The following is a 284,540-nucleotide window of genomic DNA, read 5'->3' as shown; positions in this document are numbered from 1 at the left end:
GCTGGGAATTGAACCTGGGTCCTTTGGAGGAGCAGCCAGTGCTCTTAACTGCTGAGCCATCTCTCTAGCGGTATGCTCATTCTTTAAACACTGCTTCTGAGCTTGCAGGAGCCTGACAATATAGCCTTAAATAGCACCACAGCGCTTTGAGTGTTTTGTCTTTGTTCTGGGCCCCATGGTCACAGGTCCTGATCCACTAATAAACTCTGGATTATTAGCTGTAACAGGCTTGTTCATCGAGGCCACGGCCTCCAGGTCACCATCCATGTTTCCTAGTTAAGGTGCTATTCATCCAATATACACTGGGTCCCTTCACATCCAACAGTCACGTCCTCTACCTGGGTTCATTGTTCCTGTTGACTGAGGTTGCCCGTTCCATTTAGCACTTATCATTATTACACATTTTAGCCACACTAAAAGGTGTACAGCAATGCACCCACTACAGTACTGGTTTGCATTCCCTTACTTGTCAGCCGCAAACATATTTCTGTGCTGGAGAGATGTCTCGAGAGTACTTCCTGCTCTTCTGGAGAGCCCAGATTCAGAGCTTAGCTCCCAGCTTTGTGCCAGCTCACGGTTGCCTATAACTCCAGCTCCAGAGGATCTGATGCCCTCTTCTGATGTCCATGGCATCTACACACACACACACATGCACGCATACCCGTGTACCAGGCCTTTTAAGCAGCCAACCAGCTCCCAAATCGTGACATGGAGACTTGCTAGTTTTGAGTGCTCGGCCTCTCTTAGGCCCATTTCTGGCTAGTTCTTTTAACTTCACCCATTTGTCTCCTCTCACCTCGAGGCTTTTTACTTTTCATTGTTTCTGTATATCTTATCTTCATGTCTTCGCATGTCTGGCTAATATGATATAAGAAATATTTATCTTGAATTCCGTGAATTCAAAGACACCCATCCACCCATCCCATCCGTTCCATTGTGTCAGTTTCTATATTATGGTGATTGGGTCTGTGACAAAGATTCATTAGACTCTTTAGTTACCTCAGTAATACAGATATGAACCCAGAGGATGAATTGTATGGAGGATAGACCCATTAGAATGCAAGGATGCATAGCTCAGTAGTTTTAGGGGTCCCTTTATTTGAAGTATTTTAACATATTCCCTCCATGGAGACATACTAGCAGAAATTTTCTTTTAAAGATCCAAAAATGATCAAATACTTGGTGAGTTTCTTACGTGTAAATATGCATGTGAATTTCACATATGTACCTATGTACAGACCTGAGTTCTGTTTCCATCCCCCACATGGTGGCTCACAATCATCTGTAACTCCAGTTTCAGGGGATCCAATGCCTTCTTCTGGTCTCTCTGGACACATAAACACATTCAGGCAAAATATTCATACATATATATAAAATAAATAAATCTAAAAGAAATTTTTGAAATATCTGATATATAGTCCTTCATTAAAAGTTTAAGAGTCAGGTGTTGTGATACACAGCACTAAAGAGGCCAAAGCAGGAGAAATGACAGCTTCAGTTCCAGCAAGAACTACACCATGTCTTAAAAATAACAACAAAAAAAAGAAGTTTCTGCAAAACATACCGCTAAGGAAATGAAAAGATAGGAACTGAATGTGGCGGTGCGCGTCTCTAATTCCAGCACTTGGGAAGCTGAGATGGGGATCAGTGCCGCCATCCTGAGCTACACAGATATGCAAGACCAGCTTGGTCAAGCCAGCCTTGGACTCTGTCAAAGAGCAGGCATGGGAATGAGTAAGAAACACAGAGAGATGGCGGGAGGGAGGAAAGGACAGAAGAAAACAAAAAGGCAAGCCAAGCACATTGACAGAGGATTTAGATGCAGAAAACACACGGAACTCTCAAAGCTCGCTGATGAAGATAAAAATCTGGTAGAATAAGTGGACAAAGGATCTGCACGTTCCGGACACTGGAAGTAAAATCTACAAGCAGAGCAAATGGCTGCACACTAACCAGCCTGCCGGGCCATATCATAGATAGCTCAAATCTTTAATTGCTGACCACAGTGGGTGTTGGGGGCAATGAAGGGGAGTCCTCTCTGATGCGAGGTGAGCAGCCACTTAAAAAACCATGTTGGCTGTTTTTCTTTGGTACAGGGTCCCACTTAGTAGCCCAGGCTGGCCTGGAACTCACAGAGATCCACCTGCCTCTGCTTCTTGAGTGCTGAGGTTAAAAGCATGTTGTTGTGAAATATTAGGTAAAGAAGTATTACATTTGTTTATGCTGTGGAATATTTGTTTAATGATGCAAAGATGGGTTTCATCCTTTAAACTCTGTAAAGCTCTGTTACTTGCCGATTGGTCTAATAAAGAGCTGAACAGCCAATAGGGAGGCAGGAGAAAGGCGAGGCTGGACTGGCAGGCAGAGAGAATAAATAGAAGGAGAAGTCTGGGAAGAGAAGATGGAGGAGCAATAAAAGGAGGAGAGGAGAACACCAGGGGCCAGCCACACAGCCACACAGCCACACAGCCAGCAACGAGTAAGGGAAGAAAGATGTAGAATAAAAAGAAAGATAAAAGTCCAGAGGCAAAGGGAGATGGGATAGTTTAAGTTAGCAAAGCTGACTAGAAACAAGCCAAGCTAAGGCTGCGCATTCCTAAGTAAGAATAAGTCGCCATCAATTTATTTGGGAGCTGGATGGTGGCCCCCACAAGAGCAAAGAGAAAACAGAACAAACAAACTAGAATATGTGTCACCACACCAATGTTTTTCTTTTGAGACAGGTTCTCACTACTCCAAAACTCACTGTACAGGCCAAGCAGGCTAGCCTTGAACTCAAGGCAATCTTCCCACCCCCATCCTCCTAATAACGGGATTGAAAACATGAGCCACTACACCCTGCTCAGTTTGACCCCTTCTTTAAAGACTAAACGTACATCTCTCACCAAATCAGCCATTTTACTTGCAGGAACTCAGCCAAGAGGAAGATGAGCATTTGTTCGTTCAGAAACCTAAAGGAGAGCATGCAGTGGACGGAATGTTTTTAGAGAAGGTGACCTGCCCCAGGTTATCTGCCTGGAGGGGCACCCCAGATGGGGCCCCAGACTTTGGAGAAAGGGAATTAAGCCCTGAGGATGAGGGAGAACTAACTATTCAGTAGGCACTTTTGAAAGAGCAAAGATGAAGAACAGGGTTTCACCGAGAGTCCCTTGGAGAGGCACAGGCAGACGGAGTGGCCCTGCAGGAGAGAAATGTGGCTACCCTGGGCCCTAACACTACTTTCCCAGAAAGGGACCCAAGCTGGTCCTTCATCCCGCTGCTGTGCAAAGTCACAGGCTGCCTGCATTCAAGGCCGTGGTACAAGGAGCGCCACGTTTCTACATCACCCGTGTCATGTCAACTGCCCCCGCCAGGCTCTCCCCTAGGATCCCACCACTGCACTGTCCCTGACAGGCCCTGGGCAGGTTCTCATACCGGGGCAGGGGCCGCAGTGGCAGCATCGTCTGAGCCCAGATGGGATGCTGCACGGGGAGTGTGGGAGGTAGCATTTCTATTCTCCTGTCAGTGTTCACTTGAGAAGCCTGCACTCCAGTCTCTGCCTCTGATGTGCTCAAGACAAGAGGCAGCTTTTGTCATCCGATGCCAATCTGAGTGTTTTCTGGCTCTGAGCATTGACTTCCGGGGATGGAGGCAAAGTCTTCGGAGGCGCGGCACCTGGCTTCATTCACTTACGGAGGACACGTGTTCCATGGGGTGGGAGGGGACACTCGGGGATCTTGTCAGCACTGGGCTGCAGAGATGAAGGAAGGGGTCTTGGAACAGGGACAATACAATGGAGAGCCTTCCTCTCTGTGTTAAGGTGACAGGCAGGCATTCTTGCTCTCCAGAGGACTTTGCCATCAGTTGGCTTTCCCATAGGCATGGGGACATTGATCCACAGTCGCCTTCCAGTGAATCTGAGACTTGACAGAAGGTGAAGGCTTGGCTAGCCTGTGCCGTTTGTCCTCTACTGCCAGCCATGATGTCTCTGTTTCAGGGAATTGTGGGTCCTGGGAAAGCCCAAGAGCTCTGAGGCTCCTGTGAGGGCCAGACACCACCGCATACCAGCTGCCATCAGGATCTCCCCTAGAGATCAGGGGCTGTGACACACCTCCCTGATGCCCACAGACCACTCGCCACCCACACACTCCTAACAGAGGCACCGTCACCATTCAAAAAGGCAAAATGCCTCTGTGTTTACATTTTTCATTTTTATTTATTTATATTGTAATTGGCCCTCAGGCAAATTCTTTTTTTGGCATATGCGCCCATGAGTTTTGACAAACACACAGCAGCACACTCAACACCAGACAAACTCCAACCCTCTGAGGTGCCCCCTCCCTCAAGCCAGTGGTCCCCCTCCCTTTGCCTCAATCCCTGGCAACCACAGAACTACTTCCTGTTTGGCATCTCCTGAAAGCTGCAGGACTGAACTCTCTCTCTCTCTCTCTCTCTCTCTCTCTCTCTCTCTCTCTCTCTCTCTCTCTCTCTCCATGCTGCATCTTTCACCTAGACTCTTGTATGTTCTGCATATACAGAAAATGCTTCCATGTATGTGCACACGTGTGTATTTGTGTTTGGGCAGGAACACATGGTGTATGATTGTGTATGTGTGTGTCTGTGTGTGCCTCTGTCTTTGAGTGTCTCTCTGGCTACCCGTTCATCTCTCTGTGTGTTTGTAGGACAGAAGTCAGTCTTTTGCCTTCTTCCTTTTTTTTTCTTCTTATTTTTACCTTGATATGCCATCTGTCACTAGCTTGGGGCTCACTGAATAGATGATGCTCTCCAGTCAGCAAGCGTCAAGGACCTGCCTATCTCTACCTCTCTAGCGCTGGGATTACAGGCTAGAGTCACCCTGTCAGGCTTTCTTCCATGGGTTCTGGGAGTAAACTCAAGTTCTTGTACTTTTAAGGCAAGTACTTTACAGGCTGCATCATCTCCCCAGCCTCCCACCCCTAAAACAAATGCTTCTTAAAGGTACAAGAGAAAAGTCTGGTGGGAACTCTGTCCCCGCCCAGCAGAAGTATTCCTTCCGCCTTCCAGCCATCTTCAGCCTAGCCCGGCTCCGACCTTCTATCTCTAATTGCCCATGTCCTACCCAGATCCCCAAAGCTCCGACCTCCTAACCCTCCCTCCCGAAACCCACCTGTGCTGTGCCTACTTCCCATGCCACACTAGGTGCTCCAGAGTCCCTGCAGGCAGCTGACCCTAATCCAGAGGGGGAAAAGCCTCCACAACCACTATTAAATCCTACTAATAAGAAAATGCAATCTGAAGAATGCTTGTCTCGGCTCAGGCTGGTCATGTGATGATACAACACACCTGAAACCCCCACTCCACTAGCTCCCAGAACGTCTGTGGGCTGAATTCCGGCGCCAGGGCTCCATCTGCAGTCTGACCTCTCACCCTGACCCTCTCACTCCGTAAAATGCCGCATTAAAGTGAAGTACAGCAGGACCACAAGGTGACGGAACTTCATGGGGGCAGCAGGGCTCAGGGTGGCCTATGTCCCCGGTGCAATGGGGACGACCACGGGGACACAGGTGCCTAGTGTGGGCTTCTGTGGGCTGTGCTGGCTCAGGGAGGGGACCCTGGGACATGCTGGCAACCCGCTCCAGCAATCCAGTGCACTTCGCCCACAGCCAGACCAGAACCATTTCCTGGCTCATCCTGTTCCTTCAGATTGCCGCCACCAAGAGCAGCTCAATCTACCACAAACAAGGGCAGAGGATGGACTTGGGGGCGATGCTCAGAACGCTTGTTAGGATCCAAACGCTGTTGATCCTGCAGTCTTCAGCTGCTGGTTTACAGCAGAACCTCTTCCTTCATACTGCCCTTACCCAGCACAGGGCGTCTCATCCAACGCTACCGCCCCTGGTCAAGTGCAGGCTGCGGGAGAGGCAGCAAGGCTGTCCTGTCTCTTTGCCTTCTACATACTACACTGAGGGTCAGGGTCTTCCTAAAGCCTTGGCTGCTGGACCCACTGGTATGATGTAGCATTCATGTTCAGCGTCTTCCTCTCCCCAGCCCTGCTACCTTCTCAGCCTTGAGGATATGGCTTCCAAGTGTGCTCAGTAGAAATCGCCTACATATAACGGGCTGGGGGTGTAGCTCAGTTGGTAGTGTGCTTGCCTAGCAAGTATAAGGCTCTGGGTTTGAGTCTTACCACCACATAAATGTGTTGTACATTGTTGTACATGTCTGTAATCCCAGGGCTTGAAAGGAGGAAGCAGGAGAACAAGAAGTTCAAGGTCACCCATCCTCACATAGGGAGTTCAAGGTCACCCATCCTCACATAGGGAGTTCAAGCCAGCCAAGGCTACATGAGACCTTGACAAAAAGCAAGGAAGGTAGGAAAAGACAGAAAGAAAGAAGGGAAGGAAAGGGAAGAGAAGAGAAGAGGAGAAGAGAAGAGAAGAGAAGAGAAGAGAAGAGAAGAGAAAGAAGAAACTTCCAGCACACCTGTCTCTGAAAGCCTAGTTTTTTGTGTGTTTGTGTACTGCATGAACAGGCTTTAGGTTACCAGGATGGTCAAATTCCATCTGTAAACATATGTTCCATCTTAAAAACTACTTCACTGTGTTACCCCGTCTGCTTTCCTCAATAACTCGCGAGGTAGACAGACAATTATCCCACCTCTTCAGTGAGTAGAAGATGCAGAAAGATCACGTGTCTGACATAAACTCATTCCTGCAGGAGACGAACTGACCTAAGCTTCTGGCTGTCCCCACGCTCTGCACTCTGGTTACTGCGGCAGCCGCAGCTGATGGGTGAAAGACAGCAGAGGAGGTAGGTAAATCAAGGCAGGGGTCGGGGCTCACAATGTTGGATGGTTCACGTCTGAAGTCAGAGGTTCTCCTTTTCTCTTGGGTTTCCAGCTCGTGGCCGTGGAAGGTCTTGAGGAAGAGACATCCTCTGGGACAGATGGGCATCTTTGGACATGTGTGTCTGACTTGGGTGTCCACAGGAAATAGTTCGTGCTGCCTGCTTGACAGTGGTCCCTTAGATAAAAGCATCCATGTGTCTGAGAACTAGACATCAAGTGGGGATCAAATCACCATCTCCCTTTTGGGAGGGCGTATTCTTGCCCTTTGCCATGAGTTCCTGTCCCTCTCTCTGCACCTCTGCTACTCTAAGATAAAGGGCCTTGACTGGCAGGGCACTGGAAATAAATCAGAGTGTGATAACCCAGGAGGGTAGCATCCATCGCCTACCTGCTACTATCTGGACCAGAAACAAAATGGGAGGGGCAGTCTTCAAAATCAATGACTTCTCCAGAAACTTCTCTAAGATGGCAGTGAGCTATGTCAGCAACTCACAAACCCATATGGACAAAGATGGGAATGGAAGAGGGAGTCGGTGAGATGGTTCAGAGCATAAAATGCTTGCTGCACAAATCTGACCCCCAAGGTCTATCCTGGGACCCCGGGTGAAAGTGGATGTAGAGAAGGAACTGATTCCATCAAGTTGTCCTCTGACCTCCACACATGCGCTGTAGGACGGTGGCCCCCAATACACCGCAAACACACTAATAGTAAATTGTTTAAAATTCCATTGTGTATAGGCACCAATAAAGGAAAAACGGAAGAGGAACCAAGAATAGAGGTGAAAAGAACTTTCTGGAAATTTGAGTGGGATTCAAAAACGCCTGGAGAGGAGAGCTGGTATCTCCAGAGTGAAGAGAGAGAAGTGTTCAGGCATTGGCTCCATACTCAAGGTCCCTAGCAGGAACTTCACGGCAGCACTCTGCCCCTGATAGCAACCAGCCCCACTGCTCAAGCGCTCTTCTGAGAAAAGTTGCCTTCCCTGCTAAGGTGTTCTTAGGACCCTTGGCCAACCTCAACTTCCATGTCTACCCTGAATCCAGGGGAGTCTGAGAGCCAAACTCCAAATGCTGCAGCCTTCGTAAGAGACAATGGCAGAGAAGGAAGTGTGGGGATGAGGAGGAGCAGGACTGAGTTTCCAGACAGACGGCAGCTTTGTTGCTGAGGGAGTCGCCCAGTCTCAAGAGCTCTTTCCCCACTGGCAGAACGCTTAGTGCGAAGTGGAGTGAGAGTTAAGAACCAGCGTCCTGGGGCTGGGGAGATGACTGAGTGTGCTGTGCAAGCATGGAGACCTGGGTTTCATCCCCAGATGAGATGTAGTGGTGTGTATTCGGAATCCCAGGGCTGGGCAGGCAGAGGTGAGCGGATCCGTGGGCTCACTAACCAACCAGGGCTGGGCAGGCAGAGGTGGGCGGATCCCGGGGACTCACTAGCCAACCAGCATCATCTAAGGCGTGATTTCCAGGCCAGTCGGAGATTGTCTCAAAATAACAACGATTTTAAAAGTCAGATGGCCCATGTGGAACAACACCGGAGATTGTTCTCACACACACACACACACACACAAACACACACACACGCAACGGAGGAGGGGTTTGGGGAGAGAGTTCTGGCACACAAGAGAATGTCAGGATTCAGGGGTCTTGTTAAAGCCCCTCCCTTCCAGGACATCTCCTGCCTCTAAGATGCAGATAACCCTTACAGAGCTCAGATCCAGCAGCTTCAACTGGGAGAACCAGCGCCAGGAGGGAGGTGGCTGGGCGGGGTCTCTGTATGAGGTCTGTAAAGACTTGGCATTGGCTTCTTCTTGCACCATCTCCTCTGGCAAGGTTTCTGGATTCTCAGACCCCACTACACTCACTTCTTAGCCCTTCTCTACCTCTAGAATTAACAAGGTGAAGAGAACAGAGGCACAAAACCACTCTATCGTTCACGAGGCAGCCCCAAGCCCACCTCCGTGGGAATGGAGGGAGAGAAAGGCCGAGGTCTTCACAAAGGACGCGCTGTAGCTGAGTGAAGCGAAGAGTGAGCTGCCTACACCACGCAGCCATAGATTGAGCTCAAAGGTAGAACAGGGTGGGGGTGGGGGGAGGAAAAGAATGGAATCTTGAACAATGCCCATTTATATAAATGAAAAGTGCAAACACACAAATGGCCAATAAACCATGGAAAAGCGCTCCGTTTCATTAGTCACCAGGGAAATGTCAATTAAACCACAATGCGAAACCTCTGCACACCCACTCAAGCAACTAAGGCAAAAATAACAAAAATACCCCGTGTTAGAGAAGGGAGATGAACTGGCATGTTCCCAGTAAGTGCTGTGAATGCTGGTAGAACCAGTCTGGGGAACTGTCAACGTCGACCATAGGCAGACACTCTTGTCAGGCTGGGGGCACACATGTCCACCCAAGTTCATGTTCCAGAATGTTCACCCTAAACTAGAAACCACTCAAATGTCCATCTGCAGTACAGTGGATAAATAAATCGATGTTCACATATTCACAGAAGGGCCAATGGACTAGAACAAAAACAAAACAGTAATTTGGATGGATTGACGAATATAAAACCAATTTTGAAAGATGAGGCATAAACATGTTTCCACTTTGTGATTCCTTTTTAGACACATCTACAAAGTAAGCAAACTGAAGGCCAGGGTGGTGGGTCAGTGGGTAAACAAAGGCTTGCAGCATAAGCTGGCAATCTCAGTTGATTCCACTCTGTAGCCCAAATTCTAATCGGTCTTAATAAAAAAAAAAACAAAAAACAAAAAACAAAAAAAAAAAACTCAAGAGTCAGCTATGGGGAGTGAAAGCTGAAGAAACAGAGAAGCAGGGCAGCCAGCCACTAGAGAGTTCTAGCCTCTACCAATGCTCAAACCAAAGGGAGGGGGGAGTCCTGTCCTCAGACTGCCTGCCCTGAGCGCCTGTCTCCTCCTGCCTTATATTCCTCTCTCTGCCCAGCCATATCCCTTCCTGTCTCCACCTCCTCAGTGTTGGGATTAAAGGCGTGTAATTCCCAAATACTAGGATTAAAGGTGTGAGCCACCACCACTTGTCTTGGCTCTGTTTCTCTTTTAGACTGATTCAGTCATGTTTAACCCAGGGTGATCTTTAACTTAAAGAGATCCATCTGCCTCTGTCTCCGGAGCACTCAGATTAAAGGTGTCTGCCACCACTGCCTGAACTCTGTGGCTCACTAATGTGGCTAGCTCTGCACTCTGATCTTCAGGCAAGCTTTATTTGTTAGATCATAAACAAAATATTACCACACCACCCAATCCACACAAAGGTGGAGGAGAGAACCAAATCCACAAAGTAGACTCCTGAGCTGTCTGAGTGGGCCATGGCATCAGCACCCACCACCCACTTCATCATCATCATCAATAAAAAATTTTAAGCAGGTGGAGTCAGCAAGATGACTCAGTGGGTAAAGTCTCCTGCCACCAAAACTAACAACCGAGTTTGTACCAGATTTTTTCTTTTGGGCCACCAACCAGCTCCCAAATAATGACACAGAGACTTACTATTAGTTATGAAAGCTCTGTCTAACCTAGGCTCGTTTCTGGCTAGCTCTTTTAACTGACTTTATTCTTCCTCTCTTTATCTACCTTTTGCCTCAGGTTTTTTTTTTTTTCTTCTTTTTCCTGTGTATCTTTCTTTCAACTGCTTCTCACTGTCTGGCTGGAGGTGGCTGCCTGACTTCTTGCCCCAAGCCTGTCCCTTGTCTCCTCCTTCCTCCTTCTTGAGCCCAGAGTTCTCCTATTTATTCTTTCTCCCTGGCAGCCCCACCTATCCTTTTCCTGCCTAGCTATTGGTCATTCAGTTTTGTTGTTGTTGTTGTTTTTTTTGTTTTTTTTTTTTTTTTTTTTGGTTTTTCGAGACAGGGTTTCTCTGTGGTTTTGGAGCCTGTCCTGGCACTAGCTCTTGTAGACCAGGCTGGTCTCGAACTCACAGAGATCCGCCTGCCTCTGCCTCCCAAGTGCTGGCATTAAAGGCGTGCGCCACGCCCGGCTTGGTCATTCAGTTTTTTATTAAACCAATCAGGTGCCTTAGGCAGGAAGGTGAAACAAATGTAACACATCTTTACATAATGAAACAGATATCATTACATTGTTAAACAAATGCAGCATAAACAAAAAGTAACACACCTTTACACATTCAGCAGCACAAACAAATGTAACACATCTTTGCCCAGTTAAAATGTTTCACAACATAAGTTTGAACCCCAGAATTTACATGGTAGAAAGACAGAACTGACTCTGCAAATTGCTCTGACTTACATACACGCACCCTTGCATGGCATACCACATGTGTATATGCACACATACACAAAATAAAATAGATAAAAAATTTAAAGGGGGTGAGCCAGCTAAGGGACTTTGATGCCACTAGCATTGGGAGTGGGTGGAAGCCTGGCTGTGAGAGACTGTGAAGGGATTTCGGGGATGTGGTAGTATTTGGTCTCCATGTGCTGGTTAAAGGTATTTTGGGAGAAACCCCGATATTAAAGGTTTAAGACCTGTATACTTTTCTATGTGCAGGTTTGATAGGAGGACACATAAAATTTAGAGCCTGGGGTAGTGAGAGATAAAACAGAAGCCTATAGCACGCACAGGAGTGCTAACACCTCCCTACAGGGGCATGCACATTCTCAGGAGCTCCCTTAGGTTAGGAGAGATGCTCGGTAGTGGGTGGACAGCATCATTCCATGGGCTGTGGTCCTGGTGAGCTGAGCCCCAGCACCCATGAGTCTCTGCTTCCGGACGGCAGGCACAATGTTACCAGCTCCCTTCTGCCCCTGCTCAGGCCTCCCCTACCACCATGGGCTGTATCCTCCGTCTGTGAGCCAATAGGATCCTTCCCTCCTTCCTTAAGTTGCTTTTCATCAGGTATTGTGCCTTGGCCATGAGAAAAGAAGCCAACATAGTCATATAAGAGATGAATCTTAAAGCCAGTTTGCTAATTCCAGCTTTAAACCTGGAGAGGGGGATAAAGGGGCCAAAGAAAAATCTTGCTGCCTCTGACTGATCCCTGCGTGGTCCTCATTCGCTAAACAAGGTCTGGAAAGAAGAAAGGAATGCCTTGGATTTTATATGGTTTCTTAGTGAGGGTGGCTACTCCAGACACTGACTACCCTGTCTTAGACTCTGCATCCTGTCTCAGAGTTCCAGATGTGTGTTCTGGTGAAATCTCCACTGGGTATAGATTTTCATTTCTCCTTCCACACGCTACACACACACACACACACGCACACGCACACGCACACACGGTTTAAACCTAGTGTATTGAGTCACTGTGTATCCCACCTCTCCTGGCAACATCTGGCCCAGCACTGAGGAGAAAGGATAAAACTGCCTGGGATTAGGAGTAAGGGACTCTCCCCTCTCATCCCCAGCACCTTTAGTTTCAGCCTCTCTCCATTCTCCAAGTCCGTTTGGAAGTCTGAATCTGAAAGCTTGGTGGTTAAAGATCTCAGGAAGGGAGGGTCAGTGCTTTTGCCTCCTGCTTGATGGGTGTGGGATTCAGCTCTGGAAGGCGGGTCCCACAGTGGGATCGGCTACAGGGACGTTGGATGCACTTCTCACTTTGACCACTAGTGGGAGCTGCTGACCAACCTCAGACCCGGCTGGAGCTACAGGCCGGCGATGGCAGATTGATCTCAGTCAGACCCTCCTGACACGCCAACCCGTTCAGAGCCAGAGTACTGTGTCCTGAACATCACTTTCTTATATGTTCTCCAGAAACTCCTGGAGACACCACTGGCCCACAGCCACCTCAAAATTCCTATAAAGAAGTTGTTAGACAAGGCATGATGGCACAAGCCTTTAATCTCCACACTTGGGAGGCTAAGATAGGCAAATCACTGTGAGTTCGAGACCAGCTTGGTCCCTATTGCAAATCCCAAGCAAGCCAGAGATACCTAATGAGACCCTGTCTCAAAACAAAACAAACAAGCAGATGGTCCCAGCTTGCCTCTGGTGTGTATGCTTATGTGACAGCCCTGGACGGTGCTGCCGCAAAGGGAGAGGGGTACTGCCCTTTGCAATGGTCTATGGTAGTGACCTGTTCCTTGTGGGTCCGACTGGCTGTGCAAGCAAGTGTGTGACTCTGTACCAACATGTGCACAGCTGTCTGTCTGGATGTATGTGTGCGCGTGACAGTATCCTTGTGGGACAGTCACTGCTTGTGTCAACATGGAACTTGGTATCCCTGTGTGTGTCAAGAAGACTGAACATGGTTCAAGAGGGTGTGTGGAGGCGTCCGTGGGAGTCCTAGTGTTTGGTGATTGTGTATTTGATACCGTGGCTGTCTGTGTATTTTGTTTCTGATCGCACCTGTGTGTCAGCGTGTCCACACAGATACCTACACGTTTCTGTACTGTCATTGTGTCTCTAGAAATGTGGTTCTAAGTGTCCCCATGCCAATGTGTAAGTGGATGTGTGTCTCTACGTCATGAGGGTGTCATTAAGTTTATCAGTATGTGTTCCTCAACCCCAGCATGTGTCAATGGTGTCTATGTCCATGTGCATAACTGTGCGTAGGCATCTTTATCTGTGTGCATGTATGTCAGTATAGGTATGTGTGTGTTACTGTCTCAGCATGGGTGCCAGGTCATGCCCGTATCCACATGGATAAATGGGATGTCTGGGGTAGGGTCCCCAAGGCAGCGAGGAGGGGCGTGTCTGTGTATTCTGGCTTGGGCGGCGTGTGTGCCAATGTTTGTCGGCGTGCGCCTGTCCAGGTCTGCGTGGGTGGCTCTCTGTGGCGAAGCGTCCGCAGGTCGGTGTGCGTCCGCGTGTCTGTCTGTCCGCGTCTGCGTGGGCGGCCGTCTCCGACAGGGCACGCCCGGGATCAGGGGCGGTGGGCGTGCGCCCCGCCGGGGCTGGGTGGCTCTCCCCGCTAGCCGGGCGGGCGCAGCGCCACGTGCGGAGCCCCGGACGCGTCGCTCTGGGGCGGAGCCAGCCCGGGGCCCCGGAGCCCCAGGCCGAGCCCAGGCGGGGCCCGCCCCCGACCCCGCCCCCAGCCCGAGCCCGCGCCGCCCGCCGAGCCCGGGAGCCCGAACCGAGCGGCGGAGCCGAGACGGCGGCAGCGCCCGTGGGATGCGGGGATCGCGCCCCCGGGGCCGCTGAGCCTGCGCCCGCTGCCCCGAGCCCTGCGCCGAGCCGAGTCCGCGTCGCGCTGCAGCCGCCCACCCCGGGGCGCGGGCCGGGGACCAGCAGGTGAGCGAGCGCCCCCCGTGTCCCGCAGCCCCTCGCGCCCGTGTCCGCCGCCGCCCAACTTTCCTCCCCGATGGCCCGGAGCCGCCCGGCCGGGTCCCCAGTACCCGGCAGCCGCTGTCCCAGAGGGGGGAGGGGCGGGAGAGGCGCAGGTGGCCCGGGCCGGGGGTTCCCTGGGGCGTCCCTGTTCGCCGCGGGTCTCCTCCCGTCCCCTCTCCTTCCGGGTTTCCCGTGCGCTGTCGAGGGCCGGGGGGATGGGGAGCTTCGGCCCCGACTCCCGGGCCATCGCTGGCGCAGGCTGGCCGAGGGGCAGGGATTGGGACCCGGATTCCCGAGGCCGGAGACCCCAAGGTCAGAGCAGCCACAAGGCGCGCAGAGAATGTGCCTCTCGAGAGCTGGGGGTGAAAGGGCTGAGCGGACACCGGCCGGGACTAGGGAGCAGGCCAAGCGCTCGTTTTCCCTGGGCCCGGGAGCGTGGGGGGACCCTGCACCCGGGCTATGCCCTGGATTAGACGAAATCTCTGCTCCCCAGGAAGGGATTTGTGCGCGCTATCGGGGGTCAGATCTACGAGTGTGCCCTGCCTCTGGGCGCTCCCACCATGCCGAGATCTCAGTGCCCTGTTGTCTCCTTGAAGCAGTCGCATCTCCTCCTGTATCTGTGGGCTCTGAGAGGGGACAGATGTCTGGACATGGAAATTCGGGAGAATTCTTCGTTCTCCTTGCTTTGACCTGGACAGACTCGCTCAACCTAACGGGAGAAAGAGGCAGCTCCGAACCTCTGTGTTATTTGACCGTCTTTGGAGGCGCCCAGCGAGGAAGTGGAGGTTCCTAGCCTTGTCTGAGTATTGATGGGGACAGCGATGTAGTGGGGACTGGTGGCAGTGGTGCTTATGATGCGGGAAATGCTAGGGACGAGGCCCTGGCTGGAGGCAGGCCTTCCAAACACCTGTTGGAGGGCAGCATACAACCACCAACCACGGAACTCACTCTGTCTCCTTAGCGACTTCAGTCTCCTTGGGCCATGGACCAGAGTGGCTTTGGGGTCCTGAGCTGCCTCTTACAGCAGTGACCCCAAGCACCGTGCAGAGAAGCACAGAACAGGAGCCCCCATGAACCCCAAACCTTCTGTAGACTCACCATCATTCAGAACTGAGGCACGGGCCACACGGAGCCGAGCCCCTCTGTCCTCCCCTCAACTCCCTAATCTGTCCCTTCCCCATTAGAAAATTGGGTAGATGCACATAAATACGGTCACATGCGGGAAGATGAGATGAAGGCGGGACAGGCTGCTGCCTCAGAAGCAAGGGAAATTAAGGGTCAGCTGGAACATGGGACACCATTTCTTTGCTAGAATGCCTAAGGTTCTGAAAAGAGCCTCGGCTAGCTTTCCATCTCATCCACCCCTCTCTACTGAAAGTACTAAGAGCCAGGGAGGTCAAGGACTAATCCAAGGTCACACATAATCGTTGGACTGGGGAGGACACTCAGGGTAACAGGTCTTGGACTCTATTTCCTGGCAGTGGCCTAGAACTGACCAGAGAGGGTCCAAATAGACAGAGGAGTGGCCCTGTATTCCCGATATTTGGGAAGCAGAGACAGGAAGATCTCTGTGAGTTCGAGGCCACCCTGGTCTATAAAGTGAGTTCCAGGACAGCCATGGTTGTTATACAGAGAAACCCTGTCTTGAAAAAAGCAAACAAAACAAACACAGCAAAGAAAGAAAGAAGAGCGGCCCTCGGGTGCTAAGAAGCCGTTTTCAAAGCCCGAGGTGCCATGGGCAGCTGTCCTCTAGACTGCCCAGTCCCTGTATATGGAGGTGACCACAACACCCCTGGATGGATTCCACAGTTGACTCACTTGGCATAGAGGGAGACAGAGACAGCTGGGAATGGGGGAGTAGGGGAGGCTGGTGCCCAGGCAGTCCACCCAGAAGAGAATCCTAGGGGCAACCTGGAGCAGTGTCTCCTTCCCAGGAGGTTCATTCCTGTGAGCCCTTGAGGGGGCTTTTGAAGGAGGGTACAGTGATACCAGTGTCACCCCAGGAACACAAAAGAGGTCGGGATTTTAGTTGAGAGTCAAAAGTCCTGTTCTAGCAGAGATAACTTCCACCTGGGTTTTGACGCATGAACAGGAGTTTTCCAGGTCGTTGACCAACCAATGCAAACACAGGGGGACAAAGCAGCCATTAATTGAGTGATCTGTTCGGTCCCGCAACGTGAGGAAGAGCCCAGGTCACAGTCACAGACCGATGGGGGTGTTGGTAACCTCTGCTCAGGAAGTGGGAATTTATCTAAAAATGGTGAACAGGCCCTGAGTGCTTTGTGTAGACTAGACCACGCCAGGCGCTCATAGGGTGCATCTCCCAGTTATCCCCACATCAGCCCCCGAGGTGGGGACCATGCCAGGCACTCATGGGGTGCATCTCCCAGTGCTTTCTGTAGACTAGACCACGGCAGGTATTCATAGGGTCCATCTCCCAGTCACAGCCGTGTTGTAGACGGTGAAGGGATCAGCAGCTGGGTCAGTGACCACTGTGCCACCTCCCCAGTGTGGACGGGGCCTGTGCCACCTCCCCAGTTTAGACGGGGCCTGTGCCACCTTTCCAGTGTAGACGGGGCCTGTGCCACCTTTCCAGTGTAGACAGAACCTGTGCCACCTTTCCAGTGTAGATGGGGCCTGTGCAAACTTAGGAAGTCCTTCAGCTGAGGAGGTGTCACCAAGCAGGCCACTGGTGACACTCTGATGTCCTCCAGGGTACCCCAGAGGTACCCACCTCTTATCCTGTATGCACAGTGGGGGACATAGGTGGACAATAGTGACCTGAGGAATACCATGTCATCTGGGCATTAGAGAAGAAGATCTAAGAAGGAAGCTTCCAGAAGGCGACCTGGGCTGGAGGTAGGCACTCCAGAAGGGCAGCTGGACCCTGGAGCCAGGGCTGCCTGGCCGGCCACCAGAGCAGCACTTGGGAAGCTTTACATAAAGACGTCCGTTCTGAAGCTCCGCCCCCAGGCATGCTAATTCTCTTGGTTCTGGGGTGGAGCAGGCCGCTGTCCTTCTGAAAACAGGTGATTCTGATGACATTAGAGAACGAGGCTGGAGCCAGATGCTCAGAGACACTGGACAGCCCAGGCAGGAGGGAGGCCAGGAGAGTAGTTGGCACTTACCCGGGGCAGAAAGGGCCGCTCTCCCAGGAGAGGGAAATCCCCCATTTCTGCCGAGAGATTTTTAGAAGGTACCTTTGGCACCGTTCATGGACAGATGAGCAAGGCTGAATAATTTAGAAAGAATGCCCATTAGGTTGAGCCGCAGCAAGGGTGCCGGTGATCTCGGCAAGAGAAACAGCACTCTGAGCCCACGGCCGTGGTGCTCTGCGTGGTGGATTCTGCTGAAGGAACGGGTCGGGGATGCGAGCTGGTCTGGAGTGGGTTAAGGAGTGAGCAGGAGGGGATCATGTGGGAGCATGGGCAGACAGCACTTTCAAGGGTCTGATGGTTGGAGGGGTAGGAGAGGGACAGGGGACCGCATGAGAGGTGGGGTCCGGTTTGGCTTTAGGCTAGGCAGTCCTGCGGTGCATGCCTGAGCAAGGGCTTATGGGGAACATCTCAAGTAAAGGACCAGAAGCCTCTGGGTCAGAACTGCACCTGTGAGGCGCACACATCACAGTCTGCTCACTGGGCCGGGCGGAGAGCAAGCCCCTGTGGGGAAGGTGATGGCGGGAACCGATTCCTGTCTCAGCGTGGAGAGCGGGTCCTTTCTCTAGGGAGGAAAGCTGTCTTGGGAGACAGGGGACAGGATGGGTTTGCCTCGAGCAGGTGTCCATGGTGACAGAATTTAAAGAAGAGGGACTGCAGCCAAAGCCCCATGGCTAAACTACAGAGAGGCAGGGAGAGAGGAGAGGCACAGACGGAGACCGGACATTTGGGGGTGCAGCAGGGCAGCTGTAGGAATGGCTTAGGTCCGACGGCCAGGCTTGTCTCATACAGAGATCAGAGGCAGGGGTGTCAAGCCTGGCGGGTGGGGACATTCAGCATCTGCCCATGGTGGGTTCTAGGTATCTAAGACAGGCGTTATCCCTGCCCTGTGAAGTCTGAGTAGTAACGGGGAGAGGGACTATGTCGTGAAACACAGAGAGGACCGTTTTAGGTAGTGGCAAGTGCCATGGAAGGATTCCTGACGTGAGATGGTGAGTCGGTGTAGCCTCGCTGACCAGAGACAGTCTGAACAAGGCAACTGATCTAGGACCTGAATAACAGGACAGATGTGGGGAGAGTGTACGGAAGAGGGAGCTGCCTGTGCAAAGGCCCTGGGGTAGGAGCTCCACGAATGCACGCTGTGCCTGGAGCAGAGGGAAAGGGATGGGGATGGAAAGACAGCGAGCCTCTGTTCTAACCCCACCCCCTCAGTGGACTGCCCCTTCTGTGCGCCTACACCACACTCCTTGGGCTGGTGCTGGCAGCAGTTCCTGGGAATGAAGCTATTTTTAGATACGGCTCTCCTCTCCTGTGGGCCTAGAACATACCGTGTCTTTTGAAGATGATCAATACGTGCTGGCACTATTTATAGAGGACCCCATGTCAAGTCCTGGGGCCTGGGACCCCCAGACTTTCCGGGGACAGGCATCACAGACATAGGCTCTTTGATCTACTCTCAAGGGATAGACAGAGGCACTGAGGAGCCTGGAGCCTCCCAGCATCACCTCCAGGGCCAGAAAGACCTGCCCAGAACAAGCAGAAGGCAAACTTGGAATGGAAGTCCAGCCTCCCCTCTCCAGGGCTGATCAAGAGGAAGCCTGCCTGGAGGGGATGGGCCTGGAGCCTAGTGCTGGAGACTGCAGGGGAGGGCTGGGCTTGGGTCTGCTGCCTGTGGTCGGTCAGAGTCGGTCAGAGTCGTAGGTAGGCAGAGAGTGTTTATGTTCTAGGCTGAGTCCTTTCTCTCCTCTTCAGTGCCTTCTCTTTAAATCTCCCAGGAAGGCAGTGGAAAGTGGAGTCCCCCAGGGGCATTTGTTGATGCCAGGGGTGGAGCCTTTCTTACAATGTCTGTGTGGCCCTGGGTTGCTCTCTTGCCCACTCAGAGAGCCCCGTGTACTGAGTGCACAGCCCCTGGAGCGAGGGACGGTGTTGGCTATCCCAGGGTCTCAAGGTCACCAGAGACACAGGCAGGACGTAGTCGGTCAGCGCCTAGGTCTCAAATGGTGCTTTCTGAACAGTGGCGGCTCATCTTAAATGGGGAAGGCAGAAAATGCATCTCTGGCATGTCTGGATTCTTAGAAGTCCCGGGAAGAGAAAGAAGTGGCTTTGGAGGTGGTTTTCAAAGAGATCATAGGGTAGGGAGAGGCAGCCCAACAGCTTAGGCACCGAGAGTGGTTTGTTGACTGCACCTGAGGCAGCCTGGGTGACAGAGCTGATCTTGGGGCAGGAGTATCCTGCCATAGGAGGGACCAGCCTCAACAATCAGTCCTTGCTGCTTGGAATTGAAACCCAGCCTCATTGGTCCAGGCAGGGAACCCAGACAAGCTCCCCCCCACCCCACCCCCGGCTACCCAGCTAAGCAGAAGTCCAGCCCGTTCCTTTCCAAGACCCGGGGTCACCAGTTGGCATGGAAGTGCAGGGAGGCTGAGGGACAGAGGCCTACCCACACAGCCAGAGACCTGAGCAGAAGGCGCAGGCGCCCAGCGCCCACCCCACCACTGCACTTGGGTCGGATGCAGCACAGACTGCCAGTTAAATAAAGCGACAGCTAGTTGCCAACAGCGCTGGAAACCCAGGGAAAGCCCCCACTCGCTCGCTGAGCCTGAGTGCCGATTAGATGTATAATTGCTGAGCTTCCGTTTCAGAATCTGTCCGAGGCGAGGAGACACAAATCCTCCTAAGGAGTCTCTGCAGCCTACCGTCCCCAGAGAGAGCGGGCACCAGGCACCTTCCAGTCCTCGTCTTTCTGATGGAATTAAGGATTTGTGCCCACATGGGTCACTTCTAGCCCCTGTGCAGGGGACGCTTAAAAGCGTGCTCACCCACAGCCTGCCTAAAACAGCCATATGCATTTTGATGTTCCAAATGACTCTACCTGGTAGGCATTAAGTGGGGACAGAAGGGGGACTTTAGGGGACAAGGGGGATGTTTACTTTCTTAGTTGGGGTGGCATTTTACCCATGTTTGTGCAGTTGTCAATACTTATCTAACTGTACATACTTGATGAGTGTGTTTGCTTGAGTTTAAATTCTACTTCAGCTGAAAAGCATATTAAGAGGGTCACATGTTTGGTTATAGTATTGTCCTGGACGCCTTTGTAGCATAGATCATCGTTTCTGTGGGTTATTTCATCTCCCTCTGGGCAACAAGAGACCTCAGAGGGAGAGCCTCCCAGGTTTCCAGAGGCATGTATAGCTCCTTTGATGCACACAGTAGGAGTCTCGGTTGCCATGGCACCCTGCGAAGCCTTTTTCAGCTAAGGCATCAGAAAGAGGAGTTGGAAAGAACTGAACAGGCAGAGTTGGGATGCTGGTGGCTGTCTTCTTGTTTCATGTACTGTGAGGGTCTGTGGGAGCAGAAGCAGGGCCACTGTGCGGAGAAAAATACCTGTTCAGAGTCTGGGGTACATGCACCCCTTTGTGACTGTCACGGGGTGTTAGATCATCCATGTCCCTGCTCTGGAGACCCAAGGCTGGGCAGCAGTGGACCCTTGGAGAAGAGAAGATGCTATGTGGATGGGCCTTTGCAGAGGCTGAGGAGGAAGGCTGGGCAGGGGCAAGGGTGCTGTTTTCACTGTGTACTGCACTGTGCATATTGTGGGAATCCCGGGGCTTCCACGTTCCCCTGACCAGACGTCTAGATACTGCCAAGCAGTTGGTGGAAAGGAGGAGCCATTGCCCCATGCTTGCCATGGGGGAGGGAGGAGAGAAAAAGGCAAGGTTAGGAGGGGAACTCTTGGTTTGTCTTTGGCAGGTGGGTGAGACCAAGTTAGGACCAGATAAGCTAGACCCCACCAGCTCCCAGCCCTGGACAGAGCCCTGTCCTGAAGAGGAGCCCTGTTCTGTCCCTGCCTGGGGAATCACTTCTGCAGAGCTGAAGCTGATAGCATTTTCCTGTCGGCAGACTTAGCCTGGTGTTGGAATAAATGAGATGCAAATGTGTGTAAATTAGGGCATCCCCAGAAGCTGGGTGGGCGTGTTCTCCTCGGGAGGAATGGGCGCGATTGGCCAGGACTTCCCCGAGATTTTTTGGAGGTGTGGGGGGGGAGGTGTTGCTCAAACTTGCCCTGTTCCTCTTTGTGTGTTGGACTAGGCAGGGTTAATGTCTCTGCAGCAACCTCAAAGGAGCGGAGCCAGCAGGGAGCAGGTTAGCTGAGGCTCGGGTGCAAGGACGTGTCAATGTGCCTTTGATCTGGGAACAGGGACCTCTGAATGCAGAGGCCAGGGCACCAGCTGGCACCCCCATGGAGCCTTTGTCCAAGCAGTTAACCCAGAGAGCTGTGCAAATAATTGCCTCGGCGGGCGAAATGGAGTGAACGAACATGGTGTCGACCCCTCCCCCATGGCCCCCCATCATCCCAACCTGTGGCTTTAGCTTCCATGGCTGCCCATAACCACTGCCAGAGACCAGGACAAGGTTTTTTAGTCTCTCCTGTGGCCCCCACCCCCACCTACAGAGGCCAGCCTGAGGTCTGATGTCAAAGCAGGTAGGGCCGTGTAGATTCTACTTGCTGAGCAATGTCCAACAGGATAGAACAGGAACCCTGAATGTCAGTCACAAGTTATTGAACGTGTTTCTTTTGATCAGGCATTTTATCAAGTTAAGTATTATGCATTTAACTGTAATCAACACTAGAAATGATGGACAGACCGCTTGGCATTCTTTATCTCCTACTGAGGAGGTGGTCACACACAGCTTGTCTGTCCACTGTAGCCCTATCCTCAGTCCTGATAGTTACACACAGCGAGTGAGTGGCTACTCCATTGGACAGTGCCAGAGCTAAGAGGAAAACTGCCAAAGAATTGCTTCTGTCAGCAGAAGAACTGAAGGCATCTACCCAGGTGTGAGCATAGGCCAACCTCCTCGGGGTGAACCAGCCCCTTTGCACACACTTGGTCCAGATGGGTGTTTACAGGCCTGCCATGTCCCTTCCTCCTGGTTCTGACCACAGAGGTAGGAGACAGAGCTTCCTAATCCCTGGGCATCAGGTTTCTCACCTAGAAAGAAAGAGGAGATAATACTCTCTCCCTCCTCCCTTCGTGGGATTGTAGCAAAGATAAAATACCGTGATCCCAAACATCACTTGCAGATATGAGTGTGTGTGCATGCACAGAGAGAGAGAGAGAGAGAGAGAGAGAGAGAGAGAGAGAGAGAGAGAGAGAGGTGCTCATAGAGAACATGAGACAATTCTGGCGTGGCCCTTAGCCCCATGTCCACCCCCAGGAAAGGGGCCAGAGTCACAGTGAGACAACATTTACTCTGCATTCCTTCCTTCACCCAGCCAGTCCATTTCGCTCTGCTCTGCAAGCTCATGTTGAATGCCAGGGCCAAAGTATATGTGGAAATCAGTTCTCTGTCAGGTGATGTGGGGATTCAGGTAACCAGCAGCTTAGAAGGAAAGAGACAGACAGGCAGACAGACAGACAGACAGACAGGGAGGGAGGGAGGTCTGGTGTGGAAGGAGGCCCCTTGAGCTGGGTCTCCATGAGAACAATGAGGCAGTTACATGCTGTGTAACAGTGTTCCCAGCAACAGCGAGCCACACAGAGGACCACAGTCTCTGGAGATCATGAAGGAGCTGAAAAACACCTACCACCTCATGCTGCTGTAGCCATCCTAACACCACAGTGCACTGCTGTGTGTGTGTGCGTGCATGTGCATGTGTGTACGTGTGTGTGTGTGGTGTGTTGCTGTGGAAGCAAACTATATTGCAGGCATAAAGTATAGGTGTAGCTATGTATAGTGTGTGATACTTGGCAACAGTAAGCAACAACGTTACTAGCTTGTGTACTTTTAAAATTTTTTTTAAATTTATCACTCGTGTATAGGTATGAGCGTGTGTGAGGTTATGATCACACATGCATGCAGGAGCCCAGGGAGACTAGAAGAGGCCATCATCAAATCCCCTAAAGCTGGAGTTAGAGACAACTTTGGCGCTAGGAACCAGACGTGGGTCCTCTGCAAGAACACACAGCACATGCCCTCAAGCACTGAACCACCTCTGCAGCTGTGTGCTCTGCGCTGTGCACTCCTGCTTAGGAAGAGCAGGCTGCTGCCTCACTTGGTCCGTGTGTGTCTCCGCTCCATGTTGCACTGAAGCTACATGAGTTTAGGGGTGTTCTTTTCCAGGAGCTGTTATATGGTAGAGCAGCCCCTTAGCATGAGAAAGAAAAAAAGTGGCCATGGCAAGTGACTGATTTGCTTCATCTGGGTATGTGTAAGCACACGCTGATGCTCACAGGACAGAACTGCCTAATAATGGCACTCTTACGGCTCCTCGGGATTAAATGACTCATGGTAATGACAGCAAAGCCCATGAGGACAACAGCAGCTCGTGATCACTGCGTTTGTACAGTGGTTGAGACCTGGGAGAGGATCAGCAAGATACTCACACGTTAGGACGTCCCTCTGAAATAGGATTTCTCTCTCTGTCTGTTTCTCTCTGTGTGTCTCTCTGTGTCTATCTGTCTCTCTCAAACTTTTTGAGACATGGTCTCACTATGTCACTATGTAGCCCTGGCTGTCCTGAACTCCCTAGGTAGATCAGGCTATCCTCAAACTCACAAAAATCCTCCTGCCTCTGCTCCCAAGTGCTGGAATTAAAGGCATGCACCACATGTCCTGTCTCCGGGAAAGTTCCTATCCCCATGGGGATCTGTTGACCAATGGGAAAACAGGTTAACTCACCCTAGGACTTGTGGCAAGCAAATGACTGACGTCTAGGTCACCTGCATGGGCTGACATCCGAACCCAGTTCTAATCACTTCCTTGTGCCATATAGGAACAGGAAATCTCTCAAGAGAGGGAATGGGGAGAGGAGCCACAGAAGAGGAAGAGATAGATTTGGGGTCAGGGGTCTCTGGACACGGTCATTGCCTCATTACCAGTCTCTGCAAACCTGGACAGGACAGCGCCCTTTCAGGTCAGCATGGAACCTGTACTGTGGCGTCCTTTCCCATCCGATCACCACCAGTTGACTTGAGGACCATCACCTGGGAAAGTACCCTTTGAAACTGCTGTAGGGCCATGCACACAGTGGGCACAGAATGCCTGCTCGTTGAATCAATTAACGAAATGAGTGAGCTGAGGTATTAATTAGTATGTCCTCCTGAAGGAAGAGTCAAATTTGCCTGGTGCATGCATGGGCCACAAGGCTTGGGCGGGGGCTTTCATGGGGTAACATCCAGTGGGTAAGAGAACATCCCACTTGGCACACACAATCCACTTGAATGGAAGACAAGGGACATGTTCAGCGGTTCACAAGTGCCCTGGCCTCCCTCTCTGAGGTTATCCTTTGCATAGACCTCTTCTTCAGCACCCAGAGGCAGGCAGAAGGGCAGTACCGGGGTCAGGGAAGATGGACCTGGGTAGGATGGATAGGTGCCAGGGTGGTGGGTCATCCGCCCAGCAATCATGGGACTGCCAAGCAGGAAAAAGGAGCGCAGAGCCGAGGAAGCCGGTGGAGATACCTAGGAAGCCTGGGAGCCCCTTCCACAGAGGGCTGCGCATAAATTTACATGGCAAAGAATATTCTTTGCATGCTGGGTTCCAGAGACTCTGATTCCGCAGCGACCAAAATGCCAGACATGACTCAGGCAGGAGGCTGAAGTGAGCCTGCCTTCAGGCTCGGGGAGGGGCTGCACGGAGCTAGACAACACCAGAGCTCCTTACTCCTCACTGGGACTGAAGTAGGCAGGAAGGGGCTGCATGGAGCTAGACAACACGGGGGCTCCTTACTCCGTGGCGGGCATCCTGTGAGTTCACTGCCACAGCCAGCAAAGTCCTGTGCAGACTTGGACAAGCAACCTAACGTTGGTCCCCTACCCTAAGGACAGGGGATAATACCCACATCTGCATTCTAGGTTGTGTTCATTTCAGTGACATCTTTGGCCACTGACATGAGCCTCAGGAAGGCCTGTGCGGTGGGTGTTCACCCCACCCCTGCCACCATATCTCCCCACTCCTATCCCACAGGTTAGAGTAGAATCCTTTCCCTGCCCTAAGTTGAGACATCCAGGCCAACTGGGCTAAACAGATTTATCCCCAGAGACTGTTAGTGCTCAGAGACATCTAGAAGGGGAAAGAGTCAGCTGTGGGGTGCAGAGGGGGAAAGGCAGTCACACAGGACACAGGCAGCGCTTGGGAATGGCTGTCACAGACTGGGAAGGAGAGGAGTGTGGCCATGTGGGGACACAGTCAGTGCAGTGGTTACGACACCTGCCGTGGTAATAAATGCTAAACAAAAAAGAGTCGGAGGAAGGAAGGGATTGTTTTGGCTCACGGTTCAAGGGGATGGAGCCCATTATAGAGGGGAAGATGTGGCAGCATAGACAAGGTCACTGGTCACATTGCTTCCGCAGTCAGGAAACAGACAAGCACTGGTGTTCAGCACACCTTTCTCCGTTTACTTCATCCCATGATGCCGCCAGTATGCAGGGTGGGTCTTCCCACTCCGGTGGACTCAGTCTAGAGAATCCCTCACGAGTATGCTCGGAGACATGTCTCCTAGGTGATTCTGAACGCTGTCAAGTTGGCGCTATTAACGTTAAGTCCCAGCGATCCAAGTGGTAGTTAGGAGCCTGTCCTGGGCTGTTGCAAATGAAGGAGGAACCATTGAGTGAAGGTGGAGGGCATATGACCAGAAAGGGTGCCAGTATTAGCTAGTCTGAAGGAGGCCAAACCATTTGCTCCCACTAACTCCACAGCTGGAGGGACACAGGGAGACATGTGCCCTGTGATCTGATGTAGAGGGATGTGTTAGGATGGAGCGGACTCCCAAGAGTCCTGCCAGTGCCCGGGCAGAGGGGTCAGCTACAAGAAGCTACCCAGTCTCCAGAGCAGCTGGAGGGCCAGTGGGAGAGAGGGGCACCAACAGAGGGAAAGCTGCCTGGAGCAGGGGAGTGGCCTGTGGACCTGGCCTGCTGTGCACCCACCACCGTCTCCAGCTTCGGGAGCTGGTTGTTCAACTGTGTTTCCTTCCTGCCTTCCACAGCCACGAATGCCCCCACACCCTTGGTATGCTCAGACCACTCTGGAGCCCACCTCACCCTGGCAGCCTGTAATCCTGCAGCTGGGCTACACCAGGCAGAGCAGGGTGTAGGCTCTGAGCTGCTGAAGGGAGGGTGGGGCCAGGGCCAGGTGCAGGCAGGAGAACAAGAGAGAAAGCCGATCCAGCCCGCCCGCCCATCAGAAGTAGCCCAGACACAAAGGCCACTCTTGGCAGGTTTACTTTGGAACCTGAGGCTGCCCCGCTTCTGGGAGGCAGGGAAGCTTCATCTGGAATCTAGTTTCAGACAGGCCTCTGATGCCAGGGCCTCCCTAGGGTGTTGGTGCTAACCCTCTTTGGGACCCCAAACCCTGTCACTTGGCCAGACTTGGGGTGGAGGGGACAAGGAGGTATGGTAGTGATTGGACACCCCAACTTACTGTCCTCTGACCACGGGCTGTTCTTGAAGTTTCCTGGCTCCCCAAAAGCGTTCTGTCTCTCGCTCTTGAACCCAGTAGGACTCCTAATGGAATCTGTCAGGTCCTCAGGCTAAGCTTCTCTCTAGAAGGGTTGGCAGTGGTGGTCCCCAACCCTGTCCAGGGATGCCCCAAAGTCCTGGACCAGTGAGCCAGGGAGAGGCTAGCACCCACCATGGTGAATCATGGGAAAGGTATCACTCAGAGGGTCCTCTCACCCACAGCTAAGGAAGATGGACCCCAGGAAGCACTCAGAGGGTCCTCTCACCCACAGCTAAGGAAGATGGACCCCAGGAAGCACACAGAGGGTCCTCTCACCCACAGCCAAGGATGGATACCAGGCTAGGTCAGTCCTGACCAAGGACTGAGTTGTGGTCTTGGAGCTCTCTGCCCGCGGAGAGAGGCTCTGCTTGGCTCTGCTTGGAATCCCAGTTCTCAAGACAAAAATAATAGTATCAAACAGGAAATTCTTGGTATGGAAGAAAGCTGCTGGGATACTTCAAACTGATTTTCAAAGTGTGTGGGCCTCGCTAATGTTTTAAATGGGAGCAAGCAGGAGTTGGAAGTACTATGACGTTGAAATTGCGGGCAATTAATAATATCTGAGGTACCCACAGTCGCTGTGATGGGACAGGGTTGTGATACCAAGTCTTTGGGTCATGGCTGTTAAGGCTACCTTCATAGATGAAGAAAATATTTCATTGAGTTCACGAGGATATGCCGTCCCTCCTCTCCCAAATCATTTCCCCGTCCCTCCAAGAACCCCCGAACTCTATAAACAGACAGAACTCACCCACGTCCTTAGTCAGGGAGTGAGTAGCTGCCCTTGCTGCTGCTGTCTGGAGGGTCACATGAGAGGGGTGGTGGGCTGGTTCTCCATCTGGGCGCTGTTACCACAGAGGTTCAGCGTGTGAGAATGCACCCACCTGTGCGCTCCCTGGCATCTGTTTGCGTGAATCCTGGATTTCGATACAAATTGCCAGCATCCTTCACTGAGGCAGGTGCAGGTGCAGGCTTGCACACACATGCTTCTGCCAGCGTGTGCACATCCCTGGGCCTCCACGTGTCTCCAGCACCCTTGCAGGAGTGTGGACACAGATGGATACCGTGATCCGGAGGACACTATTTTTAGCAAATAATCCCAAGCTAAGGGGTGGCTTCCCAGTTTACAGAAGGAGCAATTGCTCACCGTGGAGAGGGCCGCCCCACTGTCCTCCCAGCGAGGCTCTTTATTTCTAACATGAAATGAATAACGACTTTATTGTTTTTGCAAGCTCATCATAGTGGATTCTGGCAATGGGGGAAAGTGTAAAGGAAGTTTAGAATGACCTAAATTCTCCTCAACAAGGGGGAAGAAAAAAATTGCCATTCATGTTTAGCGATAAGTGCTCCAGACCGAGCCTTCTGCTTGGTTAGAGGTGGAGGCTAGACAGGGAGAGGCTCTTATGAAGCGGGGACCTACTCTCTCACCTGCTATTTTTAACAGAGATGGTCCTTTAACTTCACGTGAAACAAACAAGCTGCAGACAGACCAGGGAGCAGCAAAAGGAACCTCTGCCTTCTGCTTCTGCGGCGCTTGTTTCGTGTTGTGCTTGCCCAGGGTCCACACACATGCACACATGCACGTGCATGCACATGCACAAATACACTCACTCACTCACTCGCTCTGTGTGTGTGTGTGTATGTGGTATGCTCAGCTTTGTCTGTGTGTGTTCGCACACGCACACACAAATGCACTCTCTTGCTTGCTCTGTGTGTGTGTGTGGTATGCTCAGCTTTGTCTGTGTGTGTGTGTGTGCATGTGTATGTGGTATGCTCAGCTTTGTCTCTGTGTGTGTGCAATGCTCAGCTTTGTGTGTGTCCCAGTGCAGAGGCACATATGTGCTAGTGTGTAGAGGCCAAAGGTCAACTTGGGATGTCATTCCTCAGGAGGCATCCAACTTGTTTTCTGAGCTGAGTTTCTCTCTAGGACCTGGGCTAGGCTGATAGCCCAGCCAACTCCAGGGTCTTCCTGTCTATGACTCCCTGGCACTGAAATCACAGGCAGATACTATCAAACCCAGCTTTTCATGTAGATACTAGGGACCAAACTGAGATCTTCAAGCCTTTATGGCAAACACTTTACCAACTGAGCCATCTCCCCAGTCCCTAGGGGTGCCCCCTCTGTGATTTTTAATTTTATTACATTTATATTCTCATGTATGCTCTCCCTGGCTCCTACCCCCTCCTCCCTCCCTCTCTCCCTCCCTCCCTCCCTCCCTCCCTCCCTCTTCTTCTCCTTCTCCCCCCTCTCATGTGTGCCTTTGTTGCCACAACAAACATAGAGGACAAAGAAGGACCACCAGGCATCAACTCTCTGCTTCCCCCAATCTTGTGGGGATCCAAGGATTGAACTCAGGTCATCAGGCTTGGCAGCGAGGATCTTCACCCCCTGAACCATCTCAACAGCTCTCGAGGTGCCCATTGAAGCTGTGTTGCTCATGTTTTACCTGCCACCTAGTTGAATATCTGCAGTCCAGGGTGCTCAGGGCACCCTGGGTCCTTGTCGGCCGTGTGCTGGGGTGGGTGCCACAGCAGCTTATAGGGGTCATTCATGACGTGGTCCACAGGAGTGAGATCAGGGCAAAGCCCTTGGCTGACAGGAAGGGAGAGTGTCCCTGGCAGTGATCTCCAGCAGGTGTCCAGTCTGCCTTCTTGAGCTGGTGCCCAGCCATTCCCGGGTTTGATGTGGCAATTAGCAGTGCAGCCCCCTGGCATGGTGTCATAGTCAGGAGCCCTCTGGCCACATCCTGTTTTGGTGAGGCAGTCGGGAATGCATTCTTCTGCCTTGCTGTCATAGACAGAGTGTGTTTGCACCAGGTTCTGAATCTTTTGAGGCCACCGGGAGCCACATTCTCCCGGTTTGACGTCACACGCATGTGCCTGTTGGATGTCCTCTGCAGTAGTGGTCACTGTCTTCCGGTGTTGCTGTCCCTTGGGACTGGCATTTATTTGTCCGCTCTTGTGGGGGAAGAGGGGAGAGTGTGACGAGCCAGAGGCACACCCTTCACATTTCCCATCTTTGGAATCAGCCTAGTTAGTGATGGGCTGCCCCCAGGGGATTCCCACGAGATGCTCATCAGAGGTCTGCATGGCTGTGCACGCCGGAGTGCCAATATGTGGATGCCATCTCCTTTGTTTCAGCTGTTTCTGAAAACCCACAGGTTTTCCTGGGTCCCTTGGGGCAAACGTTGATGTCCTCTCAATTGCCGCCTCCGGTGCCCAGGTCTCATGTGAGTGCATGGGGCCTGGGAACTGGACACCACTTAGTCTGGGAGTATTTCCTAGAGTGGAGGAAGGGCTCCTGGGCCCATCCAGGGCCAACTCCTGGATGGGGAGCGGAAGACCCATTCTGTCGGGGTCTGGTATAAAGCAATGGCCTCTCTGTCCATCCCTGCTCTGTGGAGCCATCATATTTAGACAAAAGGGGGAGGTGCTTCTTCAGCCAATGACCTTTGGGATGCTAGCCCACTTTGGGCGTGGTCTCTTGTACTATAAATGCAGATGTAGGGGCATGTGCGAGCCCCTTGGCTGCTGGATTAGGTTCCAGTTGCCCGTGCATGCAGAGGACTGCGGATCTCTACTCTTTCTGTGAGTTTGTCCCCAAATAAATAAACCTTTTTTATACTCCATTCCGGGCTAGCGTGGAACTATTTAATATCGCAACACCTGGGATCCAGTTGGGGATGGGACATGTCTTAAAAGAGCACAGTTGGAATGTTTTCTTTGGTGCAGAGTGGGCAGGGTAAAACTATCACGAAGACACACTTTTCCTTGGCCACTGGTGTTCAGACCCATGCACTGGGGCAGGAGTGGAGAAGCTACTCCAGTGCCGTCCCTCGTACACACCACGGGGGAGAGCTTAGGTATTTACCCCTGGTCACTGTCAATCATGTGTGGCCTGTTCAGCGATTGGCAACTGGCGATACTTGTACCCACTGGCAAATTGTGTCCTTTCCTGCTCCAGCATAGTTGACTGACAACCCTGCCTTCTGTCTGTGGCACCCCATCACATACATGTCTGTGTCTTCCAGCGTACCCCCAGGCAGCCTGAGGAAAGCCTGTGCCCCCAGAAGCAGGATGAGAAGATGGCAAACTTCCTGTTACCTCGGGGCACCAGCAGCTTCCGTAGGTTCACCCGGGAGTCCCTGGCGGCCATCGAGAAGCGCATGGCGGAAAAGCAGGCCCGAGGTTCGGCCACATCACAGGAGAGTCGTGAGGGCCTGCCAGAGGAGGAGGCTCTCCGGCCCCAGCTGGACCTGCAGGCCTCCAAAAAGCTTCCGGATCTCTATGGCAACCCGCCCCGAGAACTCATTGGGGAGCCCCTGGAAGACCTGGACCCTTTCTACAGTACCCAGAAGGTGACTGCCACCCCCCAACACCCTTCTCACCCATCTAGGTAGCTCCCAGAAGGGCAGCAGCAGATGGGGTTCTGCTTATGTGGAGTTCTGTGGGGCCGGCTCCCCTGGGCTTTGGGGGAGTGACTCACCACTGATCTGTATTCCAGTCACCTTAATTTTGGAGTTCTGGGGTAAAGACATAAATAATGATGTTTGTATCCCTAAGTTGAGTGGTGGACCATTAAACTCTTACCTTCTTGTGTAGTGCTTTGGTAGACACCTCTAGGGGATTCCTCCCTGTCCCCAGATGTGTGGGCACTTGGAAGGAAGCCCTGAGTGGTCTCCCTCCTAAATAAAAGCGGCATGTGCTCCTTCCTCCCTCTTGTAGCTCAGAGAATTAGCCGACATCATCATCAGAGCCAGCTATCTCAAGCTGAGCCACAGCCGTAGTCTCCTGGGCCTTGTGGGGAAGACTGTTTCTGTCATTCTTGCTCCTGGGGAGATGGACGGAGTGTTGTTTCTCCACAAGGCCCTGCCCTGGCCTCCTCTTCAGACCACGGGTCACCATGTTGCACCAAACAAGGTGACAGGCATGCAGAGATCCTACAGAGGCATAGGATCCCCACTCCGCTGACCACACTGCTGGACCTAACTGTAGGGGTTGGTAGTGGGACGACAGACTGGAATCTAGGGCGTGGCCTTTCCTGACGGCCAGGCACCAGAGACCAAGGAGGCTGCTGGGTTACTGTGCTCAGCTCCTAGCTAAAGGCAGAACAACCCCTGTGGGGCCAGAAAGGGAACTGTAGTCAGTGTGAGGATCTATGTAATGTGTGTCAGTGTGTTGGTCACCATGGTGTGGGAGACCAAGAGCCCTAGTGAACATGTTTGTGTGTATGCACACACACACACACACAGCTTCATGTGTAATCAGCTGTGGATGGGAAAAGGCCCACAAGCACTCAATCTACAAGTCAGGAAAGCTGACCTCCTCTGGCTTCCAGAACTCTCTGGTTCAAGTGACTGGAGCAGGGTCAGGGTTGGGTGTGAGTGTGACAGTTATTAGGCCAGAAGGTGGAATCTAGGTGAGCGAGTGGGTAGGCTTTGGTCACGGTCGGTCAGAGCTGATGGGGAGAAGTGGGATTGGGCTCAGGGACACAGCCGGGAGAGAGTCTAGGTCCCTGTGAGAGGAGCAGAAAGCAGGTTGGAGTCAGATGAGCCTAAGGATGGAGTCCAGGCTGGGTGGGCTTCGAGTCCCTCCAGCAGACCATGTGGGCGGAGCCAAGAAATGTTTAATCAGAGATTGCCTAGTGCCCCAGACTCCATCCTGTGCCCCTGCTGACCCTGGCTGAGGGAGGCACCCCTCATGGAATATCTGGCTCTAATCTGTCTGCTTCCTTGCCCCACTAGCCCAAATGTTAATGTTTATAGAGCTTCGTTCCGTCCACTCAGCCCACGAAGGTGAGCGATCTCTGATCACTTCTGACATGCTGGCTGCCTTTGGCTTCCACTCTGCAGGCTCTCATGGCCGCCCCGACCCGTTAGGCCAGATAGGCACATACCTTCTAGAGATCTCCAAGCCCAGGCCACCCTAGGCTGCTTACAACCTTCCAAGAGGGAGACACTAGGTTGTGTGCCAGTAGGAGGTTGACCTTTGGCTGACCTCAGGCAGACTGGGTCCCAGGGAAAGCCTGGATGACTCTTTAACTTTCTTTTCCCTCCCCACCTGTATGTCGGCGCTGGCCAGGCTTTAAGCGGGCCTTCTCTGCTGAAGTTCCATGCAGTGTGTGAGAAGGGAAGGGAGGAAGCCTCCCTGGGTCTTACAGGCTTCTGCTCTAGAAGCAGCTAGCATGGAACAGAAGAATCATCTTGCCTAGGCCTCCCAGGGGCTGCCATTATAGCCGTGTGCTGCCACACCCGACTGGAAGCCTCTTGTTGAGATGGTAATTCTGAAACTGAAGTAAATCTCAGCCAGCCTGATGTTCCTCCTGACTCCACCTGGCTCCTCGCCACTCGTGGCCCAGGCACAGGGGTCCACAGGAAAGGGAGGACCCACTTCCTTTACTCCTTCCCCGCCCCTTAGCCATGGCCTAAGGGCTGTAAGATGACAGCTGTCTCCCTCTGTCCACAGACCTTCATCGTGCTGAACAAGGGAAAAACCATCTTCCGGTTCAGCGCCACCAAGGCCTTGTACATCCTCAGCCCCTTCCACCCCGTGCGCAGAGCGGCTGTGAAGATTCTAGTACATTCATATCCTTTGCTGGTAATAGTGTCGTCCGCATCTGACTTGGGCTCATACACAGGTGCTAAGCTCCGGGGAGGGTGCTGAGCCCCCTCACTGCCCCTGGGACAAGCAGAATGGTCACCGCCAGCCTGATTAGAAAAGTAGAACCCCGACCTCCACCCGAGATGTGCTGAGTTAGTACCTGCTTTTTAACAAGATCCCTAGAGGGTTCCTGGGGTATAGGACGTTTGAGAAGCCTTTCCATCCCCTCTGCTTCTTCAAGAGGAAAAATAGTCTGTTGAGAAGAAATGATATCCTCACCTTCCCCTCTCTCTGATGGCTCCAAATGTCCCCCCCCCACAGCCTCCCCCCCACGCTGCCCCTTGCAGAGGTTCAACCAAGGAAAAGCCTTTCCTTGGTAAAAAGGCCTCTCGGGTTTTTTTTTTTTTCTTCTCACGTGGGCATCTTTCGAAGGAAGCAGCGCTCACTTCTGAACTAGGTGTTGACAAAATGTTTGCAGTTTGAGAGCTTCTCAGAGAACTCTGGTTAGCGTCCAATTACATAAACCGCAGCCTAAAAATGCTTCCTGCCTGCTGACAGAGCGGTGGGATGGAGCGGTGGGGCCAAGAGCGCCAAACCAGCTTCGGGGTCCTAGTTCAGGCAGCGCCGAATTGGGGGTGTCAGCCCGTCTCTGCATTTCATTCAGTGAGACATACTGTGTTTTTATGTGTGGGGGGAGTGTGGAGGTCAGAGGACAAACTGCACAGACTGTCACCTGTCTCCTTTCCCTGTGTGCGCTCCAGGGATCAAACATGGTGGTCAGGATTGACAGCGAGTGCCTTTGCCACTGGGCCAGCTCACTGGCCCAGTCGTCTCTGGGTTTTAGAGAAGGGACTTGTGGAATCACAGAGAGGGATGGCACTGTCCGCAAGCCAGAGGCATCCACATTTTACGACGAGGACCCGTGAAGCCCTATCCATGGCCACTGGTGACCTGGATGAGGACATGGCTGTAGGCGGTGCCATTGTTTGGTTGGTCAGTTTTAGCTTTCTGCAGTTGTCGTTGTTAGATTATTATTACTATTAATATTAATATTATTACATTTATTTATTTACATGTGATGTTGGCGGAAGCATGTGTACACCATGGTGTGTATGTGGAGGTCAGGGGGCAGAAGCCAGTCTTCTCACCAGGTGGATGCTGGAGATCAAACTCAGGTGGTCAGACATGGCACCCTCTCCCACTGAGCCAGCTCCAGACGATGCTTGGGACCACTTGTGGGTATAGTGAACTAGCTGGGCAGAGCTCCCCCGAGCACCCCCCCCCAGCCACCTCTCCCTCCACTCTGAATGGGCATACCTCCTTCAGAGAGCTCCCTAAGAATGGTAGAACAGCCAGCAAATTGCCGTTCCCTCCAGAGTGTGGTCACAGCTTTGTAGGAAGAGCAGAGCTGAAGGAGGAGGGAAAAAAAAAAAAACAACAAAAAAAAAACGGTTTCCTTAGAGCTCAGAGCTGGTCTCTAACCTGCCTTAGGGGTGTGGCCACCCCGAAGCATCCTCCAGGCTCACTCGGGGCTGCTTCTCCAAGTAGCTTACCAACCCAACAGTGTTTGGCAGCCAAGAAAATCTCCCGGGATGCAGCCTGGGTCCCATGGCTCTCTCCATCACTGGGCTGGGACTCACTAGGGCAGATGAGAGGCCAGAAAGCAGATAGGTGAGGAAGACAGTAGGGACGCTGGGATCCTCAACCAGTGTCCTCTCCTAGAGGGTGCCTTGAGGGGTGTCTCTGAAGCTGTGAATTGCTGATCTGACAAGACCAGCATTGAGAGCCATTGATGCCTGCCTGCTCCCCCCACCCCCACCCGCAGCCACCCCAGGGAAGCATCTGTGTGTGAGAGAGGCCCTACCCTAGGCCCTGGAGCTGTTGTAATACTCCACTACCTGGAGTGGCCATGATAATCCCTGACAGCGCCATCTAGTGGAAGAAGGGGCTGAGATCTGTGGTAATTGGAAGCCCACCTCTCCCCCACCCCCCAGGCCTCAGTCCCCTCAGAGTGATCTACCCACCAGTAGATACCTTCCAGCATCAGGAGTAGGATTGTGTAGAAACCGAAGAACCCCAGGACCCACCTCAGAACCTGCATTTCATCGTTCCACTCCGTGTCACCCAGGAAGTTTGTTTAGAAGGCAGATTCTTAGGCCTTTTTAGACCAAGGTCACCAGCTAAAGACCCAGGAGTTCAAAAGCTCTCCCCTGACTCCTGAAAAGTTGAGATCTACTTCACATATCATAAAACTTTGTAGGTTTATTTTTAATTCTCTCTGCCCCCCCCCCCCGTGTGTGTGTGTTTATGGACATCAGATCCCCCAGGAACTGGAGGTACAGATGGTTGTGAGCTGCCCAGTGTAAGTGCTGAGAACTGAACTTGGGTCCTTTGCAAGAACCATGGTTCTTAAAGTGTGTGATTCAGTAATTGTTTTTAATGTATCTGCAAGGCTGCACAATCATCACCAATACCTACTTCAAGAAGATTCCATCAACCCCTCTCCCCAAAGTGGACTGAGCCTGTGTCCATTAGCAACCATAGTGCAGTTCTTTCTGAGATGGAGACTTACTGTGTAGACCAGACTGTCCTCAAACTCATAGAGATCCACCCGCCTCTGTCTCCCAAATGTGGGATTAAAGGTGTGATCCACCATTCCCTGAAACACAAAGCAGTTCTGTTGGGGTTTTAGCTTCTTGCAGGGAGTTTCACTATCTATCCCAGGTTGACCTAGAGCTCAGAGTTGACCTGACCTTCATATCTGGAGTGCCAGGAGGTCATGGGCTACTGTGCCTGGCTCGTGGCGAGCAATCTTAGCTCACGCTTCAATGGTGAAAGCGCACTGTGGTCCAGTTTTCACATCGATTCGAATACCCACTCCGTCTGTGCTTGTACAGAACGGTCTGTGGACGGGCTGGGCACAGACGAGCGTAGAGAGGCAAGAATGCAGCCTGGTCTCCTGTGACAGTGGAGGCTTGTGGTGTGACCGGCTGGTGCCATCGTTCTGTTTGGCTCTGGTCTTTGTTACGAGCTCGTGGTGTATCCCTGGCAAAAGGCTGGCAGAGTGAATATGGGCATCGAGAGTTGGTTTGTTCCTATGTCTTTTTGTTATAGCCCTGCAGAATGTGTCCCTGTCGTGATTGAATAAAAGAAACTAATGGGACTGTGAATTCCACCACAGCCCCATTCAGTGAGACCTCATGCCCATGCCAAGAAGCATTTTGTCTTCGCGGTGCCCAGGATCTGCTCTCAAAACCTCCCACGTTTCTCTACCAGATTCAAATGGGCAATCAAATTAAGAGTGAGCGTGTGTGTGTGTGTGTGTGTGCGTGCGTGCGTACATGTGTGCATGTTCAATGAATAGCACAAACCCAAGACAGTATCAGCCCATGGTTAATTCCTTCCTCTTTGGGAGCTTGGAGTCCTAGAGCCGGAGACTTAAGTAGCCCAAGTGTCAGGCGTTCTCTGCTGTTAACAGGCAGCCTTTGCTGGCGTTTCCATTGTGAGGCTGGGAGTGGGTGTTTGGGATAATGACACAACAGGATTGAAGATGTTCCGCAGTACACAGGCCTGTAGAGCTGGCCTTTGCCGCTGCCCACACAGAAGACCAGCTTGATACTGGCCTGAAATTAGCAAGTGGTATAAATGGGTGTGTCCTGTCCAGGGATTTGGTTAACTCTTAAGTCTGGCGTTGGCCGCGCTGGGCTCCTTGGGGTCCTGGGTGCTTAGGGAGGAAGCCTGAAGACTAGGATCCTGGTCTAGGTAGGGAGCAGTGGCTCTCGCTGCACACAGAGAACTGACTCAGAGTAGCGTCAGAGCCTCCCCAGAGACAAGAAAGCCAGGTGACACTTTTCCTGTGTCGAAGGGAAGGGCAGGAGCCTGGTTCACCCCACCCCAGCTCATCACTGGATCCGGAAAACCTAGCAATGTCCCCCAAGACTGCCCCCTAGTTCACATGCATCCTACGATCATTTGCACGTGCCCACGTATACCATCACACACACGTGCATGCCATACACAGACTGGCATCATTCCCCTGCCCCTCCTGTGTGACACTCTCCCACCTGCCACCTGGTTTGATTGACAGCACCATGGGTGGCAGGTCAGGACTAACATATTTGTCGTCCGGCGAGGGTCGAGGTGCCGAAACCAACACGAAGGCCTCCATTCTGGAGGCAGAGAGCGGACCAGAGCTGAGTTCCTCCTGCAGAAAGCCTGTCAGAGCTGGCCCCTGAACACGGTGCAGACAGGGCCAATGCCATCCTCCCTCTGTGTCTCAGTGGTTGGTGGCTCCTGGTGCCGCTGAGATTTGTGGGCACAAACACGCTAGCATCGCAGTGCACGCATCTATCATCTTACAGCTCTGGAGGCTCTCGCTGGGTGGAAATCAAGGTATCAGCGGGGCTTTGTTCCTTTGTGGAGGCTCTCGGGGTGAGGTGGTTTGCGAGGTTTTTCTTCTTACAGAGCTGTTTCACATTCCTGAGCTCTTCTCTGTCTGTAAGCAAGCACTGGCCAGTCAGGGGTCTCAGACTCTCCTGCCTCTCTCTGTCATAAAGACCCTGTGATGACATTGAGCCTAACTAGGTAATTCTGGAAAACTATGCTTCCCACTTAACTGAATCACATCTGCAATGCCTTATCCCATGTAAATAAACAGAGGGACGGTGGCCAGAGATTCAAGCATCAATTTTCTTATCTCTCCCGATGGAGGCAAAGTTCCCACCTCTTGGGGCTCTTAGGAGTCAGACTGGTTCATGGACAGAGTCTGGTTCCTAGGAGGGGCCCAGTGGATAGCTGCTCTGGGCACCATCCCGTGTGGACTTCAAAAACATTCTGTGATTTTCTGTGGTTCAGCAGTGACCCCTTGGAGATGGAGGAAGCTGGCTGAGGAGTTTGTAAATGGTTCTCCCAGTGAGCGAGTTTCCTCACAGAGCCTGACGTGGAGATGTGTAAGAGACAGGGATGGGACGTCGAGATGAGTGTCTGAAGGACAGGAAGATAGGCCTGACTGTGGTGACTGCTTTAGTTGATCGGTTGCTGTTATAAAACACTGACCTAACGCGCCGTAGGGGAGGACAGGTTCGTTTTAGTTTCTGCATTACGATCCTCCGCTGAGAGAGGTCAGGGCCGGAAGTTAAAGGCAGAAACCATGGAGGAGGCTGCCTGCTGGCTTGCAGACAGATTTTGCTTAGCTAGCTTCCTTATATAACCCAGGACCTCCATCTGCCCATGGGATGGTGCTGTCCACAGTGAACTGGGCCCTCCTACACCACGGATCCATCAAGACAGCCCTCCACAGACGTGCCCATAGGTCAGTCTGATCTTGGTTACTCAGTTGAGACTCTCCTCTCATGGCTTGGCTGTGTCAAGTTGGCAGTTAAAGCTGACCATGACGATGGCCTTGCAACAGCTGTGTGTCACCCTGAGGTGGAGACCCCAGGCCTGGAGAGTTGCCTTCCCTGGATTGAGCACTCCTGAAGGCAGTCCTGAGTTGATAAAGGGGCCCAATCCTCATTTTTTTTATGAGAGGCTAGAGAATTAATTATAGACAGGAGGCTGCTTTTCTAATTAACTGGGTTTTCTGGAAGCCTGGAGGCAGCAGGGGTGTCCACCTGGCTGGATCCCCATGCATATGCTCTGCAGTCGGAGCAGGCATCACTAAACGCCAGCTTGCGGTCAGGCTGGGACTGCCCTTGGGAGTCTCTGTTTGGCAGCTATGTGCTCAGGACTGCTGCTGGGCCGTGGTGTCCCAAGCCTGGAGGCAGCCATAGGGAGTGGTTGGTGCAGCCAGGCCCCTGGGTACCCGCCCCTCCAAGGCCCCGGGTGTGATCCTTGCTCCTCCGTCTTGCAGAGGCAAGAGAAAGAGTGGAGGAGGTCAGACAGAGCTTTGTGCAGCCTGAAGCAGCAACGAGGACACACAGCCAGAGTTGGGGCAGGGTAGATAATACCTGGGGTCCCACAAAGATAGTCAGGACTCAATGCTAGTGTTTGCAGTGCCCCCTTGCTGGCAAAAGTCAGATGGTTGTCATTCAGTGAGGAGCCACAGGCTAAAAGGGGTATGCCTGGCCGCTGGGGGTGAAAAGCAGCAACAGCCAAGGGGTGGGGTGGACTGTGAGGGCTGGGAGCTCCTGCTGAGGGAACATTTGAAGAGCAAGAAGTTCAGGGCATAGAACCAGATTGAGATGCAGGTACAATGGCCAGAAGCACCCAGGAAATGCTCCCCCACAGACACCTGGCAGATTACCTCCAGTGTGCACTTTGAAGCTCAAGCCTGAGGAGAGAGAACTTGGGACCCTGCCTATCCTCCTGGCCTGCCCCAAACTGCAGAGCCTTTGGTAAAGTTTGTGTCCCTCCCGTATGACCTGGGGCGGGAGTCAACCCTAAGTCTGGGGTGTCTCCACTCATCCTGGGTCCCACAGAGAGCCCTGTGGAAGATGTGGTCTCCTGCTTATCTGGTGCTTGCTAAGAGCTATGGGAAAGGGTGGGCTGTGCAAGAGCCTGGAGGGGACCAAGACCAGACTGCTCTGTGGAGAGGGCAGAGCGTAGAAGAGTCACAGCGCCTGCCTGGCACTGACAACACGAGCCAGCCCATCGGTGGGACGGTGGCTCAGCTCCCGGACCCCAAGGCAGCTTGGCTCTCCCCCACCACGTGCTCCTGTGGCGGCTTGGCTCCCTCGTTCTTGTGGCCTTCTGTGAGGCCCCTGCTGCAGCTTTCTTTGGGCTCCCTCTGTGGATTTTTGGATGGGACCGCTATGGCTTCCTGCAGCCCCTCCCATGACTTTCTGTGGGAGCCCCTTCTGTGGCTTTCTGGGTAGAGTTTTCCCATGGTTTCTTGTGTTCTTTTCCATGGTTGTTTGCGGGTGAGACTCTCCTACGGCTTTCTTTGTGGGTCCCCCATGTGGATTTGTCAGTAGCCCTCCCGTGGCTTCCTTAACGCTGGTGCCACGCTCTTCAGCATGCTCATCATGTGTACCATCCTGACCAACTGTGTCTTCATGGCCCAGCACGACCCTCCGCCTTGGACCAAATATGTCGAGTGAGTATCTTCGAGGGCCCTCCTCGTTTCCCACTCCTCCCTCTTCTGTCCTATGCCACGGGTCCTGGGGTTGTCTGAGACAGAGACTGTACCATGCCTGTAGTCCCACCCTGTGGAGGGTGGCCTTTGCCTAGCCTCTGCCCTCTTGTGTTCTCATTCCCACCACCTGCCTGTTTATAGCCTAAGTTTATATAAACTTATGCTAAGTTTATAGCCTCAGAGGTGGAGTTCTGTGAACTGGCCATGTGGGAGAATTTTTGTCACCCCCTAAAGATAGATATGCCAGGCACTGTCACAAGATCAGTAAGCATCCTCTCCGTTAACCCCCTGACGGGGGGGGGGGGGCCAGTACAGCTCCTGTCCCATCTGGAAGATGGGCACACTGAGAATTGGAGTCTGGCTGACCTGACATGCAGTCCGTGCTACGCTATGGCACCCACCCAAGCCCTGCCTCCCATAACCCTTTGCAGCTTTAGAAGACTCTTTATGGTCTTCCCTTCCTGAAGAAGTGTCGGACTCCTTCGGGTCTCAACAGACTTGCAGGCCCATACCACACTCAGCTCCTGGTTTACAAAACTAGAAGGTGCAGCAGCCTCTCTTACAAGAGTGGCCTGCACAGAGGACCACTCAGGGCTGGTGTTGCCATGGCTATGTCTAGATGCTCTGAAGCCTAAGATACCACCCTTTCCCAGCCCATGGGCCAGCCCCAGCACACAGGCATTTTGGATGCCTTAGCTGGCCGAAGGCTGAAAGCACCCACCAGCACTATACACTAGAAGGTCTGAATTCCCTTCAGCACAGGGTAGGCAGCTAGAACCCTGGCCCTGCAGGTACTGAGGGTGTCACTGGTCCCCACCGCAAGTTGTGGAGAGCCCACAAACATGGGTAAGGGTTGGTGGCTCTCCCTATCCTTGATGCCCCATGATACAGACCTGGTAGTCACCATATGCTTGTGAACATGCCCCCTCCCCTAGGTGGAGTGAGGCGTCTGTCGGGTCTTCCAGCAAGGGAGAAAGGGAAGAGTTCCCTAGGCACGTGATAGTCTCTCTGTAAAGCAAATGGCCAGGTGAACTTGTCAGCTAGATGTTTGCCACAGACCTGCAGCCCTTCCTAAAGCTTAATCATGGGGCACAGCCCATTGGGATGGCTGTGGTGTGAGGTCTCCCCAGGGCTTACAGCATGTGGGGAGGCCTATGAACCCAGTCCATGGGCTCCGGCTGACCTCTCCCCCCCAGGTACACCTTCACTGCCATCTACACCTTTGAGTCCCTGGTGAAGATCCTAGCTCGGGGCTTCTGCCTGCACGCATTCACCTTCCTCCGGGACCCGTGGAACTGGCTAGACTTCAGCGTGATAGTCATGGCGTAAGTATCCAGCGTCTCGCACGGGGTGCCTCACACCAGCTGTGTGGGTGGGAGTAGGGTTTTGGTACCCCATGTTCCAGGATTTCTGGGTGTTCCTGCTGTGGTCCACATGAGCTACATGTTCCACAGAGGGGTCCCTGCCTTGCTCTATGGCAAGTTGAAGTCAGGATAGAAACTTACAGCTCATTCTAGCAAGGGAGTGGAAGTGCTTGAGCACCCTGACTCACGTGGGGGTGACACGTGACCCGCGTTAAAGGGACAGCATTGCTATTAATATTCTGTGTCTTGGTGTTTGGGCACGATCAAGTGAAGAGTCTTCTCTGGGCATTGAGGAGGCTAAGGCTGAAAGATTGTCATGAGTTTAAGACCAACACAGGCTACCTAGTGAGTCTGAGGGGAGCCAGTCTTAACAAGACTGTACCTCAGAAGACGGGGCAGGGGAGTGTTGATTCTGCTTCAACATCCTCTGTGCTCTCCCACAAGCAATCCAGTCCCAGATCCCACTGTGACCAGTGACCTGACATCCGTGGTAATTGATAGTGAAATTGCAGTAGAGAAGCTGGGGAAGCATCCAGCTTCCCCTAGAACTTGTGCCAGGAGAACTCCTGTTTGGCATTTCTTAAAGCCACTGACCCATCTCAGAGGCTCCCAGCAGCCAAGGAGGTACACAAGAGGCAGCCAGCCGTGTGCAGTCTTTCGACTTTGCAAAATGACATAGTCATCTATAAAGCACATGCTCCAAACCACGCTGTCTTGATAGTTTAAGAAAGTCTACGGTTTTCTGTTCAGCCCCATTCGTTATTATCCTGGGTCAGATGCAGCAGCGTGCAGCCTCATGACCTGCAGGTTTAGATGTCTCCCTTAGTCCCATTTCACCAGCAAGAAGACTAGTCTCTGGAACAGACCACACAGGGAGCCCACCACAGGTGATCGTGTTCCCAGGCCTACTGTAGTCCACATACGGCCTCATTTCCTTTCCCAGGGGATACTTGCAGAGCTCTGAGTTGAGGTGCTCCCCTATGGGATGTTATAGACCAGGTGCCCGGCTCTAGTGGACAACTGATCAGGACAGGGCTGCTGTATGGAAGCCCTGGTCCGGAACTGAGCTGGCAGACCCTTTATGTGAGCTACAGTCTCGGTGTGTGCTGAACTGGGCTCTGCCCTCAACAGAGAGCGTGCACTGGGAGTTGATACTCCATGCCCTTGCACATCCTGGCTTCAGCGGTGCAGAAGAGCGCGGTGGGACCAGAGCTCAGTTCAGTTTTCGCTGTCTTGAATTCTTGAATGTGCCTGAGCTATGCTGTAGGGGAGAGGGAGCTGAAAGAGGAGCTGGGCTCTTGGGCTGCTCCGGGACACTTCCAGGCCAGATGGGGAGCCAGGTGGGTAGGAAATTTATCTGAGACTCTTTCTAGGTGTTTGTAAACTGACTGCAGGCCTCCTGCTTTATAGACAGGGAAACAGACCTCCCTGAAGTGTAGATTCACACCCAGGTGGAGCTGAATGAGCAAAGGATAGAATAGTGGATGAAGGTGATGAATGGTGGGCTTGGGACCTCAAAGGTCTGTCCTCAAAGGTCACATGTGATCCGAGGAGGATGAGACCCGCTAGGGGAAAAGAGCTGGCAGAGCTGAGATGATTGGGTCCTGTGTGGCCCACAGACTGGAGGTGGAATGGGCAGAGACAGACACTCTGCTTTCATAGAGAGGGGTGGCTAGGACTGGTGTCTGAGCAGGGTAGAGGAGCCCTGGTTGGTGGTGGGCGTTTTCAAGGCGTCACTGAGGGGTTTTGCTTGTAACAGATGGGTGGAAATGAAGACTCAGAGGGAGGAGCCAGCTGAAGGAGGGAGGGCGTCAGACATACAGTTGGGGATGTCCTAGGTGTGGAAGGGTGGCAGAATCTTCCAGTCTGGAGTTTGCGAAGTGTGGAGGTGGAGGAATCGATTAGAAGCCGCTGGGGAGCTGACGACATTGAAAGCCAGACAAGATAATCGAGGTCCGAACATGTCTGTAGATTGTTCTGTGGAACACACCAGCCTCCTGAGGTCAAGAAACCGGTGGGGAGTGCTGGAAGATTTATGCCTTTCAGAAGGAGGAATGGGGTTCAGGTCACCCATTCTGAGTGGCTCACAACCACTAGTTCCAGGGGACCCGATGCCCTCTCCTGGTGTCCACAGACGCTGCACACACTTGGTGCATATTTGCACAACCAGACACACGCACATACATATATAAGTAAACATTTTTTTAAAAAGCGAGGGGTGGGGGATGGGACGGAGTAATCGGTGAGATGGCTTAGTGATTAAGAACACTGACTGTTCTTTCAGAAGGCCTGGGTTCAATTCCTAGCACTCACAGAGACTCACAGCTGTCTATCACTCCAGTTCCAGGAGATTTGATGCCCTTTTCTGGTCTGTGTGGGCGCATCAGGCATACATATGAGCAAAACACACACATGCATAAAAGTAGGAATATTGCACAAAGACTGGAGGGAACTGGCCAGCTGTAGGGAGGACACCCAGGCGAGTGGTACCCAAAGGCCAGCAAGGAAGAAAGGGAAGAAAGTTCCACGTAGAACATACCAGGAGGAGGCTGGTGATGGTTACGACAGATGGCCAGACAGAACAGCAGATGGGCTGTTGGCTGTGAGTGGCCATTGGTGCCCCTGACAAGGAGTGGGGTGGGAGGCTCTGCATCTGGGGAGAGAGCATCTGGGGTGGGTAAGGACGTGTGAAATACATGTATCTAATTCATGGAGTGTTGGTGAAACAAGACAGAAAATGACATGGTGGCAAGAGGGGCACGAGGGTCAAGGAAGGCCTTCCAGAGAAGAGAGACTAATGGAAACGATCCTAAAGAGAGGGGCCTCTGATGAAGGCGGGAGGGGTGGCACTGAGGATCTCAGCTTCCTGAGCAAGCGGGAATCAAGGTGCTGAGGTGGAGCATTGACCTTCAGCTCGGGAAGGCAGAGCTCTGGCTGGAGGTAGATTGGTAGAGCTGATGAAGAGAGAGGAAGGAATTTCTCATCTGATTGCCTCTTCTCTGAAATAAGAAGCCGGATCATCAGTGAGAATGAGTGGGGAGGCTGGGGAGAGAGAGAGCGCTTGTCAGACCAGAGGTTTCACTGGCCTGGTGTTCGGAGTGTGGTGGCAGGCTGGGCCTGGGGGTCTCTGTAGGTGTGGGGCGAGCAGCAATCTACAGGGCATAAAGAATGTCAGGCAGGAAAGTGATCAGCGTTGGCCTGGGCCCCCCCTTCTTCCCCATCCTTGAGCCTGCAGAATCACCACCAAGACGCTGCCGTCAAGGGAAAGCCGGCACCCAGGACCAACTCGCCCCAAGCTCAGTCCTGGTGTCTAGAGGATGCTCTGTGTGGTTTCATGTCCCTGGCAAGTCCTACAGGGTCTTGTCTCCCCCATGGGATTCCATGGCCAAGCACTCCTTCTCAGAGCCATGAAGAAAATGTGATGTGCGTCCCAATGAACCCGGCCACACCTGTGCCAAGAGCGGATAAGAGCCAAACCTTCACCACAGCCACACCTGTGCCAAGAACAGTCACAGCGGGGGAGCTGGACCCTCGCTAGAGCAGAGCCTGTGCCAAGAACAGGTATCACAGAGGAACCAGACACAATTTTTGAATAGGAACGTTTCTGAGCATCTCGAGAAATAGCCTATCCACTTCTGCCAAGACTGCACAGACTGCTGGAATGCCAGCTTCCTGTTACTAGCCAAACCTGCCTCACAGCTTCAATTGATGTCCACTCTGCCTCATGAAAACCAACGAGTTCCCACCTCCGAGATATATACCGCTATAACAAAACGAGCCCTTGGGACCATGAAAGGAGTCCCTGGTTGGTGCAAAAGTTGAATGACGTGAAACAAAATCCAAACTTCCCCTTTCCTTCAGGGAAACTGAGGCTCAGAGAGAACACACCTGCTCATAATGATACAGTCAGCAGCTATTCAGGGACTGAAGGTCGGTGTCCTAGCTCCTTGCCAAGGATGGATGGGAGACCCCCTCCGCTGCTAACTCTCCTTACCAGGTTTCCCTCTGACACCCCATCCAGTTTAGAAGCTGGTGCAGGGGGTGCTGGGAACCTTGCCAGACTCAGATCACAGCCCAACATCCAGAGATTTTTCTGCCCCCTCCCAAGCTGGGCATTACCTGCCAGTTAACAGCCTCCCACCTTCTGGGGTTGTTATGGAAACCAAACCTGGAGGGAAAGGAGGGAGGGTACAGAGGAGGGGGCCAGTCGCCACAGGAGCTAACAGCGTGGGCTCCGCTGTCTTGGGATAAGGGTGGGGCAGGAGGCAGACCAGCATGTGCCATTCCTCGGAGGTTCTCAGCACCCAGAAAGCCTCCTATGTGACAGTACAGAATTCTCATCCGCCACCCCAGCTCTGGTTCCTCCTTCAAGACTTCCTCTGACCCCAGGCTGGTGCACCAGCAGCTTCATTTCCAGCCATGTTGTGGTGGTAAGCCTACCAGGGGCACAGCTGTGCACCCCTATGCTGTCACCAGCCTGTCTTTATCACCCAGGGGTCCTGGCTCATTCGTACTCAACACTCACTGTCTTCTTGGACTCTTGAAGGCAGGGTAGGCAGGGCCTTCCCTGAGACATCAGCAGACAAACCAGGCCTTTCAGAGGTAGGAGAATGAAAGCAAGGTGGTCGGCCCCCTCTCTGCCTTGTACACTTGCTCTGCTTACTCCCTGTAACCAGGAGACATAGCCTCGAAGGCACCCAGGGGAGGGAGAGGAGCTGGCATCACAGGACACCAGTGATGGGGACCGATTTCTTGATCATCTGAGCCACATCTTCTACAGAAGGACAACGTCAGCAGTATTTCAGGCTCAGTGTCAAAGCCCCGCGGCAGTCTGGACAGAGACTGGAGAAGGGAAATGGGGACAGAGGTCTGGGGAATCTGAACTATCCGGGAGAAGGGAGAAATTCTAAAGCTGCAAGAGGAAGAGTCTGTATCAAATTAACCGCTGTGCGTGTGGAGCAGATCGAGGGAGGTGACCTCCACTCCCCAGTGGATGATGGGATCGTTGGAATTTTGTAAACTGAAACCAGACTGGAGAGTGGAATGGCAGTCATGCCCCAGGAAAGGAAGCAGACATGTCCGCATGGTGGATCCCAAGAATGAACAGAGCTGGGCCAAGCTGGAGTCTCTTCATCGCCTTACCTGTAGACACCAACAGCCCGGGAGGAGCTCAGAAGTGTGACTTCTGCAGGTCTGGACTGTTGGGTGGGGTGAAACTAGACACTCACCAAGCCCTGCAGAGCTGGCGACCTGGCCCGACACCACCCAGACACCTGGGCTAGACACACTTGGTTAAACATCAGACACCCCGAGTTTGACATCCTTTGTTAAACATCAGACACCTTCAGTTAAATGTCAGATGCCCTGGATGCGAGGCCTCTGGTTAAATATCACAGGTCACTTGCCACCGTCCCTATGGCCTTGGTCACGTACCATGCATTCACCTCTCCAACCTCTTTGTGGTCATGTGACCTGCCCAGTGCATGCATGGCCTCACGTCCTGCTTGGGCAGATCCCTGCCTTATGCAGACAGGTGCCTCCTATGCCTCTAGAGATCAGAGATGAACCACTGTCCCGGTTCAGGATGGGAGTCTCAAAGCCTCTGAGCTCTACCATACATCCTTCAGACCCATTCAGGACAGAGCCTACGGAGACAGCCTCCCTTCCTTCTAACATCTCTATCTCAGGAACGGTTTCTACAGTCCCTACTTATTCCCTACATAGAGAGGTCTGTGGTTAGGAAAAGCAAGTGGCCTCACTGGGGGCGTCAGGGTCGGTTAAGCACAGGGTGACGGCAGATGTTGAAAGGCAGAGAAACACTGGTGACCCTAGCGAGCCCACGAACTTCCAGCATCGCCTCCCGGGGCCTTGCCTGTGCACACCCGTGCATCCCCAGCCTCAGACCTGGCCGTGGAATTTCATGTTCAGTCCCCAGAGTAGCTGCCTGCTAGCACCATCATGGAGAAAGCCATCTGGGAGCTTGCTGTGAGCATCCTTCAGACACCTGGGCTGAGATAACGTGACCAGAGGAAAAGCCAGGGGAGGACCCAAGCCTGCCACCTCACACCCCCCCCACACACACACAGTGGGACCAGAAGAGGGGGAGGGGTGGGCACGCTGCAGGAGAAGGGGGAGGGGAGGGTGGGCACACTGCTCTCCGCTTTGTAACTTGCGATAACTGGTTTGGTCCCACAGGTATGTATCAGAAAATATAAAGCTAGGCAATTTGTCGGCTCTGCGAACTTTCAGAGTCCTGAGAGCTCTGAAAACTATTTCGGTCATTCCAGGTAAGAGCAGGGCTGCCTACCAACCTCAGCCACAAGTGACTCTCTCTTTGTTTCCCACCCCCTCCTCCTCTGACCGTGTCTCCTGTCGGTGTTGCTGTCACTGTGTCGTGTGTGAATCTCCCTTGTTACAGATACACAACTGAATTTGTGGACCTGGGCAATGTCTCTGCCTTACGCACCTTCCGAGTCCTCCGGGCCCTGAAAACTATATCAGTCATTTCAGGTGAAAGCAACAGGTCAAACGCCAAGGCTGGAGGGACACGTCTGGGCCTTTCCAGGAACCCGGGAGCCATGGCTGCCCCCAGGAAGGCCCTTCAGATGTGCCTGTCGCCAGAATACCTTTCCCAGAGGTCCAGGTGGTAGAAGAATTGCCCTGGAACCTCAGAATGGGCTCTGGGTGTCCATCCCAGCTAAGCCCACTCTCAGACACCAGGAGCGCAGAACAACCTAGGACAAGATGGGACTGATCCCCCGTTCTTCTCAAAATACTCAATTGTTTCTCCAAACTGAGCCCAGTTGCTTTCCTCATGGAAAGCTGGGATGTGCATTATGGGAAGCTAAAAAGGATCATGTTGGAGGGAACTCGGCAGACCCCTAGCGGTCTTTAGTGACTAAGTGCCAGATCTCAGCGTTGTGTCCCCTGCGGTGACACGTGGAAGCCTCAGCCCTGATCTTGACACAAAGTGTACTCTGTAGACAGGCATCATCGGGCCTTGGCGTCTACCAACCCTCGCTGCATGGCGCAGTAGAGGTGTAGTGAACCGTGCATGGTAGCCTCGGCAAGAAATCCTCCTTGACAGATGTTGGCAACTCCCCCCAGGATATCTAAGCCCATTCCACTTACCTATGCAGGAAAGTACCCGGAAGCCCATTTGTGTGCAGGGCTGGTGCTAAAAAGGGGACACCCTGCACACCCTGACCCCTGGAGCCTCTTACCTCCTTTTACTTCACTCTTCCCAGGTTAGCATGAGTTCAAGCAGCTTTTAGTTTTGTTGAGGTTTTTGGTTCTTTGACTGTTTTTTTTTGGGGGGGGGGTTGTTTTGCTTTTTTTTTTTCTATACAGGGTTTCTCTGTAGCTTTGGAGCCTGTTCTGAAACTCGCTCTGTAGACCAGGCTAGCCTTGAACTCACAAAGATCCTCCTGTCTTTGCCCCCCAAGTTCTGGGATTAAAGGTGTGTGCCACCACTTCCCAGCAAGCTCAAGCAGTTTTTATGGGCTTGTTCTGGAGGAACAGTGACCAGAACCTCGGAGCCCCTGTGAATACACTGTCCTCAGGACTGGGCAAGGACTTTTTAAAAAGGTAGCTGGGGAAATGGTTCAGTGGGCAAAGTGCTTATTGCACAACCTTGAAGACCTGGTCATGATGGCATGTGCCTGCCATCTCAGTCTGGGGAGGCGAGGTGGCTGGATCTTGGGGAGTCACTAGTCAGCCAGTCTAACAGAAATGGCGAACTTCAGGTTCCCTGAAAAAATAAGGTGTGGAGCAATAGAGGAGGACGTCGGACTGCCTCTACGTCCGTAGGTGCGCAGAGTTGAAAAACTCTCTGGACCAATGATTGCCTCCGCTCCTAGAGAACAATGTTGGTGACTCCCAGGCCTGTTGCTACCCTCGAGGCCTAGGAGCCCAGCTCTGAACTCAGAAAAGCAGAGTTGTGGGTTAGTAATCTTACAAGCATAGCTCCTGATCCTCTTGTGTTTAGACTAAGTCTTCGAATGTCTCTCCTGGCCTCTGAACCCACTTAGTGTGTGCACAGGGAAAACCATACCTTCCCGGTGTCTGCACTAGTGTCCCAGATCCCTGCCATGACTGGGAAGTCCCTCAAGCGCTCCCATGAAAGTAAGTGTCACCAGCTGGGTCTAGGTCTGCAGTTTCAGCCTCCTGGGAGACTGAGATGGAAGACAAGGCCTTCCTTAGCTACAGAATGAGGTCAAAGCCAGACCAAGACCTTGAATCAAATTTAAAATAAGTAAAAGAACTGGGGATACAGATATGTGCAGAAGGCTTGCTTAGTGTATCAAAAGACCAGGAGTTGGATTCCCTAGTACTATAGAAAGGCACAAGGTGAAGATAAATATGAACAAGCCATTTGAAGCTGCCAGCCCCTAGGCAAGGCCAAATAAAGCAACCCCCAAAGGGTCTGGGGAAAGTGGTGTTCATTCATAGCCTGTTGGAATGCTGCCTACAGGAGTCCCGGGGAGTGAAGTCAGAGTGGGCAGACTCCAAACTCCTGCAGTGTGCTTGAATCCGTTCTTGACTTAAGTGAACTGTGTCATTGCCATGAGGGAAGGCTTTAAGGAATGGGGGACCTTTGCTGCTGTCTCCGCAGGCCAGAGCAGGATTGCTTCCCTGGCCTTGCATAGATTATTTTGGCCCCAAGATCCTTTAGCCTGACTGTTGAGGTACAGTCCAAAGTGGGCATCCAAGCTACAACCACCGTCCCTGGCATGCACCCCTGAAATGAAGCAGTCTCCAAGCTAGAGGACCAAACCCACATGTGTCTCCCAGTAGAAGGACCCGTGACTCCTTCCCCCTCTCTCACCCACTGGGCAGTTGCCAACATGTGCCAGGATGATTTCCATAGAGTGCCAAGTGCCAGAGCCCTGGGCAGGCAGAAGTGATGGCGTTGTTGTGGGGAAGCTGCCCCCTCCCCTCTCTTGTCTGCCCATCGCTGCTTCTCCATCTCTGGGCCATGGACGCAGTAGTCACAGGTGCTCCTAACATTGTAACATGCTGGACTATGGATGGATGGAGCTTAACCTAAGATCTGGCCGCTTTGGGAGGTGGGGATGGGGGCGGGGCCCTGCCGTTGGCAGGGGAGCCCCTTGCTCCTGACATTCTGCGCACTTGCCCTAGGACAGTAGCCGAGGGTCAGAGGGGTGTGTACACACTGCTTTTTTATCACTCCGCTGTATGGCACTGGCTTCTGCAGGGAGCTGGACCATGCGACTAACAGATCACAATCACTCTGCTTTGGGGAAATGGGAGTGATGGGGAGGACCCCAGGGGTCAGGGCAAATGAAGAAGAGGGGTATAGCTCAATTGAGCCCCTGCCTGCAACCTTCCCCAAAGATGGTTCCAAACCCACAGCATCACCCTACCACCCCACCCTGCCAGACCTTCCCCCAGAGCCCTGTATTCGCCCGATCCACCAATCAGCCCCAGCCCAAGCCAGACCCTGGCTTCCCTAGTTTCCTTCCAATCATGGCAATACCCTGCGTGAAATCCTCCAAGACAGCTGGCCCCAGCAGTAGAGCAGGAAGACCCCCTGCCAGGAGCAGCTGTGTCTACCATTTCCACATCAGACTGAGGCCCCTGCATTGCCTCAAAACGGGTCTGGGCCTTGGCCTCCTTTTCTGTGGGCTATGTTAAAAGATGCTTTGAGGCCAGCCATAGTGGGGTCCTTAGGACACACCATTTCCTATACTGGTCTTGTGGAGAATAAAGAGTTTCAAGCCCCTCCAAAAATACAAAGCTGGGCTTTGCCTTGCCCTGGGCAGCCAGGAAGGGACTCAGCTGTAAAAGGTGATCACTGGTCTTCAAGGCCCAGAAAGCCATCTTCACTATGTCCCTGACTGTGGTCGCCCTTCCTGTCCCCAACCCTGTTCAGTGTAGGACTCGGGAGGCTCAGTGCCCTTCTATGGGCCCAGTGTCTACCCAGAGGACCATAAAGCAGAGTGTCTGTGGGTGACCCTGCCTCACTTTCCCAGGCCTGAAGACAATCGTGGGAGCCCTGATCCAGTCTGTGAAGAAGCTGGCTGACGTGATGGTCCTCACTGTCTTCTGCCTCAGTGTCTTCGCCCTCATTGGCCTGCAGCTTTTCATGGGCAACCTGAGGCACAAGTGTGTGCGTAACTTCACTGAGCTCAATGGCACCAATGGCTCTGTGGTGTCCAACGACCAGGTCTGGGACTCTCTGGACCTCTACCTCAATGACCCAGGTATGGATTTGCTGTGCCTTCGGAGAGGGTGCTGGGAGACCATCAAAACTAGACATCTTCCATCCAGGCTTCACCAGTGGGTAGGCTGGTCTCCAGGACCACCCAGCCACTGCTGGGGCTCGAGCCAACTGGAGGTCAGAAGCAAGCCAGGGGTCTACCTTCCTAGGCTCTCAGGCCAGCTGGAGAGATGGGGTTAGGGGTAGGGAGATGGTTCAGTCAGCGAAGTGCTTGCCACAAGCGCAAAGACCCAAGTTCGACTCCCACACCTGACTTAAAAAGCCACCCGTGATAATATGCATCTGCAGTCCCAGCACTGGAGAGGTGGGGACAGGAGAGTCCCTGAGACTCGCCGGCCAGCTAGACTCTCCAAACCAGCAAGCTCCAGGTTCACGGAAAGGCCGTGTCTCAAAAAATTAGAAAAATGGGAAACAGTTAAGGAAGACACCTGACAGTCGAGAGCGTGCATGCATACACACACACACACACACAGCCACATGGTTTGAGCACAGGCTGAGTCCAGGTTTGGCAATGGTGAGGAGACCAGCTTCCCTGGACCCCTGTGAGGCCTGAGTGGACCATGCTTGGTTAAGCTCTTTCGGCTCAGTGCCCTTGCCGAGTGCCCAGGCTGTTACCCCAGTGTCCACACACCCTGGAGCCCTTCGAGAAGGCTGTGAACTGACCTGTGTGGCTGTGTGCACCCTTCCTTTCAGCCTCTCCAGGCTCTTGGCTGCCACCTTCTTCCCTAAGCCCCGTTCATCTAAATCAAAGGTAGATGCCAGGCCGCAGGATGCAGAGGGTTCTTGTAAAGTGAGGGCTTCTTACATACAAACACTAGCGCCCCTAAAACGAGCAGGCCAAAAGCTCAGTCACTGAAGTGGGTATGGCCCAGGTGTGACCTCACAGAAATGAATGGTTCCAAACTTCAACCTATACCAGAGTCACCTGGAAGGCTCCAGAAAACACAGACTACAGGCACTGGCCTGCTTCTGAGTCAAGTGTAGCTGGCTATGGCCCAACCCATTCCTGGACTCTAATGTTACTGGTCAGGCCCACACTTAGATAAAGGCTTCCCAAGACAGAGGTGGTTCATGGTGACCGATGGGGAGATGTCCAGGGCAGGTGTCCTATGTCACACCTGCTCTGATCTCAGCCCCATCTGTTGCCATGGTGATAGGCAGGCATCTCTTCCTTCAGTTTGTGGCGTGGCAGTGGGCCACACAGTGACACAGCAGCCAAGTTGGAGCTCTTCCCAGACCCTTGCCTCCTGGCTCAGGGCCTCTCTTGGCCCTGGCCACCCCCCTGAGTGCTGCCCTCCAGCAGGGTGCGGAAGCTGTCTATAGGGACAGCTGAGCTCTGCCCGGGGCTTCCTGTGTTTTCAGGGGTGTGTGAGACCCTGGCAGGGGAGTGGCAAAGGAAGAATATAGGATGAGTCCAGAGAAGCAGCCAGGGCCACTGAGTCCTGACCAGGCACAGGGGTTAGGTCCGTGGCAAGGGAAGGAAGGAAAGTGACCGGCAACGATGACTTTCCCAAAACCCAGTGTAAGGCAGGCACCCGTAGGCGGGGTTACCCGTACCGCTCACATCCAGGTTCTTCCTTGCAGACAATTACTTGCTCAAGAATGGCACCTCTGACGTGTTACTGTGTGGGAACAGCTCCGACGCCGGGTAGGTAGGACGCCTCCTCGGGAGGCTTTTGGCTCTCTTCCAGCTGCTTCATCTGGTAACTCCCCAGACAGTGACACCTTCCCTGGTCTTCATTCCTGGCCAGAACCCTGGAAACTTCCATACCCCTCCCCTGCCACAGGAGATAGCTGGTAAAGAAAGACCAGGGACAGATCTACAGGGAGGAGCAGGAGAGCCCTAAAGATGGGCTGGGATAAGGAGGCCACCCACGGTACCGTGCAGTATCCTAACTAGACCTGGCCTCCATCTCAGCTGTTCCACCCTTCGGGGTGAGTTTGGGCTCAGTCTAGTGGCTAGACTTTGTTCAAGGCCAAACAGAACGCGAGCCTGCAACCTGACTATGGTGCCTTGACATTTCCTGTCTCCAGGTACAGTTTCCAAGGTGTGCATGGCAGTCTGGGTCAGGGTGAGGGTTCACAGTCTCATCGTGGGAGGAATTGCTTCTGGTGTGAGGCCCTGGGCTTTTGTGTGCTGTCTCCATCCACCATGGGAGAGATGTCTGGGATGTCTTGGTATGAAGCTCAGGTGCCCTTAGGAGTATCCTGTGTAGATGGAAAGGCAGGATGCATTCCGGGCGCCCGACCACCACACGGCTAGCTTTATACCCAAAATAACAACACACAAATTGTATTCTTTTAAACACTGCTTGGTCCATTAGCCCTAGCCTCTTACTGGCTAACTCTCACATCTTGATTAACCCATTTCTAATGAGTGTAGCACCATGAGGTGGTGTCTTACCAGGAATATTCTTAACCTGCATCCATCTCGGAGAGGAGCGCTATGGCGACTGACTGACTCGGCTTCTTTCTCCCAGCATTCTGTTCTGTTTACTCCGCCTACCTAATTTTCTGTCCTATTAAAGGCCAAGGTAGTTTCTTTATTAACCAATAGACATATGACCCTCCTCCATCAATCCTGACATTTGACAAATTTCTCCCACGGTAGTTCTGTACGTGTGTGTGTGTGTGTGTGTGTGTGTGTGTGTGTGTTGTGTTAAACAGGCACTTTCCCAGATGTAACCCTGTCCAGCGCTTCACCCAGTGACCCTACCTCTGCCTACACTTAGCCAAACCTTGTTGGTCCATCTCTGCCTCTGGGGCTCCCACTGTGTTCAGATCCCCATGGAGTGACAGGCCAAGGAAGGAACTTGCGCTTCCTCCCTGGGAGGAGACACCACCAGGAAACAACAGCAGCCACCAGGAAGAATGTGCCGTGCAGGCAAAGGGAACCGAATGTGGGCCTTAGAGGTTTCCAGTGGGTCTAGGAGAGAGGAAGATGGTGACCTGGCCCACCGTGAACATGGCAAGAGCAAGTTCCTGGGGACAGGCTCCAGAAGCCTGACACTATTGGTGACCCAGCCTCAGAGCAGTTAGTCACAGGCTGGGCTGCTCAGGAAAACAAGCCAGGGCCCCTCACAGCATGGGACAGAGTGTGTATGTCTGGTTACAGGACGTGTCCTGAGGGCTACCGATGCCTGAAGGCAGGCGAGAACCCAGACCACGGCTACACCAGCTTCGACTCCTTTGCCTGGGCCTTCCTGGCTCTCTTCCGCCTGATGACACAGGACTGCTGGGAACGCCTCTACCAGCAGGTGCATGGGTGCCTGGGCTGCTGGAGGGAGCTAGGCATGGCCTCCAGGTCAGGCTGCACAAATGACTAGCCAGGAACATTCCCAGTGGCTTTCCATTGGTAAGCGTTGCAGAGGGGACAGGGAGAGAGGGCTGATGCCTAAGTTCCAGTCCTTACAGAGGATGTTCCACTCTGTGGATGAGATATTCCTCTACCCTGTATGATGTAATATTCTCTTTAGATACATCTTCCCTGCCTCCTTCTAAGCGGGGCTCTCTCCTGTGGGCTCACACATGCCCTGCCACAGGTGGGACATGCTTTTCTCCACCTGCGGGCTGTAGGACACGGAGCCCCTGGTGTAGCCAGACCAGTGACTTAGAAATGCCATAACCCAGAAGGAGCCTCCGTGAGGGTGACTTGTGTCCCCTTGCTCCTCCAGACCCTGAGGTCCGCGGGGAAGATCTACATGATTTTCTTCATGCTCGTCATCTTTCTGGGCTCCTTCTACCTGGTGAACTTGATCCTGGCTGTGGTGGCCATGGCCTATGAGGAGCAAAACCAAGCCACCATCGCTGAGACGGAGGAGAAGGAGAAGCGTTTCCAGGAGGCCATGGAGATGCTCAAGAAAGAACACGAGGTGAGTGAGCCGTGCCCAGAGGTGTGGTGCATGCTGGGTAAGGCCAGCAGATGATGCATTTTGTACTTACTGGGCAAGGTAGGCCTGTTAGTGTGGTGTACGCTGGGTAAAATTGTTCCCTATGTCCACCACATTTTCTAGGTAGAGGGTTAGTGGGCGCTGGGTGCGTGGATGGCTTCTCAGTGAATGTGGCCTCTGTGGGCACCGCACATGCCTGGTACAAGGTCCACGCCCACGGGTGGTTTAGTCCAAGGATTCTTTCTGGTGATTCGTGAATAAAGTACAAGGCTGGAGACTTGAGCACTGGCCGTTCTGCCCTGGCTCCCCACGTTCAGCTTCCCCTGTGGCAGCTGTTGGAAGCAGCTGGAAACCAAGATGAAGGGGTTGGGGAAGTGGCTCAGTTGTGCAAGTGCTTGCCACACAAGCATGGGGATCTGAATCCAGTCCCTGGTACTTGTTCTCCCTTCCAGGTTCTTGATCTTTCTCAAGGCATTGTGGGTCTCCCTGGGGTGACCTCCACAGCATCCCATATCTGAGTCAAGTGTGGGAGTCTGCTTACTGATGGGGCCACCAAGACACTGAGAGATCCATGGCTTGCCTAAGCCTGCAGCTACCCTAGGCTTCTCCATGACCGAAACACCCTTCCTTCCGTCTTTTCCCAGGCTCTTACTGTCAGGGGTGTGGATACTGTGTCGCGTAGCTCCTTGGAGATGTCCCCGTTGGCCCCAGTCACCAACCATGAGAGAAGGAGCAAGCGGAGGAAACGACTGTCTTCCGGGACAGAGGATGGGGGGGATGACCGGATCCCCAAATCGGACTCGGAAGATGGTCCCAGAACATTGGTAATCCCGATGTGGTTCTGGCCCTTGCAAAGCCCATCGCGGTGGGCCCCTGGCATGGTCACAGCCCCAAGCTTGGTCTCCAAGAAAAGCACCATTGAACCCCTCCCAACCTTTCCAGTTTCCCATAGTCAGTCTTAGAGTGGAGGAGAGCCCGGGGGGGAGGGGGTCTGCCTGTCAGAGCTAGTGCTCAAGTATGGGGGCCAGGTCTGGGGCGATAGGGGCCCCTGGTGCTGGTCCTACCTCTTGCTACCTAGTCTAGCCCCACCTTCAGGCCCAGAGATACAGACATGAAGTCAGTAGAGACCTGGCCATGCAGAAGACACCCCACCCCTCCCACACCCACTTAGTCCACCTGCTACGCTGCCGCCAGCAAAGACATCAGCGCCCTGAGAATCTGAGCAGCGCTGACACCCTGAGAATTAGGCGGAAGTGTAGGCAGAGCCACGTGGGTTACGGTGCCCTCCCTGTGCCCTCAGAATCGGCTCAGCCTTGCCCATGGACTTAGCCGGACATCAATGAAGGCCCGCTCCAGCCGAGGGAGCGTCTTCACCTTTCGAAGACGGGACCAGGGCTCCGAGGCAGAATTTGCAGATGATGAAAACAGCACCGCGGGGGAGAGCGAGAGCCACCGCACATCACTGCTGGTGCCCTGGCCCCTGCGCCGTCCCAGTGCCCAGGGACAGCCCAGCCCTGGAACCTCAGCTCCTGGTCATGTCCTCAATGGGAAAAGAAACAGCACCGTGGACTGCAATGGGGTAGTTTCTTTGTTGGGAGCAGGTGATGCAGAGGCCACCTCCCCAGGGAGCCACCTTCTCCGCCCTATGGTGCTGGACCGGCCCCCAGACACGGTGAGCCCACCCCTGGCCTACAGGCATCCGCTCAGACTTGTCTCCCAAACTGGTGATGAGTGCACGGTTCCGCTCTAAATGTTGATAAAACACCTACTGTGTGCCCCACTCCCAGAACATCTCTCCCCGCATAGTTCCATGCCAACAGGCAGGCAGACAAGTCAGAGGGAGGGGGATAGAAGGAGAGAGGGAAGAAAGAAAAATGTATATGTAAACCCATAGGGTGATATAGTGAGGAGGGAGTCGGATAGTTCACACTTGATGGAGTATCAATTTCTGGATGCCACAATAAACCTAGACCAGTGTCCCAGAGACAATGCACTGTTTCAGGTGCCTTCTGGATCTGTGGGTCTGGAACAAGCAATCCGGGCTAGGTGGCAAAGGGGCACTCAGAGGATTCTAGACGGCAGCTATTGGGTGAGTAAGAAATGGGCACTGACTAGCGCAGGCCAGCCAAGGTCATAAGTGTTGGGAGTGGGGAGCAGGGAAAGGAGAGAGGGACTCCCAACACACTTGCTGGGGACACTTAAATAGTGGCTACAAGAGGAGGAGCCAGGCTGCCTTCTACAGCAGGGAGGACAGGTGCACTGAGTGGTTAGTGCCCAAGCCCCGGACATTAACCTGGGTTTGGATCCAGATTGCAGCTTGCCAGCTGGATGGCTATTGACAAGTCTTCACTCCTCCGCACCTCAGGTGTCTCATCCGTATAGGGGTGAAAAGGACCCATCTTGGGACCATTGGGAATATGAAAATGACTCATGGTGGACAGGATTAAAGGCATATAGGACATGGGTGACACAGTTAAAATGTCATCATGCCGTGCTATCAATCCCAAAGTGTGTCACAGACAGCAAAGGTGCAAACAGCCTGGGGAAGAGCCTGTCTGGCTTGTAGCACCGTGAGGTCAGTGATGACTCCCAACAGAGGAAGCAAATGTTTAGAGCCATTGTCAGCAAGGTACTAGTCATGAGAGGCCTGTCAGTGGCACACTGGCGACTGCCCAGTTGGCCACAGGGGTCATGCTGACCCCTGTTGCTCCACATACGGTGTCTGAAGAGCCCACTCAGCAAAGTGAAGGGTGTCTCACACATGTCTAGGACAGAAGACAGCGGCTGTCTGAAGAATCTTGGTCAGGATGGCGGAGGTGTAAGAGGGGGTGGGTGGCCCACGTGGCCACTAGCTGTGGGACTCTATATGGTTAACCATCTGTAGCCTCAATTTCCTGCAAAGTGGAAATAAGACTTTGCATGTACGTCAGCAGGTGGTAGGACCAAGAGAATTGAAACAGATCCAGGGCTTAGGCCAGATCTCGCCTCGTGAACAAGTCACTGTTCCTGTGTGTTGTTGACGTGAGTGAGCAAGGGCTTCTGGGATACGTTGCCAAGCATCCAAGTCTTACATAGGAAGTGAAGAGGAGGAACTTCGAAACCCGGGGGCGGGGGCTACAGAGTCTTCTGTGACCTTCAGGATCCATCACCTGGAGAGTGGAGTATCTGGCTTCCAAGAGCTCTGAGCTGGGCAGGCCCTGGGCTCTGGAGCCCCAGCTTCAGGCAGGCAGAGCTCAGCAGCCAGGAGCACTAATAGAATTTCCTAATCCCATTACGGAGAAAATCATCTCATTGTGCTGCACATGTCGGGAGGAATCCAAGTTCACACACTTCATTACCGGGAACTCTGACTTCACCCATTCTCACTTCTGCAGGGCCCATTTGTAACTTTAAAGGGATTAGCAGGCCAAGACGGAGTCGTTTGTAAGGTTAAAGGAATTAGCGACCAAGATGGAGACATTTGAAAAGTCAAAGGGATTAGCAGGCAGAAGCCCCTGGGAGTGCCTTCCCCACTCATAGCTGGTCCCCAGTGAGCCCCTTTCTAGTCTGCAAACAGAGCCCGATGTTGGGTACATAGTGGTTCAGGCGGCATGGGAGGCAGGAGGAGCCCTCTCCAGTCAGTGTGGCTCTGGATGAGCCCAGAGAGGCCTGTCTGCCAGCTGCTGCCCTCAGACAGCCTGCAGCTCTGCTGCCAGCATCTTTCTCCTTGCAAGCAGTTGTTGGAAGGCAACCCAGTGATGCAAAAGTTCATAGAGTGAGCAGGGACCTGTGTGTCCCTTTCCACACGTGTCAGCGCTTTAACAGCGGGGCATTTATCCTCCAGATCTTTGTCTTGCTTTCACAGCTGTCTAACCCTTCGTCTTGGAGATGTCCACATGGGAGTGTACCCAGGTCAGCTTGTCATTGTCTGTATCAGAGGTCAGGGTTGGTCTGTGGCCATGATTGGTTTTAATAATCTTCCTAGTGACTAGTTGTTTAGTTTTGGAGTTAGGAGTGGTGCTGCAATGAACATCATTTCTCTGCAGTTTTGGTGTGCGTGTGAAAGTATTTATGAAAGTAGATCACAAGACGAGGATTCTTAGGACCATTTGAAAACCTCTAGCAGCTGAAGAGAGAGATGGCACAGTGGTTATGAGCACTGACTGCTCTTCCGGATGAGTTCCAGCAACTGTGTGGAGGCTCACAACTGTGTAACTCCAGGACCAGGGTCTCCAACACTCTTCTAGTGTTCATAGGCACCAGACACACACAGTGCACAGGCACACACATGCAGGCAAAACACTTATACACATAAAATAATAATCATTAAAAACTAAGGATTTCTGAGTAGGTACGGCCACACTTCCTCTGAGGTACATGGTATGCCACCAGTCTCAGCTAAGCACCATGCTGTTTTTGTGTTTCTATGAATGTCATCCAAGCGTATGTTAGGGTTTGGTTTTTTCCCAGCTTCCTTCTACCTTTAACTCTAGAGAACTTTAATTAAGATCATGTGTGTGTGTACTCTGTGGCAGCCTCTGGCACTGGCAGGGCCCATATGGCATATGTACACGGAGAACACAGAACGAGATGATGGCAGACAGAGGAACGAGGCTCTGGGAGTTGTTAGCTGGAGTAGGGCTGGTTCTCCAAGTCCAGCATTCAGGATCCCATCAAGACCTCCATCCCTGGGCCTGCAATGTAGTCCCATGGTAACAGTGGCTAGAGTGTGTGCCTAGCATGCACAGAGCCCTGGGTTTGATCCCCGGCACAGCATGAGCTAGACATGATGATACACACCTGTAACCCCCAGCAGCACTTGGGAGGTAAGGGCAGAAGGATCAGGAGTTCAAGGATATCCTCAGCTACATGTCGAGGCCAGTGTGGGCTATGTGAGACCCTGTCTCAGAAAAGGGGTGGGGGTGGCGGAATGGGTAAAGGTAATGGTTGCCAGCCTTTGCAACCTGAGTTCAGTCCCCGCGACCCATTGACAGGAGAGAACTGACCTTCATATGTGCCACACATATAAGTCAACAAATAAATGCCGTTTTAAAATTGAGAAAACACAAGAACAAGACTTCCGCTGTGCCTTCTTGAGTCCTGCCCAGTCTGAGCCCCCTCCCAGGCTTATGCATGTCTCCTGGTTGCACGCAGACCACGCCATCAGAGGAGCCAGGTGGTCCCCAGATGCTGACCCCGCAGGCTCCGTGTGCAGATGGCTTTGAGGAGCCTGGAGCACGGCAGCGGGCGCTCAGTGCTGTCAGTGTCCTCACTAGCGCCCTGGAAGGTCAGTGTCCTTGGTGTCCTAAACCCCCATGTTCCCAGCAACCTTACCTTCGTTCTAGCCTCCTCCAGACATGTCTTCTTCCGTCTGCCCCCAAACTCAGACCCCCAACCTCCCCCAGCCTTCTGTCTATCTCCACCTTTGGACCCTTGACCTCCCCCAGACATGTCTTCTTCCATCTGCCCCAACCCTCAGGCCCCCGACCTCCCCCAGACTTCTGTCTGTATCCACCTTTGGACCCCCGACCTCCCCAGACGTGTCTTGTGTCTGCCCCACCCTTAGACCCCATACCTCTCCCAGACAGAGGTCTGTCCCCCTATGAACATTCGTGCCTGGACTTCGGGCTCTGCTCTGGTTCTGCTCCTTCTTTTCTAGGTGTTCCCACGTCTGTCCTGGACTGACCCAGGCCCTTCTCCATCTCACCCACCCCTCTCCCAAGCATACCCTAGTCTGTCAAGAACCAGCCTGTCTCCTGCATGCCCTTCCTGTTCTAACCTGTTCTCAGCTGTCCACTTAGACTAGTACGGCCATCTTGCACCCATCTCTGCTGGTCCCACGCTAGGCAACTTCACTCTCCTTCCAAGCCAGACTGGGTCCCCTGTTTTGTGTCACCCTGTCCCAGGTGTATATGCTTATGTTTTATAGCCTATCCCAGTACCCCATCCCAGTCTGTCCCATGTATCCTCTTATCAGAACTTGGCTATTCTGCTTCCTGCCCTCATTTGCAGCCTGTCCTGCTCTGAGCCTTTTCATATCTATGAGAGGTGATTAGCTTACATGAACCTACATTTGTCATAATCTGTCATATCCTTATTTTCCCCTTATCCATCTTAGTTTCCTATCCTCCCACATTGCCAGAGTAAAGAACTGAGACACAGGCCACCCGTTGCCCTAGCCTTCCCTCATCATACCACTGTCATTTAGACCTCGCCATCTCCCCCGTGCAGTCCCAAGACCTTTCTAGAATGTCACTAGATTCAGCCAACTTGATCAACAAACCCCGTTAACTCCCTGACTGTCCTCAGAGTTGGAGGAGTCCCACCGTAAGTGTCCGCCATGCTGGAACCGCTTTGCCCAGCGCTATCTAATCTGGGAGTGCTGCCCTCTCTGGATGTCCATCAAGCAGAAGGTGAAGTTCGTGGTCATGGACCCGTTTGCCGACCTCACTATCACCATGTGCATTGTGCTCAACACACTCTTCATGGCTCTGGAGCACTACAACATGACAGTCGAGTTTGAGGAGATGCTGCAGGTCGGAAACCTGGTAAGACCACACGCCGTTGACTCTCAAAGGGGCATCTCTGAAGACCATGGCTTTCACGGGGAGGGGATTCTGAGCATCACGGGGGCTTCCGAAGGTGTGAGTCATGGAAGACGTCTTGGAGAAGAAAGTTTCAAAGTCAGGTTTAGGGAAGCAAAGGTGTGTAGGTTTGCAGTGGGAGACTAGGGTTTGCATTTGTCAGCGTGCTCACGTGCTACGAAATCGAAGTGAGTAGGGGCATCTGATATGCGTGGAGATGCGAGGCTCGATGGTGAATAAATGGAGGGGAAGTGCGTGAAGGATGGGATTGCTGTATGGCAGAGAGTTGTGCAGATGAGCATACGTGTTGTCGATTGGGGAAAAGGAAGAATGAGTGACTGGGTAGGAGAAGAAGGGAAGAATAGGGAGATGGATGGATTATTGGAAAGAAGAGGTCGTGAGGGATAAAGAGATGAGTGGATGAATGGGAGGAAGGTTAGAGAGGAGACTACACAGGAAGGACAGATGGATAATTAAATATGGTGAGAGGAAAGGAGGACAGAACGATGGACAGATGATTAGAGATGGTGGAATGAGAGACAGGCATGGATAATTAAATAGGATGGGGGCAGAGAAAGAAAATTGGATATGTAGGTGATGAAAGTGGGTGATTAGAGAGTGGGAGGTGGACGGGTGGGTATTTAAATAGAAAAGGAAGAAAGATGGCTGGGTGGACAGATGATGTCTGTGTCAGTGGATGGGGAGACAGATGACATCTGGGTCAGTGGATGGGGAGACAGATGACGGTTGAGTTAGTGGGTAGGTGAAAAATGATGTCTGGGTCAGTGGGGGGTAGATAGATGATGTCTGGGTCAGTGGGGGGTAGATAGATGATGTCTGGGTCGGTAGGGGGGGTAGGTAGATGATGTCTGGGTCAGTGGGGGGTAGATAGATGATGTCTGGGTCAGTGGGGGGTAGATAGATGATGTCTGGGTCGGTAGGGGGGTAGATAGATGATGTCTGGGTCGGTAGAGGGTAGATAGATGATGTCTGGGTCGGTAGGAGGTAGATAGATGATGTCTGGGTCGGTAGGGGGGTAGATAGATGATGTCTGGGTCAGTAGGGGGTAGATAGATGATGTCTGGGTCGGTAGGGGGTAGATAGATGATGTCTGGGTTAGTAGGGGGTAGATAGATGATGTCTGGGTCAGTGGGGGGTAGATAGATGATGTCTGGGTCAGTGGGGGGGTAGATAGATGATTTCTGGGTCGGTGGGGGATAGCTGGATGATGTCTGGGTCAGTGGGGGGTAGCTAGATGATGTCTGGGTCGGTAGGGGGGTAGAGAGATGATGTCTGGGTCGATAGGGGATAGATAGATGATGTCTGGGTCAGTAGGGGGTAGATAGATGATGTCTGGGTCAGTGGGGGGTAGATAGATGATGTCTGGGTTGGTGGGGGGGTAGATAGATGATGTCTGGATCAGTAGGGGGTAGATAGATGATGTCTGGGTCAGTAGGGGGTAGATAGATGATGTCTGGGTCAGTAGGGGGTAGATAGATGATGTCTGGGTCGGTAGGGGATAGATAGATGATGTCTGGGTCAGTGGGTGGATGAACAGATGTTGACTGGATCAGTAGATAGATGGACGTACAGATAACTGGAGGCAGTGAGTCAATCAAGGATGTGGAGAACCAGATCTGAATTCTGACTCAACTCTTACTAACTAGATACCTCAAGCAAATCACTTAATTCTGGTAATTGGCACAATAAGTATTTTCTGAATTTAATAAATGCAAGAATCAGACAGTGTGAGCCTCGTAGGAAGCTAATGAGGCCGAATAAGATAAAGTCCATAGCATGCGTTCCTCCAGCCTGTGTGAACAAGCCCTCACAGAGATGGGGGCTGTGCTGTGGTTGTTATTATTAAAGAAGCTGATCCCAGAAGTCAAGATGTCTAGGTTCCTTCGGATAATTTTCTTGAAACCACATTGAGTTCTGCCTCTTCATTGCACAGATGGAGAAACTGAGGCAGGAGGGGTGGCATGGTGGACATGAAATCAGGTATTCATCTGCTATATCCTGACATGTGAATACAGCCAGCTCTGTGCCAGGGGTCCTCAGCAGGACTGGCCAGAGTCCCCGGGGATCATTGCTCTGGCCAGTGGGGAGGCCGCTAGCTGGGTCTTAGGTCTGTCTCACAGCAGACCTAAGACCCAGCTTCTCAGGTGGCTCACACAGACAGGTAGGCGTCACACACATTGCAGTCTGTGGATATTTCCTTCCGTTACTGCTTTATAAACCCAGAATGTTAAGTGGTCATTTGCAAACTTTTTTCCCAATATTTTTCTAATCATTTGAGCCCATTTGGCTATTCTTGTACTTTCCTTCTTGCATATTGAGGGGGAGGTACAGCTCAGCATGCAGAGTCTTGTGGTGCAGCCAGGAGTATTGCGTGGTCTTTGGTACTTCTCAGCATGCAGAGTCTCGTGGCGCAGCTGGGGATATTGGATGGTCTTTGGCATATCTCAGCATGCAGATTCTCACAGTGCACCTGTGGGTGTATGGGGCCATCAGGTGGTGGTTGTGGGCTTTAAGTGGAGTGTAGTTTTCCTAGGTAGGACTGGGCAGCAGTCAGATGTGATAAAGGGTCTTAGTGGCTTTGCCAAACTTAACTTGTGACTGAATGACAGTTGTACCAAACCTGTCACTTGGTTATTGGTAACAGCTGTGTTTTGTGCTGTTTAGATAGCTTTATTGCTACAATATAAGGCTTTGATTTTCTTGAATTTAATTCTATTTAATTAATTTAATAATAATTCTATTTCATTCTATTTAATATAGTCCAGGTGGTTTAAATATTAATGTAAAGAAACAAAATCACCAAAATTAGCATAGGTAGGTAATCTTGGTTGGGGACAGACTCTCCAAGCCTGTCTCCAAAGACAGAGTCCATAAAAGAGAAGACTGGGAGACCAAACTGCTCAGCCCATTACCTAATCAGAGGCAACATCTGGAGAAGATAGGTTGAAAAATCTCCCTTATGAAAGAATTAATACAGCAGATTGGGGCTGGGGCTGAAGGGATGTCTCAGTGGTTAAGAGCACTTACTACTCTTGCAGAGGATGCTGGTTCTGTTTCCACTACTGTCTGAAGCTCCAGTTTCAGGGGATCTGCCTCCTTCTGGCCTCTGCAGGCACCTGCATGTACACAAACATAACACACACACACACACACATGATAAATAGGTAGACAGTAGATGGATGGATAGATGATAGATAGATAGATAGATAGATAGATAGATAGATAGATAGACAGACAGACAGACAGATAGATAGATAGATAATCTTGAGAAAAATAATAAGGTGGCAAATTTTCTACCACATATTATATGGGGTCTAGATAGATGGCCCAGTGGTTAAGAGCACTGTCTGCTCTTACAGAGGATGCAGGTTCAATTCCCAGCTCCCACATGGCACTTAGCAACTGTCTATAACTCTAAGATCTGACACCCTCACACAGACACACATGCAGGCAAAGAACCAATGTAAATAAAATAAAAATAAACTATTTTTAAAGAAACAAAAAACTGGTGTCTAAATGAGATCAGTGCTGTAAGACTGAAATATTGAGAATAAAGCAACCCTACTGGAGACTTGGTAACAGTATATAAATCAGTGCGCAAAGGATGAGCTACTCCAGAGAGGATACTGGGAACGGTGGTTGATCTATATGGAAGAAACTGACTTTAACACTGAACTATACACTGCTCCTGCTTTGGGGAAGCTTGATCTGTGCCCAAGACACTCAGGTCATAAGCATCAAGTAAAGTAAACTCTAAGTTAGGGAGTGGTACAAAGTGATCAGCTAAGAGTTCTCTGACGGCATGGACTCAGGATGCTGCACAGTTCAGTCTTCTAGAAACTTGCTGTCAAGTTTAGAGTTAGCTAAGAAGTCTCCACTGAAGTTATAGAGTTGATGGTTTCCCCATGTGTGGTGAACTGGGGTTTTGTGCATTTTGAATGTGTTCACGACAAGTTCTAGAGACTTTTCCGATACTTTATACTGTGCATCGGAGCCATCCACGATGTCTCCGAGCTGCAGGACACAGCAGGGCATGCTGCTTCCTTTATTCCAGTCTTCAGTGGCACCCTCTAAGTGAACAAGACGGTGTCAGTAGTACCTCCACCTGCTTCTTTGATAATTGAATCCATCTTCCAAATCAGCATATTGAATATCTGCTATAACTCCAAAGGAAAAGTTTGGCTCTGAACCATCGACCAGGGCATCGGGGTTCAGCTCATCTGGTATATGTGGAGGGAGCGCAACGAAAATGCCGAGTTAAATAGTCCCCAAGGTGAACCATGGCTTCGAACAGAGAATCTAATACCTTGCCTTTAAAATCTTCAGCTACCTTTTATTCAGCAGGAAGATGAATGATTAAAAGTTTATTGTTGCTGTTGTTCGGGGTCAGGATTCTCACAAGATTGATGTCACATAGACTGGTTATAAGTAATTCACACTTCAGACATTTAACGGATATTCGAGTCTCCATTCCGGAGCTTATGTATATAGTGCATAGATAGGTAGGTAGATAGATGATAGGTAAACAGACAGAGAACCATAGCAGTATGTAGGTAGGGTTGATAATAAATATATTTCAAGCTGGGCAGTGGCAGCACACGCCTTTAATCCCAAAACTTGGGAGGCAGAGGCAGGAGGATCTCTGTGAGTTCAAGGCCAGCCTGGTCTATAAGAGCTAGTTCCAGGACAGTCTGTAGCCAAAGTTATAGAGAAACCCTGTCTCGAAAAACCTAAATAAATAAATTATATATATTTCAATATATAATTATATATATATATTCAGTACCTAAGAAGATTGCTCACTTTGCTTGCATTAAAATATATGGTACTGTGTGTAAACCCAGTGAAGTCACTAGTACACTGTAGATACTGGCATTACCACACTCATCTTCTAGAAGGACACAGAACTCAGGCCATAGTGAACCCTTACACATCAATAAGGGAAAGGACGGTCAACATCGGTTCTGGTTTCGCTTTGTTGCTGTGGAAACCACTCGGACCAAAAGCAAGGTGGGGAGTGTATGAGTTACTCTTCTGCAGCTGTGACAGAACACATGACCAACAGCAATGTAAGGGAGAGTTTATTTTAGCCTATGGTTCCTGTAGGCTAGATACTCATAATAGCAGGGAAGGCCCGGCAGCAGCAGGACCAAGAAGCTGAGAGGTCACCCTTCTACCCACAAACAGGAAGCACATCAAGTGAATTGGACAAAGCCTGCCCCAGTGATGTATTTCCTCCAAGACTCCAACCCCTAACCTCACCAAACAACCCCACAAATGAGGACCAAACATTTAAATACATGAGTCCACAGGGGACATTTCTTTCTCAAACCACCACAAGGAGGAAAGGGTTTGTTTGGCGTACACTCCCAAGTCACAATCCATTATTGAGAGAAGTCAGAGCAGAAACCTGGAGACAGAAGCCCTGGAGGAACGCTGCCAGATGGCTCACACGGGCTGGTGCTGAACCCGGAAATAGTAATGCCCATGTGAAATGAGCCCTCCAACATCCACTAACAGTCGAGACTGTTCCTCACAGATGTGCTCCCAGGCCAGTCTGATCTACACACCTGATTGAGGGACCCTTCTCAGGAAACTCCAGGTTGTGTCCAGTTGACAGGTGGAACTAGCTGGGACAGTGGGGAAGACCACAACCATAACATGAAGAAAGAAACTGACAGGTGAACCCGGTGGTTATAAATATGAAGAGAAATAATAAATAAGAATCAAAGCTACATTAATATGCTACTTCCTACCCACAAAAGAATCAAAATGAGGTTTTGTGGTTAGCAAGAATGTTGTGCGTTGGATTGTCAACTCTGGGAGTGTGGTTTCGATACATCCACCCTGGGAGATGGTTCATGCTGATGTTTACAATGTCAGGTGTATGTGTGTGTGATCTTAAGAAAGCTCTGTTGGGGGCTGGAAAGGGCTCAGTGGTTAAGATTACTTGCAGGTGTTGCAGAGGACTCGTTTGGCCCCCAGAACCCACATCATGTGGTTCGCTGCCACCTGTAAGTTCCAGGGGATCTGACGCCCTCTTCTGGGTTCCGTGGTTACTACATACTCATGCTTATACACTCACAGACATTATACACATAAGTAAAAATAAATCCTTTAAAAAAGACTCATGCATGGGTACAAATTAACATGTACAAGGAAATTCTTCACATTTCTTGTTAGAGGGGAGTGAAAATGAAAATAAATGTCTTATCTACTAAAGCCTGAGTCAGTGCAGCCAAACACTCAGGGGGTCACATGTAGTCCCAGCACTCAGGAGACGGAAGCAGAGGACAGCCTGGGCTACAGGGAGACCACATCTCCAAACAGAAAAAGAACTCAAGAGATGGGTGTATAAAACCAGGCATGGTGGTGCACTCCTTTAATCCCAGCACTCAGGAGGCAGAGGCAGGCAGATATCTGTTGAGTTTGAGGCCAGCCTGGTCTATACAGTGAGTTCCAGGACACCCAGGGCTGCATAAAGAGATCCTGTCTCAAAAAAAAAAAAAAAAAACCCACCCAAGGTACAGGATGGTAAATAAATTACATCTGCTTCATACAATAAAATATTATACACAGTATATACTATATATATATATATAAACTTGAAAAAAGAACACTCGCACAAACCATTTACATAAAGTTTAATATAATAAAAATATGATATATTCTCAATTTATTTACTATGTAAGAACATGACAGACAACACGCCACATTTGGGGTAGTGATCACCTTGGAGCGACTGCAGCACGATTGGTGGTTTTGTGAGTTAGCTGTGTGGGCAATGGGAGGCCAAACCACAGTGGGAGCTGTCCTTTGGGTCTTATATCTGTTTTCTTACTTACACATGGAAATAATAAGCATTGCATATCACATAGGGCTACTGTGGGGATCAAACGGTGGAATTTAGGAGAGACACTGTAAGGATACCTGCCATAGCGTACGGCAAACATCAGTTCCGCCATTCCTACTGCTGTTGTGTGAGATCAAGTAAAACAGCATTGGAAGCAAGTACGAAAGAGGTCGATGTTTTGTTTTGTTTTGTTTTGTTTTGTTTTGTTTTGTTTTGTTTTGTTTTGTTTTGTTTGAGGCAGGGTCTCATGTAGCCTGGGCTGGCCTTGGACTCACTCAACTCCTGATCCTTCTCCCCCCCCCCTCAGTTCTGGGATTATAGGCATGCACCATCATCCCAAGTCCTAAAATATTTCTTAATTTAAAAAATAAATGACAAGCCAGGAAAGTCACAGCCATACATATAGCATCTCTAATCTAAAAAGTGTATTTATATACAATTCAAAAATAAGCAAACACTGGAATAGAACAGTTAGCAAAGGCTATGAAGAGCAGGTTTTGCAAAAGAAGAAATACAAAAATAAAGGAATGGCTGATAAACCAGCTGTGTGCTCGGAACAGAAACACAGGATGAGCAGTTAGAGGAAGAACGTTGCCATCCACTGCTCGCGGAGTTGGTTAAAACCTGTCTGTGCGGATCAGTCAGCCACATCAGAATCCCTAACGATGGCTGTTGACACCATTCCAGGTCTAAAACTACCCGATGGAAAGAACTGAGCAATATGTCCGCAAAACGGTATTCATTATGGCAGTCTTTCTAAGAGAGGAAATTGTCTGTCATTGAGAATTGGTTAAACTAGCATGTCTCATCTCTGCCATAGAATAACAACAACAGCAGAAAAGGACACTGTGGTTTGTTTTGGTTAGCATGGAAAGGGTGTCATGTTAAGTTCAGGTTTACAGGTCTCTAAAAAGAGGTCAAGACTGGCCTGGGCTATGTGAACCCCCTTTAAAAACTTACAAAAAAGATTTTCATCTTTTGTGTATGAGAGTTTTGCCTCTCTGTCTGTATGTGTACCACATGTGTGCAGTTCCCAAGTCGGCCAGAAGAGGGCTCAGATCCACTGACCTGGTGTTACATCCAGTTATGAGCTGCCATTTGGGTGCTGGGAATTGAAGTTGATACTCTAAAAGAGCAGTCTGTGCTTTTACAAGTAGAATCACCTCTCAAGCCCCAAACCACACTGCTTAAGGTTCCCCAGAAGTCTCCCACTTGCTGGGACGTCTCCATCAGTACTGATAAGGGAAATAGGAAGCCATCCTCAGAACCCACTGAACGCCCAGGGCTTTTCAGATCTGAAGCAGCCTTTCCCTGGGCCGGGTGCTCTCAGCCCCACGTGGGAGTTAGGATGCTTGCTGCTGACAGTAACCACCACTCCCTGAGCTTAGGAAATAACACTCAGGAGCTCGTCAGACAAGCCTTAGAAGTGTCCTTACTCTCATGTGCCCAGGCGGGCTCTAGGGAAGTCCAAGCCTGGATGCTGACGGAGGGGGGTAGCCAGTAGCTGCTCTTAGGGGCTCTCAGGGAAGCTGAGCGCTTTATGGGGTGTCTGAACATAGCTGAGTGAGGACCAAGGCTGGGCACATAAGGCTCCCACAGGCATGGGAATGAGCATAGTGGTGTCAGATGGGGAACATGGTAGCCTTCAGGTCAAAACCTAACTGCTGCCATATTCAAAAGAGAGAAGACTCCATACATATACCCACAGGGTACTTACGATGAGAGGGGAAGGGACTAAGTGATGTGTCTGAAGGGGCCTATTCCATATGTCACGGAGCTGTGGACTCGGACTTTTGAACAGGCCTAAAGGGATGAGTCTTGTAGGTGGAGCAGAGAGATGAGGAGGCCTCAAGGTGTTGGGGGTCTGTGAAATGGAGAAATAGCGGAACAGGCTTGTGTGCTGGGGGAGGGGCAGAGGACAGCCCATGTATTTGAGTGGAGCCTGAGATTCCCTCTGAGAAACAATTTTTTCTGTACATTGAAGATGGAGCTGGTATGTGGCAAGGTCTCCCTTGCCCACCTCCTCAGAGCCCCATCTGAGCAGAGATGGAAAGCCATGTCAGTGTCTGCTTCTAGCAGAGTTCCCTGAGGGTTACCCAGGCCAGACAACCTCCCTGTTAACTGCTGACCCCAGTGCTGTGCCTGTAGCTCCCATGTCTTCATGCCTGCTGCAGGCCTGGTCCAGTTCCCAGGGTACTCTGCCTGCCGCCCTCCCCTTCCAGAAGCCCCCTGAGTGTCTCCTTGGGTAATTTACCATTTCCTCACCATGGCCAAGCTTGCTCCTACGGACCCCTGAGGTCACAGCTCTATCCTCAGGAGACATACCCTCCTCTGGAGACCATACTCTGTCAGCCTGGTATCCTTCAGGGCCTTGGGTTGTATATCATGGCTGCCGACCAACACCATGGGCTACTGTAGATCATTATGCACTCTATATGCATTTTAGGCAGTTTGGTTATAAGTCAAGAAACCCAGGAAAGCCAGCCTCTGTTCCTCAGGAATGCCTCTGAGAGAACATGTCCATCCTTGGACATTGCAACGTAATATTGCCACCTAGGAAGTTCACACTCAAGAACCAGAAAATAAAATAATTTTTTTAAATTTCAAGTTTAAGTTTACTTTTGCATTGGGCCTCAGCCACACATGGGCTGCAGCCCATGGGTCAGGCTTTTGGGAAACACTTGCAAGACAAGAGTCAGGAAACGGGGTGCTTGCCCCCCAGGGTCTCGGGCCAGCACTGGAGGACCCGCTGACCCCTGCTCTCTCTCTCCAGGTCTTCACAGGGATCTTCACAGCGGAGATGACCTTCAAGATCATCGCCCTTGACCCCTATTACTACTTCCAGCAGGGCTGGAACATCTTCGACAGCATCATTGTCATCCTCAGCCTCATGGAGCTGGGCCTGTCCCGCATGGGCAACCTGTCGGTGCTGCGGTCCTTCCGCCTGGTACGCGCATGCGCCCGCCGCAGAGGGGGAGGAGCCACTCTTGCTTGGCTCAGTCCTGCTCTGGCGATGGGTGCCTGGTCCAGTGTGGAGGTATCTGGTGGAGGAGGGCAATAAGGAAGACATTCCTCAGGGAACAATTGACCATTGCGCGGCCTTTCATGTATCTCGGACCCTAGCAACATCCGAGAATAGGGTCATGTGGCGAGTTAAGAGTCACGACCAGGTCTGTGGGTGGCTCGCTTAGAGCATTGCCTGCTGAATGGCATCTTTTAAAACTTGGGAGTACTTAAATGATCTAGGATCTTGCTAAACCCCCAGAGGCAGATTCAGTGGGTCTCAGATGTCGCGGAATCGTCTGTGTGTGGCTCACATTTGGAGCTTAGAATACCTGAGGACTTCCTGGGGCTGGTAGTGTGGCCAGGGAAGGCTTCCTGGGGGAAGAATTTGCAGCTCTGGTGGGGGTGTGTAAGCAGTAAGGAAGATCCCGTCTGTAGGTTCTAATTCTGATCCCATTCCTATACACCAAGGAACTTAGAGAAGTCACTTGACCTTTAAGGACCAAAGGAGGGTGGTAACCATGCCAACCTTGTGTGTTGAAATTCACATTAAGTCAGTCCTTCCTAAGCACAGGCCTGGGACACGCTGGGTGCTCAATAAATAGGAAGTGCCCGCCATCTTTTCCTGAGAGGAAAGAAAGATGGTGGAGATTGGAGGAGTCAGATGGCTTGAGGTGGCCTGGAGTATCTGGGGGGAACAGGTCTGATAGAGGAAGGTAGGAGCTTAGTGTGGGGGCAGAGAAGAGCTAAGGCGGAAAGATGGGCTGGGGCTCAGGAGACTTTCAATGACTGTGCCAAAATTCAGCGGCGATCCCTAGGAGAAATTAATTGGGTGTGTGTTGGAAACATGGCCTCCCGGGGCTTTTAGGCAGGCGCTAGGGACATAACGGTGTGACCCACACCCGTCACAAAGGCTCCTGCCTCCTCTCCCCTCTTTCTCAGCTGCGGGTCTTCAAGCTGGCCAAGTCCTGGCCCACCCTCAACACGCTCATCAAGATCATCGGCAACTCGGTGGGGGCGCTGGGCAACCTGACGCTGGTGCTGGCCATCATCGTCTTCATCTTCGCTGTGGTGGGCATGCAGCTCTTCGGCAAGAACTACTCAGAGCTGAGGCACCAGATCAGCGGCTCCGACCTGCTGCCGCGCTGGCACATGATGGACTTCTTCCACGCCTTTCTCATCATCTTCCGCATCCTCTGTGGGGAGTGGATCGAGACCATGTGGGACTGCATGGAGGTGTCGGGGCAGTCGCTGTGTTTGCTGGTCTTCCTGCTTGTCATGGTCATTGGCAACCTTGTGGTGAGTGAGCCATGGCCTCGTAATGCACCCTGACCACCCACCCATCCATCCACCCCGACACCCCTCCATCCGTTTACCTTCACTTCCTTCTCTCTAGCCAGTCACCTAGGAAACCATCCACCTTCCCATAAGCCGCTGATCTGGCGACCATTCATTCCTGGGCTCGTTTCCCCATCTCTCCCTTTCTACTCTATTACCCGCTCATGCCCCTGTGCACACGCTTACCCGTCAACCCAGGCAGTCATCGTAAGCACACCTAATCATTCACCCATTCAGTCTTGCCTCTGTCTTCTCTTCAGTGTGTTCACCTATCCCGCCATCTACCCGCCTGGTCACCCACTCACCACCCGCCTGTTCATCAGTCTGTCTGCTTAGTGACCAGTCCTCCCGTCCACTTGCTCATTGACCAGTCATTCACCCGTTAGCCATACCTACTTGCTCCTCCACCCATCCATCCGGTCACCCATCTGTCTACCAACTTCCCATTCACACACACACACACACACACACACACACACACACACACTCATACCTGATCGCATGCCCACCCACCTACTCATTCATCCCCCACCCATCTACCTGCTCTCTTCTCTACCCTCCTCTCATCCATCAGCCTACCCATACGCCTTGCGTTCACCATTCCCATCCACCCAGTTCATCAATCAACAAGCCGTTCACTCAGCCACCGGCTCACCCACCCCTCCACTCACCCCTCATTCTCTGCGTTTTGCTCATTCCTCCATCTGCACACTCATCTGCATGGGTGTTCATGGATTTGCTTGTTTTTAGTAATTTGTTTATTGACTCGTCCCTTGTGACTGGCGAATGGCGACATGGCTTTCTGCTCAGATGCTGGTGGGTGCACATGAGCCTGAGAGATGTGGAGAAATGACCCTCAGACAGAAACAACTGGTCAGTGCGCCTCAGGAAGAGCCCATGAGTGTCACTCCTCCCCAACTAGAGCAGTTAGGGAAGGTTTCTAGCCCAGAAGGGACAAGGTCTCAGTGACTCATTGGCTCAGGACAGGAACCTCTTTAGTGGATACATCGAAGACCAACATAGGACCAACATTTGCATGGTCGGGCCCCACTGTGAATACCATGCCCCTCATGGGCAGCACAGTGTCACCCCAGCACACAGGGAGGTCTGGATCCATTTCCCTGACCTGCCTGTTTTCACCATCTGTGTGCCTCAGCCAGGCCAGGCTAGAGTCCAGCATACTGCCCATTCCTCAGTCCCCAGCCTAAAACTCAGTGCCCGGAGAGGAATCAGAGCATGCGTGTACAGTGTCAGCGGGCCCCATCATCCCTTTCCATCCCCTCAAAGCAGCCTTCCCTTGGGACAGAGCCTCACCTAGTCCCTACCTGGTTCCAGGAGCTGCCAGACTCAGCTCCAAAAAGAAAGCAAATGTGCCCAGCACTCAGCCGCTGCCAGCACTCAGCCCGATGCCAGGCTGAGCCGCCCCTCACCAGAGCCCTGCCATTTCTGAGCGGATCTGCCTGGGGACAGAAGATTAGAGGCTCTGGAGGAGGGAAGCTGCCAACCCACGCTGCCGCCTCGCCTGGGAACTGGGCCGCTGCTGGGGCCAACTGTGTGGGTGGAAGCAAGCTTGCTGCTGAAATGGGCAAGGCCAGGGCCACGCGTGATTGACGGGGAAGCCCCAGAAGAACGAATTTCCAAAGCTGGAAAGGGAGGCCCTTGGGTCCTGCGTGGGTAGACAAGGCCTCCTGCCTTGCCTGGAGCTTGGACCCAGGACTCTTAGGGAGTCTGAATTTGTGTGGCGTGGGTGAGGGATATGGGCCACAGGGAGGACCCTCAGTGGGCAGCAGGAACAGAGACCAGGGGCCAGGCTAGAGGTCAGCCTTGACAGCAATTTTGATTAATATTGAATCCCCCGTCCCTGGTGAGGACATGGAAAAGGCGGCCAGGTGTCAGAGGCGGTCGCTTCTCCAGAGTCGACAGAAAACACCTTTGCTGGCCATGGGAGTGGATGCTGCTTTTTCATCAGTGGCTTCTTACAGAGGCCTGGTCCTCACCTTCCTCAGAATGCTCGCCCCCAGTTTTCTGGCAGATATGGAGTCCCTGAGGCAGGGTGCATCCCCGAATAGTTGAGAGAACCGGGAGCAGGGCTCAGCAATGCGTCTGGTCACCCTGCTCAAGGGCCTCTTCCGCTGAGCTCCTTCCTGGGGACTGAGAGAAGGTGTCGTCTTCATTTCCCCTCCGTGGGGCTAGGCACTACACCTTTTCCCACGACACCATTCAGGTTTGTCACACGCCACACAGTTGGTCTGGGACATCTGAATGCTGCTGCCTTCTCTGCTCCCTTTCCTGTGACCCTCACATGGAAAGGTGCCATGACCATCCTAAGACACGGGCAGATTTCTCTGTTAGGAACCACACATGCCCAGCGGTAGCCCGCTCTGTGCTGAGCCAAAGCTAATCACTTCCCTTTTACACACAGACTCACCAGCCCTTTCGAGGCCCTTAGAGGTGGGAGTAGTTTCTTTGGGGGCCCTCTGCCTTGTCTCTGACTCCCCATTTCCCAGGAAGGATCCCTGGGCCATCACACCCCACTGTGCCCCACCTACTTAGTCCAAAGGCCATGGGGGGGGGGGGGGAGTAGAGGAAGGCCCTTGTGGAGGCTGCTGGTACCTGGTTAAGACTCTTTCCCCGAGCAAGTCCCACCCTGTCGCCATCTGTAGCACCCTCCTTGACCCTGAGCTAAAATACAGGGGGCCCGGATCTGAAGGTTTTCGTTCTGGTTGTCTGAACCTTTGGCAGGAAGAATTTGAATTCATTTTCCTTCTGTAGATAAAGCTCCCATATGCAAGAGAAGGAGAGGGGTAGGTGAGAGCCCAGGGCCCGGTGCCTCTGTTTGCTGTCAGCAGTATTCAGAGTCTTTTAGGGCCTCAGTTTCCCCTCCATGGTTCAGCAGAGCCTGGGTGAACTTGACCCATTGCCTCAACAGGTCTTGAACCTCTTCCTGGCCTTGCTGCTCAGCTCTTTCAGTGCGGACAACCTCACCGCCCCTGACGAGGATGGGGAGATGAACAACCTGCAGCTGGCCCTGGCCCGCATCCAGCGGGGTCTGCGCTTTGTCAAGCGGACCACCTGGGACTTCTGCTGTGGGCTCCTGCGGAGGCGACCCAAGAAACAGGTGGCTCTTGCCACCCACAGCCAGCTGCCCAGCTGCATCGCTGCCCCCAGGTCCCCACCACCCCCAGAGGGTGAGAAGGCGCCCCCAGCCCGCAAGGAAACACGATTTGAGGAAGACCAGCGACCTGGTCAGGGCACTCCTGGGGATTTGGAGCCCGTGTGTGTGCCCATTGCCATGGCTGAGTCAGACACCGACGACCAGGAGGAGGATGGAGAGGACAGCCTTGGCTCCGAGGAAGAATCCAGCAAACAGGTAAGCCCGTGTCCTGATGGGGCAGCCATCTGCTTATACAGAGACAGCTTCTAGCCTCAGCCAGACTACCTCAGCAGTGGCACAGTGGGAGAAGACAGGCCAGCCCCACAACAGCTGGCCTCTCAGAAAGGTCCGGGTCCAGCTGTTGTCCACCCACCCTGCTAGTCGGCGTTCATCCCTGGGAAAGTGAGGCATGGACAGGCGTCCTTCACAAATGCCTATCTCCCCCACCCCCAACCCTAACGGTTGTCTGGCACCAAGACCAGCAGGGACAAGTGTCTGGGTGAGAGAGGGATTATGGCTTGGTGACCTCGCAACTGTCCCTCCCCTCCTCCCATGCCTGAGGCTAATTCTGAGATTTAAAAATAAGCACCCCTGAGCAGAAGGTGTCAGGGACAGCACTATCTTATCTCCAAACCTGTTATTTTTAACACTTGGGACCAGAGTCTGGCCAAAACAGAGTGTCTGCCCCTCAGGTTTCCCTTGACCTGAGCTGGGCTCTATGACTGTTCCTTAGGCCCCTGGGCCAAGCATACCCAGTGGTTCCCTTCCATGTTAGTGGCCCTTTCCAGCTAGGCGTGGTTCTGCCTCAGATGGCCCGAGTCCTGTCTTGGCTCTTTTAGCCAAGTTGTAGGACTGTAACCATTGTGGTTGGGGGTGACCGTCATTGTTGAGAGTGGGAAGGTAGTGGGTGACCATCATGGTTGAAGGTGGGAGAGTGGGGGGTGACCGTCGTGGTTGAGGATGGGAGGGTGGGAGGGTGGGGGTACTAGGACCACAGTCTCCAGTATCTCCTGCACAGGAGATGGAGCAGAATTCTGGCTATTTCTTCCTTTCCCTTTCTTTTGGAACCAGCACAAACGCGCATGAGTGCGTGTATGCGTGTGTGTGTGTGCGCGCGCGCGCGCGCACGTGTGCTGTGTTTGCATATGTGCACATGTGTGAATGCTCGCACACATGTCTGTGTGTGACTTGTGGGAATCAGTGCCAGCAAACTGGAGTATCTTGGGGACTTGAGAAGTCAGCATGAACTTCTGAGTAGAGGCGTCAGCACTCGTAGGGCCTCATGGTCCAGCCACACCCTTTCAGGGTGTCTGAAGAGGAGTGGTTTATGCTGAGCTTTGGCTAAGGGTCCTTTACCCGTACTTACCAAGAACCTCTCAGTGACTAACCAAAGTCAGCTGTCGAAGAGTCTTCAGTAGACGGAGGTTCATGAAGATGCCAGGAAGCAGTGAGCCGAGACTGAAATACACAAAGCCAGGGCCCTGGAGACCCTCTGCCTGGGTGTTTAGGCTCTCATGGGGTCTTTTCAGCAGGAATCCCAGGTTGTGTCTGGTGGCCAAGAGCCCGCTCAGGAGCCCAGGGCCTGGAGCCAGGTGTCAGAGACCGCATCCTCTGAAGCTGAGGCCATTACGTCTCAGGCAGACTGGCAGCAAGAACGGGAAGCGGATCCCCGGGCCCCGGGGTGCAGTGAGGTAACAGTGGGCTCTGCTGCTGTGGCCAAAGCCAGACTGTGAAAGGCCACAGCGCAGGCTCAGCGTTTGCTAAGGGGAACCACAGTCAGTGTGTCATAGACAGTATGGAGACCCATGGCAGAGGAGGGTGGTAAACCAGTGTCCCGACAGGGAGAGATGGTACCCACCCCAAGGCCACAGGAAAGCCGTGGAACCAACCAGCTCAGAACTCTGAGGCAGGACTAAGCCCTCCATCCCGTGTGTGTGTTCGTTCTCCCCTCGCACTCTCTTCTTGTGTTCTTGTGCTGTTTGGCAGGTGTTTGCCTGCCCCGTGACTCTCCATTCACAGAGGACAGTCCTGGCTGCTTTGATCACCTGCTGCCTCTTCCCTGCAAAAGCTAAAAGGGGAGAGGGGACCCCAGCCTGCCATCAGGGTTTCCTGTGGCTACAAACAGGCTTTACTCTGAATTAACTGCCACCTGCTTGTACCGTTGGTTTTGTTACTCTTTTGGGGGCCTGACATCCAGCCCCCAAATAAATACACGAAGATTTACTTATGAAAGCCCAACCTTGGCTTGGCTTGTTTCTAGCCAGCTTTTCTTAATGTAAAATATCCTGTTTCTCTTTCACTACATTTTGCCTCTGGGCTTTTTACCTTATTTATTCTATATGTCTTTCTTTCCTTCTTACTCCATAGCTGGCTATGTGGCTGTGTGACTCTGTGGCTGGCCCCAGCATCCTCCTCTCCTCCTTTTCTCATTTCTTGCTCCCTTCCCTAGATTTCTCCTCCTATTTTTTCTCTCTGCCTGGCAGCCCCTCCTATTTCTCTCTCCTGCCTTGCTATTGGCCATTCAGCTCTTTATCAGACCAATCGGGTGTTTTAGGCAGGGAAAGTAACACAGTTTCACAGAATAAAACAAATGCAACATAAAAGAATGCAGCACAGCTTGGCATCATTAAACAAACCTTCCACAGCATAAATGAATGTAACGCATGTTAAACTAACATTCTACAGTACATTTGGGAGCACTTCTCTTAAAAATAAAATAAAATCCACATCTCTTGTTTGGCTTGAAAACTTGAGAGTGATGCTGCTGTGCTGTAGACAGGTGGCAGCCACTCCCCAGCCTCGGGCTGGAGCCTTCTAGCTTGTTCTAACATCACCCTCCTGATTGCATATGTAGCCTGCCTGGCTCCTCTGCACATATGTATTTTGAGCCCCCAAGCCCACGGACCTGTGCCATGGCCAGCCACACTACTCGGCCTCACTTGCTTCAGGCGTGTGGAAGGGGAACCATGCGTTCAGAGAATGCTGGGTGCCGTTTGTTTTCCTGAATCTGACCTTACTCCACATCCCAGTGCTTGTGACCTTGGTCCTGTAAGAAGGGCCCTACGATGCTTCACCATCTTGGCCGGTCATGGAGCGTGAGTCCCTGGCGGACCGTGTCCCAGCTGCAGGTCTCAGCCCCCTCCCTGGGTGGTCTAACACTTAACATCGTGTGAAGTTGGGGGATTCAGGATACAAAGCCTCAGGAGGGAGTGGGAAATTACCCGGAACTTTGTGGTGTCTTCCTTTCAGATGTGTATGTTTCTGGACAAGGGAGAGAGAGAAATGCTAGGGTGTTCCCAGGGGAAGGACTTTTTCATGTAGCTGGATTGGTAGAATGCTCACCTACCACTTGCAAAGCCCTGGGTTTGATCCTCAGCACTACACAAGCTGGGTGACCCGTGGCTGGAGGCGGGAGGATTGGAAGCTCAGGGTCAGCGGCAGCTGTGCAGTGAATTTGAGGCCGCCCGAGCTGCACAAGACCCTTCTCAGAAGAGAGAGAAGCAGGAAACGGAGGCTTCCTCCCTCCTGCAGTAGGATCCTGAGAACTTGCTCTCCTGCCTGATAGCTCTGTGTCTGCAAGACCCTGCCTGGTGGAGCCTCAAGAGCATGGAGACCGCAAGACAGAGCCCCAACCCTCTGTCCACTCCAGCAGGCTCTTCCCTCCCCTGAGACCTAGCCCTTTACTGCCATAAACCTCAGAAGTTTAAAAAAAAAAAAAAGCAGGAGGCGCAGATATGGGCATGGTTACTCATCCAAGGAAGGGGAAGAAGGCAATGGGAGCCACACAGCCAGGCCCTGGCATTCAGTCAGGAGCCTGCGCCTAGGCCTGCCTGAGGCAGCCAGCTGGGGAGCTGAGATAGGAGTGAGACTGGGCTGAAGCAGGTGGGGGTTCCTCTCTCCACAGAAAGCTTCTGATTCTTTGGTCTTAAAGTTCTGTTTCCCAGAAGCAGAGATAGGGACGGGGACTCGTGGGGGCCTTGCTCCCCAGAGAGGCCAGGAGGGACACCAGAAGCAGATGAAGTGAGCTAGGTCAAGGCCAAAGGCAGGTTCTCAGGAGCAGTTCGGCCTGGGCCAGTGGCGAACTGCAAAGCCTCAAGCTGGACTCCTGTGCTGTCCCTCCGTAAGGCCTGGGGTAACTGCCAGGCTGGCCATTCAGCTAAACTGTTCTGGAGGGGCCAGCTAAGCCACAGGGCTCACCGTGTTAGCGCAGGGTGATCTCCCTACCCACAGATGCTGGCATTACCACCAGCCGCTCACACGCTATCTGATATCCTAGAGCAGAGATTCTTAACCTTCCTAATTCTGCCACCCTCATGTTGTGGTGACCCCCAAACATAATTGTTTATGTTTGTTATTTTAAAATTGTTATTTTTGTTGCTACTTCATAACTGTGGTTTTGCTACTGTTACAAATCATCGTGTAAATATCTGTATTTTCTGACAGTCTTGGGTGACCCCCTCCCCCATGAAAAGGTGGTTCAACTCCAAAGGGGTCACAACCCTCAGGTCAGGAACTGTTAACCTAGAGCCTCCCTGGGAACCAAGCGGCTTGTCAAGGTTTAGTGCCAGGAAGGAAAGTTTCCAGCGTTTTCTCAGACACACCCCAGGCTCTGCCCCCACCCCAACACCTATGCAAGCTGGGTAGGGAGCATGGACTGTTGTTGGCATGTTCTCTGCATGTCTCACCTGCTGTGTGCCTGTGTCTTGGTTTGGATTCTGTTCAGGGTGTGTGTCTGTGTACCGGGCTTCCCGCTGTCTTCCCTACCGTGTCTGTCCTGTCCAAGCTAGAAGTTTCTTTACTTGAGTTCTCCCAAAGCTCCTCACTCTCCCACATCCCAGCCCTCAGTCCAGTAGACCAGACCCACACACCCAGGCGTCCTGAAGCCCGGTCCTCACTCCATCCTCACTAAGGGCTCTGTGAGAAGTGTCAACCACTTCCACCTCAGATTCCATGTGGACCCACCCTAGGTTCCCCCAGGTGCTAAGCTGGAGGCTGTCCTCGGCTTGTGCTCATCCCGCCTCCTCTCCCACAGGCCCCTGAGGACAGTTACTCAGAGGGTAGCACCGCTGATATGACCAACACTGCCGACCTCCTGGAGCAAATCCCAGATCTTGGCGAGGATGTCAAGGACCCAGAAGACTGCTTCACTGAAGGTACTAAGCAGCCCTCAGCCTCGGCCACACCCGAAGGGGACAGGGGGACCAGGAGTTCCTCCACATCTGGGCATGCCGTGCCTCACCCCTGAGCTGAAGTCAGACTTCCTTTACCAGTCCCCTGCAATGTGGGTCATAGTGGGTCGGCCCGTGGTGCAAGACTGAACAGCATCACTAAGGGATGATAGCCCCGTGTTGTGGTGCCGGTTTAATCCAAGTCCACCACACCCTGCCTCTAGGACTCTTTCCCTTCTACCCCTGTGGGGGTAGTATATGGCCATGTTGGCCACTGACATCTGCAGCATGTCAACGGGCGCATTAGGAGTGCAGCTGTGGTTCCGCATCACATCTGCAGTGTGTCGACAGGCACATTCGGAATGCATCACGTGCCGCTGCGATGTTGGCTGTCACTTAGGGCTCTGCCACTCCCTAGGCTCAGACATTGCGAAGATGAGGTAGATAGTGAGAGAGAAGTGTTTCCAGAGTTCGTTTCCTGAGGGCAACGGGCTGACACCCATGCCATCACCAGCCCTGCCGCAGCCCAATCCAGCCAGTCTCTGCACAGAGCGTTTGCTGAGTGCGTGGCTCTGCAGAGAGCACCCAGAGTCCCCCCACGCTGTGATCCCTCATGCCACGTACCACACTGTCACAACCTTTCTCTCTCAGTCCTTTCCTCAAATAACCAACCTTCTGCCGTCAAACCCAAGTGCTCACGGGCCCTGTCACCCTCCCATATAGGCTGTGTCCGGCGCTGTCCCTGCTGCACAGTGGACACCACACAGGCCCCAGGGAAGGTCTGGTGGCGATTACGCAAGACCTGCTACCGCATCGTGGAGCACAGCTGGTTCGAGACATTCATCATCTTCATGATCCTGCTCAGCAGTGGAGCGCTGGTAGGGGAAATCGGGGTCCCTGGCTCAATGGCCTCCAGCTGGGCTAGGCTTCCATCTAAAGCAGTGGAGCGCTGGTACCTCCTGGGGATGTGGGATTGGGCAGGCTCGTAAGCCTAACACCCACAGCATGTACGGAGACCAGAGCGAGAGGGCTGACATGTGCCCTGTGTCCAGCCCACTGCCTTGTTCCACGAAAGGGAGATTATTTTCTCTGGCTCTTCGGCCTCCCACATTGGAACTCATCCACCTGCCTTGCATCTGCCATGCTGTGAGGCCATTAGACTACAGCCATGACCCATGCCTTCCGCGGGCCACTGGCAGAACCATGTAGGGCACACTTTCTATGGAAACACCAGTCGCTTACCCAAAGCTCCACCATTCAAGAGCCTTAGGTCCCCAGGCAGTTGGATTCCCAGGTCAGCTGTCTTGACCTTTCATTTATTTAGTAGGTTGTTTTTTTTTTCTAAGCACTCTGTGTTTCTGGCCTCAGGGTCTTCCACTGTAGTTGGAGAAACCAGATTCAACAGATTTGAGATAGCAAAGATCAGCCCAAGAGCTGGGGCAGTTAGGGAAGAATCCCTGGAGTAAGCCACCTAGAGGCTCACAGTGGAGCTTGGCCAAGGAGGAGCAGTGAGAGCCTCCAGAAATTCCCCACCTGGCTTGCAATACACTGCTCTGAGCCTGTGGGGCTTCTACAAAGGGATGGGCCAGCCCTGGTGATGGTTCTGGAAGGTGCTGGTGAAGAGGGATGGGAATAATCCAGAGGCAGTGGGGAGCTGAGAGAGCCCTTGTGTTGTTGGCAACATGAGAACCCTCCTAGGGAGCACTTGGCACGCCCCTCCCCCTCCCTGCTTTAGAGTGGGCCTGGAGCCATGACTTGCAGCCTGCCTGCTGTTTTACCGTGGGCAGCTCGAGCCAAGTCTCCGTAGGTTTGAGAGAAGTATGATTTGACAATATGTTAACAAGTTTTGTTTTTAAACAGCCACCGAGGAGGGCAGCCAGAGCCATTTAGTCTGGGTGATGCAGGAAAACCTCAGGCTGGCATAAAGTGAGGAGGAGTTTTGGCAAGCATCTGGCGAATCTAGTCAGTGTAGACAGCCAAGCACTGTTGCTAAAAAACCATGTCAATGATATATTGGGAAAAAAGGAGTCTGCAAGTGTTATTTTAAAGGTTTGAGCTTGTTTAACAGAAAGCAAACCATATATCCCTTCCAAAGTGCTGAGGGTGGAAAAAAAATAAGAAAACAGAGATTTTTCAAGAAAAAAAAAGAAGCAACAAGGAAATATAGAAAACATAAAACAGTACAGTCAAGCAAGATCACAAGCGTATTTTAATAATAAATGTAAGTGGATAAAATTCACTTTTTAAAAGGAAAAAGACTCTGCTCTTGAAAAGTATCAGCCTTGTATGAAAAAGTTACTCAGAAATACTAAACATGAAACAAAATTTAAGCTAGTTGAATATCCTTTATCCAAAATGCTTGAGTCCAGAAGTGTAACAGATCTTGGAGGCTTGGTCATTTGGGACTATTTGCATAAATTAACCAACCAGTTGAGTAGCCTGAACGCAAATTCCATAAATGTACAAAATTTGAAATTTGGTGTCATATCAGCTCTCAAGAAGTTTTAGATTTTATTTTATTTTATTTTGCATTAGGGGTGTATGATAGTTGCTTTTCTCTTTGCTATAACAAAATACCTGACCAAGAGCATCTTAAGGGAGGGATGTCTGGTTTAGGATCACCACGTCAGAGCGCAGTTTATCGTGACTGGGAAGGCACTGAAGGCATGGTAGCTGGAGCACAAGGCTGCTTACCCACATCTGGGCTGATCAGGAAGCAGAGAGGTTACTTTTTTCCCTCATCTTGCTTTATCTTCCTTCTCTCTTTCCCCCCAACCTGCGGGAATAATGCTACTTACTCCAGAGTGAGCTGATCAACTGCTCAGTTAGTCCTGTCTGGAAACACACTTACAGATGTGGCCAGAGATGTGTCTGTGGTAATTTTTAGATCCAGTCCACTTAACAATGAAGATCTTGTGTGTGTGTGTGTGTGTGTGTGTGTGGTGCACATGTATGTGTGCGTCTTTCTGTGCATGACTGTGTGTATGTGTCTGTGTGCAGGTGTCCATGGAGGTCAAAAGAGGGCATCAGATCCCCCTGGAGTTACATGTGGTTGGGAGCCACCCAGTGTGGTGCAGGGAATCAAACTCTGGTCCTCTACGAGAGCAATGCATGCTTGCAAACGGTGAGCCACCTCTCCAGCCCCTGCCTGCATTAAAACATTTTGAATAGCAATAGAATTATTTTCTTTTCTCAGAACAAATTATTTTCTCTCTATTAACAGACATGACAACAGAAATCAGGGCATTTTTGTTGGTTTGTTAATATTAAACAATATTGAATTCAAACTAAAAAGCTTGAAATAAGGCAATGAAGGCCCCAACCTACGATTAAAACACAACTACTGGGGCTGGGGGAGACAGCTTAGCAGTAAAAGCATGGACTGGGGGCTCTTCAGAGGAATTTTGGTTCCCCCACAAACGTGGGGTGGCTCACAACTGCCCGTGACCCTGATCTCGGGGATGTGATACCATCTTGTGTGAGCACCAGGCATGTGAGCTGTGCACAGACAGACACATGCAGGCAAAACACCATACACAGGAAAATAAATACATTCGTTTTTAAAAATCAAAAATACAACTATTATGATTATTGCTTGGGATTGCAGAGCAATTAAAACTAAAGAAAAAACCACTGAGGGAACGCAGAAAAGAACATTCAAGTGCGAGGGTGCTGACTGCCCCCTGACGGTGGTGACGGGGAGAAGGAAGAAGGCAGCGAAAAACCCTTAAAAAGTGAAAAAATAATTAACACTCAGATAGATAGAAGTAGGTGCCAGGCACTGTTTTCAATCTTTTATAAATATTAATTTCAGTTAATTATCACAGGAGCCCTGTGGAATGAGCTCCACTGTTAAGACAATTCTACAGGTGAAGAAGCTGCTACAGATACCAAAGCTAGAGGCCGGGATACATTTGCCTAGAGTATGCAAACTCTGCTTTGATCCCCAACACAGAGACAGAGCAAGGGAGGTACATACATACATACATATATACATACATGCATACACACGTAGATAAGCAGGCAGGCAGATGGATATATACATACATACATAGACACATAGATAAGCAGGCAGGCGGATGGATATATACATACATACATACATACATACATACATACATACATACATACACACATAGATAAGCAGGCAGGCGGATGGATACATGCATACATGAGAAAAACACTGTGGGGGAGCAAACTTGGATAGAACATGCTGAGAATAGCGTGTGGGATTCAGCCAATGCTGCAATCAGAGGGCAATTCCTAGAGACATTTTTATCAGTAAATGAAAATAGATTAAGAATTTTTTTCTATCAGTTTTTTCACAAGCATTTTCACAATCATTGAGATAATTATGTGTTTTTTAAAAAAAAATCTTTGTTTTGTTCACATAAATAGATTTCTTAACAAGGCACCATTCAGACACTTTAGATATATCTGATATAATGAATATCTTAAATCTGTTACTGAATCCTATTGGCAAGGTATAGTTGGCTTTTTTTTTAACTCTTTGACTCTTTGGGGGCCCACTACCCAGCTCCCAAAAATAAATGCATACCTATTCTTACTTATAAATGCCCAGCTTTATCTTGGCTTGTTTCTAGCCAGTTTTTCTTAACTAAATTCTCCTGTCTACCTTTTGCCTCTGGGCTTTACCTTTCTCCGTTCTGTGTCCCTTCCTTGCCTTATCTGCGTGGCTGTGTGGCTGGCCCCTGACCGCCTCTCTCCTTCTCCTTTTTTGGTTTCTCTTTTTATCTTTTTCTCCTTCTATTTATTCTCTCTGCCTGTCAGCCCCGCCTATCATTCTCCTGCCTCGCTATTGGACATTCAGCTCTTTATTAGGCCAATCAGGTGTTTTAGACAGGCAAAGTGGCAGAGCTTCACAGAGTTAAACAAATGCAGCATAAAAGAATGCAGCACATCTTTGCATCATTAAACAGATGTTCCACAGCATAAACAAACGTAATACATCTTCAACTAATATTCTACAACATCAAGGGGTTTTTTTCAAGATTTTTGAGTGACCAATTAATTGTTTGATTCAAGGAATTAGAAATACAAGGCCAGACACATAGCTGAGCAGTTAAAGGTCCTTGCCACACAATCCTGGAAACTTGAGTTCCTTCCCCAAAACCCACGTGAAGTGGAAGGAAAGAACAGCGCCATATGGTTGTTCTCTGAGCTACACACACCAGAGCACACCAACCCCCTCTCCCACACGATTATCAGTCAATAAAATTGTTTAAAAAATAGAAATGTAAGAACAAAGCAATCCTGAGCAAACCAAAGGATGTGATCAGTGAAATAAAAATATAAATTTATGAATTAGAAAATAAATAGCAGATTGGCATAAAATTCTATAGCTAATTCCGTGAAAACAGAGTCATAAATCACTAGCTAACTTAAGTTCTCATATTTCTTCCTAGGAAGGAGTTTCTCAAAATCTGAGAGAAGAAAATAATTTCATTGCTATTTAAAATATTCTAAGAGCATCTGTGCTCTCGTACAGGACTAAAGTTTGGGTCCCAGCCCTCATGGTGGACAGTGCACACACACATGACTCCAGAGGGATTTGATGGCCTCCTCTGGCTTCCATGGGTACCTTCACGCATGCACACACACGCACACATGCACAATATTAAATAAAATAAAATAGGACCCAAGGGAATGGCTAAGTTGTTAAGAGTATTCACTTCTCTGGTAGAGAATCTAGGTTCGGTTCCTAGCACCCACGTGGCAACTCATCACTATCTGTAACTCCAGTTTCAGGGATCCGATGCCCTCTACTGACCTCTGTGGGCACTGCACACACATGGTGCACATACACAGATGCAGACAAAATGCTCACATATGTAAATAAAAGATAAATATTTAAAAAAATAAAAATATAAAAAATAGTCTAATGTGACGTAACACGAATTCTAATTGGTCTTAATAATACAAAGCTAGAGCCAAGATATGGGGGTATTGCTGAAAGATCAGAGAAACAAAGGAGCAAGCCACTAGAGAGACTTCTTACCTCTACTGAATTCTCAGACGGAAGGGGCGAGATCCTGTCTCCATCTCCACTTCCTTGTGTTGGGACCAAAGGCATGAGATCACAAGTGTTGGGATCAAAGGTGTGTGCCACCGCTGCCTACATGGTTAACCAGTGGCTATTTCCACCCTCTGATCTGCAGGCAAGTTTTCTTTGTTAGAGCACAAACAAAATATCACCACTAAGTATGGAAAAAATGGAGAATATATATATTATTTCTGTTAACATTAAAGCTGATTACAAAACCTTCCAGAATATTGAAAAGAAGACACACCAGTTTTCAGACCTCAGACTCCATACTTAGAAATAATGGTGCATATACCTGGTAAAATGCAAACCGGACCTAGTAATAGATTTTAAAGATTAGGTATATCATGTATATATTCTAAAATGTCAAAATGCTGATAATGTCCCAAAATCTATTTTATGTGAGTAGAAAAAAAGGTTAATATACAATTATCTAAATGAAGGCATCAAATCCGATGACGATAGAAATAAAACATTTTCTTAATTTACTGAAAAAGTCAACTATTATCATTAGTTTCTGTCCTCATTAGTGGTAAATCACTTAGCGTTTTCATTAAAGTTAAGAATATGAAAAAAACCATTTAACTACTTTCTAGTACTAATCATAATAATAATATTTAAATGCTTACCAGTGTATTTAATTAAATATATTAAAGAAAATCAGTTGACTATAAAAGCGAGAATTGAGGCTGGGCATGGTGGCGCGCACCTTTAATCTCAGCATTCAGGCGGCAGAGGCAGATGTGTCTCTGTGAGTTCCACAACAGCCTCGTCTAGATAGCAAGTTCCAGGTCAGCCAGAGCTGCATCATGAGACCCTATCTCAAGAGAGAGGAGGAGAGAGAGAGACTGAGAGACTGGGAAATGGCTCAGGGTGGAGTGCTTGAGCGAGGACCTGAGTTTGGGTTCCCAGGACTCATGGGAAGCTGGATGTGTTACATGCATCTCTCATACCAGCCCTTCTTCAGCAAGATGGGACGTGGAGACAGGAAAACCCCTGAGGCTCGCAGGCCATCTGGCCCACACAGCAGCAAATTAGAAACCCCGTCTCAGACAACATGGAAGCTGAAGGCTGACACCCAGAGTTATCTATGTGACCTCCACATGCATACGCTACACTCAAACACATGAACATGCAACACCCAAACACACATAGTCACAGTGCACACACACAAAAGGTACAGAAATAATCCTGATAAGGCTGGAGAAATGGCTCAGTAGTTAAGAACACTTGCCGCTCCTGCCGGGAGGTCTGTTTTCAATTCTCAGCGCCCATCTGTAACTGCGGTTCCAGGAGATCCTATGTGCTCTCTGAGGGTACTAGGCATGCATGCAGTACATAGACACCCATGCAAGCAAATACTCGTGCACATAAAATAAAAGGTAATCATAGCAGTAGAAGGCAGGGCTGCGGCTGCAGCTCAGAAATACAGCACTGCATGAAGCCTGAGTTCACTTCTCAGTGTGGCAAGAAAAAATGAAATTAATAATAATATTACTTGTGGATAATATAATCATGCAGGGAAAAGTATAATACCATTAAAAACATTACATGGGCCAAGGAGCTGGTTCAGCTGAGGAAGCCCTTGCCACGCAAGCCGGAGGACCTGAATTCAATTCCCGGAGCCCATGCAGAGGCGGAGAGAGAAACCACTCCGCTGACGCATTCTCTGAACTCCACACACACACCGCACACATACCGTGCACACAAACACACAACTTTTTTTTAACTAATGGAAGAAAGGAGTTTGAAATTGCATCTATAAAAAACAGCCAACTGTAAAGCCAGATACGAAGAGCTGTTACATTGGTACTGTCTTATATGATGGAAACTGTAATACTTCTCTGCTATTTATTCTTTTCCTGTTGTTGAAAATATAAAAATGTAACAAATGTGACAGAATGAGAGAGGTCTGTTCAGTAAGTATGGAATCTGCAAGACGTGAAGACAGACAGACTCCATACTGTGGTCTCAGGTAGGAAGGCTCCAGATTAGTCCCCAGACAGGTAACGCGAGGCTGGCAGGAGGGCTCAGTAAAGGCAAAGAAAGGTGCTTGCACCAAGCCTGAGGGCCCCGTCACCCCCAGACAACCAGGTCCTCTGTGGGGAGCTCCACACATGCGCTATGGCAGCCTGCATACCCACCTCACAAATTACAAAAGTAATTCTTAAAAAAAAAATTTTAAAAAAAGAATAAAATAGCACTACATTCCAACAATAGAGCTGAATGAGTTTGATAAAAATATCAGTAAAATTTATCTTCAGAATTTCCCAAAACCGCCAGGCGGCGGTGGCGCACACCTTTAATCCCAGCACTCGAGAGGCAGAGGCAGGTGGATCTCTGTGAGTTCGAGGCCAGCCTGGTCTACAAGAGCTAGTTCCAGTGCAGGCTCTAAAGCTGCAGAGAATCCCTGTCTTGTAAAACAAACAAACAAACAAAAAAGAAAAATTCCAAAAAGAAAGGAAGGCCATGGGAACAGAGAGTATCCAAGGAACAGTGGAAGGGCTTGACGTGGCTCAGTGACTGAACACGTGTCTAGAAACAGATCAGGCCCCGGGCTCCATCCCAGCACCAGGAGGAAGAAAACAAATCACAGCAGAAAGGCCTGGGTTAGAGCTAAGCAAACAGAGAAATGTCACATACAGTAATATTGACTTCTGATTAGTGGATTTTATGCGGATTTTTTAATAAAATGTTGGGGCAGTTGACAAGCCACTGAGAAATTTTTATTAAAATGTATATTTACTCTTTACCAAATATATATTAGGATTTTTGAAATCATAATATAAAAACAAAACTTAAAAGCGGGGGAAGGAGGGTTCTTTTCTAGTCTCTGAATAGGTGAGGGCATTTTTTAAAAAGACTTTTTTTTTTTGTATTTGTTGTTTTGCCTGCATGCATGCATGTACTGTGTGTGTGTGGTGCCTGCAGAGGCCAGGAGAGGGTATTTTGATCCCCTGCAACTGGAGTTATAGGAGTTTGTCAGCCACCATATGGGTGTTGGGAACAAGACCCAGGTCTTCTCGAAATACAGCCAGTGCTCTTAACCACTGGGGCATCTCTCCTACCCCAGCGATGGCTTTCTTAATATAATATCAAAGACTGTACTAAGTGGATATTGTAACCAATGATATAACTGTATTCAGTGCTGTGATAATGAACTGTGATCCGTGATCAGAGCACACAGCAAATCAGAATAGGGTGCTAGTGGGTGGGCTGTAAATTGATCTCTTCGGGGGCTTGCTCATAGTCTGTCCCCAAACCACACCTTTGTTTTGACATCAGGAGTCTAGAAATCTGTCCTCAAGAGACAGACACATTGTTGGCTTTAGTGTTGCCCCTGGTAGAGGTAAACTGGGAACAACTGAGATGTGCCTCCTTCGAGAAGACTGGCAGGTGTTAATGTGTTCACTTTAAAAAAGTAAAGGTTCAGAATAGATTGTGTGCACACATTCCGTGGAGAGAGAGAGAGAGAGAGAGAGAGTAGATCAGAGGACAGCTGACAGGAGTTGGTTCTCTCCTCCCATCATGTAGGTCCCAAGGATCTCAAACACCCATATCCTCTGGGCCATCTGACAGAGCCCAGTTGGCTGGTTTTTGAGGCAGGGTCTCACATGTAGCCCCAGCTTAGTTTGGAACTGGTGAGCCTCTGGCCTCGCCACCCCAAGCTCTGGGATGGCACCCACCACACCCAGCTTTGTACTGCTCTTAGAGAGGGCCTGAGTTCAGCTCTCATGTCTGGCAGCTCACCACCAACTATGATTCCAGCTCCAAGGACTCTGATGCCATCTTCTGACCTCATGGGGCACTGCACTTACATGCACATACCCAGGCATAAATGCATGATTAAAAAAAATAAGGTATTTTTAAAAAGTAGTTCTAAAGCAAATGTTTAATGTAGCATATAAAATCACATTGTTTTTATTGTGGAATTGGAAATGCCAATTTTGATAATTTCTGCTTTGGGTGTGGGTGTATATGTGCTTGCACACGTGTATTTTATTTGTGTATTTGTTTGGGGCTCTGAGCTTGAACACAGAGTCTTTTCATGCTTCTCACTGAGCTATATTCCCAGGCCTTATTTGATTTATAAGAAGCACATATTTTTATTTCAGAAAAAAATAAAAACATAGACATAAGTAGATAACTAGATTCCTACTTTTATTTTGAAGCCTCCACGTCCATTTGAGGGCCTGCACTGTGCTATGTGCTGCCTACACAGGCCCAATTAGCCATTCAGAGGCCTCAGCTGTGTGTCCCCAGGCACTGCTCACCGTACTCATCCCTGGACCACATCAGAGGCCCTGAAGTCAGACAGGGACCCAGGGGTGACTGAAGGACGCAGCTTCCCAGGCTCCCTGGTGACATGTTGCCTAGACAGGGAGCCTCAGAGCACGCTCTGGCTGGAGAGGTAGCTGGAGGAGGAAGGGCAGCCGGATGCCCCGGCAATGTGGCAGTGTCCCTGGTGGCCCTGAGGGATGCTGGGTAGAGGCAGGAATGAGGAAAGGGGGGAAATCTTTTGTTGTCTTTAGTGTGCTGGGGACAGGACATGCCAGAGCTTCAGCCACGCCAGGCAGGAGCTCCAGGCTGAGGGGACACACTTGACTCCTAGATTCTGTGGAGAGCCTGTTTGTCGTGGATGTCAGAGCCCAGGGTGTTTGAAGTCATTTTTCTGAAAATCCTGCTTTGGCTGGGTGTGGTGGCACACACCTTTAATCCCAGCGCTTGGGAGGCAGAGGCAGGTGGATCTCTATGAGTTCAAAGATATCCTGGTCTACAGAGCAAATTCTAGGTCGGAAAGGGTAATGCAGTGAGACTCTGTCTCAAAACAAGAAATCAATCAATCGATCAATCAATTAAAAAAACAATAAGCGCCGTGTGGCTGGGGGAATGTCTGAATATCTGTATTTCAAAAAGATAGAAATTGTGCTTCGGGCCCAATGCTGCTGGGGTTTATTTATCTAAGTGTATTCATTATAAGGAGATCTCAGTTGCTGTTAGAATGGAGTCCAGTATAAATTCCCATGGAAAATGGTAAATACACAGGATACAATAAATACGAAGTGGAGGGAAAACCGGAGCCGTTTTACACACTGTCCAGTGGAAGGCTGCAAGCTGAGTGCCTATTCCCTCTCTGGCTTAAAATGGGCAAGTCTTGGAAAGCTTAATTTGTTTTATTTATCTTGTTTATTTAATTCAGACTATTTACTTCTTTCCTTTTCCTGCACTGGGAATGGAGCCTGGAGTGTCACACATGCTCAGTTACTACAGAGGCATAACCCAGCATTTGTTTCTTTGTTACTTTTTATTTTGTGGCAGGATCTCACAAAGTTCCCCAAGCTAGCCTTGGTATCTCTCCCCTCCCCCCATCCCCTCTCCCCGTCTATGTATCTTCAGCTAAGACAGGCTTTATGGTCTTCCTGCCTCAGCCTCCCAAGTAGCAGGTATTACAGGCCTGAAGCACCCAGCCCTGCCAGGAACATGACCCTAAAGTGTGCTAGCCCAGACTAACACTTGTTCTTAGCGTAGAGGGAGTACACACCCGGCTCTCTGCCTACAGTGAGGACCTACGCCTCTCCCATCCATGACTGATGGAGAGACACACCTCAATGCCCCTGCTCCTAAGCAGCAGGTGTTGCTAGAAACGATGTCCCTGCAGAGTGAACTGCTGGGCAGCGATCTGGACTCTGAGCCCCCCCCCCCATGTGCCCTGCCCACAGGCCTTCGAGGACATCTACCTGGAGGAGCGGAAGACCATCAAGGTTCTGCTGGAGTATGCTGACAAGATGTTCACCTATGTCTTTGTGTTGGAGATGCTGCTCAAGTGGGTGGCCTACGGCTTCAAGAAGTACTTCACCAATGCCTGGTGCTGGCTGGACTTCCTCATCGTGGATGTGAGTGGGCGCGTGAAGGGGTGGAACTACAGGGCCAGGTGGAATCACCGTGCAGCAGTGGGGGTGCTCGGCTGTGTCATGTGGCAGGGGAGCAGAAGGAAGCCAGGTGTCTGAAGCCTAGACCTTGGTCGGGAGGAAGAGGGCAGCTGAGAGCAGAGGCCTGCCTCAGAGCAGGACCTACCTGTGGGAGACAATCCACGGCAGAGATCTGTTCCTGCCTGGGCCAGGAACAACAGCGGACACGCTGACAGGGTGACCTCTGTGCTGAAATCCCCCCCAAGGGTGGACCACAGCGACTCAGGTCCCCTAGACTGAGAGCCAGCAGAGACCTCCAGACCCACTCGGGTTGTGGGAGGATATAGGGTAGACGTAGGTGCAGAGACCCCTGGGAGATACGGTGGGCATGTCGTGTGAACAGGAGGAAGCATGAACCCTGGACCACTGGGAGACCTTGTCTGCCCGGGTGTGTCCTGGGATGGCAAGTCCAAGACGTGAGCATGTTCTCTGAGCTCTCAGTTGGCAGGTGGAGTGGGAATACCCTCTCCCCAAGCTTCCTGGACTCCAGGGCACTGCAGGATGTGTTTAGGCCAGATGGGTCAAGTTGGGGGGCAGAGAGAATTGGGGGAAGACAATGCTCAGGGTGAGGAGCAGCCCTGAATCTACTTTCAGTGAGGGAAGGGGGCTCAGATTCCCAAATGTGTGTGCATCCATATGAATGGGGGCTCGGGAGGCCAGGTGTGTGTGCGTCCCTGGGAAGGGGGGGTCTCAGGAGCCCAAATATGTGTGAGTCCTTGGGAAAGGGGGGTCTCAGGAACCCAGATATGTGTGAGTCCCTGGGAAGGGGGGGTCTCAGGAGCCCAGATATGTATGAGTCCCTGGGAAGGGGGGGATCTCAGGAGCCCAGGTGTGTGTGCATCCCTGGGAAAAAGGGGGTCTCAGGAGCCCAGGTGTGTGTGCATCCCTAGGAAAGGGGTCTCGGTAGCCCAGGTATTGTGCGTCCCTAAGAAGGGACTCTCAGGAGCCCAGTGTGTGTGTGTGTGTGTTTCTGGTGGTCCTAAGTCTCAGATGACCCCAGGCCTTAGGTGGTCCCAGGTCTCAGTTGGTCCCAGGCCTCAGGTGATCCCAGGCCTCAGGTGGTCCCAGAGTAGTCTCAGCCTCAGGTGATCCCAGGTCTCAGGTGGTCCTAGGCCCATGTTCAAGGACTTTCTTAGGTCTGGAAGTCTCAGCCCACCTAGAGGTAGAGTGACATCAGGCAATAAAGTAAATGAAAATAACCCTATTGCGACTGGCGAGATGGCTCAGTGGGTAAAGGCGCTTGATGACCTGAGTTCCAGTCCCCGAACCTATATAATGGAAGAACCGGCTCGTACACACTGTCTTCTGATCTCTGCACATGCACGCATGCACTATCACACACACACGCACACGCACACACACACACACACTAAGTAAATGTAGATGTTCTTAGATAAATAAGCACATTAGCTGGGTATGAGAATACAGCCTATAAATCCAGAGACTCCAGAGACTGAGGCAGAAGGATTGTTGTGAGTTCCAGGCCAGTCAGGGCTATATAACAAAACCTTGTCTGGGAAAAAGAAAGACAGAGGGAGTGGGGGGCCCAATTTGGTATTATGTTTGAGGGTGAATTGGCATGGAGAAAAAACGGGGGGTTGAGGGAGGCGGGGGCAGGTGTTAGAAGTACAGGCACCAGGCTGTAGGGTGGAGGGGAAGATGCAAGGCAGAACTTTAAATCGGGAACTTTAAAGCAGGAATGGGACCCCTGAGGTGACTCGAGCAGGTCTGAGGGAGTTAACTCTGTAGGTGTGTGTCAGAACCTTCTACACACTATGCCTGATATCTCTGAGAAGCCACCCCAGAGTGGCTGGGTGGAGGGAACAGGAGGAAGAAAAGGCACATAGGCCTTTGAGAAAACATGGGCTTTTATTTGGGATGAAGAGGGAGACTAGCCAGGCCTCTTCCTCCATGCCCCTGGCCGCCCCTACCACCTAGTGCTTCCCAGCACAGAGAAAGCGTTAGGGCTTTGGCTCCTGTGCGGTCCTTCCCACCTCCGCAGCACCAGGGTAAACGGCAGGTTCAGGTGAGACATCATTTCCAGATGTGGTCACTAGGGAGTGGAGAAGTGAGGGTGTTGGCTCTCAGACCTTTAGCATGACGGGGTCCACTGGGGGGAGTTCTGGGGAAAGGACAGAGGGAGCAGAGGCTCAGTGTCACCCATCCTGCCTACGTCCTCATAAGACGTCAGAATGTTACAAAGTCCAGCTTAAGGGAGTGCCCCGTGACTGTCTGGTGCTCGTATGCAACCCAGGACTGCCCTTTCTTCCCCCAAATAGACTTCTTTGGAAGAGAAGAGGATTAACTCAAACATTGTACTTAGAACCCCAGGTTTTGTCTCTGTTCAGCCACACAAATGGTAGAATAGGGATGACATGTCCCAGGCCGAAGGGCCAGTAGACAGGACGGTCTTGGCTTACTCCAGGCCTTCAAAGCTCCCGGAAGCCTGAGCTAGCAGTTAACAGGCTGGTAAAGAAAGTTGACCAGCCTAAGAGGAACCGAGAGCCCACCACCTGTCTCTGGAACTGTTGCTGCCTCCCCACCGACTCCCTTCTCTAGGTCTCGCTGGTCAGCCTCGTGGCCAACACCTTAGGCTTTGCGGAGATGGGTCCCATCAAGTCACTAAGGACACTGCGTGCTCTGCGACCCCTGAGGGCCCTGTCGCGATTTGAGGGCATGAGGGTAAGTAGAACTTCTTCCACCCTAGCAGGTGGAGGAACGAGGGGGACACACCCCTAGCTTCCTGACCAGGAGGCCTGGCCTGGAGCCAGGAGGGCCTCCCCGCTGCCTCTGAGGCTGTGGTCTAGAACCTTCTGCAAAGGGTTCTTACAGCTTCAGGGCGGAACCGGAGCACAGTCTTGCCGACACCCAGGCCTGTCGGCACCAGGGCTCTCTGCCTCCTTGTGTGCCGCTCTGCAGCTGACCTGAAGTCCCTCACTTCCTGGCAGGCCCGAGCTGCCTTCCCCATGTCCTTATGGGACGGTGAAGGACAGGGTAGCAAGGGCCAAGGAAGGTGTTGTGAAGTAGGCCGTGTTCTCACCTCAGAGGACAGATTGCCGAGTTTAAATCCCTGGCTTAGCGAATGCTTTTGTGATCACACAGGCATTTGGGGAGTGCCACATTTTACCAAAGAATGTGAGCATATAAGGGAAATTCTAACATCTTTATAAAAGTGTGTGTGTACACGTGCGTGTGTGTGAGTGTGCGTGATACACTCGTGGGCATGGAGGCCCACGGGCCATGGCAGGCATGTGGAGATCAGAGAAGAACTTTCAGGAACTGGCTGTGTCCTTCCACCCTGGGTTCAGGGGACCAAACTCAAGTTTTCGGGCTCGCACGTTCATTGGCTGAACCATTTCTGCGGCCTTGTTTCTTTTTTAAAATAATAATTTCAGTTTAGCATGCAAAGTAACAGATTTCTCCATGACATTTTTATGTATACTTAGTTCCTGTCGGCCCCCCCACCTCCCGTCTCCCCGCCCCTACCCCTTCTTGTCCCCTTCCCATTTCCATATCGTCTGTTAGTGCTCACCTCTCCCTTAAAGCTTCTCCCCCACCTCCCACGGGCCCCTTTCAGGTCTCTCCACACACTCACACCCACATAGATAGACATGTATGGAAGTTAGAAGCCGGATCCACTATGAGAGGGAAGCAGCAATATTTGTCTGCCTGAGACTGGGTCACCTCACTTCATATCTTCTTCCAGTTCCATCTATTTTTATGAGGTGAATTTTAAAGCCCCCAAGAAAAACTGTGAGGGCAGGCGGGGGGTCTCTAGCAGAGTATTTGACACCCTGCCCCCAGTGCTGAAAAGGAATTACCTATGATATGTAACAAGGAGGAAACCTTGCGCGAACATATGTATGTGTGTGTTTGCACGTGTGCAAGCATGTGTGTGTGTCTGTGTGTTTTAACATATGTAATTCTTCATGGCTTCGGAGAACTCTGTCGGTTGTCCCCTGCCCCAGGAGGTACCATCACACAGCTAGCTCACCATTTGGCTGATGGCTTTGAACCTTGCCCACACCATCAATTCATTGCATTGCCTAGTCCTGGCAGGAGCTCACCCACAAGAGAGTAATGGGACCAGAGTTAAATGTCTCTTTGGGAGCCAAGGACACTTGATTCCAGAGGGACAGAGTGATGCTAGGTGCCAGGAATGCCTCTGATGTGGCTGCTGGCTACAGTGCCAGCCAAGGGCAAACTCCTGGGGTTTCTGCGGAAAGCCTGGTGCCCTTGGGGAGCCGGGTTTCCCACCTGCTCCGGGATGTGCTATCTGCTTTAGAATGTCATCCCTATCTTGACTCGGACCCTCGGTGCCACAACAGAATCCACCCCAGCTCCGCCCCGTCTGTGTGGTCGATAGCTTCGTGGTTCATGGGCAGCTGGGACCATGACTGGGCCCGAGTTTCCTAAATGTATCTGTCAGGAAGCCACCCTCTAGAAGCTCAAGAAGAGTGTGCGGAGTCATATAGCACTCTGCAGACATAGCAGAGGGTCCCCTGGGAATACTTCAGGGCACCCATCCTCTCCCCTAGCGGCAGCCCTAAAATAAACCGGAAGTTTAGCACAGAGAACTCCGGACCAGCAGGACTGACACAGGACCTAAAGCCTTTTGCTCTTTCTAAGCCTGTCCTACCCTGGGAGCCTCAACCAGCAGAGATGCCATTTTTATGCAAGTTGAGTTTTTCAGATCATAGCTGAAAGTAAAAGAGGGCTGGAAGAGGAAAGGCTGGTGTATTCCGGAGTTACCTCAGCATTTAGGCGTAGATAAAAAGGCCTCTTGATTCTCTCTGACTTCCTTCACTTGCCGCCAGAGCTCTGGCTGTGGCGTCAGCTTCCTCCATGACTGGAAGACTCTGCACTCCCACCCCCACAGCCACCTGTGGCCAGCAAGTTTAGTCAGCGGGGGTGGGGGAGGTCTTGGAAAGAGCACATGCTCCAGGCCACCCCAAGAACCAAGTCCATTCTCTGTCCATGAGGTGGTGGTCAACGCGCTGGTGGGCGCCATCCCCTCCATCATGAACGTCCTCCTTGTCTGCCTCATCTTCTGGCTCATCTTCAGCATCATGGGTGTGAACCTGTTCGCCGGGAAGTTTGGGAGGTGCATCAACCAGACTGAGGGCGACCTGCCTCTCAACTACACCATCGTCAACAACAAGAGTGAGTGTGAGTCCTTCAACGTGACCGGAGAGCTGTACTGGACCAAGGTGAAGGTCAATTTCGACAACGTGGGGGCTGGGTACCTGGCCCTTCTGCAGGTGGTGAGTACGGGAGAACAAGGGTCCCCTTCCTCCGTTGGTGCTTCGGAAATGTGTCCCTCACCCCGGTGTGGGCAGGAGCAGGGCATCCTGGGTCCCTGAAGTAGGGTCTCAGGGCCCCAAGAGGCTAGAATTTCCCAGAGTCTCTGTTTGATTGAGTCTACACTGTCCAAGGTGTGTGACATGGGGATCAAGCCAGCACTGGACAGGACCAGCTCCCCAACTGCCAATCAAATGGACCTCTTTAGGTGGCACAGGCTAGATACCAAAGATGGCTGACTCCCCAGGGACTAGGCTGGTAGGAAAAGTGTGATCGGCCACCTCCATTATAAACTACCTTGGGCTGTTTAAAGGAATACACTTGAGGTGGGGACATCTTACTGACATGTGCAAGGCCCTGGATTCCTGACCGCCACCCCACCCCAAAAGGGGCATGTTTGCTCCATCTTTGATGTGCGGGTTCTCTGAGACGCCCATTTACTTTATGAGCGGGATGGTACAGCAACTGTAACACCTGCTGTGAAATCAACCCACAGATATGGGGATACGGCTCAGTCAATAAAGTGCTTTTCCATGCAAGCATGGGGACCTGAGTTCAGATTCAGGTACCCACATCAGAAACCAGCTCTACGTAGTGGAATGTGCCTGTAAACACAGCACTGAGGAGGTGGAGACAGGAGGATGGCCGGGGCTTGCTGGCCAGCCAGTCTCGCCAAACCAGCAAGCTCCAGGCTCGGTGAGAGAGGGCCCTCTGTCTTGCCTGCACTATGTAACACTATGGCTCTTGAATCTCCTCCCACCGGTCACACCATAGTGGTGGGAATATGTCATGGTGGGAATAGTTACATCAGAGAATTTGGAAAATATGTTAGGGATTTTTTTTTTCTTTCCTTCTGGAAAACAAGTTGTTAGCCACTCACCAGAGCAGGGGTAAAATGATCCCGTGGTTACAGGCAGGTCACAGCTGGTCAGGTCAGCCCTGGGGTCAGTCTTTGAGCAAGGCCACTGTCTGGACCCTGTGATGTGTTAGAATCTGAAGTGTGTGTTCTTGAGTGGACCTCTTTGTTGATGGAGCGGCGGGGCTGCGTCCCGCCACCCGGTTAGCTTTACCCCGAATAATTACATGGAAACTGTATTCTTTCAAACACTACTTGGTCCATTAGTTTTAACCTCTTATTGGCTAGCTCTTACATATTGATCTAACCCATTTCTAATATTCTGTGTAGCACCACGAGCTGGCTTACCAGGAAAGACCTTAACCTGCATCTGTGTCAAGTGGGAGAATCATGGCGACTCACTGACTCAGCTTCTTTCTCCCAGCATTCTGTTCTGTTTACTCCGCCTATCTTAATTCTACCCTATCAGAGGCCAAGCAGTTTTCTTTATTAATTAACCAATGAAAGCAACAGATAAATACAAGACCCACCTCCATCACCTCTTCCTGGCCTCACCCATCCTGAGGCCTCAACTGAGGAGCCTCACCCGGCCTTCTTGGGGTTTCTGCTCAGCCTATCCTCCTCCATTCCTAGCCCCACTGAATCTTTCCCCAGGCCACTCAGCCTTTTGGAACTGTCTCCAGCCCTCCTCTGTAGCTGCCGTGCCAAGCCTGATAACCATTATTCTCTGTTCCTCACAGGCGACATTTAAAGGCTGGATGGACATCATGTATGCAGCCGTGGACTCCAGAGGGGTAGGTGGTCTCTAGCTGCTCTTAACAAAACCAGCACCTAAGGCTTCCGGCCTCGTGGGAGGAGGAATGGGATTTGCCCGGGTCAGCCTCAGGTTCAGCTTCCCAGGGATGCCCAGGCCTGGCCCTCCAGCAAGACCACGTGGTCTTCGGTGGAGTCTCCAAATTCTCAAACGTGTCTCAGAGCCAACCCACTGTAGCTTACTCATCCTCAGTCAGGAGAGGGGCAGCAGAGACGGAGATGAGTTTGCCCTTGTCCTTGTGTCCAGCCCAGTCATACTGATGACTGAGGGACAACGGAGGGGCCTCCCATTGGCTCAGGAACTGTACACATGCCAATATGAGTTACCCCTTAGCGTGGCACGCCAGATGTCCTCGCCTGCCACCGTCACCTGCATGCAGCTCTACCACTCACCCCGGGCTACCACCTCCACTCTGATCACAGCCAGTCAGAGTCCTGTACGCCTGCAATGGTGACAGCCCTCTGCACCGCAGCCCCGCCCTCCTGTGTGCCTACCCTTCCTGTCTCTCCTCCGCAGTACGAGGAGCAGCCACAGTGGGAGAACAACCTCTACATGTACATCTACTTCGTCGTCTTCATCATCTTCGGCTCCTTCTTCACCCTGAACCTGTTCATTGGTGTCATCATCGATAACTTCAACCAGCAGAAGAAAAAGATACGTAGAGCACTGGCTCCACCTGGGGGGGGGGCAGGGAGGACTGCGTGCTCTCGTGGGGATGAGCCTCTTCTCTATTCTGAGGAGATACGGTGGGGAGGGTGTAGACGTGGCCATGGAGAAGAGAGGGACGCCAGCCCGTCTCTGCCTTCCCTCATCCAGCTAAGAGATTCGGGGGTGAGTTTGAACTGTTAGCCCCATCTGTGATCAAGAGTGGGGCCGTGCAGAGGCCCAGGGAGACACGCCAAAGAGGCCACGATTAAGCTGTAGCCAAACTGAGCGAGATACTCAGAGATGCCTAGGTCCAGCTGACTGGGCCAAGGGAGAAGGTCACAAAACCATAAGGGTTTCCCAGGGAACAGGAACAGGGAGGGATCCTGGAAAGGCAGATTTGGGGCGATAGGAAGTTCTGAAGTTGTTGAGCTTGGCACCTTCACACAGGAGGCAGGATCCTGAGAACCCCCGAATTATGCTTGTGTTGTCTTTCTATACTTAGGGGGCCAGGACATCTTCATGACGGAGGAGCAGAAGAAGTATTACAACGCCATGAAGAAGCTGGGCTCCAAGAAGCCCCAGAAGCCCATCCCGCGGCCCCTGGTAAGCTAGGCTCCCTGGCAGAGCTGGAGAGGGTCGTCTCAGGAGACCTGGGAGCCTTCCCCAAAGCCAGCCATCAAGAGCCCCAGTCTTCAGCCCAGCTGAGAGGCACTCTCGGGTTCTCACCCACACAAAAGTCTGAGTCTCACACAGAGTGGGGAAGGCTTGAGGCAGTGACACCAAGGGCACACAGCGTAGTCACAGGGATTCAGCCACTTTCAGTGAGCCCCTCCTTTCTTTCGGGGTGCAGGTTCTTCCCAGGGAATGGAGTCAGCTTTTACATCCCTACCCTGACTCATAGTCCCGTCTTCAGAACAGCGGTAATCAGAGAACCATTTCCCTAATGAACAGAGCCAGGGTGGGCACTGGGCTCTCTGCTAGCCTGACTCTTTGACTCCCTCCACCAAGCCATTCTTCTAAAAAGCGGGATGAGGAATTGAGTCGTGTGTAATTTCAGCACCTGGGAGGCAGAGGCAGGAGGATCTCTGTGAGTTCAAAACCAGCCAGGGCTACATACTGAGACCCTGTCCTAAAAGCAGACAGACAAAAAATGGGACCGGGGACTATTCAAAGTAATTTGGTGAAATGACCCTAAACCACCAGCCGATTGGACAGGCCCAGAGTTTCAAACCTTTCATTTGATTCCTCCCTGCTCACCCAGTCCTCTGCTAGATGAGGTGTGTGTGTGTGTGTGTGTGTGTGTGTGTGTGTGTGTGTGTGTGAGAGAGAGAGAGAGAGAGAGAGAGAGAGAGAGAGTATGTGTGTGTGTGTGCATGTGTGAGTGAGACAGAGTATGTATGTGTGTGTCAGAGAGAGACAGTATGCCTCTGTCTGTGTGTGTGTGTGTGTGAGAGAGAGAGAGAGAGAGAGAGAGAGAGAGAGAGAGAGAGAGAGAGAGAGAGAACATAGTTTTAATCCTGTCTCTTTTTGCAAATAACCTGGGCTCATTTACAATAAACATTGAGTAGCTGAGATTGCTCAGTGGTTAATATCATGTACTAGCCTTGTGGTGGTTGCGCACACCTTTATTCCCAGCACTGGGGAGGCAGAGGCACGCAGATCTCTGTGAGTTTGGGGCCAGCCTGGTCTACAAGAGCTAGTTCCAGGACAGGTTCTAAAACTACAGCGAAACTCTGTCTTGGAAAAAAACAAAACAAAACAAAACAAAAAAGCATGGAGAAAAGCATATTAATTTAAAGGCATATACAAGTACTAGGATTGAAGTTTAACTTTGACCTTGAACCTCCAGGATATAATACTAAAAAGCAGCTCAGCGGGGGTTGGAGAAATGGCTCAATGGTTAAGAGCACTAACTGCTCTTCCAGAGGACCCAGGTTCAATTCCTAGCACCCACATGGCATCCCACAACTGTCTATAACTCCAGTTCCAGGGAATCTGATACCTTCACACCAATACACATAAAAATAGAGTTAAACAATTAAAAAAAAAGAGCAGCACAGTGGATGGTGTGCTGAAATGTAGGATAAAAGTCTACCTGAAGGTCCACCTGAAGCCTACCAGGATGGCCTGGTGGAGGGGGAGTCTCAGGACTGGGCCTCAGTGCCTAGAGGGTAGGGTTTAGACAGGGGGGCCAGCTGGTCTACCTCCATGGTGTCTTCCTCTACATGTGTGATACAGTGGGGACTGTAGTCCTCAAAGGGTGGTGAGTAGGATGCAGGTTGGCTGGGCTGACTGGCAGCAGAGTCTCCTAGGGTCTTTGCTGCACTGAGCCCCTCACCTCTTCTTCTAGAACAAGTACCAAGGCTTCATATTCGACATTGTGACCAAGCAGGCCTTCGATGTGACCATCATGTTCCTCATCTGTTTAAACATGGTGACCATGATGGTGGAGACGGACGACCAGAGCCCTGAGAAGGTCAACATCTTAGCTAAGATCAACCTGCTCTTTGTGGCCATCTTCACGGGCGAGTGCATTGTCAAGATGGCTGCCCTGCGTCACTATTACTTCACCAACAGCTGGAACATATTTGACTTTGTGGTGGTCATCCTGTCCATCGTGGGTGCGTATGCAAGTTGGCTGGACCGAGAAGTCCTGCCCAGGTCATGCTTCTAATCCAGCCCTCTGTCTCTCTCACCCTCTTTCTCTGTATTCCTCACCTCCCCCTTCTTCCTCCCTCCCTCCCTCCCTCCCTCCCTCCCTCCCTCCCTCCCTCTCTCTCTCTCTCTCTCTCTCTCTCTCTGTCACACACACAAACACACACACACAGATGTACACATTACTCTAAATAGAACTTCTCTGGGAGAGCGCATTCAAGCCAAAGTGGCCAACCTGAAGACAGCCCCATACTCCATCCTGACCCTACTCTCCCTGGGACACAGCTATGTGAGCACTCCAGGATTGAGGCTAGAAGAAGGAGTGGCCACTGTAGAGACTCCCCTACCCTCCAGACAGAGGCTTACAACCAGGCTGAAGAAGAAGAGGCAAGTCAATTCCCTAAGAATGAGAGATAGATTGCCTGATGTGTAGGAGCCATAGATCATTCCTTCATTCCTGAGAGAGAAAAATCCTACAGTCCGACCTGTGTGCTAAGTCCCCTGAAGAGGAACAACACAGGACAAGAGCATAACAGAAAAGGCCCTCACCATGTCTGTCCAGCCCCCAAACCCAAATTCTTGTGACAGCTTTATTGAGATGTGATTCATGTACTATAAAATTCACAGAAGGTTAACTTAAAATTCACTTGATGGAGAACATTCTGTGGATGGATTTCAGTGCCATTAGGCACTGCTTCACACCAGGGATATGTTCTGAAAAATGTGTCATTAGGCGATTTCATCATTGCGTGAGCATCACAGAATTTGTCTGACACAAAGACAGCTACAAGGTCACTGGGCAGTACAATCCTGTAGGACCATTGTTATGCTATGGCCTACACTGGCTTGACGACTGTTATGTGGAACATGATTGTCACCAAACTGAACAACCATTCATCTATGTAGTACTAGACAACCCCCAAGAGAGACTCTGACCACTGGTAACCCCTCTCCACGTCCACTGTCCTTCCACGCCTGGCAACCACTAATCTAAAATATTCAAGAATTATCAAACCATTTTTTCAAAGTGGTTGCACCATTTCATATACTCAGTGTTGGTGATGGGAACTCCCATTAATCCACCTCCTCACCGGCACACATGATGGCTTTTTATGATGGCTGCAGCCGTCCTGGAGAGAGTGCTCCTCATTGGCATTTGTTTCTAATGCCCTGGTGGCTGATGAAACAAAGTCTTTCCCTGTGCTCACTAGCCTTCCGTTTGTCTTCCATAGAGAACAGCTGTTCAAAAACTTTGGTTCATTTAAAAATTAGAGTATTTTATCCTTTTTATTGTTGAATTGCAATTCAACTTTCTAGTCCCTCATCAAATGTACAAATCAAAAATATTCCCTCCCTTTCTCCCTTTGTTTTCCTGCCTTTATGATGTCTGTTGGAGCACAGGTGTTTTAACTTCAATGAAGTCTAATTTTGACCGTATATATTTTCCTTTGTTGCTGGGCTCAGAGTCAAATGCTTGGTCCGCACTCCATTCCCATGAGTGCACATCTGCCTTTGGAATCACCCTGCCTTTGCCTTTCTGCCATAAATGTCATCTACATCTAAACAAAGGTTAAGACAGGCATTCCTGCTGTGGCGGTGATGGGCAGGCATTTAAAACATGAAGTAGGCTCAGAAATGCTCCCAAGGCCCCAGGTGGAGGTAAGGAGGGCAGTATGCCTCATGGGGCTGCAGGGCAGTGTGCCTCATGGGGCCGCAGGGCAGTATGCCTCAGGGGGCCGCAGGGCAGTGTGCCCCATGAAGCCGCAGGGCAGTGTCTGGATGCATTAAGAGGAAATGGGCTGGGGTAGAGCTGAGATTTTACATCTCCAGTAAGCCTCCAGGAGAGCCCTAGGTTGCTGGTCCTTGGCCCAGTGAGGAGCAGGAAACCTTCAGCTCTGGTTCCTGCTGGGCTACTGGAGTGCTGAGTGAGTACCCCCTGGCTTCAGAACACATGTAACAGTGTCCCGGCACACCTCCATTGTACAGGGGCATCCTTACAAGTAGAACAGCGCTGAGAAGCCATCTAGTAAAGTATAGATCTTCACCTCCTGGATCATAGAAGCAAGCCGAGGCCAAGTCCTAGATTGTCCCATTGACCTGGCCTTCTATACAGATGCACTTCCCCTGAGTGAACCTGGGCTGGAAGGAGGGTAGAGATGTCATGGTGGCCACAGTCTTGCTTGTATCCCACAGGCACTGTCCTCTCTGACATCATCCAGAAGTACTTTTTCTCCCCGACGCTCTTCCGGGTCATCCGTCTGGCCAGAATTGGCCGCATCCTCAGGCTGATCCGAGGAGCCAAGGGGATCCGCACGCTGCTCTTCGCCCTCATGATGTCCCTGCCTGCCCTCTTCAACATCGGCCTCCTGCTCTTCCTCGTCATGTTCATCTACTCCATCTTCGGCATGGCCAACTTTGCCTATGTCAAGTGGGAAGCTGGCATCGACGACATGTTCAACTTTCAGACCTTCGCCAACAGCATGCTGTGCCTTTTCCAGATCACTACATCAGCCGGCTGGGACGGCCTCCTCAGCCCCATTCTCAACACGGGGCCCCCATACTGTGACCCCAATCTGCCCAACAGCAATGGCTCCCGGGGGAACTGTGGGAGCCCGGCTGTGGGCATCCTCTTCTTCACCACCTATATCATCATCTCCTTCCTCATCGTGGTCAACATGTACATTGCCATCATCCTGGAGAACTTCAGTGTGGCCACGGAAGAGAGCACGGAGCCCCTGAGCGAAGATGACTTTGACATGTTCTATGAGATCTGGGAGAAGTTCGACCCCGAGGCCACCCAGTTCATTGAGTACTTGGCCCTGTCCGACTTTGCAGACGCCTTGTCCGAGCCTCTCCGTATCGCCAAGCCCAACCAGATAAGCCTCATCAACATGGACTTGCCCATGGTGAGTGGGGACCGCATCCACTGTATGGATATCCTGTTCGCCTTCACCAAGAGGGTGCTCGGGGAATCCGGAGAAATGGACGCTCTGAAGATCCAGATGGAGGAGAAATTCATGGCAGCCAATCCTTCCAAGATCTCCTACGAGCCCATTACCACCACCCTCCGGAGGAAGCATGAAGAGGTGTCGGCCACGGTCATCCAGCGGGCCTTCCGGAGGCACCTACTGCAGCGGTCCGTGAAGCATGCTTCCTTCCTCTTCCGCCAGCAGACAGGCAGTGGCCTCTCGGATGAGGATGCCCCTGAGCGAGAAGGCCTCATTGCCTACATGATGAACGAGAACTTCTCCCGGCGTAGTGGTCCGCCCTCCAGCTCCTCCATCTCCTCCACATCCTTCCCCCCATCCTACGACAGTGTCACGAGAGCCACCAGTGATAACCTCCCAGTGCGAGCATCGGACTACAGCCGCAGTGAGGATCTCGCCGACTTCCCCCCATCTCCAGATAGGGACCGAGAATCGATAGTGTGAGCCTGGCCCGGATGGCCGTGACACACCCTGTTGAATCGTGACGTACCTGAATGCAGTTGAAACCACTGTCAGCTGAGGCCTTCCTGGCTTTGGACTGTGGAGGTGACAGATGAGCCTTGAGTTGGAGGAACCACAAGGCAGATTTCTGTGTCTCTGCACTGAAGCCAGAAGCAGCAGAAGGAACCCCTATTGGTAGAGGCCTGTCCCCCAGGCCTGGCACACCCTTGGAGCCTGTCTGGCCAGGCTCTGAACAGCGTCTCTCCCAGCCTCTGCGGTGGAATGGAAAAAACACACTGTCCATGTTGTGAACAGGCTTTCATAGATTTATTATATTTGATATTTTTTTACTTGAGCAAAGAACATTTTTTTCCATGAACATCTGCAGTTCACACTGCCTCTCCTTAACTCTGAACAAGAGTGTCTGCGAAGCTGCCCGGACTCTGGTCTCCAAGCTAAGTGGGATCCAGTGTGGCTTCCTCGGGTCTTCATGCCCCAAGGGAGGAACGTGGTTCCTGTCATGTGGGCTGAGGAGCCAGGAAGGCCTAAGCCCTTCACTCACTCACACGTGTGCACACACTTCACACACTGGGGCCACATACAAACCACGGGGGCCCAGGAGCCCCTCAGGCAAGTGTGAGCTGCTCCAAGGGAGACAAGTTTTTCTCCCTGGCCCTGAAGCGTGAGCTTCTTCCTGTGGCGCTCACTCTGCACGCGCGCAAACACACACACACACACACACACACACACACAACACACACACACACACACTGTTGTCCCCAGGATCCCATTTTCCTTTCTATTCAGGCTCCACTGAGGTTAGTGCTAAGAAAATTCAAAGCTTCCCGACGAGCAGCCTAGGTCTCAGACGGGTTCTGCTCCTTCTCCCTCTCCTGTAAGAGTATTAATGTTGGAGCCCAAGGGTATGAGGAGGGCCAGCCCCACTCACAGCCAGGCACGGAGCTTATTGCAGGGCTGTGGCAGGCTCTGCCCACAAGCCAAGGGAAGAGAAGGCTGATCCACGTGGGCCACTGAATTGTGCCCAGCCATGGCAGCTGCACAGCCCATCTGACAAAGGAAGTGGTCTCCATTTCCCAGACTCCCCTGGGGTCTCTCTGCCTCTGGTCGCATATGGAAAGGATTCCCATTGAGGCTCCAGCTCCTCATCAGACACTGTGGAAGCAGGAGGGCAGCCTGGCCCTGCCTAGAGAAAGGCCCTGGATGGTTCCATGTGGTTCCGTGGGAGGGGACAAGCCATTGATCCTATTGGGGAAGGAGGCAGTGTGGCACTGGGGCTCAGCACAGGGTCTGGACTTGTCTGGACTCAGGATCCCTGAGGGCAGGGGTCTGACCATCCCAGGAGTCTTCCGAGAAGGCTTTTTTTCAGGGAAAAAAATAATTTTACTCGTCCAATTATCCCCGTGACCTCTTCAGCTGCTGACAATCCTATTTAGCATATGCAAATCTTTCGATGTAGAGAAACCGCTGAGGTGATGCGATTGGCTGGTGGAGCCTGAGCAAGCAAGGGCTCGGCTGCCCAAGTCTAGCTCTCCAGCAGAGCCACCCTCGGCTGGGGGGCACCCACCTCACAGGCCACCTCAATCTCACCTGCCCACTGCAGGCTGACTGCTCCTACCTACCTCGCCGAGCTGTCGGAGGGCTGGACGCTCGTGGCAGTGCCGAAGGGGGGCACTGCGGGCGAGTCAAGTATTATGTTTCTTTTTGCCACCTCAGTTCCCTTGGTGGCAACCAGCCCCAGCCCCACCCACCCCTGGAGACTTATCCAGTGTCCCCATTGAGTCCCGTGTGGGGAGAGCTGGGTTTTAACTGTCCTGGTGACGCTTCTCTGAGTGGAAATCTTATTTTTGTAGATTTGTGCTTTGCTCTCAAGGCTTGGAGAGATATGTGTCCCTCCCTGGCACCCGTGTCAGGCTGCATAGGCAGGAATGTGGCCTGGGGCTGGCAGGGCTGCCATCCCAGCTGGCCGGAAGGACACTGTGGTTTTGAGTGTGTGGAAAGCCTTGGAGCCTTAAGACAGGTGCCCGGGGCTGGCTGCAAACAGGATGGCCAAGGGTGGGAGCCAGCTAGCCCCAACTCCTTGGCTCAGCACGGTCTCTTTTTCTAGAACGGCACAGCAGTGCGCAGGAGGAGAGAAGAGAGTAGACAGGAGGTGGGAGGGACATGCGTACATGTCAGGTGTTGTCTGAAATTAACGAGCACTTTTCACCAAGCTTCGTGTATAAATGAAATACATTATTTTTCAAACAAACTAATAAATGGCTTACATGACGTGGTCTGTGCCTGTTCTTGGGCTGGGGTGTAACAGGGTCACCAAGGAAGGGGCGAGGCAGCGGGGGGGGGCATCAAGGAAGGGGCGAGGCAGCTGGGGGGCCATCAAGGAAGGGACGAGGCAGCGGGGGGGGGGCATCAAGGAAGGGGCGAGGCAGCTGGGGGGCCATCAAGGAAGGGACGAGGCAGCGGGGGGGTCACCAAGGAAGGGGTGAGGCAGCAGAGGAGGGGCACCAAGGAAGGGGCGAGGCAGCAGAGGCTGAAGGGAGCTGTGTGGAAGCCTTGGCCTGAGCAGGTCTGGAGAATGACAGTAGTGGCGGTGAGAGAGCTGTCAGGACTCAAGAATGCCTTGAACAGAGGCAGGGATTCAACCAGCACAAGTGGGGTGCAGATGGGCAGCACCCCCTCCCAGGAGAAGTGAATACCTTGAGGACCTCCTGCTCTAGGGCACCATGGAGAGGGGAAACCACACACTGCAAGTGCCAAGCCAGAGACGGCCACAGGGCGGGATCCCTGGCTTCTTGGTCCACTCCTCCCTTCGTCCCTCTGTCCACTGTGGCTCCATGCTGCCAGCCCACTTCCACATGCCCATGTGCTTTGCCAGCCTGCAGGACCTCCTTGTGGCTAGACTCGGTACGCCCTCTGTCCTGTCTGCAAAACCCTAGCTCTGTGCAGCAGGTCGCCCAAGGAAGTGCTTCCCTCCCCTACCTGGGAACCACGCTAGTCAGTCTGGCCGGCTTCTGTTTCAGAATGTATTAACAGTGGTGAGATGCACACAGCATTAAACTCACCGCTTTAACTAACTGTGCAGTTCAGTGATGGTCAACATCTCGCCATCCCTCGGCTGTCCACGTCCAGACCGCTCCATTGCGTAGAACCGTGCATGTGTCCGACAAGCCTGTCCTCGGTCCTCCCACAGCCCCACACCCCTTTCTCTGTGCCTTTAGCGGCCCTCGGGACCTTATAATCGGACCCTTGGGTTGCAGGACTGGGTTTGCTTTTCTCTTTTGTTGTCCTGCCTCCTCCGGGCTCTCGGCTGTGCCTTCCCATCCCTGCACCCTCCCAGAAAAAGTGGACCATGTGGCTCTGAAGAAGCCAGGACCTCTGTACTGAGCCCCAGCCAGGTGTGTTCTTTCAGCAGTCTGCTCTGTGTTTCTAGACCTTCCCACCAGAACCACCTACTGCTGAACTCAACTCCCTTGCCTCGCCCCAGGTCTATTAATGCCATCTTTAATGCCCACACTGATACCAACACTCCTCGTCCAAGCCTTGGGGGCCCCATCTCTTCAGTGGCTCCAAAATTCCACTGCTCAGTTCTCACTTGTCTTCCTTGTTAGGTTAGAGAGTCTGCCTTGCCTCTTGGAGACCACCAAGCATTTCCTTGGCTAACTTCATGCACTCCACATTCTTCCCTCAGTGACCAGGGTGATATTTTAGTCCAAGACAACTAACCCCGCATAAAGTTGCTCTGTGGCTTCTGTTACCTCTGGATCAAGGGCTCTGGCCCCACTGACCTCTGTAACTACATCTCTCCAGCCCTCAAGGCTCCGGGCTCTTCCTTCCTGCCTCACCAGCTGCTGCTCCCTCTACCCAGAACAGCCCTCGCTCTTCTCAGGGTCAGGAGTGTTCTTTGGGAGCCTTCCCTGATATGCCCCAGCTCCCCACCCCACAGGCCCTCATCCTGAAGCTTCCTCTCCAGATCCCTCTCTACAGATGCCTACGGAGTCTCACTGGCCCTCGCTGCAGCTCGCTGTCTCGCTCAGTGGGAAGCCCCTCCCTGAGCCTGGGTGAGAAGAAGCAGAGGCTGTGGCATTTCTGCCTGGGGAACAGTAGACTACCGTCACTTTCCTTGGGGTCTCAATCTGGCGTGAGCATGCCCAGTGCTAGGGGCAGAGTGGCTGCGTGCCTTCTCCAGGCCAGCTGTAGAGTTAGGGACACTTTTGTGGGTTGTGAGGAGGACCAGGCTGTGCCTTCTGCGGCTTCCCACGAGATGCTCCTTTGTCACGATCCCTGGTGATCCTTAGGTACCCGTGGGACCACCCAGCCCCCTGCCAAGATAATCACCATGTACTTGAGCTTGCCCAGCAAGGCCCTGTCCTCTGTGTCCGACACATCACAGTTCCCCAAGAAGCCTCCAGAAGCCTCCTTCGGAAAGCCTGGGTTTAGGAGGCAGCACACACCTGTCGCCCAGGCCCTTCCTCAAGAGAAGGCCCAGGGTTCTGGACACAGAACACTAATAAGACTCTCCAAAGAACCTGCTCACAGAAACCCTCAGCTTGACTTTCTCAGACTTTTGTCCACCCTCGACAAGACTAAGGGGTCTGAGTGACATTCCCTTATAAGTGATCCCATGTGAAAGACGATAATCTGCCATCCTGACACTGCTGGTCACCCTTGGTCACCTTCATTGGCTTCCCTCCAGCCAACCAGGGCCTTTCAAAGGGCAGTCCACATCCTAGGCCAGTAGGCCACAACCGGCTTTTTAATCTGCATCAGAACCCAAAGCCCCATGGCATCCTGTGTGGTGGGGACATGTGACTTAGTGGAGCCCGTCTCACATATGTAGAAAGTTCAGGGGAGTGTCTGTGTGGTCCCGGCCAGGGGACGGCAAATAAATGTCTCATGAAAATTTCCACAGGACAGAATTTAAAAGAAATACCAGAGGGACTGTAGAGATGGCTGTACGGTTAGGAGCCGTGACTTCCTAAGGACCTGGGTTTGATCCCCAGAACCCACACAACGGCTCACAACTATCTGTAACTGTAGTATAGTTCCAGGGAATTTTACGCCCTCTTCTGAGCTCTGTGGCACCAGGCACGCATGTGGTTCACAGACATATGTCCTGAAAAAGAATTGAGAGAAATACCAGGAGTGGGTTCATGTTTTTTCCTCACCGCTGAGTCCTGGAGCCCTCCCTCAGGGGCTGGGCGTGGAAGGTCAGCACCAATATAGAGTTCAGGAGAAGAAAGTAGTCTGAGGCTGCTGCCCCACCACAGGGCTGTACAGGCCTTCTCCCTCCCACACTCCAGGGATACCCAGTACCTCAGACTAGATCCTCTCTCACTGTTCTTGAAGTCAGGGTTTTGTTTGTTTGTTTTGGGGTTTGGGGGTTTTTGTTTTTGTTTTTCGAGACAGGGTTTCCCTGTGTAATAGTCCTAGCTGTCCTGGAACTACCTCTTGTAGACCAGGCTGGCCTCGAACTCACAGGGATTCGCCTGCCTCTGCTTCCGGAGTGCTGGGATTAAAGGCATGAGGCATGCGACACCACCGCCCGGCCAAGTCTGGGGTTCTTAATCTCTTTTATGTGGAGCCTTCCCCAGCTCCCTGAGGTAAGCCTTCACCTGTCTTGAAGAGTGTTATTGTGGTTGGACCGGGCTCGAGGCTGCAAGAGGAGGCCTGTGCCTACTAAAATGTTACAGCTGTCACCGGGCCAAATTGGGGGTGAGGCTGGGGTCTGAGTAGTGGATGATTGTGAGTGGCAGATGCCAGCTCCTGTGTCAAGGGGAAAGGCATGCAGCCGAGAATCTCAGCCCTTGGCAGGGACAGAGATGCTCCTGGACAGACGTCAGCTCTCGCCCCAGGGCCACAGCGTTGGCAGCTGCCCTGCCCCATGCCATCAACCCTCCACCATGAGCCCTGACAGCCACTAGACTCAGTGTCCAGGAGGTGGGGAGGGGCAGGGAGAAATATGCCTGGGCCCTCCTAGAGGCAGAGGCCACAATGAGGGAGGTGACCAAGGGCAAGGCAAGGGTGTGACAGAGATCTTTAATGGACTCAGGGGAACCTCCCAACTCTGGCTTCTTTCAGGATCTGTGCTGCCACAGTGCCCTGTGCCCTTCCCCCAGTGTTCTGACCAGACTAAAGGCTGCAGCAGGCCAGGCCGGGCTGTTTGTTCAGCCCTGACTCCAGCCATAGTCCTGGCACCCAGCACAATGAGGTGTGCGGATACTGCAGACTCAGCAGCCTGGCCAATCATAACCTGCCGTGTGGTTTCACCTGGCCCACTCCATTCGAACCCTGCCTGCTCCCGAGGTCTCCAGCTGCCCCCGTCCCGGCAGTACTAACCTCCGCTCTGCATTTTTCTGGAAGAAAGCCAGATACAAGCCTATGCGGGATCTCCACCTGCAGGGATTCACCTATATCCAAAATGTCAGGAATGAATCTCAGGCTTCCCGTCCCAAACCCTCTTAGGCCACAAGCCTCTGCATTTTCCCAGGAATGGAGGACAACAAAGAATCCAGGGAGACTTCGAGCAGACAGGGTGCTGGAGGACTTTGCTCAGAATGACAGAGGGTGACAGCTGCCCAGTTCTCTGAGGTGCAGGGTGTCTTACAGGGGCCTTAAGGCCAAGCAGCCAGCATCAGTCTTCGTGGGTAACCCAAGCCACCTTGGGTAACAGCGGTGAGAGATGAGCCAGCCTGAGCCCAGTGTGAGCAACAGCCAGTCTAACAAGCACTTCCTCCCATGCCAGCTCACAGGGCTGGCATCCTGGGCAGCTGCCAGGCACCTGCTGCTGACAAGAAACAACCCACCCGCAGCCTCTGTGGAGAGACAGGCTGGCTCGGATGCCTGAGAAGCGTGTGAGGTCCCAGCAGAAGCCCGGATGTGGGCTGGCTGACCAGCAGTGTGTCCTGTCCTATCTGTCCCAACCTGTGCCCAGCAGTATGTGGGGCACTGTGTAATGTTGGTGTGAGCAGAGCAGGGCTAGGCTTGCCTCCAGGATCTGTCTTTAAAGCCATCTCTGCTTGGAAATCATCTGTCCACTACTCACCCTGTCAGGGGAACACCCCTCTTTTGGACAGTCAGAGCCAGCCCCCGTCTACACTGCAAGACCCAAGAGAAGAGGCCAGTTTAGCAGGGATCATTGGGCCTCCCGCATCCTGTACCAATCCATCACATTTATAGCCTTCACCCAAGACAGGAGACAAAGAAATGACAAAGCCAATGAGGCCATAAATAAAGTGTAATGGGATAACCAGGATGCACAGCCCATCCCAAGGACAGAGCCAGGAGGGGGGCTGACCTGAGCCTCCATTTGCCTTGACCTCACCCACAGGTCAGCCCCAGGAGACAATTAAAACCACTGAGTGTCCACCACGGGGATGCCCAGCTGGATTTCCAGCTTCCTAGGCCAAAAACTCTGATGGCATCCATACCTCCTCTCTTTCCCTCACACCCCACATCCAATCCGGCAGGAAATCCTGTTGGCTCTGCCTTCAGAGCACATCCCAAGTCCAGGCGGTTCTCAACACCTCTGCTGCCACCATGGTGCTCTCTACTCTCCCAGTGGCCTCCTAACAGGCTCTTGTTCCTGGTTGTTAGTCTATCCGTCAGCAGGGGATAACACAGCCTTCTCTGCTCATACCCATGCTCGCTGGAACTCTCTAGACCCCCCACTGTGGTCATGCATGGTAGGCATGGCTCCCCACCTCCTGCTTGGCCCTTATTGGGCTTTCTATTGTACCCAGCCATACATCTCTCTTGCTGGCTTCCAAGCACCCCTGGTTCAGGCCTCCGCACTGGCTGATCCTCTGCCCAGAATGCTTTCTGAGGGACTCAGGCTCATCCACTTCAGTCTCCAAGTCATTTTATAGATTCCATTCTTGTCATGATAATGTGACACAGCGACCATCCTGTCTTCTCCCCTCTACAGTCCACTGTTTTCAAATTAGATTTCTTTAGAGAGGTATAATTTACACACAATAGAATTCACCCTTTTTAACAGTTCTGCCTTTATATTGTGTGTGTGTGTGTGTGTATAGCTGGGTATCTGGAGGTCAGAGGACAACTTGTAGGAGTCAGTTAAACTCACATCATCAGGTTGGAGGCATGCGCCTCTACTACCCAGCCACCCCCCTAGCCCTCACAGTCCAGGTTGTAACTCTGGGTTTCTGTTAGCATTACCTGTTTGCGTGGGTCTCTCTCTGTAACTGTTTGCTGGCTTGTTTTGGAGATGGGGGTCTCACTTTAGAGACTAGGCTAGTCTCAGTCTACCTGCCCCTGCCAAGAGCTGTGCTTAAGGGTGTGATCATCACACACAGATCATAAATGGTTTTGGTTGTTTGTTTGTTTGTTTTTTGAGGGATGAGGTTGTGGGGTGTTTTTCATTTTTCTTTTTTTTCCCCCTTTTGGTTTTTCAAGACAGGGTTTCTCTGTGTAACAGCCCTGGCTGTCCTGGAACTCACTTTGTAGAGCAGGTTGGCCTTGAACTCACAGAGGTCCACCTACCTCTGCCTCCAGAGTGCTGTGATTAAAGGCATGCACCACCACCACCCAGCCTGGTTTTTGTTTTCTATCTCAGCGTTTTGAATTTTAATTTCCTCGGTGCTAATGACTGAGCTTTTTTTCATGCAGTGATTGGCTGTTCTATCTTTGGTGAAACCCTGCCACTGTTTCGGGAACTTTCTATAGAGACACAGACACTTTCAGCATCATTTGGAAGTAACAGCCTCCCCAAGTGAGACAGCGTTCTGTGGCTGTGCTGGGGCTTGCTGTATGATCTGTCTCTACTTCCTCACCTGTGGAACAGGGTGTGCGTGACTCTTTCTGCTCACACACAGGAAAGTACAGCAATCCCCAGATCATGTAAGCACCTTGTGAACGTCCAGTGTGGTGATGATCATGGCTAGCTCCTGGGTGGCTCTTCCTTGCTAAAATGGTTGTCTCACAGAGAGAGGGTAGAGAGCTATTCGAGCAGAGCCTCCAAAACAGTGCCACCCACCCAGTGAGTTCCAGAATTATTGTTTAGTGACACACCCAACAGGTCCCTTCCATGGCCCAGAGCCACCCCCAGCAGTCATGCCAGCAGGAAGGACTAGAGCTATGCTCACAAAGCAGCAAGAAATTGACTTCATCACCTGATCCCCAGATGGCCCAGGGCTCAGTTCCTCCATGAGTAATGGAGGAGGAGAAGGCATTGGAGGAAGTAAAATGGCCTTTCAAGGTCTGACCTCCAACCCTGTAGGCTCCACACGCTTGCCAGTCCACCATGTACGTCTTTCCTCTAGTCAATCCCCTGCTCTGTGGGGACCCATGTGACTTCTACAGGAAACCTGAACCCCAATTTAAGTGTCTCTCTGGCTGGGTCTCCTCCCTCTGGGGCCGTGGGGTGGGAAGGAGGGCAGCTGCGTAGGAAACCAACACGGGCAGAACTGGGGCTGGTGCCAGGTGCCACAGACATGGAGGCGAGGTGACGAGAGGACATGCAGCTTAGCAGAGCCCAAGCCGCCAGAGAGGGAGGAGTGGAGATGGGGTGCTGGGGTGCATGGGTAGCCTGCAGAAGGAAGGCATTCCAAGGCGGGGGCTTCAGAAGCTCTAGATGATCAAGCCAGAGAGAAGCAGAGGCACCCACAGGCTGAGGTACAGAAGGATGAGGAAGCCGAGGGCAAGGGACAGGGCTAGGCAGGGGAGAGATCAACCTCTGCCTCCCCCTCCCAGCCCTTCATCTCCACTAAACATGCTCTCCATGCTCATCGTCACCTCCTTGACTGTGGGCAGCCCTGCTCAGCCATAGCTCCCCATCAGGACTCTCTTGGCACCCTGGCACCCCCCACACCCTGTTCTTCCCCAGCTACCTCCTGAGTGCCACCCTCAGTACCCACTGCCTACGGGCTCTAGCCTCAGAGGCACTGAAAAACAATGTCCTTCCCAGCTGGAGATCAGGGAGGTCAGGGCCGCCAGGCCACACATCTGCCCCTGCCTGCCTTGCCAGGCCGATAAGGCGTTTTCTTTTCTACAGAGACCATGACAGATGAAGGAAGGGTGGGAATGTGCTGGGCAGTGGGGCTGAAGCCCAACTGTCTGGAAAGGCATTAGCAACCACCCCAGGGGTGCCTGGAGGCTCCAGAGCCAGAGGGGTCCCCTCCCTCCTGTCACTAAATAAAGTCTGAAACACGGAACTCCCTGAGGAAACTGAGGCATCTTCCCATTCTTCACGGAGCAAATATGTTTGGAGCATCTCACAACAACGAGTAAAGTCAGGCTTGCTTTTGTCCTTACGTAGCTCAATCAAGTCAGGGAGATGAGTAACCGCCCAGCAGCTTGAAGCTGCTGTCACAGAGGGCGCCCAAGGAACAAACCGTTAATGCACACTTTGGGCATTGCTAAGATACAATTTGGCTGTGACTGTGAGGGCTTTTCCAAAGAAGATTTAACTGAGGTAGGGAACACCTGACTGTATCGGCACATCCTATCCCCTGGGGTCCCAGCTGAACAAAAGAAAAAGGGGAAAACGCTGAGCCAAACGTTCCCTTCTCTGCTTCCTGATCTGCCCAGGTCTGTTTTCATCTCGTCTTCTCCAGCACGAGGGACTGCACCTTCAAAAGTAAGTGCTCCCCAATTCCGCACACGGTTTCTTGCCAGGTATTTGGTCACGAGGAGAACAGTAACCGATACAATATTCAGGGATAGAGTCAGGGTGACGTGTCGTGTTGGAACTCACCTAAAGAGGGCATTTCCAGGCAGACGAGAGAGTGAGTGTGAGATTCTGAGGTGGAGGAGACATGACCCATTCCAGAAGGGCAGCATGGCCCATGTGGGTGGAACCAGCAGATAGGAGGTGGTGCCGGCTGGAGAGGTCCAGGCGAGGAGCCTGAAGATGACCCAAGGCACAAGGAGTTGCTGAGGAGATTCACTGCTGTAAATCCTTTCGTTTATGGGGGTGAGGGGCGTGACTGCTCATGAGGCCTGTGCTTCGGCAAGACCTACCCTCGGGTCTACGAAAGGAATCGTGCAAGACAATAACGGTGGATGAAAATGAGCCAGCGGCCTCTCCAGGGAGAGAGTGGTGGTTAGGCCTAGGATAGATGAAAAGACACTACAGTAACCTCCTCACTACCTTCTTGGCAGACCCTCTACCCCAACTGCCCCCTTGAGACTGCAAGAGCAATTGGTGAGCCACTGGGGACGTATTCCGTCTAAGAACTGGTTTGAAGTCTCTTCTGTCTGACCCTGCCTCTCACAACAGGCGCTCCCTATTGGGGGCGGCACAGGTGCAGCCCTGGTGACAAGGGACATGAGCCGCTTTAACCACCTCCTCATCACACCGCATAAAGGTGCAAACGTCTTCTGTTAGCCAACCAAGGAGCCACACGAGATTGGCATGGTACTGCCATGCATGCCCAACACTTGGAAAGTAGGCACGGGAGGACCACAAATGCAACGCCAGCCTGACGACATGATGATTTTGAAACCAGCCTGAGACACAGTCACAGCCACATGTCTTAAAATTCAGAAAATGTGGGCCATCAGGTTGACTCAGCTGGGAAAAGTGCCTGCTTTTAAGCCTGAGGACCTGAAGTCCAATCTCTAAAACCCACGTGGTGGAAACGCAGAGACTGCTGCAAGGTGCCCTTTGACACACGCACACACTGGGGGAGTGAGGTCTAACCAGTACTTCCATCTCCCTTTGGGTCCAGCACAGACCACACAGCAGAAGACAGGCAGCGAGAGACCGGGAGCCCCACTTCACTTCATCTCTAGGATTCCTGTGGACTGCTACAGTCGGCGCACAAAGTCCGACCTCAACACTGGGGTGTCTCTAGACTCAACATGAGCCCTGTGGGAAACAAGGCTGGGCCCTTGCTGACCTCCATCACCACACAAGACTCCTGGTTGAGAGCATCTACTGTGGATGCCCAGCTCTGTCTCCCCAGAAGACAGCCTTCCTCCCAGAGCCTCCTGGGTCCTTGTCCACTTGTTCCAGGGACCATGGCTTAGTGTGCCAGGGACTTCGAAGAGAGGAAACTCTGAGTCCAAACTCAAAAGAGTTAACCAGGGATGAAATCACAGCTACCCGCGTATCTCACAGATAACAAGGAAACCCTTCCAGTGGCCTTCGTTCTCCGCTGTCCCTGCTACCTGTGGGTAGGGGAGTGATTGCCAGCATGGACACTCTCCTGGCTGCTTCTCAGAACCGCCGCATGGGCTTGGGTCTGAATACTTTCATGCAGAAGAAAGGAACACTTCCAGGTGGAAACCTTCCAAATGTGTCTTCCCAGCCACCTTGTCACCAGATTGTCCTGAGCACAAACTTTCTCAGGAATTATCTTTGCCTTTGGCTCTTCACACAGAAAGGTCACATAGTTGTCTGCTTCTGATAGCACACATGCAGCCGGGGAAAAGGCTTCAGAGGGTTCCACAGCTGGAATGCCCACGGGAACGCTTGAAGGAAGGGAGATGAGGTCATGATGAAGACAGAAGAGGGAAGGGAAGCAGGGGACGGGGAACCTCACATGGCCATCTCTTTCCTCTACCTTCCTCTCCTAAGCTACAGTTTTAGTTATCGCCCACCACCGCGTGCTAACAAACAGACATAGAAACATCAGCCGGAAGCAGGGACACGCCAGAGTCGACCACCATCTCAACACCTAAATCTTGGTTTCCGGTATTGTCCACTAAAAAGAACTAGAACTCCTTGGGTAAAATGGTTAGTTCAGGTTAAAGCAGAGAAGACACCAAGCGTGCCTGGAACATTGTGTTATGCCAGAACATAAAGTACCAAGAAACTGATGGAGACATCAAAAGACACAGGAGCCAGCTCAGACGGGCCAAGTAGGAACTTACCAGGGGTGGAAACGGTGGGAAAGTTGGGAAAGAACGGAATATCAACGCAGCTCCCCATAATGAAGTGCTAAGGAAAAGGAGCCGTATAGAGAGGACCCAGAAGATGCCACTGAAACTAAGCCTGACGTCAGAAATACTCAGCATAACCTCTACAATAATCTTACCCAAAATGCACAGCCGGAGACCACCAGAACCTGGGCAGCAGGACTCTACCAAAGTGCTGTCCTGTGCTGTTCAAAACATCAAATGCAAGACATACAAAGAACGGGTGATGATCCCCAGATTGGAGGAGGCTGGACGTCCTTGACGACTCAATGCAATGGGTGACTGGGGACAGTGAGTAACAGACATCAAGGAGAAAAGACACAGGTGACTGATGAGCGTGAGCAGGGACCATGGGCTAGATGACAGTGTTGGATCAATGCTAGAATCCCTCATTTGGGCAACTGTGGCTTTGCAAGAGTACACCTTTACCAACAGGTAATGAGGAATTTAGAGGGGACAGAAACAATTATCTTCAACATATTCTTAAATAATCCAGGAAAAGAATGTGTATGCCATCGTATTACATGCTGTTTCACGGATGTGTAATGTAGAGGCTATGTACATACATGAACACAAAACGATAATCTAAGCAAGTAAAACACAGTGACGGCTGGCATAAAAGGCACGTGACATTAAAATAAAATGTACTAAACTATTAGTAGCCCAGGTCACATGGGATGTGCCATGAGGGCTGTTTGCATTCACCTGGTGTTCACGTGGTCTTACACAGCACCACCTCCATTAAAATCAGGTGCTTCGGCTTACACAGGGGCACAGAGCACACAGTGATTAAGCTACTTGCCCGAGCTTCCCTATCTGCTGAAATGACAAAGCTAGGAAGGGACACCACGCCAGCCTGTCTGGCTTGAGTCTGTGCTCTTGGCCAGTCCACTGCACTGTGTCCTGAGCCATGCAGAAAGCTGAGCATGGAGCCACACACAGAGCACTCAGAGCAGATCTCATTCCCATGTTCTCCCTCCCCCTCTTCCTCCTTCCCTCTCCCTCTCTCATGCACACATACACGGATACATATGGACATCCACGCACAAGTCTCTCTCTCTCTCTTTCTCTCTCTTTCTCTCTCTTTCTCTCTCTCTCTCTCTCTCTCTCTCTCTGTGTGTGTGTGTGTGTCTCTCTCTCTCACACACACACACAGACACGAACACACGTGGACACTCATGCATGAGTCTCTCACATGCACGGGCATACTCGGACACCCATGCACGAGTGCGTACACACATGCACATAGCACACAGACGTTTGGTGCAGAATGTTTGCAGTCTGAAAGATCAAGATAATCTTCAAACCTGAGGCTTTCAGAAGGTGAACACTCAGCTTAGAGCCTAAGCCTTGGGGGCTTAGAGCATAGGGGGACAGGGGCCTGGAGAGACCCTGAGTCCTGAGGGTTTCCTGTGGCTTTGGCTCAGTGTCATCTTCTCTAGAGCTCCAAACTTGTTTCTTTCTATAAGACTTCTCTATTCAGTCCATTCTCATGAACCTACCAACAAAGGGCCTTGATCTTTTTCATAGTGTGTGTGTGTGTGTGTGTGTAAGCATGCACGCACGCATGCACACACATGTACATGTCATAGCACAAGTGGAGCTCAGAGGACAACTTATGAGGGCTGGTTCTCCCCTTCTACTGTATGGATCCTGGGGGCTAAACTGAGGTTGTCAGGTTTGATACATGCTGAGCCAACTCCCTGGGCTTGGATAATGGCTTTCTGAGCAACGGCTAGGGCCTTAGAGGAAAATGTGGACCCAGACAGAGTGGCTGGGAGTTGGCTGGCAGCTGACTGAGGAGACAAGAGGACCGGTCATTGAGGTGATAAGAAATGCTGAATGTGCCAAGCCCAGCAACAGGGGTCATTGCAGGAACAGTCCCTGGGGGTGGGGGATGGGATGATACCCCCTGGCGGTTTGCCAAAAATCCGGGGCAGACGTATTTCTCGCTGAACCTCAGGCAGCAGAAAAAGACATCTTAAGAGTCAAAGCTGAGGGTCAGGAATGACGCCGTTTCGTTGGGCCTGCCTAGTCCTGCAGGGAAACAAGAGCGAGGGGAAAAAGATGCTGACGTCCGAGTGCAGAAGTGGAGTGGACCCCCACCACCACCCTCCCTGCCGAAGGGCCTGTCACAAGGCAGCCACGGCTCACACCTGCTTATCAGGGCTGGGGTGTGGAGAGGGTGTCTTGGACAGGAGATAAGGCCGGGACAGGGCTGTCCACACCAGCCCTGCTCTGCCTCCCTCATTCACACCTCCTCAGAGGCCCTCAGCCACTCGGCTCCCGCAGCCTCCACCTGCATCACTGTGCCTCCTCTGCCAACCACCCCTACGAACGGCCTTTCCCCAGGAAGGCTCTGCCCTGTGTGGCTAAAAAGCACCAGGTTGGGAGGCTCCCTTGAGGCTGTCTAAGCCATCTCCTTACCTAACAGGCAGGGAAACCAACCTGAAATCAGATCACAATCACAGCTAAACATTTACCGTGTCAGTTGAGTTTTAGACTCACGGAGGGAGAAGAACACAATGACGTCACGCAGTCCTGGCTCCACTAACCTGGGACAGGACAGCCAGTGTCCATCTGTCCACAGACTAGGACAGGTCTCCTTCCCATGTCAGCAATGGCTGGCAAGGGTTTAAGGTTCTCTCCAAGGTGGCTGAGAGTGGGGAAGGGACGCACAGCAGGTGCGGTGGAAGGCAGGGGTCTTTTATGGACAGCGGGAGGGAACTAGAACATTGTGCTGCCTGATGACCAAACAGGAGCCAGCTGTCTAGAGCTCACTGCCCACTACTGCCTCCACCCCTACAGTCCTAGAGGCCATCTCCATAGAAAGGCTCAGACAGTGGCTGAGGCAGGACATTTCATCTTGTGTGAAGGGAGCCTGGAGGGGGACAAGGACAGATACATTGTGAGATCCAGGTTAGGGGCAGGAGAGAGGGTGGGGCTTCACACCTGCACACAGCTGGAAGATCTAACTTTAGCTCGGCTTCCTGCAGAAGCCACGCACAGGACTCTGCTCAGTACACTCAACCACCTTCCTGCCGTCTGTCCACCAGCAGGATCACTTCAGGCCAGAGACGGCACTCAGCAGAGCCTAAAGCATGGTGACTGAGGGACCAAGTTACAGGGTCAGCGATGCTCAACTCTGGCCTCACAGCCCGTTGCTCTGGTCCCCTCAATTGTCTCTAGCATTCCTGGGTCCCCGCTGGAGAGCATGGACACTAGTACTAGTACAGGATTTGCTCAGTTGTGCTGACTTGCTGGGTAATGCGATTATCTGCAGGATTCCATGGGAACCCCAGAAAGAAGTCAGCTCCACTAAGCGTTTGCCTCTAGCACATTAGCAGGGCCCAGTCATTGTTTTCCTTTTTAAAGAAACAAACATGAACTTAAAAGAAATTATCAGAGCACAGCATCACATGAAATGGGTGAACATACGATATGGGGATGCCATGTAAAATGAATTCTGTACCAACAGGATCTCCCTTTTCTGTCTCCATCAGTGTTGGATTTTTTTTTAACAAACACACTGAAAGCCTGTTTATTCAATTTGCAATGTCAAAGCTGAGAGGCACAGCTAACATGTCAGTTGGCTAAATAAATCAGAACCATCATGAATGTGAACTTGTCGGAGACGGGCAGAAACTGTAACAAGGAAATCTTAACAGTTGGCAAATAGAAGATTCCCCTTTGTAGTTAGGCCGTGGTGGCGCACGCCTTTAATCCCAGCACTTGGGAGGCAGAGGCAGGCAGATCTCTCTGGGTTTGAGGCCAGCCTGATCTACAGAGTGAGTTCTAGCATAGCCAAGGCTACACAAGGAAACCCTGTCTCGAAAAACAAACAAAAAAAGGTCCCCGTTTTTGACGCCCAGACTGACGTGAGCACAAGGCGACAGGCTGATGTGACAGTGGATTGGCTGAAAGACCCAAAAGAAAGGGTCCACATGAACCAACATACAGTGAGAAACCAGAGCGTGTGTGTGGTCAGCCATGCCCTGAGAGACCCGAAAGAAAGGGTCCACATGAACCAACATACGGTGAGAAACCAGAGCGTGTGTGTGGTCAGCCATGCCCTGAGAGACCCGAAAGAAAGGGTCCACATGAACCAACATACGGTGAGAAACCAGAGCGTGTGTGTGGTCAGCCATGCCCTGAAAGACCCGAAAGAAAGGGTCCACACGAACCAGCATACGGTGAGAAACCAGAGCGTGTGTGCGGTCAGCCATGCCCTGGACTCAGTGCAGCACACTCAGGGCTTTACTGTGAAGGGTCTGGCACATGAGCGCAAGTCAGCACACAAGCGTGTAAGTCTCTGCCCCAGGGTCTTTGTGAATTTCCAAACTGAAAGGACCCTCAGGCTGCAACCAGTCTCTGCAGGAAGGTGAGGACACAGGGCCAGCCTGGAGCCAGCCCTGGCTGATTGTCACAGTCACCATCCTCCTTTTTTTTTTTTTTTAATTAAACAAACCACAGAACAACAATTTTATTAAGCTGAACAGTTTCTTTGATACAAAGAGAAATATCAAAAGGAAACCAGGACACATGCACATGTAATGCCCCCAATATGCAATAACCTAAGGCAAAAAAAGGACAAAGTTCTCTTCAACAGAGAAAATTATTTTTGCTTTTGGAAGGTGTTTCCATGAGCCATTCTTTTTAAATTACGGATTCTAGGGCTGAGGAGACGGTTCCCTGGGCAAGCAATCAATTCCTCAAGTGTCAATTCCGCAACACATGTAGGCCAGACATGGCAGCACAGTCTTTAATCACAACACTAAGGCAAAATGGAGGTGCAGAGCCAGAACCCCCTGAAGCTCACAAGCCACATAGACTGGTGCACAGCAGTGAATAGCATTCCACCTGAAACAAGGCAGAAGGTGAGGGCTGATACCTGGGGTTATCCTCGGCTCTCCACACAGTATGAAATATGCACATCCTCACATCCGTGTGTGCATGCACGCACACACACATGTACACACACTTTCTTTTAAAAAAAATGAAAAGTTACCGGGCAGTGGTGGTGCACGCCTTTAATCCCAGCAAGGCAGAGGCAGGAGGATCTCTGTGAGTTCGAGACCAGCCTGGTCTACAGAGCTAGTTCCAGGACAGGCTCCAAAACCACAGAGAAACCCTGTCTCTAAAATCCAAAAAAAAAAAAAAAAAAAAAAAGAAAAAGAAAAGTTGGGGCTGGAAAGATGATTCAATGATTAAGAGCACTGGCTGCTCTTTCAAAGAAGCTGAGTTCGAGTCCCAGCACCCATGTGGTGGCTCACAACCAGTCGCAGGGGACCTGCCCTCTTCAGCCTCCTTGGGCACTAGGCATGCACAAGGTACACAGACATACATGCAAGCAAAACATCCATACACATAAAGTAATTTCTTAAAATGCAAATTCCAGCCTCATAACAAATATCCTGAATCAAAATCTCAAGGGAGCTGTTGAGAAATCTACCTGTATATATACATACAAATTTTGGGTTTTTTGTTTGTTTATTGGAGGGGGGGTTCAAGACAGGGTTTTTCTCTGTGTAACAGTCCTGATTATTCTGGAAATCAGTCTGTGGACCAAGCTGGCCTTGAACTCAGAAATCCGCCTGCCTCTGCCTCCCAAGTGCTGGTATTAAAGGTTTGTGCCACCACCGCCTGGCCTGTAGTGTGTGTGTGTGTGTGTGTGTGTATGGTGTGTATACACATATACATATATATATAAATCAAGTAGATAATTGAGAGCAGTGGTTCTCAACCTTTCTAATGCTGCGATCCTTTAATACAGTTCCTCATGTTATGGTTATGATTAAAGTAAAATGGTGTGTTCCCCAGAGTGGCCACTGGCCCAGCGGGTCCCAGGCAGGGAGCCACGCAGGTGAGAGACAGAGACACGCCATGCAGAAATAGTAGGTATTTATTTAGTGGGTTATGGAAGGGGAAGGGAACGGGGTAAGAGGAGAAGGGGGAAGAGCAGAGGGAGGCACAGAGAGAGAGAAAGAGAAACAGAGGGGGGAGAAGGGGAGAAGGGAGAGAGGCAGAGAGAGCTGGAAAGGAAGCAGAAGGAAGATCTGCTTGCCTCAGTAGGTGGAGGGGGGGCTTTTCTCTTAAAGGGACAGGAGAGACCATTACAAGGGTGGCCCCAACCATAAAATTATTTTCATTGCTACTTCATAACTATAGTTTTACTACAGTTAGCTGGGCGGCAGTGGCGCATGCCTTTAATCCCAGCACTCGGGGGCAGAGGTAGGGTCCCTATGAGTTCGAAGTCAGCCTGGGTCTACAGCCAACGGCTACAAAGAAACCCTGTTTTGAAGAACAACAACAAAAATTTGCTACTGTTATGAATTGTAACATAAATATCTGTTTTCCAATAGTCTTAGGAGCCCCTTGTGAAAAGGTGGTTTGAGCCCCAAAGGGGTCATGACCCACATATTGAGATTAATCTAGATTAATGAAATACAATATGAAACTTCAAATTAAAGCCTATGTGTATAAAAGGTATTTTGGATAACTTGGCAAACTTTAACAGGAACTGCTAGATCCTTGATAAACTTTCCTTCTCCCAAACAGGATCTTCTTATGCAGACAGGTTGACATGACCCTTGTGCCCCTGCCTGACTGCTGGGATTACGGACATGCACCAAACCTGGCAGGAATTTCAGTAATGTTCTTAGATTCAGTAACATAGTTCAAAAATATAATAGAATGTCCTTAATCCTAGGCTACATTAAGTTCAAGTATTAAAAAGTGACTTCCCATGCCTCAGCTTATTTTTTGTAGGGTCAACAAATCAATTTTCAACGGCTCCAGGTGGAGAGGAGCCGTTGAGACAGAACACTGGGAAAGGGACAGTCACCACGCTCTTCTGTATTTCTGCAGGCTGGACATGTCTGAACACACAGTTGAGGGACAGAGTTACTAGGTTTCTGTGGAGTAAAGCATGAAGCCTGCTGGATGAGGTAACGTCCTCTCTCCTGACAGGCCTCAGGGCTGCGGCCGGCATGTCAGACATTCTGTGGGGCTTTGGGTGACATCACAGCTGCTGTCACAGCCCAGCCCAGATGACCCTTGTGGAGAGCAGGCCATACTGACCCCTAGAGGTACTCTGGACACTTGGGCCAGAGCAACCCTAGCCCCACACTGCCTGTGCCCATAACCAAACCCATTACATGGGGTTCAGGTCAAAGGGCAAGGCCCCGTTTGGCCTTTTCTGGTAACTTGACTGAATACAGGAAATCTACCTCTGTGAATCCAGCTCCATCAGCTCTACCAGGACAAACTAGAGTGAGGCTCAGGGGCTTAAAGACAGAGGTGTGTTGTAAAGACTCACAAGACAAAAATAGGCGAAGTGCTGAGGGCCAAGCAGGAAGGAGAACCATTGTCGGCAGGGCTCAGGGCTAGGGTGGGCCGTGTCCTGCCTGTCACTGACAAATCCCTGACAGAAGGAAGCAACTTCAGGAAGGACTTCTTTGAGCTTTACAACTGCAGGAATTTCAGTCCACCATGGCCTGGAAGTCACGGCAGCAGGAATGGCTGTCTGCCGAGGCAGGAGCGAGAGGTGGAGGGTGTTCACGTGGTGGCAGACAAGGCCAGAATCAAAGAGGGTATAACCTTCAAAGCCTGCCTCTACCGACCTACTTCTAGCCACTAGGCCTCACCTCCTCAGTGCTTGACAGCCTTCAAAACCGCACAGGCTGGGGATATGTTGGTAGGATACATGTCAGGTTCCACGCCGTAACAGGCTGTCAACAGGAAGTCTGTGGCAAATGAAGTGAGCTCAGTGATACCCTCTGAGACGAGGCGGGGACACAGGTGACATGGCAACAGAGAGGATCAACCCAGCGTCAGGCTGCAAGCTAAGCACAGCTCCGCAGGAAGCCACTCCCTCAGGATCAGGCTGCCTCTCCTGCAGGGCCCTAGTCAAAGGCCTGGAAGGAGGACAGAGGTTCCGCTGTCTAAGGTGTAGGTGCAGACAGCGTGTAGCTCAGGGTCTAGCTTTCCTCTCCCTAACCTTAGTAACTTAGCTTTGGCCAAGCAGTCTCAATCCGGAGACCAGAGCTTGAAGATGTCACAGGAAACTGAGAAAGACTAAGGATTAAATCTCCTCCCTTAGCAGAGCCCTCCCAGTCTGCACAATCCTTCAGACCAGGAGCTGGAAGGGTACACAGGGCAGCGGCTCAGGCTCAACCTGAGAACCCGAGGGAACCCACTAAGGTAACAAATGCTAAACTAACACGCTCAAGTTTGACCGGTTATGTCTCTGACTCAAGTAAGCCCAGGAATCTACTGCAACGGAATCCAGAAAAACTGACTGCTACACTGAGGGCCACAATGACCTGATCCAAAGGGGAGTTCTAACCCTTGTTTTGGGCCCTTAATGAAACACAGCTCAAGCCCCGCTGTTGTACACATAAAAAGTGAGGTCAGTGCTAAGGAGCATTGGCTGCTCCTGCAGAGGACCCCAGTTCAGTTCCCAGCATTGACACGGTGGCTCTGGAAGTCCATTCCAGGGGGTCCAGTGACCTCTTCTGACCACTGTGGGCAACAGGTGCTCATGCTGCGGGCACAGATGCATATGGGAAAACAGTCATAAAAAGGTTCAAAAGGAAAAAGAATGAGACCTGGCACACCGTGATGTTACAATTTTATCTCTATTTTTCATAATAACCAGGAAATACTTCATAGGAAATAAATACTGATATAGTCAAGATTCTTCACCATCCAGAAGGAGAGGCAGGAGTGAGGGAAGCGACCCAAGACCACCAGCAAGTCGTGCCAGCAAGCAGAACAGAGAGAGGCTCAGCTGCATGGATTCAAGCAGGGACCCAGGACGCAGCCCATTGAGTGCCCACCCCTGGGGCTCCTGGAGAAACACCCAGGCCCCACCATCACCTCTCTTCTGAGGAGACAAACTAACAGATTTTTTTGGTCACAGTGACATTTTTGCTTTTTATCCTTTAAAGGCCTGGCACAAGCTAATGGGGAACAGTACGATTAAAACAGAATGGCATTAATCAGCTAAAGTGCCCTACCCAACTTTTCCTTTCTACTCAAATGAAGGAACAGAACAGGGTCAACCAATGTCTTAACTTTACAATATTCTGTCTGTGTGTATGCCTGAAGGCCAGAAGAGGGCGCCAGACCTCTTTACAGATGGTTGTGAGCCACCATGTGGTTCCTGGGAATTGAACTCAGGACCTTTGGAAGAGCAGGCAATGCTCTTAACCACTGAACCATCACTCCAGCCCCCAATGTCTTAACTTTATTGTGAATCCGGAGCATTTCTATCAGAGGCAAACAACACCTCAAAGATCTCCCTGGTTCCACTGCTCGGAACACGACAGCCGAGTGACAGAACCAGACACGTCCTTCCCCTGGAAGCCACTGGACTATCTACACCTAGGACAGCTCAAGACTGTAACCCACGACAGCTGCCCCCTCCCACAGGAGTGGCCCAGGATCTACCTCCTATGGTGTGCTGGCCTGGCAGACAGCAGGATCATAGGCACCTGGTGACTCAGCACACACCTTTCTTGGGCTCCTCTGAAATGCGCCGAGTGAAGGAAGAAACAAGCCTATCTGGCCCCATGGGATCCCTGGAGGGAATCGCAGGCTCTGGTTAAACCCACAAACCATCTCCATCTTTGCTCTCTTCTTCCCAGCTCGGGTATTAAAGTGTCCCTGCCTGAGGAGACAGCAGAGACAGAGCCTTCTCAGCAAGCAGAGCCTCAGCCCAGGAATTTCCCATGGACACAGGTGATGTAGGATTCCCCTCCGCATGCTGTGAATACCACTGGTTAATAAAGAAGCTGCTTTGGGCCTATTGCAGCGCTAAATAGGGCAAGGCGGGAATTCCAAGCAGATAGAGGAGGAAAGAAGGCGGACTCAGAGAGATGCCATGTAGCTACGGGAGGAGAAAGACACCCGCACACCGGTCCGGTAAACCACAGCCTCGAGGTAAAATATAAAATAATAGAAATGGGTTAATTTAAGATGTAAGAGCTAGCTAGAAATACGCTTATGCTATTGGCCAAGAAGTACTGCGATTAATAGTTTCTGCGTGATTTCGGGGCTGGGCGGCTGGGAAACAGACAAGCAGCCTCCGTCTACACATAGGGATATACTTGAGTCAAACTCCATCCGACCTTGTCTGAGCTCGGAGAGCACTTCTGTAGAATACCAACAGGGAAGATACAGTTCTCTACGCCTCAACTTCCCCACATGTAGAATGGAACAGAGGATTCTGCACAGAGGCTCAGTCAGACAACGCAAGCAAAGCACTGCCTACAGAGCACACTAGGAAAGGTTTCGACAGACAGACAGAAGGACATCAGGATCGTGGGAGGAGAAGCAAAAAGTACATCATCAGTGTATTTGGACAGGATAGGAGAGGAATTCTAAAAGCCACCTCCACCAACTCAGATCCTAGGGAAAGAAAACCCTGAGTTTTGAGCTCATAAGTCTTTGGAGGGATGTTTAGTCAGGATTCCATCATTTCTTTAAAATAAGTCTGCTAAAATACGACTGCCTGGAGAGGGAACGCCTGTCCACTCATTACAGGCACTCAGCACACACCCGGACACTAGGACAGGTTTTCCCGCTGGGGATCCACCTGCTCCTTAGCCTTCAGTTCCTCTAGCTTCTTCTCATAGCGACTCAGAAAGTAATCGTCAGGTTCGACCCCCGAGTTCTTCAGAGTTTCCAGGACCTTCTCCAGTCTGGCCACAGAACGGGCCCCGTCGATCTTCCTTGTACTTAGGTACAGAGTGAACTCCTGGAAACCCAAGAGCTTACAGGTGTCCACAGAGCAAATGTTCCGGATGTTGGTGGTTCTGTCCAAATGGGGGAAAAACACCAGACCTGACATCTTCTCTAAGTCCTGCAGGCTCACCTGGAACTCAGTTAACTGGGACTGGAACCCAATAGCTGTATTTGGCACCACAAAGGCCCCTAGTGCCAGCGGTTCCGTAGATTCCGGGCTTCTGCGAGCCAGAATCACCTTGTAAAGGTGTGAAGGAACTGCCACGTTGTCCTCACCGATCACCTGAAAACAAAGCAGCCCAATTAGTGGCACTGACTTGTGCCAACAGTTCCCAAGGTTTTTGTTCCCACGTCTTAGGTGCATTACCATAAAACCTCTTGTGAGCAGCCTCAGTGGACCCCAATGCAGAGTCCAAATGCTAAGGAAAACGAAGAGATTCAAACAAAGACAGGTACCGAGCAGGCCAGTTCCAACGAGTCTTTAAAGTAATGCTACCCCAAAGAGCAGGACAGAGGAGGAAGGGCACCAAGGGGAATCACTAAGTTTTCAGGGGAAAACGCTGTTATTTTCTCTTTATCTCCAATTCAGAGTTTTTGGCCCTCTACACAGGAGAAGCCAAAGCTGCTTGCTGGCTTCAGAGTCTCAGCTCTCATAATAAAAATGGTCCTGGCTTAGCAAACACACCAGCAGTTGCCATGTCAACAGAACTTTCTAGATCACTTCGATCGCAGCTCACCTTTTCACAGTAAGCACATGCAACTGCTTTTGCTTAGTTTCAAATGTTCTTGGACTACCAGACATTGAACTTGTAATTTATGCTGTCGTCAAATCAGACACGATGAGGAAGGCCAAGCAGAGAAAACACGTTGGCTGTGTAGGTTGGCCGTACTAATGAAATAACATTATGAACCTCTTCAAATGTCCTCCCAGTATGCTTAAAAGCCTCATCTGTTGCCTAAAAAACAAAAGCTGAATGTCCATTTACTTAATGGTCCCCGATAAAATGACACGAGCCAAACGGGCCTGCCTGCAGTGTGCCTGCCTGCAGTGTGCCTGCCTGCAGTGTGCCTGCCTGCAGTGTGCCTGCCTGCAGTGTGCCTGCCTGCAGTGTGCCTGCCTGCAGTGTGCCTTCCAGGGCCTCCTTCGGCCGTATCTCCCCCGATCAGGCAGTTCTAGCTGCAGGTTCCCTGTCAGAAGCTCAAATAAGACAGTGAGATCAGAGCCAAAAAAGGGTTCTTCTCTGATTTTTACAAACTCCTATTCACATCGCACACAGCCCACAACTCCACGGCCATCTACTGTCTGTCACACACGGCCACAACCAACAGCAGGACTTCCGGGAAGACCGAGCCACAGGAACTCCACACACAACCGTCTGTGAACATTCTGAAAGTGGTGGGGGACTCAGTAGGAGTGAGGTTTATGAAACCACGCGGTCCATAGGTTCAGATTTCTTACTCCCAAGAGTGAATTGTGCCACTAGACAAGCGAGCTTGGAAAGCTACTGCATTTTCACACCAGGATCCCACATCCCCAGTAGCATCCCCTAACGATGTTGGGGGTCCTGAAACTGGCCGAGACCCTCTAATCCTAGCATTCAGGTGAAAGCAAGAGGATGAGAAGTTCAAGGTCACCCTTGGCTGCTCACTTAGGGAACTCTAGGCCAGCCTGGACTATGTATCTCCTTTTAAAAGGAAAAGGGAGGGGCACCAGCAACTCCTGAAGGGGAGCCAATGCCCACAGATCACCCTACAGGCAGAACGTGGCCAGATGGTAAAAGATGGCGGATAATGACGATAAGGGGGCTTGGAGGCCAGAACTAAGGGCATAGTGACTATGGAGCCATATTCTCAAAGGGGTATAAATTGAAATGAGCTTCAAATGCTATGTATGGTGGCTAGGGACACAGGTGGTAAGCAAATTACTGCTGCCACCTGGTGGGATTTCCATGTCACTGCAACACAGCACAAAAACCTCCAGCTCCTTGGAGAGCCTTCTACATATCCACTTCACAATTTCCACCTCAACGGCTCCTGTCCACAGACAAATGGCTACTTTCTAAAATATTTTACTAGCCATGTACATTGGTTGCCAACCAGAACTTTTAACTGAGTTCCTTACATACCAGCAAAAGGCATAAACGTTTGACATTTTACATTTCATGGTCTCACTGCATGGAAACGTGCCATTTCTATAGTTCTGGGATCTCCCAAACGCACACAAGCTAAAAAACCTCCGATGCTGCAGTCTTGAGGGCACTCCCAATCACTCAGATCCATCTCAATCCTGACACTGGTCATGGTCAGAGCCATAACATGTGACTCTTCTAGTCATGGCCTTCCCTACCAGCAGAAACTGAAATCAGGGCGGCAGTGGCGCACGCCTTTAATCCCAGCACTAAGGGAGGCAGGTAGACGTAGCTGGATCTCTGTGAGTCTGAGGCCAGCCTGGTCTACAAGAATTAGTTCCAAGACAGCCAGGGCTGTTACACAGAGAAACTCTGTCTCAAAAAAAAAAAAAAACAACAACAACAAAACAAAACAAAAAAAAAAAGAAAACAACTACTGACAGACTCCAAAGCTACAGAGAAACCCTGTCTTGGAAAACCAAAAAGAAAAAGAAAATGAAAGCAACTTGTTATCTTGTCCAAGTCAGTCTACTTTGTTCTCAGCACATCTGAAAGAGGCCATGCCTGTTTGGAAATTCAAAAACCTACTGTTTCTTCCAAGATTTATAGCCGCGTAGTGTTGTTGCACGCTTTTAAAATCCCAGCACCCAGGAGGCAGAGGTAGGTAGATCTCTGAGTTTGAGGTCAGCCTGGCCTACAGAGTGAGTTCCAGGACAGCCAGGACTACACAGAGAAACCCCATCTCTAAATAAATAAGTAGGCAAGTAAGTAAGTAAAGTAAATTAGGGTTTTCTTCCTTATAGGTAACTCGGCAATACACGTAAGTTTCTTACTTTGAGAAAATGTTCCTAGAATGCACAAGGTTCTGCCAACTAGACAGCTCCTTGGGTTCCACTTTGCCGTAACCCGGTTCCTCTCTTCCTGTACAAACAACACCAACAACCCCCAAATGCCCTCGTAGAGCAGTATGACGACAGACTGACATGTTAACTTAAAAAGCAAAACCAAAGCACATGCCTTTAATCCCAGCACACAGGAAGCAAAAGCAGGGGGTTTCTGTGAGTGTGAGTTCGGGGCCATCCAGGGTTATACAGTGAGGCCCTGTATCCAAAGACAGAGAGGAGGAAGAGGAAGAGGAGGAGGGTATGATGGTGCAAAATTAAAATCCCAGAACCTAGAGAGGTAGAAGGAGGAGGATCAGGGGTTCAAGGACAGCCTGGGCTACATGGGACCCTGCTCAAAACAATGACAAACAATTTCAAAATCCCCAAGACCTATAAAAAATATTTTTTATAGAGAATGTGATTCAAACAACAGTTTTTGCAGAGGGACAGTGGAAAACATGGGCTCCAGCAATATCAGACGGTTAAAGGTCAACAGCAGGTTTCAGAAGGAGAAGTCAAGCTCAACACAAGTGGCTGCGGACAAAGGATTTCTGTCTGTATGGCTTAACATGAACCAAGCTTCGAATATAATATCGGTACATCAGCAGCAACAAACCTTTTCACAGAAGATTTGGCATAAAAATGCTTTACAGAAGAGACCACCGCTGCTATCAGACCGCTCAGAGACCCTGGACTCTTGTCAGGGCCAACAAAACCTGGAAACCAACCAGCTGGAAGCGACCGGAAAATACAACACAGAGAACAGCTGTAAGATGGGCTCACATCTAAGTTGGTTATTTCCTATCTACTGCCTGGAGCTTGCTTCCTCCTTCTAAGACACAGAAATAACAACCTAACCCTGTCATAACCACAAAGAACCTCCCAGTTCCAGAAGAAATTGGCAAGAAACAACACAGGCTCAGTCTGCTGTCTGTACTGTCACAGAGTTGCTGTGTCTTGAGTAAAGTTCTTAAGATAAATGTATTTCCTGACACCATTCCCAAGAAAACAAGAAAGGAAGACGTCAGACCAAAAATAAAACTACCACAACACATCAAGAGACCACGCCCTTAAGATGCCAATCACATGAAAGAAAGAAACATGGTAGTCTGGAAAACGGACTCAATCCCTACCTAGGACAGGAAGAACACACAAGGAGACAAGGGAAGTGAAGTCACAGAAATGTTGGTGCCCTGTGTCACGGCAAAGCCAGAAGACACCTGCTGGTAAGGCAGCTCAAACTAAATAGAGCCTCCACTTAAGGAACACTGCCCCAGGCAGGGGGCAGACACGTAAATGACCAAACTTTCCCTGGAGTTCCAGGAACAGATTTCTGATTTCCTTCCTCCCTAGAAGGAACTGGCAGAAATCTGGGTTGCGGCCAGCAGGGAAGGGCAGACTGTTAAGACACTGCTCACGCTCCACCTCGCATCAGGTCATTTACAATGTTCCTGCCCAAATCCTCAGGTATGGTCCACTCATCTGGACTCAGGCTCTCTTGTAACGGACACCTACCTCAGAGAAAGCACATGGCCAGCTCGGCTCTGCTAAGGATGACTCTGATTCGAGCTGTCAGATGGTTCACTTCTGATAACATCACTGCTACCAACCTCCCTGAGGCTCACCCGGACTCAAGGTCCAGGGTGCTGTGATCCACTCCCCCAGATTCTAGTGGACATTTCTGCCTGGCTGTAAGGAACCCTCATGGCCCATTTTGTTATTTCTGCATGCTAGCAGATACTCCTGGCCTCCGCCCACAGCAGCTTCCACTGCTGATGGACTTAGCTCTGCAGCAGGCGCTCGGCCGCCCCTGTGCCACTGTGAGAGCCTCCAAGGAAGCCGCTGAGTGAGCATCAAGTGTGCAGAGAGATCCAGGTCTGCGTCTCCCCCATAAATCTCAACCGGTGAGGCCTGGTTTGCCTCCCTATAATCCTCAGTTCCTTGTGTGGAAAGGAACAAAGCCTCATTTTGCTAAGGGCTGTAGTGGGGACAGAACGACAGCAGGGTGAAAGGTCCTTACACGAGGCCTCATCTAAGGCCGTCCCTAGATGCCAGCTCATTTGCTGCACCTCTCCAAAGTTTGAGCGCATACATGCGCCAGTGCCTGTACTGCAGACCCAAGTACCCCACGTTCCCAAGGCAGAGTGTGTACGGCTGAAAACAAGTAGCAAGCCTTACACGGCCATGTGATCCAGAATCGTCAAGCACCCGTTGGAGACGGAGCTCAAGGTTCACACTGTTCCTTCAGAGGAACAGGCTTCTCTCAAAGGCTGCTCAATGTGTGTGTGTCCCCTTCCAAACAGCATTAAAAGACACCACTGGACCACAAATGCTCAATTGGAATTGATGGTTGATGGTTCTAATTGAGGGTTCACATGCTAGAACTGTCTGAATTTCTTGTCTGGACATTCAGGCTTCTGCCACCAGGCCCAGCCCTTCATCTCTTCTGCTTCTACATAGACATACTGTTTCTCAGCACAGGTGCCTCTCCACTCCCCCTGCCACCCCTACAGCCCCTCCCAGCCTCACCTTCCCTCAAATGTGCTTTCCTTAGTGAAATGCTCACATATGCTTCTATGCGTGCACACAAATGCATTTTTTTTACTCAGTTAAATTCTTTTTTGGTGTTATTTTTTTTCCTTTTATTGAAAATTACTAGCAGGAGGTAGTGGTACACACCTTTAATCCCAGCACTTGGGAGGCAGAAGCAGGCGAATCTCTATTAGTCTGAGGCCAGTCTGGTCTACAGAGTGAGTTCCAGGACAGCCAGGGATGTACAGAGAAACCTTATCTCAAAAAAAAAAAAAAAAAAAAAAAAAGGAAGGAAGGAAGGTGGAAGGGAGAGAGAAAAAATAGCTTTTTTTTCTCAACAGCACATACTGATTATGGTCTCCTCTCCCTCTATTCCCAGCTCCTCCCCACCTCCCCTCGCAGTCAGATCCACCTCTTTTCTGACTCTCATTAGAAAACAAATAGGCGGGGCTGGAGACAGCTTATTGGTTATATAGCACAGGCTGCTCATCCAGAGGTCCTGAGTTCAATTCCCAGCAACCACATGTGGTTCACAACCATCTGTAATGAGATCTGGTGTACTATCTGGCCTGCAGGTAAAACACTGTACACATAATAAATAAATCTTAAAAAAAAAAAAAAAAGGAGGCCGGGCGGTGGTGGCGCACGCCTTTAATCCCAGCACTCGGGAGGCAGAGGCAGGTGGATCTCTGTGAGTTCGAGACCAGCCTGGTCTACAAGAGCTAGTTCCAGGACAGGCTCCAAAATCACAGAGAAACCCTGTCTCGAAAAACAAAAAAAAAAAAAAAACAAACAAAAAAAAAAAAAAAAAAAAAAAAAGGAAAACAAACAAGTTTCTAAGGAATAAAAAGATAAAACAAAACTACACGTTGGAATAGGCTGCTTAGTTAGGTTTCTACTGCTGTGAAGAGATGCCATAACCAGGGCAACTCTGGTGAAGGAAAACATCTAATTGGGGGCTGGCATACTGTTCAGAGGTTTAGTCCATTACGGTCATGGTGGCAAGCATGGTGGCACACAGGCAGACATGGTGCTGGAGAGGTGGCTAAGAGTTCTAAATCCGAATCCACAGACAACAGGAGAGCAGAGTGAGCCACACTGGGCCTGGCTTTAGCATCTAAGACCTCAAAGCCCGCCCCCAATGACACACTTCCTGCAATAACACCGACCAACTCCTAATAGTGCCCCTCCCTGTGAGCCTGGGGGCCGTTCTCTTCCAAGCCACCACAAGGACAAAACAAACAAACAGAAGGAAGAGCCCAAGAGAAGGCACAAGAAACAGATTCAGAGTCACTCATTCTCACACTCAGGAATCCCGTAATAACACAAACTAGAAGACACAATATATATGAAAGAACTTGAGAATTAAAAAGAGAGAGGAAAAAACATAAATAAAATTTTAAAATGAGATAATTTTTCTAAAAGCCCACACATGACATTTTGGGACAGTTTTGTTCCTGGCTGGCCACTACCCCTGGGCATGCAGCCCACCCTTACGAGCAGTTTGTTTCCCCAGTGAGCTCTGTGGAGAGAACTAAATTTTCATTTGCATGTGGTTATCAACTGAAGATACCCTCTGTGTTAGAGATGGGGGCCAATTAAATTCTTTTTTTTTTTTAAAGATTTATTTAATTATTATGTATACAACATTCTGCCTCAATGTATGGCCCGCACGCCAGAAGAGGGCGCCAGATCTCATTACAGATGGTTGTGAGCCACCATGTGGTTGCTGGGAATTGAACTCAGGACCTCTGGAAGAGCAGCCAGTGCTCTTAACCTCTGAGCCATCTCTCCAGCCCCGCAATTAAATTCTTAAATAGCAAAATTTTCTTTCCCTAATTAAATTACTAACAGACGATATCCTGCCCTCATGCTAATAGATACACTAAGGAGTTTTGGGTTTAAATTTTTAGTTGGAATCAAGTTTGATCTGAAAAAGAACACCCAAACTAGCTAAACCTATGTTATTACAGAGAAATCCACTAGTGAAAATAAGAAGTCCATTAAACTAAAGTCACAAGGCACGTCTCTGAGGAAGACAAAAACTATGACTAGAGGATGGAGTCTTGTCAACACTTAACTTCTGTGTAGACACATGACGCATAACGGTGACCAGGGATCACACACGCCCTCCTCAGAAGACACAGTGAAGAAAGGCCTCCCAAACAGTGAGCACTGAGGTAGAGAATTCCACTCTACTGTATGGGGCTCTCTCCACCCACTATAAGTGAACACACACGACAAGCAAACAGCAGCAGAACGCGGACTCGAGAGTCAGCTTTTCATCAGACCTCAGAAGCAGGGTTCCTGGGGAGACATACTGTGCCACAAAGCAATGGCCTTGTTCTGCTCCAGGATGAAGCTAACAATCTCTAAAGGAACACTTCTCAAACCTGCTGGTCCATGTAACGCTCCCTAGGGAGCTTGACAGCTATGCAGATTCTGGAACCATATTCCTAGAGTTTAGGATAAGCAAAGACTAGAACGTTTACCTACATTGTCTCTTCTAGAAACTGAGGCTGAACCCCAACATAACACAAAAGAGAATATCAGAAAAGGGCCTGGGGAAGTTAAGACTAAGTAGATCTAAGCTAAGTGTAAAAAAGCACACAATAACAAAGACTGCTCCGGAGTTTACCAACGGCACACCCATCACCAAACTACCATTCCCCTTGAAATATGCCGTCAGCTTTGGGCCACCCTCTCGTTTTTCCTCCTGCCTCCTCTCCCACTTTCTGACTCGTGATCACATTCGTCATACCTCTGAGGCCTGACTGTACCAGGGTTCAGACCTCCAGCTGTCCCTCCCATCTATACTTAAATATCTCATTATTTAAAATGTGTGTGCTAACAATTTCCAAGCGGATCTAGACACCAAGCCTGACCTCTGAGGTCCAAACTCATTCATCCTGCCTACTCAGCATCCCTGAGTGGTCATCAAATCTCAAAATGACAAAGTGTACTCTATCCCTGCTCATCTAGGACTGAATGTGACTAGACTCCTTCCTCCTCCCCAGAGCAGTCCCTGGGAGCCTCTGCCTCAGCACCGCTGCACGGAGCATTTTTCTCAGAGCTCCACTAGCCCCTCACTCGACTGTCAACTCCTATTCCCACTTGTTCTTCTCACAAACAGCTAGTCAAAGTAGGTTTTGTGAATGTAAACCAGATTACACCACTCTCTTGATGGAAACCCTGCAGGCGCATCCTGCATCCACAGTCCAGGCTTCTTCCCATCTTCCCTGGCCCACAGCTGCTGTCACGCTGCCCAGAGTGCCGTTCCCTGACCGCCAAGCTCGGCTTCTCTCTCACTTTAATTAGGTTTCTGCACAGGTGTTACTCACCCCAAGTGACCAACCCTACTTTCTCTCCCTCCTCCACCATCCTTTACCACTCGTTTTTTAAGGCCCTTGTTTGCCTTTTCACTCTGGATGAGAAGCACCCTAGAGCTGTCCCAGGTATACACTGGAAGCTTAAAAAGATGTGGAATAGCTTAGGTGCGTGGTGTGTACCTGTAGTCCCATCTGCCTGGGAGGCTAACGCAGGAGGATTGCTTGGCCCCAGCAATTCCAGAACAGCCTGGGCAACACAGCAAAACTGTCTTTAAAGGTAAAGCAATAAATAAACACACTGAATGAAAGAAAGAGGAGGAGGAAGCTGGGGAAGGAACAGAAAGTTAAAGGGGTCCAAGAATAATATGTAAAAAAGCTGATTTCTCTTTTTAAAGAGTATGGCATTAAATGACCTGAACCATCCGAAACAGAAAATGAAAGTGTGTCACACATTCTTAGAAGCAACAGCTGTAGCTCCCTCACCTCCCATTCTGTTTCTGTCATCTGTCTTCAGGGGGCACAAAATGGCACAGAAATATACCTACTTCCTATAGATCCAAACACGACTTACACATGCAATGCTGTAAAAGCTGGTTTTATATTTTCATCAGACCCAAACAACAGGTCTAGATAGGAATGCAAAAGGAGAAACGCCAGTGGTGTGGGAAGACCTTCAGTGTAAATGCTGCTTTTATTGGTTAATGAATAAAGCTGTCTCGGCCAGAGGCTTAGCAGAATAGGGCAAGGTAGCCGGGCGGTAGTGGCACACGCCTTTAATCCCAGCACTTGGGAGGCAGAGGCAGGTGGATCTCTGTGAGTTCGAGACCAGCCTGGTCTACAAGAGCTAGTTCCAGGACAGGCTCCAAAACCACAGAGAAACCCTGTCTCGAAAAAAGCAAACAAACAAACAAACAAACAAAAAACAAACAAACAAAAGAATAAGAATAGGGCAAGGCAGCAATTCCAAGCATATAGATGTAGAGAAAGAGTAGGCAGAGTCAATGAGAAGCCATGTAGCTGCTGGAGGAGACAGAGGCTGGGACTTTGCCGGGTAAGACACAGCCACAGGCTGATACACAGATTAATAGATATGGGTTAATTTAAGATATAAGAGCTAGCTAGAAAGACGCTTAAGCTATTGGCCAAACAGTATTGAAATAATATAGTTTCTGAGTGATTATTTTGGGTCTGGGCAGCTGGGAACGAATGAACAGCAACCTCCACCAACACCACCAACGAGCCACAAAGTGCTGAAGCTGAGATAAGAATATGCATTCCTTCTGGCAGTAGTGAAGCAGGCCTTTAATCCCAGCACTGGAGGCAGAGGTACCCAGGTCTCTAAATTTAAGGCCAGCCTGGTCTACAGAGTGAGTTCCAGGACAGCCAGGGCTGCACAGAGAAACCCTGTCTCAAACAAACAAAAGATCAGTAGGCCCTATAAACTAATAGAAACACGGAATGATACAAGCTCAGAAGCTCAGAGAAGGACCTAAGACAAATAAAGCTTTAAGATAAAAACAAAAACCAAGACCATCATTCAAAATCCACCCTTCAGGAAGCTGACCCTGACTGACCTCACGAATCTGATCCCTGGGCAGAGAGGAGTCTCTAGAAACTCTTCAGGTGACTGACCACCCTGAAAGTCATCCACTGATAAGCCAACAGCCACACTCCAGTGTAACCACAGTCACTGATGGCAGCACACATTTCAGTGTAACCACACACATTCCAGTGTAACCACAGTCATTGACAGGAACACACACTCCAGTGTAACCACAGTCATTGACAGGAACACACACTCCAGTGTGTCACTGATGGCAGCACACATTTCAGTGTAACCACACACATTCCAGTGTAACCACAGTCACTGATGGCGCACGCACTCCAGTGTAACCACAGTCACTGATGGCAGCACACATTTCAGTGTAACTACACACATTCCAGTGTAACGACAGTCATTGACAGGAACACACACTCCAGTGTAACCACAGTCACTGACAGTGCACGCACTCCAGTGTAACCACAGTCACTGATGGCACACGCACTCCCACGTAACCAGAGGCACAGCAGCATCCTCCCGTGTTTTCAATTCTGAATTTCACCCAGACTTTGCAAATGCTCTAAGAGCTCCATCCACTGTCCACCTATGCCCACCAACTGTTAACAAGTTCCTTGATTTCTTTATCAGTCTCTTGTCTGTTGTCCCTAAACTTATTTAAACTAAGTCACAGACCCACTGCTTGATCCACAGGACATTCTATCTTACAGAGACATTCACTCACAGTCACAGACCAATGACCAAACCCAGGAAGTTGAGAACCAACCAGTCTCCAAACCTCAAACATAGCCGGCTGTCCCCAAACACTCGTCGGTAGCCTTGTTTTCTGTCTCTAAGACCACACTATAGGTTTTGTCTTCATGTCTCAGTTCCCCGACCATGACATGGCCCCTCTCTGTGATGAGCACAGTGTGTTTCATAATGTCCTCCCTTGGTCTCCACCCACTATTTCCACACAATGGGACTGAATGCCACACATTTTTGCAGAAACCTATCTTCTCCAAATGTCACCCAGAAGTGCCAACTTCTCTAAGTTCCTCTGCTAGAGATGCTAGCCATGATCCTTGGGTTAGGAAGGTAAAGTTAACACTTCTCACCTTTTGACCATTGAGTGACTAGGGGACGGGAAGTGTTCTGTTCCTCACAGAACTGCTGCCCACGTTCTGGCATCCACAGAAGATTTCTGCTTCAATCACTGGTTGCTGTGACGGCCGCACTCCAGCCAATTCCCTGGCTGACACCAGTCAGGAATGTCCCCTGCAATCTGTGTGTTTACTCGCTTGTGGTATTCTGACCTAACCCCAGAGGGTTACATTCCTCTTGGCTTTCCTATTCAGTCAGATATGGTAAGCAGGCGCTCCTTCCAGCTCATTCCTGTCTTCCCGATATGCCCGTTTTCCTGAGCACTTCCTTGGCTGGGGACGAGATGTTCCATTTTTGTACTTTCCCCTGTGCTGACTCTGAGGGAACCAGCCGCTTCGCCAAAGTGCTGGGGCCATTTACCAAGAGGTGATTTTTTAGAAAGCAAGATCTGCTTGTGGCTAAAAGCCTCCATCACTGCTTCTAAGCCATCTCGTCACAAAGTAGGACACATGTTTTTATAAGCTGTAGTCTAGAAAGTCATATTCAGTAAGAAGAGCAAAACATGAAACATTGATTGCTCACTACTGCATCTGAACAACACAGGTAACAAACACTATGCCACTGTATATGCATATTTATGGGTTCGGTTTGCTTTTTTATCTTTTTGAGTACTGTCTTGGTTTGGGAAAAGGAGGGTTGTTGTATTAGGCTTTTGTTTGCTTGAGAACAAACTTAAAGACGAGTGGATAGAGAGAGGGAGATGATCTAGAAGAACTTGGGGGAGGGAAAGACTATGATCCAAATATATTTAAATTTAAAAAAATTGTTTTAAATAATAAAAATGTCAAAAACTACATCAGACACTGATTAAAAGTTAATTTTCCTTTTATATTGAGTAAAATTTTATTACACAGCAAGCTATTTATATAAATCTCTCAATTTCATAAATCAAAACCTAAGTAAAACTGTAACTTAATTTCAGGTTTACAGTCACCAAACGTTTTGGTGGCGAGAGTAAGAGGATCTAGGCAAAGACAAGTATAATTATATCAAAAACAAAAATAACAGGCAGTTCTAAGCATTTTGGTTCTAAGATTTTTTATTTTAAAGACAGTTTCTTGTGTAGCCCTGGCTGTGCTGGAACTCACTCTGTTGGCCAGGCTGACCTCAAACTCAGCGATCCATCTGATTCTTTCTCCTGAGTGCTTGGATTAAAGGTGTGCAACACCACTGCCTGGAAAATTCTATAGCTGCCTGGTCTACAAGAGCTAGTTCCAGGACGGGCTCCAAAGCCAGAGAAAGCCTGTCCAAAAAAAAAAAAAAAAAAAAAGCAATAAAAATAAATAAATACTAAAATTAAATTAGCAATTTGGTCAGAAGAGAAAACTGAAACGAATTAGTCTTTCTTTTTCTGGTTTCTCAGTAAAACCAGAAAATCCCAGCCCTTCTCTGCCTCCCAAGTGCTGGGATTAAAGGCGTGTACCACCACTGCCCTGCACGGATTCCAAAGAATGAATTTTTCTGCCTTCCTTCATCACCAATAAGAATGACTGGGCATAATGACCAAAAGAAGTCCCCAGCGTAACTTTAAAGGAGAGTGAAGCAGGCTGTCCAGGGGACCTACGTGAAAGCGCATTCGGTGCTGAAACCACACGGCATATCTGGTCTAGGCCGCAATCACAGACACATGCAGACCGCACACCCATCCTCCAGGCACACGTTGTCGGCAGAACACTCAGCCCTGCTACTGCACTACTGTAAGATGCCCACGAGAGCAACTACGGTCTCTCGTGTCTCTATGTCATTAGAACTTCTCACACACTTGGTCTGCTTCCTGCAGTCCGCAAGTGTCCTGCGTCTTCAACATTAAAAAAAGAAACTCTAAATAAAGCTGAACAAATGAAATTAAAAAGCAGAGCATCAAATGAGATTACAAGTCCATGGAACAACATAAGCACGAATGTTACAAGTCCCTACCTGGTAACTAACTGTTTTCTTTCCATCACTAGTATGAGGTAAGGTCAAAGGTCCTGATACTATCCAAACATCTTCAAATCTCTCCGTCAGTTCACGACAATACATTTCTATCCTGAAAAAGAATCAAAACATGTTATATGTTTATAGACATACATGTTAGAAAGCAACAAGTCTGTGCTGGAGAGATAGCTCAGAGGTTAAGAGACTGACTGCTGTTCCAGAGGTCCTGAGTTCAATTCCCAGCAACCACATGATGACTCCCACCCATCTGTAATGAGATCTGGTGCTCAGAACACTATAAATAGATAGAAAGAAAGAAAGAAAGATAGAAAGAAAGAAAGAAACAAGTCACCCAGTCCCTAAGAAAACCCAAGACATCTATCTCATTTAAGAAATTAACTTAGGGATACCTATAGTGACACACACCTTTAGTCCCAGCACCAAGGAGGCAGAAGCAATTGGATCTCTTATGAGCTCAAGGTTAATCTGGTCTACAAAGAGTTCGGGGGAGAGGGGGGGGCCTGGGCTGGAGAGATGGCTCAGTGGTTAAGAGCATTACCTGCTCTTCCAAAGGTCCTGAATTCAATTCCCAGCAACCACATGGTGGCTCACAACCATCTGTAATGAGGTCAGGTGCCCTCTTCTGGCCTGCAGGCATACACACAGACAGAACATTATATACATAATAAATAAATAAATAAATAAATAAATAAATAAATAAATATTTTTTTAAAAAAAAAGAGTTCCAGACAGACCGGGGCTACAATGTGAGACCCTGTCTAAAAGAAAATTTTAAAGCCAGGAGGTAGTGGTACACATCTTTAAATCCAACACTTGGGAAGCAGAGGCAGGCGGATCTCTGAGTTCGAGACCAGCCTGGTCTACAAAGCAAGTTCCAAGACAGAGCTATACAGAGAAACCCTGTTTTGAAAAAAAAAAAAAAAAAAAATTAAAGCAGTCTTTAATCAAACTATTAAAAAACATATCAAATCAGGCTTGATGTTGTACACCTTTAATCCAGTACCCAGGAGGCAGAGGCAGGAGGATCTGTACAGGTTAGAGACCCGCCTTGCCTACACCGTATCAAGACTGCAGCTATGCAGGCTTATCCCATCTGAAGCTGAAGGTCAGACTTACATGGAGACGCTTCTCAGACTGTCTCCAGCATTACCTGGAGAAGTCAAAAGCTAAACCGCAATTCCCTAAACCATGGCTGTTTCTAGAAAATCGATCCTGAAAGACTGATGGAGCCAAACGGTCAGTCTAGTGGCACTTGTCATCATAATGTATCCTAAAACACTAAAGAGACTAGAAACACAGACTCCCTTACCTAGCTTACCACAGGAACTGTTAGGTTCTGGCCGCCCCAGTGGAAGCCATCTACACAGCACAGTGCTAAGGACAGAGACAGGTTCACAACACAATCAACATGGTAGTGATAAGCACTTTTTGTTTCGTTTTTTGATTTTTGAGACAGGGTTGAGCTGTCCTGGAACTAGCTCTGTAGACCAGGCTGCCTCTGCCTCTGAGTGCTGGGATTGAAGGAGTGCAACACCACTTTTTATAATGCTCTTGGCCGGGACCTAAAGGAGACGGCAGCTCTTGCCACCATTCCTCTCCGTTTCTTTCACAGGGCAAATGCCCAGCTACAAGGTGAAGCTCTCCTCTCTACAAAGATCTCCCCAGGGAAAAGAAATGTAAAGGGCCCCCACAGGTGTGCAATCAGCAACACAACATGGGAAGGGGGAAGAACATCCCAGAGCTTCAACAAGCTGGAAGGAAGAGCTTCACAGGGGAGTGAGAGGATGCACGAGATAACTCTGAACCTCAGTTGAACAACCCAACAGCAGCAAACACTCGGGGGAACAAGCACCGTCAAGCTGGTACCAGAGATACTTCACATTTTTAAGTGCAATAGTATTGTGGTTTACATTTTAAACCAATCCTTTTCTCCTAAAAATATAATGTATGATGGCATATATTATAATCTGGGCAGGTGGTAGGGGTTAGGATACACGGATGCAGCAGATGTGTGCAGACTGGTAACTACTGGTCTTTACAGACTCCTCTCATGGTTTTTGTGAGTCTGTGTTTGCATACAAGCACATGAGTGCAGGTGCCACAGAGCCCGGCAGAGGTGTTAGAAGCCCTGGAGCTGGAATCACAGGCGGCTGTGGGCTAGCTGGTAAGGAAGCTGAGAACCAAACTCTTGTCCTCTGCAAGAGCAACACTGGCTCTTAACCACTGAGCTGCCTCTCTGGCTCCCGGGTTTTTAAGTATAGGGCATTTTCTTAATGCTTATTTTTTAAAATTTATTTATCTTTTTATGTGTGTGTTACCCGCATGTATGTAAGTGTACATGTGAGAACCGGAAGAGGACACTGGGTTTCATGGAGCTAGTGTCGCAGGCAGCTGGGGCCATCACGCTGATGCTGGACACTGAATTCAGACTCTCTAGACGAGCAAGCATGCTCTAAGTGCTGAGCATCTCCCCAGCTTTATTTTCTTTCTTTTGTTTGTTTGGTTTTGGTCCTTTGGTGCTAAGGATGAAAGCCACGGCCCCTGCCCATTTGAAGCAAGTAGTCCGTTGATGAACTACACTTCTATCCTTATTCTGAACCGTAAAATACAAGAAAAGCACACCTGCCTGAAACAACCTCAACCAGTGTTAGTCTCAACGCCTGCTGAGACCACAGGACAGACGTAACAATGTTAAAAGAAAGCAGAGGGCTCAGATGTTCTGGTTTCTACCACTAAAATGGTTAATGACTGTGCTGAACTGCACCGCACCAAACCTTTCTCTCGCAAAGTTCAGAAACAGGCAGTGTGCTGGTTCACCCCTGCCACCCCAGGACTTTCAAGGCTGAGGAAGGAGAAGCCCAAGCAGGTGGCCAGCCTTGGCAACTGACAGTGCCTCCCCCAAAAAGCTTAGAAACTTAAACAAAGTGCCTTCCCTGGACACGTGGCTCACTACTATCAGGAATGTTACTTTGAGTCACTTCTCTCAAAACCTGACTTGAACAGAAGTGAACAATCAAAGAGGCAGGCTATCCTTTGAAGTCTGTGCTCCCACAGACAGGAGAGCATCTGGAAAGCGAGAGACAGTGCATACATGCCCCAACAGTCTCACCACACCACGCTCATCCACACCTACCTATTCCAGTAGCCAGAATTGTTATCGAAATCCTGAGGCACAATGTTAGAAAGGTAGAAGGTCTCCGCCATGGCCTTCTGTGAAAGAAAAGAAAACAGCATGATATTCCAGCATGCCTTCCCTTCAAAGGCTCCAGGAGCAGATGCTGACAGCCCCAAATTAACACCTTCTCTTAACAGCTAGGACGACAGGACCACTCATCAAGGCTGGAATCCGCTCAGGCCAGCAGCCACTCTGCCACCCATCCACATCCCAACCCACTGAGACTTGCTTAGATAAACAAAGGCGTAAATATCCCAAGACAGAGAATTCTGTCATTATGCAATATAACAGCTCCAGGGTCAAAGAGATTGCTCAGCAGGTAAAAGTGCTTGCCCCATGAGCTTTTTACCCCAAATTTGGTGCCTGGAACTAACAAAAAGGTGAAAGGAAAGAACTCTACAAGTTGTCCTTTGGCCTCCACATACAATTCATGCACACACGCACGCACACACACACACACACACACTATATGCAGAATAAATTTAATTAAAAAAAAAAGACTAACCCTTTCTCAAAAAAAAAATTAATTTTTTAAAAGACTATAAGCTGGATACAGTGGCACATGCCTATCATACCTGCGCTTCAGAGGTGAAAGCAGGGGATCAGGAACCCAAGGTCAACCTAAGCTACATAACGGGCTCCAGGTCAGCCTGTACCACATGAGACTTTCTCAAATAATAATAGTATCAACTACAATGAACTATATTGTAAATAGTTCAGTGTGACTGGCTTTCCCCAGCATTTGTATCATCCAAAAGCTTGTTCATGAGCTCCAGTGACTAAAAGTCTCCAAAGAAAGCTGCAGAGTAAAGAATATTGTATACATAATTAATAAATAAATAAATAAATAAATAAATAAATAAAGCTGCAGAGTAACTTCTGCAGAAAAGGTCAACTTTCTGGGATTTTATTTAAGGTACAAACAACAACAAAACATTTAGTTCAAAAGTGGCAGAGAAAACGTCCTTTTCTCCCAGTTTCTAGCCACCACAAACCCATTCATGTGACATGTCTGACCAACATACACAAAGCTGTTTCAATGACTGCAGTCACCAGCTGCCATCACCATATCCATCCCTTCGAGGGCGGTCCCAGCCTGGCCACCACTGTGGTCCCAGCCTGACCGGCAGGACGGTCCTAGCCACCACTGCGGTCCCAGCCTGGCAGCCACTGCAGTACTGCCCACCACTGCAGTCCCAGCCTGGCCACCACTGGGTCCTAGCCTGGCCGCCACTGTGGTCCCAGCCTGACCGGCAGGGCGGTCCTAGCCACCACTGGGTCCTAGCCTGGCCGCCACTGCGGTCCCAGCCTGACCAGCACGGCAGTCCTGGCCACCACGGCGGTCCCAGCCTGGCCGCCACTGCGGTCAGATGCACAGCCACTTTCTCTCAGCTTTTCTACAGCTCTCAGACTTTTAAAAATAAGAACGAGTAGCTGAGCCCCTAGTGGCTTTTCTGCCCCCTTTACATTTAGAATTTAGTTTTCAGAGGCAAGAGACAGACAGACAGACTCGGACATCCTCAAGCTTTACGTTCTGGTCCCTAGACCATCAGCCACACATCCTCATCTTCTCAAAGTGTGCCTACACTGGAAAACTTGTTATTTCCTGCTGGGGCCATGTGTCCTCGTGACCAGCCACTCCCAACATAGTCCTCATTGAGGGCACTGAAGGCTGAAGGGACACCGGGATCAGGCTTGAATTTACAATGTTTTCTGTCCGCGTCACCTGAAGAAAAAACACACAAAATGCTGATCAGTGGGTCTCTAAGACAGGCAAGTGGGCTTCTGTGAGTCGGTACCCCTTCAAGCAGCTGTATTAGGGACCACATGTCTTAAGCTCCTGAAATAGTTGAGCTTTTTCATCTGAGCAAGCCTTGGTCTAGGACAGGCTGATTCTCATGTAGGGACACTAGCTCTCACACTCGGACTCTGGCCTTTCAGTGAAGAAACCACGCTGGACAGCAGGCCCAGTGAAAACAAGGAGGCGGTGAGGGGACAGACAACTCCACCACGGAATAAACGTGAAAAGGGACCATTGTGTCACGCACAGCATGGGCAAGACCTGCACAAACTCCAACCAGACAAAGACCCGCAGAGGGGCGAGGGGTGTCACAAAGCTCCACTTCTCACTGAGGGCTACTGGGAGAGGGAGTAGTTTTCCCATCAATGCTGTCCCTGAGGACTTGGAAACCCTTTCATCAGTACCTGTACTCTGCTCCAAGAGTTCAAGACAATGCCACAGGACAGTGGGAGGTGGTGGCGCACTCTCGGGAGGCAGAGGTAGGTGGATCTGTGAGTTCAAGGCCAGCCTGATCTACAGAGTGAGTCCCAGAACTGCCAGGGCTGTTACACAGAGAAAACCCCGTCTCGAAAAAATCAATAAATAAAAAATGAATAATAAAAGAATTAAATAAGATGCCACAGGACTATAGACCATTTACTCTAGTCATGGCTATATGCCCAGAGCTTCGCACCATTGTGCGAGCACACTTAGTGTGTGTTTTTTTTTTTTTTAAAAAAAGACCTGTTGAGGACAGGCTCCAAAGCCAAAAAAAAAAAAAAAAAAACCCTGTTGAGGTAAAGATGATGCTCACTGCGTCAATATTTAGGATGGGGTCTTGAAACTCAACTATTGAAACACGGATGTTCTCAGCCCCTGAACCAGCTGGGAAGGATCTTGGGTTCCTTAGAGACTAAACTTGATCCATTTAATCAGAGAGGAAAATAAGCATCATTCAGTGTGTTCTGTGACAGGCTACAGTTGAAAATATTCTCAACCATCCCCTATCTCTAAACTTGGAAACCCTTTCATCAGTACCTGCACTCTGTTCCAAGCACCCACCTACAATCTTGTCCTTGGATATATGCTCAAGGACCCATCTGGGCACTCGCTTTGTCTGATCATAAGACAAGGCATGGTTAGTGTAGCGCTTGGTCTCTGTTCCGGTCAGAGGAAATCCAAACTGTTCTAGGACAACTTTTTCTGCAGATTCTAAGAAAGAAAAAGAGGGGGTGAATAAAATACAAGTGATTAGTGACTCTTACTAAGAACAAACGACTATCAAGACAACAGCGGTAGCTAAAAGCAAACGGCTCAAAAGTCTCAGCAGGGAGTGATTCCCAAAGCTGAGGAGCAGGAGGCTCTAACAAGACAGACCTCATTTGTGCAGTTATTAAGTCGGAGAAAACAGTCAGCAAAATCCCCTGCCTACGGTCTGCTGTGTACTCACCAAGCCTCAACTCTAGGGGATGTGTATTTGGTTTTGGTGCTGGGGAATGAACTCAGGGTTCTCGCTCGTGTTAGGCAGAATTCCTGAGGGCCACATTCCCAATCCTTCCATGTTTCAGTCTGATACAGGGTCTCGCTGCATGGCTCCGCTGTGAACTCGCTCTGTGGTCCAGGCAGGCCTTGAACTTTTGTTCCTGCTGCCTCCACCTACCACAGGTTGCTGAGTTTACAGGGATGCGCTGCCACCCTCAGAACTCTCAAATAAAGGCCTGGCGAGAGGTGTGCAGGGTGGAGGCGGGCACAGCTCAGTGACAGCGCTGGGCACGGGCTAGTCAATTCCTGGTGCCAAAAATAAACAAGGACCCGATCTTACTAGCTTCCCAAATCCATCTGCACCTCAAACTATAAGGAGACCTCAAAGGAAAACCATCAGGTCACCACTATCAGTCATTGGTTAAACTGGACGGGAAAGAGGCTTCTACTTAAGGAGGCAAAAATGGCCATAAGTGTAGTTTCTCATCACCGTGGTATCTCATCTGCCTGGCTAAATATTCGTTTTCAACTCCAGGAGTGGGAGCACACACCTGTTACTCCAACAGGTTTGATGCCTGGCTGGGTCACAATGAGACCTTGCCTCAAAAAAGAAGAAAAAAAAAAAAAAACTAAACAATCACTCACACTTCCCCCATTTTTTTTTTTTTTTTTTTTTTGGTTTTTTTTCGAGACAGGGTTTCTCTGTGGCTTTGGAGCCTGTCCTAGAACTAGCTCCGTAGACCAGGCTGGTCTCGAACTCACAGATATCCGCCTGCCTCGGCCTCCCGAGTGCTGGGATTAAAGGCGTGCGCCACCATCGCCCGGCCTTCCCCCATGTTTTAATCCAAGGAATGACTGGGAACCCAGTACTTTCTCCTAGTGGAGAAAAAAAAAAAAAAAACTGAGCTCTCGCCTAACACCAAACCGGTTACCAGTTACTCTTGCTCCCCATGCCTTCCCAGGCACCAACCACCAGAGACGTCCTCCTGAAAGACCCCCAGTAGGGTCCTTCCCTCAGGTGGAGACACCCGGACCCAAAGACCAGGCCGAGACCACAGGTCGGATGCAAACTGCAAGAGGTTTATTAGGTAGACACAGGTACCTGCGGGCGGCAAAGGAGGAGCAGACTGGGAGGAGGTCTTTTTATAGGAAAGAGGGTAGCAAAAGCAAGTTTTACAGAAGCAGAAGCGTGGTTATCGGAATGAGGCGGGGGGGCATGAATGGTTTTTCCTCTCCCAGCATGGATGTTTGGCAGCAGACATCCTGCTCTTATCTTATAGATATCCTGTTTTCCTCTCACGAGAGCAGGCTAGCTGCTGATCCTGAGAATCTTTCAAGCAAACAGGACGTTCTCCCCGGGAGCCTGCTAGCTGCGGGTTCTGAGGAGGGGGTCTGTAGGGTCTTTCATTCCGGCACAGTGGCAAGTATCAAAGAAGCTGGTTGTTCAGCACATAGCACATCCTGGGACGAGCGGGGCCTGCAGGTGACCCCGGGGGAATGTAAGGACTTACGTACTCTGAAGACTGGGTAGTCAGTCTTCACAGAAACTTCTTCAGACATACATGCTGTGAGAGCTAATGTCAATTTGATAGAATCTTGACAAAATCACCTGAGACAGGCCTGGGTATGCCTATGGGGGGGGGGGCGGGAATCATGGTTGCACTCAGTGACATGGGAACCCCCCCAGCTTAAGTGTGGGCGGGGTCATTCCCTGGCTGGGAATCCCACACTGTATAGAAGGAAAGGGGGCTGAGCAGCAGCGGGCATTCGTTCCTGCTTCCTGATTGTGGAAGTGGTGTGGCCAGCTGCTTTAAGGTCCTTCCCCGCCATAATAGGGGCTGCAACCTCGAACTGGGAGCAAAAACGAACCATTCTCTTAAGCGTCGGGTATTTGCTTGCTTGTTACAGCTACAGGAAAAGAAACTAAGACACTGAAGGCCAACTCTGTACCAGGTACTGTGCTGCACCTAAGGTGGAGAACAAAGAGAGTCTCAGGTCGAGCTGGCGCTAAGGACGGAGGGCGGTGACGTGGGAGCCCGCAGAGGCCGGGGGATGGCGCCCGCCCGCAGACTCACCGTGCGGCTCGTCGTCCCGACGCCGGAGGAGCTGCAGCGCCGTCAGCCCCGCGCCCGCCGCGCCCACGACAGCCCCAGCCAAGAAGCCATTCAGAAACCGCAGCGAGTCCCTGTGGCGGGAAGCGAAGCTCTTAGCAGCCATCGCTCCAGAGACGCGCCGCGCCTGCGCACACCGGGAGTCCGAAGCCTGAAAGGCCCAATCCCAAACCCGGAAACGACGCACGCACGCGCGGTCTGGAGCCGCCTCCCAGAAGTCTTCGCCGCAGGGGGCCTCGTGCGCCCCCTGGTGACCAGCTGGGGCAGACGCGCCTGCCTCCATACCTGGTCCGGGCCAGGTGGGGGGGGGGGATGATGGATGAGTTGAAAGCGTCGTGACTTGCAGGTTTAATCGCGTGTGCATGGACTGTCCTCAGAAGAAAAATACCTTTAGACTCCTTTAATAGTGAGTAAACGCGTTCTCATGATCCAATTCGTTGTGATTCCGAAACCTGTACCACATTGAATCTGTTTGCAACATCTGGCTTCGAAGTCAAAATGCACACACTTAACTTCTTAAGCTACGGTGCTTGTACCTCCTATCGAGTTTCTTGGCAAAACAGTACTCCATTGTAACCCGAGACTCTAGACCAGAGCTGGAAGTTAAAATCCCTGCCAAACTACTCGGGCGTGGCACCCCATCGGTGGGACACCCCATCATATCTCCTCTTTTAATTTGTGTCTGAACCAGCAAAACTGCTTATCTGGTAAAAAAGTACTGGCCACCGAAACTGACACCAGCACTCAACCCCTGGAGTCCATTTGTATGGAAGGGGAGAACTTATTCCTGAGAGCGTCCTCTGACCTCCACAGCTGTGCACCTGATGACAGGGAGAACTGACTCCTGAGAGCCGACCTCTGACCTCCACAGCTGTGCACCTGATGACAAGAACTGACTCCTGAGAGTCCTCTGACCTCCACAGCTGTGCACTTGCCCTCCTACATGTGCACAGCCAGACAGAAACAATTGAATGTGATAAGATTATAATCGGGTTTGGTCGAGCTATCCATAATCCAAGATCTAGGAAGGCTGAGGATGGAATATCTGAGTTCAAGACCAGCCTACACTACATAGTGAGCTCCAAATGGATCTCAGCCACACAGCCAGACCTATTTCAAAAAAGAAGTTAAAATCACTGTGCCATCATCATCTTAGATAGGACTAAGACTGAGGAGGTAACACATAAGATGTGTGCCTTCAAGCACACTGTAAATGTTAGCCTATTTTATGACACCACTATTCTTGGTTTTAGAATATGAAACTGGTGGGGCTGGAGGGATGGTTCAGTGGTCAAGAGCATTGGCTGCAGCCGGGCGGTGGTGGCGCACACCTTTAATCCCAGCACTCGAGAGGCAGAGGCAGGGGGATCTCTGTGAGTTTGAGACCAGCCTTGTCTACAGAGCGAGTTTCAGGACAGGCTCCAAAGCAACACAGAGAAACCCTGTCTCCAAAAACAAAAGCAAAACAAAAAGAGTATTGGCTGCTCTTCCAGAGGACCCAGGTTCAATTCCCAGCACCCACATAGCAGCTCACAACTGTCTGTAACTCCTGTTCCAGGGGATCCAACATGCTCACACAGGGATAGATGCTGTTGAAATACCAATGGACATAAAATATAAATAAATTTTAAAAAACGAATTGGCAAATGCCCACTGATAAAGGAAGAACATCTGTTCAATAGGATTACACTCAGATGAATGGGTCCTTGAGGACCTTACAGCATGGCCGCCAGCCTCCGAGGTGGACCTAATGTCCCTGGAAACAGGGACTCACATATCCCAGGATAGTCTTGAACTCTATGTAGCTGATGGACTTGAATGTCTGATCCTTCCGCCTCCACCTCCAGAACGCTGAGATTCCAGGTGTGTCCCACTATGCCCAATTTAATCAGTGCTGGGGGCTCCAAACTAGAGCATGCTAGGCAAGTGCTCTATGAACTGACCACATCCCCAGCCAATTCCCATTTCTTAATTGGAAACCAAGAGCTTTCATCTGACCTCAAGGGCAATCACTCTCAGCAGGAGGCCATCTCTGTGACCGAGGAAATTCAAGCATGGTCTTCAAAGCCTCGCACAGACAAAGCTGTCTGAGAAATTTCTCCCGAAGAATACCTCTGGTGAAGTCGCGTATGATTCCATAGGTCTCTTGTTGAGGGAGCTGCGGGCCTGCTTTTCATCCTGCCCTGCTCCCGCATGGTTAGCTTTATACCCGAAATAACAACACACACATTGTATTCTTTTAAACACTGCCTGGCCCATTTCTATTCATGTGTGTAGCACCCCAAGGTGTGCTTACCGGGAAGATTCTAGCCCACGTCCATCCTGGGTTGGAGATTTATTGCGTCTGCCGGGGAGAGGGGAGCATGGCGTCTGCTCCAGAGAGCAGAGCTGTCGAGTCTGAGCTCACTTCCTCTTCCTCCCAGCATTCTGTTCTGTTTACTCCACCCACCTTTGTTTTAACCTATGAGGGCCAAGCAGTTTCTTTATTACTTAATCAATGAAATCAACAGATTGATATATGACACTCCCACATCAGTCTCTGACCCTGACTGCTTGAGCTGGCTTAGCCGCCCTTTCTATGGAGTCAGAGGCCGAGTTCTCTCTCCAGGTATAGCCTGTGATTTACCAACCTCCGTCCATCTACAGACTAGTTTCCAGCCCAGTAAACACACAACAACTGTATCTAGTCCAAAGCAGAGCAATTATAGAAAAAATGCTTAAGTACAGGTCTGGATACCTTGCGACTCAATGGCCCCAGCTCTTAAGGCTCTTGAAGTCCACTTCCTGCCTTTTCCCAAGATAAGTGGCCACCTCACCGGTCTCCTTCCAGTACAGCCCCTTTTAGCCTAGAAACTTCTGTCTTGTGCAATGGAAAACCCTGATAATACAACCAAAAAAATACTCATCAGTGGCCATGAAGGCTATTTTGGGAGCTGCCATCAGAACTTGTTACAGTCATCGAAGTGCAAAGATGAGGTAAGAGTCCTAGACCTGGGTTCACTTCCTGAACCCACATGGAGGCTCACAACAGGCTAGAACTCCATCCCAGAGAATCTGACACCCTCTTCTGGCTATCGTGTGCACAACACACACAGTGCACAGCACAGACAGTTGCCAGAAAAACACCCACTTTTTTTTTTAAAGTACAAAGCACATAGGAGTGTTTTTCGTCATCTAGATCTTTTACTTGAATGTCACCGTACATGCCACTTGGCCCCAAGAATTGGAAGGACCACTACTTTGGGACAGTGAAGCGTCCTGGGGACCTGCTTGCCCACCTAAAATAAAAGGACTGGACCAGTTTTTAAACTGTCCAAGAGAGTCCCAGTATTCCCTGGGATGCTTGAGATTTATCAGTGGGGGATAAGGTGGTAATTCTTGAGTTCTTTTCTACTTCTCACATTTATTTTTACAAACTATTCACAGTGTGATTTCTTTTCATGAAAGTTCCTTTGCTATAAGGAAGCAGCCAGGTAAGCCTTAAAAGCCAGTCTTAAAGATTTTCCAACTCCTTTGCCAAAACTGTGAGTTTTACTGGACCTGGTGGCACACTGCCTTAATCCCAGCACTCAGGAGGCAGAAGCAGGCCGTCTCTTAGAGTTCAAGGCCAGCCTGGTCTGTGTAACAAGTCCAGACTAGCCAGGTCTACATGGTGAATCACAGTCTTTAAAAAAAGAAAAGGTTTCTCTAGATGAACAGAAGAAAGAAAGAAAGAAAGAAAGAAAGAAAGAAAGAAAGAAAGAAAGAAAGAAAGAAAGAAAGAAAGAAAGAAAAAAGGATTCAGTTGTTGGTTTTATTTCAAGACAGGATTCTCTAAGTAGTCCTGACTGTCCTGGAACTCACTCTGTAGACCAGGCTGGCCTCGAACTCACAAATAATCACCTGCCTCTGACTCAGAATTCTGGGATTAAAGGCGTATGCCACCGGGCTAAAACTTTCTTTTCTACACTCACTGATGACACATTATCTGAGAGACTAGAAAGGGTCAGAGATTGCACAGCAGGCCTGTAAAGGCCGCTGAAGAGTCTTCCAACAGATGCTTACTTAAGAAAGGGTGACCTACAAGGCAGCTACCGCCCGGCCAGAAGCAGAACTCAAAAACGCTTCTCCACTTAAAACCGTGTCTGCAGAGAACAGCAGGCTGGTTTCCGCAGCTGTGATCTCTGTGAGGCAACAGAACTCTACTCCTTTGGGGACTTGGGCTCTCGTTTGGTGCTGATTTTCTCAGTGGCCCACACGTAGCCAGGTCTGGAGAGCAAGTCTCGTGCACCTGAACCGGGGCTTCTCTGACCCACTTCTAAGAATTTTGCTCAGCATGGGCTGCAAAGCAGAGGAAGGCTTGAGGTGGCCTTCCTGGCACTTCCAGAAAACATCCTCCTGTCTTTCAGGAACTCACCCTTACTCACAGAATAGTCCATTTAGGGGATGACCCCGAAGTCCTGGCCATTTTGCTTCCATCTGCCAAGTACTCTGCTGGAATGTGGTGCCACTAGCTATGGGGCTGTGGTTGGTTTTTAGTTTTAAAAGTTTCATGTATGGCTGGGCAGTGGTGGCGCATGCCTTTAATCCCAGTACTCGGGAGGCAGAGAAAGGCGGATCTGTGTGAGTTCGAGGCCAGCCTGGTCTTCCAGGACAGGCTCTAAAACTATAGCAAAACCCTGTCTCGAAAAAAAAAAAAAGTTTCATGTATGATTACTAGTGTGTCTGTGTATGCCCATGCCATGGCATGCATGTGGAGGACGGAGGACATCTTTGCTGAGCTAGTTCTCTCAGGTCGTCCAGCTTATGCAGTATCTTGGATCTGCTGAAGCACCTCAGCAGTCTAGAAGGCAGACACGGAGAATGGTGCTTAGCTCCAGCCCCACGACAGCCATCAGCAGCTGCATGACTATCAAATAGGAGCCCACAGCCTAGAACCAGCCCTGAGAACAGGGGATGCTATTGATTAACTTCTAATTCCCACACAAAGCATGTCAAATTCCTGCCATGAAATTAAGACAGACAGCGACGAGGTTGCTGACAGCAATGGGTCAGTGGTAAGAGCACTCACTGCTCCTGCAGAGACCCCAAGGGCCAATCCCAGCACCCATGTTGGGCAACTACAGCCACCTGGAGCTCCAGTTCCAGAAAATGTGACACCTTGCTTCCTAAGAATTGCACTCAGATGCAAAAACTGCCCCGCACCACACACACACACAGAGTTTAAAAATGAAAAATACCCAGGGGGTAGTGGAACACGCCTTTAATCCTAGCACTCAGGAGAGGCAGGTGGACAGGAGTATAAGGACAGCCTGATCTACAAAGTGCGTTAGTTTCAGGGGAGCCAAGGCTACACAGAGAAACCCTGTCTTGGAAAAAGGGTGGAGGTGCTGGAGAGATGACTCAGTGGTTAAAAGCACTTGCTGCTCTTCCTGAGGATCTAAATTCAGTTCCCAGCACCCACATGTCAGCTCACAACTACCTGAGTAACTCCAGCTCCAGGTTTTGGCCTCCCTAGGCATCCATACACAGCATACAGATACACATATACAGAGATACAATTTTTTTAAAAAAGAAAATAAAAAAGACAGACAAGGTTACTTATTTATTATTATTTATTTTCATATACAAAAAGATAAAACTTGAAATAGTTCTAGATTTTTCCTCCTATTCTGTTGGGGGGTGTGGCTGCTCCTTCACACAGGGGGAAAAACTACATTCACATCGGTTTGTTTGAGGACCCAGTGCAGAATTCAAGCAGCAAAACCCCAACTTAGCAGATCTAATTTCAAACTTGACACTCGTTTCTAAAATTACCACAGGAAAAAGGAGCAAAGATCCACTGCAAATGAATGAACTATGATACAATGTTCTTTCCAAAATGCTTGCATTTCGCAACTGTAGTTACATGGATGTCTGCTTCAGGCCATTGTGTGTGCGTGTGTGTGTGTGTGTGTGTGTGTGTGTAATATATATAGATATATATATATAAATTAGCACACTTTTCAAATCCAGACAGGGTAAGAGCAACAAGCTTAACTCTGTATGTGTGTGTATATATATATGTATATATATACATATATATTTTTTTTAAAGACATGATACTTTAGTATAACTTTTGTTAATTCAGTAGTACAAGCTATTTTCTGATCTACAAAATGTTTGTTTTATAGCTACAAGGGTGGAAAGTGTCCCGCTACATTTACACCTCACAGATTCTGGCAAACAAACAGTACTCAATCGAACTGGAGCCCCAAACTAGAAGTTTTTAGTTTCAGCACTTGAGAGAACTTCCTCACGTCTACACAGCCTGAAATCATAGACTAGTTACACTTCCAGACTTTGCAATGACTCGTCATTTTAAACTGTGAGAAACAGATGAATCCAAACTTTTAATTACAATTCATATATACAGGTTAGACAACACAGCTCAGTGAGACTTAGCTACCCATCCTAAGGGCAGCACACACATTCTCCACTAAGTTAGACAAGTCTTAAGTTTTTTTTTCTTCCAAATAATGTACAAATTTAGAAGTAGCTGGTAAAACTGATATATAAGATGGTAAATAAAAAGTGACATTTTCTGTTGGTTCCAAAACTGTCCCTGCAAAATTCAATGCTCTGCTGTATTTCCAACTCACTGTCTGTCACATGCCAAATGCTCTTCTCCACGGGAATGGACATCAAACTCGACGCAAGGTGAGTTTGCAGTACTGCACAACACAACAAGGGCAGGCGTGGAAAAAGAGCAGCGGGTGAAAATGTGGCCTCTAACGTCACCGTTGGGACCGTGTCGCGTTCATAAGCAGATTCTCTCGTACAGTTGAAAATGGCATCGTGTGGATTTGTGTCACATGGCACTGAAATCTCCAAGTCTGTTGCTAATCTGCAGTAACCCTCGCCTTCAGTTCTCAAGTACCACCCAACTGTCTTTGCATTTTTATAGAATTCCGGAAAAGAAAAGTGAGGGAAAGCAAGCCGCTGGCATTTTAATAATTGCGCTCTTGTTGGTGGGCCTAGCATCTCCAACGAGGTCTCTGCCCACGTGACAACTGCTGGCTCCCAGGCGGCCTCTGACAACTCGTGTTTCCTAGTCTGGTCTCTGTCACGCTTTTCCCTTATGGAGAAATTATTTGGCTAAACTCATACACTTCGCTCATGGCAGTGCTCTGGGAAAACCCCACTAGGGCTAAAGCACTTGCAAGGACTGAGGTCAGCAGTCCGCTAAGCGGGGCAGACACCAGACACCCGGAGAGCTGAGTTGAAACCCACCAGGTGCACGCTGATCCTAGTGTCCCATGGTCAGCGGGACAGCAGGGCAGCCCAGGGCAGGCAACTCATGGCTGAGTTACCACTTCTAATCTCACCCTGCCGTCTGTGCCCCAGAGACAAAAATTCAGGTGATGACAGCTGGTTAATTAAGCTTTCTGAACTGGTAAAAAAAGGCTCTTTAAAAATATATATATATATATTTATTTAAAATACATCAAAATGACAAGCAGCCATATCCCACAAGGCCTAATTCCACAGCAACATACACTACAGACATCTCCCAGAACGCACTGTGGCAGTGGACGGGGGTGGGGGTGGGGCTTCTACCCTGCTGTTTGACGGAATGTTCTAGGTCTGAGCTCTGGCAACTGGAAATGCGGGCATTACAAAGAGCTGGTCTTTGGAGCTCATTTGCGTGCGAGACCAGCTGGTTAGGTGGCTTTGCCTATTCAGACACGTGAGAATACTGAACACGGCACAGTGCACAGGACACAGGAAGCACCATTCGGATGACATGCCCAACCAGTTCCCCTCCCCCGCAGTGCCAGGACAGGCTTGCCAGGAGCCCCTGGGTCCATTTGGGAAGAGTTTTGCTTTAAAACGAGTCAGTGCCCACACTCAGTGGGCCTCCTGCACGTGTGGTAAGAGTCGGCAGTTATCAAGAGAGCCCAGGTGGAGACACCGTTCAATATGAGGTCTGAGGTAACCGGTTCTTAAAGTACCCGGATCACACAAGTGCATCCAGAAATCAGGGCTGGAAAGGGAGGCAGGGAAGGGGTGGGGGCTAGAAGAGACAAGTAGAGAAAGCTCACTGCAGTTGCTTTTGAGGGTGGGTGACAAACCAAGGCACAACAGAATTACATTCCGAGACAGGCGGCTGGAGAGCACAAAAGTCTTCTTTTATGGGGAACAGAAGCGGGGGAGCTGGCTTCCAGAATGCAGCTAGAGCTGGGACTAAGTGTCCCCAGCAGAAAGGGGATAGATAACATGTAAAACAACATTCTAAATCAGGATGAAGAGACCACGGCTGGATTGAAACAACACACTAAGGCTCTCTTAGCAGGAGCACCCATCCAGTGCAGTTCTCTAAGCAGCAGGCTGTAGCCAGCAGGCAGGGTATAGGGAGGAGGTCTTCGGTTGAACCTCAGAACTGACCATGGGACATGATTTAGCTGAATGATCCACCTCCCCATCCCTATGCAAAGTCCCACCCACTCTCCCCCAAAATCAAAAGTTGAGATGAAGGTCACCTAGGCCTTGCCAGAAACCCTCTGCAGGCATCTGAAAGACACCCCGCTCTGAGATTGGGGTACTGAGCTTCCTCTGTTGGTTCCTGCTTCACAACAGAGCAGAAAGCAGCCCTGATCAAAAGGGACAAACCGCGCCTGGGAACCCTTCACTTAATTCCTGCATTATATCCATGAGCCCCACCGTTTCCAAAGAACTGCTCAGTATGGTCCTAGATGGTTCTGGTTAGTGGAACTCAGGCCACCAAATCCCATTTGAATGTTTTCTGTGGCTCAAATCTTTCTCTAGATGCGTCCTTCGGGGCTTTGTGCTACTGCTTCCAAACCCAGTCAGGTACCTTCTATGAAAGGAGCAAAGTTTCAACCTCAGAACCCCTTTGTTCAGCATAAATTAAACCCACTACAAGCTCCTCCCTTCGCCCGGCCACTGTCCCCTCCACAGGCAGGAAGCAGGACCGAGACCTCACTGCCCTGTGAGTGGAGCTTGTGCAACGGGGACCCGTAAATCGACTCCGGGCTGCCAGGGTATCCAGGAACCCATGCAAGCGCTAAGCTCCAGCCCTCGTACTCCAGTGTGCGCACGATCCTGAAAGTAAAGCTCATCGGCTTGGATTACAGAAGCGATCTCACTCCAACTCACTAGTTTATAAAAATAATCTGTAGTACAAAACAATCTCCACACTGCGTGGAGGCGACCGTCACATGACAGAACTAAATAGATGGGTGGAGGTACGGACTTTGTAAGGAAAGCTTCAAGTGCTGTCTCTTAATAGAACTACTCTTATTTACAACACTATCTACAACACTGATGCAGAGTGGTCAGGAGTCAGGGAAGGGTGGGCGCTCCAGAACTCGAGGCAGTGTTTGTTCACTCACATAAAACCCACCTTTGCTTGCCCCTCTCACCAAAAAACTAATCGGGTCACGCGCCTCCTAACTGTAAACTCAAACATGCAGTCTACAAACGAATGTAGTACGTCTCATCTGCAGGTGTCCAGATCTCGCTGTTCCGACAGCAGCCACGCGCACCCATGCGGCAGCTTACGCTAACTCAGCCTAGACAGTCCACGGACAGAGGCCTGGAGAACAAGAGGCTGTGCAGAGCCCACTGCCCCACGCTGGCGTTTTAATTCTTTACGGAAACGTTGCCAGGTGCTTCCGTGGATGGGGAAGTGGCACTCACTGGCCTGGGCACTAAGGAGGCAGGCATAGTACCGCAAGGGCAAAGTCTTCCTTCCTTCACGCCTGGAAGACGCCAGCATGAAAATGCTAAACTTGGTTTAGAAAAAAAAGATGTAGGCGTTCCTGACTCAGTTCAAATTGTCAGCCCAGCAGTAACTTACAGCAATCGCAAAGAAGTCCAAATAGCAATATCCCAAGAGCCCGCCAAAGAACTTGGGCTGATTTATTGATTAAACTAATTTTTTTAAAATGTGTTGGAATCAACTAATTGATTCCCAAGGAAGTGTTTTAAACTTAATTTAATGTTCTATAAAACTAAATCATTATCCCAAAACACTTCCCTAAACCTCCCAGAGGTCTGGGGTACATTCCCAGTAGGATTGCTGGCTACAGAGCTATCCCGAAGCACACATAAAGAACTACGCATTAAATCCTGGGTGCATGGAAAGTTTGGCGTCTAGACTGTAAAAGACTCATCGGCTGAACTACTCAGCATACTTATCTAAAACAATGTTAGCTGGGATTTAAGCTCAACACCAGGCCAAACAAGCCAGCTGCTGAATTCGTCTCAATTTAGCCTTTACAAACAGCCAGTGATGAAGGGGAGATCACGTCACCCAAGCTGAGAGGAAAGGGACCCCTTGCCGTCACCCTTTCTGGCCGTTTCCCCAGTTAGCAGAAGGATGGTTGGACGGCACACAGCAGTAGGTGTCGCCTACTGCTCCAGAATCACCTTTCCAGACGCACCACCAAGTCCAAAAGGATGAAATAGGCGATGGTGAAGCTCGAGCTGAATGGAACTTTCCTCTGATCCAGGACGCATCTACTAGCCAAGTTCTTAAGAACAGTGGCAGGGATTCAACTATAGTACAGTGAGCTTTTGCTGTATTAATTCTTTAGGAAAAACAAGACATCCTCCTACCCAGCAGTATACACTAAACTTCACACACTACAAAAGTGAAACTCTGTGTGTGAGTGAGAGAGAGAACAAGCCAGTCCTCTAGCTCTGGGTGAACAGTCACTTCTTTGCCTAAGCGGCTAAGCTTAGAAACCACCACATGCCAGGCTTTCTGAGCCAAAACGCATGGCAAACATTAAATAGATGTAGGCTGGCCACCAAGAAAATTCCTTCATAAAGCCCAAGGCCTAGGACAGAGTAGCAAGATAGAGAGGGTCACGGGTGTTGTACAGGCAGGCAGGCAGGGAGGACAGAGCATGGAAGGAACATACACTATGCTAGAAGCACCAAGCCTTGTCAGGAAGGCTGACCCAGCTGCACCCAGCAAGCCTGGTAGCCTCGTGATGAGAAGCAGGTCTGCCCTTTGCTGTGGAGGTCTGAGCAGAAGGGCCAGCACGTCCCCGTGCACCTGGTGTTGGGGGCACCAGGCTAGCCCATGTTAGCCCAGACGCTAATGGCTATCTATGGTCTTCCTCGCCGTCCATGAGGGTCTTCTGCAGAGCCCCATGACACGGCAGCCCTATCTTCATTTGATTTGTCCTTCTCTGACACAGCCACAGAAGTCTCTGGCAACGGATGACTGCCTGTTATCACAGGGATTTTCAACCAGAACATTCTCTGCCAAAGCCCACGGTCACGGGAGCCTATCTGGACCACAACATGCAGTAAAGGGAAAAGAACTCTCCAGCTGCTTCTCTCCTGACTGATCTCATCCCTCTGAACACACGGGGACTTCCTCAGGCTTCCAGAAGCTTAGGGACAGGGGACTAGAAGGAAAAGTGACATAAAATCTGTGAGAGAGTGGAAGGCAGAGGCCCCATGACCCCACTGGACACAAAAAGAAGAGAGAGAGAGAGAAAGAGAGAGAGAGAGAGAGAGAGAGAGAGAGAGAGAGAGAGAGAGAGAGAGAGAGAGAAACAAGGGCCACCCTGGAAGAGCACCTAGTTCCCATGAGCAACTGGGTGTGTTACCCGAAGGCTCAAGGCGGTCTCCAGCCCCTATTCACAGACACCACCACCCCGACTCTCCCTTCTCCAGGCCACACCAAACAGGTACCCCCTCGTGACACTCCATTCTGGTGCAAAGGCCTGACAAGGACACTGTTGTGGCTGGACACAGGGTCAGCAAAGTGGGAAGCCATCCCCAGAAACGCTATCAGGCCTGCCCTGACTGGGATGTTCTACACCAGAGCTCAGCCAGGCAGAGATGCTTATGACAAAACCAAGCCAGCACACAAGAGAAAAACACCCAGGGTCACAAAAGCACACGGGGAATCTAGGTTTAGTGTTTGGCACAGTGTGTGACTGGTGACTGGGTCACTCCCGCAGCGAAGAATCTACATTTCTTAGTGGTTTGTTAAGGGTCAAAAGTAGAGCTCTCCACTGCCTGAGGAGAAAGCTAAAGAAAGCAGATATGGCACTTTTCAATAAATATTTAAAGCTTCTTAAAGAAAGAGGTGGGAAGGAAAAGCAACTGCTGTAAGACCTGTTTCGCTAGGAAAAAGGTTTTCTGAGAGAAGGAAATCCCGAAGCACAAAGTCAGGCGGGGGAGGAGGGGACACACAGAGCTTACACAAACAAAGTCCATGTCCCCCCAACTACCTGGCCAGCCCGCGGTGATCCACAGAAACAAAGACCAAGGTCTGAGAGGGAAGTCAACTGGCCTTCCTCAGCACCCTGTACACAAACACCCACGGAAAAGAACAAGCCCAGGCTGCCCCGGGCACCACACACCACAGGCTGAGGGAGCAGCTGCCCACCTCTGAGCTGCGCCCAGACTGAGCTGAAGGAATTAACCCTCTGGTACTACCTCACCTGGGCCTGAGGGCTGTGGTTCTGCCGAGTTAAAGTAGGGGTGTCATCCTGAATACTACCCAGGGGAATTAAGGAACAACACCTGGTCCTCTAAGCAACCCAGGAGGAAGTGGCCTACCCTCAAGACAGAGAAGTGCTGTTTAAATCTGGTCTAACCCAGCGCGACGCATGCCCAGCCAGCTCAGACAGCGACCTACAGCTGACGACTGCTATTTACAAGAAGCTCCTAGCAAACAAAATGGTAGTGCTGGCTAGAAGACACAAGCTTTTTTTCTTTTTCTCTATTATTTCTTTTAAACTTCCTTGTCATAAAACCCAACTCACATTAAAATATACTTCTTACAAGACAACACAACTAACAAAATATATAATTAATAAAACGTACACAAGTAGAAAATTCTGAGGTATTTCTGGTTTGAGGTGGTCTGTGGTCGTGAAGTTACTTCCTTTACATTTTAAAATTTAAACCTCGGAAGCCACACAGCAAAGGATGTGTATATATGTGGATGTGTGTGTGTTCTGTCTGAAAAAAAAATTTAGCATGTTTCATAAATAAAAAAAAAAAAAATTCCAATGTCGAAACAGCAGCATTAGGAACATTCACCGCCTGGAGCAAGGTTATGGCGTAAGAGAAAACAGTTTTAGAATATGCACCATGCACTGCTTTAAAGGGTCCAGAGAAAGCCGTGTCCAGGAGCCTCAGACAGGAGCAAATAATGCCGCTGCATGGGGCCAAGCCAGAGCTGCAGGCCAGCAAGGCCCCCACCCAGGGATCCTCTGGGCCACTCACCCCATGCAGTGGGCACCACAGGCATCTCCCCAAACCGCCGACAGGAAACTGCAGTTTGGTGTCTCCTCCATAAAGAGATCCACAGCATCCATCATGTCTAACGAAGAATGTCCACTAAGCTGTAATGCCCCCACCTATTCTTAAGATGCCAGCAAGGTAGTATTTCCTCCTCTGGGCAAGCCCAAGTTAGTATGAAGAAAACGGGCAGGCAGAGCAGCCTGGCCCCGCTCCTGGACTTTCCCCAGACCCTGCCTGTGCTTGCCATTATTACTGCTCGGCCCCCAGAAGGTCCTTGCCCTCGATCCCTTGTTACCTGAGAAAACAGCCTCCATAGCCAAGGGTGTTGCTCCAAATATGCCCAAGTCCAGTGTAGCTCTGCTCCCAACCCGCCCCAGAAACATCCTCCCTTCCAACTTCGGTCTAAACCATCCTCCTCATCTCTGTTTCCCTCTGCTGGGTCAGGATGACACCCATCAGATCCATGACACACATCTGCCATTTCTTAAGCTCACTGCCTGAAAAGGGAGAAACACAAAATAAAGGGGTAGGGGGACCCTCTTCTGAGCAAGGGTATGTTCATGTAACAGTCTTCAAAGGTTCCTCTAGTAGAGATTGCAGCATTGAGGTTCCTAGGACAGGAGATGGGTTTCTTTGTGTTACAGATGCTGAGACGACAAAGAGAACGCTGGGGGAACAGCTCCCGAAGGACAGGAGGTGGCTGAGGCTCTTCAGCACGGCGCTGGTTCTGCATTCACAGCTCAGCACCTCAACGCCTGCTGACGTGTCCGCTGTTTGCGATACAGTAGAACAATATGCTGGTAAAAACTGATCCAATCCAAAAATAATATTATTAATAATAATTATAATAATAATAAAAGTCAAGGTAAAATAGCAGCTGCATTTTATGTGTTTGTTGGTTATATGGGATTTCCAAAACAAAACACAACTTTTTTCCTTTTGTCTTCAGATCCACTGAGTCTGGAGAGACGCTCGTATCCTAGGCTTAGATGCTGGACTCTTTAGGGGGCAGGTCCACATTGGTGACGGAGGTCACCAGAGAGACTAGACAGTCCGAGGTAGTGCCGTTGACCGACCTCCTGATGAGGGACACCCGCTCCTCCACGCAGCCCGCAGAAAGGCGAGCCTCGGCATCGTGGTCCCAGCACTCCTCAATGGTCACACAGAGCTGGGCCAGGCCCTGCAGAGCAGAGGGAGGGAGGGAAGAATCCTTGTTAGGGCAGCAAATGACGATGTGTCGGGATCAGGCAGAGCCAATGGCCCAGTCACAGCCATTGCAGGTCAATTAGAAGGCTACAAACTGCAGGCCTCCATAGTCCTGCCCTCCCGTCAGTCATCCCACTGAGTCCAGGCCTCCCTTAGAGACCCACGGAACTGTGTGCTAAACTTCAACACAGGAAGAAGAGGAACTCCTGTTCTCCCGGAGCAGCTGCGGCTGCAGCTTTGGAGCACTAAACTCAAATCAAATTGTACACAAATCCAAACACAAAGGCCCAACATTTAGCAGTTGAACCACAGTGGGGACAAGAAGGAGGTCAGGGTCTATCTTATTCCCCACAACCTCAGAGATACATCCCTAGGGTCCAGGTAACATGACATCCTTTCCTTGTTCCCAGGCTCCTGTCATACAAGGCAGGTCCCTTCGCACACCCTCGCCCCCAGTCTCCTGAACCCCGCTCCCTCACCGGATGCTTCAGCCAGTGATCCTTAATGGTGGGCCTCATCTTCTTGTGGACAACCACCTCCTGCAGTTCCTCCAGTGAAGGGTGCTGGCCAATCTCCTCCTCAAAGGGCAGCATGTACTCATCGACAGGCCCTGAGAAGTGAGAGGCTGGTAAGATCACCTGACGTCCAGCTCCCAGTACCCAGGCCAGGACAACAGGGTTGCCACCCACTCACCGTCTGCAGCCTTGCAACGAGAAACCAGCTCCCACAGCACCAGCCCCATAGCGTACATGTCGATGCGCAGGAAGGCGTCTCTCTGGAAGTTGATGGCTCCCTCCAGTACCTCAGGGGCCATGTACCGTCTCGTGCCAACCTACAGGAAGACAAAGGAGGGCAAGGTCTCCAGAGACCAGCTACACTCAAATACATACTTAGCTGGGAGAACTGCAGCCTGTGTACACCAGACCGATTAAGACAGAAAGTCAAAGCACAAAGCCCTACTCCATCAGAGTTAAGATCATAGCTGATGATAACTATAGAAACATCACAAACTGGAGTCAGTACTGACGAGCTAGCTACATGGGTCCCAGTACATCCCGACAAGCTACTCCAAGGCTTTGTGCTCTACCGAGATCACTACTTGAAGCAAAGCCAGGCACTCAGAAGGTGAGGCAAGAGAGCCAAGTTCCAGCCCCACCTGAACAACACAGAGACCCTCTAACAAACAAGGAGATGGAGAGATGGCTTAGCTCCTATGGTACTTGTCACTCAAGTATGAAATGAGTTTGGATATCTAGGACCCGCATAAAGCAGCTTGCCTGCAACACCAGCGCCTGGAAAACAGGGTGAGGTCCCCAGAGCAAGCTGGCTAGACTGATGCGTGAGATGCCGGTTCAAGGGAAAGACCAGCCTTCGTATACAAGAGGGCAGGTGATCAAGCAAGACACCCAGTGAGTACCTCAGACTTCCCCAAAACTGACCCCTAAATAAAACATGCACATACGCACACACAAACGCACACACACATGCACGCACGCACACACACGTGCATGCACACACATATACACACACATATACACATACACAGGCGCACACACACGACATGTATTTTTGAAAAATAAATAATTACAACAGAAAAAGACTGAAATACAGGAGGAGTGGCCGAAGCCCAAATGGGGATCCTGGATTGCTCAGCTGCCTGGTCGGAGGAAGCTTCGCCAACTTCCAAGCCTTGGTTTCCCCGCTGGTGAGACAAGAACCCCAGTTCTCTGAGTTCCCAGGCAACTCCACAGTCACTCTGGCTGAGCGCAGGAGCAACAGTCCTGTGCCGGCTCCTAACTCCGGCTGTCCAGACTCCTTACCTGCCCATGGGTGTCCCCTGGAGGCTTCCCCGGCTCAAACCGAACAGCCAGGCCAAAGTCTGCCAGCACAGCAGTGAGGTCACTCTTCAGCAGGACATTCTTGCTTTTGAAGTCCCTGTGGAGGCCCAGAGTCTAGCTGAAGCTCATCAACACCCAGCCCGCCATGAGCTTAAGGGATCAGGACCCTCCTCCCACTATGGCTCTCACAGTGCTAGAGCGTGGGTTTGCAACTCCCATCTTAAACCATCCCCAACTCTCCGGGGGAAGGAGGTAAAGCTGCTTGGGAGTCCTGCACCGCCCCCTCCAGAAGGCTTCTGCAGGAGCCTGCAGAACAGGCTGTGGTGGCTGGGCAGATCCTAAAAGTCAGCCCAAAGATTCTCAGAGGACATGGCACACGAGTCTTCCGAGAAGTTCTCAATGTTTGGAAAGGAACAAGAGTCTAAAAGCTGCTTGCCACAGCTGCACAGCGGGGCAGAGCAGGGAGTGTGTGGCCTCAGCTCTGCCCCAACTCGGGGTCCTCAAGCCCCCAGTCTCCCCAACTTCTCTTTCAGCCTGGCTGTGAGGATTAAACTGAGGACCACACAGACACTTCAGGCCAGCCCTACATGTACTAGGCGCTGCTGCTAGGCCGAGCTATGCAAGCAAGCGCCAGCCTTTGCCGCACACACAGCCTTCTCTCACTGCTGTCGACACCACCGGGAGCCTTCAGCTTTGAAGCCAACAGTCAACGGGGAGGCTCATCCCTCCCTCAGTCACAGGGCCAGACTGAAGTCGCTCTGGAGCCTCCACTAAGCTGCAGTCTCTGTGCTATTGCTCCACCACCTCTACGGTGGGACTGACAGAGACAGCTTCACCTCACCCGACTGGAACAGGGTTCAGGGAGGTGACATTTTTTGAGTGTTTGGAACAGCTACTGCCAGAGTCTTCTTTTGGGGGTGGAGGGAGTGAGAAGGGTCTCATTGTGTGGCCTTGGTTGACCTGGAATTCACTGTGTAGACCAGACTGGTCTTAAACTCACAAAGCTCTACCTGCTCCTGCCTCCTTAGTGCTGGGATTAAAGGTGTGTATTATCCAGCCTGGCCCCAGTGAGTGCACACAACAGAGCCAAGTTAACTAGGTGGCTCTTAAGGTGAAATTCAAGGCTGGCATGATGGCTCCTGTCTATACACCTAGAGTCTGGAGGCCGTGGAGTCATGATAGCCTGAGTTATATAATGAAACTAACTCAAAAAAAAAAAAAAAAAAAAAAAAAAAAAAGGATGGTTGAGTGGCCAGCCTGGTCTACAAGAGCTAGCTCCAGAACAGGCTCCAAAGCTACAGAGAAACCCTGTCTCGAAATACACACACACACACAAGCCGGGGATGGTTCAGAAATCCTAAAAGATCCTAAGACAGTTTTACGAGCCCTGTGTCATTTCTGTAATAATCTATCGTTTGCCTTTTTAAGCTCATCCTGGGAGTAAAATGCCATCGCCATCATACATAACCAAACACACGAGCTATATACCAAAAAGCATCAGCAAACATAACCTACATAGATTAGATAAATAGAGTTCTTCTAAGGATACAAAATGTTCTTTTTTTTTTGATTTTTTTATTGAAAAAAAAAATTTTCCGCCTCCTCCTCGCCTCCCATTTCCCTCCCCCTCCTTCCGCCCCTCTCCCCCTCCCCCCACTCCTCTTCTCCTCCCTCTCCAGCCCCAAGAGCAGTCAGGGTTCCCTGCCCCGTGGAAAGTTCAAGGTCCTCCCCACTCCATCCAGGTCTAGGAAGGTGAACATCCAAACTGTCTAGGCTCCCACAAAGCCAGAACATGAAGTAGGATCAAAACTCAACATCTGAGAACTAGAAAGGCCAGCTCTCCTAAGCAAAGGAGTCAGCACTTCCTCATGTGCCCAGCAGAGGGCTCCAGAACACTGGCCTGGAGAGCTAGCTATCCTGGAACACAGGAAGGCCAGATTTGCTCTGACACACCACAGGGAGGCGCCTCTGGTTTCCAACACTAGCCCTCTGGGCAACCCAGCACAAGTGCAGGGAGAGCTCCTTAATCCAGGTACCTGTGGGCAATAGAAGGCTTGTGGCCCTCGCCACGGCACCAGGGCACATCCTCATGCAGGTACGAGAGGCCTCGTGACATTGTCTCTGCCACATGACACAGTTCGTTCCAGGTGATGATGTTCCCCTTGAGGTAATCCGTGAGGGAGCCCTAAAAGAAGGCAGCACAGATTGTGGGCAAAAGCTCCAAATGCAGGACAAGATGAAACCTAACCCAGCCTCTGCAAAAACACAGAATGGGCAGAGTGATAATTCTTGCCCCAGAAAGTGGCCCAGAGTGAGAGGTGCACCTGGTACAGGGGTCATCTACCCTAATCACAAAACCACCACGAGACCCAACTGTCCTCTGGGGTCTTTCCGGCGGGGGTAGCTCACCTTGTCGTGGAAGGCTGTGATGAGCCACAGCTCCACCTCCAGGTTGGAGCCTCGCTTCTCGGCAGCAATGAACTGCAACAGGTTCTCGTGCTTCATGCCTGGCGTGCTGAAGATCTCCCGTTCGCTCTGCCACGACTGCTTGTCCTGCGGCAGGAAGGCAGCTCAGTCCTGCCCCTCGGAGCTCCACGACAGGACAGCCACCCAACACACCCGTCTCCATGCCCAGTCCCTGGCTTCCCCACCTCAGCAGCTGCAAGACACATCTGGAGAACCAGGCCAACGGCAACCCCTGAGGAGGCTGACACCAGCACCCCGATCTACAAGTGGGACCACAAATGCTGAGGAGGTACCCAGGGTCAGTCAGCAAGCACTTGATTTGCTAAGCAAACTGGGCAATAGCTACTTGGGTTGCCTGGTGTCTGAATCCTCTGAGGAGATCATAAAGTCAAAAACCAAACTCAGGACCCGGTGAGATAACTCAGGAGGTAAAGTCCTGCCTGACAAGCACGAAGACCCAAGTTCGGATCCCCAACAGCTACACGCCTTTGATCCCAGCACTCGGGAGGCAGAGGCAGGCAGATCTCTGTGAGTTCGAGGCCAGCCTGGTGCACAAGAGCAACCCCAGTGCTGGAAGCAGGAGGGGCAGAGATGGAGGATCCCTGGGACTTGCTTGCCAACTGGCCTATCCAATCAGTAAGTCCCAGGCTCAGTGAGAGACCTTGTCTTGAAAAAAATTAAAACGTAAGAGGCTGGAGAGATGGCTCTGAGGTTAAAAACACTGGCTGCTCTTCCTGAACAAACAGGTCCAACTCCCAACACAACACATACAGGGAGGCTCACCACTGTCTGTAACTCCAGTCTCACAGATCCAACACCCTCTTCTGGCCTCCACAGGCAACAGGTATGCATGTGGTAAGCATAGATGCATGCAGACAAAACACCCACACACATAAAAATAAATACTTCTTATTAAAAATAAATAAAAATTTTGTAAAGGGCAGAGAGCCAGGCATGGTGATACACACTTTTAACTCCAAGCACTGGAAGTGGGAGTGGAGGCAGGTAGATCTCTGTGGGTTCCAGGCCACCAAGACTACATACTGAAACAATGTTTGTCTCGAAAACAAAGGTGGGGTGCAATAAAGGAAAGACTCAGTGTCAAACTCTAGCCTCCACACACAGACCTGTGCAAACATAAACACGTAAACCACATACACAACATGGAAGTAACAGCGAAACCCAAAACCAGCATGGGTCAAAGTTTGGCAGAGCCTGACCCTGACTCCAACTTGGACCACAGAGAGAGAGAAGATGGCCTGGACACTCACCTGGAGTGGGAAGATCTTTACAGCCACGAAGTCATTCATGAGCTGAGCCTTCCAAACGCAGCCAAAGCGACCCCGAGCCTTGATCTCCAGCAGCTGCAGTGGTTTCAGGCCCACCAGAGGGGATGGGGGTGGAGGTCCGGGGTCCTGGGAAAGCAAGGACTAAAAGGAGTCTGTCCAGCAGTCCCTCCTCCCTGCCCTGCCCCCATGCTGACACCGGCTCACCTCATGGACGTCCACGTGGCCATAGGGAGGCTTGCGATGCCGATACATCCAGAAGGCCAGCAGGACAATGAGGGAGAGGCCCCCAATGGGCAGCAGCGAGTAGGCCAGTACCGTGAGCAGGGTGGGGGCTGTTGGGGGTGGCTCGTACGTGACTGGGGGACACAAGGAGCCCTGTGTCACACATTCCAACACTCCAGTAGGTCCTTGCAGCCACTCCCCACTGGCTCCAGGGCGCCCCACTTTGACCCCTCTTCCCACAGGCTCCTCACCTTCTGGGCCTCCAGGCTCCGGCAAGTGGGTGAAGCGCTCGTTGCAGAAGTTGCCTTCACAGCAGCAGAAGTACACCTGGGGGTTCTCCTCAGTGGCCACACACTCCTGCCTGAAGGCCCAGAGTTCACATTACAAACTCTGGGACAGGGAAGGCAGGACTCTCCCGGGTCCCTCCCCACAGACAGAGCAGCTCCTGGGAACACCAGCAAGCAGGGTGAACCCTCTTCCCTTGTAGAGCGACCCAAGTCAAAGAGGGACAGCCAGGCATAAACAGACACTGAAATGCTGCCTGAGTTCAGGAGAGCAAATGCCACCAGCACAGGTGCTTGGGATCCTGGGCACGGCAACACAAGCCGTTTTCCAACTCAGGTACCCTGAGATCAGGGGGTGATGAAAGCACAGGTGAGCTTCATCAGCGTACCTGTCGTAGCAATTGAAGTCATCCAGCCAGCAGCCCTTCTTCACGAGTTCAATAGTGCCCGAGCTGTTGCGCCAAGAGGCGTAGCAGTGCAGCCGCTTGTCCTGCTCGCCCTCGCAGCGCTCAAGGCCGCTCTGGTTGGTGCGCTCTAGCTCCCAGTTGGCGTTGTAGTAGATGCACTCCCGAGTCTCAGCCTCCCCACGCCCGGAACCTGCGCCCCCAAGAGGAGAGAAGCTGAGCACAGGCCAGAGACACCTGGAGAAGACAGCAACCCACCCCTCTGCCCTCACACTGGACCCTCACCACCCACACCCAGCACCTGGAAGACCAGGCTAGGGTTTTCTTCCTCCATCCCCTGCCCACACCAGCCCATAACCACGGAACTCCCCGCACTCGTTCTTGCCTGGTACTGCAGAACATCTAAGCTTATCCGAAAAGAGGAAAGCTCCCGGGGTCACTAAGGGACATTTTTCTCAGACAGGAGGGCTAAGCGGCAATCACAGATCAACTTGGCAGCTGAGTTTGCCACACCCACGCACTCTTACACATTCTTTCCCTAACAGGAGTTCCATCCAGATAGCTGAACATTCCTCCACATAGCCAATTCACCCAACCCGTCTGTCACCAACCCTACCAACCAGCCACAGTGCCAACTGCTCTGCCCACAATGACCTCATTAGACTTTGGGTGCAGGATGAAAAAGAGTACACAAGAGCCAAAGGAGGCCGGCCCTGTCTTGGTCCCGCATGACAAGGGGGTGGCATTTACTACCTCATTTCCAGAACCCTATGAGGAAACCCTAAAGGAAAGTGTATTAACTTGGCCTGTCCACACCCCAGCTTCCTCTAACTGCCAGCAGACCTGAGGTCGGCAGCGTGCTAAGCTCCTGATTGAATTCCAGGGCCCAGTGCAGAGAAGGGGGTCCTGACTGGTTATTCACAGAGCAGTCTTCACTATGGCAGGTCAGATCGGAGCCACCATCACATCACCCAGCCATGGTAGGAGGCTCCTTCCAGGGTGTCCCAGACTCGGGCAAACAGCCAATCTCAAAGTGTCAGGCAGGACCCACAAGTTCAAATGGTACCCAATCAGAATGGCAGTACCCAGCCTAGCCCAGATAAAAGGTCTCAGAATCCAGAACAGGGTTCAAATAGAGGTAGGCACTGGCTTCTCCCAACCAGAACCTCACTCACAGAGACACACATTAGCATTCCCAGTCAGGACTCTGTTCAAGCACAGGGCTTACATCTGTGGGCAAGATTCTGAGGGGGAAGAGTGCAGGCTTTAAAACAAAGCCTGAACAAGTGCCCAGAGCCTGGGTGGCATGTTTATTGCCCACATGCCCCAAGCTACTTGTGGTAGTAACTGGCAATGGAGCTCAGTGAAGTACCCAGTCCAGAGAGAGCTACTTCTCTCCAACCTGGAGTCTCACTGAACGAGCAGCCACGGTAGCAGGGAGTTCCTGACATGTCCAAAAAGAGTGAGTAAATCAGTCCAAACAATGCCCAGGAGGAGCAGAAACTATTATTATTAATTATTTGTGTGTGTGTGTGTGTGTGTGTTTCTGAGACACGGTTTCTCTGTGTAGCCCTGACTGCCCTGGAACTCACTCTGTAGACCAGGCTGGCCTCAAACTCAGAGATCGGCCTGCCTCTGCTTCTGCTGGGATTAAAGACGTGCGCCACCACGCCCAGCTGAGAAGTAGAAGATTGTTCGTTTGTATGTGTCCTCAGCCATTGCTTCCTAGATGCCCAGCTTCCCCCACAAGACTGGAAAGCTGACCCCAAACACATGGATAGGCGCACATGGGCAGAGTTCTGTGGGTACACTGGTTAAGGACTTTGAAAAGAAGGGCTAACAAGTCTGGGTGGCCTCAGTGTGAAGTACTGCCCCTGCAGACGCTGAGGACGGACCACAGGCATCGTGGATGTGTGGCTCCACGAAGCCTAGGCTCAACCTCCAACTCCAGAGGGAATCCACCTCCAGTGTGACAGCAATCAGCCCCTTCTTCAGGGTCGGGAGTCACAGGGGAACAATACACATAGAGGGGCCTGAGGCTGCTCTAGTTCCTCTCTCCTGGCCACTGTCAGGCAGGAGTCCCTCTGGCACTTCCTGGGAAGTCCACCCAAAGGTTCAGGATGTCACCTGAGCAACTGACCAGACCCCTGACTCCAAATCCTGCTCTGCAGCTTTGCCTGCTCTGTGGAGCGGTGACTAACAGCCCCTGCCTCCTAGGGTTGTGGCGATCCTTCTAGTCCAGACCTCACACCAAGCCAGCCTGCAAGCTTTGCATCCCATGTGACATTCCACACCCCTCCCACACCACACCCAGGCTACTGCCAGCTGGAGACCCAGGGGCCTCCCACTTCCTCTCTCCTCCCAGGCGCGCTCCCTCTCCCTCTCCCTCTCTCTCTCTCTCTCTCACACACACACACACACACACACACACACAAGCTATTTATAGCCAATGGCAGAATTCCAATCACAAGGCCACCTAGCCTTTTAATAGATGAAGGCTTCCCGCCCACACCCCCTGCAGTCAGGTCAGGAGTCTCTACAACTGGCCCTGCCTGCTCACCCATCCCACCAGTCCCCAGGACCACAGCCAAGGCAGCTAGGGATGGGGAACCTGGAGGAAAGGGTGGGCAAGGCAGGAGCATGAGAAACACATGCACAGCGCATGTGCACGAACACTGTGGGGCAGACACTGGGGAGGAAAGCCCAACAAGTACCTACAGTTTACCTTAGAATCCGCCACCCAGGAGCTGAGGACACAGCTCAGTGGTTAAGAGCCCTTATTGTTACAGAAGACAGCATCCACCTGCAACTCCAGTTCCAGGGGACTCCAATGCCCTCTTCAGGCCTCCATGGGCACTGCACACACATGGTACACATGCATGCAAAATAAAAATACTCAAAAAATAAAAATAAATTTTTTGCAAAAATTAGGCAGATCTCTGTGAGTTCCACCTGTAGGTGTGTGCCAAGCAGACACCCACTTGGCACTTAGCTAGCTCATGTCACACCCTGAGCACTCTACAGATCACAAGAACCCCAAGGGGCCACCTCACAGAGGCAGAACTGACGCACAGTGGCTCTGCAGCTACTCCCTGAAAGTCCCGTGCTTCAGAGCTGTAGGCCCACCAGTGTGATCGCCAGTGTGATCTCACCCTAACTCCGTTGTCCTCCGGCCAGACCCTTGGGCTATGGGCAGCAGTGACGTAAGCACCACAAAGCTGCCCAACCTCTGTGGGCATTTCCTCTCAGACACGCTGCAACATCCTTCTCCAGAATAGCTGCGCTGGTTTGTGAGCGGCTTCCCTGGTCAGAGCCTCATCCACGCTCCCGTGACACAGATGGCACCTGCCCGACCACAAACCGTTCCAGGGAACCATTCCCATTTCCCTCTGTGTGGAAGGGCTGGAGAGCTGGCTCAGCAGTTAAGAGCACTGCCTGCTCTTCCAAAGGTCCTGAGTTCAATTCCCAGCAACCACCTGGAATGTGAGTTGGGGCCCTCTTGACTTCCTCATTAACTTAGACCATGAGACCCAACATGGACAGGTTCAACAGAACTGCTGTATACCTTGTATACTTCAGCATTGCCAGGGCATAGATTTCATTTTCTAACTTTTGGAAAGTCTATGTTCTTGGGAATACCCTGTTGATAACTGCATAGTAACCCCACCCCCACCCCAGCTCGTCACGTTGTCACAAAGAAGGATGCCTGTCTGGTGCTAACACACCTAGGACGTTTCCTGTGTTTTCCCAGGTTCTTTTCCTGCCCATTTCTATTTTCTACAATTCAATCTAATGCTTTCTTAAAACCAGACATGTGTTCTAACATTCATGATTTAAATTTTTTTAAAATTCTTTTTCCTTTTTTCCCTTCCAGTTCTGGAGATCAAACAGCACTTCACGCAAGCTAACAAGCTCTACCACTGTCCTGCACTTAAAATGTCCTACGTTGCCACTTTGACCTGGAAGGGAAAGTTCACTTCTAGTAAAGTACCTAGTCTGAAGTGTAGCGCTTGGGCTGTAAGCCTGAGGCAATCGGCCTTCCTGCCATCTCTCTCTGGAAGTGGTTTAACTCCAACACCTGTTTTCATTAATATTTGATCCTCATGGGAATATAATTTTAATGTTTCATATTCAGTATTTAATATTTTTGCTGCCTGTATCTATCTCCAGAACATTATTTGTGGTTTATACAGCCAAGATTGCTTTTTTGCTGCTATAATGAGATCTTGAGACTAGGTATATTAGCTACTTCAGGTTTTATTCTGGCTTATCGCTTGAGGGGAGGCAGGAGTGAGGATGCTTACAGCAAGGGCGGGGGCCTAAGGATGCTTGCAGCAAGGGCGGGGATGTAAGGATGCATGCAGCAAGGACGGAGGCGTGAGGATGCTTGCAGCATGGGCAGAGGTGTGAGGATGCTTGCAGCATGGGCAGAGGCGTGAGGATGCTTGCAGCATGGGCAGAGGTGTGAGGATGCTTGCAGCATGGGCAGAGGTGTGAGGATGCTTGCAGCAAGGGTGGGGGCATAAGGATGCTTGCAGCAAGGGCGGGGGTGTAAGGATGCTTGCAGCAAGGGCAGAGATGTGAGGATGCTTGCAGCATGGGCAGAGGTGTGAGGATGCTTGCAGCATGGGCAGAGGCGTGAGGATGTTTGCAGCATGGGCAGAGGCGTGAGGATGCTTGCAGCATGGGCAGAGGTGTGAGGATGCTTGCAGCATGGGCAGAGGTGTGAGGATACTTGCAGCATGGGCAGAGGTGTGAGGATGCTTGCAGCATGGGCAGAGGTGTGAGGATGCTTGCAGCAAGGGTGGGGGCATAAGGATGCTTGCAGCAAGGGCGGGGGTGTAAGGATGCTTGCAGCAAGGGCAGAGGCGTGAGGATGCTTGCAGCATGGGCAGAGGTGTGAGGATGCTTGCAGCATGGGCAGAGGTGTGAGGATGCTTGCTCACTGGGATGGTCCAAGAAGTAGTGACAAGGTTTAGAAGTAGGGTTGAGCTACCAAACCTTAAGGCCATCTTCAGTGACCCACTTCTAGCTAAGATGTGACTCCCAAGGGCTCCAGAACCAGTGAAAACAGCAGCACTAGGGAATAGGAAGCAGTATTCCAACACATGAGCCTACAGGGGACAGTTCACACACCACAACGAGGAGATTTCTTACTGTTTGGGGATTCAGATGCTACAAATGTTTTGCTTGGGTTTTTCTTTTTTTCCAGGATACAGTCTTATCTCTGGCTGGCCTCAGACCCGTGATCCTATCCTAACCTCCCTGGATGAGTTGTGTGCCACCACCTCTAGACTTGTACTGGAAACTTAATCCTCGATGCAAAAAGGTTGAGAAGAATGGGGCAGGGTTGCGGTGGTGGCGCATGCCTTCATCCCAGTACTTGGGAGGCAGAGGCAGGTGGATCTCTGGGAGTTCGAGGCCAGCCTGGTCTAAGGCTCAAAGCTACACAGAGAAACTGTCTGGAAAAGGAGGGAAGGAAGAAAGGAAGAAAGAAAGGAGGGAGGTAGGGAGGGAGGAAGGAAGGAAGGAAAGGGGGATGGGTCACGAGGGCCCTTACTTCATGGGTGGATTAATGCCATAGCAGTGTGGGTTGGTGATCGTGGGGTAAGTTATAAACAGCCTCCCCACTCTCCCGCCATGTGACTCCTTCCACTGCATGAAAGATCACTAATGCCCCCTAAATGTTAGAGCCACACTCCTCACCTACTTACAGACTGTCCATGTGTGGTATTGCTACAACAGCAGCAATGGGCTAAAATACCCACGTTAGCTACTTTCTCATCACTGCAACCAAATCCCTAACAAACGACCTAAGGGAGAAAGGGATTGGTTATTTGGGCTCCTGGTCCATCACAGCAGGTGAGGTGCTGAGCCTGGGAGCCAGTCCTCAGCTAGCTTTCTCCTTTTCTCTTTTTAATTTAGTCCTGATCCAGGGTGGGTTACCCGAGTCCAACCTCCTGGAAATGCCCTCAGACACATCCAAATGTGAGTCTCCCTAATGGTCTCGGCTGCCTCTTAGCCCAATCTCGCTGGCGGTGGAAATTAACCATCACCTACCTACCCCCTTTCATACTGTCCAAGTTCGTGTCACTTGGTAATTCTTTAAGATCTCACTTCCAACCCACCATTTATTTCACTGCCTAATCTGTTTCTCACTTACTTTATTTTTGTTTTTTAGTTACTTATTGTTGTTTCATGTGCACTCGTTTTCCTGCAAGCTTATCTGTGTGAAGATGTCAGATTCCCCAGAACTGGAGTTACAGGGAGTTGTGGGCTGCCGGGTGGGTGCCAGGAACTGAACCAGGTCCTCCGAAGAGCAGCAGTGCTCTTAACCTCTGAGCCATCTCTTCAACTCCCTTATTTTTAATTTGTAAGACATGGCTTCTCTCTGAAGTCCAGGCTATCTTGGAAGTCACTAGGTAGAACAGGCTGGCCTTGAATTCACAAAGTTTCACCTTCCTATTCCTGTCAAGAACAGTACCAGGCTTGCAAAGTATACACAGAACCCAGGATTTGATGCCCAGCACCTAGAAAATAAAGAATAAAATAAAAACAAAAAGCCCCACACCTGTGGTGTGTGTGGACCAGGAACAGAACGCAGGACTCCGAGAGAGCGAGCAATGCCCTAACACCAGACCGTCCCCACAGCCATCACCACCATCCTGGACCAATTCTGATACTCTCTGCTCTTTGGTCACTTCCAGATCCCCTCTCGTTTATTTTTTACTTACTTTTATTATTTTTAATTGTGTGTATGAGTGCAAATGAGTATAGATGAGCTTCAAGGTCAGAGGCATTGGGTTCCCCTGGAGCTGAGTTAGATGTGATTATGAGCCCCGCACGGTGCTGGGAACTGACCTTGGGAACATCTTTAATTTGATTTAGAGTTTCCCAGAACAGGATGATAGGAACTTTTCTAACTTCCAGTTCATGCTTAGAGTGACAGATTCTTAGAGGAACTGCTTGTGCCTCCATCCGCTCCCCTTTTGCCCTAGGTTGAGACAATACATGATCTAGCTGCTTTGTCAGCCACAGGCTGCAAGGTCTCACTAAAGGCAGGATGCCAAGGAAGCTTAAGGCAGGAGGCCCCAACCTCAATTCAATGTCTACTGAACCCGTGTCTCTAATTTGTGGAAATGGGCAAGATTACAGGAATGAGCAATTTTTAGCAAGGTGTGTGTATCTGTGTAAGAGTATATGCCCAGCCGGGCGGTGGTGGCGCACGCCTTTAATCCCAGCACTTGGGAGGCAGAGGCAGGCGGATCTCTGTGAGTTCGAGACCAGCCTGGTCTACAAGAGCTAGTTCCAGAGCAGGCTCCAAAACTACAGAGAAACCCTGTCTCGAAAAACCAAAAAAAAAAAAAAAAAGAGTATATGCCCAGGGCTGGAGATCTGGCTCAGAAGTTAAGAGCACTTGACTGTTCTTCCAAAGATCCTGAGTTCAACTGGTGGCTCACAGCCATCTGTAATGAGATATGGTGCCCTCTTCTGGCCTGCAGCAGACATGCAGACAGAATACTGTATACATAATTAATAAATAAATCTTTTTTATATATATATATATTTATTTATTTATTATGTATACAATATTCTGTGTGTATGCCTGCAGGCCAGAAGAGGGCACCAGACCTCCTTACAGATGGTTGTGAGCCACCATGTGGTTGCTGGGAATTGAACTCAGGACCTTTGGAAGAGCAGTCAGTGCTCTTAACCTCTGAGCCATCTCTCCAGCCCAATAAATAAATCTTTAAAAAAAAAAAAAGAGTATGAGCTGGAGAGATGGCTCAGCAGTTAAGAGCATTGCCTGCTTTTCCAAAGGTCCTGAGTTCAATTCCCAGCAACCACATGGTGGCTCACAACCATCTGTAATGAGCTTTGGTGCCCTCTTCTGGTCTGCAGGGATACTGGCAGGCATAGTACTGTGTACATAATAAATAAGTAAAATTTTTAAAAAAGAAAAGAGTATATATGCCCTAAAACTGGGCGGTACTGGCGCACGCCTTTAATCCCAGCACTTGTGAGGAAGAGGCAGGCAGATCACTCTGACTTCGAGGCCAGGCTGGTCTACAGAGTTCCAAGACAGCCAGGGCTACATAGAGAAGCCGTCTCAAAAAAACCAAAAAAGAAAAAAAAAATCAAAACAAACACGTATACCTGCTGTGCATGCGAGTACCATGGAGGTCAGGGGCGCATGTAAGATTCCCTGGAGCTGGAGTTACAGAAATTTGGGAGTCACAGGATGTGGTGCTAGGAACAGAAATCGAGTTCTCTGGAAGAGGCAGAAGTGATGAACAAACAAGGGGCCACGTCTGCAGCCGAGGACAAACAAGTGAGGCTGGCGGAGAAGCACGGCGTGTCCAGCATCTTCATGGTCTTCCCTCGCGTTCCCACGCACGCAGCTCGCCACCGCTCTTAGCTTTTCAGACTTTGCCACTCATTTGTCCACTATAAATGCCACAGAGAACCCAAGAGCATTTCCCAAAGCGACAGGACAAAACCAGGACACCTCATGTCACCTCTAGACCAGACTTCATCAACAAGTCCCTGACAGCACTGTTCCATGGAACAGGGTGTGGTCCAGGGCCTTCTGCCAGCCCTATAATTCCTGAAGAACACTGGCGAGTGTCCGCCCTACCAGGTGAACACCGGACTACAGGAATACATCCTGACTCCTCTGCACAGAGAGCTTTACACCAAAGCTGAGCCCGATGGCATAAAAGAACCCACAGAAAGGAAAACTCAGAGCTGGGGAGTGGACAGAGAAGAGGAACTGACCACACAGACCCCCCCGACTGGCTGTGGACAAAGCTGGGCATCAGGACTCCCCCACCACAGAAACATCCAAGCCTTGGCACTCTATGGCATCAGATGTCACCGTAACAATTAAGTAAAAAGGAATCCAAAGACAGAGGATGGGCCCATTAGGGCAATCAGACCACGACCCTCATGGCTGGAGGCTGCCTTGCCCAAACCGGTAGAGTCTACTAATTCCTGGAGGCATAAAACAGACTCTGGGCCAAAAGGAGCAGGCCACCTCAAGCCTGAGTCACACTGAAACAGGTAAGAGGGGCACAGCAAACATGGGCACTTAGCTCTCATAGCTGAGGCTCCCAGGACCCAGCCTATCCCCCTCCACACAGACCAGAAGGTCCTCCTCAGTAGAATCTAACTGGCTCCCCAATCTATCTAATCAGATTTCCACCCATAGGCTCAGCATTCTCAACCAGCATCCTAGCCCATCCTTAACCTAAATGGCACATGCTAAAGAGCAGGGATAGGAAACCAGAAGGGCGGGGCTGGAGAGATGGCTGAGCCGTTAAGAGCTCTTCCAGAGGACCCGGGTCCAATTCCCAGCACCCACATAGCAGCTCACAACTATCTGTAACACCCACAGACAGACAGACATGCAGGCAAAACACCAATGAACATTAAAAAAAGAAACCAGTAAAGAAAACAACATTTTACCCCTATAAAAAGTAGGATAGACAGCAGTGTGTGTCTGTGTGTGTGTCTGTGTGTCTATGTGTACACAAATGTCTAGTAAGAAAAAAATGCTGCCTACAATGGGTAAGGAAGCTGACTGACTGACTTTCCAACAACCAGTACCTGCAAGCTAGAAGACAATACAGTAAGACAAAGCTTCCTACTCACAGATCCACACCCAGGTAACTATCAGTGAACTGCAGAGGCAGAAGAGAGAAAAGAAAAAAAGATTCAAGGTTGAGAGATGGCTCAGTGGTTAGAGTACAGGCTGCTCCTGCAAAGCACCCAGGTTCTATCCCCAGCACTCACATGGCTGCTCACAACCATCAGGAACTCCAGTCCCAGGGATCCGATGCTCTCTTCTGACCTCTATGGGCACTAGGCATGCATATATACATACAGGCAAAACAGAAAGAAAAGAAAGAAAGAGAGAGAGAGAGAGAGAGAGAGAGAGAGAGAGAGAGAGAGAGAGAGAGAGAAAGAAAGAAAGAAAGAAAGAAAGAAAGAAAGAAAGAAAGAAAGAAAGAAAGAAAGAAAGAAAGAAAGAAAGCCGGGCAGTGGTGGTGCACGCCTTTAATCCCAGCACTCATGAGCCAAAGGCAAGAGATCTCTGTGAGTTCGAGGCCAGCTTAGTCTACAAGAGCTAGCTAGTTCCACGCAGGCTCCAAAGCTACAGAGAAACCCTGTCTCAAAAAACAAAAACAACAAAGAGAAAGAAAAAAAGAAAGAAAGAAAGAAAGAAAGAAAGAAAGAAAGAAAGAAAGAAAGAAAGAAAATCTGCCTCCACCTACCCTTTATCAAAATGTACTGGCACCTAGTTGGGGGGAGCATGTGTTTAATCCCAGCACTTGAGGCAGTTGGATCTGAGTTTAAGGGCAGCGGGGTCTAGAGACAGGGCTACAAAGACCCTGTGAGACCCTGTCCACAAACAAACAAACATAGTTCTGAAGAGCTGGGGAATAGCTAAAGTTGAGGGCGTGTACTGCTCTTGGAAAGGACTGGAGCACAGATTCAGACATGCACACACCCATATATATATATATATTTTTTAATGTACTAAAGGGTAGACGCCACCAAAACCAGGGATAAAGCGAGAAGGAAAACAGAAACAAAACTTCAAGTTCCAAACACAGATGTAATTGATAAGTATGTTCTGGTGGTGATGGTGAGAACTTAGGATGAGAAGCCAGGCAAGGATGGGAACCCTCTAGCTGACCCCAGAACTATGCAGGGTGGAGCAACTCCACACAAGCAAACAAGCCCCAAGGAATTGGTCAGGTATTTCAGCGGCTGCTCACCGCAGAGGAATTCATTGGGTCAATAGAATTACCTGTTGTAACAAACTCAAACAGCAGCAGGTGGCACCAGCAAAATCAATGTCTTTGAGAGGAACATAGCAGAATCTAGAGTCTCTGTAGCTGCCATTCACTACATGGATATTATCCCCATTTCAGTGGCTGTAGGCCAGCCTTAAGACAACTGATGCAGGAATTAACAAAGAGGCTAAACTAACACAAGTATTTCCAAGGCGCAGAACAAATGCATCTGGGGGCTGCGGGGCCAGACAGCTCAGCTGGGAGAGCTGCCTAGTCCTGACCTGCAAATCTACACTCTTCCTAGCTACACAACACCTGTCCTTCAGAAAAGGAACTGGCCCTAGTTAGCAGAGGAGGAAGGCCCTGGTTTAATTGTGTGTGTGTGTGTGTGTGTGTGTGTGTGTGTGTGTGTGACGCTTAATTTAAAATTCACAAGGGGCTAAAACTTTATAACAGTTTGGATCTGAAGCTTCCACTGCAAAGGTCTGGGGGGGACCCCACCCCCAGCTGGTGATAGACACTCAGGAAGCAGAGCTCAGCTCTGGGTACTGCTCAGAGGGAAATGCCCTTGGGTACGAATCTCACTGCCCCCCCCCAGCTCTCCTGACCGCTCTGAGGTAAGCAGCTTCCTCCCACCCTTCCAAGTCACTGCCTCCTCACAGACCTAAAGCATCAGCACCAAGCTATGTCAGAAGGAGCAGCGTCGCCGTTGAACAGGGATATGATGACCCCAATTTGCAGCGCACCCAGGTTGGCTTCTGCTGGTTGTGTACGGAAAGCCATTGCCGGTCACTAAAACTGGGCAATGGTAGAAACAAACTGAGGCCTAGGAGGCGGTAAAGCCTCCAGAAGGCATTGCTGGGTGCTTCTGGCTGACAATAAAGACATTATTAGCCTCAGAACATTTTAATTCAACATTAGGATTTGTCTGGCTCTTTGAATAACAAATTAAAAAGGGCTGACTGTACCCAGTCCTTGCTCAGTACTGGACCTCTTGTCTTCCCAGTCTCACAAGGCTGTCATGTTCAGCAGCAGCCTGGGCTCTCGACTGCCCCAAGGGACGACGGAAAACAGACCCTGAGGCTAAAGTTATCTCTCACCCGAGCTGTCTTAGCTCCAGGAATTCTCTGGTCTGCTGCCTTCTGCATACGGACTGCACCCGATTAGCAGGAGAGGACCCTATATCTGCTTTTTACCCATCTTCTAGACACCCCCCTTCAGAACCACTGTGTGCCCCAAGTGCACAGACATGCACACAGCCTAGATTCCTAATTTCCTTCCTTCCGTCTGTGTGTTTCTGATGTGTTGGGCACAACACCTGGGTATACTTCCAACACTCCAGGCCTTCTCATTTGTCCTCTGAAGCGCTACCCTATCGTCTGCCCTGCATGCATGGCTTTCTTGCTTCTCGTCTGTCTCGATAGTTCCAGCCATTGCTAAGATTCACAGCCTGAATTCTCTCACACCGCAGTAAAACTGTCTTGGGACTTCAGAAAGCAAGAAGGCAAGGGTCCAGACAGACAGACAGACACTGGGTTCACCATTGTAACCCATGGAAAGTGTTAAGTAACTTCCAGCTGAGCTTAGCATCTTGGGCCTTTACTTCTGGTACAGGGCAGAGGCAGGCAAATCTCTGGGAGTTCCAAGAAGATGCCCTCCCTCGAACAACAACAAAATAAACAGGTGGTAGAAGAGGTCACAAACCACGGTTTTAAGAGGAAACTCGGAGCACACGCAGAGCAAAGGGCAGGTAGCACTGCAGGCCAATAGGAGGGAGGGGCCGCATCCAGCCAGCCAGTTGGCATCTGACTCTTGAACTTGAGTCTCAGTGCCGTGATTTTCCACTAAGGCCACTGTGCAGGCAGAGGCACAAATAGTGTGTGTCACCAGGACAATGTCAAAGGGCCAACTGGGACATTATGCATACTAGCGACATTGCCACAAGTACAGTGTCATCAAATGAGCAGGGCCTGACAAGTGGGCCCACATCAGGACAGCTGAATCAAGGCCCTGAGAAGCCGGACTTTGGAAATCACGCCATCCCAAAATGCCTTCTGGTTCCCTTATACAGAGGGCTGTATAAGGGAACCAGAGACATACAGAAATTCCCGAGGCCCTTCCATTACGAGATCTTTATTACCGCATATACAACCAGAGTCTTGACACACCAACATTTTGTCAAGCACACTGTGCTCAGAGGCAATGCCCATTACCACCCTGAGCTCTTCAGTCACCCTCTGCAGGTGGCACAGTCTCTAAAGAGGGCAGAGGTGACACACAGCATGGTAAGTGGCACATAAATATACATGGCTATCACGAACTCAAGCCCACGCATCCCACCAGACTGTGGTCATGTCCCTTGTTAGCACTATAACCATGAAACCCCAACAAGGAGCAGCTGCTGATGCTGGTACCTTCACCAGTGCGGCTACTTCATTCTCTGCGGTCCAGCCTTGTGGTTGAGGCTGAAATCCAGAACCCCAGGAATCCACGGGAGCACAATCAGAACAGAACAAGGGGCTTCAGAGCACACTTGGCATTCCCTAGGCCCTGAATACAATCCCAAGAGTCACTGGGACAGGTAGTTTGGAGAAACACGGACTACTTGTAATGTCTAATGCTTGATCTCAGGGCAAACTGCACAAGTGTACCCACGTCCGTGGAAACGCATCAAGAGCTAGCTTGTGGCAACTACGCATTCTTCTTCAGATAATTTTAAATCATTATCTTATGGGCATGGCTGCTTTGCCTGAATGCATGTCTGTGCACCACGTGCACTGCCTGGTGCCCACAGAGGTCAGAAGAGGGCGTTTGGTCCCCTGGAACTGGGGCTACAGAAGACTGTGAGGCACCTGGGTCCTCAGAGAGTAGTCAGTGCTCTAACCACTGAGCCATCTTTCTAGCAGCGCCCCTCCCCCCACGTTTTTAATTTTTGTGCTGCGGCTCAAGCGCAGAGCCCTGCACATGCTGAGCATCTTCTACTCCCGTTTCTACGGCACCAGGCTTTGCTTCAGCCATCACCAGTCCTCTGTGTGTACCTGACACTTCAGTCAATGCCTGCAGCAGTGAGTCCATGTTCGATCCCACGAACTTAGATGACTGAAAGAGCTAGCTCCCACAAACTGTCCCTGACCTTCACATGCGTGCCACGGCACCTCCCACACATGCTAAACATTTTTAAAATGTAAACAAATAGTAAAACTATTTTGTAAGTATTGCCTACATCTCTAAGTGGGGGGGATGCCTGAAAGAAAATGTACCAACCACAAAACTCACCTGAGACGAGAAGGTGGCTCAGTTGGGGCAGCCTTTGCCTAGCATTCATGAAGCCCTAGGTCCCATCCCCAGCAGCACAGACACTGGGTGCAGTGAAGCACACCTGTAATCGCAGCACCCAGGAGCTGGAGGCTGGAGGATCGTACGTCAAGACTCCAAAGCAGTTTGCACTACATGAGACCTTGTCTCAGAAAGGGTGCTGGGGACAGGAGCAGGGGAATGACTCCGCAGGTAGAGTGCTTGCTGCTCTTGCAGAAGACCTGGGTTCCAATCCCAGCACCACATCACCAAGCTCACAACCACCTGTGATTCCAATTATAGGAAGTCTTCTGGTCTCCATGGGCAAGGCATGCACACAGTACACAGAAACTTACAGGGTCTGTACATGCAAACGTGCGTGCACACAAACATATGTGCATAAGAGTAAGTAACTTTTTAAGGGGGAGAGCTTACTCAGAAGACACTAGGCTTTTGTTTTCCGAACTCTCTGTTTTTGAGACAGAGTTTCCACAGCCCAGGCTGACCCCGAACTCATCATCCTCCTGCTCCTCCCAAGTACTGGAATTATAGGCACGCACTACCACACCCAACTTGAGACCCTGGCTGTACCTACTAGCAGCTTTTTCTGCGACTGAATATATGTGTTCCTTGAACGGCTATACACTTAATAAAAATTAAAAGGGGGGAATAAGGCTCATGTGCTCTCTCTCCCCACAGTGGTTAGCCAAGAGACACTTGGATAAGAGAAGGTTTGGGTACAAAGGTTTTCGGTGTAGAGGAAGCAAGTCCAGCCCCACCCTTGGGCAGGGGTCACTTGCATTTCTCAACTAAGCCCAACTCCCTGGAACTTCTAAGCCACTTGGCAGATGAACCTTGCCCCATGTGTTCTGTGCAGAGTCACTAGATCTCCTGGGGAGCCTGGGCCAGACAAGGCTCCCACGGAACCCCACTTTAAATTTACATACAAAGGAAATCCCCCCAAATACACAAAAGAAAAGTTTCCTAACGCCCAACTGCCAGCCCTAGGGCTTGAGAACTCATTAAAACTTTCTGCATTAATGGACAGAAAGAGGTTGGGGGTGGACGGCGAAGAGAGCTGACAGTAACAGGACACCAAGCGGCACTGTCTCCATACCTGGAAACACCGTGCACCGCTGCACAACCAGCAGGAAAAACTGTCCCGGCACCAACACTCCAGTCAGCCTCCGGCTGTCTTTACTGGTTCAAGTCTGGAGGGCAGTCAAGCATCTCTCCCTCTACTTAGATGGACAGACGACAGCTGGTCTGGTCATCCTCCCAAATACCGGGCCACAAACATGGAGAAGCAGCCTCCTCCACCTTCCAGCCAAGAGCTTGGGTTTCCAACAGCCTTCCCTTTCCCTTTCCTCCCAGAACTAATTTTAGCCTCCTTGGTTCTCAGAGGTAGAACCGAAATAGTCTGCTGAGGAACACGTTTACAAACAAGAGCATTGGCTTAGCCTCACAAAACACCTCAGCTGTAGCCCAGAAAGTAGCCAGGGAGAGGTCCCATTGTCCAGCAGGCTAGGCCCCTCCAGAACATTCCCAAGGGAGGGGGGCCGCAAACCTGCCCAGTGGGCCAGGCTTTCTCTCCAGCCCCAGCACTCAGGAGTCACGTGTCCATGAATGAGAACACCAGGCTGAGCTGTCAGTCCCCAAGAGGATCTGAAAAACCTGTATGTGCGTACAGCAAGAGGGAAAGAGTGCGGCCGCCCAAGGCCAGAAGCCATGACTAGCCTCATGCCAGGAGGAGGCACCCTTGACCCTGGGACGATCCAGTCCCCACAACTGTCACAGATGGAGGTATTCTGCCGACCTTAAGGACCAGGTTGGAGGAAGGCGGCCTTGTCTCCCAAACCAAGAACCTGGTACCCAGAAGCAGCTCCAGTAGGCCTGCCAGGAGCGGCCACCTCTGGGCTACGGCTCATCTGTCAGGGAAGCCCACACTGAATCGAAAAAGAAGCCAAGAATAAGGGGTGTCTGACCCAAGCAAAACACTGGTGATGGCATGGGGGGAGGGGCCCAACCCAAGAATTCTAGGAAAGCAACCACACCTTCATGGGGAGACAGCCTAGGTCTCACCTTGGCACACGCTTATGCTTGAAAGGCTTGTGAGGTGGCTTGAGTCCACCCTGCTGCCTACCAGGAAGCAGCTCCAAGCACAGTAAGATCTTACTGAGTGGAGTCAGAAAGGAATGCCCCCAATCCTCGGCAGAACTCTGCATAAAAAGAAGCCTGAAACACGGCCCAGCCACAGGAGCTGCCGGCCTGCAGAGGCCAACATACAGGTCTCTGTGAAAACCCACCATGTCTGTCACAGCTTATAGCACTACACCTTTCTGAGGCAAGACTTGCCCACCACACACCTCCCAAGCCCAGTGGGGAAAAAAAGACAAGCCCATACCTTTGGGGCGAGGCTGTCCCCCTGCCCTGGCGTCCCGGGCCTGGTCATTCCAGGCCCACAGCCGCTGCGGCTCCTCTGAGCGCCACAAGGCAGGCCCACTCGGGGGGAAGGGCATGCCAGGATCCTGCTACAACCCCCTGGGCTCGGCAGACAGGTACAGCCTGGGTTCACCCAGCTCCCAGGTGAACAAAGAGGGGGTGTCGGGCAGGCAGAGCCCCAGCAACAGGCACTTCCTGACATTCTGTGCTTGCGGGAGGGAGAGGCAAGAGTGCCAGCCTCAAGGCAAAGGCCAGAGCAGGTGGGCGGGTGCAGGCGGGCAACCTGCCCGGCCACCCACAACGGGCCGCCTCCCTGAAACCCGAACCACTTCTGGGAAAACTCAAGGACGCCAGGATTCTCCTCCGTGGCAGCCGGTCCGTTGGAACCATTGATTCTGAACCAAATGCACACTCAAACAGGCTCGGCTGGGCAGGAATGGCTTATGAGGGTGAACCCAGCTCCTTCCCTGACTCCAGAGGGAGAATGACAAATGTCACTGTTGAACCATAACCCCATCTCCTCCCACAACTGTCTACCCCCATAGAAGCTGGACGTATTAGAGCACTGGTTCTCCACCGACCTAAGTATGATTTTGCCCCTACCACTTAGCTATGCCCGCAGTCATTTTCACTTGCCATGTTCAGAGATGCGATACTGGAATTGGCCAGCAGAGGCCAGAGATGCAGCTAAGTAGGCATCTTCAATGTATAGGCCAGCCCCTTCACCTCCACTGTCCCCATCCCTCCCCATGTAAACAGAGAACCCACAGATACAGATGTTCATGGTGAGCAAAGCTGGGAAACCCTGCTCTAGAGAGGCCCATGCAGCCAGGAATGTCCATCCAGGCTGCCTCCTAAGTGTGGTCTAGGGGACTGGGAGACAACTCAGCTGGTAATGCATGCCATACAGGCACAAGGACCATCTGGATACCCAGCATCCCATAAAAAGCCAGGCAGTGTAGCAAGCATCTGTAATCCTAGCTTTAAGGGTGAGTTCCAGGGTTAGAGAGATCTCAGATCTCAAAAATGAAGCAGGGACCAACCAGTGAGATGTCTCTGCAGAAAAGCTTGCCTGCTGCCAAGTCCAGCACCCGGAGTATGAGTCCCAGGACCCGCTGTGGAGAACCAACTTCTACAAGTTATCCTCTGACCTCCACATACGCACTGAGCTATGGCACATGTCCACAAACTAAAACAAAATGCTTTTAAAAGACGGAAAAAAACAAGGGGAGGAGTAATGTAAAAGTTAATGGTGATCTCTGGCCTTGACGTGCACCCACGTGCACAGGCACACACACACAGACACACACACAAGCCTGGGGGTATGGATAACTATGAATGGTCCCAAATGGTCCAGATTAGCTCTTTTCCCTTCATCCACTGCATCCCAGGCCATGGCAACAGGTTAGCATCTGTGAATGGCTCTGAACTCAGGCTCTGATACCCCGTGGGTCCCATCTGCCCTACTGACCTCCCAAGTAGAGAGGCTAAGTACATAGGCACTCAGAGAGATGGCTTCCTGAATGGAGAAGAAACCAAGGAAACAGAGAGATGGGCAGAACCACCAGTAGCAGCAGTAAATGCAAGGACTTATTCCAGACTGGAACAGGGGAAGCAGGGGTACTGAGAGAAATAATTCCAATGTACACAACCTCCTACGGACAGGCTGCCCCTCTGACCCTTGGGAGGGTTGACTGCGGGGGAGTCAGGATTTTACGGAGTCCAGAAAGGCATGCACATACACCTGTACAAGTACCCGTGCAGGCACTGGTTTAAATTTACTGTTCAGTTTTCTTAGATTCTCAGAGCAACATGGCAAAAAGTAACGGGTCCTCCAGGGGCTCCCTTGGGTAACTGCCAGGGCAAGGGCAGAGGCTTGTAGGTCTCTGGGTGCCAAGAAGAACAGCAGAGGACTACAAAAGTCCACCTAGACAGGTCGCAGGCAAAGGGGTCTACGTGATGTTTCCACCCAGCTACAGGGTCTGCATGGAAAGCCTCTGAAAGCTGAAAAGGGCACCCACTCCTTCCAAAGGGTGTGCCCACCTGATAGGCAGGCAGCATGAAATGACCACCGACAAGACAGAGAACAGGGGACATCCTCTCTGGGGAGGGACTTCCATGACTCTGTAGCCCTTGGCCTTGGCCTCTCCCACTACATGGACCAGAAGACTAAAGGGTACTCTCTCATACAAACCTCCACCCACGAGGAAATGGACGAGAAAGAAATCTCTCTGTGTCAATGGTTAGTCTATAAGGATGCTTCAGGGCAGTGAGGACCCAATAGGAGCCTTCTTAGCCCCTGGCTACGGCTCTGCTCTGAGCCCCAAACACAGAAACAGATGTCGAGAATAGAATGTGCAATGTTCCCTGCCATGCAAGAGCCAAATGCCAGGCACCCAAGGATGAAGGGGCCAGGCAGAGCCAGGAAGACTTCCAGAGGTATCCGCTGATTGAAACATCACTTCTGTCTTCCCTCTCAGCCTGTGCTGTCCGATACGGCAGCGACTAGCCAAGTGTGACTACAGAAAACCTGAGGCGTGCAAACGTGGAACTGGCATGCTCACACCATATTTTGAAGTTAAAGAAATCTTTCAAGTCTCTAACTGTTTTAATGGTGATTGTATGTTGAAATGATCAATTTTTAAATTAAATTAATTTTACCAACTATGAAGAAGATCAAGTGTCTACCCCCAAATTCATATAGGAAGCCATAACCACCAATAATGGGACCTCGAGAAAGCAGTAAAGGTTGGGCTGGACCATGAGGGTGGAATCCTCACTGTAGGATTACAACTCTTAGGGTAGACCTGACCATCCCAGCACCCCAGTCTGGATTCTAGAACCAAGTGAAAATAAGCACTGTTGACTTTTAATTATGTATTTAAGCATATATATCTATATATACATGGCTGTTTTAACTTTATTTATGAGTTACATCTGTACTTATGTCTGTGCACCATGTGTACGCCTGGTGCTCTCAGAGGCCAGAGAGCATGGGTCCCTGCTGGAAGAGGGGTCCCAGGTGGTTGTCATGAGTCACCATGTGGGTGTCAGGACTCTGCAATAGCAGCAAGCACCCTTAACCACCCGGCTACCTCTCCAGCCCCAATACTGCTGCTTAAATCACAGAGTCCTGTGGTATTAGGGAAGTCAGAACACACTAAGACACGACTATTTCTCCTTCCTTTTACTAATGCAACTATTGGGAATTTTTAACTTAAATATGCCTGTGCATGATCCTAGGCCCCTGCGGGCAGCATGAGTGTAGCGCTCTTCTTTATACCACAGGGTTGATCATTCTGAAGACAGAGCCAGGAACATGAAGGAGAGACCGTTCTGAAGCCAGGAGGGCCAGTTCTGCCCCACCAGGACCCGGGGAAGCTCTCCTCTAATTCCTCAAAAGACAGAGCAGTGGCCACTTTGAAGTGTGACAACAACAGACGACTCTACCTTCCCTGAGGGAGGAGGCCAGGTTCTGACACAGAACAAATGCCTCTCGGTATTCTGCTACACACTCAATCGCCAAACAGTGCAAAGAGAAAGTAGACACAGTGCAGGGGACCACCTCTCACCCTGCCCCAAGATGGGAGGTAACTGATGAACTCAAACTGGGACTAACTAGTGTCGTGATGTCCAGATTCCGAGTCTGAGGCGTACTGTCCTGAGAGCACCCTTTCAACAGGCCTGGACTTGAAAGGGACAAGGCAGATCAGGAGTAGAAACACGGGCGATCAAGAAGCAGCTAGGGGATTGCTATGTACCCTTGGATCAGTCCACAGCTGCCCTCCCCAAAGCAGGCAATGTTTTCCATCACTTCCAAGCCTCCATTCTTGGGGAAGTCCTGAAGAGCAACACTTCAGTGAATGGCAGAAAGAAACAATGTTCAACTTGAGACACCGCTTGCTTCGCCTCGATCACTCCAGCACAGCATCGAAACCGCTTCCCAACGGTGTGCTCCGGTAGCCAAGAAGTGGTCTCTGGCCTCTGGCTCGTGCACTCACGCTCCACCGCACCCAGATTCGTGCAAAAACTCTCAGGGTCGGAATTAATTGCTAAGCCTCACTACCTTGCAATAGAAGGGAGCAGATTGAGGGTGGGGATCCCAGTGGGGAGTGCAATGGCCATCTGGGATACCCACCCCCGCAACAGCATGGGGGGATCCCAGCCCCTCCCCTGCACTCCGGGCCCCGCCCCTCGCGGATTTCCCAGACTCTGCGCTGCTGCCACCTCGGGCGGCAGGGGACCCGAGCTGCATGTGTAATGGGGGTTGGGAACAAAGACGCGCAGGACCCAAAGCCCAGGCCACCGAGCACCAGTCGTCCCAGTCACCACGATCTTTTCTCTGGAGTCTCAATGCCCAACTGTCCGCGTTTCCTAGGGCTGCCCCAAGCCCGTCTGGGAGCTCCTACCAGAGTTGGGCATACTTCAGCACCACCAGGACAGAGAAATCAGTGCCTGAGCTTTAGGGGCGAAAGCGCTTTCCCAGCACAACTTCGCGCGCGCACACCCACACGTCCCGTTTCCAAGCAGACGCGCACCAGTCACCCTCATCCCGCAGTCGCCTGCGGGCTGAGCGCAGGTCACTTACGCCCGCCACGTGCCGGCCGGAGCGACCTGAGACCTGTTGGTTCGCCTCCTCAACCTCCTCTCCACTCCCAGTAGCCCAAAACAAAAGCGGTCCCACGAGGGCTCATCTGTAGCCCGCTGCAAGGAAAGCGGGTGCAGGTAGGAGCCACTTGCACGAGGATCGCGACGCAGAGTGGCGGGACGGAGTGCAGAGGGCTCCGAACAGGCTGTAAAAAGCCGTCCGCTTTGCTTTGCGACTCTGCCTCTTAGGGGCGAGCAGCCCCATCCCAGCCACCCCCCGATTAGATGCCAGGCCAGCCTGGCCGCTTTCCCCACGCTCAGGTTTCCCTCGCTCTGTTCCTGGGGTCCGCGAGCTCGCGGAACCTGAACCCGGACCCTGACACTCCAGGTTCCCCCATCCCGAGCGCCTCCGCGAGCCAGAATCGTGCGGAGGAACCGCACGGGCGAGCTTGTCTTTACGATCGCGAGCCAAGCGCCCCGCGCGACCCCGATCCCAGGCAGGTGGCGCGGCGCCGAGGCCTCGGGGCCGCCCTTTGTTGGTAAACACCGCGCGCCCCGGGTCCCCGCACCCCCGCGCCGCGCCGGGTCCTTACCGGCGCACAGCGATCCCCAGAGAAGGGCGAGGGCCGCCCAGGGCGCCGTCATGTTCCGCGGCGCCGCCCCGCGGACACCCGGAGCCCGCGGGCAGGGCCGCGCTGCGCTCCCGGGGCGCGCAGGGCCCGGCGGCGGCTGCGCTCTGCTTCCCGCTCCTTCTCTGGGTCTCGCTTCCAGGCGCGCTCGCTTCTGCGCTTCGGTTCCCAGGCAGCGTGCAGGGATAGGGGCTCAGGGCCGCTGCGGGCGGCGCGCAGTGCGGCCCGGGCTATGGGGCGACGCGGGGACCGGGGGGCGGCGGCGGGGCGCGGGCCAGGGCGCGCCCGACGCGGGCATGGCGCAACGGGGCTGGGTCCGGGCCCCGGGCGCAGGGGCCGAGTCCGGAGGGGCCATGAACGGGGGTGGGGGGGTGGGGGAGGGGAGCTGAACCGAGTCCAAAATGGCTCCTGAGCGGTGGCCACGGAGCCGAGCCAGCGGGGAAACCCGGATGTTGGATACAAAGAGGCGGGCGAGCTGGGCGGGGAGGGGGAGGGGAGGCGGGCCCTCCGGCCGCGTGGTCCGCGCCCCCCTCTGGGGCGGGGCCGGAGAGGAACAACAACACCGAGGCTCCGCCCCCAGCCCGCGCCCTCGGGAGGCAACGCGCGTGCAGCACGGGCTCTAGGGACAGGCAGGGCCCGCGCTCGGAGCTGGTGGGATTGGACTGCGGCCCACTTGGCTGCGAACTTGGGACAGCCCGTAGCCATCCTCCTCGATGCCGACCCCAAACTGTGGCTCCCATGCTGCGGGATGCATACTCCTCTGAGACCCCTGAGTGAGTGGGTAGCCCCCGGACCCCATAGCCTGGACACCTCTGCCCTCCAGCTCCCGCGCATCTTTATTGATGGACTAATTGACTGGCAGAAAAAAGCAGAAGTGAATTGGCAGCAGTCCCCCAGAACACACAGAGAGCTGTCTCCAAGCAGAGGAGGACCCACAGAGCAGCTGCAGGTGGGAAAGAGCTGTTGGCGACCTGCTTCCTCAGGGGTCCTCAGGAGTTGTCCCACCTCCTCCGTCTCCCCTTTCCAGGGTTACCTGCAACGGTCCTCCCACCCATTTCAGGATTGTCCAGAACATGCACGTCTCTGCTCTTTTCACGTACACACACACACAGAGAGCAGGTTCCTCCATTTCAGATTGTACATTCCTTATTACACAACCAGAGCTTGTGAGGGTAGCAGGGCTCCCAGCTAGCCTGGGAAAGCTGGTCACAGCTCAGGGAAAAGGCGGCGCTGGAGACCTCAGATACCTGCCACAGTTAGTCCTGGGCAAGGGCAGCGGGGAGGAAGGTGGCACCGAGGAGTCTGAGTCCTTTCAACTGTCTGAACTTCAGTTTCGCCTTATGAAAGTGCCAGCGTTAGACAACTCCAAGATTTGTGTAGGTTGTCACTACTGCGGCTTTGTCTCTGAGTCGGGGATTCTCAGCCTCCCAAGTTGCTAAGACCACGACCTGCCCTGCCCACTTCTGGCCGTCTTCACCCCTTTTGTTTTGTCTTTTTCCTCTGCCTGTGTAAACCCCAGATGACCTCAAGCTATCCTCCATCCTTCTGTGACTTTCCTTTTTTTACTTATTTTATTTTGTGTGTTTGCCTGGGTGTATGTATGTGTTCCGTGTGTATGCCTAGTGCTAGTTTATTTAGAAGAAGGCAAGCGTCAGAGCCCCTGGAACTGGAGCTAGAAATGGTTGTGAGCAAGCTTGTGGGTGGTAGGAACGGAACGTGAGTTCTCTGTAAGAGCAACATGTGCTCTTAACCGCTGAGTCATCTCTCCAGACCCACAATTTATTTTATTATGATTATGATGATGATGATTAGTCATGGTAGCCATGTCATGGTGGTGGTATTCTTGAGACAGGGTCTCACTGGCTGTTCTGGAACTCACTAGACCAGCCTGACCTCGAACTCACAGAGATCTGCCTGCCGCTGCCTCCCGAGTGCATTTATTTTATTTTTAATCGTATGTATATATGTACATGTCTGTGGGTATGCCCGTGTGCATACAGGTGCCCAAGCAGGCCAGAAGAGGGCATAGGATCCCCTTCAGCTGGGGCTAAGTGGTTATGAGCTGCACCCCATGGGTGCTGGGAACTGAACTCAGGTCTCTGAAGGAACAGCTAAGCTCTGTTAACAGCTGAGCTGCTTCTCCAGCTCCAGCTTTGCACTTTTTAAATAAATGGTAGAGACTCAAACAAACCTACCATGATAGACCCAGTGTATTAGGGAAAGCATTAGTTATCTTTTCCGTATTGGAAAAAAAGAGCTATCATCCATATGCCAAAAATCAGACTGGCTGGTTCTAGACTTCTGTTTTGTGACTGAGGGAGAAAGAGTTGTTGGGGACGGGTACGGAACATAAAGGGTCTCATATTAGCCCAGGCTGGCCTCCTATTCAGTACACTTCCAAGAATGACCTTGAAGTCATTCACTCTCTGTAACGTGCTGTGAGGATCAAACCAGGGCTTTCTACACGTTAGGAGGACGCTGCCAGCTCCACTACACCCCAGTTTCTGTACCACACCAGGTTATATGTCACATAATTCCAAGGGGTCCAAAATCTCCACATACCAAAATGTTGCTCTAGTATTACTGGAAAAATCGAAATTCCTATCTAAGCTGTTAACTTCACAGCTGCATTCGACAACCTGTCTGGTGTCCTGAGTTTGACTCAGCAGAAAGCGAATTCCCATGTTTCCCCTATAAACCTGCTCCTCCCCACCCGTCCCTGTCTGAATTGATGGCACCATCAGTTGTTCATACCAAAGCATTCGGAGTCACCCTTGGTCCCGTGTCCAATCCATAAGTAAGCCTCAAAGATACAGCGAACATCCAGCTGTTTTGTTTTTCGTGTGTGCTGTACCACATCAGCCTATGTCTCACATCTGGACTGCTTCAGCAGCAGTGAATGCAGCCTTAACTGGTCACATGCACCCATTCAAGTTGCTAAGAGTATCTTCTATTTCTTTTTAAATTTGTGTTACATTTTACTCATTTATATAGTATGCGTATGTATGAGAGAGAGAGAGAGAGAGAGAGAGAGAGAGAGAGAGAGAGAATGCACTGAGGTCAGACAACAGCTTGCTGTTGGTTCTCTCTTTCCGCTGTGTGGGTCCTGGGATTCAAACTCAAATCCTCAGGGTTGGCATCAGGTCCCTGCACTCACTGAGCCATATCTCTGGCCTGAGTATAAACAGTCACTGAAGCGAATCTTTAAAAAAGGGAACTCTGGGACTGGAGAGATGGCTCAGTGGTTAAAAGCACTTGCTGCTATTGCAAAGACCTGCATGTGGTTCCCAGGGCCCAGATCAGACAACTTACGCATGTCTATAACTCCAACTCCAAGGAATTTGATGCCCTCTCCTGACCTCCACAGACACCTGCATTCCTGTGTGCACACACATGTATACACTACACACATGCACAGACACGTGCATAATTAAAAATAAAATATAAGTAAAAAGATGTTCATATTACATTATAGTAATCCCCCTTTATCTTGGTTTCTCTTTTCATTTTATCAGTTACTGACAGCCAAACAAAGCTGAAAATATTAAATACAATTTTTTTATAAAGTCAAACTTTTAAACAGTGAACTAACCTGGGTAGCATGCTCACTTCTAGTCACTGAACCCCGACCCTCCCAGGACAGGGTTCCTGCATGCTACCCACTCACTGGTCTCTCCTTTTTATTTCTACGTATGCACATTTGTGCACATGTGCCTGTAAAGACCAGAGGTGGGCCTGGAGATAGAGTTACCGTTGTGAGCCATCCTCTGTGGGAGCTGGAAACTGAACTCTGGGCTACTGCAAGAGCAGCAAGCACTCTTAACCACTGAGCCACCTTTCTGGTCACCCATTGGTATCTTAATGACCATCTTGGTTATCAGATCAACCATTATGGATTCATGGAGTTTGTTTTCAAGGAACCTGCATTTCACTAAATAATGGTCCCTATTCAGAGAATAATGCTGGCAGAAATTCAGATATGCCAGAGAGAAAGCAGGAATCATGTTTTGTTTAGCACACAATGAGAATGAGTTCTCTCTCTCTCCTCTGAGACAGAGTTTCTCTCTGTAGCCCTGGTTGTCCTGGAACTCACTCTGTAGACCAGGCTGGCCTTGAACTTGGAGATTGACCTGCTTCTGCTTTCTAAGTGCTGGAATTTAAAAAGTAAAAAGAAAGTACTACCTCTCTTAGTTAGGGTTTCTCTTGCTGTGAAGAGACACCACGACTACAGCAACTCCTACAATAAAAACAGTTAACCGGGGCCGGCTTACAGTTTCAGAGGTTATCACCATGGCAGGGAGCATGGCAGCGTGCAGGCAGACATGGGGCTGGAGAAGTAGTTGAGTGCTCCATCTTGCAGGCAACAGGAAGTCAACTGAGACACTGGTCAGCATCCTGAGCATCAGAAACCTCCAAGCCCACCCCCACAGCGACACACTTCCTCCAACAAGGCCATACCAACTCCAACAAAGCCACACCACCTAATAATACCATTCCCTACGAGATCATGGGGGCCAATTACATTCAAACCAACACATACCTGACTCATTTAATTTTATTCTTTCATATTTATCAGTATTCCATATTACAAGCTATATTTTCACTTACTGCTTTAGTTATGTGCCATAGATTACATTTTTTTTTTTTCGAGACAGGGTTTCTCTGTGGTTTTGGAGCCTGTCCTGGAACTAGCTCTTGTAGACCAGGCTGGTCTCGAACTCACAGAGATCTGCCTGCCTCTGCCTCCCGAGTGCTGGGATTATAGGCGTGCGCCACCACCGCCCGGCTACATTTGTTAATTGTTGGTTACATTTGGAGGGTTATAGATTTTTAAAGATTTATTTATTTGTAGTGCATTGCACGTGGAAGCCAGAAGAGGGCGTCAGATCCTCTGGAACTGGAGTTACAGACCATTCTTAGTCGCTGTTTGGGTGCTAGGAATCAAGCCTGGGACCTCTGGAAGACTAACAAGAGTTCCTAACTACCAAGTTTTTCTGTTGTCTTAGCAGCCACTCCTGAATCTATTGATATTTTAACAACCACCTGCACCCCATGGCCCTGCAGTCAGCACCCAGAGACTCAGATCTCAGCCTGGTGGAATTTCCAATCCCGCCAAAGGTAGCACTGGCTCAGTCATGGCTACCAAATGTAGGTTTTAACTATCATTCTATTTACCAATACTCGAGAGTCAGATATTGGGGTGAAAACCTACCAGATCAGAGACGCCAAGAAGTGACCAGCTGACCTTCTGTTTTGGCCAGAGATCAAACAAGAGTAGCATCTCTCCACTTGTCTCTAACCAAAAAAGACCGAGAATCTCTAAGTCCCTCCCTACTCCTTCCTGTGTGTCTCTCCATTCATGTTCCTGGCTCCTCCGCCTCTCTATGGCTAATTCCTGTCAACTAGTCACAGACTCCACCCCCTAATCCAAGATTAATTTTATTAACAGTCTCAAAGGTTCACACTGAAATTAAATGTCCCACAACCACCAAGCCATCTCTCTAATTCTGAATTTGTTGTTTTGTTTGAGACAGGATCTCACTATATAGCCCTGGCTGTCCTGGAACTCACTGTGTAGATCAGGCTGGCCTGGAACTCATGGAGATCCACCTGCCTCTGCCTCCTGCAAGTGCTGGGTTGAAAGCATGTACCACTAGGCCTGGGACTTGATTTTTTTAAAATCTATCTTGTCCTAGGAGTTTAATAAAAATGTTTTTCTCCAAATTGGACTTTAAAAAAGAAGTTTTGTTCTAGCCAGGTGTGATGATCATTTCAAGTTTTCTTTTTTCTTTTTTCTTTTTTTTTTTTTTTTTTTTTTTTTTTGGTTTTTCGAGACAGGGTTTCTCTGTAGCTTTGGAGCCTGTCCTGGAACTCCCTTTGTAGACCAGGCTGGCCTCGAACTCACAGAGATCCGCCTGCCTCTGCCTCCTGAGTGCTGGGATTAAAGGCGTGCGCCACCACCACCTGGCATCAAGTTTTCTTTATGGTGTAGTAAATGGTGATTTTAATACATTTATTTACCTGTGTCTCTGTGTGTGCACACATGCAATTGTGCTCCTGTGAGAATCAGAAGACAACTTTTGGGAGCCAGTTTTCCTTCCATCATGTGGGCTGGGGGTCACGCTCAGGCTGCCAGGCTGGGTAGCATGTACCTTTACTGTTCAGCCATCTTGCCTACTCTAAAGGGTAAATTTTTATGCATGAGAACAGGCATATTGCTATTTTAATATGGGACATTTGTGCTGGGGATAACTTAGTTGGTAACATGCTTGTCTCACAAGCATCAAAACCTGAGTTTGATTCTCAAGAATCATATTAAAGCTGGGCGGGGTGACTTGTGCTTGCAATCTGAGTGACAGCAGCATGGGAGGTGGAGATCAGTGGATCCTTGGAAGCCTAATGGCCAGTCCCTGTCCAAATGGAAAATAGAAGGCATCTGAAAAATGTTATCCAAGCTAGTCCTGACTTCCACATGTGCGCACACACAGACAAACATGCATGCACCCATCCATACACATATACACCCATCTACACACACATACACATCCACACACACATGCACCCATCGATACACCCCCATTCATACATACATGCACCCATCCACACACACATGCACCCGTCTACACATACACACATCCATACACATATGCACCCATCTACACACATACACATACACCCATTCACAAATCCCCATCCATCCACACACACGCACCCACCCATAAACATATGCATACACACACACATGCACCCATCCACACACACACATGCACCCATCCACACATACACACACATCCATACACACATACACCCTCTCCCACACACACATACAAAGTGGAACAGTCAATACACAGTTAGGTCTACTTTGTAGGAACAACCTCCATATAATTTTGTCTTCTTTAGCCTTGAATTAGAGAGTAGCAAGTTAAAACTGTTATTTCCAGCTGTCTGTTTTCCCTGCTGCTGTTGCACAAATGCCGCGTGCTTTGACAAGGCACAGCTAACGGGAAAGGAAGCTAGTGCACAGACAGGACTCTGGTGCAGGCAGAGGATTCCAGAATGTCATTTCAAGCTGACAGTCCAAATAGCTGAGCCTGTAGCACTGGCCTTTAGCATATCACTGTTGCGGAGCGCGGTCTTTAGCACTAAGGTGGTCCCTCTTTGTGCTTCTCCGAGAACTCTGCCCCTTTGAGATGGGTATTGCCATCTCTGCTTCCTGTGGTTTCTGTGTTTGGACTGTTGCTGTCCACGCCACTCTTCAGTCTTTCCAAACCACTGATTTTATGTGTGTCTCTTCTAAACATGACAGGAACACATTGTTTGGAAATTCTTTTTCTTTTAGTAGGTGGATTAAGGGCTCTCTGTTTACTGGCTGGACTCATGCTAGAACGTCTGTTGACTGTGTGCACAAAGCTACAATTACCATGTGTTGCATGTTATGTGATCGGGTGCCTTTTCTTTGAACACTGGGGGAGGTTTGCATTTTTATATGTATTCATTCATGCATTGTGTACATATGAGCGTACTCATGTGCCAGGAACCTGTGTGGGACCAGAGGACAACGTGTGGGAGTCAGTTCTCCCTTCTATCATATGGGTACCCAAGATCGAAATCAGTAATAGAACCTGGCAGCAAACACCTTTACCCACTGACCCATCTCCCTGATGCCAAGATCTGCATTTCTATTAATTTTTAAAAGCTTTTTATTATACTGATTGTATAGTTTTTAATACTAATGCCCTTAATGTTACAAAATAGTTCTATTGTCAGTTCGCCTTTTTCAATATTTAAGCCTCAAGTATTTATTTGGTTTGCAATTTCTTTTTCTTGGTTTTGTTTTTGTTTTGTTTTTTTGTTTGTTTTTCGAGACAGGGTTTCTCTGTGGCTTTGGAGCCTGTCCTGGAACTAGCTCTGTAGACCAGACTGGTCTCGAACTCACAGAGATCCGCCTGCCTCTGCCTCCCGAGTGCTGGGATTAAAGGCGTGTGCCACCATCGCCCGGTTTGGTTTTGTTTTTTTGAGCCTCAAGTATTTATTTGGTTTGTAATTTCTTTTTCTTGGTTTTGTTTTTTTTGTTTTGTTTTGTTTGTTTGTTTGTTTGTTTTTCAAGACAGGGTTTCTCTGTGGCTTTGGAGCTTGTCCTGGAACTAGCTCTGTAGACCAGACTGGTCTCTAACTCACAGAGATCCGCCTGCCTCTGCCTCCCGAGTGCTGGGATTAAAGGTGTGTGCCACCATCCCCCGGCTTGGTTTTGTTTTTTTGAGACAGGGTTTCTCTGTGTAGCCTTGGCTGTCCTAGAGCTCGCTCTGTAGGTCAGGCTGTCCTCAAACTCACAGTGATCCACCTGCCTCTGCCTCCTGAGTGCTGGGAGAAAAGGTGCGTGCCACCAACACCCAGCTAATTTTAAGTATTTTTAACTCCTCAAAATTGCAGGTGCAACAATGAGTTCTTTGTGCTCTTTTCTCCTCTCCTGTCCTGGCTGGCTTCAACTGTCAATCTGACACAGTCTACAGTGACCTGAGGGACTCTCAGCTGAAAGACTGCTCAGATCCACCTGACCCATGGCCATGTCTGAGAGAGATTGTTTTATGGTTGACCCGGGAGGGACTGGCCCACTGTGGGTGGCATCATTCCTAGGCCTGTGTGCCTGGGCTGAGTGTGAGTCTGTGCTGGAGCCAGTCAGCAGCGGACCTCCGTGGCTTCAGCAACAGTTCCTGCCCCGAGTTCCCTCAGGGATCACTGTGACCTGGAACAGTGAGGTGAAACTAACCCCTCCACTCCACAAAGTCACCTTTGATCAAGGTGCTTATCACAGCAACAGGAAGCAAACGAGGACATCTTGCTTCTTCCTATGCTAGTGGGTAACCTTGTCCAAGCAGTGCATTTGACACTCTTCCTCGCCAGCACTTGCGTGTCCTGCTCAGGGTCCCCCATCGTCTCCTGGTTGGGTGACAGCTGTCTTTTAAAAGAACGCTAAGGGTCTGTGAGTCAACCTTAGCTCTGGCACGGCTAAGACACTTGCATATCTTAGCCAGGTACAGACCTGAGCAATCTCTGTTTTCCTTTCCTTACATGGTGTGGGGTGCGGGGAGGCATGCACATTGCCACAGCACACGTGCGGAGGTCAAAGGACAACTTGCTGGAGTTGGTCCTCTCCTTCCACCATGTGGGTTCTGGGGATTGAAGGCAGCAAGCCCTTCACCCACTGAACCATCTCACTGGTCCTTATACTTTTCTTAGTTCTTGGAAAATGTTGTTCTGAGAAGCAGGAGTGCTCAGTGACCTCGCCCCATCTTGCAGAATCCAGTGTGGCCTTGGCCTTGGCCCTACCAAGATGCCGCAAAGCCTGAATGTCTGGGTCACCATGAAACCCTTCTGTAGCCAGGTTTACTGGGACATACGGGTAAGAACGGGACTAATGACCTTCATCCTTGCAGCCAAGCTGTAAAAGGCTCAGCCCTTCACCCGCCTTCGTTAACTGCTCCAAGTCCACTCAAGATAAACCTTGCCGGATAAACTTAACCTAACTGTGTTACACTGAAATATGGAACATTGCTATACACCTGTCTGAGACACACCATGGGAAGGAAAGAAAGTTTTGTTCCATTGCTCTCTTCTTTGCTGAGAAATCTGACGCCAACCTGATCTTTCTTTTGTCAGAGAGGGCATCCTTTGGGCTTGACATTTTACTTTCACTTTCAACACACAGAATGTTGCACTTTATTACACAGTGTATGCTGGAATGTTGAGTTCGATTTTTTTAATCTTTATTTTTTATTTCATATGTATGACCGCTTTTCCTGCCTGTATGTCTGTGCATCACATGGAGTATGGAAGAGGCCAGAAGAGCCCATCAGATCCCTTGGGGCTGGGTGTGGATGCTAGGGATCGAACCCAGGTCCTCTAGAAGAACAGCCAGTGTAATCTCTGAACCATCTCTCTGGCACCCCCACCCCCTCAGTTGATTGTTTTATGTTCTAAGAAAGCCTTTTTGATACTGGGTCATTGATATAAAAATCCCAGACCACTGCTAGAACACTTCTGAATTACAAGGTGGAGTCTTAAGATAGAGTTGGTGGAGCTGGTGGTGCACCTCAGTAAGAAAGGGCTGGCCCAGCACCTTCAGGGTGACAGATTCAAGTCCCAACACTGGTAAAAAGGGGTGGGGAGGGAGGGAGAAAGAGAGGTTGATGAGAGGAAGGGAGGGAGGGAGGGAGGGAGGGAAGAAGCAGAGGTTGGTTTTAGGTGTTTTCAATATTAGGTGTTTTATTTTGGGTAGTTTCAATTAGCAACAGGAATCTTGTCTTTTGTTGCTGGAGCACTAATGTTGTGTTTTTCACTGATTTCCTGCCGTATCTGCCTCCTCTTCCACACGCTGCAGCCCAGTCTCTAAACCTGTCATGACACTGTTCTTCTGTCTGGTCACTCTCTTCCCCCATAAGCTTGCTGCGTTTGCATTTGGATTTGTTTTTGTCACCCATGGCGTCTTTTTCTTCTTCCACGATTGTCTGATTTATTGTAAGGACGATCTATGTCGGAATGTCATCTTAGTTTACTGTTTTGTGGTCCCAGATGCTGTTGCTCAGGGTTTACAACTCTTAATAAGAGGCTCGGCAGGGTCTCCTCCAGCTTGGGTTTGCTGTGCCGATGATGGCCGCCTGCAGCTTCAAGTTTATGCTCTGTCCTTCAGACTTCCCAGCAGTCACTGCTCTCTGACCACGTGATCTCGTACCTGTCTGCAACATCTCACCACTGTGTTCTGAGTTCTGTGTAGCCATGTGGCAGAGGAAAACCCTGGGATTGTCACAGGAGTGAGGTCACAAGGGGCTTATCTGAGCAAGGAGCAGGGAAGTCTAAAAAGGAGTGAAGAGGAAGGAGGGAGGACTCAGCATCCGGACAAATATAATAGAATATGTGGACATGAGAACAAATAAAAAGGAAATTCAGGCTGGGGGTGTGGCTCAGCTAGCAGAGTGTTCGCCCAGCACGCAGGGGCCATGGGATCCCCCGCACTACATAAACCAGGTGTGGTGGCACATGCCTTTAATCCCAGCACTTGGCAGATAGTGGCAGAAAGATCACAAGTTTAAGGTCACCCTCAGCTGCAAAGAAAGTTTGAGGGTGGCCAGGCTGCAGGAGACCTTGCCTCAAGAAAAAAAAATCCAGAATTTCTCCAAGAAACACACAATTTTGCCATTGTGTGAATTACGACGAAACAGGGCAAACCCTAAAGTGTTTAGCCTGGGCGATGGCCCAGCCGGGTGACCCGAGGCACCTAAAGAAACAGGAGGGTGGAGACAGCTGGGAGGGTGACGTGGTGGCTCCAGAATCTGGTTTGCAGGGAAGGCTGGAAGGAGTGGTCCCAGTGTGGGCTGAGGTGGCTAAAGGCGAGGACCAAGGAGATGTAGCCATCCAGGAAGAAGGCTGTTCCCTATTCTGCTGAGTTTGGTCCTGAAAGAGAGCTTTCTTTCTGATTTCGGAAGGGGTGTGTGTGAGCATCTTTGATGGCCACACCCTACACTGTTTTCCTGCCTCCTGAAAGACAGAAAGGAGAGGTGCAGTCCCACCCGGGACATGGCGCAGTCCCACCCGGGACATGGCGGAGTCCCACTCCGGGACATGGGCAACCACATGTCTCCAGGGAGTCCTGGCCAGCTTCGGAATGATCCAGGACAGGACAAGAGCGTGCCACTGAGTCAGTACAGGCAAGAGGACAAGTGGGAAGTCTGGGTAGGTGGGAGGCAGCAGGCTGCGAGGACACACAGTCATTCCAGAGGTCCCAGGGCCTGAGACAAGATTCTCTGTTCAAGTTGAGCGTACCGAGGAAGAAGGGCCTCATAGACCTGGAGGGGCAGAAAGAGCAGTTCATAATGAGAATGGGAAGGGAAGTGCCTCTTACATGAGCTTGCAGCTTGCAATTTAAAAGTGTAAAATCTGAGCCTGCTGCAGTGGGTGCATGCCTTTAATCCCAACACCACAGGGGAAGCAGAGGCAGGTAGGTCTCTATGAGTTCCGCCTGGTCTACAAAGCAAGTTCCAAAACAGCTAAATCTGTTACACAGAGAAACCCTGTCTTCAAAAACAAATAAGCAAACAAAAACAAAAAAAAAGTAAAAGTAAATTCTGAGACTTGAGAGATGCCCCATGGTTTAGAACACTGGCTGCCCTTCCAGAGGACCCAGGTTTGAATCCCAGCACCCACATGGCGACTCACTATGGTCTACTCTAGTTCCAGGGGGTCCAACACCCTCTTCTGGCCTCCTCAGGCACCAAGCAGGCTCATGATGCATAAACATACGTGTAGACAAAACACTCATACATATAAAATAAATTAAAATTTAAATAAATAAATACATATATTTATAAAACTTACTCCAAAGTTCCAAAACCAATGTGGATTATGACATCAATAATTCCTCTAAGCAGTTATGTACTAAAATGATGACAATTTGGATACATTAGATTAAGTGAAATATATTATTAAAATTAATTTTGTTCCTATTTTTACTTCTGAAAAATGAGAAGCTGGAGAGATGGTGCAGTGAGCACGTACTGTCCTTGAGGAGGACCCAGGCTCGGTTCCCAGCATCCTTGGTGTCTTTGTCAGCCAAGATGTAATTCCACTGTCAAGTGCCTGAGATCCTTGGCTGAAACCCTAGGATCAATCCCCAGGTTCTTGGGAGAGGGGGAGGGGCGAGGTAAGATTTCCCTCTAGTTAGGCACAGCGGGTTTAATGTAGATGAGAAAGAAAACCTTGCCTTTCAACGAGAAGAAAAAAGACCTGAGCCAGACCAAGAAGGCAAATGACAAGAGAAAATCCAATGGCTTCTCACCTGGGAAGCTCCAGGGTTGGGGGTGGCAGCCAGGCTGGGATGAGGCGCTGACTTCACAACCTCTGAAAAGGCCACACCTGTCCCTCCTGCAAGGCCTAGAGGGGAAAGGTCACCTCACATTCGTGCTCCCCACCAATGAGGCTGACCAGCTTGGTGACAGCCACTGCTACTGCGTGCAAAGACCATGACTTCAACCCAGCACCAGAACAGGAAAACCCACAAAGCGTTTAAGTCGGATTAGCCCAGTTCAGAGGAGTCGGTAAAAGTCATTGGCAGCAAAACTGCTAAATACTTAAAATGGGTGTTTGGGTTCTTTTTTTTTTTAATTTTGCATATTGGAGAATGGCAAGTTCAAAGCCCACTTGGAATCCAGAGTGAACTGAAAGTCAACCTGGACACTTTGTGAGACCTCAAAACAAAAAGTATATATATAATAGAGAGAAAGAAAGAGAGAGAGAGGCTTGTGCTATAGCTTACCAAGCACAGACTAGCAGGCAGATGACAGGGAAAAGCAACCTAGCTGAGGGGCCTAACCTTAACCCCGAACTCTGTCTTCGAGCAGTCTGAAGTTTCAGGCCGACAGCATTCAGAGCAGGGCCTCGAGGGAGCTGTCCACGGTTCTGGACTCCCTGGCTCTGAGCCTTCACCATTGTCCTGGTTTCTTGCTGTTCTGGACTTCATCCCTAGCACTGCCTTCCTCCCTATTAGCTGCTGAGACCTAGACCCACGTCTTGCGATGTCCTGTGGCCTTTTTGGTCCTTCTCTGAAGGGCTTGACTCTGATCAGGCCTCATCCAGTTTGAATCTACCTCTCTTTCTCCATTCTCACTAGAGAATACAGGACAAAGGGCATGGGTTCATTTTTGCCTGCTGGGAGGGACAGAAATGAGGCTAACACTCCTGAGACCCCAGGTCCCTCACCCTGGGAATGCCATCTGTGGTGGTTTGAAAGAAAATAGCCCCCAAAGGGAGTGGCACTATTGGGAGGTGTGGCTTTGTTGGAGTAGGTGTGGTCTTGTTGGGGGAAGTGTCCCTGTAGAGGAGGGCTTTGAGGACTCCTACTGCTCAAGATCACTATCCCAATGTCAGACACTGCCCAGTGTCTCGGATCACTTCCTGTTACCTGCAAGATGTAGGACTCTCAGCTACTTCTCCAGCACCATATCTGCCTGCATGCCACCATGCTCCCAGCCATGATAATGGACTAAACCTTTGCAACTGGAAGCCACCACCTCAATTAAATGTTTTCCTTTATAAGAGTTGCCATGGTCATGGTGTTTCTTCACAGCAATAGAAACCCTAACTAGAATACCATCCTCTCTCCTGTCCCCTCTTCTCATCCCCAGTGGTGCCTAAACACTTCCAGAGACAGCCACGCCCCCTTCATTGACCTACCATGAAAAGCTCGGTATGCAGAGCCCACACAGGCTGAACTGGTGGTGTCTATGACATACACGGGGGCTCCAAAAACATCTGCGAGCACCTGGGAGGAACAGAGGGTACAGTGGGTGAGTGGTCACTCAGAGAGACCATTGAGAACCTTCCAGGCTCTGCTCTCTTTCTCATAGCTTCCATTCGACCACAGCTGCCTTTGGAAAGCTTAGCACGTGGAGCCAGTGACGAGACAGGATGACCCAGAGGAAGTCCCTAGGAAGGGCCAGTCTCCAGGCTGTCCCTGTACCTTTTAAACGACAAGACCCTACCATATAGCTCCAGCCAGCCTGAAATTTACTATGTAACCCAAGCTAACCTCAAACTCACCATCTTCCTGCTGAGTAAGCGTATCACAAGTATGCGCTACCATGCCCTGTATTCTTTTGTTTTGTTTTTTCAAGACAGGGTTTCTCTGTAGCTTTGGAGCCTGTCCTGGAACTAGCTCTTATAGACCAGGCTGGTCTCGAACTCAGAGATCTGCCTGCCTCTGCCTCCCAAGTGCTGGAATTAAAGGCGTGCGCCACCACCGCCTGGCATCCTGTTTTTTTTTTTGTTTGTTTGTTTTTTGATTTTTCGAGACAGGGTTTCTCCGTAGCTTTTGGTTCCTGTCCTGGAACTAGCTCTTGTAGACCAGGCTGGCCTTGAACTCACAGAGATCCGCCTGCCTCTGCCTCCCGAGTGCTGGGATTAAAGGCATGCGCCACCACCACCCGGCTCATCCCGGCTCATCCTGTTTTTTTTTTTAAAGACACTATCTTACTATGTAACCCTGGCTGGTGTAGAAATTACTATTTAACTGGACGGTGGTGGTGCACGCCTTTAATCCCAGCACTCAGGAGGCAGAGGGAGGGGAATCTCTGTGAGTTTGAGGCCAGTCTGGTCTACAGAGCAAGTCCCAGGATAGTCAAGGCTACACTGAGAAACCTTGTCATGAAAAACAAAAACAAAAACAAAAACTAACAAAAAAGAAATCACTATTTCGATCAGGTTGGCCTAGAACTCACAGATCCCCCTGAGCACTGGGATTAAAAGTGTACACCACCATGTCTAATCCCTGTGTGTGTGTGTGGGGGGGGTTTCTCATGTGTGCAGGTCCAACTGGAGGCCAGAGGTTAACGTCAGGTGTCTTCTTCAATCACTTCACCTCGCTGTTTGAGAGTCACCAGCTCACAAGCGGCTAGAGTGGCTAGCCAGCACTCCCACTTGTCTCCACTACCCCGGTGCTGGGATTGCAGGAACACAGGACCAAGACTGACTTTTGGGGGTGGGGGGTGGTAGGAATCTGAACTCAGTTCCTCATGTCTGCACAGCAAGCACTTTGCCAGCTGAGTTACCCCCAACCCTGTCCTAAACTTTTAGACTATTTTGTTTTGTTTTTTGTCAATTTGACCCAAACTAGAGTAATCTGAAAAGAGGGTTGAGAAAATACCTCCAGGAGATTAGCCTACAGACAAGACTGCGGGGCATTTGCATTTTCTTTTCTTTTTTTTTTTTTCTTTTTTTTGGATTTTTCGAGACAGGGTTTCTCCGTAGCTTTTTGTTCCCGTCCTGGAACTAGCTCTTGTAGACCAGGCTGGCCTCGAACTCACAGAGATCCACCTGCCTCTGCCTCCCAAGTGCTGGGATTAAAGGCGTGCGCCACCACCGCCCGGCCATTTGCATTTTCTTAATTAATGATTAATGTGGGAAGGGAGGGCCCATTCCATGGTGGGTGGGGCCACCCCTGGGCAGGTGGTCTTAGGTGCTATAAGAAAGCAGGCTGAGCAAGCCATGAGGAGCAAGCCAGTCAGCAGCACCTATCCATTCCTGCATTAGCTCCCGCCCTGACCTCCCTCAGCAATGGTGAAATAAACCCTTTTCTTCCCAAGTTGCTTTTGCTCATGGTGTTTTATCACAGCAATGTAAACACCCTCACCAAGTTTATTTATTTATTTTCAGTGCTGGAAATCACACCCAGAACCTCAAGCGGCACAAGACGAATGGATGGGAGAAGATGGCTCATTCAGTGAAGAGCTTGCTAAATATGCACAAGGACCAGGTTTTTTTTTTTTTGGTTTTTCGAGACAGGGTTTCTCTGTGGTTTTGGAGCCTGTCCTGGAACTAGCTCTTGTAGACCAGGCTGATCTCGAACTCACAGAGATCCGCCTGCCTCTGCCTCCCGAGTGCTGGGATTAAAGGCGTGCGCCACCATCGCCCGGCAAGGACCAGGTTTTAAACCCTAGAAACCCACGTAAAAACCGCTGACTGTGCAGCACGTGACTATAATCCCAGCCCCGAGGAAACAAATCCCTCAGGCTGATTAGCCAGCCATTCTGGTCAAATCTATGAGCACCAGGGTCGGTGAGAGACTTTGTTCTCCCAAAAAAGGAAGACATCTAGTTCCTAGATGCCGTGACACAGAAGACGTTGTGGTGCAGGGCCACCACCACACGTACCTGTAAGATGTCTTTATTGTGAGATGCTCCCCCTGTGGCCAGAATCTTTGTTTGGGGCACTGTAAAACAAAAGATGAAACAGAACTGAAGTGGTGGTAGCCATTCTCCCAGCGCAGAGAGGCCTGCCCTTCAGTCCTGGATGGCTTGTGGTGGATCTACAGCCCCTGCTGATCTCCTGGGCTGTGCAGAGACCCAAAGCTTGGCTTGTCCGTGTTAGACCCCTCATATGTGATCTGCAGTCCATCTGCCCGGATTGTCTTTATCAACTAAAAAATATTAACGTCAGAACTTGGGGTTGGGGATGTAGTTCAGTTGGCAGAGTGCTTGCCTAGCAAACACAAGGCCCTGAGTTCGATCGCAAGCACCCCACTCTGCCCCACCCCCCAAGAAATAGAAAAAGGGGGGAAAAATCTCCCACTATGTCAATAACAGAACAGAATTTTCTTCATTTGATAAGGGCCTTCATTTCCAAACCATACATTTCATTTTGTATGTATGTACATGTGTATGTGGTTGCACATGTGGGAGCGTGGAGTTCAGAAGGGGACACTAGGTCCCCTGGATCTGGAGTTACACTTGGCAGGAGTGGCGGGGACTGAACTCCGGTCTTCATAAATGCAGCAGGAACTCTTAACCACTGAGCCATCTCTCCTCTACCACCCCTTGGAAGGGATTGAAGTAGGATTTCTTTTCTTGTTTGTTTGCGTTTTTTTGTTTGTCAATACAGGGTTTCTTTGTAGCTTTGGAGCCTGTCCTGAAACTCACTTTGTAGACCAGGTTGGCCTCGAACTCACAGAGATCCTCCTGCCTCTGCCTCCCGAGTGCTGGGATTAAAGGCGTGCACTACCACTGCCCGGCTTGAAGTAGGATTTCATCTAGTCCAGCCTGGCCCCAAACTCTCCATGTAGTAGAGGATGACCTAGAACTTCTGATCTACCTGAGTTCATCTCCTCCCCAATACTAGGATGACAACTATTGCCGCCATTCCCACCCCAGCCCGACAAACAGCATTCTTTTTTACATTTATTTGTTTAAGCATGTGTGCCTATTCTTGAGATACACTTTTTATTTTTAGACACTATTAAAACAAAGCATGATGACCAACCAAGAACAAAACCTGATCTGGCCAATACACCCAACAAGTGCACCTCCATGGATGCATCTTTTTGTTTGCAAGCAGAGCTTGTCTGGGAGCTGGAGCTATGGCTCAGCGCTAGAGGACCTGCCTAGCAGGACCTAAGTTCAATTCCTAGCACCCACATTGCAGCTCACAACTGTCTATAGCTCCAGTTCCAGGGGCTTTGATGCCCTCTTCTGGCTTCTGCAGGTATCAGGCACACAAGTGGCACACAGACATCTATGCAGCCAAAAACATTCATACACATAAAATGAGATTTTTTTTTTTTTTTTTTGGTTTTTCGAGACAGGGTCTCTCTGTAGCTTTGGTGCCCGTCCCGGAACTAGCTCTTGTAGACCAGGCTGGCCTCGAACTCCCAGAGATCCGCCTGCCTCTGCCTCCTGAGTGCTGGGATTAAAGGTGTGCGCCACCACCACCCGGCAAAATGAGATATTTTTGAAATGAAAAATAAAAAAATAAAATAAAATAAAAAAGGAACCTGCTGAGAGATGGTTCAGCAGATGAGGGCACTTGGTGACAAGCCTGACATCCTGAGTTCAATCCCCAGGGCTCATGTTGTAGAAAGAGTGATCTGACCCCCAGAGTTGACCTCTGACCTCCACCTTCATGCTGAGTCGTACATGCCTGTCCCATACATAAATAATAAATATATTTTACAAATAAAAGGAATGCCCCCATTCTCGCCCCGCCCCCCCTAAAAAAAACAGGATGTTTTGTTTAAGAGGAACCCAGAAGAGCTTACAAGGCAGGCTTGATTCTACTTTTCAGCTTGCTAAGAAAATAAATGTCTTTATGTCCTACAGGAATTGCTTTGAAGTAACCACACACCCCTCCCAGCCTCTCTGCCCTGCCTCCTCCTGCACCCTGGGCTGCTGGGATGGCCTTCCATGCCTAGATGTTACCTACTTATGATCCAAAGATCCCTGCTGGGCAATTAGAGCCAGCTTCTGTGCCCTGATCACACAGCCTCACTTCTCAAAGACTACATTCCCAGGATGGTTAGATGAGGGAGTACATAGAAATTATCTTACTTATTTTAATATTTGTACTAAAAACTCAGCTCTTGGCACACACTTCTAACCCCAGCACTTGGGGAAGTAAAGAGGGTCAGGAGTTCAAGGTTACCCTCAGCTACAGAGCAAGCTCAAGACATCCCTGGTGGTGGGATTGCACGTATGAGCCGGCATGTTCATTTCATATGGTGCTAGGGATGGAACCAGGGCCTTGGGTTAGGCAGGCATCTACCACCCGAGCCACATCCACCTCCAACTATCCTGGTTTAGCAGCAGCGGGTAGTGTCTGCACTGGGTCTGAACCCCATCTTCCTTTGCTCAGTGCCAGTCTGTGCCACCAACAAGTTCCGTGAGTGTAATTAAGGGGGGGTCCACTCCATTTCTGTGTGGTAACCTATCCTATGAATAAGGTCTACATTTTTTTTTCTTTTGATTTCTGTTTTGTTTTGCTGAGACAGGGTCTCTCTGTGTTGCCTGGCTGGTCTAGAACTCGGAGACCTGCCTGCCTCCACCTCTCAAGTGCTGGGATGAATGACAAACTTCCCCACACCCCGTCATTCTGTCTATTCTCAATAGATACTAGATTGCTTTCATTTCGGGACCTAGTAAGGGAAGGGCCACACTGAATGTTCCAGCCACACTGAATGTTCTCACAGACACTTTCTTTTCATAATGAACATACATGTATGTTGCTGTGCGTGTTTACATAAGAATACAATTGCTGGCATGGAGTATATTCAGTTTAAGTAGATGCTGTCTTTCAGGTTTCCCGAGGCTTCTTTATAGTATCCTTTTACTTGGTCAGTTCAAAGACAATAAGACATTCTACACAGAACCTGAACTGGTCACGAAAGCCTCCTACGGGCACTCCTAAGTAAAAAGGCTTCATGGGAATTTTGTTATTGCTATTGTTTATTTGTTGAGACAGTATCCCGCTATGTAGCCCTGCCTGACATCGAACTCAGAGATCCACCTGCCTCTGCCTCCCTAGTGCTGGGTTTCACCTGACACTGGTGGGCTCGCACAGCTTTCTAAGACCCTTATAATAGCCCAACTCCGTCAGCAGTGGGAAATCACTGAGCCCTGGGACCCGCTTGCTCTGCAGCTAAGTTCTTAGGAATCCCTTCCCCAAGCCGTGGCTCTGCCCTCTCCAACCAGCCCTGTGAGTGTTGGCAGTGGTACTACATGACCATTTTTCCTGGTCCAAGCTGTCACAGCCCCAGAACACAGCCCTTCTACCTGTACTGCCCATATTCCCAAGTTCAGAGCTCAGGATGTGTATCTGCAGGTAGGACCTGGGGGCCCCGGAGGACCTATCCTAATGCCTATAGCGTATGACCAAGAGATCAGGTAAGCAGTGACAGAGCAGAGAAGCAGGTCATGTGACCTGCTGCTGCACACCTGCTCATGCATGCCTGGATCACTCCCTCACCCTACGCAGGGCCGACGCCACCCGCCTTCTCCTGACCACATTCAGTGATGACTTGATCTCTTGGCCTCAGCTCTTGACCTCAGTCCCTCCCCAGCCCCAGAATGTACCCAGCTGGCCGCTCACTTACTGACTCGATAGCCTAGCCCTTCTGCGTGGATTCTTTTGGCCATGAACTGTCCTTCGATCAGTGCCCGAATCTCCACATCCCCAGGGAATGCTGAGACCTGTTTACAGAGAGTAGGCACAGCGTGAGGGACTGTGAGCGTTCTTGTGTATGTACAAGTGTGCTCGTGTGTGTGTTTATGTTTGTGTGTGTGAACGCACGTGCATGAGTGTGCATCATGCACACGAGAACATTTACACGTGTGTAAGTGATCTTTAACCACCAATTTCACCTGTCACATCTTCACACAGGCACAGCCCTCACATGTACGCCTCACCTGTGTGCCACTCTGAGGTGTCCGTGACATCATGGTGCTTGGTTTCAGGCAGCCAAGGGCACAGCTTCTGACTTAAACACTTCCCCTAGACCTCGACTATCATGTGGATCTTCTTGTTTTGTCCTCTTTCCTAACCTAGGGCTACAATGGTGGAACCTGGTTTTCAAGGTCACATGACCAAATTAGATTGTCGGGGCTAAGGATTCGGAGTTCATGTTTGATGAGTGACAGCCGTGAACTTATCCTGAGTATCCACAATGACAACTGTGAAGAATCAAGACAGCTCTGATGGGAGTCACCCCAGGTTGAGGCCTGACCTCCAGCCCCTCGGATCAAGAAGTAAATCTGCCATTCTCTCTCACTGCTCTTGCAGAGGACTTGGGTTCATTTCCCAGTACCCACAAAACATCTGTAATTCCAGTTCCAGGGGATCCAGTGTCCTATTTTGATCTCTGAAGTCACTAGGCACACATGATGTGCATACATCCACACAAACAAACATAAAATAAGCAAATATAGAAAAAAAAACACTCGGGGCTGGAGAGATGGCTCAGAGGTTAAGAGCATTGACTTTTCTTCCAGAGGTCCTGAGTTCAAATCCCAGCAACCACATGGTGGCTCACAACCATCTGTAATGAGATCTGGTGCCCTCTTCTGGAGGCTGAACATTGTGTATATAATAAATAAAAATAAATAAATCTTAAAACTTCTTCTTTAAAAAAAAAAAAAAGAAAAAAAAGAAAAAAAACACTCATAACCGACCAAGTGAATGAATGAATGAATGAATGAATGAATGAATGAATGAAGAACCCAACTTTTTCCTTGAGCCTCTAACCTGATGACCAGGATGAACTTCCTATGCTTTTTGTCTGGGTTTTTTTTTGAGACTGGGTCACTCTGCACAGTCCTGGCTGTCCGGGAACTCGCTCTACAGACCAGGCTGGCCTTGAACTACCTGCCTCTACCTCCCAAGTGCTGGGATTAAAGGGGTGCACCACCGCCCCGAAAACTTTCTACATCCTACCCAAAGCATTCTACGGAATGTGTAAGACTTAGCCTGCAACACCGGAGCCGTGTCCCCGACTAGTACAGCGTGAGAACATCTCACCAAGGTTCCCCGACAACCACTGGGTTGGTTCACACGCATCCTCCAGCTCCTACCTCCAAAACATGTTGACAACTCACGGTAACAACCAGAAAAATCCATCCCAAACAGGGACTCTCCCAGGAGGGGCCCCATGGAAATGAAAGAAAAGTGGCCTTCGTGACAAGAAGGGCCTGGGTTTGAGCTTCCTCCACCGCCTGTGACCTCGTGACTTTGGGCAGACCACTGAGACCTCAGCTTCCCCTTCTGTAAAAACGGGTTCATCATCCCTTCTTTACAGAGTTGCTTAGAGAAAGATGCTGGGACTCAGCGAATGTTCCTGTCTCCCCCTTAGGCTCTTCCTACCAGGAAGAAACTCCCGCCTTCAGGACCCAAGGGCTACCGGGAGGCGGAGGGTAAGGCCACCAAGGGGACACCCGGCGACACCAGTCTGGAACAGACAGTAGATCACAGTGTACTCTGGCCCCTGCATTTCTCCTTGGAGGAGGGACGGGGTCTGTCAACCCCTGCTGAGCCTGCAGCCTCTAGAATAGACCTGAGCACACATGTAGGTGAGCAGATGAGTGAGCCCTAAAAACAGGATGCTCTGAGGCCGGACACCAGAGTCGATGGAAACCCAAAGCATATGTGTCTGGGGCTGGGGTGCTAGCTCGGCACTTAGAGGGTCTGTGGTGTGAGCAGGAGGACCTGAGTCTGGAACCGTAGAGCCTCCAGACATGTGAGGTGGGCATGGTGGCTTGCCTATAGCTCCAGCCTCAGAAGGTGTAGACAGAGAATCCCCTGAACGATCTCGGACTGATTGAGAGATCCTGTCTCAATGAATCAGGTGGAAGAGCAACTCAGGGAGATCCCCAGTGTCAACCTCGGGCTGGCTGCCACATGCATGCACACTCGGCAACACACATGCAAACATGCACGCACACCACAAACATATACACATGAAAAGAAAACCAAAAACATAAGTACCTCAATGTTTTTTGCGTTAAACCTATGACGTCCCATAATTCCAGGCGTGATCTCCATTACATCGAAATAGAAACCTGACAAGGAACCAGGAAGGGATTAGCTGTCAGCGACCCAGAACAAAGAACAACTTCTCACAAGACTTCACAAAGGACCAGGCAAAGTTACCTCAGGCCTCTCCCATCCCCTCGAGGAGCCCTGTGCTATCCTCAATCCTTTCTCTCCAGTAGAACAGAGAGAGGGGACTGGGAAGGCTTAGCTGTCCTGAGGTAACTCTTCCCCCTTTCCCTTGGCAGCTCACTAACCCCAGCCCCAACCGACGTGTGCTCAGGGGACATGGCCCTTCCTTCCTCAGGAGGTGGCCTGGGTGCTGCATCCTATCTCACACAGCCTTGTATCTGGAGCAGGAAGCTGCACACTGAGAAGCAGCAGGGCACAGAAGACCCTGGGGCAGCCAACTCATTCCCTAGGGGCTTTGACCGTGTGGTAGATACAGCTAGAGTCTAACCTTTCACAGCCAAGAGCAGCCTCATGACCCCACCCTCAGAACCTGGGGCCCACGGTAGTGTAGACAGAAAGGACCCCCCAAATCTCTCCATGCCTCCAATTCATGATGCCCTAAGCCTTCCCAGCCCCTGTACACAGGCCCAACCTACCCAAGTTGCCCTTGTTCCCCATCTCTGTGGACTGCAGGGCTTTAGAGAACTTGTTCCAGGAACCGGAAGCAGACTCATCCCGGATCCTCTCTCTCATAAGGGAGCCATTCTTAAAGCTGCAGAAACACACACAGGATGGGTCCTGGGCTCCCAGGTTTTGTGCTGGTGCTTGTAACCCAAGTTCTCCACATGCTGGGCAAGGATTTTACCGCTGGACTTTACGTGCAGACTGGACCCAGGGGTTTTGGAAGAGTCCCGGGCAGTGGGTCTTCAGGTCAGGCTAGACAGCAACCTCTGGGTTCGATGTGCCAGACCTGTCTGCACCTCCCTCCCCCGACCCAGAGAGTCCAGGATTACCACAGAAGTGCCATGTAGTGTTGTACATCCACAGGGTTGCAGAAGATGTGGCCTTCCAGGGCAGGCGTGGGCTCTTGGAGCCAGAGAAATAGGGTGTCGCTGGTGCCCAGGCTGACCTGAGGAGAGCAGAGTGGAGGGTGAGGTGCCTACGGTGGCTACCAATGCTCCCTTTCTGCCAGGGATGCATGCCACATCCTGTCACCCCTTCACCCAATCACTCCATTCCTCACACTGCAGGTGACAATTGCCACCTCCTCAGAGACACTTCTTCTTGACTCTCCCCATACCAGACGAGGTAAAGTTACAACCCAGATCCAGGTTCTCATGAGCACCATGACTACCTTTCTAGAACTTAATACAAAATCATCAAAATAATGGTTCCCCAAATGGCTTCCCTGCTAGGTGTAGAAAGCCATAGAATAAACCTTCCCATGTACCTGGGAGTCCACAGCGCCCCGGCCCGTGTCCAACACTTTCACACCACGCCCAGCAGGCAAGGGCCATGCTCGACATCAGAGAAGGGCAATGACTAGCTAAGGTTAGACCGTGGGACACCATGCTCTTTAGAGGCAGCAGCCCCTTTGATGTGTAGCAAACACATAGCTGAGATTGAGCACCTTGGCCCCCAGGACAGAAAGTCTTGGAGTGAGGGGTTGCCTTACCGCAATGTCACCTTCCTCCAGCCTCATGCCCGCCAGCGATGCTGAGGGTGGGAGGGAAACACCTGGTTAGCAGGAGTCATGTGATCCACAGAGCAAATTGCAATAACCACCCAGACAGCAGCACAGACATTAACCGACAGTTCAGCAAGCTGAGGGTTCCAGGAGCCCCAAAGGTGATAGGGGACAAAGGATGAGCTGCTCTAGCCAAGGCCCCCGACTTGGATTGAAAAGTCTGTTTTCTCAGGGATTGGAACTCCCCACCCCTACCCGGTTCTCCAAGAAGTCCAGAGAACCAAGCAGACCAGACATGCGTGACAGGGAAGACCAAGGTGAGGCTGACTCTATGAGGTGTCCTCAGCTAGGATGAGGAAGGGCTGAGGTCATAGTGACTGCCCCACCCCCAGACACAGGGTCCCCAGCAGCAATCTTTCTGTACCCCCATTGCTGATACACCCCACCTCTGAAGAAGACATGGCACATAGCTGGTGCCCACTAAATGTCAAGTGAAGGAGAAATGGGACAGGGACAGACACATGTGAACTCGTCTAGAGGGCTGGGCTTCGAGGCTGTGTGCATGCCCAAGCACTGAAGACAGCAATGCAGGGCAGGCCAGCTGAAGCCTGGGCACCAGCACAGCACACTGATCAAGAGGATGAAGGCTCACACACGGGCATAGGAAGACGTTGACAAGGAGAACCCCTCCAATTTCCAATATTCTTTGAAGGGTTAGGAATAGGGTGGGTTTCCCTGTGAGCACACAGCATACTCAGAGTGGCCTATCTGGTCTTTCTTCAGAGACCAGAGAGATGTGCGATTCTCCTCTGTATGCTGTGAATGTGTTTGGTTGCCATTGGTTAATAAAGAAGCTGCTTTGGCCTATGGCAGGGCAGAATAGAACTAGGTGGGAAGACTAAACTGAATACAGGGAGAAAGAAACTGGAGCCTGGTAGACGTCATGTAGCTGCCAAAAGAGAAAGATGCCAGACCCTTACTGGTAAGCCACAGCCTCGTGACAATACATAGATTAATAGGAATGGGTTAATTTAGATATAAGAGCTCGCAAGGAATATGCCTGGGCCCTTGGCCAGTGTTGTAATTAATATAATTTTTGTGTGATTATTCAGGTCTGGGTGTCTGGGAAATGAAAGTGCAATCTGTCTACACCAGAGGCCTTGAGAGTCCCTAGGAGAAGAGGCAAGGTGGGGGTGCCACAAGAAGTAAACTGTGTTTATGACTCTAATGACCTCAAAACAGTGTCCTGAAGGAAGGGCTGGAGAAGCCAAGATGGTAGCTGGACTAGGTCAGGACCAGACTGGGGCTGAGACAGAGTCAGATTTCAGAGGGAAAGAGAACGCCACAGAAGGCTTCATCAAGAAGCTAGACTGTGGGCTGAGCGTGGTGGCATGCCCTTATACCCCCAATGTTGGGTCCCAGCGTCGGAGAGGTGGAGACCTAATAGATCTTTGAGGCTCTACCACAAAGTGGCCTACTCTAACTGAGGGTTCCAGGTTAGTGATAAACCCTACTTAAAAAAAGGAAGGTAAGCAGCATATGAAGCATGGCAGACAGCAGAGGCTGTCCTCTGGTCTATACATGCACACACACACACACACGTGCACATGCATGTGCACACACATATGCACCTGCACCTGCACACATAAGTGCACCTGCATACACACATGAGAGAGAGACGTGAACAGGAAGACGAGTGTAATTCTTTAGAAGTCTGGTATGAACCAGGCGTGGTGGCTCACATCTGTATTCCCCATACCCAGGGAGGGAGGACTGATGAGGACCTGAGGTCAGTCTGGGCTACACAGGAAGATCCAGGCTTTCAGAGGGAGACCTCATCTCAGTTAGATATCTATGAAGAAAGGCAGGAAGTCCAACAAACCCACAGTCACTTGGAGAGCAACTCCTCCTGAGGCACTTACCTGGGTTGTCCCCAGTGAAGGCCACCACTTTGCAGGCCGGAGGGAATCCATAGCGCTGGACATAGTAGGAAGAAATGGCTCCCTAGGGAGAAAGAGAGCTTGTGTTCTGCTGATGTAACCGCAGCCTGCTCAGCACAGCCATGCTCACCACAACCCAGGGGACACCTGGCTCCAGGTCACTGGAGCTGAAGAATCTTCCACACCTCAGGCCACGAGGATGGTGCGGGCATCTGTGGCAGGGCCTGGAGCACCACCATCCTTCCCAGCCACACCCAGCAGAAGGAACCCAGAACAGGTGTGGAACCAAAGGCCTGAGGTCATCTCAAGAATCATGGTATTTATTCTGAGATTGAGGGTTGTTAGAACATAGCAATCTCTAACTTGTACCTACTTTGTGAACACCAAATTCTGGATACAATGTTGAAGAAAGTAACAGAGCATTGGTAAGCAAACTCACAGGTACAGCAAATGCCTTGCTTGCTTGTTTATTATGCCAGCAACCAGACTAGAATAATCAGATAGGCAAGGACATAGAATAATGTTCTAAAGAAAACTAACCTCAGGGTTAGCCTGGGCTACAAAGCAAGTTCAAGGCAAGCCTGAACTAGATAGCATACTCAAGGCCAACCTGGACCACATGAGACTGTCTTAAGAAAAAGGGGGTAGATTAGGGGTGTAGTTCATCTGTCAGAATGCTCAACTAGCCTGCATAAAACACTGGATTTGAGCCGGGCGGTGGTGGCGCACGCCTTTAATCCCAGCACTTGGGAGGCAGAGGCAGGCAGATCTCTGTGAGTACGAGATCAGCCTGGTCTACAAGAGCTAGTTCCAGGACAGGCTCCAAAACCACAGAGAAACCCTGTCTAGAAAAACCAAAAAATAAATAAATAAATAAATAAATAAATAAATAAATAAATAAAACACTGGATTTGAACCCCAGCACCCTGTAAAACCAGGCATGGCAAGGGGGCTGGAGAGATGGCTCAGCGGTTAAAAGCACTTTGGTCTACAAGAGGTAGTTCCAGGACAGGAACCAAAAACTACGGAGAAACCCTGTCTCGAAAAATCAAAAAAAAAAAAAAAAAAAAAAAGCAGAGGACCTGGGTTCAGTTCCCAGCACCCCATGATGACTCACAACCGCTCATAACTCCAGTTCCAGGGAATCTTTTAACTCTGTGGGCACTGCATGCACACACTGAACACACATACATGTAGGCAATCACTCTCACACTCTAAATTAATCTTTAAAAAAATTTTAAGACAGACATGGTGTAGTACACATAATCTTAGCACTCAGAAAAATTTAAGGCCAGCCTGGGCTACACAGCAAGTTCTGGGCCAGCCTGGGATCCCAGAGGTCCTGTCTCAAAAATTAATAATAATAATAATAAAACTAAAGAAAATTAACCAAAAATTAGCAGTTTATGGTAGGGGATTCCTTTAAAACAAGAGCAGAGATCATCTCTTCCCAAAGAGATAAATATTATATAGAAAGAAATTAGAAAAGGCAGGGCATGGTGGTTAATGCCTATAATCCCAACACCTAGGAAGCTGAGACAGGAGGATGGTCATAAATTCAAGACCGGTCTGGACTACACAGCATTAGGTCAGCGTGGGCTACAAAATAAGATTGCCTCAAAGAAGCAATATTTTTTTGTTTTGTTTTGTTTTTTGAGACAGGGTTTCTCTGTGTAGCCCTGGATGTCCTGGAACTTACTTTGTAGAGCAGGCTGGCCTCAAATTCACAGAGATCTGCCTGCCTCTGCCTCCCGAGTGCTGGGATTAAGGGTGTGCGCCACCACCACCTGGCAAGAAACACGTTTTTGAAGTATTTTCCCCCAGTGTAGGGGAAGACAACTTGGTTCCAGCCATGTCTGTTTCCATCACAACAAGCCATCCCCTGGGAAAAGAAATATCTTGACCTGGGTTGCCTTAGAAGCCAGGGAGTGATGGGCCTGCAAGCAGGTTACCTTGGAGGAGTGACCTAGGAGACTAGAGAAAACAAGAGTTCACTGTCCCATTGGGCACCCCAAAGGTCACAGAGGCTGAAGCCACAGAGGAATCTCTAGAAGCTGGGATTGGTCCTGAGGATAGTCTCTCTGGGGGCAAGCCAGAGGCAGTCACTCACCCACTGGTTCCCATGCCTCTTTGATGATGGCTGCCCTACACACTCATAGGACACATGAGTCAGGGATGTCCAATACTTTTAATACAGAAAGTATGGCTCCAGCAGGGGTGACGCCTGCATGAAGCCACCGTGACTTTTGATGCACAGTTTGTTAGTAAAAAATGCATTCTTGAGAACTGGTTCTTTCTGATTCCTCCAGCACTCGCCTCTGAAAAAGACTCCCTTAGATGCATTCTTGGTGCTGGGAGAGCAAAGCCTTAGACAAAGACTTGGTCTCCATTTCACATAAAACAAAAGGCCATGGATCACAGTAACATTCCAGGGGCTCAGTGTACAGACAAAAAAAAAATTAAAAAAATAAAAAAATAAAAGCAAAATTTCTGCACTTCAACAATCAGGCCACATCCACTTACTCGGGGCTTGACCCCTAATGACCCATGATATCTTATATACAACTGAAGCCTAACTTTCTTGTTGTTTGTTTTTGTCTCTGGCTGTTCTGGCACTTGCTATGTAGACCAGGCTGGTCTGGATCCACCTGCTTCTACCCTTCGGTGCTAGGATCAAAGGCCTAGGCCACCACCCCATGCTTGAATCCTACTTTTTTTTTTTTTTTTTTTTTTTGAGACAGGTTTCTCTGTGTAATCCTGGCTGTCTTGGAACTAGCTCTGTAGAACAGGTTGGCCTTGGATCCACCTGTCTCTGCTTGGGATTAAGGCCCAGCCAAAGCCTAATGATGGAGGAAGGTCATTGGTTAATTAAAAAAGAAACTGCTTGACCCTCATAGGTTAGAACATAGGTGGGTGGAGTAAACAGAACAGAATGCTGGGAGGAAGAGGAAGTGAGCTCAGATGCAGGGCAGCTCCTCTCAGAGACAGACGCTATGAAGCAAGCCGCCAGGTCAGACATGCTGAATCTTTCCCGGTAAGACTGGTGCTACATAGATTATTAGAGATGGGTTGATTGGGATATGAGAATTAGCCAGTAAGGGCTAGAGCTAATGGGCCAAGCAGTGTTTAAAAGAATACAGTTTGTGTGTTGTTATTTTGGAGCATAAGCTAGGCGTCCGGGAGCTGGGGCGGCAGGAACACAGCCCGCAGCTCCCCACAACAGCCTAATTCTTTTTTTTTTAAATTTATTTATTTATTTATTAAGTATACAATATTTTGTTTGCATATATGCCTGCAGGCCAGAAGAGGGCACCAGATCTCATTACCGATGGTTGTGAGCCACCATGTGGTTGCTGGGAATTGAACTCAGGACCTTCAGAAGAACAGGCAATGCTCTTAACCGCTGAGTCATCTCGTCAGCCCCCCAAAGCCTAATTCTTAATGAACATGGCATGTTACAAATGCCCCAGTCTTAAATAAAACAATGTATGTTGTAACATTCCTTGCTCAGCAAGGTAACTTGGTATCTGCCTGTCCACCCTGATGGGGACCCCACACAATGGGACAAGAGCTAAGATCGTTTAACTCCCACTGGCTGCAGTCTGTGAACTCCCATGGTCTTTCAGCAGCGGGATCCTCTGGACACTGGGCCTCTGTGTTTTAATTAATTCTCCCTTGGTTTATGCCTTGGTAATTTTTTTATGTCCGCACCACTGTCTGGCCTTCTGCGCTTTTCTTTTTTTCTTTTTTTTTGGTTTTTCGAGACAGGATTTCTCTGTGGCTTTGGAGCCTGTCCTGGAACTAGCTCTGTAGACCAGGCTGGTCTCGAACTCACAGAGATCCGCCTGCCTCTGCCTCCCGAGTGCTGGGATTAAAGGCATGCGCCACCATCGCCCAGCTGTTTCAAACAGAAGGTGTCAGTTATCTATTTGCCTTTTCTGTCTTTTTGGCTTGCGGCATCCACACCTTTGCGTCTTGCACTGTAGGCTTCTCTGGGCAGGATTTCTCTCCCTTCAGCTCTGCGTACTGGCTTCACAGAATACCTGGGGAACAGTGTTTTGGTATTCTGTCCATGGTAACATGTCAGTGAGAATCTTGCGGGAAAACAATGGCTATGCCTGAGCGTGGCAACAATCCATCTTCCTGGGGCCCATGATCGTGACCAGAGGCTCCTCCTTCCTTCACTATCAGCCATCTGTCCCATATGGGATTCTTTTTTATTGTTCTGGCTTCATATGTGTCTCATGTGTACCAAAAGATACCATGGACCCTCTTTACTCCCAAGTCTCCTCTGTATAGTCAAGAACAGGGCTGGCCAACTGGATCACACTTGGGTGCTCAATCCATATCCATTCCAAATGGGAGGCACTATACTCATGGTCAGTGCCCGTACCTTACTAGTGTGTCCAACCATCATCCAAACACACTACATCTCATCTCACTTGCACGGGGGTCTTTTAAGAGAGACAGGATTATTCCCAGATGAGGAAGCGGGAACACTGATTAAACAGAAGCAGGCACACACCTTCAACCTCAGCACTGGGGGCAGAGGCAGGTGGGTCCTTGATGACTCTGGTTCCAGGTCATCAAGGCCTATAGAGAGACCCTGCCTCCAAACAAAACAAAACAAAACAAAACAAAACCAACAGTGAACCATAAGCAGGCAGGCCCGAGCAAAGCCGGGGTTTAATCTCGGTCAGTGTGATGCCAGGGCCTGTGGTCTATCAGGTCCTTAGTGCTTATGTTTTCCAGAGCCTGCCCGCTGCCCTCTTCTGTGCCAGTGCCCAGGACCTCAGCACAGTGCACTTTTACCCCTAGGTGTGCAGACCCCAAAATCCTTCTGAGAGTGTGGAAATCTAGCTCTGCTGTGGACAAGTCCCAATTCCAGATAGTCAGATATTCTGACTAATGTCAAATGTTGAGTTTAGGTTAAGTAAAGTGTGTGTGCACGCATGTGTGTGTGTGTGTGTGTGGATGTGCACACCCTCCTAGGCTCCACCAGAGTGCCAGTACCCCGCAGGCACCATCACTGAAAAGAGGACTTACCACAACTGAGCACGAAGGGACTGGTGAGCCGAGTTTCTCCTCCAAACAGGGGGCACAGGCACCAAGGCAAGCTTGGGACCAGACTTTTTCCTGGATCTGCAACAAATTCATTCCAGAACCTAAGCAAGAAAGGAAGAAGGAAAGAAACAAAAATAAAAACATCTGGAGAGTCGTGTGTGTGTGTGTGTGTGTGTGTGTGGTGATGGTGCACACCTTTAATCCCAGCACTTGGGAGACAGAGGCAGGCAGATCTCTTGTGAGTTTGAGGCCAGCCTGGTCTACAGTGTGAGTTCCAAAGATGGGCTCCAAAGCTACACAGAGAAATCCTGTCTCAAAAACAAACAAAAAAACAAAAACAAAACATCTGGAGGCTGGGGCATTGGCGGAGGTAGTGAAATTGGCAGAGGAAGCTAGTTCTCTAGTGTAAATGTGTGGCCGGGTCTCTTTCTTTGTTTTTGCTTTTTAAGATTTATTTACTTGTGTATGAATGTTTGCCTGCATGTATGTCTGTGCACACACATTTGCAGTGCCAGTGGAAGGCAGAAAAAAATGTCATATGCTCCTGAAACTGGAGTCACAGATGGTTGTAAGCTGTCATGAGTGCTGGGAACGGAGCCCAGGGCCTCTACAGGAGCTCTGAGCCATCTCTCCAGCCCTGTGGCTGGACCGATTTCATCACAGAAGGAAGGTAACACACTTTGACCCTCTTGGACCCAAAGCCAGGAGGCAGCAGGGTCCATGTAAGTATACCATGTCTTCACCTCCTCCGAATACTCTCCGCAGACACTTGTCACACGGAAGCCTGAAAATCTGCTGTTCTGAGACCCCCTCCCTCCCTCCCTCCCTGCAGGCCCCTCTCTCATTGTTCCCCTCCCTCCCTCCCTGCAGGACCCTTTCTCACTGCCCCCTCCCTCCCTGTAGGCCCCTTCTTTTATTGGCCCCCTCCCTCCCTCTCTCCCTCCCTGCAGGCCCATCTCTCATTGCCCCCTCCACCCCTGCAGGCCCCTCTCTCACTGTCCCCTCCCTTCCTCCCTGCAGGCCGCTCTCTCATTGCCCCCTCCCTTCCTGTGATGTCATCAACAACCTTACAGAGGGATTTTAGAAGCCTCCTGCCAAAGGTTTTTTTTTTTTGGTTTTTTCGAGACAGGGTTTCTCTGTAGCTTTGGAGCCTGTCCTGGAACTAGCTCTTGTAGACCAGGCTGGCCTCGAACTCACAGAGATCCACCTGCCTCTGCCTCCCGAGTGCTGGGATTAAAGGCGTGCGCCACCACCGCCCGGCTGCCAAAGGTCTTGTACAAGATTCTGAAGCAGATCCCGCAGCTCCAGTGAAGCCTTCAGATGCCTGCAGCCCTGGCTGCCAATTTGCCAACCCTGGGAGTGATCTTGAACTAGGACCAACCAGTCCAGCTACTGCTACATTCCAGACTAAGGGACCCTCAGGTAACAAGGGAGAACTTAAACATTTGCCATCTTAAGCCAGTAAGTGATGGGGACACTTGTTATATACCAGAAGATAACTAATACTCCTTCCTTCTTGGAATGATAAGACAGCTGCCTGACTGGCACCCATCCAGGCTGGATGAGGTGCGTGCAGTGCCCATGGCTGCCCTGCATGTGAACAGCATCTTTACATGGGCTGAAGCTTACCATCACTGTAGTCGATGGGCGAGTACCCACCCAGGAACAGCGAAGCAGCAAAACTACTGACCAAGGAAATCCTCTGGAAGAGAAGGGAGCAGGGTTAGAAAGGACTCACTCCCACACACACTAAGCTGCAGTACGCTTTCTGTGCATGCGTTCACGTACACAGACAGACAGACAGACATACACAGAGAGAGGGGGGGGGAACGGAAGCTAAAACTTCAGCAGGGAGTGATAGAGACAGAGTGTATCCATTCAGGCTACAAAACTATCATAATTTATAACAACAAAAGACAGAGCCCTGTGAACATGTCGCACTTAGGGAGGCTAGTTTTCCACCTGGAATCCATTCGTACACCCTCAATTCTTCACTCCACTTCCATGTCTTTGGCGTTTGGTCACGGAGAAGTGGATGTGTGGCCATAGAACTCAGAATGAGAAGATTCTCAAGACTATCACAAGTTTAAAGACAAAATGACACCCCACCCACCAAGAAACTACAACACCCGGTCACGTCCCCAAGAGAATCCCTGATGAACTGTAAGCATCAGCCTCAGAATCTTTAGAGAGGGAACCACCACCTCTAGTCCCCATTGGGACAAATGCCTTGATTCACACATACACCTTCAGGAGGGTTTCCATTCCTCAGTGGCTAACGCTGCAGGTAATCTGGAAGCTGGAATCATTAAGTAATATACTGCAGTCAGGTATAGTGGTATAGTCCTGAATAGCACTAGAGGAAGAGGCAGGGGTTTGAAGGCAACCTGGTCTATATAGTGAGTTCAAAGCAAAACCCTGTCCCAGAAACCACACTAAAAAAAAAGTTAATAAGTAAAAAGAATGAATGTTTACAACCCTTATGAGTTTGCCAGACTTGTACAAAAGCACAATATGTAGTTGGTTGTGGATGCCAGGCTTTGGGACGGTCCCTGATGATCGTGACTGACCCACAGGTACCAGCTGCACCGCCTATGAGCTGGAGCTCTGGACTGAGCAGAGAGGAAAAGGTGATCTGGGCATCGACATTCATCTCTCTCTGCTTCCTCTAGGGTTCCTTTATCTTATGTATCTGAGCCTTTGTCTGCAGGCATCTATGCTATGCACCACACAGCATATGTGTGCCTGGTGCTCTCAGAGGCCGGAAGAGGATGTCAAAGTCCTGGAACTGGAGTGACAGATGGCGGGAAGCTGGGTGCTGGGAACTAAACCCAGGTCCTCTGCAAAAGTAGCCAGTGTTCCCAACTCCTGAGCCACCTCTCCATCCTTCTCTCTGCTTTCTGACTAGAGATACGGTGTGATCCGCGGCCTCAAGCTCCTGAGGCTTCAGCTGCCCTGCCGTGATGGATTTGCGCCCTCGACAAGTGGGCCGGAGTCAACACTTTCTCCTCGAGCTGCTTCTATCAGCTATCTGTCACACGAAGAAGAGAGTGAACTCCAACAAGGAGCCCAGCATGGAGGGGCACAACTGTAACCCCAGCACTCAGGAATCCGAGGCAGGAGAATCATGCGTTCCAGGCTAGCCTGTACTGCATAGTTAAATCCTGATGCCGAAAAGACAATAAAGAAAAAATAAGGAAGGATGGCCAGCAAGATGGCCCAGTAGGTTAGGGGACTTGCTACCAAGCCTGAAAATTTGAGTTCCATCTCTGGGCCCCATGTGGTACAAGGAGAGAACCAGCTCCCATAAATTGTCCTCTGACCTCCACACACATACCCATACACACAACTAAATAAATGGGATGATTTTATTTTTTCTTTTTTATAAAAAAATAAATTTAGGAAAGGAAAGAAAGGAGGGAAGGACAAAGGAAGAACGTCCTAAGCAATTTTATCATCGTGCAAACATCATCCGGAATGTTTATATAAATCTGGACAGGAGAGCCTGGAGCACACCGAGGCCGCGTGGTGCAGCCTATGGCTCCTGTACCAACTGCCGCAGACAACGTGTCACATCTACGGTTAGAAAAGACCCTGTAGGTCGTGGGGATTGAGCTCAGGCGGTCAGGCTTGGAGGCAAGTCCCTGAACCCTCCAGCCATCTCAACAGCCCCTCTCTGAATCACTTAACACCTGCTCACCAAAAGCCTTAGCCAATGTATACGAGGTGTGTCTGCACTGAGACGAGTGTGAACAACAGGATTTAAGTGTGACTTAGATGGAACACGAAGGCTCACCAACCTCGGAGTGCGAGTAGGCCTCGGGGTTTTGCTGGAAGAGCTTTGCTATCTGGTTGCCTGTAAAGCGCTGGGGAGAAGAGAGCACAGATTCTTAGACACTCTGACCCTACACAGAATAATCTCAAGGTGCGGTTAACAGCACCATCTGGATGTGCTGTAGAGTGCCAATAGTCTTGAAAACCCCCAAATCCAGAAATGCTTGTTACCAGCCAAACACGGAAGATGGTGTATTTGGGCCTTTGAGTTCTGAAAATGTTCTTAGTAACGAGCTCTGGGGCAGTCAGCAATCCTTCTGTGTCCACAGACAAGGCCTTGACTTCCTGGGAGAGAGTCTCATGTGTCAGTCAGTTCTGTGACTAGCCCTTACTGTAAATGTCCTTAAAATATATTTATTTATGTAATTAATGTGTATGGGCCAATGCCCAAGTGTGTGTCTGTGTGTCGTGTGTGTGCAGGAACCTACAGAGTTCTGAAAAGCATTCGATCGCGCTAGAGCTACAGGTAGTTATGAACTGTCATGTCGGGGCTGGGAACTGAACCCAGCTCCTCTGCCAGAGCACCCAGTGCTGTTAATCACAGAGCCCGCTTCCCAGCTTCAAGAGACCAGAGGCGGGGGCTCAGATAGTCTCCTTGTGGAAACCGTACTGTTAGTGTTCTAACTAGGTTTAAAAATGTTTTGCCTTTATTTTCACTTTGCTTATGAGGGAAATAAATGTGTGGTTTCCTCACATAAATAAAATGGACATGTCTGTGTATGTGACTGTCCATGGAGATGTCCGAGAAGGCCAGAAGTGAGTGTCCAACACCCTGGAGCTAGGATTACACGCAGGTGCTAGTCACCTGGTGCCCTGGGAACTGAACCTCTGCAAATGCAGAGCAATCTCTAGACCTCCATCCCCTACTTAAGCCATAGTCATGTGACCCAAGATACCCAATCACAACAAACTCTAGGGCCGTGGCTGAAGCCTTTGGGGCCCCTTGAGTTAAGTCTGCTGGGCTCTAACTTCTTTCAACCTCAAAAGCACCTCAAATAGACTATGTTCCACTTGCTATCGCGAGGTCATAGACCACGAGTCTGAGGCAGCCACTCCTCCCCCTACACAGTAGTTCCAGTAGGGGTGCAGTCATGTCCATACCCCAGCCCTGGCCGGAGACTACATGCCAGGAAATTGCCATCGCCTACTGAATGAGACAGGGCAGCCTGGATTAGAACCCAGGACCAAGCTGGACGTTGATGGCGCACGCCTTTAATCCTAGCACTTGGGAAGCAGAGGCGGGCGGATCTCTGTGAGTTTGAGGCCAGCCTGGTTTACAGAGTGAGTGCCAGGACAGGCTCCAAAGCCACACAGAGAAACCCTGTCTTTAAAAACCAAAAAGAACCCAGGGCCAGCATGAAGCCTGGCTTCAGGGACCAACATTAGCATCAGTTCAGACCGTCCCTGCACATCTGGGAGCTGGGTGCCCACTATACCCTCCCAGAGCCTTACTCCTCATCCCGGCATGGGTGTTACCTACCTCATAGGCCCGAGACCCTGTGAGGCAGCTGAGAGCCCGGGCTCCGCCCACCGCAGCCTCCAGCTGGCGGCACTGGGCTGTGGTACTGGAGTCCATCCATACTGGGCAGTCGCTGATGGAGAAGCAGGTCTGGAAAGAGCAGGGGAGGTTCGGGTTTCCCTTCTACCACTGACTAGAGGCAACCCTGGGGCTGGCAGTCACACTGCCCATCCTGTCAGGAAGACCCTGGGGACAAGCCCTCTGCAGGACCAGCGAGGTCTCTCAAGGAAGCCCAAGGCTGGATGATCTCTGTTAAAGACGCCTGGGCAAACTCCTGCTGCAGGAGACGGGCAGAGGGCAGCAGCGGCACCAGAGTGCAGGTCAGTTGGGGCTTTGGAAACAGGAGAAGGGAAACCGGAGACCCCACCTCTCGCATCACCAAGGGGCCCACCACTACTCCACGAAGGAAGGGACTCATTAATGAGAGGCCATCTGAACCTCTGGGCAACGCCAAGGAGACGTCAGCTTGGGGACGAGGCAGACCATATTCCACCTCCCACTCATGACGGTGCAAAGACGTCCCAGATTGCTGGGTTCACTGGACACAAGGGTCGCTCTGCAGGCTCTGTGGATCTATTAGATTCACAAGCGTCTTCACCTGCAGCTGCTGGTGTAACGGGAGAGCTGGTGACAGGCTCGACAGCGCCAGGCTGGCTCCAGTCTTCCAGTAAACGCTCCCGTGTTGCTGTTAAGGGGAACACAAGCACATGTTCATGTATCACGCCTGGAGCCACAGCCTCCTGCAGACACAGAGCCAGGCCTCAGGCCAAAAACAAACACAGAAATAAAAGTCTCCAGGACTATCTATCTCTTCATCACGTAGCTCAGTGCCTTACGACACGAGGTTTCCACTTTCACATCACCTCAAAGCTCGCGGGAAGGGTTCTAGAATCATCAGTCTGTATCTTGGTATCTTTTGTCAAACTGTACTAATTTTTCAAATATCGTCTACAATGGTGCCTGAAGTTGTCTCATGCCATTTATTCACCTAACAAACACATTGGGCAGCAAGGCCATGCTAGACATGAGTTCATAGGTTATTACAGACCCTGATGTCCTGGACAATGAAACTGAGTGAGGGAAGGACGCAAAAATGCAATTACAAAACCCCATAGAGGGCTCAGGAGACGGCTTAGTCATCACAGTGCTTGTCTCGCAAGCATGAGGACCTACGTTTGGTCCCACATTTAAAAATATAACCTGGAGCCGGGCGGTGGCGGAACACACCTTTAATCCCAGCACCCGGGAGACAGAGACAGGCAGATCTCTGTGAGTTTGACTGAGGTCAGCCTGCTCTAGAGAGCGAGTTCCAGGACAGCCAGGGATGTTATACAGAAGAACCCTTGTCTTGAAAAACATAAATAAATAAGTAAAATAACCTTGGGGGAATGGAGAGATGGCTCAGCGGTTAAGAGCACTGGCTGCTCTTTAGGGGGCCTAGGTTGAACTCCCAGTACCTGCATGACAGCTTCAACCATCTGTAACTACAGCTCCAGGAAATTTGATATCCTCTTCTGGCCTCTGCAGGCACCAGGTGTTCATGTGGTGCACAGACATACATGCAGACAAAACACTCATATACAGAAAAAATAATAAATAAATAAACTTCAAAAAAAATCTAGAGGGCTAGGAAGATGGCTCAGTGGCTAAGAGCACTGGCTGCTCTTCCAGAGACCTGGATTCAGTTCCCAGTACCCACAGGGAGGCTCACAACCAGTTGACATACATGTAGGCAAACTACCTATACACATAAAATAATAAAATAATTTTTAAGAAAATAACAATGAAGCTAGAGAGATGGCTCAGCAGTTAAGAGCACTGACTGCTCTTCCAGAGGACCCCGGTTCAATTCCCAGCAGCACATGGCAGTTAACAACTGTCTATAACAACTCCAAGATCTGACACCCTCACATAAACATGCATGAAGGCAAAATGACTATAAAATGAAAATAAATACATTTTAAAAAAGAAAATAACAATAATCTGAGCACAGTGTGAGCTTATATTCCAGTCCTGGGGAGGTGGGAATAGGCAGATTCCTGGGCTCTCTGGCCAGTCAGTCAGCCTAACCTACCCGTTGAGCTCTAGAACAATGGGAGACCCTGTTCTCTGACCGCCCACATGAACAGACGTGCATATATGCACCCTCTCACACACAACCCTGTGAAGCCACAGTGATGAGAACACAGAGAACCCAGCCAGTGGGTGTACAGATTGGGAACACGGACAGGAAAGGCAGGAGGGAACTCCAGGCTAAGAGAAAAAGCTGGAGAGAGAGCTGGGCACCTGCTGCCAAGCCTGACAACCTGAGTTTAACTCCTAGTGTCCACATGGTAGAAGAAAAGAACCAATTCACAGAAGCTGTCCTGAGACCTCTACCCATTTGCTCTGGCATAATGTCACGAATGCACACATACTTTAAATAGCTTTTTCATTTAAAAAAAAAAAAAGAGTAGCTAAAATGTAAGAAAGTGTGTTATGTCCCAGGCACTGTTCTGCGTATTTAACAGTCACAGTGACCCTTTGCCAGATAAGGATGTGGAGGCCCAGAAGCCTGGGTGATGACTTGGGTCAGGCTTCTGTGAGGCAGAGCTGGGCATGTCCAGAGCTCCTCTTCTGGCTGGCAGCGCCACCACCAGCTCAGAATCTCCACTGGGACTAGCACAGGGTTTGGCACTCCCTCACTACCTGATGCTCTCGACAACAGGATACTACAGCTCTCTACTGAAAATACTCTCAGGATGGAGAGATGGCTCAGCAGTTAACGGAGCTGGTTGCTTTGGCGGAGGACTCAAGTTTGGTTCTCAGTGCCCACAGCAGTGGGGCTCACAATAGCTTGTGATTCCAGCTTCAGGGGAACCAACATCCTCATCTGGCCTCTTAAGGCACCTGCACTTACGTGAACAAACCTACACACACACACACACACACACACACACACACCTAAAAATAAACACATTGCTAGTATCACTTCTTATTGTTTTTCCTTCCAAGAACTAGAAAGCCATTTTAGTGCCACTAAACGGCCATAACAAACCCACATCTAATGCTTCGTCCATCCCTTATGGGGCCTGTACATAGCTCCCCTATCAACTGCCCTATTTCACTACCGTTTATTTATTGAGTACTGAAGAGTGAACGTCAGGCCTCATGCATGCTAGGAAAGTATTCCGTCAATGACTTATAGCCCTAGTCCTCTGTTTAACTGATTTTGAGACAGCATCTCATTAACTTGCCCAGGATAGCCTCAAACTTACTCTGTAGTGCAGGTAGGCCTTGAACTTGCAATCCTTCTGCCTCAGCCTTGCAATTAGCTGGGATTACAGGCCTACACCACCACACCCACCTAAATGTCCTATTTATAGCAAGCTTTATCGTAGGAGCATCTCAGATCCTTTAGCAAGGAGACCAGTCATACAGACCTAAGTAAGGTGAGAGAGCTGGAGGTACTGTCACTACCAAAACATGCGTACTCACATTTGAGGCTAGCCTGGTCTACAGAGCCAAGTTCCAGGACAGCCTGGTCTACAGAGCGAGTTCCAAGACAGTCAGGGCTACACAGAGAAACCCTGTCTTGAAAATCTAAAAGGAAAAAGAAAGAAAGAAAGGGAGGGAAGCAAGGAAGGAAGGGAGGAAGGGGAAAAGGAAGGAAAGGAGGGAAGGGAAGAAAAAGAAAGAAATGCGCACCCCACAGGAAGCCATGAGCTCAGCCCCCACCCGCTGCTGAGATAGCCAAGTTCCCAGGGCAGACACGGCTGCTGTGGACAAACCTGGCCTGCTCCAGATAAGGCTACAACTTGAGAGAAGTCAAAGCCCGAAGCCTTCATCTTCTCTAGGATCAGGTCCAGAGCCTGAGAAGAAGAACAGAATCCACCATGACTCAACAGAACCACTGAGTCCTCTAGACCACAAACCTTAGCACAGAAATGCGGAAAGCTCTGCTGAGGGGGTGGGGTCATCTATGTCAGGAGAGTTCATTAAACAAGCCGGCATCAGTCAAATAAAAGCGTCAACTTGGCTAAACACAGTATTTTTTTTTGTTTGTTTGTCTGTTTTAAAACTTATTTTTTCCAGACATGGAAGCAAACACCTTTAATCCTAGCACTCAGGAGGAGGATCCCTGTGAATTCGAGGCCAGCCTGGTCTACAAAGTGAGTTCTAACAGCCAGGGCTGTTAGACAAAGAAACCCTGTCTTGAAAATCCAACAGAAAACAACAACAAAAACCCCACATTTATTTGTATTTGTGTGTATATATGTGTCTATGTGTGTGTCCCATATGTGCAGGTGCCTGAGGAGGCCAGAAGAGGTCATCAGATCCCCTGAAGCTGGAGGTACAGGTGATTGCAAGCTGTCTGACGTGGGTACTGGCTGCCAAATTCAGGTCCTCTGGAAGAAAAGCCAGCATTCTTAACCATCGAGTCATCTCTCCAGCCTATTTTTGTTTTTTTGAGAGAGGGTCTCATACAATCCAGGCTGGCCTCCAACTCACAAGGCAGCTAAGTAAGGGGGGAGGTCCCTGCAGGTGTCCAGGAAGGGAAGTAAACCACTCACAAAGACAAGAATGAAAACCTGAGCTGGGCGGTGGTGGCACACACCTTTCATCCCAGTACTAGGGAGGTAGAGGCAGGTGGATCTCTGAGTTCTAAACCAGCATGGTCGCCAGACATATAGAGAAATCCAATCTCAAAACAAAAGCCAGTGCAGATAGACTTGATCAATCTGGACCAGACTTCTTTGGGGAGACTAATAACAATAAGTAATAACTAATAACAAGAGGAGGTTTATTCCCAATGTATTTAAGCACAGCGTAATTTGGAAAAAAAAATTTCCTGGTGTAATACAACCCTTGGTGCACAAGGAAGCATGATCACATTGAGACTCAACTCAGGGTACACGTAATTTCTTCCAAGAAGAGCAGTTCTAGAGATAAGCTACCTGTACTAGCTTAATAGAGGTCACTGGGGTATTAGCCACTTCCTGTCTTGGTTGTAGGCACTTGATGTGGCCTGGCCCAATAGATAACACCAGCTTATCAATCACTTACAATTCTCAGGTTTCTGGATGGAAGAACAGGTTTTTCATCTTTCCAGTAGAATAATCCAGTGTGTTTAACAATCCTGGTTTTTCTAGAGCTGCAGGGTCACAAGGACCTCCCACTAAGCTAAACACCCAACAGCTAAGGATGACCTTGAACTCCTGACCTTTCTGCCTCCACCTCTGAAGTCCTGGGATTCCAGGTAGGCACCACCAGGCCTACTCTAGCCAAATAAATGTTAAATAAATGAAATCATAAACATTAATCCTCAGGATTTCCTCCTCTACTTGGCACCCCCCAAACACAGGGGAAGAACCAGAGCAAACAGCTCCAATTTGTGTTTTCCTTTTGCTCATACTTCTACTTCACCGCCTGAATTACCCAAGGACAACATGGAAGAGCAAAGCTAGGCAGATGTTGCCATCAGGAGGGTGCAGGTTCAGACTCTGTACCCAGGAGCACGAGGCCACAGGACTGAGGACAGCCTGTGGTTGTGCTGCCAAGTGCCCATCTAACACTCTCGATCTGGCTGGAATCTTTTTCCAGGAGTGGGTGAGATACATGATGGTGTCCAGCAGAGTCTTACTGCTAAGACCTCACGGCCAGATGGGCTGGGATGCAGTTTAATTGGTAGAGCGCTCACCTACCATACATAAAGCCCTAGGTTCCAACTCCAAACCACAAAAAAACCCAGCGTGGAGGCGTGTGCAGGAGATAGAGGCAGGAGGAATCAGAAGTTCAAGGTCATCCTCAGTTACACAGTGTTTGAGGCCAATCTGCAATATATGAAAACCTGTCTCAACATGTATCTATTTCATGGAAGATGATAGACAGACAGATACATGAACATTTCATGGCAGGAATCTGAGACTCATCCCAGCCTGTATCTTCTGAGGGCAGAGAAATAACCCCGCTCCATGCTAAGGTCACTCCTGGCCCTTACAAGGCCGCTTGTCAAACCTCAGACAGGAGGGCAGGGACTGGAAAACCTTGAAACAAGTCCAGCCCCAGAGGCTGCCACAGCCCAGTGACCACCCTGGCTCCACACGCAACCCCGGATCTGCTCCCACCTACACTGACACAGCCCTTAACCTAATGTCTGGGACCTCTTGACCCTTGCCTCTGACCTCCCACTACCACCACTGATCTGGCGCTGTCTTCTGGGTGCCTTTCAGCCAACCTGTCTGGTAGAATCCATCCTTAACTCTTCAGTGTCTGACCCATGACCAGGCAGACAAAACAGATGGTTCAACAGGGACGGGAGAATGCAGAAAAGCTTTTGGCAGACACACAGTGTTGCCTTCGGCTTTCAAGTCAAAGGACTTTGGTACCATCAGTCACGAGGCAATCCAGGCCCTATCACGTCTGTGTTGAACAGATCCTTGCATAGGTCACCACATCTGGCCAGAGGTGGATCATGGTGGATGGTCCTAAATAGGCAGGTTTAGCTTGGGGTTGATCTCAGCCTGACTAGTTGACTATAAGACACTACTCTGAGTGACCATGCCATGGGGACAAACACTAAGACACTAGGGACCATGCTTAGACTGACAGCAGAGACTGGGAAGCCTGGCTCTCTGTCCCTTTAGAGGCAGCATGGGTTGGGGACACAGCTCATTTGGTAGAAGCTCCAGGACTGCATGCTGGGCATGATGGTACATACCTATAACCCCAACACTTAAGGGGTAAAGACAGGAGGAGCAGAAGTTCAAGGTCATCCTTGGCCACGTAGTGAGTTCAAGACCACCCTGGGCTATAGACCATGCTTTTAAAAAATAAATAAACAATTTTTGTGGCTCTGGTACCTAAAAGCCCCTTGAGAGTCCTCGCAGATATGTACAGGCACCAGCTAAGGCTGGTCTGCCTCAGGAACCTTGCAACTTGCGTTAATCCCGGCTAAAGGACGCCCCCATGAGATGCCAGCTTGGGGCCACCAGTGACACAGGCTGGATATGGGAGAAGGAAAGGAGCTTCCCTATGCTTACCTGGACCCACATCAGGACTGGAGAGGTGACCGTCAGCCTGTCCTTGTGTACATGAACACCGCCCTGAGTTCTGCAGGGAGAACAGGTATGTGGGACGGAGCTCCAGGGCAAGCTGAGCTCTGTGAAGCTGCCCCGTGGTGATAGGAGACCGCCAGAGAGAGGACACTACCCCGTGAGTGCCAAGCAGACACTGTGTTCTGGCTGGGGAAAGGTGTGAAGTAAAGGTCTGGAGTCCTTGTTCATATGAAACTAACAACTCATTTTAATTTCAGTTCTCATTTTATCTATATACATGTTTTTCCTACATGTATGTGTACCATGTGTGTGCCTCGTGTCCTGGGAAGTCAGAACAGGCTATAAGAACTGGAGTCACAGAAGGCTGTGAGCTACTATGTGGGTGCTGGGAATTGAACCCAAGTCCTCGAGCCAGTGCTCTTAACTGCTGAGCTGTTTCTCTAGCCCTGCAAAAGCATTTCTTAGAAGACACCTCATAGAGAAAACCTTGTCTAGAAGGCAGGGTTGGGCCTCGTGACTGAAAACTGGTTGCTTCCCCCACTCCCAGAGTCTTACATTGTAGCTCAGGCTGGCCGGGAATCAGCCCTGATTGCTGAGATAGCAAGTATGTACCACCACACCCAGCTGAGCCAGGAACTGTTAATATGTACAGAGCCTCCTTCTCTGGATCCCCAGGACAAAAAGAAAAATGAACAAAGTTTTCAAAAGGTGGCACACTTGGCTGCTGCTCCTGTAATCCCTGCACTCAAGGAGGCTGAGGCAGGAGGGCTATGAGCTGGGGTCTAGCCTAGGCTACAAAGTGAGTCTCTGTCTCAATGACAACAACAACAACACGAGGCTGTAACCTCAGCCTGAGAAGGAAGCAGGAGGGTTTAAGGTTACCTCAGTTACACAGTGAGGTATATGAGACCCCGTTTCAAAAAGGGGGTGAGGTGCCGGGTGGTGGCGCACACCTTTAATCCCAGCACTTGGGATGCAGAGGCAGGCGGATCTCTGTGAGTTCGAGGCCAGCCTGGCCTACGCAGTGAGCTCCAGGGCAGCCAAGGCCACACTGAGAAACCCTGTCTGAAAAACAACAAAAGGAGAGGCAGAGAAGATTCACTCAAATGCAACATGCCTGTACACATATGCATCCCTTCCCTTTCCTGTTGCCAAGTGCAAAAAGAAAAAGGAAGGCCCACCATAGATGTAACCTGGACTCTGACCAGAGCATGAGGTCATGCGAACTTTTGTTTTGTTTTTTGAGGCAGGGTTTCTTGTGTAACAGCCTTGACCATCCTTGAACTAAGCTCTGTAGTCCAGGCTGGCCTCAACTCACAAAGTTCCGCCTGCCTCTGCCCTCCCTGCTGGGATCAAGGGTGTGCACCACTACTGCCTGGCTTTGTGAAAATTTTTCTTTCTGACTTCACCAGTCTGTGGTACTCTCTCATTAGCAACAGAAGATAGCCAAGTACAATCATCAGAGTTTAGCGCCCAGTACGTGGCCCGGCAAAAGCACATCTCAAATGTCTGAGGGAGTGAATGACTTGAATTGGGAAAGAAGAGGGGAAAAGTCACTCTCTGTATGGAAAGAAAAGATTCTCAGGGGCTGGAGAGATGGCTCAGGGGTTAAGACCTGGGTTTGATTCCCAGCACGTTACGGTGGCTCACAACCATCTGTAACTCCAGTTACCGGCGTCTGATGTTGTCTTCTGGCCTCTGTGAGCCCCAAGCATGAATGTGGTACACAGACATAAATGCAAGCAAACGCCAATACATAGATGATGATGATGATGATGATGATGATGATGATGATGATGATGATGAAAGAAGGTGATTAAGTTCTACATAGACTTCCTCTCTGGCACTGGGTTAAGCCAGAACAGTATAGCTAATAGCACAAATGGTTTAGAGATCTCAATGCACACCAGGTACATACCCAAATTCAGGAAGGTCTCTGTCAAAATGCACACTGTCCTCATAGAAGACATTCAACTCTGCATCAACAGCAACAATTTTAACCTGGAAGACATTTATGAAAATGGTATCTAGGGTTTTCTCAGCCTCTACTTTCCACCCAAGGGGCTCCTAACTTCAGTCACGGTTCAGCAGCATTGTAACCACAGCAACAGAAGTTTCATGGGCCACATGTTCAAGAGTCAGTAATAATAATAATGATAATAATAATAATTTTTTAAAAGAAAAAGAAAAAAATTAAAGAATGGGAAACCCAGCTGAAACTCCCACTGTTTACAAGAATCTATTCCCCAAGCAGTGAAGACCAGGTCCAGACCTGGCAAAGAGGCGTGTCTCCAGGGGTTGTCCCCAGAGCCATGACCACAGTCATGACCACATGACATCCTAATGAAGCCTTTCCAAACTCATGCAAGATGGGGAAATAGGTCTCATAGAGTAAGGAGACTGAGTCCTACGGGATGCTTCCCCCAGAGACCGGAAAAGCTCTGCTTCTTCACCCATCTGAGTAGCCGCGGTGCTTATTCCCCAAGGATGCATGTTGAAACCCCCTGGGCGTCCCATGCCTGCTTGGCAGCCAGGTTTTGATTCCACCCAGCTATCTGCTGGAAACACCAACCTCTGACCAGCAGCCCTAGAATCACGGACCCTGCCAGCCAAGATAGGTCACCGGGGTAGGAGGCAGGGAGTACGGGGGGGGGGGGGGGGCAGGAACGGGCAAAGTCCGTTTACACAATATGCCATTTCACTTTTCAAAGATGCCTGTCCTGGCGCTCTCCTTTAAACCCAGCACTCAGGAGGCAAAGGCCGGTGGACCTCTAAGAGTTCAAGGCCAGCCTGATCTCCACAGTGAGTTCAGACCAGCCAGAGCTAAACAGTGAGGCCTTGACTCAAAATATGAAATAAAATAATAAAAACAAAGTAAAGGTGCTTGGCTGTGAAGTGGATCTAGGTTAGCATGCGCGCACACCGCCGCCAGCCTGTGGGCTCTGCGGCTTTCGCTAGGTGTCCTGGGTCCCTGCCACCCGCAACCCTGACTCCTCCTCCGCATGGACCCCTGGGGTCACTTCCCCACCCCCGATGCACGTCCACGGGGTTCCGCGAGGAGGCACCCGCGATTTCCGGGAGGGCGCGTGTGGCTGGCAGGCATCGCCAGGCTCCAACTCCGCGCCCCGCGCCCATGTACCTGCTGCGTGCTGAAGTCCCAGCCCAGGCAACAGCGGCGGCCCGCGCGCTCCGTCATGGCCCTGGGGGGTTCCCTTGGCGGGTCCGTGCGTCCGTCCGTTCCTGTGTCCCGCGGCGGCGAGACTGTCGCCTCGCTCCGACACCCAGAGACGCCAGGGCCCGCCTCTTGCCACGCCCCACAGGTCTCTGGCCTGGAGTCACGAGGCGGGTATACACTCTGGCGCCGCCTGCGGGAGGACGCTCGTGGGACTGCGGCGGCTGGGACCCTTGACGATCCCCAGCAGGGCAGGTTCCCACCCTGCAGTGCAGCGATTTCCCTCCAGGTTCACCCCACTGCCCTAAGAAGGCTTTCTTTCCTTGGAGATACGTGGGACACAGGAGGGAACTCTGGGGTGACTAGTTCTTGCAAGTTCCTCAGGCGGTTCTGGGCCAGGCAATCCTTTGGGGTAAGTGGAGTAGATGTTCTACCTCATGGTGGTGACTTAAACGTCACAAGGAAATGGGGCCTGAGATTGGAAGACCTGGGCCTTGGCAGGCCTTGTCTGTACCTAGCTCATCAGTTTGTTACCTAAATGGGTCGCATCTCACCTCTGGATTTAAACTCAGTGTCCTTGGGTCTGTGAGATGGTTCAGGGTGAAGGTACTTGCCACAAAGCATGAGAATCTTAGTTTCATCCCCAGGATCTATGTGGTAGAAAGATCCTACGCATCTTAGAAGTTATCCTCTGACCTCCACATGCACAGCTTGGCACACGTGCCAATACACACCATACACAAACAAACAAACAAAAAAATAATGACAACATTTGAAAACAAAGCCAGAGGCTGTGATGGCTTCTTGGATGAGACTTATTCATCCCTGCGGCCAGCTAAATGTATTGGTGGTCTAATAATATGTCAGGCATGGCAAAGCCAGACAAGAGCCCAAACCAGCCTGGCGGTAGTGGTCAGACATGGGGACTACTCGAGAGCAAGCGTGCCTCACAGTGGTTTGACCAACTCCATCCCATCTTTTGTTTGTCTAGGCCTTGTGTTTTATTTGTATTAATTCCATTTAAAAGGAAGGAAGAGAAGGAAGGAGAGAGAAAGGGAAAGCAGGAGGAATGAAACGTTTCCCCAGTCATGGTGGCATAGACCTGTAATCCCAGCACTTGGGAGGCTGAAACAGGAGGATCTCAAGTTCAAGACCATCCTAAGTAAACTATTAAAACCCTGTCTCAAAATAAAATTGAAAGGGGACAGAAGAGGACAGCACCCTTTAATTCCAGTACTCTGGAGGTAGAGGCAGGTGGATCTCTAAATTCAAGGTCAGCCTGGTCTACAAAGAGAGTTCCAGGATAGCCAGGGCTACATAATAGACTGTCTCAAAATAAGGGTGGATGGGGAGCTGAATGCCCATCCGGGTGTGTTGGTGCACACCTTTAATTCCAACACTAGGGAGGCTGCGCTGATGGATGTTACAAGTTTGAAGTCAGCCTGATCCACATAGCTAGTTCCAGATCAGTTACATTGCAGGGCTACATTGCAAACCTCCCCCCAAAAAAATGAAAGAAAAAAAAAAGGAAGCGGGAGCTGACAAGATTTTGCCTAATCTGTACCCTGGAGTCAACCCTTTGTAACTACAAAAATCAAAATCTTAATTAAACTTGGGGTAGTAATTTACACTGTAATCTAGTACTTGGAAGGGTGAGACAGGTAGACAATTAGTTTGAGGCCAGCCTTGGATACAACAATAATCCTATCTATCTATCTATCTATCTATCTATCTATCTATCTATCTTTCTATCTATCTATCTATCTATCTATCTATCTATCTATCTATCTATCTATCTATCATATATCATATGTCTATCTATCATCTATCTATCACCTATCTATCAGATCTATCTATCATCTATCTATCTGATCTATCTGTCTACTTATCATCTATCTATCTATCTACTATCTTCTGTCTGTTTATCTCAATTCCTCCTCCTCCTCCTTCTTGTTTGACAGTATTTCAGTTTGGATTTACTAAAATGTCTGGGCTCAAAAGATCTTTATGCCCAGATTGCTCTTGGATTTATACTCCTCCTGCCAGAGCCTCCCAGTAGCTGAGATTACAGGCCTGTAACACCAGGTGTGGTACGACAGAGTCTGTTTTATTTTAAGACAGGATCTCCTGTGCCCCAGCCTGGCCTTGAACTCAGTGTGTAGCCAAGTCTGGCCTGAATTCCTGATTCTCTAGCCTCACCTTCTCAAATGCTGTAATTGCAGGTCTATGCCACCATACCCTCTTTGAAATGATCCTATTGTCACCCACGGGTCAGCAGATTACCTGGGGGTCAGCCAATCTATGAGCCCATCTAAGCCTAGCTCAGTTGGGGTGGCTCTTCTCCACATGACTCTTGTCCTCACCCTGAGCTCAATATGCTGATTGTGCACTTGTGGGATAAAGAATGTGGCCAAGGTGGGGCTGGAGAGATGGCTCAGAGGTTGAGAGCATTGGCTGCTCTTCCAGAGATCCTAAGTTCAATTCCCAGCAATCACATGGTGGCTCACAACCATCTATAATGAGATCTGAGAACACTATATATAATAAATAAATCTTAGGGAAAAAATGGAGCCAAGGACATGATGGGTCAGGCCTTTGTATTCTAGAGGCAGAGACAGGCAGGTCTCTCTGTGAGTTCAAGGCTAACCTAGTCTATATAGAGAGTTCCAGGACAGCCAGGAATACACAGTGAGACTCGGGTTCAAATAAACAGACAAATAAATAAATGGGGTCAATGATGAAGTCCCCAAGAGGCCATTGCCAGATCTGGGTTTCATACTCTTTGTTGGAGACAAGGAAAGGAACTCAGGCTGATTGGTGATCTCCTATTTAGCTGGAATGTTTGAGGTCCTCCAGGGTATCTAAGTGGAGATGTCAGGCAGGCCAGGTTGGATGTGTGGCCTCCAGCTCAGGACAGAGGTCTGGATTGAGAACAATGATTTGAGACTGTTGTCTCCCAATGGATGAGAGCTCAGAATAGGACAGATGGAGTGAATTATGAAGAACACATCAAACAACACAGAGACTCAGGATAGGTAGACAACAGACGTCATTAGAAGAACCTTCCAGGAAGGCTGGGTTTTGGCAGTTCCATACCACCGGAAGTCTGTTTGGTTGAACAGCAGAGAAACAGATCTTATGAATCAACAAGAGAAGAATCAGTGAGTCCTCAAGGACCTTACTGTGTGTTGTCATGTTGCTCTGGCCAGTGTCTGGCCTAAGCAGCTAACACCTGTTTCTCAGTTCTCAGCCTGGGAAGTCTAAGGCCACAGCCCTGACGGTCAGCTCCTGGTGAGTGCTCTTTCCCAGATTTGCAAATGGTGGCTTCCTGTGTGTGTGTGTGTGTGTCCCGAGAGAAAGAGGGAAACTCATGCTGTTGAGGGGTACAGGGAAGAAGGCAGAACCCCACCCTGACACTCACAGGAGCTTCAGGAATTCCCCTGATCCTTTAATTACCTAAACTGAAGCCAAACTGGCTTCAACACTGAAGAGAATCTCAGGACTAGATTCTAGTTTTTTTTTGGTTTTTTTTTTGTTTGTTTTGTTTTGTTTTTTTTTTTTTTACGTTTATTATATAGCGTGCGTGATGGAGCGTGTAGCTGTCAGAGGATAGTGTGCGGAAATGGTTCTTTTCTTCTGCCCTGTGGATTCCGGGGTCAAACTCAAGTCATAAGACTTGAAAGATAAAGCCCTTACCCACTGAGCCATTTTGATGGCTCAAGATATTTTAATATAGACTTTAAGCACAAAGACTATGGCAGTCTGGAGAGACGGCTCCATGGTTAAGAGTGTAATGATCTGTCCTGTCCCTTTAAGGGACAAGCCTCGCCCCTTCCCTCCCCAATCCCTGCCCCATTCCACAGAGGCAAGCTGATCTTCAGCTTCCAGCCTGAATCCCTTCTCTCCCCTGAAGAGGCAGCTTCTGCCTCGCTCCATTCTCCCCACTTCTCCCCTCCCCCCCATCTCTCGCTCCGCTCCATTTCTCTCTGCTCTTCCCCCTTCTCCCCTTACTACCCCCTCTTCCCTTCCCTTCCATAACCACTAAGTAAATATCCAACCTCACTCTGCATGGCGTGCCTATCCATGTCTCTGTCTCTCGCCCACTGTGTGGCTCCCTGCCCAGGACCAGCCGCCTTCGGAGACCCGCAGTGTGGTCTCTTGGCGTGCCCATCTGTCTGTCTCTCCTCTTGGTCCACTGCAGCCACTTGGGGAACTATGCTGTCCCTGCCTGGGACTGGCTGCTCTCAGGACCCTGCTGCCCACTGCTACTGCTTGGGAGACCTGCAGCATTTTTACTTGATCCATTACAAAGAGCACATACTGCCTTTGGAGAGGAGCTGAGTTTGAGTCCCAGCACCCACTTCTTCTAACTTGGTCTACAGAGTTCATGACCATCCTGAGCAATTTAGTGATCTCTGTCTGAACATTAAAATGAGTGTTGGGCAGGGTGGTTGTGGAACATGCCTTTAATCCCAGCATTCAGGAGGCAGAGGTAGATGGATCTCTGTGAGTTCCAGGCCAGCCTGGTCTACAGATGAGGTCCAAGACAGCCAGGGCTACCCCCAAAAAATTCCTGACTCAAAAAAAGCAGAACTAATATGAGGGCAGAGAGTGTAGCTCAGCAATAGAGTACTTGCCTAGCAGGTGGAAGGCCATAGATTCAACCCCCAGTATTGTGAAACAAAAATCAAAAACAAACCAGAAACTAGGGACTGAATTAGATAAGTCAATTATAATTCAGATTCAATAATTTATGTATCTGTCATTTTATGTTATATTTATATGCAGAAGATTCCATCTTGGGGCATATTAGATTCTGAATCCATCTTCAGTCTATTGTGACTCAAAAGAAATAAAATTAGTCTTTAAATCAGCGGGAGGCTATTATGAGTGAAGATATTTTGAGCAACCATCCTATCAGGGCAAGAATTGCATAAGCCCTGGTCCCAGTGGGAGGGTTTGGACCTGCCTTCTGTTAAATGAGTAGCTTGTGCAGCTGACACTAAGATTTTTGAAAAACCTGAGTTAGTGTTTGCAGCTGGAGAGATGCTCGCTCAATGGACTTTGATGTTTGAGCAAACAGAGCTCTAAAGGGAATGTGTTTATTTCCCCCAAACAGGGATATGCCTGCTGTTTGTGTTTGTATTATCTTTAAAAGCAAATTGGCTTAGGAAAATTAAATGTTAATATCCTTTCTGGTTTTACACTGTTTATCCCCTGGGGTCTGCGTGCCTATTTTCCTTCACTCTGAATATTCGAAGCTAGCATGTCTACACACATGAAAGAAAGGTCTGGACAGACATATCCCTGTGTTATATCCATGAAAATTATCTATGAAAATGAGATTCAGAAACTAGTGGTTAGGAGTGACTTTTACATTGTCATTTTCTTTATGTGGCTTATAATTTTTAATTTATGGACTGAAATGATACAGAAAAGGAAAATGTACAGAAAAATAAAATAGCCCACTATCATCTACGGAGCCATCTCTCCCATCCTGCCCACATCTTTTGAAGGGACATAGTGTCTCATGCTTCAGACCATGCTATCCTAGAATTATATAGACCTCCAACTCACAGTAATCTGCCTGCCTCAGCCTCCTAAGGGTTGAGATTATAATCTGATTGATTGGGGATTTTTTTATTGGAACTTTAAAAAAACATTTTTTAATTATTTAAAATTAAAAAATAAAATAAATAAAATAATAAATAAAATTTATGTGCATGAGCATCTGTGCATGGAGACGGGAGTGCAGATGCCCATGGGGTCCACAGAGGCTGGTATGACAGGCAGCTGTGCACCACCTGATGAATGAACTCAGGTCCTCTACAGGAGTCAGTTGTACTTTTAACGGCTGACCCATCTCTCCAGTCCCTGATTAGAACTTTTAAATCCTTCCTGTTATGAGATGGGCTCTCTATTTTTTCCTTTTATTGAAAATAAGATTTTTTTCTCACATAATATTATGATTTTTGTTGTTTGTTTGTTTGTTTTTTGAGACAGGATTTTCTCTGTGTAACAGCCCTAATTGTCCTGGAACTAGTTCTTGTAGACCAGACTGGCCTTGAACTCATAGAGATCCGCCTGCCTCTGCCTCCCAAGTGCTAGGATTAAAGGCATGTGCCACCACCACCCCGCAATATTATCTTCATTACAGTGTTCCCTCCCTCTGTTCTTCCCAGTTCTTCCTACCCTCCCCTTCCCCGATCTACCCACTTTCTGTCTCTCATTAGAAAACAACAGGCTGCTAAGGAATAATAATAAAACATAAAATAATAAAATAAAATAAGATAAAGAAAAAAATTAACATGCCAAAATAGGACAAAACAAACAGAAGGAAAAGAACCTGAAAAAAGGCACAAGAATACAAACACAGAGATACAGAGGCAGAGATACAGACACAGAGATACAGATACAGAGATATAGACGCAGAGATACAGACACAGATACAGACGCAGAGATACAGACACAGAGATATAGATACAGAGATGTGGACGCAGAGATGCAGACACAGATACAGACGCAGAGATACAGACACACAGATACAGGCGCAGAGATATAGACACACAAATACAGACGCAGAGATACAGATGCAGAGATACAGACACAGAGATGATACAGACACAGAGATACAGACGCAGAGATACAGATGCAGAGATACAGACACAGAGATACAGATGCAGAGATACAGACGCAGAGATACAGATGCAGAGATACAGACGCAGAGACACAGACGCAGAGATACAGACACAGACAGAGAGCCACTCACTGTACACTCAGAAATCCCATAAATCTCTAAACTGGGAGCCATGATATATACAAAAAGAGCCTGTAGGGTAAAAAAGATATAGATTTTTTTTCTTATTTTATATATATATATATATGTATGCATATAAAATTTTCCTTTTTATTTTTAAAGGTCATAAGGCATGACCTTATGTGACAAGGAACCTCCAAAGAAGCTGTAGAGTTAGTTCATTTTCTGTTGGCCATCTGCTGAGCATGCAGCCTACCCTTAGAAATAGCTTGCCAGGCCGGTAGTGGCCTATGCTTTTAATCCTACACTTGGGAGGCAGAGGCAGATGGATTTCTGAGTTTGAGGCCAGTCTGTTCTTCAGAGAGTGTTCCAGGTCAGCTACAGCTACACTGAGAAGCTCTGAATCAAAAAACCAAAAAACCAAACCAAAACAAAAACTAAATTTTCATCTGCATGAAATTGAGGATGCCTTCTGGGTTAGGGATGGGGGTGTGTGCCCAATTCTTTTAGCTCTAGGACCCCATCTGGCAGGCCTGTGCATGCCTGTGCATGTTACCTCAGTCTGTGAGCTCATGTGTGTGTTCATCACATTGACTAAGAGGACTGTGTTCCCCTGGTGTCCTCCATCCCCATAGACAGAATTCCCTGTAGCTCAGGCTTACCCCAAAGTCTAGGGAGTTGAGAACAACCTTCAGCGAACGCCTAACTCTCCAGCCTCTGCCTCACTTTGCAAGTGCTGGGCTGACAGGCTCACACCGCTCTGCCTGACTTAAATCTTTCCTCTTGATAACTAGAGGTTTGGGCCATGAGTGGAGGCACACGCCTGCAGTCCCAGCACTTGAGAGGAAGATGCGGGTCAGTGTCTGCTTTGGCCTGCGTCCTACCCTGTTTGGCCTGCGTCCTACCCTGTTTGACCTGAGTGCACTCTGGTCTGCTGTTCTCAGTCCGGAGGCACTGTGGGAGGAAAACTACCTTGGATGTCCCGTTTCAGACCCTAGCAGGCCCCTAACGTCCTCAGGATAAAAACAGTCATCCACCCAGGTCACCCTAAGAGAGAAGAGCAGTTTCCTTGTGCTCTGTCCCTCAGGCCTCTAACTCCTGAGGGCAGGGAAAGCTGTCTTCTGCCCTGACCAGAGCAGGTGCATGGAGACCAAATGCACCAAGAGGGGGCAATACTGAGCCGTGTGCTGGACGGCTGGGCCAGTCCAGCTGGAGAGACTGCCCCACGGAGGGCCAAGCAGGATATCCCTGGACCTGCAGCAGCCACCAGTGGGAAAGCAGGGGACAGCTTCAGACGGAGCTTGCCTTCAACAGCCTGGGTGACACTGTCCCCATCTACTGTCCTACCAGGCTTACCAGAGGAGACATTCCACAGACTGAGAGATGGCGTTTGCTCAGGAGTCTGCTCCTGGAGTGTCCCGCAGGGAGGAGGACAGCACCTGGCCGGGCTGTTCCCAGGCCGGCCTTGCCTTGAGAGTGGCAAGTCAACCATTCTCCCTTGAGATTGAAGATGAAGCCTGTGTCTAGTATACTAAAGGGAAATCAGAGGACGGCCTGATGGGAGGGGGTGGAGACACTGAGCTCTCAAGACAGCTGGGAGGGATATTCTGTTCCAGGCCTGTGGAGCTCCAGGGTGAGCTTCATCAGCAGGTTGGCATGGAGCTGAGTTAGTCAGAGTACCTGGCTTGAAGGCCAGCGCCAGGGAAATGACAGAGGACAGAAGCAGAGGCGGAGATTGCTAGCAGATCCCAGGCAGCCACTGAGGCCAAGGGAAGGAGCTTAACCATGGTAATGAGTGAGCACCAGTGATCTGGGAAACTGCTGGGGTGCCTGAGATTGGAGAAACTGCCCCACAGTCCAGCACTAAGGAGCCAAGGGGCAAGCCTGAGCACCTGCTGTAGAGCTCTGTCTCCCAGGCTGCTGGCCTCCTGGACACTCGGCAGTTGTGGCTCCAGAGAGCTACACAAGATGGGTACATTAACATTTCATCCTGGAGGGGAGAGAGGGCTCATGACATGGCATCCCTCTCTTGAGGATAAGAAAGGGTTAACCATTTCTAGGGAGGAGCAGAAGGACATTTTCTTTGGTGGTGTGACCAACCACAAGCTGCCCATGTTCTTGTAAGGAAGCCCTGATTTAAAACAAACAAACAAACAAAAAACTCTTTGGTTCATTAAGTTGGACTTGAGTGGAGTCAGCTTTGATCCCTTGTTGGCTCCCTAGCCGGAGGAAGAGATATTTGTTCATGTTTCATTAGGAAAGATCACGTGACAGCTCCACAGAAGGGAGGAGGCAGAGGGTGAAGGTCAGATGCTGACTGAACCACCAGCCTAGGAGCAGGTGCCCTCTGACCCAGGTCCCGCAGAATGCCACATGCACCTCTGGCTTTGGTGGCAATGTCAACTCCCTGCTGTCTGCTCTCCTTGGCTCTACTCTGTCCCAGGGACCCCAGCTCACAAGCCCACCCCAGGAAGGATGCTCCATCCCTGAGTCACAGCCTTGGGCTCCCCGGAGTGCCCCCTGCCCCTGTGGGCTTTCTGTCTGTGTCAGCACTGCAGCTCTCCGCCAGCGGGGTAGACCTCAGAATCTGCCTCGTGACTAAGCAGCAAACCCAGGAGGTCTAAAACAAACTTCAGTGGCTGCTGGAGCAACCGGATCATGTGAGTGGGTACGTTCTGCCTTCACACGGGTCCATTGCTCCTGGGTGGGACCGGATAAGACACCTAGGAAGGTGATTGAGTACCTGGCACTCCAAGAGTCTGCCAGTCCTCCAGTCCCCGGTTGCCTTGCCCTGAACTGCTGGCATCCGTGACATCCGTGGGACAGGAGTGGTCTGAGGGCAGCACATGGAGCAGTCTGTGCCCATGAATGCCCCTTTTTTCTCTGTAAAGGACATGGAAGCTAAGGCTTTGAAGCAAACCCAGGAGTTCTCCACTCTTGCAGGTTTTCTTCGCTGACAGGTAAAAGCTGCCATGGGGCACCACCCACAGGGCCTGGGCACCGGTTATCACCTATCCCCACCACCTATTGCCAGGAGCAGTGGGCTATCCCGAGTCCAGGTGGTGGAGGTCTGCTGGCTGCGGCCGTGGGGCAGAGGACATTGGGATGGTGCAGCCTTCCTATACATGGCGTCCAGCACCAGCCTCAGCCCCAGTTAGAGAATTCAACATGATCCAACCAGAAGGGCAGCTGGACGGTGGCTGAGGGCTGGGATGGTCTCTGGGATGAGGGAGCCTCTTCCAGGGCAAGGGTGTCAGCCGAGGTCCTGCAATGACAAATCTCCGGAACTTGTTCATAACTAGATCACTAGGGAGACCACGGCTCTTAATCATGACGCAGATCACACAGAATGATCCCTGGAGGAAATGACAGCCACTAAAATGAGACAACATACATTTATTATGTCCATTCGGCCTCAAGGGAGGCACCGTCCCTCAGACGTCCACAATGATTTTGCAACCTCGGTGTTCCATACTCACTTCGGCATAGCTTGGGGACCTTAACAGGGCAGTCCCTCCTCTTTGTGCCACCAATGATCACATTAACTAGATTAAAGTGCTGTGATACACCCTCCAGTGCTTAGTGTCCCATGCAGATGGCTTCCGTCAAGTCCCCCTCTGGCCACCACTGTAGGACTCTCTGGGCAGTGCCCGCAGTCAGGGCTTCAGTACCCAGGGTATTCAAAGACAGCAGCGGCTCCCATCCCTGTCCCGATGCACATGGACACCACTCCATAAGCCCTGGGGAAAGAGCCTGCATTGGCTGCACAGAGCCTGCCCAAGCCGTGCCCTCACCAGGCAGAGCTGCAGCACCAAGGGGAACTGAGCCGTGGACAGACACACAGCCAGGCGGCAGACACCTTCCACAGGTTATGCTGCCTTTTAAGCAAGCCATCAGGAAGGCAGGTCTCATCCCTCCATCCCTTCTTCAGAATACCTGTGTGCGTGTGCGCACACACCTCCCCAGGCCCCAGCCATCAGACACCCCAGCTCCAACATCCCCCACACCACTCCACAAGGAGCAGCCTTACCGTTTCCCACGGCGCTTCAGTTCATTGAGCAGCGTGATGACCTGCCTTGCACCGGTGCAGCCCAGAGGGTGGCCCAGGGCTATTGCACCCCCCAGGGGGTTCACTTTCTCTGCAGGAATTCCCAGCTTCTCCACACAGTAGAGGGCCTGGAAGGAGCCAGAGCAATGGCTGGAGCAATGGCTCCATCTGCTCTGAACCCCGGGCCCACTTGATCCCACCATGACACCCAGGCTCACCTGACTGGCAAAGGCCTCATTGATCTCAAAGATGTCTATGTCATTCACAGTCAGCCCTGCAGGCAAGATACAGAACAGAGCTGACAGTCATGGTGGGACTCTGAATTTCCTCTGGGCTCCACCCCAAGCACAACTCTTGTGGTCCACTGTGTGCCAGGCGTGTGGGTCCCAATGGTAGGGTAGGGAGGCCTTGGCTGGGGGTGCTAGCCTGACCCACCTCCATTCCAGAGCACCCACAGGTCAAACCCAGCACACCCTAGTCCCAGATACAGGTAATGAGGGTCCAGGTACAAGATGAGAAGGGGCCGCTCACCTGCTTTCTGCAAGGCTGCAGGGATGGCATAGGCAGGACCGATGCCCATGATGTCAGGAGGAACACCGACCACTGCATAGGACCGCAGGACCCCAAGGATGGGAAGGCCCAGTTCTTCAGCCTTGGACCTCCGGGCCAGCAGGACGGCAGCTGCTCCATCACTCACCTGACTGGAGTTTCCTAGGGGAGGAAGGGTGGGATGAGGAGGCCTCAGACTGAGCTGAAGAGAGCCAGCCCTCCACCATCACCTTGCCAAGGGGCCTGGTCAGCTCCATGTCTCAGAGAAGAACTGGTCACCTCCATCAGCCCTCTTCCTGGTCCACGCTCACCAGCTGTGGTAGAGCCTCCATCCTTGAAGGCCGGCTTCAGCTTGGCCAGGCCCTCCATGGTGGTGCTGGGACGGACGCCCTCATCCTGGGACACCGTGATGGTTTTCTTGTTGCCCTTGTCATCAAGGACTGTGGTGGTCACAGGCACGATCTCAGCTCGGAAACAGCCCCTGCTCTGGGCTCTTGCGGCCCTGCCAGCACCATGGACAGTGAGATACAGGCGTGTATGAGCTCCCTTCTTGTCTGTCCCTAGCTTTTGCCAAAAAGTACAGGAGAACATATACCTCAGGGACTGAGGTTTGGGAATATACGTGGTCCTGGGGGAGCTCTGATTAGAAGAAATTCCTCAGGACCCTCACCTACTTCTTGGTAGGGACAGCATGCCTAAGGTCATCCATAAGTTCTTCTTCCTTTTCCCCACAGCTTAGATCCCTATCTCAAAGGGGAGCAGGGAGTTAAAATGAAACTTAATTTGTGTGTGAGCGTGCACACATATATACATGCATGCATGTAGTGATCAGAGGTCAACTCTGGGGTGGAGGTGGAGGCCGTCTGTTCGTTTCCCGGCTGCCCCGAAATAAACACACAGAAACTGTGTTAATTAAAACATCTTAAATTAAACCATTTCTATTATTAATCTTACTGGTAAACCACGAGCCTTGTGGTAAAACATAAAATAATAGAAACAGGTTAAGATGTAAGAGCTAGTTAACAAGAAGACTGAGCTAGTAGGCCAAGCAGTGTTTTAATTAACACACTTTCTGTGATTATTTCGGGTCTAGGTGGCTGGAAAATGAACAAACAGTCTCTGCCTATACAGGGGAATCAGTTTTCTCCTTCATCTTGGTAAAGGTAGTGTCTCATTCTGTTATACTGAGTTCAGGTAGCTGGACCACAGACTTCTCACTGCTTCTCTTGTCTCCACTAAGACCCCTGCTTGAGCAGGCCACAGGGCCCAGACACTATGTGTCTCTTTGCTTTCTCCTCTTTGTGTAGCTGGACTGATCAGCCTAGCCTGCCCAGAGATCTAAGGCTTTGTATTTCTCTGATGGCAGCCCAGTTTTGCCTGAGGTCAATTCCCCACACTCAGGCCTAGGCCCTAGCCCAACTCATCATGATGCTGGCCACTGCAGCCTCCCAGCGAGAGATATGAGTTTTGTCCCTTGGGAAAGCTCTACCTGAAACTACTAGGTTGGCCCCATGACCTACTCTCCACTCCATCGATAGCCCACCCCAGCCGCACTCACTTCTGTTGGGAGGCCAGAGCAAAGGCATCCTGCTTCTGCCGTGAAATGCCAAACCGCTCGGCCACGTTCTCCGAGGTTATCCTAGACACAAACAGCAAAGCAGGAGGCTGTGGGTCTGCTGGCCCGAGGGCCAGGGCTGTACTGAAGGCCTGTGCTTGCACCTCTGGGCACCCAGGCCAGAGTTTCCAGTCCATGCTCCAGGGACTCCTGGTCAATCACTGATATTGATCACCCATGTCAAGAGATGCTCACAGGTTCACACTTCAAAGACACCCTCTTACAGGGTATAGCAGCCTAAATTAGGGGTCTACGAAGGAACTGTCCCCTGGGTGGGTTGCCTCAGCCCCTAAGACAAGGGCTGGGGGTACTACCTGGCCTGTTTACCTGTGGCTTCCAGGCTACTCTTGGAAACACAGGATGTAGACACAGCCAGGTCAGTTTGGAGTCCTCACATGGCCAGCCTCCCCAGAATCCTTTGCCCTTGACACACTATGGAGAGCTCACAGACATGTTTGCAGTACTAAAGCACTGGAGAGATGGAACAGATTCCTCAAACTGCATCTCACAGGCCCAAGTCCCTCCCGGGCATACATAGGAACCCGAGCTACCCATGTTCTCAACTCTTGAGACCTCCACGGCTTTGGGGCCTGCTACCACTGCCTTCCCTGAGACATAGCATCTCAGTGACATGCAGGATGAGCTACATTTGGAAACTTGTGTAATCAGAGAGGACTGTGTGTGTGTGTGTGTGTGTGTGTGTGTTTTGAGTGGGTGGGGGGAAGGCAGGTCTCAGGAAAGGGAAGTCAAGGGCAGCGTTGATCCCCTATCCAGTTCCCATGGAACATATGACACCCATAGGAAGAAGACAAAGCTAAGTACTGCCAGCCACAGAGGAGAAAATCTCTGGTGTCTGGTCAAGGACAGGCAGAACAGTGACTGGGTGTACACACACACACACACACACACACACACACACACCTGTGGACACTCACCCCATAGGAATCAGGCAGTCTCTGGCCTTCTCGTTCTCCAGCAGGCGTGAGGAAATGTTCCCAGGGTTCCCTCTCTCAGACAGGGACATGGACTCCACCCTGAGGAGAAGGAGTGGTCTTAGCCCTAGTAGGAAGCCCCAGGGAGGGCTAGCTGAATGGCAATTTCTGGGCGAATTTCAGGCAGTCCAGGGAGTGTGGTAAGCTGCCTAGGAAGCCTGAGGAAGGCAGATGATAGCCATGAGGCAGGTGGAGCTTTCGGAGCAGCTGGGCCTCTCTCCCTCAAGCCCAGTCACTGTTTCAGACCCACTCCCAGGGCCACGGCCAGTGAGGCAGGAAACTGGCAGCCCCTAGGGTCCCCTCCTGGTACCCATCCCCACCCCCCCAGCTCAAGGCATATGCCCTGAGTTAGGTCAAGCTCTCCATTACGTCCAAGTCAAAGGGGGAAGGGAGGAATTCCTTAGGTTAATGCCAATCAAAGGGAGACCTGGCTGGAGTAGTCAGGGAGGATGGACAGGGATTAGGTGTACAGGGCTCAGAAAAGGGGTGTGGGGGGTGAAGCTTCACGATGAGAGCAGATGGCCTTAGCTGAGTGTTTGTCCTTCCCCGGTCATTAGCTCAAACTCTTCCCAAACGGTGACACCACATGACACAGACCCCATGGGGTTAGCTGGTTTTATGGCAACATTCACAGAGCTGAATTGGTGTCTCCTTGTAAAGATGACGACAGTGAGGTCTGAGTGGGGAGGGATTTGCCCACAGCTGTCCAACCTGGGACACAAGCTGCCCTCTCAAAGGCTAGGGGATAACCCTCAGCTAGGAGGCCCCGGACAAGCTGCCCTCTCAAAGACTAGGGGATAACCCTCAACTAGGAGGCCCCAGAGAGGCTGCCCTCTCAAAGGCTAGGGGATAGTCAGGACCACCTGCTTTGTCTCCACTACTAGGGTGCTCGAACTGACTGGGACTATAATCCCAGTATTTCCCTCAAGTCACCAAATCTGCTGTCCTCATTATGACAAACATAAAGGACAGCAAAAGGCAGGCAGGCTGTGACCCTTGCCCACCACGGGCTCTGTTTGTGGACTTTGGCTGTTATCCTACTGACACACAGGTTAGGATTATCCAGTGAAGGGCAGCTAAGACCTGACCATAGGCCAGCTATGCTTCCTGATAAAAACATTGCACAGAGAATAGGAAAGGCTGTTGGCCCCGGACCATGCCAAGGCCTCCCCGAGATGTCTTTCCAGCTTCAGATACCCCAAGTCTAGGCCCTAGATGCTGCCTTCCCTTGGAACCACTTCCAAGTTAATTTCTACAGGCAGAAGTAAAACTGTAGTCTAGGTGGTGACAGAGAACAGATAGCCAACAATCTGTCCCTCGGAACCCAGTTGTAGCCCGAGTTCCAGGTTGGCGACAAGAGAATGGACAGACTAGTAAAATAGTTATGCAATAAAAGCTGTCCTTGGCTCTAGGATGGCTTCTAACTTAAGATCTTCTTGTCCGTCTCCTTCTAGCCGGATGGACAGGATGAACCACTGTTCTCTGCTCTATGTGTCTCTGGGTTCAGGGGACCAAAACTGCTATTCCTCTCTCAACAGGCATGGAGAATACACTGAGGGCATTCTCAAGTGTAGCCCTCTCTCAGCACGCTCGGCCACATTTTCAACTCTGGCGGATTCCCAGGTTACCTTAGACCAACTCTCTCTATGGCTGGTGCTGAGACTGGGCCATTCCCAAGCAGCCCAGAGCTTGGGCCACTCCTGGACACATTTCTGGGAGCCCAACCTAGCCAGCTGCCATGGTGGGCAGGAGAATCATGCCCCTCAGAATCGAGGAGAGGAAAATTAGTTTGATTGTTACATTGGTTAATAAGGTCCAGCAGGAAGACCATCTTACCCACAGGCCATGCCAATGTCATAAGACCCATTTCTGATGCCACCTGCAATGAAAGCACTTCATAACCATCCTTGACCAGAGTGGGCCTGCCCTGGAGCAGCACAGCCCATTCCCTCCCTGCTCTCGGGGTACAGTCACCAAAGCCTCACAGAAGACCCAGGAGCACCCAGAAAGGCTTGGGGTCTGACAATGCGTATTCCTTCACGCCTCTCTGCCTAGGGTCTCTGGGGTCAAGAACCAAGGTCAGAGCCAATAGTGATGGTGCATGTTTTTAATCTTAGTACTCTGGCAGATGCAGGAGTATCTCCGAGTTCCAGGCCAGCCTGGTCTACAGAGTGAGTTCCAGGACAGCCTCACAGAGAAACCCTGTTTCAAACACAACACAACAAAATAAAAACCCCGGGCATGCTTATGGGCCCCTGGCAGTCACAACTCACCAGCGATGTTGGCCACTGCCTGCAGCCCTGATGAACACTGTCTGTTGACGGTAGACAATGGGACAGTCTCTGGAATGCCACTGAAACAGAAGGGGAGATGGCAGTCAGCCCTGGACATGTAGCCAGTCCTAAGCATGCCACAGCCTCATAGAAAACAGGCCCTACGAGGCTACAGGGCTCCCTTACAGCACATAGCAGTGTGCATGGAGGGATGACAGCTGTCCGTGCCCCCACCAGGGTAGACATACGTAAAGGAGGGGTCAGCTACCTGGCAAACCCTGTCACTATGACCACTAGCAACCAGGGTCCCCAAGCACATGTCCTGCAACCTTGTGACTCTAAACCCAGGCAGGGGACACTTGTTTGGGCCACAGGCATTCTTCCTCACCTTCTGACGACTTCACAAAAGAAAGTAGCCATTGCTTTTGCCCACACAGAGGCGGACCACCAGCCTTAGAGCGAGATCTCACAGACAAGGCCACCAACCATCTCCGCCACCTGGCCTCACTCACCAGCACTCACACACCTGTGTGCCTGTGTAGTTCTCTGAGAATCTGCTCTTGCCCAGATGAAGAGTGCTTCCAGCATGTTTGTACCGGGCACTCCTGGGGCTTCGACACTGGGCTCAGCTCTGGCAGCGACCTCGGCTGCCCCTCTGGGTAGATAACCCATCTTGGCCAACAGTACAAAGCCTCATTTCTAGCGCCTCCTTAGACGAGCTCAGGAAGTTCCTTGAGAATCTTGCTGCTCCTGCTGTACAATCAGGCTTGGAAACGCTCAGGCCAGGCTCCCACCGACAGCTTTCCAGGCTTGCTACATTCTTAGTTTCAAATTACCCATTCATCAAGCCCCTTCCCGCAAGGCACCACGTCTTCATCAAATAATTTGTACTAAGCACAAGGTACTGTGTTGAGTTTAAGACACCAGCAGTACTGGGTCCCAGAGGATGCCCAACCAATATGCAAAAAAAAAAAAAAAACAATCCACTGCCAGAGATGCAAATTACAGGGCCAGATGGCAAAGCCATAGCACAGGGAGGCTCACAGCAACCCACCGAACAAGAAGGCCACTCTTCTGACACTTGAGAGCCAGACTCCAAAGATATTTGGGCAGGGGTTGGCTGCCTGGGGACAGAGGGGACAGAATGGGCAGAGTAGTGCATACAGGAGGCAGACAGGGTAGAGGAAGGAGGGGAAGTCAAAGTGGGCAAGCTGGGAAGCGGTGAGAATGGAAAGTTACCAGAGGGATGGAAAGGCCCTCGACCCCAGGCTAAGTCTGACTCCCCCTAGTCTCTAGAGGTTCTGTTTTCTGCCCTACTCTGACACTGAGCAGTGTTGCTTTTATGTCTCATCCACCTGAGGGAGGGTGGTCTTCAGTCTACACATGGAAGTCATTAACTACTGCTTCCCCACCCACACAAGGGCCGGCGGGCTCCTCCTGGCTTCCCCATCCCCACCGCTGTCCTCAAGCTTCTGATCAGGGTCTGCACCCAGACTCCTCAGGCAGCTCACGTAGGAATGGAAGCAAAGTCACGGACCAAGGTGGTTATGGGATTATTTACCTGACATGTGAAGACAGAGTCCACATGTCCAAAGGCTAAGCAGCAAGTTGGCTTTGGAAAAAATCAGGCCACCTTTGCCCCAGTCTCAAAGTCCTGGGTGTCCTGGCTGTGGGCCAGGTAACATGCCCTTCAAAGTGGGAGAAAAGTTGGGCCCAAGGATTCCGGTTGATTTGGTATTTAGTGTCCAATCTGATAACCTGTCACCTACAGACTGCTCAGTGGTGCTAGAATCCCCCCACCCACCCACCAGAGGTAGAAGGATTACCTCAGAAATTGGCCGATGCGTGCCATGACGGCCCCAGCTCCTGGCTGAAGTACATTGCCTGTAGATAGAAACCTCACTCAGTACCAAGTTTTGCATCCTGACTTTCAGCTGTGAGTCCCAAAGAGGTCAGTGTACATATATTTCTTCAGGATCACTTCGGGATGTTCCCAGGCTCATGTGAAACTATAGAAGTTAAGAGTCTGGTGAATGGGGAACCAGCTACCAACCACCCGTCACCCAGCAGCCCAGCGCTGGAGGGCCTCCCGCATGCGTGCCAAGGCATGTTCCTCCACATCAACAAGCTGGGCAGGTGGCCTGCTCGCCTGCAACAGGAGGGCGCCTCTAGGGTAAGAGGCACAGTGCAGAGCCTTGAGCTGAGGGAAGTAGGGCTGTGGGGGAGGGAAGCGAGTCTGCAATGACTAGCCTCCCCAAGTGTCCTCCCCCAAGCCCTGTGTCACCGCGGGAGGAGGAACAGGCTGGCATCCCCGGATAGAACCATGTCCTACACGATGTTGTTCTAATTCAGGGAAAAGCGGGGGTTAGGGCAAGGTCGGGTGAACCCTGTCTACACCTGTAGCCGGGCTGACAGACAGAATGTCGGTTTAGGTGGAGAACCGTGGCCTCCCACCTCCTGGAGTCTCCAGGAACATCTGGGCTTTAGAGCAGTGGTTCTCAACCTTTCTAAGGCTGCCACCCTTTAACGCAGTTCCTCATGTTGTGGTGACTCCCAACTGTTATTTTGTTACTACTTCATAACTGTAATTTTGCTACAGTTATGAAGCGTAAAGTAAATATTTGTGTTTTCCCGATGGTCCTAGGAGGGGTCGCGACCCACGGATTGAGAATCGAAGCTTTAAAGTATCTCCTACAGGGCATTTTGCTTTCTACCGCCACTCAGCTAGCTGCTGCGCTTGGAGGTGGAGCACAGGCCATCAAGGGATCATCCAACTGAAATAAGTGGAGTCTGTCAAGTGTTGCTCTGTAAAACCCGGGTTCGCGGTGAGAAGGGGAGGCCCCCGGAAGGGAGGACGAGGAGGACCCGGCGCGGGCCTGGCAGGTGAGCTCACCCACGGAGATGTCTCCCAGCTGCTCAGGCCTGAGGTTCACATCCTGGAGAACCGCGGTCAACACGGCCGACAGAAGCTCATCCGGGGTGGTGTCCTGCAGGGCGAAGTGCAGCGGCAGTGAGCCCAGCTCCCGCATCCCCACCCGGGGACTCTGCGGTTCCCGTAGCCCAGACGGCAAGATCGCACTGGCCGCCTTCTGCGACCCTCGCCCGTCGGAGGGGTCTCACCTTGAAGCCGCCGCGGCCCGAACGGCCGATGGGGGTGCGCCGTCCGTGAACCACCACCACGTCGGAGGCCGAGGCCTGCGGGAAGCCCGCGGAGCAGGGCGCGGCTTGCAGCGCGGAGCTCGACTCGGGCCTGCCGGCCAGGTGTCCCAGCACTATCTGCAGTCGATGCATCGCAGAGGTGGGTCCCGAAGATTTGACTGGGTTCTGGGTGCAGAGCTCGAAGAATAAAAGAGATCGCCAGCGCAGGCGCAGGCAGCCTCTACCTAGTGAGGCCTAAAAGTTGATCACAACCCTGGTAGAATAAGATCGCGAGTGATGGGGTGGGGCTCCCAAGGGGCCCGCCCACTCCTAGACACAACCAATTAGACTAAGGGGAGTCTGCTTGAGGGCACGCCCCAGATACCCACCCCTCCCCGGAGCCCCGCCCAAGGCTCTTCCGGAGATGCTCTTTCCACTAAAAGCCCCTCCCACCAATTCTACGGAGGCCAATCAGAATGTCACCCTTAAGCCTCTCCCAGAAACACAGACTGGAAACTTAAGTTTGCGCAACCTTTTGCAGACACGGAAAGGAGGTACCCCAAACTTTTGGTTTCCTAAGATGAGCACAGCCTCAAGGGTGCCCCTCCTCCAAAGCACTGAGCTCAGCGCGCAGCAGCACGAAAGGCGGGAAGGCGGAGCCCGGCACACGGCTTCTCCCTTTGCTGGGCGAGCTGGAAAAAACACTCCGAGTCTCCCATCAAAATTTGCTCTGTTCTGGCCGGCGTCCCAAAACCCAGAGCCGAGGACTTAGATAATGTTGCAGCGCCTAGTTCGGCCCCGACGGGGTTGGACTGTCACAGATGCTTGCTCAAAAAACAAAGCAATTTTTGTTTCCTGGTTGGTATGAAGAACCGATTTTACAAATGTGAGGAAAAGCAGGCAGGTTCTAACTGTAGCGTGTTTCACATGTCTTCAGCTTAGGTGACATCTGCTTGGGATGATGTCATTAGTGATGTCATTAGTGTACACATTCCCCTGGGAATTCTACTAAGACGGGGAGAGGGGTGGAGAGAGTGGAGACCCTGAGTTGGAGATTGACACCTAAATAGATTAACTGAATTAGCAAAAACAAGGTTCCCTAGGTCTAAACTGTACCCTCAGTATTAGAGAGTAAGGTGGTAGGTCCGCGTGGCTTTTTGCAGACCCCCGGAGGGTAGAACTGGATTTGCCTCATATCAAAGGACAGGATGCCCTAAAATGCCAACTCGCGGGTAAGGTTGTGGCTTACCCCTTTAAAAGGCAGTCACCGCTTGCACCAGATGACTGAGGGCAGATTGTGGCTTCACTTTGCCACTTCCGAAGTCACGTCTGTCTCTTCCTTCCCATTACCAGAACACAGGTTACTGTACAAAAGGACTGTAACTCCTTCATGTCCTAAACAAGACGGATTCATCTCACCATGCATTGCCACCACTACCAGATCGACCAGGACAGGTCTGTAGGTCACGAGACCGAAGCCAGAGACCTTTTTCCAGGTTCTCACACCTCCAAAGGGAGTCAAGCAAAGGTTAGAAACACGAATGGGGTGGAGCTCAGGCCCTGTGTTCAGATGCATGCGCGCGCGCGCACACACACACACCGAGGGCAGTGGCGGGGCACCCCAACTGCGCTCTTGGGCCAGGGACTCCAGATTCTAGCAAAGGGCGGAGCTTCTCGGAAAGTGAGGGAAGGCGGGGCTGGCAGGAACCTTAGGGGAAGCAGGAAGCTCGGCTGGCGAGCGGACCGGACCTCACCGAAGCTCAGGCTGGCTCGCCATGTCTGCGGGAGGCCCGCTCGTGGGATCCGTGTCCCGGGACTTCTCCAAGTTCTCCCTACCGTTGGCCGCGCTCAACGTGGGAGTGCGGCGCCGTCTCTCGCTATTCTTGAATGTCCGGATGCCGGTGGCGGCCGACTGGACCTTGCTGGCGGAGGAGATGGGCTTCGAGTACTTGGAGATCCGACAGCTGGAGACGCGCCCTGACCCCACGGGCAGTTTGTTGGATGCCTGGCAGGGGCGCTCTGGCGCGACGGTCGGAAGACTGTTAGAGATGCTGGCCACGCTGGACCGTGAGGATATACTGCGGGAGCTGTTGCCCCACATCGGTGAGGACGCGTGCTTTCTGACTTTGCGCCAATGGTCGAGGAGGCTGGCCTTGGCATATCAATCTTGTTTTATTTTTCTGAGGTGTGCTGGGCAGGGAGGGAGAGATGGTTGAATTTTCTGTCAATATGCAGGACAGCATAGGGATTGGGAGAGGGTTCAAAAGCCCTAGTTAGGGTGTGGAATGAGTCTAGGCAAAGACCTTGCATTGGGCCCAGGAATCAAGATCGGCTTCTCTGGGATCACCCAGTAGTGTCAGGAGCAACAGAGTAGGTGAAGGACTAAAGCCCTTTCTGCCCCTCACGGACACTCAACACAATGCCCCTGCCCACAGGTATCTCGCTAGATGGGGGTCACCACCCTCTCTGAGCACTTACCAGAAACCTGAGCCCTTCGGGGTTCAAGCACCCTCCACCTTCCCACCCCCGCTCGGATTTGTAGCCCTTTTCAAGAGCCTTGGAAATGGGATGCGGGATGATGCGTGAGAAGCAGATGCCAGCTGTACTTCGTTGGCCTCCCCGATGCCCACTTTGGGAGAGTCAGACAGGATGGCTTGTTTGTCGGATCTGTCCATGACTCCAGTGGCTACTAGAGAAGGTCCAGCACCAGTTGTGGAACACAGACAGGGTGCAGATGCTGAGTGTATACAGCAGCCTGGGCAACTGGGGAGCCTTCTACACCCCATCTCTTCTCCACAGAGAATGACTGCAAGAAATACATAACGAAGCAGCAGATGCAGGAGTCTGAGAAGCCCTTACAGGTGGCCAGAGTGGAAAGCAGTGTCCCACAAACAAAGGAGCTGGAGGGCATCACCACTCTTGACGACCCGCTGGGTGAGGGTAGAGTGTTGTTCCCCTGGATAGGCTAGGTGGGCCACAGCCCCGGGATGCGTGCAGAGCATGGATATTGCAGTACACACAGATGGACCCCAGGGCCTTGAGCAAGTCCCTCCTTTCTGAGTCTCGGTTTCCCCATTCAAGAAATGGGTATAAAAGCAGCCCAATCTCTGAGTGCTTCTGAGACCGTAATGGCATGCCTCCATCACAGTTAACCCAGCTTTCAGTGGGAGGGAGTTATCTTTTCACTGGTGGGAAGGGCATGTGGAAGACATCACTTCGGGATGGGTGCAGGCCCAGGTTCCCTTAATGGATGACTTCAGGTTGGGCTCCTTCCAGCCTTCCTGCAGATGGCTGACCTTTACCCTTGTCCCCTGTCCTCAGGACGAACACCAGAGCTTTTCGATGCCTTCATCTGCTACTGCCCCAATGATATTGAGTTTGTGCAGGAGATGATCAGGCAGCTAGAACAGACAGACTATCGGCTGAAGCTGTGTGTGTCTGACCGTGATGTCCTGCCGGGCACCTGTGTCTGGTCCATTGCCAGTGAGCTCATTGAGAAAAGGTTGGTGAGGCATCCCAGTGGGCAGGTGGGTGAGGTCCAGAGGTTCAGAGGCTAGGACTCCCCTGCCATCTGGACTCTATGCTGGGTAGCCTGGGTACTGTGGTCCTCCCAGAGGCTAGCTTCTGAGGGTAAGCTGAAGGAAGTCATCAGGATGCCTGCGTTCTGCCGCTCTCCCTTAGGTGTCGCCGGATGGTGGTGGTTGTTTCTGATGATTACTTACAGAGCAAGGAGTGCGATTTCCAGACCAAGTTTGCTCTCAGTCTCTCTCCAGGTAAGTTTAGGCCTGCTTTTGTCAGGGAGGGGAGGGGAGGTATAGCCTTAAAATTCCAGACCAAGAATGCAGGACCAAAGCATGCCAGATCTCTGAGTGAGTGTACCTGCAAAGTTCTTTATGTTGTGATATGTACCATAGGTACCTAGCTGGTGGGGCACTGGTGTTATCCCTTGCTTTGGAGACAGGGTCTGCCCCATCAAAGGGCAGGGGCCTTGTCCCAATACCACACCGTTCGGCCTCCAGGTGTCCAACAGAAGCGGCTGATTCCCATCAAATACAAGGCGATGAAGAAGGACTTCCCCAGTATCCTGCGGTTCATCACTATCTGTGACTATACCAACCCTTGCACCAAGTCCTGGTTCTGGACCCGCCTTGCCAAGGCTTTGTCTCTGCCCTGAAGATGGCCCCAGGAGCTCTAGGTCTGTCAGCCTGCCCTTGCCTCCTCTGACCCTGTAGGAGGCAATTTATGGTCCACTCATCCCTAGAGGTTCTAGCTGGACTTCCACAACATCCAAACCCCATCTGGACACCTTCCCTCAAGTCTTGGATGGAAAGAGTGGCTGAAAGTGACTTTATTGCTTGCTGGGTTGTCAGCAAGCACAATGATTACCAGGATCAGTTGAGTCTAAGTAGAAGACCAGCTAAGTTACATCTGAGCCATCTTTGGCCTCAGTTTCTCTACCTGAGGAACAGGATGTGGAGATTGAACAGGAACATGGGAAGACATTGTTCTGGCTGAAGGAGAGCTGGTTATTATGGGACCACGAGACGACTTCCTCCTGTCTCCTGTCCGCCTCACTTTCCTGTCCCTCCTTTTACAGGGCAATGCGGAGGTGAGCTCACTTTGACCCGGATTCTCTGAAACTGTCCTATCTGCATCTTTAACCCCCTCAGTCTCAGTCCCACGTTTGGTGGTCACTGGTCTGGGTAACTGGGGTTGCTTTTCCCTCCCATGTAGCCATCCCTGTACACGTGTTTCAGTTTTGCCTTGCTTGAAGAGGCTCCTGTCCTCTGACATGCCTGTCACTTATAGTGGCCTCAGCAGGGCCACCAGGATGAATCTTCCTCTCTGGCCGACCAACACTGAGACTTTGTACCAACTTTCTGCACCTCCATTACCTACTTGGTTAACAAGCAGCAAATACAAAAAACGTCCTTTCCCTAGTGCTTGGAGTCTTGTTCATGCAGATGTATGTAAATACACACATGCTCCTTTACACACAGAGATATCTGCATAACGTGTTTACTTTGGGACAGCTCCCAAGAGTGGCTGAGTGGAAGAGTTCTACCATAAAGGAGGCCTGGCCATGTCCCTGGACAAAAATGGGATGCATTTACTACAGGTGGCGCATGCCTACAATTCCAGCATTTGTGATAGGGGCAGGAGAATCAGGAGTTCAAGGCTCGCCTTGGCTACACACCAAGTTTAAAGGCCAGCCTGGACTACATGGCAGCCTATCACACACACACACACACACACACACACACACACACAGCCAAAAAAAAAAAAGGAAAAAAAAAGAAAAAGAAGAAGAAGAAGAAGAAAAAGATGGGACACTGTTAATTTCTTCTCTCTTTTCTCTAATCATTGAAAGCAAAGTCTAGAAAGGCCCCAAATGTGAGAGCATTGTGTGCCTTCAGCAAAATAAAGTTGAAAAAGGAGAAGCTGCCTCACACCACAGCTCGGCTGCTTCCTCCCTAGCAAGATGGTTCCCACATTCCTCTCAAGCTCTCTGTCATGGAGGCAATGCCTCTGGTCTCTGTGCTCGGCATACCCAGGGTCCTGAATCCAACAGAACATGGGTCTCAGTGTCTGAGGCTGGAATGGAGGCCCCTTTGCATGACCTCACAAAGCGCTTCTGTGCTTGATATTGGGCATTTTAGAGCAATCTGGGAAAAATATCTTCTATACCTGTTATATAGGTTTTATGAGAACTTCAGTGAGATAGGTGGGATAAAGGCTCATGTTTGCCATTTGTACTTCTGTATTTGAAATTTATAATAAAATTTACTCTATTTGAGAAAGCATACTTGTGAGTGTGTGTGTGTTAAGGAGTTTGGAAGTAGACAGCTAGGCTATGACTTTCTCATGTAAGAGAAGTTGCCCTGTAATGTGGTGTTTCCTGGGGCTTCCAGGTGATTGAATCCTGGCCTCATAGGCTCAGGTTTCAGCAGGGACCAGGGGGAGACAAAGGTATCCATCTGCTCCAGAAAACCTGCTTTCTCCCACCAGCCTGAGTCTTTCCAGGGTTATACCAGGTTCTAGGTCCTGGCCCTGTTGGTTGTATGCAGTGCCAAGGATTGAACCCAAGGTCCATGTTATGCAGATTTTCTGTCATCTAAGCTGTATTCTCCAAACACTGTCTAGATCTTGATTATGGTGTTACACACATCCATGTAACTAGACGGCTAAGTGTTATATACACAATTGAAAGACCCTCGGGGAGGACCTTCCCTCAGGAAGAGACCCCTGAACCCAAGGAACAGTCCGAGACCACTGGCTGCAACGGCAAGAGGTTTATTGGGTGTACACAGGTACCTGCGGGCAGCAAAGTCTTTCGGAGGACTTGCGAGCCCTGCAGTCTGGGAGAAGGTCTTTTTATAGGAAAAGGGCGGCAGAAGCAGTCATACAGAAGCAGATGGATGGTTACAGAGATCCCATTGGTCAGTTCGAATGAGGCGATGGGTTCACTTGGGGACATGTAGATCTGATAATAGCTGACTTGGCTCTATCTAGGGCTCATGTGGTTTTTCCCAGAACTTTTCGTTCCCCTCCTAGGCCTGATGTCTGACCACAGATATCCTGTTTGGCAGCCTAGGAGTACCAACTTTACCTTGAACTAATACTTGTTTGTGTGAAAGCCTTGCAAAATGGCGTTACAGCAGCTAAGCTGGGGTCTTTCACAATATGGATGTTACATTTGAGGGCTTTAGATTGCCCTACCGTTTTATCCCTTGGTGAACTGGGTTATATCCCTTGGTGCTCTGGGGAGACCTTGTGAAGAGTGTAAAAACTCTGATTACCTTTCCAACCTCCTAAAGATCTGTAATTATCTCAAGATAGAAAGTTTTACAGTGGGCTGGAGAAATGGCTCAGAGTTTAAGAGCATTGGCTGGTATTCCAGATGCTCTGAGTTCAGTTCCCACATGGTGGCTCGCAATCATCTGTAATGAGATCTGGTGCCCTCTTCGGGCCTGCAGGTAGAGCACTGTATATATATAATCAATAAATGAATCTTTAAAAAACCAAAATTTTAGAGCTAGTTGAGATGGTGTGCCCACAGTCTCGGTTATTTGTGAGACCGAGGCAGGAGGGTCTCCTTGAGTCCCACGGTTTAGGAAACATAATGAGATTGTGTCAAAAAAGTTTTTATGAGTCATTGGCATGTGAGATCAATATACCTGCATGGTAGTCGTAGGTTCTGACGGAAATGACTGCATTATGCTGTCATGTGTTACCGTCAGGACTTGACTGGTGTGCGGATACTTGTAAAAAAAAAAAAAATTAAAAAAAAAGTTTTTAAAAATCAACTTTTGTTTTTTCGAGGCAGGGTTTCCCTATGTAGCCCTGACTGTCCTAAACTTGATAAGTAGAGCAGACTGGATTCAATCTGCCTGCCTCTGCCTCTGCCTCCTGAGTGCTAAAATTAAAGGTGTACACCACCATGCCCAGCTCCCAAAACTTGATTTTTGGAGGATCTGCTTGCTCTGTAGGACCAGGCCAAGGCAGAATATGAAAAGTCAGTCATGCTCTGTTCTAAAGGAAATTAGACTCCAGTAGCAAAATCAAGATGCAAATGCAGGACAGTCAGACCACTCAGGAACCAGATGTAGAGCTCTGGGCGGCCTGGATGCTGGCTGGACCAAAGGCGGAAGATCCCACATAGCCCACATATCCTGAAGACAAGACACTCAGAGGGGTCTGAAGGGGTCAGGGAAAAAGCTAAGACGGGAGAAGCAGTAAGAGAAAGATTTGAGTGGCTGATGCAAGTGAGAGGCACATATAGGATGGAGAACGGAATGGTCAGTTAAGACCTTCGGGGCTCAGCAGAGACGACGGGGGCCAAGGATCTCAGACTGTGGCAGGGCCGTGGCTTAGGTCTGGCCAGGAAGGAGCGCTAGACTGAAATGTCGGGAGGAGCAGGGTAGTGACTGCTATAAGGTGGATCCGTCAAGGGAGAAGCCGGGCTGCAATGTCTGCCTTAGGAATCTACTTGAAGGGGATGAGAAAGGAAGTGGTGAGCTGGCAAGAAGTGACTCTGTGGTCTCCATGCTTCCTCTTTCTCGGATCGAACCCCGTTGGGCTCACTCCAGTGTAGTCCACGCTACAGCGCATCTCAACATTTCAAGGGCTCAATTGCTACGTGAGGCTGGTTGCCACGAGACAGACCTACTCTGGAGCCCGGCTACTGCAGGTCAGGGTTCCTGAGCCAATAGCATCAACATCACCTCTCCTGTTAGCTACAAAGGCCTCTGTCTTTGACGGGGGCGATACTGGAAATAGGATATACAGAATCCCAGTGCTTTTTTACTTTAATTTTTTAGATTTTTATTTTATGTGTAGTCGTGGTTTGTCTGCATGTATGTGTACCACATGCATGTCTGATGCTCACAGAGTCCAGAAGAGGATGTTGGATCCCTTGGAACTGGATTTAAAAGGGTGGGAGCCACCACGTGGTTGCTGGGAATTGAACTTGATTCTCTCCAAGAGCAAGAAGTGCTCTTAACCACTGAGCCCACTTTCCAGGCTAGAATCCCAGCACCTGAGAGTCCTCAGGTATATCCTGAGAGTGGTAGAGCTGTGTCATCTGGGAGCTCGGCTCTAGGTTTCTTTTTTCTTTTCTTTTCTTTTTCCTTTTTCTTTCCCTTTTTTGGGGGGACTCTTCATATAAATTTGGCTGCACCGTTTATATGCTCATTAGCAATAAATAAGGGTTCTCTTTCCCCATGAAAATTTTGGTGTGTGTGTGTGTATTTTGCCTGCATGTATGTCTGTGTACCATATACATGCATTTCTCCCAGAGGTGAGAAGAGGTCATGAGATTTCCTGGAGCTAGAGTTACAGGTGAACCACCATGTGGGTGCTGGAAATTGAATGCCTGAGTCCTCTGGAAGAGCATTCTGTACTCCTAACTGCTGAACTGTCTCTCCAGCCCTTGACTCTTGACTCATTCTCTCTGTCTCTCTGTCTCTCTCCTCCTCCTCCTTCCTCTCTGTCTCTCTGTCTCTCTGTCTCTCTCTCTCTCTTTCTCTATCGGTTTTTCGAGACAGGATTTCTCTGTGTAACTTTGGAGCCTGTCCTAGAACTTATTCTATAGACCAGGTTGGCCTCAAACTCACAGAGATCTGCCTGCCTCTGCCTCCTGAGTGCTGGGATTAAAGATGTGTGCCACCACTGCCCCAGTGATTTTCTCTTTTTATTCAATGCAGAGCCCAAAACTATGGAATGGTGCTGTCCATACTCAGGGTAGGTCTTCCAACCTCTGTTAAACTTCTCTGGAAACACGCTCATCCAGAGGGTTTTCTTCTAGGTGAGTCTAAGTCACCAAGGTGCCACTCAAGATTAACCAACCATCACAGCTGCTGAAGATCAGAGCTTGATTGATGGGTTGGTTCTAGTGTGGGACCCGAGAGGTCTTAGGTCTTTTAATTTTTACTTTAGTGTGTGTATGTATGTGTGATGGTTTGAATGAGAATGACCCCCACAGGCTCATATATTTGAATGCTTGGTCCCTAGCATTAGGGAAGGATTAGGACATGGGGTCTTGTTAGAGGAGGTGTGTCACTGGGGGTAGACTTTGAGATTTCAGAAGCCCTTACCATTCCCAGTGTTCTCTCTTTCTGCCTCATGCTTGCAAATAAGGATGCAATCTCTCAGCTGCTGCTCCAGCCCCATGCCTGCCTGCCCGCTGCCTTGCTTGCTGCCATCATGGTCATGGGCTTACCCTGTGAAACTGTAAACAAGCCCCCAATAAACACTTTCTCCTGTAAGTCGCTTTGGTCATGGTGTTTCTTCACAACGATAGAAAGATAACTAAGACAGTTTGTGTTTGTGTGTTCGTTGCACACAGGAACATGTGCATGTGGAGGTCAGAGGTCAATGTCAGGTGTCTTCTTCAATAGAAAACCATCTTATTCTCAGTGGACCCGGAGCTCACTAATCTGTCTAGACTGACTGGCCAGCAAGCCCCAGGATTTCTTTTCATCTTAAAAAAAAAAAAATGGCAGGGGGTTGGGGAGTGGTTCAACAGTACCCACAGGGTTGGCTCACAACTATCTGCAATTCCAACCCTAGGGGATCCAATTCTCAATTTTGGCCTTTGTGAGTACCTGACACACACGTGGTGCACAGAAATACCATGAAGCCAAAACAGTCTCTCACACACAAAATAAAACATAATTTAAAATTTATTTAAAAAGAATCAGAAAACCAGTGATTTCATCTGTATTTGCTTCTTGACTGTGGACATAATATTACCAACTGCTTCTCTACCATGAAAGACTGCACTCCCAATGAACGAGTCCGAATCAGCCCTTCCTGCTGGGGGATGTAGCTCAGTGGCAGAGTGCTTGACTGACCGGCATGCATGAGGTCCTATGTTCCTTCTCCAATATCAGTATGGGGCTGATAGAGAGAGGATTTCCTCTTTCAGGTTGCTCTTTTTTCAGAGTTTTTATCACAGCACTGCAAAAAGTAAGTAATGCAGTAGGCTCCTCTGTGATTAAAGGTTGAGAAACTCTGACCCATACATCAGAGGCAACACTCTTTCTTCTTCAGGCTGTGTGCTGTGATTTCCCTCAAATAGGTTCCGTAAGTGAAAATATTCAGCGCGCGCGCACACACACACACACACATACACACACACGAATGTAGTTACATTTATAAAGATATAGAGCTGGTTTTGGAGTTGGACTCTGGCTCAGTTCCTCTCTAATTACAAGCCTGTTGTTAAGAGAAAACCCAGAGTTTCTATCTCATGTCAAGAGCCATGCTACGGGACAGAAGGAAAAAATAATTTATAAAACTTCTTTGCCTTTCTTCATATCTATTTTTGTCTTTATCATACCTTTCATTGAATATATATAATATGTCTGTATATGTCTATATAAATAATGCTTAAGTTTTCCATAATGAACAATAAATTTCCCTGCAGTAATCTTTGAAGTTTCCAGGAAGAAGATGGGGCCCCATAACAACAACTCCACCTGGTTGATATGACATCATGATACTGATAGCGCTACTACAAGATCTGTTTTGGGTACCAGCTGCACAAGATGGTTCCAACTTGGCTAGCTGAAATGGTGCACATCTTTTACAACATTCTGGCCAGGCCTCCACAAAATACTAAGGGACTATTTGCAATTTTACCAGACATTAATCTTGGAATTTAACCATCATTTACTTTCACAGGATCCCCTAGGAAGAACATCGCCCCCATGACAGCTGGAAGCAATTTTAGAGGACAATGTCCCCTCTCCCAGCAAAGTTTGCCCTCAGGCTTAGAGACATCATTTAGGGTATGATTATAACTGGTATACAGTTGAGGGATGGGGAGGAATTTTATAGGCTCAGGGATCTTTAAAAAAAAAAGGGGGGGGGGGGCTGGAGAGATGGCTCAGAGGTTAAGAGCATTGCCTGCTTTTCCAAAGGTCCTGAGTTCAATTCCCAGCAACCACATGGTGGCTCACAACCATCTGTAATGAGGTCTGGTGCCCTCTTCTGGCCAGCAGGCATACACACAGACAGAATATTGTATACATAATACATAAATATTTTTTTAAAAAAACCAAAAAAATAAGAACAAGCCTTCATGTGTGATTTATTTGGAAACTCGGTGGTTTGCCTTCCAAAAAGCCAAAAGAGTTAAAAAAAAAAAAAAAGAAAAGAAAAAGAAAAAAAAGAGGGATAATTGGATGATGGGATAATAGATTGGTATTTGTGAGTTATTGTTTTTAGACAATTATATTGGTATAGATCCTTGTATATTGATACAAAGTTAAATTATATTGAATATTGTATGTATGTATGCTTGTACCTTTGTTTAAAACATTGTTTATGTATTGATATATATACTTACCATATTGCAGTGTACATTACTACCTCTGATCAAGATACTTATATATTGTGTACATTTGAAGGTCATTGTCCTCATTTATTGCATAGTTGTTTATTGTCTTAGTCTTTAAGTTAGATAGGTATTGAGAATTATAGATCAATAGTCATCTATGTTTGTCATATTTATAATTAGACTAATCAGGTTCTTTAGATACATAGGAGATATAGATAGATAATCTTCAACCTCTTCAAAAAGCTGTAGAAAATGGCCTTTAATCTAACTTAGAGTTCCGTGGTAGTGAGACACAGTCGCTCCTGGCAATACCGATCTATTCCCGAGAGAATGTTGAGCACCAAAGACACTCCACCTGGAGCCTTTCTTCTTGGCAGAACTGGCCTTTGGGTAAAGAAATGCCCATACCTCAACAGATATACAAAGTATCCATGAATGGATAAAACAGGACTGTCATATCCTGCCAAGACAGGGTAAGATAGTTTTGAAAAGTTTCTTGCCTTTAAAAATGGTATGTCAGACAGGCTCCAAAGCCACAGAGAAACCCTGTCTCGGAAAACCAAAAAAAAAAAAAAAAAAAAAAAAAAGGTATGTCAGTTACGTTAGGCCTTAGCCAAAGTTGGTTGTTTTAACATTGCAAATGAGATTTTGGGTGATTCCCCAGGTAGCCAGTTGTCTCTGTCATTTGTTGCACATTTTGGAAGTTTCTCAATTGCACTTCCTGTTTACTCAAGTAATACTGTTTCCCTTCTCAGATCTTCGATGGAGTTGAAGATTAGGTAATTGTAGTTACCTTCCTCATGATTTAGCCAAGCTTAATTTCAATGCAATAGTTAGACTCCTTGAAATAGAAATTTAGCAAAACTTTTGTTATGTGTTCCTTGCTTAATATTGTTTATTGTTTGTAATTTTATATTTGGTATCTGTTCCTATTTGTATATAGTTGTATTGGGTTTGGATTGATCTTGTTTAGACAAAAGGAGATGATGGGAAAGCTCTGTCAACCAATCACATCTAGTTAAGGCGTGGCTACCTGGGAGCCCAGAAAGAAAAACTGGGAGGACCCAGATGCGCTTGTGCTCTCCTCCCCCCGTGGTACCCGCTAGATAGATAGGAAGTTGGACCTCCCACTCTTGTAGCATGAGTTTCCCCTTATAGCCATTAAAATTGTTATTCTTGAGCTGGCCTGGTTATTTATTGTACCGACTTAATTCTCAACAGAGACTTATTAGTGATGAATGCTCGCCCTTAGCTTAGGCTTATTTCTTGATAGCTCTTATAACTTAACCTGTTTCTCTTCATCTATGTTTTGCCTTGGGGCTTTTTACCTTTCTTTCTTTCCTTCTATACATCTTATTGTCACTGCTTCTCTGTGTCTGGCTGGTGGCTGCCTGGCTTCTGGCCCTGGGTGTGTCCCTCTCTCCCTTGTTCTTTTCTCTTTCTTCTCTTGAACCTAGATTTCTTTTCCTACCTATTCTCTCTGCCCGCCAACCCTGCCTGTCCCTCTCCTGCCTAGCTACTGGCTCTTCAGCTTTTTATTAGACCAATCAGGTGCCTTAGGTAGGCAAGGTGAAAGAAATGTAACACATCCTTACATTTTTAAACAAAGGTAGCATAAACCAAAGTAACAATATTTACATAGTTAAAGTAATATTCCACAACAGATGGTGTCATTTATTCTCGCTGGTACCTGATTCAGTAATTGGTATTGGGAATGGCCTTAAGATGGGATTCCAGAATTGATCACATATGTTCTGTTAGGAAGGAACAAGCTGGCAATCCACAGCAAACAATGCCATCAAAGAAACAAAAGACCATGCTAGAGGTACAGGTGGTGGGCAGGTCAGTCAATCTGACACCAGTCCTGGGTGTTACCTGGGACACTGTCCCATCAAGTTGAACTGGTACCTCAAGCTTTCGTTGTGCAATGGACGTGTTATATGTTGAGCTTATTCAAAGGCACGATGAACTGTTCTAACCCACAGTCTTGCTGCCTGTCTCCACCCATGCCTTTAAAGGCACACACTTCATCAGTTAATAAGAGGAAGAGCAAGCACAGGTTTCAAGCAATCTGTCCAGCGCCCCCAAAGTGACAGCTGTTGTGCCCAGCCTACTGTGACGTGGCTTCAGGAGCCAATGGTGGATGGGGGACTCCAGTGGACAGCATTGCTGCGGGTCTGTTAGAGGTCCAGATCTGACTTGACTCATGGGTACTGATAAAAGGGTGCATCAGCTGACCAGGAGTTTGGAAAGCACAGACTTAAAAGGCTGATGATGACAAGGAGGCCAAGGAGGAAAGGTCTGCAGAGATTGTTCACGGTGTCCCGCAGAAATGCTCATCCAATGGCATTTCTTGTGGAAGACTCTGTCATCAGGAGAGGAAGATGCATGAAGTTACCTGGAGACATAGTTGGCCCCATCCTCAGATGTGCTAGTATTTGCTGATAGGTCCGTTTACAAGGAGGTCATAATGCCAGGGAAAGGGACCATGGTGGCATCACAAGATCTCTCTTGTCACAGAGGTAGGCATTAAGTAGTCAGAAGTAATGGAAAAGGGGCTAGAAAGATGGCTCTGTGTTTAGAGCACTTACCTTTCTTATGGAGGATCAGGTCTGATTTCCAGCACAGACTTGGTGGCCCAACCATCCATAACCCCAGTTTCAGGGGATTTGATGTCCTCTTATGGCCTCTGTGGGCATCAGGCATGCACATATATTCAGGCTTTAAGACCCTTGTTCATGTCAAGTAACTACATCTTTAAAAAGAAAAGGAATGAAAAAGTACAGATTTTGTAGGTTGTAGGAAGGAAATGAGTAAGATCTTCTGATAAGGAATGTTTCGGAAGAGTCCAGGTGATTTCAAGGACAATGTTTTTATGAGATGAAGTTGTGGGAGTTGAGCCCTGAAGCGAGTCTGAAGAATCTAGAAAGATCCCTTTATCACTCCCCGTTAGAGGGACGAGAGAGTGTGAAGACTTTGAAGAGAGGAAGAGCTGGGTAAGGAGCAGAAGGAGGTCTCCCATGGATCCCAGTGATCTTTACTCTTCAAGACAGGGTTTCTCTGTGTAGCTCTGACTGTCCTGGAAGTTGCCCTGTAGACCAGGCCGGCCTTGAGGACACCCATCTGTATCTGCCACCTGAGTGCTGGGACTAAAGGTGTACACCACACAGCTGCATTTTGTTTAAGACAGTCTTAGCTTTGAACTTGCTACAAAACCAAGAACTTGAAACTTCCGACTGTTCTGCCACTACCTCCCCAGTGCATGGATCAGAGGCTTGTACCACTGTGCCTTGATTCCTGTTTGATCTTTCTTTCTTTCTTTCTTTCTTTCTTTCTTTCTTTCTTTCTTTCTTTCTTTCTTTCTTTCTTTCTTCCTTCCTTCCTTCCTTCCTTCCTTCCTTCCTTCCTTCCTTCCTTCCTTCCTTTCTTTCTCTCTCTCTCTCTCTTTTTTTTTTTTTTTTTGGTTTTTCGAGACAGGTTTCTCTGTAGCTTTGGATCACATCCTGGAGCTAGCTCTTATAGACTAGGCTGGCCTTTTTTTTGTTTTGTTTTGTTTTTCAAGACAGGGTTTTGCTGTAGCTTTGGAGTCTGTCCTGGAACTCCCAGAGATCCGCCTGCCTCTGCCTCCTGAGTGCAGGGATTAAAGGCGTGCGCCACCACTACCCGGCCCTTTAAGCTATTTTTATATTGCTGTAGTATATTTCTACAGCTATGCAATACCTGCTAACTTAACATTTTCACATTTTGCTTGTGCTGTTTCCTTTACTTCCCATTCTTTAAAATGCTGGTGTGATATGTTGCTTTAAAATACCTGCACAAGGATTTATCCTGGCTGTAGACTTTATGGAGTTTTGGGGTTATAGCAGAAGCATGGTTTTTACTTTACCAGGTCCTACCAAACTGGTTTCCAAAGATCTTGCATAACTCACATTTCAGTTAGCTGATGATGAGAGTTTTTGTTGTTCTTAATTTTGACCAGCATTTAGTAGTCTTTCATTTAAAATTGTTTATCTGAAGAAAGGTGAAATATTCTAGTCACACACATGTGTATACACACACACAAACACACATATATTTAAAGTCAGTGTCTCATGCGGTTCAGGCTGTCCTGGAATTTACAATATATTGCTGTGATTAAAAAATAGACAGGCCCGGCGGTGGTGGCGCACGCCTTTAATCCCAGCACTCGAGAGGCAGAGGCAGGCAGATCTCTGGGAGTTCGAGGCCAGCCTGGTCTACAAGAGCTAATTCCGGGATGGGCACCAAAGCTACAGAGAAACCCTGTCTCGAAAACAACCAAATAATAATAATAATAATAATAATAATAATAATAATAATAATAATAATAAAAAATAAAAAATAGATAGAAAGCAAATTGGGGATGAGATGGTTTATTTGGTTTACAGAGCACAAAATCTATTATGCAGGCCGGGCGATGGTGGCGCACGCCTTTAATCCCAGCACTCGGGAGGCAGAGGCAGGCGGATCTCTGTGAGTTTGAGACCAGCCTGGTCTACAGAGCTAGTTCCAGGACAGGCTCCAAAGCCACAGAGAAACCCTGTCTCGAAAAACCAAAAAAAAAAAAAAAAAAAAAAAATCTATTATGCAGGGAAGCCAAGGCAGGAATTCAAGACAGAAAGCTAGAGGCAGGAACAGAAGCAGAGGCTATGGGAATGATGCTACAATTAGCATCCTAATGAGTTTGTTTCCTTACCTATTGAGATGGTCTCATGAGCCCAGGTTTGTTTTCTTTTCTTTTCTTTTTTATATATATATATATTTATTTATTTATTTATTTATTTATTTATTTATTTATTATGTATACAATATTCTGTGTGTATGCCTGCAGGCCAGAAGAGGGCACCAGACCCCATTACAGATGGTTGTGAGCCACCATGTGGCTGATGGGAATTGAACTCAGGACCTTCGGAAGAGCAGACAATGCTCTTAACCTCTGAGCCATCTCTCCAGCCCCTCCAGGTTTGTTTTCTTATCTATGGAGATGGTCTCATTGAGCCTAGGTTTATTTTCTTATCTATTGATGTAGAAGGAGCAGTAGGCTGTGCTCTTGCAGCCTGGCTCCCAGCCGCCTGGCTAGCTTATGCCCAAAATAATTACACAGAAACTGTATTAATTTAAACATCGCCTGGCCCATTATTTCTAGCCTCTTATTGGCTAACTCTTACATATTCGTTTAACCCATTTCTAATATTATCACCACTTGACTGTGGCTTACCGGGATGAGTCTAATGAGCGTTCATCTGTCTGGGGCATGAGAATCATGGCATCTGCCTGACTCTGATTTCTTTCTCCCAGCATTCTGTTCTGTCTACTCCACCCACCTAAGGGCTGGCCTATCAAAAGGCCAAGGCAGTTTCTTTATTTAACCAATGAAATCAACACAAAAAGAAGATTCTCCTACATCATATTGAGATGGTCTCATGGAGCTCAGGTTTGTTTTCTTACCTATTGAGATGGTCTCATGGAGCCCAGGTTTGTTTTCTTATCTGTTGAGTTGGTCTCATGAGCTCAGGCTGAATATGAGTTCTCTTATACAGCTAAGGGTGACCTTGCATTCGTGCAGTCATTTCCCAAGTTCTGGGATTATAAGACTCTGTCACCATGTACAGTTTTGAAGTGGTTTTTCTATTTATTTGGTGTTGAGAAGAATGAGTACAGGTTAAGGAAAAGTTAGATGAATTCCTGAAAGTGGGAGGGTACCAAGGGAGGACTAAACTAAGTAGGCATTAAGACTTAGCAAATCTGTACTGTACTGGTTGAAATGTTGACTGCACCCAGCGACCTGCCACTCAGCTGAGTAGCCCCACCCTGTGCTCACTTGGCCTGGACTCATTAAGCTGCTGTGGGGCAAGCTTGGAGGAACCTGACGCTCGTCTCCAGCTCAGAGTCCAGTCTGACGCTGAGAAGCCACGTTGGGTATGGGCTGACCATTTCTCTCTTATAACCACTTTACATCCACCTTGTATGCCTAAGCATCTGTCATGTTGGACATGTGTGCCCTGAATCACCAAGATGGCAGTTTCTTAAGGCTCCAGAGTCCTGGCTTAAATCCAATCCTCTACAATCACAGTCCACATAGTTAGTTAGTTTACCCTCTTACCTTCCATGTGCCTCTGCAGGGTATTATTCCAAACACAGAGCAGAAAATACACCTATGTGTGGTTGCTGGGAACAGGCAAAAGCACCTTGTCCTAACTACTGCCATTTTGATTTCAAGCTCTATTTTACCTGTAGGGTGAAACAAAATTCCTGTTCCCAGTCCCTAGGGGAGCTTGGGACTTTCCAATAGCTGACCAACATCCTCCTTAAACAGCAGAAATCATCTATAGTGCATCTTCAGTTCTCGGAAACATTGTGGCCATGTCTAATAACAAAAAGAACAAATGGATCCGTTTGGGAGGACTGAAAAGCTTACATTGTGTGCTGGTTGAATCTTTGAATCCTGATTGGCGAAAAACGTAACTGTAAGTTGGCACGGATGTTTGTGGGGTTTGTGCTTAAATCCTGCCGCAGTGAACACTAGGATGAAGTCTGTCCCGTTGTCCCTGACTCGTCAGTGTCTGCCATGCTGCTCAGTGATAGGTCCTGATTTGTGTGACTTCTTGTGTTGGCTTGGGTTGTTTTGGAGCCTCGGACCCACAACAAGGTTATTGTCCCTTCCTGGAAGAAGAAATGACATTACATTTCATGTGACATGTAAAAAGGACTCCATGGGAGGGATAGATTCCAGCAGTCTATAATTGGCCTGGGGCCTGATAGGAATTGAGGGGAAAAAAACACAGCTCAGGACAGTTCATAAAAATTGTGCTCTTAAAAAATATTCAGAAGAGTAGAGCTGTGTGACAGGCTTTTTTTGACTGCCAGCACCTAAATCATGACACAAGAACTTATTAATTATTAAAGTTTGGCTCTAGTTTAGGCTTGTTCCTAACTAGCTCTTATTATTATGTATATGAGTGCTGTCTCCATGTACAACTTTATACCAGAAGATGGCATCAATCTCACTATAGATGGTTCTGAATCACCACGTGGTTGCTGGGAATTGAACTCAGGATCTCTGGAAGAGCAGCCAGTGCATTTAACTGCTGAGCCATCTCTCCAGCCCCCTAACTACTTCTTCAGACTTAGAATAACCCATATTTTTGTTTATGTTCTTTTGCGTGGCTCGGTTACCTTTACTCTGTACTGCCCATCCTGCTGCCTCTGTGACTGGCTAATGACTCCCCCTTTCTTCTTCCCAGAGCTCTCTGTCTAGCAGGCCTGCCTATACCTCCTGCCTAGCTATTGGCCGTTTCGTTTATTATTAAACCAATCACAGTGACATATCTTCACACAGTCTAAAGGGCTATAGCTCAGTGCCTCAGCTCTTGCTTAGTGTGAAGTCCTAATTCAATCTTTCGTTCTTCCAAGGAAGAAGAAAAAAATTCAGGTTCCTCAGAGGGGGTACCCACTAATTTCTAGACTTCAAAAGTTATTTTTTATTTAAAAAGTCTATAAAATATGAATTACTACAACTGCATAATTACCTGCTAATGATCACCCAAGACGTCACTGGTCTTTCTCTCTTTATCCTAACGCTGCTAATGGCAAAACTCAAGCCAGGCAGCGTCCTAAGTGAGAAAGCATGAATATGCTTTCACACCTGGTTTCTCAATCCAATGATGCACGGTGGTAGAGGCTTTGTATAGATCGGTCATATTCTTGGGCCTGTTGCAATATTTGCCTTTTGAGAGTCTTGGTACATGAGACACATCTGTGACTGTGTGTGTCTCTCTACATCTGTGACTGTGTGTGCTCTCTCTACATCTGTGACTGTGTGTGCTCTCTCTACCCTACAAGCATGCTCCTCCAGGCACTGAGCTGCGGAAGGGTATGGGAGAGCTAACACTGTAATAAGTTCCTGGTTAATATTTCTCCTTTCTTCCTCCTCCTCCCTTCTGCTCTTGAGGACTGGTCTTCATGAATGCTAGGCTAGTAAGAACTCTATGAATGAGCCATATTCTTAGCCCTTTCCTTGTTTCTAGTCTCTTAATAGAATAATTCTGAGATCTGTTCTGTAGTTTCTTTCCTCCTCTTCCTACTTCCTTCCTTCCTTCCTTTCTCTCTCTCTCTCTTTCTCCAAGACAGAGTTTCTCTTGTAGCCCTGGTTGTCCTAGAACCAGGCTGGCCTCAAACTCACAGAGATCCGCCTGCCTCTGCCTCCCAAGTGCTGGGACTCCCTGCTGTGTTCTGTAGTTTCTTAGGTTGCACTCAGCAGAATTAAGCCCATCCCATACACACTAAGCCTTCACTGATGCACCCTTCAATGATTATCCTCCCCTTTTCTTGTCTCTTCCATTCTTTAGCCTGCCTCTTGAGTCACCCCCTCAATAAACTTTTCAAATTCCATCTCAGAGCCTGATTTGGGAGGAAGAGGTCTAAACTAACCTAGAATGTGGGAAAAAGAGGTTCTCCTCCCAAGGAAAATATGCCACATTCTCAGGAAAGCAGGTAGGAGATGGGGATTTGTGATAGAAGGGGCAGGACTCCAGAACCACTCTCCGTTTCCTTTCCTCTCTTCCCGAAAATGATTACCAGGGGAACCACAAGCATAAGTGGAAACAAACCATAATTTTATTAATAGTTTCAAAAGACTTAAAACTACCTTATTTAAAGCACAGTTTATAGCTGGGCTCCCTAATTATTTGCTGTTTATCATAGTCCACCTTTCCTGTATGGTACCTTATGATTTATAACTGCTTATCTATTAGTTTCCTTAAGCTGTCTACTGTTCACTACAAATCTCCACCCAAAAAAAAAAAAAAAGAAAAAGAAAAAGAAAAGGAACTAAGTACACTCTGATCGCCGTTAAGACAGTATCACATGGAAGATACTCTAGAGGCTGAAAAAGAGGCTGGAACTTGGGCTTGTGGCCTCAAAATCTTCAATTCCTTGCTTCCCTGCTCATTAGAATCATGGTGGTGTAACTAACCTCAATTAGGCCACAGAGAGAAAGTCAGGGAGAGGGGAAATAAAATGTCCAGATCTTTAGAGCAGGTTCCAGCTCCATTAATTCACTAACGCTCAAGTGTGAGGAAGTAAACAACAATGTTTAGTGAATTAATTCACCAATGTTTAGTACATTAATGAATGTACAGTGATGACATCTAACGATAATTTAGACCCAGTATCTTGAAATTTCACCACGAAGTTCCTTTTCTTGGTGGGAGGGGAAAAAGCCAGGAGAGGAGGCACCCTGGATTAACTCTATTCCATTTCGAGGTAACGAAAGAAAGATTGTAAAGTCTGTCTGTGGTCCACAAAGCCCAACAATTTCAGATAATTTTTGGTTTGCTGATCTATTGGTACAAACCCTGAGAATTCTAATACTCTCCACTTCCTCTTCATGTTACTTTCACTCTTCTTCCAGTAAAAGTTATCACAAGCGGTAGATATGCCATCCGCAATGCCTGAGACAAATCCCATTGCCAGACCTTGCACCTTTGTTAGGACTGGAACATTCTGTTTGTTGAAATCACCTTAGTCCTGCATGGGCTGGCCCAAATGCTTCTGTTCCTGAGATGGTGTACAAGTCCCATAAACCGCTGTGCTCGGTGACTTTCTTCTGGAGAGCTCGGCAATGTTTCTATTGCTCGGCAGGGCCCGCACTGAGGTGTTAGGCTAAAAACCCGTCCCTACCCAGGTTTATCTTTTTATGTCCCCTGTCTCTCCCATTTTACCAAAACGCGATCCTCTAAAGCCGAGAAAACGGACGGTGAGGATGACCAGAGACAGGGCCCTTGAAATGACCCCAAAGCGCGTGACAAGAATCTCCCAGCACAGTCAAGGCGGTGTCTGGGCAGAGTCAACCAGCCAAGGTCCCTGAGGCAGGTGCTCATTGGTTCTTCACACTCCAAGCTGAGAAAAGACACAACTCACTCCCGCCGGGATCCTGGAGGCGGCGCTGAGAACTTCCGCCTTAGGGTAAAAAAAAAAAAAAATGTCATCACGGGCCGAGCTTCCGGTTCCACAGTGGGGGGGGGGGGGGAGGGGAGGGGGCGCGCAAGACCTTTTATCCTAGTTGGCTGTGGTCCCCGAACCCCACCCCGCCGCTCCCCTGGGCTTCTCCAC

At 50.1% G+C, this 284,540-nt stretch overlaps 6 protein-coding genes, 1 non-coding gene and 1 pseudogene across 17 annotated transcripts; 3 read left to right on the top strand and 5 right to left on the bottom strand.

Annotated features, from left to right (window-relative positions):
- The first annotated feature begins 13,912 nt into the window (after nt 1-13,912).
- Nucleotides 13,913-109,075, top strand: Scn5a (sodium voltage-gated channel alpha subunit 5). The gene is made up of 28 exons (XM_057768556.1): nt 13,913-14,022; nt 30,746-31,072; nt 33,180-33,298; nt 40,261-40,350; nt 41,586-41,714; nt 48,172-48,263; nt 51,749-51,979; nt 53,581-53,644; nt 55,112-55,253; nt 55,671-55,868; nt 56,531-56,710; nt 57,187-57,558; nt 61,020-61,152; nt 62,175-62,413; nt 72,097-72,270; nt 73,269-73,625; nt 76,594-77,034; nt 78,348-78,509; nt 81,851-81,971; nt 82,710-82,864; nt 93,771-93,944; nt 96,579-96,701; nt 99,002-99,283; nt 100,917-100,970; nt 101,507-101,648; nt 102,141-102,241; nt 103,989-104,259; nt 106,487-109,075. Exons 2-28 carry the CDS (start codon nt 30,800-30,802, stop codon nt 107,722-107,724), a joined length of 6,057 nt encoding a protein of 2,018 aa, XP_057624539.1. The 5' UTR covers nt 13,913-14,022; nt 30,746-30,799; the 3' UTR covers nt 107,725-109,075.
- LOC130872622 (manganese-dependent ADP-ribose/CDP-alcohol diphosphatase-like) lies at nt 66,135-66,694 on the bottom strand (annotated as a pseudogene).
- A 16,642-nt stretch (nt 109,076-125,717) lies between the features above and the next one.
- On the bottom strand, nt 125,718-155,742 carry Exog (exo/endonuclease G). 4 transcript variants are annotated; one of them, XM_057768326.1, is made up of 6 exons: nt 155,725-155,742; nt 150,898-151,047; nt 149,642-149,781; nt 148,014-148,090; nt 144,860-144,971; nt 125,718-131,650 (listed from the first exon to the last, which is right to left on the bottom strand). In XM_057768326.1, the coding sequence occupies exons 3-6, from the start codon at nt 149,672-149,674 to the stop codon at nt 131,189-131,191; spliced, it is 684 nt and encodes a 227-aa protein (XP_057624309.1). In that variant the 5' UTR covers nt 149,675-149,781; nt 150,898-151,047; nt 155,725-155,742; the 3' UTR covers nt 125,718-131,188. The 4 variants fall into 4 exon arrangements, with proteins under 4 accessions (XP_057624309.1, XP_057624306.1, XP_057624310.1 ...); XM_057768323.1 differs by lacking the exon at nt 155,725-155,742 and adding an exon at nt 153,393-153,561; XM_057768327.1 differs by lacking the exons at nt 150,898-151,047; nt 155,725-155,742 and adding exons at nt 153,250-153,284; nt 153,393-153,521.
- A 3,334-nt stretch (nt 155,743-159,076) lies between these two features.
- Acvr2b (activin A receptor type 2B) lies at nt 159,077-196,439 on the bottom strand. Of its 2 annotated transcripts, none has more exons than XM_057767184.1 (11): nt 196,116-196,439; nt 174,383-174,590; nt 173,961-174,070; nt 173,692-173,843; nt 173,470-173,628; nt 172,142-172,285; nt 171,769-171,917; nt 169,715-169,829; nt 168,588-168,726; nt 168,374-168,504; nt 159,077-167,868 (listed from the first exon to the last, which is right to left on the bottom strand). In XM_057767184.1, the coding sequence occupies exons 1-11, from the start codon at nt 196,165-196,167 to the stop codon at nt 167,674-167,676; spliced, it is 1,554 nt and encodes a 517-aa protein (XP_057623167.1). In that variant the 5' UTR covers nt 196,168-196,439; the 3' UTR covers nt 159,077-167,673. The 2 variants fall into 2 exon arrangements, with proteins under 2 accessions (XP_057623167.1, XP_057623168.1); XM_057767185.1 differs by having other exon boundaries at nt 173,470-173,613.
- Nucleotides 196,440-205,957: 9,518 nt separating this feature from the next.
- On the bottom strand, nt 205,958-243,289 carry Xylb (xylulokinase). 6 transcript variants are annotated; one of them, XM_057767188.1, is made up of 19 exons: nt 243,160-243,289; nt 241,939-242,021; nt 240,006-240,075; nt 236,754-236,834; nt 233,582-233,668; nt 232,945-233,073; nt 231,431-231,496; nt 229,260-229,332; nt 227,613-227,731; nt 222,549-222,630; nt 220,615-220,655; nt 219,953-220,068; nt 219,596-219,711; nt 218,943-219,016; nt 216,559-216,655; nt 212,849-212,907; nt 210,375-210,462; nt 208,981-209,075; nt 205,958-207,991 (listed from the first exon to the last, which is right to left on the bottom strand). In XM_057767188.1, exons 1-19 carry the CDS (start codon nt 243,214-243,216, stop codon nt 207,914-207,916), a joined length of 1,611 nt encoding a protein of 536 aa, XP_057623171.1. In that variant the 5' UTR covers nt 243,217-243,289; the 3' UTR covers nt 205,958-207,913. The 6 variants fall into 6 exon arrangements, with proteins under 6 accessions (XP_057623171.1, XP_057623172.1, XP_057623173.1 ...); XM_057767189.1 differs by lacking the exon at nt 208,981-209,075; XM_057767190.1 differs by lacking the exon at nt 240,006-240,075 and having other exon boundaries at nt 243,160-243,197.
- Nucleotides 243,290-253,329: 10,040 nt separating this feature from the next.
- Nucleotides 253,330-262,876, bottom strand: LOC130873657 (3-ketoacyl-CoA thiolase B, peroxisomal). 2 transcript variants are annotated; one of them, XM_057768527.1, is made up of 12 exons: nt 262,547-262,876; nt 262,320-262,413; nt 261,253-261,310; nt 259,427-259,506; nt 258,990-259,032; nt 257,097-257,195; nt 256,105-256,185; nt 254,858-255,048; nt 254,529-254,708; nt 254,216-254,271; nt 253,980-254,125; nt 253,330-253,689 (listed from the first exon to the last, which is right to left on the bottom strand). In XM_057768527.1, exons 1-12 carry the CDS (start codon nt 262,715-262,717, stop codon nt 253,614-253,616), a joined length of 1,275 nt encoding a protein of 424 aa, XP_057624510.1. In that variant the 5' UTR covers nt 262,718-262,876; the 3' UTR covers nt 253,330-253,613. The 2 variants fall into 2 exon arrangements, with proteins under 2 accessions (XP_057624510.1, XP_057624511.1); XM_057768528.1 differs by lacking the exons at nt 258,990-259,032; nt 262,320-262,413; nt 262,547-262,876 and having other exon boundaries at nt 261,253-261,289.
- A 1,089-nt stretch (nt 262,877-263,965) lies between these two features.
- Myd88 (MYD88 innate immune signal transduction adaptor) lies at nt 263,966-268,321 on the top strand. Its single transcript, XM_057767332.1, has 5 exons — nt 263,966-264,667; nt 265,364-265,498; nt 265,886-266,066; nt 266,246-266,337; nt 266,584-268,321. Exons 1-5 carry the CDS (start codon nt 264,340-264,342, stop codon nt 266,736-266,738), a joined length of 891 nt encoding a protein of 296 aa, XP_057623315.1. The 5' UTR covers nt 263,966-264,339; the 3' UTR covers nt 266,739-268,321.
- A 1,360-nt stretch (nt 268,322-269,681) lies between these two features.
- LOC130874027 (small nucleolar RNA SNORA53) lies at nt 269,682-269,828 on the top strand. The gene has a single exon (XR_009057076.1). It is a non-coding gene; the product is annotated as a small nucleolar RNA SNORA53 (small nucleolar RNA).
- The last annotated feature ends 14,712 nt before the right edge of the window (nt 269,829-284,540 follow it).

The sequence above is a fragment of the Chionomys nivalis genome, chromosome 4 (genome assembly GCF_950005125.1).
Source record: "Chionomys nivalis chromosome 4, mChiNiv1.1, whole genome shotgun sequence".
Lineage (NCBI taxonomy): Eukaryota > Metazoa > Chordata > Mammalia > Rodentia > Cricetidae > Chionomys > Chionomys nivalis.
The sequence above is the reverse complement of the archived record's forward strand: the minus strand, read 5'-3'. Positions and strand labels throughout refer to the sequence as shown.

Coding starts and splice junctions, on each gene's coding strand:
- Scn5a (XM_057768556.1), top strand. CDS start 30,800: ATGGCAAACTTCCTGTTACCTCGGGGCACCAGCAGCTTCCGTAGGTTC. Junction 31,073..33,179: donor CTTTCTACAGTACCCAGAAG/GTGACTGCCACC, acceptor CTCTGTCCACAG/ACCTTCATCGTGCTGAACAA. Junction 33,299..40,260: donor GTGAAGATTCTAGTACATTC/ATATCCTTTGCT, acceptor CGCTGGTGCCAC/GCTCTTCAGCATGCTCATCA.
- Acvr2b (XM_057767184.1), bottom strand. CDS start 196,167: ATGACGGCGCCCTGGGCGGCCCTCGCCCTTCTCTGGGGATCGCTGTGC. Junction 174,591..196,115: donor CTGGGGATCGCTGTGCGCCG/GTAAGGACCCGG, acceptor TTGGGGGCGCAG/GTTCCGGGCGTGGGGAGGCT. Junction 174,071..174,382: donor GACTTCAATTGCTACGACAG/GTACGCTGATGA, acceptor CTGGGCCTTCAG/GCAGGAGTGTGTGGCCACTG.
- Xylb (XM_057767188.1), bottom strand. CDS start 243,216: ATGACGGAGCGCGCGGGCCGCCGCTGTTGCCTGGGCTGGGACTTCAGC. Junction 212,908..216,558: donor AGGGCTAGGCTATCGAGTCA/GTAAGTGAGCGG, acceptor TTTGTTTTACAG/TGCCCCAAACAAAGATTCTG. Junction 210,463..212,848: donor ACAATAAAGACATCTTACAG/GTACGTGTGGTG, acceptor TGTTCCTCCCAG/GTGCTCGCAGATGTTTTTGG.
- Exog (XM_057768323.1), bottom strand. CDS start 153,534: ATGGCTGCTAAGAGCTTCGCTTCCCGCCACAGGGACTCGCTGCGGTTT. Junction 151,048..153,392: donor TCGGGACGACGAGCCGCACG/GTGAGTCTGCGG, acceptor TTTCTTTCTTAG/AATCTGCAGAAAAAGTTGTC. Junction 149,782..150,897: donor ATCCAAGGACAAGATTGTAG/GTGGGTGCTTGG, acceptor TTTTTTCTTCAG/GTGACGCGGACAGAAAACAT.
- Myd88 (XM_057767332.1), top strand. CDS start 264,340: ATGTCTGCGGGAGGCCCGCTCGTGGGATCCGTGTCCCGGGACTTCTCC. Junction 266,067..266,245: donor AGTGAGCTCATTGAGAAAAG/GTTGGTGAGGCA, acceptor GCTCTCCCTTAG/GTGTCGCCGGATGGTGGTGG. Junction 266,338..266,583: donor TGCTCTCAGTCTCTCTCCAG/GTAAGTTTAGGC, acceptor TTCGGCCTCCAG/GTGTCCAACAGAAGCGGCTG.
- LOC130873657 (XM_057768527.1), bottom strand. CDS start 262,717: ATGCATCGACTGCAGATAGTGCTGGGACACCTGGCCGGCAGGCCCGAG. Junction 259,507..261,252: donor CGCATCGGCCAATTTCTGAG/GTAATCCTTCTA, acceptor CTTCTGTTTCAG/TGGCATTCCAGAGACTGTCC. Junction 259,033..259,426: donor GGCAGTGGCCAACATCGCTG/GTGAGTTGTGAC, acceptor CTTTCATTGCAG/GTGGCATCAGAAATGGGTCT.